Below are 288358 nucleotides of genomic sequence, written 5' to 3' on the forward strand. Positions count from 1 at the left end.
TGCTAGGATAGGCCATGTCAGTCTGCATTAGCTCCTCCCTTAAATTTACCAATCAAGGGAAAATTCTGACAAGAGACCCGCCCATCTGGGTGGCTCTGCCAATAGAAATATATCTTCTCTCTCTCTCTCTCTCTCTCTCACTCTCTCTCACTCTCCCCCCTCTCTCTCTCTCTCTCTCTCTCTCTCTCTCTCTCTCTCTCTCACTCTCCCCCCCTCTCTCTCTCTCTCTCTCTCTCTCTCTCTCTCTCTCTCTCCCCCCCCCCTCTCTCTCTCTCTCTGCCTCTCAATCTCTCAGATAGCAGCCCTCAGGTGATGCAGTGCTTTAAGGGTTAAGTCGGCAGCATGCTGGATCTCTGCAGAGGTGACAGATGCTTCCTATCCCACCCAGCACCACAGGGGAACCGGAGACACTCAGCATACCAATGAGCCACCGTCTGACACACACACAAACACACGCGCACACACACACACACACACACACACACACTAGCACACACAGGCATAAATATGCATATGTGAACACACATAGACTCCAAACGTATCCAAACACACACACACCCCACATGCATATGCTCAGATGCATTCACTCTGTACCTGCTGGGGCATATAAAAGATGTCATATTTATGATAATCATCTGTATGCGCATCATTTGAACATCTTTGGGCTTTGTAAAACCGACTCTAAAACAAATAGATGGGCATGTATTTTTTTTCAGGGGGAGTCAGGCAGAGGAGATCCTTTGTCTCAACAGCTGACCTGCTACAGAAGGCCACTGCACACAGCTTTATAGTAGCAGTTACACACACTCACAAAAAGGCACACATGCTTGCAGTTGCATTCAAACATATGGTACAAACACAGTATATGCACACAAGCAGACGCATACACAGGCTATAAAAGTGACAGCTGTCGTTATGATGGAGCACTCGAGAAGGGGAAGTGAAGGCTTATCCACCGCTCAACATGGTGTCGAGAAGACCTGCTATTCATTTTCAGCTTAATATGTTCCAGCCCATTGGAAAAACATTGCAGCATATAATGTAAGCAATTTCATACGCGCACACCACCTCTCACAGCTTTCTCTCTGAAGCGCCCGGCAAAATGAAGAGACCAGATTTAGCTGATGGTTGACTGGTTTTCAAAATAACACACAGCCTGGGAGTGTGAAGATGTCTGCTTGGTTTGTGTATGTGTGTGAGAGTAAAAGCATTGGAGTTTATCTGGCCATGTGCGTGTGTTTGGATATGTGTGTGTTAATTAATCTAGTGCCATTCATGTCTCTGTTATGCATCTCTGCACATTCACTCTCCGTCGCAGCATCACTTGATTGTGATGTTTATCCACCAAAGCAGCACAGATGATCAGCAGAGTGACACTGGATGAATGTCTCTACCATCACAGATGCAAATGTAATATAAACATACAACACACACAAAACACATTTGCACACACACACATCAAGCATGGCCATTTGAGGGACCAAAGTAGTCATTCTCTCTTTTTGGAAACAAAACATTAGTTTACACGTGCACGTACACACATTCCCATGTGATGAATACAATTATTTTTCTCTCTGACAAAAATGCTCACACACACATACACAAACAAGCACAGTGAGCCCCAGCCGGTCCCCTAGCATCTTTATATGGGTAAATAAATGGTGTGCTTGGCAGTGGGTAAATGCATGTGCTCTCAGCCTGCGGGCCCAGATGGCAGCACAGTCGTTTGCTTTACCTTGTTTTGTTTAATTACTACAATCAACTCTCTATTTCTTCAATTAATCACCACCAACCTGTTCCATTAGTCTCTCTCCCTCTCTCTCTCTCTCCCTATCTCCCTCATGTGCACACACACACACACACACACACACACACACACACACACACACACACACACACACACACACACACACACACACACACACACACACACACACACAGTGTTATAGTGTGTTGATGTTATTCACACATCAAATATAGAAACATGGCAAACACACAAAGACATGTTAATATTAACAGAATCCACAAGGAACGCCTTATTGTAAATGACACACACACAGCTGTGCCCCTTGACAAGTTATTAACATTTTAAATGATTAAACTATATATGAACCTTATGAAGGAAGAAAAGACACAACAGGCAGCCGGCTGAAACAGTGTTGGAGAGATGGAGTGGAGAGGGGGAGGAGTGGAGCATCAAGGCAGCGTGGAGGTGGCTGACAGCGGCCGGGCACACGAGAATAACGGGGCGGAAAGCACTTCATTACGTCCTTTTATTCCGTTATAATCACCGCACGGCCATCACTCCTCAGCGACACCGGGGCCCAGGCACTGACACGAGGATTGATGCACCGGAAACGCAGGGCTCCTGCAACACAATAAACAACACCATTAAGCAACGTGGCCCCGTCGACGCCGTAAACAGTTCATATTAATTATAGTCTGCCCGAAGCGCGCCTCCACGTTGCATTTAACCCGCCCTAATATGAAGATTGTCAATTATGGTTTTATGTGTAGATGATCTCGGATGCAGGTTTAGCAGCTTGTAATAGAATTAGATGGAATCAATTTGAAACACAAAGCGAGGCAGAGATGAATTGATATACAAGCAGGTCCCAGTAATGTGATAATCAAACAACGATACATTTAGCCTTCTCCAAGTAAACACTTTGTACTCACTTCAGAAATTGGCTTTGCTTGAGTAGTGCACTTTTGTGAGTTTCTTAAGGTCCCTATATGTTTGGATAATGAGGTTTATGAGAACTCGCTGATGCATCCCTTTAAAAGCAGACCTAATCAGTTTTTTCTCGATTATAAAAACGTTACAGTGTTCATTTAGTGTAGAAGCGTTATACATGTGATCTCCAGGTTTCTGTGTTAAGGTTTAGGCATCCAAAATGTGACATGAGGGCACCATTACCTTGTGTTAGGAATATGATCAATAGAAGCCACCTTCCTGTCAGGTGGACGAGTGAGGCAGTCACTGGTTGTCTGCTACTGCCATCTACAGGACAAACTGCAGTACATTCCCAGTAGATGCTCAAAATCCCTTTTTAAGGTAATGTAACCATGCCTCTTTACACATCTGTATCTATATCTTCTTATGACGTACATTGCCAATATATTTAAATGTTGTTACTTTGAGAGTGATTTTGGTAATAGATAAAAATATAATGGATAATGTATTTCTTCCAGATTTACTTCTAGTATTCTTCAATCTGTTATTTCTCATTTCTTTCTCTTGGTAGTTATTCTTTCACAGAAAAGCACAGGTGAGCATAATCATTTCTATTTGCATCGGTCAGTTTCAGGGGCTTGGCATTGTGCATTCTGACTCGCTGTCACACTACCGTGCACACGTGTAACAGGGACACTTGAATGAAACAGAGCTAACATTAATGGTAATTAACAACTGTGCTTTTCTACTCCAGCAAATCAAGATGTCTGATGTGAAAAAAATGAGGATAAAGATAGCTTACATGTTAAATTGTTAGGAAATAGATACAATAATGTTTGCATGTGTCCTATCAACACAGAAATCATGTCAAAGCTTGATTTAAAGAAACACATTTTAAATGTGCATAATTAAGCTTCCTTTCATTTGCCCTGGTAAAAGGGGAAGTAAAAATGAGAGATTCCCATAGTGGGATGACATCAATCAAACTTCAGCTTTAAGGGTTTTGACACCGCAGTGTTTGCTCTCTATGTAAACTATCCCAGAGGAAGAAGCCTCTGTAAACAATGATCAGCAGCATGCATATGTCTGCAAACCTGACACGCTGTTCAGTTTGTTTCATGGCTGCGAACATGAAACACAAATCTAGAAAGCTAAAATATAGTGAGACTTTTTGTCTGAAATGATTTACAACTACCTTTCTAACAAGCTCAGTGCAAAGGTATTTCCCGTGTGCTCTTTGACCTCTTGAAAGCAGCAATATTCAGAGAAAATATAGGCAGAGGATTGACCCTACATTTAAATTTCAAACACCATAAAAAGTTTCGAATCCATTAAAAAGGAATGTAAAAGATAACAAATGGCCATTAGAGAGCATTAAAACTCTAGCTCATGTTTACTCAGCAATTCCCAAAGGCTATGCAGAGTACAAACTCTGCACCACTCCCTGCTTACACAACCTTCATTACTGCAGAGCCATATCAGGATGAAACAATGCAACGATTTTCTGTAACTCCATCTCCAAAGTGATTGTATCCTTTCTCATAGGGATTCAATAACCTGAGAGGAATCTTTTGTTTGCTTGCATTATAAACAAACTGTAAAATGATCCAGCGCAAAGATGCATCTGAGGCCATCTGGGAAACACTTTCCCTCACACTATTAACCAGATCTGTAAATATTGTGATGTTGGAACTGGTGGAAAAACTCATGTCAAACATTTTGGGATGGTGATTGGCAGCTTGTATTATGAGGTGTGAGTTATTTCGTCATCCATTAAATATTTTCGCTTTGGATGTTTCAACTTTCTAATTTCCATTGTATCGAAGTTTAAAACGGCTTTATGCAGCAATGAATGTGAATAATTACAGATTACTGTGATTTTCAACATCAATATAGAGTGAAATACTGGCACAAAATAAACTGTTATCACCCTCCTGTTATCACATTAGGAAGACAGTAACACAATCTTGTGCAACATTACTGCATTCAATTCAGTCCAACGATGTGGCCTTGGCCTACATGTGCAACCTTCAGTTATAGGCAATAACCCCAACCACTCTCTTACACACGCACACACACACACACACACACACACACACACACACACACACACACACACACACACACACACACACACACACACACACACACACACACACACACACACACACACACACACACACACACTTTGCCTTTAGCCCTGTTAAACTCAGGATATGAGTCCTGAGTGAGAGCAATAAAACCAGTCCAATAAAACAGCCCTCTGTTTCTTCTACTCCTGCAGCTCCTTCTGTTCGGTACGAACACTTTCTGTCGGCTATGTATTTATGTATGTTAGTGTGTATGGAGTCTATCTATCTATCTATCTATCTATCATCTATCTATCTATCTATCTATCTATCTTATCTATCTATCTATCCATCTATCTATCCATCCATCCATCCATCCATCTATCTATCTATCTATCTATCTATCTATCTATCTATCTGATTGAATTGTATATTGTACAGAGTAGCCTGACACTGAAGTAATCTTAATGTTGGGCTATTACATCAAATTATAAACAGCTGTAGTTTCAGCGATCACTATGTAAATATATCCTATAGCTCCTTTTTAGAAATGTCAAATATACAGTATCTTATTTCCCAAATAATGCTGTAAGGATGTTATGGGGATACTGTCATGTAATAAAACATAAATGTAGTTTAAAAACTTTATCCATTCACTTTGTATTACTCCACAAAACGGTGGTTCTATACCCTAGACCAGACTCACATGTGATGGTGCAATTGCGTGTTTCCCGTCGGTAGATGGCAGACTTGAATGAGTAATTGTTGCAGGAGCAGAGGAGCGCGCCTGGAACTGCAGGGAGCGCGCAGCCGCAGACAGCCTGCCTGCTGTGCCTGCCTTCCTGCTTGGATATTCAGCCTCCGTGCGTCGTCTCGCCGCCGTGCCTTGCCTGGGTGAAGAGTTCATTGTGCGGACTCGTCGGCGGATGATGCGGGGCCCATGTCAGAGTCTAATCTCATTCTGCTGCGCGGTGAGAGCGACATGTTATATTACTGGAATCAGAGAGGGGACCTAAAGAAAGCATGCCAATAAACAAAAGTAACGGGCAGCCTCTCATTTATAACTATTAGGAACACTTAACCTTATAGTCAGGTTATGGTTAAAGATAAATCTACGAGCCATTTACTGCAGCGTTTTATTGAGAGGCTACATACTGAATCATCGATATTAGATTTGAAAAAATAACAGATATTTTATTGAGCCTATTTGCATTTTTTAGTGTCCACTGCAACTTATGATGAAATAGACTCAGCTCTCACACATGATCCACACACACAGACACAGACACGTACCCACAGCCATACACGAACACACAAACACTCACATCCAGTTGCTTCAAATTATTCCACTTTTACTCAGTTGATCAGACTGTCCTTAAAAAGTCACATATAATATTTAGTGCACCTGCTCACTGTTGATTGCAAACAAGAAGTTGTTTCTCCACCACACACACACACACACACACACACACACACACACACACACACACACACACACACACACACACACACACACACACACACACACACACACACACACACACACACACACACACACACACACAGCCACAAATTGTACCATGGTGTGAGAGCCAAACAGGGTTTGCAGTGTCCTTCAGTGTAAAGATGCACTTGAATGATAATGGCCAGCAGAGAGCACTCTGTGTAATCATAATGACCTATCTCCTATGAGTTATATCAGTATTTGTCCATATGAATCATGTTTCTGCATCATATACATACATTTGGAATGACAAAGTCGATTTTTTTGTTTCATCAGAGGTGTGTTGTTGTGCAGTGAAAATAGGCTTCAGATAAGATAATAGCAATGATCATTGTGTTTGTTTGTTACCATACAAAGCAAGATATACTTAGACTGTATGGTCCTGTGGTCAGATATACGTCTTGGATTGTGATGCAATATGTTTTGGCAGAGAGCCACCAACTATAACATGACAAATTGAGGCTTAAGTGGGAAAAGTGACATTTAAAAAACGTTAAAGTCACTCTTATCAGCAAACTCTCCCGCATACTCAAAAGGAAATATTTGCATTACATGCGGGTACAAAACAAAAGACTCTTGTATCTCTAAATCTCAGACGTAAGTGCACTTTGAGCAATAGCTTTAGATTTCTAAACATTAAACTCTGTAACAAATGGTTTTTAATATAGCAGAATAACATTTTTAGGAAACTTTGTGAATTTGGAGGAAAGAGTTGCGGGTTCTCGGCATATACATTCTTGATAAATTGTTCTCATATCAACTCTGATGCTTTACGTCTAGATTTAAAACCAAGACTAATAAGAGCTAAAGCTGTTTTGCAACGTGGACCATCTTTGTACATTGCATTTGAAATTCTTACTTTGGTTTCTTACTAAGAGTACTGAGTAATATGCTCATGTTTATTTACAGTGCTGAAGTTTTACTGAGAGGGAACTGACAGTGTTGAGAAGAGACTCTTCAAATTCAGGTTGAGTTTCTGCTGTTCCACATTTCCGCCAATAGTTGGCAGCAGAGGACTAAAGCTGTGGACCATGGCCTCCTCCACAAACTCACTCGCACCTCCTCTGCTGCTAACATACAGCATCTTCATCTCTTTTGGCACCTTTTACATGCTGCTAACGTTCCTATTTTGCTTATGCAATTTATTTATTTAACATTATGTGTCACACATTATTCTGATTATTGATTTTAATGTTACTTGTTTTAACACTTTAGCAAAACACTGTTAATGAGACACTAGAAGTAGATGTGATGTGTAATGTAGAAGAAGGCTTAACTTTAAACAAATAACTTACAGTACTTCTATTCTTCTTCTTTTGCATGGGGTTAATGTTGTTTTACACACACACACACACACACACACACACACACACACACACACACACACACACACACACACACACACACACACACACACACATACGCACACAAACACAAATACACACTACACGGAAATAAGAGAATGAGGCAGACGCTACAGGCTGTGCTGCATGTGTCACCAGTCTGACCCAGACTGCACTTCCTGCTCACCAGACAACCATTGCCCAGCAGACACACACACAGACACACAGACACACACACACACACACACACACACACACACACACACACACACACACACACACACACACACAAACGCACATAAGCACACACACACACACACACACACTGACTAGCAAGAGAGCCGACACCAGATGGAAGTGCTGACATAGACAAAGCTGATAACGGGGTTACCCTCACCATTCCCACTTACACCCTGACGACTAAGGGCCTCACACAAGAAAACACACACACACACGAGTCAAAGTGTTATCTTTGGCCATCGGCCCCTGCTCACGTCACACTCCTGTCCCCTTATCAGCACCTCCTTGCCCTGAGCTGTATGACTCGTCCTCCTGAGAGAGAAAGTGAGACAGAGCGAGTGTGTATGTGAGTGCATACAGTATGTGTGTGTTGTGGAGAAAGGGGTAGATGTCGGGATGCCTGGTGAAGTGATGGAGGGAGGAAGTGTGAAAGATAGTGTGGGTGCAGAGGCCAGCAGACAGACACCCAGCCTGGCAAGAGAGACGTTGTGAGGGAGGACGGCGAGTGAAACTGGAGAGGATGTGTGGTCTGATTACTAAGGCGACTGTGTTGACGGCCAGATGTGCTACACCTCTGTACGTCTCCCTTGCAGCTCCCCTGCTCTAATTCTGTCTCTCCACAACAGTCGGTACTTTCTCACTGACTTCTGGCCTTTTGCTCGGCTCGGTATCCTTCCTGCTGCAGGGCCCCTTCTGCCTTCATTCTTTCCCACAGCCGCTTTCACTCATCTGTTGTGTCTTCACCCCCTTTTTGCTGTAACTATCTCACAAACGGAAAGGAAAGATGTGGAAAGCAAAGCATTAGGGAATAGATCATATGTGCTGTTTTTATTTTAAACTGTGAAAAAGGAAGTCACAAGCAGCTTGGGCATGTTCTCTCTAAATCGGTGTTTTTCCCACCTCAGAGATCCCCTCGTCTCTCCACTTCCTCCTCCCTCTCCCACCTCTCACTGACCATTTAGCTCTAACAAGTGCTCTCATAGTTAATGAAATTTCCCTGTCTTTGCTCAAATTTCTGCGATTAATCTTACTGTCCCTTCTCCCACTACTCATCCTCTCACCTCTTAATAACATCCCACCTCCTCTCCACAGAGAAACAAGAGCTCCTGCCTTCCTCTTTCATCTCTTCTCTATCCTTCTCCTCTCCCTGTCCCTCCCCATCTTAATTTGCTTGTGTGTAATGATATGCACAGAACAAGAGGATGAGGAGGAAGAGAAGGAGGGCTCTGCCAACATTTGCCTAAGGCTCCGCAGCCTCGATCGATAAGTGGTCTTAAGTTTATCTGATTTTTATCAACGGAGCCGACAGGGGGGCAGGTCGATGGGCTGTGCCCGCGTCAAGTTGACCTTTTCAGGGACGACGGCGAGAGAGCTCCCCCCGGGACCCCCACGGTCCCCTGTCACCGTCTGACTGGCACAAGTCTGTTGTGCTCAACGACAAAGTCTGCAGAGACGTCTATATCAACGCCCGGTGCGGCTGACAGGGCCTGGCTGTTGTATTTATAAACTGTCCTTTGGCCGTGACACTTTGCCAATGATCAGGCCCTAATATATGCAGGCAAATCTCCTCGGTGCAAAAATGAAAGCTAATAGAGTCATTAGCTGCTAATTCGAGCCGGGATACCTTGTATAAATTGGCTTACTTTGTAAAGCCCTCCCCCGATGATACCCTCCCTCCTCCCGCCACCAATCTCCCCCTGTCTCTCTTTCATCTCTCACCCGGACCACAGCATAACATCATCTGAGCACACACATTATTTTAGTGGCTAAATGGTTGATGGTGTGAGTTTGTTTAATGGTGTGTGAGGCAAGATATCTAATGTGTGTGTGCTTGAGAATGTGTGTGGTACAGAGCAGAGGTTGTTTCCACCTCCATATCAAATATACATACTTAATGTACCAGAGATGTAACACTAAAGAAGGGCCTGTGCATGCATGTGTGTATGAGCATGTGTTGCCATCCTGCCGTCCGAGACCGAGAGCTGTTAGTGCTGATGTGTTATTGTACCGCCTGATGGCTGATTATGACATTAAATGTTTATGAGCATTGATCAGCGATAGCCCCAAAGTGAGAGCAATTTCATATCCTCACTGGCCACTGCTTAACGGCATACTGATGGATGCACAATAATCTCCAATACGACAGAGACTTGCACATGCTGCATATAAACACATGCACACAAAAGCTCATAATCAAACACACACACACATACACATACAGGCTCATAAGCAAACACAGACTAATAGACACATACTGTACAAAGACTTGAACAAGTTACATTCACAGTCTTCATGCAATTGGAAGGTTGTGGGTTCGATACTTTGATACTTAACCTTGAGTTAAGAATGGCCAACGGTGTGTGAATGGTAGCTTGCAGGTGGTACATTGCTGTGTATGAATTAGGTGTGAAAGGGTGAATGATGACTTGTAGAATTTAAAGCGCTTTGAGGGGTCGTAAAGACTGTATAGCGCTATATAAAACTGTCCATGTACCATTTACAACAACATTACAGGATGAAAGGTAACTAATAGGTCTTAAGGGACACTAACATTACATCGGTTCATCACATTTTTCTTTGCTCCTTCTGTTGCAATTTCTATTTAAAATCTTGTGCTGAACCCTATAAAGATTTGAAGACTGGAATGTAAGTGGATACTGCATGTTTATTACCAATCACTCAGGAGTTATAAACAAAGAATGACACCACTCTGTCCAGTTTTTTTACAGGTCACAGTTACCTCATAAGTTTGTGATAACACACAAACAGTTGATGAGTGTGCTTACAAAGTGGTATGTGCATGTTTGTGAATAATGTCTAAATAGGACAACGAAAAAGTAACTTTTCATGAAGTTAGATAAAAAGTAAGTGTGAACGTCTGGTTGGATGGGCATGTGGCCTGTCATTAACCTTTTGATTTACCTTGATTACAATCTTTCAGTGTTACCATAACAAGCCATTTTAGTTGGCTTTCCTTAAAGGCAGAATGAGAAGGAGTTTCTTAACCAATCAATGCATTCATTAAAATCATGCATGCCAGATCCAAAGCATGCAACCAAAAGGAACCCACTGGTAAGAACCATAAACGTAACCACAGCCCAAACAACCACAATATGAGCGTATTTATGATGTGAGTAATTGGACATTTGAAAAAGCTTTCCATTTGAGTCAATGTGAAGTTACAGCTCTAATGCCAGGTTTGACATATGCATAAGTTTATGGAGGAAGAGGACGCCAGCTTCTTAAAAGAAGATCCAAAATTCCTGCATGTTTTCCCTGGAAAAGCTTTCAGTCCTGACAGCAGGTCCAGGAAACATCCCACACACCCCGTAGCAGCAGGCAGCAGATGGAAAAGGCAACGTGGAATCACAAAATCTATTTCCAGACGCATTGGGAGTCACATATGGGAATAGGATCACCGACTTAACTCTTCATTAAGATAGTTAATCATCTGTATTATTAACAATGTGAAAAAGTGAAACAATTGTGTTTGGCTCAAATTGAAGAGCTCATGGGACGGGCTGCCCAGATGTTCATTAATCTGATTATCTAAATAACAAATCATCCCAAAACTTTGGAAACCACTTTCACTTTGTCATATGCATGGATCTGCTTCTAAACGTCCCTGAAATGTACTGAAAGAAAGTAATAACAGGAGTTTATTTGGCTAAGACTTAAATGAACGATACATACACTCGATGCTTTTGACATGAGCAGCACTGACTGAGAGTCAAAAAGCAGAACACAGCTCACCTCATTGCACCCCCTAATTTGAATATGCAATCAAACTTTTCTCTCACTACAAGGATTGAGAAATAAATAATTAAGTCAATCCAATTACTTAATTAATTATTTCATTAATCATGTGCTCACACATTTCCTTCCCCTCCATTCGTCATGCTGCTCAATGGCTTCATTACGGATCAATGTGGAGCCGTCCACATCAAGAGTCGCACTGTCATCGTCAAGATTAATCAAGATGTTGCCTGCATGCAAAATGGGCCTCCGAGCCATTTCTATGGTAACCAGCATGTAACACAGATGACAAGTTGATTGAATATTTGAATGAACTTACCAGTGTTAAATTCCTATTATGGTTTGGTGTTTGTATGGTGGAATCAATAGGAAATTGTTATATTGTATTAGTTTAGGATTAAAACTATAAAGAAAACTCATCAGTTGTTATAACCAAAGCAACACAAGCATTATTCATTGAACATAATGTGTTAACTTAATGCCATCCAGTTGATGTCTGTGCAACTGTACAAAGAGTAACATTTTGAGCTCACTTGCAAGCCAAAATAAAAAACCCACAATAGAAGTCACTATGAAAAAAAAACCAAGTGGGATTCAGTAGCCAATAAATGTTTAAAGCTAAAGCAAGCAGGCTGTAACACATGTTTTGCAAGTATAACTTCACTCTGCCAAGATTGTGAAGAGGATATTGTTCAGAGGTTGAAGAATGATAGAAAAATCTAAATTCCACCCTTATGATTTCACAGATAGATAATGCTGTATAATTAGGTCATCCAAAAACAGCCATATGCTTCATCCTTACATCAGGAGATCAGTTTGTTCAATATAAGTCTTTAGCCATGTACAGCAACTGGGGATTTGAAGTTCCATATAGTTAGTTTTTATGCATTTTAAATTCCTAATGCCTTTTTGCAGGCAGCCTCAGCCCTGCTGCAACCAACACGACTACCAAGCTTTATGCAGTTGGCCTTGTAATGATATGGCCAATATGCATATGATTGAATGCTTTCACTTGGCAACTTTTGGAGTGAGTGCTAGCTACTTTCATCAGAAAAGAGATTGCAACCTTGCAGTGACACTGGCCGTAAAGCAATCTTTCATTTTCCTAGTATATCAAGAACTAGGCAGACATAATTGTATTGTAAAAGTGAGGATTTCAGAGAACCAATGTGAATAACATTTGTGCTGTAGTCATACATCGTGCAATCAACATCTACTTAATTAGAAAGGGAAATAATTTGAAGGAATAGGACTCTAATATGATAATGAAACAGATACATGATGTGATCTCTGCAATAACCAACTGCATTAGATATTAACTCTTGTGACCGCCTCCACTGTACACTACATAATCATAAATACAGCCTCTGGAGAAACAATCTTTATTACGTTGATACAAAATAGCAGGCTATGCAACATGAACAGCAAGATCATCAGTGATGCTACAGTTGTCCTGCCTGTTAGCATTTCAATGTCATAGGTCTTGCCATTTGACAATGTGTTGACAGAGTAGGCATTGAAATGTGTAGTTTGACCGGACTTATAGGAAATATTTTTGCTTGAGTAAAATGTTGATATAGAAATGTTTAAATAAGACATGTGAGTGCCACCAGCAACACACATTTGGACAGGAGTGAAATATGGACTGACTGAACAGTTCCAGCCGAAACTACGCTAAGTAAATGGGAGGAACTAGCTGCTTCTGAGGTCCTTGCTAGCTTCCCTGTTACCTTTCAGGAGCTGCACGTGCATGAATGTGTTCCGTGCAGGTTAGTGTGTTTCACTCTGCTAGACTGTGTGTCTCAGAGCGAAGATGAGAACAAACACAGGAGCTGTGAGACAAGAGAATAGACGATAGAGGAGGGAAGGGAGGCAGAGAGCTTCCCTGTTTAAGTCTAAATTCCTCGTTTATTTGTTTGATTAATTTGCGCAACGGCATACTGTAACCCCGTTCTGTCACATGCCTCCTTCACTGGGGTTTATTTTAGCAGGGCGGTAAGTGGCCCCATAATGTCACTGTAATACTGGGTCATGCTTTTCCGAATGGAGGGATGGGATTGGGGGAAAGAGAGAACAGGGGATGAGAATGTGTGAGATGGGAGGAGGAGGAAAACGTCCCTCGTTCATCTTCTGAAAGTGAGTGTTAAAATAACACCTGGCCTGACTGGATTCACTGTGGGTGTGCTGGAAGGATCTGCACAGCAGGCTAACAGGAACTGTCAGTGGAGATGCGCACACACTCACTGAGAGAGAGGCCGAAGCTGATGCTGGATATTGAAAGTCAGAATTTGTGTTGCTAATACAAATGTGAGGGACCTGAACCTGCAAGCCTTCATCCGTCATTATCCTCAGAGGTCAAAACCTCTCAGTGAGAATGCAAATGGTTAAAAGCAGCATTCGCAGGGTTGTGTGTGTATGCATACATCAGTGAGTGCATGTGTGTCTCTGAGGTAGATGGTGGAGTTTAGAGGGAAAGAAGGAGAGACATCTTGCATATTCAACGCTCTGTCGCCTGGCTGTCATCGGCCAACTGAGCGTTGAGGAGATAGGGAACTAGTCAAATTACCGGCCATGCTCGATTCTGTCTCCTGCAGTGACAAGTCTGTCAGAGATGGGATTTAATCTCTTAATAACGAACAGGGATGGGGATGTTTTTTTTCCTACATCTCTTCCCCATCCTCCTCTCACTCCTTTTCCTTAGAACGTCTTCTGATCACATCTGGTCATGTCGACAAATCACACACATCTCCGAAAGAGAAATATCCATGTCTGAATATCTTACATTCCCCACTCTCTTCCTCTGTATCTCTCCATCCCTCCATCTTTCCGTCTCTAATACAAGCTGTCGTGCTAGATCATGATTGATCAGGGCCTTTGTGGCCAACGCCAGCTCTCCCTCTCCCTGCTGCGGAAATGAATGGGGATCAGATGCGCTCTAGCTATGAAGTTGGACGCTGAGTTATTGGCGACGCAAGCTTGAGAGAGGAATAGAAGGGGAGATGAAAATGAGGAGGCAGATGAAACAAGATGAAAATCTACGGTCTGGGATGTATTCGCTCTTGGAAGTTTTGTGATTTCCGGGAGGACTTTGGAAACACTTGAATTCATAATGTCAACTTCTTATGACTGTGATATGAGAACTGCTCTTATCTCTATGCATTTTTGCTTGAGCTTACCCTTAAAAACATTCCTTTGCACATGACGCCGATGACAGACACTATACTTGATGGAGATCGATATCTTTTTGATAATGATAATCAACTAAAGCACTATTGCAACAAGCAAACCAAATATGTACATTGTCCAAGTAAACCTCCAATTGCTGTACAGTGGACCACAATTCTTTGCTGACCTCACAAAGATCTGGGCTTTGGCATTAGTCACTGATAGGAATCTTAAGGCTTCATTTGCATCTAATGGAGTGCTTGTCAGATCGTGTAAGTGGAACTGAAAACTCGATATTTGATTGTGCAGGTGTGTGTAGCTGTGAGATTTAGCAATTATCAAATGCTGAAACTGTCTTCATCATTCATCACTCCACTTCTTATATAGGATTTTGCATCTTCATCCGATTGAGAAATCATGAATGTCTTGGAGGAGAGAATGTCTGACAGTTTGCACTAACTATTCTTTGCAGGTCACCAAAAAATAAGTAAACTCCAAACCACTTCTTCCTTAAAGGAAACCTACAGGGTAATAAAACTCAGATTTAGCTTTTTGTATTCCAGGTTTCTATCTGCAATCCACACAAATGGTCAATTGAAGAAAAAAAAGATATAAGAAACCAAATGAAGATTACGGGTTGGTCTTTAAACTGTGATGGATGCTTACAACTTCAGCTTTAATAATATCTTTACTGTTCATCTTCAGGATTGATTGCTCGTGTTTGTTTCTCTTTTCCAAGACACCAACAAGTACTTCAGTTACCACCATGGTATCATTGCGTAAAGAAATGATGAACAGGGAAGAGTAAATTAAACCAAAGTTGAACTTAATCGTAGGTTTCCACAACCAATGTGCGACAGCTTTGGGTTATTAATTGATGACTAGTCCATATCTTACAGAGGTTTGTTATACAATAGCAGCTTTGTTGTGAGCTGTTTCATAATATAAATGTTGACACACTTCCAATTCTCCCACCACACATTCCCACTCCTACCTGCTGGCTGTAAACTCAGCATGATATTGGTCCAATTGCCCCAGAGCTCAAATATGTATCGTCTACACCTCTCACCCTCAGGGATGCAACTTACCCCCCCCCCCCTCCAATCCCTCCATTCCCGTATGGCAGTAACTATGGCGACAGTTGTAACTCTGGTGATTAATGCCCCAGGAAATGAAAGTGTTGCCAGGGACAATGTGGGAACATTGTAACTTCCTGTGTTCCACGGGGGCTGGAATGCTTTGGTGTCCGACATCGAGCTTTTAGCTAATTAGCTCAATCAGCTCACTGGGGCTTAATTAGAAGCAGCTCGCAGACACACCCGTGTCCAGGGGCTCTTTAATTACCCTCAGGTTCATTAGGAGAGAAGGGCCTCAAGCTCTAATTAACTGGCTCCGTGCACTTATCAGTGTGTGTGTGTGTGTGTGTGTGTGTGTGTGTGTGTGTGTGTGTGTGTGTGTGTGTGTGTATGAAAGCGTGCCTGCTACCCATATGAAAACTAAAATTAAAAGACCCACTAACTGTGCTGCAATATGGTCAACATAGCACAACTTTTCATTAACACTCAGGAGGGAAGAGAATAGGCAGGGTGGATAAAGGAGAGGGAAAGAGGGATAGAGGAGGAGAGAAAGAGAGAGTAGTGAAGGACAGGGTAGATAACTGGATAAGAGATTGTAATAGAGATTTCTGCAGCCAGTGAGCGACAGCTTGGTAGAGGGCTGGAAAGGGGATTGGGAGGCAGAGTGAAGGAGTGTAACAGAGTGTGTGAGAGGAAGTGATGAAGATGGAAGGAGAGAGATGCTGCCAGTCTTTTGTAAAGGAGGAGTGTGTTATCTGTCCTTTCATGGTGGTTGTCAGCGGGAGAGGCTAAATGCCTTCATGTTGTCTCACCATAGACAAACAGCAGTCATTGGAGAGACAGGCCGATGGAGTGACAACACACTCACACTACAGTGCACACCATTATAGACACAGAGAGCTGCAAAAGCATCTGTGTACATCATCCTCTAAAAAGCTTAGAATTTCTTAATTATCACAGAATTTAATTGAGAACAGTCATATTTCAATGTGAAAATTAACACGTTTCGTTTGCAATACAATTAACAATGACTTTCTTTGGTTCAACTTACCAGGGAGGAGGTCAAGCACAAAACTCAGGAGGCAGGAGATACAGCAAACACCAACATGTTGGCATTCATTTAAAGTTATTTACACTTATGTAGAAGTCACAGTCTCCCAGCACATCCTACTGCAACCAAAAACAGGGGAGCTATACTCAGACCTGTGTTACATAGACTACCAAACATCATACATGAATAAACATGACATCAAATAGTTTAACAACAACCTATATACATAATTTATAAATGATACATTACAACAAAGCTAGCGACCAAACATTTGGCACATATTTAGCACCCCGCCGGAACAATAAACAGGTTTTGGTTTCCCCGGGAGTCTTTTTTTCGCGCACACCCTGATATTTGGAGGCAAATCAGGTAAGTGTTGAGGTCATGATACGCTGTTAACTTAACTTATCTTTACATAAACGCGTACAAACTGCATTAAAGGCACTTACGTTGTTTATATGTGTTGTTGGATTGACCGAGTCACGGAAAAATCGCCCTTAGAGGAGATCCGCTAATCCCACTACGTATTTATATCCAACAGTTGGGCCGAGGTGAAGTTAGTTTGAGGTTGGATATCAGACTGACTTTCTCTCCGGTCTTCTTACTGCGTTCACAGACTGTCGTCAGTCAGAGTTAATTTACCTACAGCTAAGCCCAACTCTAAACTACAGTTATTGACTTTGGAACCATCAATGAATTTCAATTTGAATGACAGAAAACCATCTTTTTTTTAAATAAAAATGCCAACATATATGTGTGTAAGGGCGTTTTTTGGATTTAGATGTATATTTTTTAAAAAGTAAATGTAATATTCTTAATGTATTGTGATGTTTCAATAGTTTCCTTGTCGTTTGACCTATTGACTACCAAGCCAGACCAAATATTATTAGGGTAGGAGTACCCATTAAGCCCATGCACCCTTTAAGCCCACTTTTAACTTTGATGTCAATTTACAAAAAAAGGAAAACATATATTTTGTCATCAATTATTTCATCCAATCAAATGGTTTGTTACTTCTATCACATTTTTTATTGCACACCAATCACATTTTCCATTGTTGAGTTAGCCCCGCCCAAATGTATATAGGTTCGGGACCCCTGACAAGAAGACAGCCAAAAACTTTGGTGTTTTGGGACCTGTCAGAAATTATCAAATTTCATCAATTTTCAGCCACATCTTTGGTAAGTACATTAATATTATGTCAAATAAGAGGTAAATGTGCTAATTTTGATATACAGATATATAGTATTTTGCCGAATTATACCATTTCCCTTCAAATGGAAAGATGAGTTTTATGAGCTTGCAAACATAGCTAATCTCATGCTAATACCCCCTGCCGTGTTAAAGCTACACTGCCACAAGAACTTAAGTTGTCAGCTACAAATATTAAGCGTTTTGTTATTCCTTTAACATTGATATTTAGATAAATACATCATAGATTGTTCTGTGGAGTTGATTAATTTCATAAATTAGCTTCTTTTACAGATGGGCTTAAATGGTACATCACATGAAAGTGCATGCAAACTACAGCGAGCACATGCTAATATTTAATGATAAAAACTTAATATTTCTGAATTTGTGCACAGCAGTAACTGCTGTAATGTTTGATTCAAACTATATTTAAGCTCCACGCATGTTTTTGTAAACATATCTTACATTTTGAAAAGAAAGCTTTGTCTTTTTTCAGCGCTCATCATGGCGGAACCATTTAAGCCCACCTCATGTATTTCAATAGAGAATTTCCTCTAGTACCAGTTAAATGCAGTTTTCTGTTCAAAATTGTTTAAAATAAACAGTGCAATGTGTGACTTTAAATTACTGATCTACTTTACTATATAGATACGCATAGATAGATAGATAGATGGAGATAGAGAGACAGACAGAGAGATATAGCCTATAGATAGATAGATAGAATGTAAACTAACTTGGTGTGATTATGATTATAGATGTCTTTGTTTTCAGCAAGGAAATGTCAAAGAGAAAAAACTACAGCACATGTCCAAAGATGGTAGAGGCATGTCGCCTTTACCATGACGGAGCAATAAGGATAATAAGGCCCATTCTACCTGAGCAACCACATTGAGGTGGAGACTGCATACAAACAAAAAATTAAAATGATGAAATCTGCTCATTAAATTGCCTGAAACAAAAGAAAATTCAATGAAATGATTCATGTTCTGTGTTGATGTATACTGCACTGTTTGTCATGTTGAATGTCAGTTCAGATTATCTTTTACAACAAGGGATTTAAAAGGAAATTAAACTAAATTAACGGATTCATTGTTCTGTGTTGTGTACTGCACTGTTTGTCATCTAGGCCTACATCGTTTGTTCAGATCTTTTTCAAAAGAGATTTTAAAAACATTTCCACTGTCATTTATTAAATAAAAAGCTTTTCACTTTAAAAAAAAGCATTAAACAAGTTTATTTTATCAATAAATGATGTTGTGGGCTTATTTGGAACACACATGGGCTTAAATGGTACCACGGTACCAATTAAGCCCATGCCAGACTTTTGACTTTTTCCTTAACATTTGTTAATTATGTATTTTGAAATGTACATAAACTAAATAGTAAATCTTCAAATGAGAGGTAAATCTTGCCATATAACAAATTGTTTCAATTACAAATTATGTCTATATCTAGGAAAAATAGCTAAACTTAGATTTTGGTGGGCTTAATGGGTACTCTTACCCTACTACACTGGACAAATAAGACACAACCCTTTCAATTAGATTGTATGGTTTCTGCTTTATCATAGTTTAATAAATATTCAGCCCTTTGTTTTTTTTAAATACAAGTTTGCATTTTTTTTCAATAGCTTTTACGTCATGTGACCCAATTTCTCTAAATCAATACAGCATTCTAAAACTAAACTAGACAAGAAGGACATAGCCTACCTATTTTATAAGAGTTAAGTTAGTCTTCTACTTAATTCTCTTTTTGATAAAGTATTTTCTGGTATCGTAAACACTTGGATCTTTATATAACCTCCATATAATATGATTGTATGACTTCAAAGCAATGCAGGATTGTATTTCTATACTGAACAACTATGACACCCCTTTTTTATTGAGTGCTTTTGTTAAATCATATGAATATTGTTATGCAAGTTCAGCAGTTTATTTATTTAAACAATCTAATCCTTTTTCGATACCTTCCATGTCCGGTGCATCCAAATCCATCTTGGGACAGTAAGCCAGCTAAATTTGATGAAATGGCATCCACACTGAAGAGTCTGTTCAATGGGAAACCTGAAAAATCTCTTTTCCTGCTCTTTTGATCAGCAAACATAAAATAAAATGTGCATCACACACCAAATATTAGGATGTAAGTAATGGTGGTACCAACACAGCTGGTTACTTTCCTTACTTTGTTTGCACGTCCTCCATGATAACTCTTTTAAACTGTTTTATTAACTGAACTCTTTTTGATTTTGTTATCTTTGTTACATATGTTATCATTCTGTCTTCAACACTAAACCAGCATGACATAGTGTTGTGATTACAGCTAATAAATGCTGCCTGTTAACCAAGACTAACAGTGATACCTGCGGTGCTCCATGAGAAATCGTAGAGATCCCCATTTCATTGCGGAGTCACAGCTCTTTGAGTGATTACGGAGAGATGACGAAGCTACAGAAAGTTGTCATCTTAATCTTTAAGTTTGTTTTTTTTAAAGATATTTTTGAAAAGCTCCAGTCTCAGTTAAAATGCAGGCTAAGTGCAGACTGGGGACACAAACAGAGAGTATAAAACTCATTGTTAGAAAATAATGAAATACAAACTCTGGTGCTGAGAGAGGAAGGATTTAAAACAGACCTGTTATGAGGTTGCTCATTAATTCCCTAACCTTGAATCTCTGTTTAAACAGTTTTAAAAACCCCTGCTGTCAGTGTCTAGCAGATATGTTTTGAGACTCTAGGAAACGGTTGCTTCTACGCTGTGGTAGGTCCCTGAAAGGAAAAAGAAGAACAGGATTTATTGGCCGAGGTAGCAACAGTAACCAAGTGTTGACGCTTTGGAGGATCCACATGCTCAACGACTCGTTGTGTTAGCCAGTAGTGAGAAACAAAGAAAGAAAGAAACCCTTCGTAGTTGTCAGTTTTGGTCACTAATGGAGTTCATTGTTAATGCTGTGATCTCAGCTGACCAGAGAGGACATATTTTTAGTTTGTGATAGTGCCAACTTAGTCAAACCTCAACATCTAGTCTGTGCCATTGTTGTAGGTGTGTATGGTGCATCCACGTGTTTTTGTGCTCTTCAAAAAGTGCTGTGCCGTACTGTGTCAGGCCCGGGTGAGACACGCTTGGTATGGATTCATTGATTGACAAGATGACTGGAAGCTGCCAGGATTGAAGCATTGAGTTGGTTCAGTCGATTTGTCCTTGGCTGACAGAGAGGACTGTGATGACACACAGAAAGAGCGCGCTATCAAAACACAGAGTCAGGGTAATAGAGTACAGCAACACAGAGAGTGATGGGAATGCATACACAGGGTGGAGACGAGGTCAGAGGTTTGATAATATTGATGATTGTGGTAATGGTGATGAGGGTGAGGTTGAAGCAGTGATTTTAATGATGATGAAGATATTGAGGACGTTAATGTTATCATAATAATTAAATGAGTCTACTCCGAGTTACAGTCATTCAATCATGGTGGGCAAACGGTGTCCATTCAGTGAGGTATGCAGATTTTAATATATAACGCAAAGAGAGCATAGTATTGGTGGAGGTATCATTTGAGAAAAAGTTGGATTGTTTGGATCCACATTTTGACAATGGTAATGTGTGAATGAAATGTGTTATAATGATGCTATGGTGGTTATGACCGTAGTAATGATGATGATTGAGTTAGTTATGATCTTGGTGATGATTGTGATGGTAAAGTTAATGCCAATAATTTGGATTTTGGTGTATTTGTGATGGTTATTACGGCGGTCATGTTACAAGTAACACGATGAACATGTTAGTGATGCTGCTTTAAATGAAAATTGTAATGATGTCCATAAATATTGAGAATCACACTGATAATGACGAAGTTAACAGTGATGATGAATGATGATTATGATATTGTCAACAACAGTACAATAGCGGGGATGGGGAGCACAAAGATGATTATAAAAGTGTTTGCGATGATGATGAAGACGCATGTAGTGGCAAAGATTTAGCTGTTAATGGTCATGATCACGTGATGTTTAGGTGACGAAGATGATGATAGAGCTGTCGACAAAGAGGATAATGTAGATAATGAGGTGATGAGGATAACTTGTTGACCATAAAAGTAATGCAAATGATGATTATAAAGATGTTGATGATGCAGATAGTGAGGACCAAAGCCATGATTCTGGTAATGATAATGGTGATGGTGGTCATAAGCAGAGTATTTTCTCTGCTAGGATCCACTCGCTCTTTGTAAAGAGTAGATTAATAATAATGTATTTGATGGTAATGTTATTTTGTATGGTAATTGTGCATATTGTGGATCTAACAGATCCTTAGAGTGCTAGTGATCTCTCTCTCACACACACACACACACACACACACACACACACACACACACACACACACACAGCTCACCGTAGCAGCCTGACAGTCCTCCCTCTCCTACCGACTGTAGAGAACGCACCTTCAGCCATTCATCAGTGTCACCCTGTCGCCGTCGGTTACAGCCCGGGGCCCGTCGCGTCTTCATTACGGTCCGAATAAATCTGAAATAAAACCACAGATGATTTATTAGCTTCCGATGGCGTCGCGCTGGTTAGCATGGTCTGCCGCCACTCGGGCCTAGAGAGACAGTCCTCAGAGTTGAGCAGCAGAAATCCAATGTGACAGGGAGACGTTTGTGTGATGATATCAGTCTGTGATCACAAGTTCTGCCTGATGAGAGGAGGAGGGCATCCGGGAAACTGTCACACAACAGCAGCGTTTATTTGCTGCATGTATGTGGGATATTTTGTCAGTAATGCTCAGACCACAAGCTCAGACCCCCTTTCAGTGGGAAGCACAGAGCTTTCAATAAATATCTTTGCCTGTGTCTGATTGTATGCCTAGACACCCTGCAGATTTATTTTCTCTTCATTAATGGATTCAATTAACATTTAAACAATGAAATGCGTAGAAAGAAGTGGTATCAAGGTAGCACTTGCTAATGCTAAAAAGTGATTTGAGCATAAGTATGAAAATAAACATGAATGTTCAACAGATTTCTCTAATAATCCCAAAATTGAATCCCAAAACTTGCTTACATCCAATGATTAGTTGCATATTAGCTTGATTTAGCCTGCTAGTTTTCTTCATTAATGTTACCAAAGAGTGCAACAAAAACCTACTTTACTGTGAGCACTAGGGCATAACTCCTGACTGGTGCAATGCAACACTTTATTCTCAATAAAGGCAGATCAGATACTCTTTTTTTCCCATGAAATTGGTTCAAATAGTGAAAACTTTGAAAATCCAAAATTCCAAACCACAGTAATCCTGTGCGTTACTTGAGCATCTTTTCTCCAGACTGTATTTTGTATGCATGTGATTGAGTGTGAAAAGAAGCTGCTCTTAATTGCCACCGTTATTTATAGTATGAGGTGTATGTCACGTAATCTCTTTCTCTGTCCTGTATCGTGGCTTGTGTCCTGCTAGAAAGACAAAAGGTTAGTATTTAGACTGATATTTGTGTTGTGTGCAGTGGAGCCTCTAACCCTGGATCAGTCCCAGAATGGCCATTTCATCTGCGGCCAGTCCAGATGACAAAGCTCCAGCTGACTCCCGGCCAGTTCAGCGGGGAGAGCCACAGCTGAGACCTGCAGGTGTCACATTGTCCTGGTTGTCACTAACCCAATTACACCTGGATCGCCAGGGACACACTCGCTCCAGTGTGCAACATGAGAGCACAGACACACGGCATACATGGGAAAGGCATCCATGTGCAGAGCGGGGGAACGATGAGGTAAGCTTACACCTGACATCCAGGAAATTAATTTCTTACATGCCGTTAATTAATTATGCATTAGAAAAAAGGCAAATAGAGTAGAGGATGTTAAGAGAAAGACACGTTAAGGAAAAGTAGATTTATTTTTAATGCCCTTCCGACCTCCTCTGTATCTTCATCCCTCCTTTACGTCATTGTTCTTCTCATTCTACCATTGCTCTTCTACCTTCAGCTACAACCAAACCTGGCAGTCACTCTCCTGCGCTCTCTCTCTGTGTCTGTGTGTGTGTGTGTGTGTGTGTGTGTGTGTGTGTGTGTGTGTGTGTGTGTGTGTGTGTGTGTGTGTGTGTGTGTGTGTGTGTGTGTGTGTGTGTGTGTGTGTGTGTGTGTGTGTGTGTGTGTGTGTGTGTGTGTGTGTGTGTGTGTGTGTGTGTGTGTGTGTGTGTGCGCTCTAATGGTGTTTAATGCCCAGACTAATGGTTTCAGCAGGGAATCCTTGTGCGGAGCTTGAGTCCAGGCTCGGGCTGATCGCTGGCAGGACCATCCCTCATCCTGATACCGCATGGAGGTGAGAGCCAGGGGAACACGCACACACGCATTCATGCACACACACACACGCTCACACAAACTGTCTCTGCTTCTCTCTAGCTTGCTTGCTCACACTCTTCCTTTGTTTGCCTTTCACTCTGAACCTGCATCTATCGCTTCCTCACACGTCTTTTCGAATCGTTCAATCTATGCTGTGTTTAAAGGGTATGATTCATATTTGAAATATTCCTGATTTTGTTTTGTTTTTTACGCACACAAATGACAGCTAAATCAAATACTCATCACATCAACACACCTTGGTATCTTTCAGTAACATTTGCTGAAAATGGTCACAGCTTTGGCTTGCTTTTTTCCAGGACCTAGTCTTTAGTATATTACAATTTAAATCGTTAGCCTTGTAGCATAATTTCCTAAATCATATAACTTACTCTTACAGTATAAATAACCTCAAATTATGACTTAGGAAATTATTCTGTGAGGCTAACAATATGTGGAAGTCATTTGATTTCAGTTTGTAATGTGTGCAGAGTTGCAGCCTTTTTTGGGAAATAGGAGATACTCAAATCAGGATCTACGTTATGATATTTTACAGTTGTTATTCACCATGATCTTATAGTTACTCTTCTAATAAGTAGCCTCTGTGTAGCTGTAGCCTGATATCACATACTCCCTCTGCTCTCACTATCGAGAAACACAGAACTTTGTTAATAAGAGTGGGCTTTATTTTGAGTGGATTACACACAATATTCATCCACGTTTATAAAAATACTTCTTATCAAATACACTATTAACTCCTGTTTGAGAAAAAAAGAAAACAGTTACCCGCAGTTTTGAGATTATTTTGTTGTCTTCAAAATTAAATTGAAGAGTTTAAGGATTTACATTCTCTAGGGAAATAGGCTAGAAGCTGCAAGCTCAGTTGTCGATGATGATGAAAATGTTGAATAGCACAAGGCTTATCCTTTACATTATTGATATACTTTGGCAAAATTGATGCTCAATAATACTCATATTTCTTACTTTTTTCACTACACTACAAACATTGATTAATACAAAGAAAAACATGACTCTCTGACCTGCACCCAAAATGTACCAGCAGAGAACTAGAAAAATGTCCTAGTTGGAAAAATAAGCCTCAAGGTTGCTTGATCTAAGATTAAGGGTTGCTTTAGACCTCGGGGACTTGGATCACATGACCTCAGCTGGCAGGGGGAGAGGGCTAAAGATCCTTTTAGATGCTGGAGCTGAAGTACAGAAGACGCTTTTGGCTGTGTGTGCATGAGGGAGTAAAGATACATTTGGAAGGGAGCTGAATCAGATTAGGAGAAAGGGTGAGTGTGGCTGGTGTATACAGAAGAGGGATTGGAGGGGTCATAGCTTGTGGGAAAGAGGAAAAACAGCGAGGCTAAAGGTGATAAGATCAGAACAGTAAGGCTTTGGTTAATATGAGGCTGTGGGTTGCACAGAATGGATTAAAAAGGAAAGGTTAGGGGAGAGGAGCGAGATGAGGGAGTACGGAAAGGGAGTGTAAAGGAAAGATATACTGTGGTACTGGAGTTTGGGGAGAGGGGGAATAGGAGGTGGAAGGGTTGGGCCAAGATAAAACAGGAGGTGGTGGAGTACAAGGGAGGAAAGACTGGTGAGGAAGCAAAAAGGAAAGGTGTGTTGTTGGGGGCGAGAGAAGGGCAGAAGGTAATGGACTGCGGGGGAGGAAGTGAGGGGAAGGCAGGGGGTATATTGGTGTGTGTGTGTATAGGGGTGTAGGCGGTGTGGGGGTACGCTAGAGCAGGGCAGTAGGGCTAGGGGGGTGTGTCTTTACAGATGCTCTGTGACCGGGTGTCACAACTCGGGCCAGGAAGCTGAATCCAGCGATTAATCACCGGGCCCCTCCGCTTGTAATCAAACGGGCTCTGGCCATGATGTATGAGCCATGTCACAATTACGGACTCACACTCGCACGCTCGCGCACCCACACACTGCACACAGAGTTGATCATGTGCACACATGTATGAGGAGGAATACACACGCACACGCACACACACACACACACAAGCTGCACGTTGAACAACCTCTGGCGGCTCAATGGGATTATGGCTGTCTTCCAAAAGGCCACTAGGGCAGACTTCAAAGACACAAACATAAACATCCTACAAAGCCAACACATTATAATCTTAGTCAGCAGCACACGGGGAGCAGAGGAGGGGATGTCAGCATGGAAAAAGAGAGGAAGAGGAAAAATAGAGAAAGAAAGTGAAGAAGTGAGTCAGTGTGAGTTCAGGACTAATGAGGAAGACAGATATACTGAATAATGGGAGTAGAAGAAAGACGGATGAAAAGATAGGAGAAGTAAGGAAGACTGGAAGTGGGAGTGAGGGCGAGAGAGGCTGTAAATGAAGGTAAGAGATAATGAGAGAGAGGGGAGGAAGTGAGGGCCGAGGAGGGGATGAAGAGGTGAATCCGTGGGGATGGGGGTAAAGCTCTTGGTCAGCGGTTTCCACAGCAATGGTGGACAGGCCAGCTGACAGGATGAATAATTTAGGACGAGGTGTGGACATCGATCCCACAATGCACTTCTGCCTGACCACATTGTCCCAAGCAGACACACTGGATGTACGCACGCATACACACAAATCATCCTCAGCCGTTCCTCAGATCAGCGCTGACCTCTATCAGGCCGACATCCAGACAAATGATTGCTCTGTTGCACACCTTGCCTTAGACACCATATCTGAGTTATTTGCACATTTTTAAAAAAAAAAGGGATTTTGAACAAAGGTAGAAGAAGTACTCAGATCTTATACTTAAGTAAAAGCAGAAGTACCAGAGAGTAGGTAAAGTCCTGCATTCAAAAGCTTCCTCAAGAAGAAGTAGTCATTATGCAGACTGACCCATTTTGGAATGATTTGTATCGTATGTTTTGATGATAATTATTGATGCATTTATTTTATTTTAAATGCATCAATACATTTTTAATTATGTCATTTACTGCTGGGAAGTTTGTTAATTTTATCCATGTGTAGCTTTAGTCTTATTTAAGTGTTGATTATGTTTTATATTATTAATCCATATCTACAAAGTAACTAAATATACTAAGTAAAGGTAGTGTAGTAAAAGTACAATAAGTACAGTACCTGAAATCCAGGTTTTAAGTAAGAGTTAAGTTAAAACTTCCATCATGTAGATATTTCAGATATAAAATAGGACATGATCTAACTACTCACACACACACATTCTATTTTTTGTCCCCGTGCTGACAGACTCGGATGGCTGTGAATGCTGCTGGCTTTCAGTAGCCTCCTCTGAGTAAAGTCCTTCCTGTTTGAGACACAGACTTCCTGTCTATTGCAACATGATACTTCCTGGTTGAGTCAAATGTCTTTGACCCCACCGGCCTGCCGTCCAAACCAAACAGAGTCGCTTCCACCTCCCTTCTCCTGTAGGAAAAAAGAACACGGACATAGAGAGGGAGCACATTTTGGATTCTTCGTTTAATTGCAAAATCTCTCACTGAGCAAATCTGCACAATGGAATGGCTAATGTTAATATTTTATGAGTTTATTACTTTGCCGAGCTTGATTTTCAACACCGAATATGATGAACATCCGCTTAAGTTGCAGCCTTACATTTTTTTCGTAACATTCCCTCAGCCTCTGGCACAACAGAAGACCATTTTTAACCCTGTGGAACAATGTTTCTCCCAAATCTCTCCGGCTTTGCAGGCACCTCTCCTCTTCATTCATCACACAGCCTGAACGAGTGACCGGGGAATGACCTCGCTTGCGCGCAGATACACACACGTTAACACACACGCATACAAACGCACACAACCCTATACACACACAAGTCCACAAACACGGTATCAGCTCGCACAAAAGCATGATTCATTTATCACAAACGATGGATACCTTGGAACACATGCTCAAACACGCGTGTGCCTACACACACACACAAGCGTACACTCACCTAAATGCACACACACACTCACACACAGCGGTTTCTATCACATCCGTTACAGATGGGTTCTCCTCCTCCTCAGTCCTAAATGAATATAAATATGTCTGCTTGACATCATTCATCTGCCAGAGAGGAAGACATTTACCACATCCAACCAAGAGAGGCAGTGTTACTCTCTGCTCTGCTGGGGAGGGATGCATTTGTAGAAAAGAAACCAGGAATGGAGAATGGGAGCAGGGATGAAAAAACACTTGCAGAGATAAGAATGATCCAAGGGTATCTCATCAAATAAAAAAAAGTAGTATATTTGGTTTAATAGACTCATTAAGTTTCTCTTTTGTTTCTTTCATATGAACACATGCCGCGAGACAATATTCCCTCTCTTTTAAAATACATTTTATTCTGCCTCTGTTGTCGTCTAATCAAATCTGATCCTATCTCTCCTCTCTTGACAGGTTGCATTCACAATAAAGCATTTGAAAGCCCATTAGCTCCAATTTCCAGCAGCGTAAAGCCAACGGCAATCCGATATCATCAGTAACAGTCCACCAGAAGATGACGGCCAGACGACAAGTGAGATGTGGACGGACTAAAGGAGCTGAGAGAAGTTGGAGATATCGCTGATCGGAACAAATTGGAACAAAATGGCGGGTGATACGCAGCGGAGAGATGCTTAGGGAGATGACATACAGGCCAGTGGCGAGAATTTACAAAAGGAAGCATATTATCCTGTGGTGTCTTAGATAATGATCGTAGGGAATTTATGCTATTTGAATTGAAGTTATACACCTGTTGAGAGCCGCTCATAATGAGATGTAAAGATGTTTAAGGTCATGTAAAGATTCTCTCAGTTATCTCCCTTAACCATTATAGTTCACCAGACTTGACCTGTGTCTTCAGTCACGATGTCTGCCTAATGTAGTGTTCGCCAAGCCCTGAGGGAGGCGACAGTGGTTTCAAAGTGAGCCGGCTCCTGCTGTAATCTGTGCTCCATATGTCATTAAGCCCATTAGGGAAACACTAGGTTAACATTACAGCTAGAGTACCAGCCTTTGCTATGGGAGCAGCCGCAGGTCGACATAAAGACGGCGTCTCACTTTGTCTCTCTTTTTCGCAGACCGCTGTATTAACAAGCCATTGTCTTTTTCTCACCACTACGCTTTCTGAACTGCATCCTCCATTTCCTCGCCTTCGGTCATTTCTCTTTCACGCAGCCCTTTTTATGCTTCCCCCTGTTTCACCTTCACTGGGCGTACAATGCGCCACTGGGGGCAGTAGAAGAAAAGTTGTCTGCTTTTTTGGAACGCATTTAAGCAGCAATGTCTGTCAGCGTGGAGTAATGGTGGCCAATGTAAATGTCCTTCCTCATGCTGTCTTAGAACATCTGCTCGTTCTCTCGACTGTATTAAAATGTGTATTATTTTGTACGGAAACATTATAAAGAGAGAAATTGATTTGTGGCAGAACTTGTTTGGGACAAAAAATGACCAATCTCCCTCCAGGAAAGCAGGAACCCAATACTGCATGTTCACCTAGAGGTCAGGTGGAGGTCAGCCGGGAGTGTCATGCCTCCACTCGACTCCCCCTTCCTCCACTCCCTCCTCCACCTCTTTCCCCATTCCTGTGACAAAGGGAGCCAGTTTGGTTGCCAGGGAAACAGGCTTTTTCCATGGCGATGTTGGAACACGTGGGAAGGGCAGGGCGGCTTTGTTTCGCCAGCGTGATGAAGGATTCTCCCCATGCATGTTTAATCGGCAGACTTATGATCCCAAACCCAACAGCCGAGCCCATCTACCACAGCCTGATTATGTTCAATGGAGCCTCTGACACCCTCATTTTGCCAGTTTTATCACGCTGTGCAGCTCCCTCCGCGGGCACCTTAGCTATTGTTGCACGGCGTTCCTGACGAGTGCAGCTGAGACCACAGATAGTCAGTCCAAACAAGGAAGGTACGCATGTGTCTCTTTAGCATTAACCGAAATACGCCTGACCAAATAACCACACAATGCATACAAACACTCTGAGACACACATAAGACCGGGCACACAATCCTTATTGTTTTTTCCCCCAGTATCTCGGCACCCACCCACCACTGTTTGGCTTAGCAAAGTAGGGGGGAAAAAATGGCAGATCACCATAGCAACGGCTGTGTGCCGTTCTGCTACAGCTGTGATGTATGTGGTGACACTTTTGACCCGCTAGTGAACTCTATAATGCAGAAGCTGTGCAGAGTGTGGAGAGCCCCTGGCTGCCTTGCATATCCCGAAACTATAGTGTACAGATCGCTCTATATGAACCAATCAGAGACACATTAAGGATGCATACCTTTGCCACCAAAACAAAATATAATCTGTGACAAAACCTGGTATTACAGAGAAAATGTGGTTTTGCGATTAAGTGCAATTCTTAATATACTTTGTAGATTACAATGTAAAAAGGCAGCTGCATCACATTTCTGATTGCTGTATACTCCTATTCACCTTTACAAGTCACTGGAAACATTTCAAAGTGTCTTCTTGTGTCAAATATTCAGGTAAACACTACAGAAAGGAGTCAAAAGTTGACATTAGATACAGATCTGCCACATTCACTGTCTTTTACCTGAAAGGCAAAGGCAGTCTGTTTTGGAGGATTCAAGGTTTGTTTGGCCCTCGCTCTTTTGTTTCCGACTCGCCTCAGAGTTATGTATGTCCTTTATTATCACACAACAAAACACTCCTTCAGAACCTCTTTTTTGCACGCCATCTCCACTGACATTTACAAATCATGCACACTACATACATAGAAATGCCCGGATGTGACGGTGAACACACAGTGCCAAAGATAGTCTTCAAATACACACAAGTGGGATCACACACACAGTATTGTTGTGTGATGAGACACAGAAAAGTCACGTACGCATGCGTGCCTCTTCAACCACCATCACTTATACACACGAGTCACTGCCACTGCTAAAACACAACACACAAAAACAAGGCAATGCAATACAAAGCAATACTCCTGCACACAACCTTTCTCAATCAACACTTGTCTTGACCTGTCTGGTTGGTTTTTCAATAATGTTGCACATGTGCTGCTTTTCCACCACTAGGAGTGCTGCAGCTTTGCAGAAAGCCACTGCTCCCCAAATCTGCCACAGCTGCTGCTGCCTCAGACTGAGCCGCTGTGGAGCAGAAGAAGGGGAGCTGACACCCAGTAAATGCAGACACGCAGACACCTTCTTAATCATTCACATTGGCTTTTTTATTAAGAAACAATTGGTTCCACATGGTAGCAGGCGCATGAAACATATATAATGTGGGACATACTGAAATATCAGACAAGTGGCTGTGCTAACACCAAAAATGTGTTCACAAAGAAAAAGCGGCGCTCTTAAAATAAATCATATTTTCAGTGGCTTGGAGGATGACAATCCCACAAGGAAAAGAAAGAATAATGCATCCAGGTTAAACACAGAGCTGCCTGAGCTTTGATCATTCCTGTTACAGCCACAGTACAAATCTTGCGTAAACTCTTAACTGTCGTTGCCAAGAAAAAGTTTTCTTTTACTCTGGCAAGTGCAAAGTGAGGAAATGTCCACCTTTCTCAACAGAAAATGCGAAACAAAACAAAAACAAAAGGGACATTCCATGTCCTGTTGTAGCTCCTCGGTCCTGTTTGTCCAGGTCACAGCCTGGGAGGGTCGTGACCCTGTAAGACACACTGAGACCTGTCATACCACTGAGAAGTCAACCTGCAGGTAGGTAGAGAAAGAGACAGAAAGAAAATAAAAGTTGGAAGTCAATGTTAATGCACATAGTGATTCATATTCAAATATTTGCATGTTCTGATTATAAACGTACATACTTTAAACTTAGATTCTGCACATGTTAAAGGACAATGCTGTTTTTACAACTTGGATCTCACTTTTGTTCGCTTGGCAATCGGTTACACAGATTATGATAACACTAAAGTCGTTAAATTAATTGCTCGGTTTTGGAAACATGCCAGCGTTACTAAAAAGTCAGGCATTGGATTAAACCGTTCATTCTCAAGGTAGGAAGCATTTTTACTCATAGTTTTTACTACTGTAATCTAAACTCTTGGTTTGAGTTTTTTTTTTTAAAGTCACATTCTGAGTTCTGTTTCCTCTGCGAAGTAGATTAATAATTACATTGTGCTTAATTTGAGTTTTACCTCCAAGTAAAGGTATCTCTCCACTGTTTGCAACCTGTCTGATCGATCAAGTTTCTTGCCCAGTCAGATTTCATTACCCAGTTCTTAGTAATTACTTTGGTGAGTATAGCGATATCATAACCAATAAAGAAATGATGTAGGAAACATCAAAATAAGTCTACTGGAGTACAATTTAATTATCCTTTGTCAATTCCTGCATGTGCTCACATACATGACATACATACGTGACCCTGCCAATCATGGTTGTCACGTTTGGGGACAGTCCCCTCCACACGTCCACCCCTCCCTGTCCCTGCCTGTGGTCCTGCCACTGATGTTGAGCGGGTGACCTTTTCTCTCAGCTAATCCACACCAAAAAGCCCTAATTACTGCTGCCGCTCCACCAACCTCCCCTGGCCCAATAATCAATACAGCCGATTGGGCGGCGGATCACCCGTCAGACACCAGCGCTTTACATGTTACTCTTGTATGTGTGTGTCAGGATGAAGTGATAATGTTTTTATGGGCTAGAAACAAGCATAAAGGGAAACAAATTGAAAAAAGAAACATTACACGAGCCACAGAACAGAAGAAGATTACTGCAAAGTAACCATCTCACTAGCACACGTACACTCACTTGTACACACATTCCTCCCTCCTCAACCTGAGTGTTGTGACACCAGTTGACCTTATTGAGCTGCTGCTCTGTAAAGAGTCCCTGATTAGAATATCTTCCCTTTAACCTTTAGTAGAGTGACGCGTCTCTCGAAAGCAAAGAAATAAGCCATCGGTTTATGCAGAGAGGGGAATGCATTCTGTCGTTATTTCATTAAGCTTTGACATTTCACAAAACTTCCTGATTGCACTGCAGGAAATGTCGCTTTCCAACAGTGATACTTTCCTTTTAATGTTTTCTTGGAACATGCAGGTGTGCGCTTCTGCAGATGATGAGCTGACACTGTAGAATGTACACTACCCAGAGCACTTGGGCTCCTATCACTACATTTTTCTCACCTGCACATGTGTGTATGTGATGTATCGGTGTGTGCATAACGCCCGAGGACATTTCAGAAGCTACAAAAGGCCAGACACAATGTTATCAAGAGTAAAGGAAGTTTCAGTTTAGATGCAGCTGCCTGAACAGAGTCATATCTGTGAAAAGAAGGAGGCAATCTCTTTCTCCTCCTTGTCTTCTGTTTCTTTCTCCTTCTGTCACTCTTGCTGACAGTCTTTGATTGTATGAGACAAGTTAATGAAAAGCAACACAGAAGAAACGACTGGCAGCCCTTCGTGAAGCCTGCACCTGCCAAAATGTATGTCTGTGTGCATACCTGCCAGTACCTATGTCTGGCTGCCTCATGTCCTCAGGCGTGCCAGCCAGTCAACATGATGATGAGACAGTATGAGAGTGATGAGAAGCTCGTCCATAGCTCCGGGATGAGGTCCGTTTGGCAGATGTGAAATGGTTATGAAATAATGTTCCCACGTTAGAAACAAAAAAAGGGAAGGTAAAAATAAAACTTAAATAAAATATTGTTTTGCAATGAGAGACCCCGTCATTACTACTCTAGTAAAAAAAGTGACAGTACTATGTGTTTTAAATGAGTGGTATCACATGATTAAAAATGCGTTTTAGCATAATTGTAGACTTCTGCTCGTGTTGGGGCATCAAAACATGACGGGTTAATTAAGTAGCATTTTTCTACAAGTAAACATTTTTTTTCTCATACGTTTTCTCTCAATGACTAAGTTGCTTTTTGTCTGTCTATCACCTGTGGTTGGCGAGACCTGCAGTCGGCTGTGGTTAATCTATCGATTCCAGCTGGCGACCAGGTCAGAAAGAGTCAATAACTTGTGAGTATCCACTGTTATGACATTGCAAGTCATATTCCTAAAGTATGTTGACATGTAAACATAGTTTCCCTGATATGTTGTTGTAACTCTTGGTAATACAATGTGCTGTAATAGTCATTGATGATGAAATAGGGAGCTCTACCCATTCAAGTTAATGGTAGGCATCAAGGCTAGCACTCAACCCACCTGCAACCATAGGTTAATTTAATGGGAGCATCACAATATGGAAATGACTATAGGTGTTGAAGCTGCAATAAATATAGCACAGCACACATTGGCTACAATAAGTCTTTAGAAGTTAATGGAAAAATTAGCAGTGACTCAACTCTGCCTTCTTCAAAACTGTCTAAACTAACATTACATAAAGTCTTAATCAGTTAAGGTTGCAGCTCCTTAGTGGCTGATTGAGGTCAAGTTGAGTCGCAAATTACTAATTGACCCTTTAAAAGAAAAACAGTGAGCCTGCAGATTTAAACCAACCTCCCAAATTCTTTAAAAAAGGAGAAACTTCAACTAAAGAAGCGCAGGGTCATATTCTTTAACGCGTGGTGTCCGCATAAGCAGAATCTTACTCACACATTAGTGGTGAAACATTCTCTTGCGCTGTTTTATTAATAATCTGTTATTTGTTGCACTGTTTTCATTGTTTTTAAAATTTTATTTCATTTATTTTATTGTTGTGTCTTGGGACTTAAGATTTTCATTATTATATAAATCTTCAATCTCTAAAATACAGTCGCTAAACAAAGTGTTATAACGGGGATGATAGCAACAACTAAAAATAATTTTAGTACCTAACTGTGTTAAAGTGGAAACTGGAATCTCCCCTTTTAACTTAAAAATAATTCTGAAGGATTGGCAGTAGAGAGTAGGCTACATGTGCTCCTGCCAACTAGGGCATTTATAAGCATGTGAAAGTTTCTGTGTGAGTGCGAATGTAGGCCTTGTGAGCATATGATGGTGGACTGAAGACAAGCAGCCCCACAGAGAGCTGCCCCAGTCAACCTGGCCTGCTGAGTGAAGCCCTGTGGTAATGTTTAGCTTAAGGGGTGAAAAAGAAGGTGAATGGGGGGAAAAGAAGGAGAGAAGGATGAGAGGATGACAGGGTTAGGGGGGGTCCGTGGGTAGACAGAAAGTGCAGAGAGCGGTAGAAGGAAAGGAGGGATGGGTCACGGAGGACTGACAGCGAGAGGGAGGGAAGGAAGGATGAAAGGTCCAACCGGGACGGAGCGCAGGAGAGGTCTCGTCAGTCAGTCGTCTCTCTCTGACACCTGAACCTCCGCTGACCGGGTCGTGACTGTCTCTCTGGCACAGGAGATATCACTAGGGGGGCTGACCTTTGACCTTTCACCTCAGCATCGCCACCACAGCCCTTGCCTCGCCTTTTCAGCCACCCCTTTACTCGCTTCCCTGCCTTGATTTCTTTTCAGCACTCTCTCCTCCGCCCTTTCATCTGCAGTTTGTTGCTCTAAAAGTGGTACTCGGCTGAATCGTCTTTGAAAATTAACTATCAGATCATTTAAAATATGTGAGTGTGATTTTGATCTTAAAAACTGGACCCCCTCGAAAACAAGATGGTTCATCTCAAGGGGCTATCCCCCCGTTTAAATAACAAAATAGCTGGCATAGCATTTAAACTTATTTCTGTAATTAATTAAAACTTTCTTCCATACCACCATTTCATCTGAAGTATGCCTAAGTATTAGTATTAGCAACGCACATCAAAAGGCAGCTCCACATTCATGTCAATCATTCTGCTGTGTTGACATAGCTGGGATTCTGATTGCTGAACAGGTCTTTCTACTGTTTGCCTGGTGATGAGTAATGGAGGATAAAATTATTAACTCTGTAATAACTTGTCAGAGTTGTAAGATTAGTGCAATAAACTGCCGTGTTTTGATACGTTGGAACGTCTTTGTACACATAGATCCATTGTTTATCCGGCCTTCCTGGATAATGTTACAACATTTCACCAGCAGGCCTATCTAAAACAACACAGCCCTTTGTGTACTTTTAGCACAGTTGTGTTTTGGGTCTCAAAGCCCCTTTAAGACACCATGTAGAGTCTTTTACTATTGTGGTGCTATGGTGCAATGATTTTACGAGTTGGTCCCCTTATTACTGTTTTGCGCACATGCATGAGCAATATGGCAGGGCGATATACTATCCTGTTGGATTGCACTAACGGTCAATTAGCACCAACCAGCCGAGAAGTGCAGCAATGCACCTGCAAAGGAAATATAGGAGAACCATGCGCGCGGGCTAACATTGATTATGAACAATGCACAATTTAAGTTATTTCCAAAATCGACCACTGGCTTTGTTTAGTGAGGACAAAAATTCACACAACCTATTTGCTAGACATCAAAGATAATCCACAATACATTTTGTTGAGAAACATTGCCTCCTGCCTATTGTCTTCAACATACATTGCATTAAGTAAAATGATATAATGTAGAGATACACATTTTACACTAAATCTGTGCAGCAAGCTACTGAAACCTTACATGCTTTAAAAGGCAGCCTTTTCACAATAGAGGACATAACACACATACACACTCACACACTCGCATCCACAAATATATCCCTAGAGAGTGAGGCTTAATCCCAGGTTTACATTGTTAGGACAACAGGGATAATCCTGCTAACAGGGTGTTTATCTAGAAACGGCAACCCTTGAATCCCCAACACACACAGTATTGACCCAGAGAAAAATAGCGAGGGAGTGAGAAAGCAAGACCAGAGAGACAAAGACATCGTAAGGCAGGACAACACAAAAAAAGGTGAATAAAGAAAGGGAAAAGGAATTAGGAAGAAGTGATAAGAGGAGATTGCGCTGGATGAAGCACACAGACAGCAAGATTGAGGAAAGGGGGTTGAAAGAAGGAAGAAGAAGGTCTGTGCTGTCAGGTATGCAGATGAGATTGTGATGGCATCAATGCAGGAGTGGACACAGCCAGTCCCTCAGGACCAACACTAGAGCCTGAACACACACACCAAATGGCACACTAAAGAGCATATAAGCCTACATTAGAGATAGAAAACACGGACGCATAAACAGAACACAAGTGTCAATACAATAAGCTAATATAGGTTGGGATAGAGACTTTCTATGGCCAAACACATAGGAATTTAAAGGAAACTCATGTAAACCTCATTGGCTGTAGGGCCACGTGCTGATTTATGTGTTTAGCTTTTAGCCTTAGCCTTGTGACAGGACGGTGGTCCAGGTTGTACCTTGCCTTGATCCAAAACAAGTAAAAAAGAAATGACCACTATGCCTAGTCCTGAGTTCTTTGCTTATTTTGCTTGGATTTATCAATGAAGTTTGACTTTATGTTGACGACGCTTTTCTTTATTGTTTGGCTGAGATTCCTGTGACTGGTTATGCTAACAACTGAATGTATCTTCCCACACAAGCTGTTGGGTCAAATGCAAAACACATTGTTTCCTGTAGGATAAAGGATATGTCCTGAAGATGTTATGAACAAAAGTTACAAAATGTGCTTGCTAATTTTCCTTTCTTCTGGTATACCTCTCTTCTCAGGTAGCTGCCTCCTCTGCTTTCTGACTGCATGGGATGATTCAGTATGTGAGTACTATCTATTGTAGATTTTTTTAAAGTTTGAAAATTGTATTTAAACATAGCAGGCTACTTATAATGTTTTCTTTAACAAAAGTAACATGAAATGTTTTCTAAATAATGTTCCACAAATGAAACCAAATTAATTATTGACATCCAAATGCTACTGCATTGAAATAATAGATACACTGCACCACATATTCATGCACACACACAAACCGTCTATACTTTTCCCTACAGGGGCTCGAACTTCAGTGGCTAACTGCCATTCCGGTATCTGCTTGTCTGAATATTGCGCTGGCTGGCGTTAACATCCTTTTGGGGGAGGTAAGGCAAGCAGGGGGATATATCGGCAGAACAACGGCAAGCTTTAGCATGCATGTCAGGGCCGGGGGACGCTCGCTGAGCCAAATGCCAGTCTATAGATCGCAGAGGGGACTAAAGATCACATCATCGTCCACCCGGACACGGGTGACACCGGACAGCGGACGTGGGAGCGAGGGAGGACCGAATGATCCCTGCCAGGACGAGCCGTTATAGACAGCCGCTGTCATTACAGGGCGAACATGCACCCATACGAGAGCACAAGCACACACACACACACACACAGAGTAACACACACACACACACACACACACACACACACACACACACACACACACACACACACACACACACACACACACACACACACACACACACACACACACACAAGCTGCGACGATGCCATTATAGACAAGCGCTGTCATTAGAAGAGTCTCTGTGGAGCTCAAATGATAACGAGCGAGGGGGAGTGAGAGGAGGGGGGTGTTGACGAGGGTGACTGTCCGGCTGTCTGCAGGTGAGCATGTGGTGTTGGAGGGGTCAGCTCACTTTAACACACACTCACACACACACACACACACACACACACACACACACACACACACACACACACACACACACACACACACACACACACACACACACACACACACACACACACACCTTGCACAATACAAACAAAGAGCACATGCACATTTTTTGCTGTTTTTGTACTCGAATATATAGAATAATACAAATAATATCATATTTTGTTTTCATGGGGAGTTTCAATTTCTCTCTTATGGTGATGCTGAATGCTAGTTTACAAATATGTTAAACTAAAGGACCAAAATTACCCTCAGATCCAATGGTGAAGGTGTTTACACGTCCAACAGAAGTGAGCAGCAGAACTGGTTGTGCTACATAACAGGTTACTAGATAACTGTAACCTATGCTAACCACAGGTTAGCCAGCTAGCTGTACTTTAGCTCTGTGGCATGTTTGTTGCGGTGATTTCTTTGTAACATTAGCTGATCGAGGTATTTGTAAAGGACTAGCTAGTAAGTATCATGAAGCCAATGGTCCAACTAAGATAAAGGGACCTAACAGATAGTAATGTTACTCCCAATGTTATATGAAATTCTAATGGAATGTCACATGAATGTTTTAGCCAATGATCATGATGATCATAATTCTAACTTGCTTTTGGAAATCCAGCCGTGGTTCCCGCTAAGGAGAAAACTGCAGAAAGACTGCTTTAGCAATATCATGGTAAGATGATGTTTTCTGATGGCCATTGCAGCTCTGTCAGCAGCCTAACTGCAACAGTGTGATTAAAAGCTTTTATCTGGTGTGTTTACACAACCATAAACATACAGTAACTCACAGTTTTTGACTGAGAATCAATTTGTCTTGTTAAGCTTACTGTTACGAGTGTTTGATTCAAATCTGGACTGCTCTTTGCCTGAAGGGGACAGGCACCCTGTCGGTGCATAGTTTCACTCCGCCTCTAAGACTCCCACAGTGTGATGTGCTTCAGGGCGTGTACAAACGAGAGGCTTAGAGTTACACTGAGCCTTACATCTGTCACTGAAACATCTCCGTCATTCTTTACAATAACAAGCTGCTTTATTAACTCTGCCTGCTTTAACACCCATTGTGGTTTTACAGTGTGTGTAGGCCTGTGTGCGTGTGGCTAATTTTCTGGAATCAAAACACTAATGCGTTAAAGCACATGAGTGTTTAAGATCAGTAAACTTGACTATGTTGTTTGATTGTTTCTGAAAGAGGCAATTCATGTTAAAGTTCAATATGTTGAAATATGTTAATTGGTGCTTTTTATATCAGAATAAGCTTTAACATGTAAATCAAAAAAGAAAGAGACAAGCGCAACAACTGTGTGTTGTACATTTCTTAATGTGACTTGCTAACTCTTGTCAGCAACCATCAAAGAGCATTTGTGTCAGTTAACGCACAAATTGCTCACTAATCCCCGCAGATTGTGTTTCCAGTGGTCTTCTGTCACAACACACGTGAGCGCCATTGCTCTTCCTATGGGCCGGACTGACAGCTGGTTCACAGGTAAAACATTGTCAGGTGAGCTCAAAATGTCCTGACAATCGCTGCATGTCACCCCGAGCAGAATCTAACGCTCACACGCTCTCCAAATTCTCCCTGACATGGAGACGTTTAATCTGAGGTGCTGAAACCTCTCTTCTGCCCTGCAGCTGTGTGTGACTGTAGTGGCAGTTGTTCTGTGTTTCTTTCAGTGATGTGCTAACTATGGCTAGCTGCTTGAGGCGAATTGAACACAAGCTTCTTCACCTGTCTAGTTATTCATGAGACCAAAGGCTCAGGTCCTTAATATCAAAGGCTTGGCTCAGGCTGTACTCGCGTATTGACAAGCACTCAGGAAATGCTGTCGGGTGTGTTTGCTGGCTTTGCAGTTTAGGGTTTGGGATTATGTTTTAGCTTTGTTTGTCTTTCTTACATCTTTGGCTCAATAAGAACATGACAACAAGCATTACAAAAGAAACAAGTGTGTATAAAAGCCCACAGTATTCTCTCAGAAGTGACTGGTGAAAGATATGTTTTCAGAGGTTATTTTTGGATACTTGTGAATATTTAAGGCACACTGAGGTACTGGAGTGTCATGACTAAGCATTTTAAGCTTTTCAGGTGTCATTTTGGCTGCCTTCTCATTCACCACTTGTCAAATACGGACGCACAGCTGCAGTTTAAACGTGGCAAATGTTGTGGATACAAAAACTTTTAAAATGTGGGTAGGTTGTCATTTGAAACTCCATTCCACAATAGCACTTGGTTATGCTCAGGTTTCGATGGTATTGTTTAAGTTTAGTAAAAAATCAAGGTTTTACTTCAAATGAGAATTTTATATCTGTTATAACATTGACACTTGGTTTTACACCAGACACAGAAAGTGGCCTCCAGGTTGAGAGTCCTGAATTATTTGTGTGTTATTAATACACCATTTGATGATATCAGGCCTAAATCTCTTCATTCAGTTAGTTAGAGAACAATCCTTGATTATAGTCAGTCAGAGGGTCAAGCTAAAGGGAGCTGTTGATGATCAGTAAATGTCGCCTTATATTAGCCCGCCTGTTTGCTAATCCACAGTGTCTTGTTTTCTATTTCTACACTTACAGAAATGTGACGTGTAGTTGTAAAGGATTTTGAGAAGGTGTTGAGGGACTTTTAACGAGTGATGAGAGAAATTAGTGAAAAATGTAACTTAATTACTTTTTTAACTGTTGAGTAGTTGAGTATTTAGTAAAGCAATGTTACTTTTCTTCAAAACGCATGCAAATTGTGTGTGTGTGTGTGTGTGTGTGTGTGTGTGTGTGTGTGTGTGTGTGTGTGTGTGTGTGTGTGTGTGTGTGTGTGTGCGTGTATTTCAGAGAGAGACAGAGACACAGGATGAACAGCCTGTCTGTCTGGTGTTGGTACTCACGTTATTCACGTAAAAAACAAAGGATTCTGGGAAGCGACGATCGCCAACACAAAGAGCATCCAAACTCTAGTCAGCGCCACCCAATCTTTTCTGTGTGTGTGGGTGTGTGTGAGTAGGTAAGTGTGTGTGGGTGTCTGTGTGGTGGGGGGCTTTCTTTAGGGGTTGAGGGCGCCTCATTGGCTGCCATGCTGGGGTCAAGCCGGGGTCGGGACATGTGTGATGGATGGACCTCTGTCTCGAGACCACAGCCCTTCTCCCCAGTCCTCCTCTGGGCCTCAGACCTGCTAAAGCGTCCCGCCTGAGCTCTCCTCTGTTCACTTAGAGTTCCCCCACAAAGCAGGACTGCTTCTCAAGACAAAAGGAGCCTAAAGAAAACTGCAGACAAGTCTTTGAGGTGAGTTCTGTTGTGGACGTACAGCGCCACAGTCAGCCTCTAACCTCATCCCATCTCCACCTTTCCTCACTCTAAACACCACAACACTGTTTCATCAAACACATACAGCTGACCACATGATGTCATCTCTGCTCTCCTTCACCATCTTCTCTTCCTCCATCATACTGTCAATCCCTCTATCGGTTCTGTCCCTTTATCGGCACTTAGAGACGCACATCTGTCGATGGAGGAATTCATTTTGGCTGCCAATCACAACAGGGGAGTGGTCTATGAGCACGGATGTGCCAATACCTCGACTAACCTGATGAGTGACTTCTGTCTGTCTGCCTGTCTGTCTCCCTGGGCTGCCTGCACTTTCTTTCTGCTGTTGTGTGAACAAATAGACAAAGAATCTGTGCCTTGCTTTTGGTTTTAACCATGCCCAACATTATCTGGTTAGGGGCAGAGTGCCGCAGATGACCACAAACACTCCACATATAAGATCTACGTATGCACAGACTGATCACAGCCATTATATTTTGGTCCATATCCCTGCATTTTTCATTTGCATAATGACCTAAGACACATAGGATGTCTGCATTACAACACAGAAATTAGCCTGAATCTAAAAAGCTTTCATCAGTAGATGTGATGATGTCTTTTGAATTTGCTTTTTCTTGTTCTCAGTGGCTTATCAATCCTTCCCTATTGATAATCCTCCCTGAATTTAGTGGTGATTTTCGCCATTGTTACAGAAGTGCACACGCACTCACACAAACAAATCCTCTAAATGTATAAAAACTACTAATAAAAAAGACTTTAGAGGCAGAGTTGGTTTGAACCCTATTTCTCCCTGTGTGTGTGTGTGTGTGTGTGTGTGTGTGTGTGTGTGTGTGTGTGTGTGTGTGTGTGTGTGTGTGTGTGTGTGTGTGTGTGTGTGTGTGGGTATGCATGTACAACCTTGTCTCTGACCTTCATATCATTAAGCGACTCTTTGTTTCTTCACACCCTCAGTACACATATCTTGTACAGGTGATTTCATTTGCGTGTGTGAAAGTGTGTTTCTGAGAGATGAATACCTTCACACTTTGAGGTGGCGGCCTTTGAGTCTCGTGGTCAACTCGCATGCTTCCCTATGGGTCTCGCAAATCTTCTTTATGTCCTCCGATACTGCTTGAAAAAATAATCACATTATCATAACGTTCTTGTGTCACTGCTTCAATACAGTTTTAATTTACAGGTACGTTATTTTGTGACATCACAGGAAAGAAACTCTAGTTTAAGCTACCTGAAGCTCTCGTTTTCACAGCCTGGTTTCAGGTTTTGAGCAAAATGATTTGAAATGTTTGTTGCAATGATGTGCAAGTAAAACAAATAAACAAAATAATATACCAGTCTCTAAGTTTCCTATTCCTGCATTTATTTCTATTGCAATATTTTTTGTTTTTTGATATTTTCATTGCCAAAACACTGTAGCTATTGTGCATAGGAACAATTAAAAAGCCTTTGATGCTTTTGAAAGGCTTCTGATATCCTACAAAATAGTGACAAGTCACATTAAGATTATATTATTATGATGTTACATTATTTAGTATTATAATGAAAGCACATCACATTTTATATTATATGGATAAGATAAAGGGGAATATAAGAAAATCAATTCCAGATATATTTTTATTTTAAAGATTACATTTCCCTGTGATGATTGCCAAATTAACATCAACCTCCAAATATTTAATTCAGGTCCCATGTGAACCAAAAATGTAAGAATGTTTAAATAATTAATAAAGAAAATGTAGTTTTAGAAATATACTTTTCCTTGTTGATATTTTAAAAGTGTTACTAAATTAGGGTTTTGTGGCTTTTATTTATTTTTATGCAATCGGAAATGACTCTATATTTGTTATGAAAAACATACATATATTTTAAAGTTTGAAAACAAATCTCTGTCAACACGTCATTTCTTTTTTAAAGTATTCTAAGCACATCACTGGTATTTTTCTTAAGCTTCAGAATATGTGTTATGTATTTCCCCAGCTCTTCAGGGAGATATTTAAACTAAAGTTCAGATGAAAGTATTTTAAACAGCGATGTACTGATTTCCTTCAGGTCAAATCAACAACTTAAACTTTCTTTCCGTTTGTGTTATTATGAAGGCTTACTTCTTCGACCAGAGTCTTTTTTTTTTAAATGATGCAAACAAATCATTTCCATGGCACACATTTTAGTTGGCTCAAGGCGCCCATCTATTTCAGGCCCCATCAAGGACGCGCAAATGAATCCTCCATCTAATTTCTGCGTCACCCCCTTAAGTCAAAAGCTTTAAACATATATTCCTCCTTCTCAAAGCCTTAATGGTTTTCGTCAAACATCTGTCATCGTCCGTGTGTTTATCCGAGGGCCCTAATGGGAACCATCAGCCGTGCGGGGGCATATCTGGCGGTCGGACCAGTAAAGACGTCCTGATAGACTTTCTTTGAAACGCTGAGGTCATTTTTAGCGTTTAGCAGCGAGTGTGAGGGTGTTTTGGTCAAACAGGCCGTCGGAGCTGGACTATGACTGCGTTGTTGAGGTGCTTGTTTGCACAGTGTGGTCTGTAAACTGTTGTTTATGTGTGGGTGGTGCTATGACAACAAACTCAAACTGTGACCGAGGGTTGACCCCGGGCTTTCTTTTAAGGATCAGCTGCGTTTCTAATCCACTCTGTGTGGCTCCTGCATAGCGCACAGCGGCCTCAGGGAGAACCGTGGGGCTTAAACTTCCCAAAAATGGGGTCCGGGGACACCCAAGGGTCCTTTGAGAGGTTTGTGGATGTTTCGAGGAATACAGCCTTGCATTTTTACTAGGGGTTATACAATAGAAAATACAATAATACACAGAAATTAGATAGTGTCTGAAATGTGTTATAAGCAAATACACGTTTTCATTGTTACTCTCGGTTACAACATCTATTTTGCCTGCATTGAATGTCTAAAATAAGTTTTGGAGTCACGAAAAAAATAGTAATACGCCTGTGTGCAATGTTGTCTCTGTCGCATTTGTAATTGCAAACAAAAGCAAAAAGACACCAGATGTTTAGACTCAAAGGAAATACTAAGAAAATACGTTTCATGCCGGGTTAATGATTAAAATAAAATTACGTATATGAAAAGAAATGGCCGTGTCTAATGATTCAGATTAGGCGGAAATAAAACTGTGCAGAAGCTTTTAGTTGAAAATGTATCCGTGTGAAATAATATGATGCATTCTGATAAGAGATTAGCGTTGAAATAAGACCTTGCTAAAACAACAAATTACCATTTTAATAGCAGAATTTAGTGTTGATAGCCTTTGTTTAAAAAAGTGTTGGAGAATACCTTTTTATATGAGTAAAGTTATGTACAAAAAACCGTGTGAATCTAATTCCTTTAGTTTCCTCGACCTATACACTTTCTTAATAACCCTATAATACTTGTGCTACAAATGTGCTAAATAATTCAGCAAAAAAAAGCAGAAATGTTTAAAGGATATTAAAATAGGGAAGAGCCTATGAATCATTTTCCTTTAGCCTTAAAATATTTACAATCTCCTAAAAATATACACATATTGCATTACATTTAGTTTAAGATAAACGAACACGTTTATTTATTTGCTACAAAGAATGAGTGTATACAAATTGTATTCTATTATTTTCCAATATAGGACAATATTCCACCTGATTATCCAAATTGGCCTAACAAACACAGTCAAGGAGTGCAAACTTCACAGTTATACTGAAACTCCTCTAACAAAATGAGGATGTCTGAAGTTACAAAGGAGCAACCACTGCGTTAAATGTAGAAAAAACACCTTGTAAAATATTACCAATATATATATTTTTTAAAAAGTAAAATAAGATTAGTAAAACAAAGGTTGGCTAAATAACTTACTCTGTTCTCAGCAGGTCTCCACAGCTCCAAGAGAGCAGCTCCTGCAGGTAGATCCCAGGTAGAGGTGAACGTCGCTCATTAATCATGGCTCTTTCGGCGTTTTTTGCCCTTTTATGGTGTGATGGCCTCGCAGCTTGCATACCAGGAATTAAAACAGTTATATAGAATCAGAACCCCCCTTTTTCTTTGGAAACTAGACACGATATAGTAAAGCTTCAAAAGAGCAGGTACATTTAAATTGTTCAGAGTGCATTAAAATACACTTGTTTGTTTGTTTTTAAATAAATACATTAATTGACTTCTACTCATAATTTAAACAGATTGTATAGACAATATCCACTCACAATTCCCTATCAGTCAAAGAGCAGATTATCAAATCTGGTTTAGTTTTAACAAAACCTGAAATAATAATTATTGTTAAAGCACAAATGTGGTGCTGACTGTGATATGCAGTGATGTAAGTTTTCACTGTTCTTCTTGTCATCAGGTGAGGATGATGACACCTCCTTGTGACTTGGGGTGCTGAGGGGTTAACGCTGACAGGGCCAGAGGAGCGCCATCCTTGTCAATAGCCTAACCTCGATGTTAGAATCGATGGAGTTTCTTTTTGCCCCCTCAATAAGCCGAGGGCTCAATAAGGTTGTCATCACAAATGACGCTGACGTCCGCGCTCTCATCTCCTCCGTGGATAAACATGCCTTTATTATGCCAATAACTCTTTGCCCCAGGGATGAGTGCACGCACGGCCGCATACATTGAGGGACTCTGCGCTGCGTAAAACAGACATGTGCAGCTTCTCAGGCGATAGTATAAATGGACACTGAATTCATTTCCTTTTAAGATAAAGGTCTGATAGGCAGATTTAGATGAAAGATTGTCTTTGAATTCCTCAGAAATTTCTCTAATTCTGTCTCCCTAAGATTTCCTCTAAGCAATGACACAGATGAATAGTATTTTTAGAGGTAAACGCACTTTAATACACATGATTGACCCGTAAACGTCTCTCTGGACAAAACACTTTGTATGTGCTCCACTGGATTAAATAGATAACAGATAAAAGCCTGGAACAAATATGGACTTACACGAACAGTTCCCCTACTGATAAAACTCAGCTAATACATGAAAGCAATAAGCATCATGCAAATCTCACACAAAAGACATTCAGACAGTCGTGACACACAAACACGCAGGCCTTAAACACAGAGGGGACCGTGATTAAGGAGGTACTATAACAATGCACTCTATAACGATTAATAAACGAGGTCATCTCGCTGATTGTGTGATGCCTAATTGGCGACATTCAGTGTAATCACCCTGGCCGTGGCCATTACACACAATTTTGGCACATTTGAGGTATTTGTTTGTGGGTGCAGCTGTGTAACTTTACATTGTCACTCTGCAGCACTGCTCAGGAACAGGTGTAGGGTATCTACTGGTTCTTGCACCGTCACAGTCGTGGCACAACGCGTATTTTACATCAAATGTAAAAGAAAGTGGAATACTGTTGATTGAACAGCAATGTTATCGTTCTTCCGAACACACCACACACTATAAAACAAATCTTTAACTCAGACAAAGTCCATAATTTTATTGTCCAAAGTCCTAAATAGTGCATTAATTCAGTCTATATGTCCACACATCCATTAACCAGGACTTTGGCTTTGATACACTGGATATGAGTTTTGATATACAGGCCGGCTGTGGCCTAAAGAGTTAAAGAGGCAGTTAGTTCTTAGTTGGAGGAGTAAGGATCAGACACAGTGGAGGGTGTGGGAGACGGAGTAGATGGAGCTGAAATAGATTTCTCTGATGCTGCATCGTCCATTTTCTCTTGTATGCTCTGTCCCGGGTCTGAGGATAACGCTTTGACCGGAAGCAGCCCTTCTTTCTCCCTCTTCTTCTGCTTCATCCTCCGGTTCTGGAACCATATTTTCACCTGAGTCTCATTCAGCTGCAGCGCGGCTGCGATTTCAACGCGACGCGCACGGGTCAGATACTTGTTGAAGTGAAACTCCTTTTCCAGCTCCGTCAGCTGCTTGGTGGTGAAGTTGGTCCGGACTGTGTTCGGCTGACCCCCATAACCGTACTCCCCAGACCGGCCTGCAGACAGAGAAACAAATCACTGTCAACTTATTGTAAAAAGTTCCCTCACGTGTTCACTGTTCACAACACACATGAGGTATTACAAAACTGCGTTTGGATTAAGTACAACTTTTACGCAGCAAAAAGCAGCTTTTACGCAGCAGTATTAAATGTCAGCTACTTTGAAACATGCTGTATTACATACATGGTATAACATAACACTGAGAGATAATATCTGCTATACTTTATATAATATATTACGAAATAATATCATTCCCATCCGTCTGTGGTTCAATTAACAACAACATAACACACGTGGCCCATTCAGACAGCTCTTGAATATAAAGCATACCATTTGAACTCAGAACGCTTATAAGACAGTTTTGTTTACAAACTTAACACATACTATTGCCACTTGGCACCCACCTGTTTTTGGGGGGTTCCTCTTGACTTTCATCCAGTCGAATGTCTGAGCAGAAGATGCACCCTCAGACAGAGGCGAGCAGCAAGCCTCCAGGTGGGCTGCATGCAGTGGTGACAGCGGGTTTGAGCACCCAGGAAACGGGGCAGCTTGCTCGTGCCCTCCGCCGTAGGCAGCGTGGGCATACTGCAGCTGACCCAGGGGGGCGGCACTGTAACCTTGGCGATGTTGAGAGACCATTGAGGAAGAAATGTTACCCGAGTACATCAGGGGGCTGCACTGGGGGAATCCCGCTGTGGAATCTACTTCCTGGTTGAGCGCGTAATGATTATACGTAGCACAGAAACCTTGGGGTCCATAGCTGGAGCTGCAGGCCGGATGTGCTCCGTAGGCGAGACCCAGAGAGCTCGCAGTAGACTGATATGACCCCGGCTGGTGAGGAATGCCGTCAGGGGAAGCCCTGCTCCCCATGAAGCGGTCATCAGTCCCGCAGTTGTTGACAGTCACCGCGCAAGACTGAAAAGTTGTAATCCCGTGGTCCGAGTGGAAAGCCCTGACAGAGCACGAGCCACCTTCACCGTTCATCACCGAGTAGTCTAAGAAGCTGCTCATTGTAGCATTGTTCTACCGGGGGCCGAGGGACAGTCTGTTCTACAGACACCCTCTGATCCTCTCTCCCCTCTTACCCTGAGTGACCGTGCCAACCTTTACCTATACTCTGTCCCTATCAGGGGAAGGAGGGGGCGCTTGGGCCGATATCAATGAACGGGTGCTGTCACGTGGGCCCGGGTCAGCCAGTGAGGTACTTGTCCTTATCCCCTTAGCCGGTGACAGATTGGTGTTTGAGTGGCTATTTAAATTCCAGGCGCTCGTCGATCAAGGTGACGCGCGTCGCCACTAATGTATTGGCCGAGCAAACAATGAGCTGGGAGGCAGACGGAGACGGACAGCACCGGGGTCGCATGAAGAGCGGGGAACTGCCAACACGGCTCCTTCTACCCCCCGTTGTGTGCCCTCCTGCCCGTGGAAAGATTAACGTTTCACCCCCTGCAACTTCCTCACGAGGACGACCTAGCACCCTCACCTCAGGTACGGTATTTTTGGAATACATGGGAAAGTGTGCATGCGTGTACGTGTGCCTGGACCTGTTGGTGCGTATGTGTGGAAGCTGCTGTGGGTGTGCCCCCGTGCGTGTGTGTATCCTCCCGTGCATAACAGCCATGATATCATATGTATTATGGTGTCATTCTTTCCTGGATGGATAGTTCAGTGCGTGTGTGTGTGTGTGTGTGTGTGTGTGTGTGTGTGTGTGTGTGTGTGTGTGTGTGTGTGTGTGTGTGTGTGTGTGTTGTGTGTGTGTGTGTGTGCGAGCGCGCGAGTGTGCGTGTATGAGTGTGTGTGTTTGTGTGTCACTGCCACAGGCGATGTCCCATTCGAATGTGAAGTGTTTCACGCTTTAACACTGTGAGGGATTTGCTCAGCAAATATGTTCACAGTGTGACAGTAAGGGAGGTTTCACTCCTGACTCAAACAGAAAGTCCTGTCAAAGAGAGATTTCTAAAAGCTTTGTTCCCCATCAAGGACGAGTTAGAAATGTTTGACTGCTTTTCAGCACTTGCTGGGAGGTCACAGGTGATGTAAAGACAAGAAAACCAATTAAACATTACGATGATTTAGTATTATTTTTTCCTCTCCCAGGGTCACAGGGTCTGCTATCTACTCTGATTTCACTCCCACGTGTATTCATTATGCACGTATAGTGATCAAATGATCTGATAATGTGCAACCCGTCGTGGAGCTAATGTATAGCCTGAGGTGCGACTGTGGGCTGATTATCCCGTTAAGTTCATCAAATAAAGCTGTTGCTTTATTGCCTAAAATTAATGGCAACGAAAAGCTGCGCTGGAAGAAAAAAAACAGAGAAGGGGAAATATGTGTGCGTGGGAGAGCTGCGGCGTATAGCAGAGTGCAGAGGCAACCTCTCACTGAGGAAGGAAAATAAATGGGAGGGGAGGAGAGATGGGTGATCACATGGGGGGGGAAGAGCGCCCCTACAGGCCGTATGTGGTCAAACACTTCGAATGTTTTCAATGTTTATCCCTTTGGTTTATTCCAACAAGTCCTCCCACTAATACGACCAAATAGGTCGATTGTTCCTACTGGAGCGTTTTTAATCAACGGGCCACCGTGCATTGTGGGTTTTAGTCAAACTGACTACTTCCATTTGGTCATCCAAATGTTATTATCACACGTCACATACTTTATTTATTAAAAACTATTTATGGTATTGTATATGGTAAAGGTTCATCAGGCTTTTAGTGCTGCAGGAGTTCACCGGAACGCGGCCGTACACGTCCATATTTTTCATGCTAAATTCCAAGGTTGTCAATGTAGACGCCACTTACTGCAGTGTCTTTACTTCAAAGCCCAGTGCCCCAGTCCATATTTTCAACCGTTACACAGACAAAGTATGTATGGGTCCCTTCAAGTTTCAAGTTCGGCTGTTTGTATGTATGTGTGAATTGTGTGTGTGTGTGTGTGTGTGTGTGTGTGTGTGTGTGTGTGTGTGTGTGTGTGTGTGTGTGTGTGTGTGTGTGTGTGTGTGTGTGTGTGTGTGTGTGTGTGTGTGTGTGTGTGTAAATTGTTGTTTCTTACACGACCACTAGTGGTCAAAAACATTAAAACGTGACTATAGGTCGTAATAAGCTGCTTGAACAATTGACCTATTTGGTAGTTTTTTTACAGGAGAATAGATAGATAGATGGATAGATAGATAGATAGATAGATAGATAGATAGATAGATAGATAGATAGATAGATAGATAGATAGATAGATAGATAGATAGATAGATAGATAGATAGATAGATAGATAGATAGATAGATAGATAGATAGATAGATAGATAGATAGATAGATAGATAGATAGATAGATAGATAGATAGATAGATAGATAGGTGGATAGATAGATGGATAGATTTACGCATAGGCATTCTTATACCTAATATTTGCTTATAGTTATGTTCTTAAATGTTAAATATGACTTAACCCTGTAATGGAGTGTTAGTCAAGTGCTACTGTTATTGTTTGTGTAAAGGGTTGAATACTTCTTCCACCACTGCTTATCGATTTAAATGTAAACAAAGTCACCAAAGTCTACCAAAAAATATATTACTGATAACAAACGTTTCCAGCTATTTCCAACCAATGTTTTTTAAATTTTTTTATTAAGTGGTGGTGCAAACTTTCTACCAGTTAAAAAACGCAGTAGGGTCAATACTGCACCCCTACCCCCTCTTCGCCTCTTCCCAGCTGCCTCTGCAAAAGTAGTGGGTGACTGAGTGAGTGGGCGCAGGGGATCCTGCCTGTGGAAACTTCGCTAGGCCTTGGAGCTTTCTTGGGTCTTTGTGTGAACACATGTGAGCAGAAAAGGCGCGTTGTCTCGGAATGATTTGGTTATACTGGCCTTGTGATTGGTCACTGGGCGCTAGAGTGCAGAGGAACTGCCCCCCCTCCCACACTTTTTACCCTCAAAACCCCCCTCCTTAAATACACACTCGCATTGCACACACTCACAGTTACCCAGTAGGCTAATATTAAACAAGTAGATTGGCTTCTTATGGTTTCCAGATTATTCGATAAACTGCAGTTGAAACATTGAGTTTATGAATCGATCCGTGGAGGCCAGCGTGGCAACCGGTGGTTGTTTTTGCTGCTCTTACACGTATTGCTGTGGAGTTGAATAACCTATTTCAAGCTGTGCATGAGCTAATAACCGACTCCCATAAGTCTTCTCAAGTACAATACAATAGAGCAAAGCCATTAATAATCCCTATATTACTTCAGTACTTCCTAAACGAACATAACTGCTCCAATAATGTTGCAAAAGCCACCAAACAAACTCTCTTGATAAAGTAATCCAGACAGTGCTGCTATGAGCCCCTCTCAGAATATATGCTTAGTACATTTATGTCTGATAAATTGCATCTAATCCATAAATAGGAGTCTGTTTTGAGTTTGAGCTACTTTTAACACTCGGGGGAAAGTGCAGCCTCACACCCAGAGCAGCCTGCTACTGCAAGCTGCCGCTGTCCCCGAGCCAGGGCCGTGTTTAAACAAGCTATAAAAATGAATTATTACCAAACGCATGAAGAGACTCAGCCCCCTTTTAGCACAGGAATTGGGGAGTCCCGTATGAAAATGTAAGTGGAGTTTTATTTGTGCACATTACGCCACAATTGGTCTCCTTAATGTCCGTCTCATTCATGCCACGGAGTGATTTATGAGCTCCTGAAGGCAAACATGGCCCGGGTATTCGCCTGCAACACGAACACAATGTTAAGAGCCCTGTCATGCTAAGATTCGTGCAGGCGTGTTTGCTTTTACTCTCCAAAGTCTGAAGTGTGAAGGTGAACATTAAAATAATCTGCATTAGGGTTTATGTAGGAAGCTTGAAACACTGCCAATAAGATAACTGATAGATCTAAGAATATCTAAAAACAATTCCAGAAAAGCAAGTTACAGTTTTTAAAACATTATTAATTATTCGTTTCTAAACTGCAATTTAGCATATATTTATAAGTTATTTTACCACATTTAAAAAAAAGCGTATCTCTCAAGTTTTTTATAAAATGTTATCTGCCTTTGAAAACATTTTGTAAAAAATATTTCAGTAAACTAGGCATATTTAAAACAATCCCCGTTTTGTTGGAATTCAACTTTACGATAAAAATAAATTCCAATCATGTGTGAGCCTTCACTACTGAACTCAATGCGGACTAGGCTATTTATATTCATTGCCAACCTGTTGGTACATTTGCATAACGTCTCTATATTTGCCCTACTTCTTTGATTTTGCATATTTTCTACATGAATAATTCTAGCTAAAATACCCAGTCTGGAAATAGATATGAAAAACGACTCAAAACACCAGGAGAAAGGATTGTAGCAAGTTAATTGTATTCTAACAAAAATATCCAAGACATTGTAAGCTATACAAAAATAAAACGACCAGGTACCATAGGCCTAATATTGTATAATTATTCACATACTCATTTTCATTTCCATTCCATGAGATCAATTTGTTATGTTAATTACAAGTCACGTCTTGAGTAGAGCCATTTCAGTGATTTAATTTCATCCTTACCTTGTATTAATCGTCAAGTCAAATATCAACAGAATAACTGTGCCGAATATACAAATAACATCAGAGTTAATACCATTGCAGCCTGATATGAATTGTCCCGAGAGAAAGAAAGAAAGCTAGTGTGATTGATTTCAGTTAATAGTTCAGATGCTGCAGGTCGATTGTAGTTAGGGACTCCGAGAAAAAATAGAAACTGTCCGTAGAAATGTCCACGGGGCTGTCCAGAGACTCTGACAGGCTCGGCGAAGCTGCATCCGAGAGCTGTAGGCAGGAATCCGAGGAGAAAGGTTGAAAGTCGTGTATAGAAACATCCAGGGCCGGGGGACTGTTGCCATTGTCCGGGCCAGATGCCGAGCCTGGGCCCATTGTTGACATGCATCCCGGAACAGTGGGTGACGGGTTGGGAAAATGTTTCAGATTTTTGTCATTGCTGTTCAGCGGCGCAGCAGCAAAGCCCATGGACTCGCCATTGTGGAGCTGCTGTATGGAGCTCAGAGAGTTATTCTGAAAGGAGCAGGTATCTCTCTCCAGCAGGGCCCCGCTCCGCTCGTATAGGGGGCCCTCGTCGTCCTCCTCGTCGTCGCTGTGGAGGTCGTCCTCGGCCCCCGGCCCTTTCCCCTCTCCGTTGTGGTTCTCCTTACTCTGGGTCTGTCGCTTGTGCTTCATGCGCCGGTTCTGAAACCAGACTTTGACCTGCCGCTCGGTCAGGTCCAGCAGGGCCGCTATTTCCACTCTCCTCGGCCGGCAAAGATACTTGTTGAAGTGGAACTCCTTCTCCAGCTCCAGCAGCTGTGTGTTGGTGTATGCGGTCCTCAGCCGCCGGGAGCCCCCTCCTCCCCCTCCGCTCTCCACGATCTCAGGCGAGCCTGGAAAATAAGCATTACGGTAGCATGGGATTAAAAAAGCAGGACACAACAGTTACATAACCCCGCTGCCCGTGAATCTAACATTATGGCTTTCCCAAACCACCAGAGAGAGGCTCACAACATGCTGCAGTAAAATGGCCGCTGCTGGAGCTACTGACCCAAGCCTGGAAATCTTTTTTATCCCAAAATCAATACAAAATAAACATACTAATCAGACTGTTTTAAACAAAAATAATAATATCCAGCATGTGTGTGAAGCTAACACAGTGCACTAAAAGCAGTGAGGTCCAGGCTGCTGCGGGATACTAATGAATGCTCCAGCTGCCCTCCTCGGCAACGGCACTCCATCACTCTTCATTACTGTCACACATCAAAACTCTGCCACGGCTAGGGGAATAAATCATCTTACATCACCAAACTTTGTCCAAACTTTTTTTTTCCTGTCTTCATACACAATCACAGCAAAGCAATAACCATACATCTACCAGAATAAAAACGGAAGTAGCCTGTTTGATATTTAGGAAAGGCCTGAGCTCATATTTAGCAACAGATAGACTAGTCAACACATTTGCAGTGAAGTGTCCCTGTTTCTAAATCACCCACCTTTTGGGGAAAAACACACAGGTCCATTGGAGATGGTGGTCGCGGTGGAAGTCGGCAGGTGATTCCGTTTGGAGGCTTTCTTCTCCCGCATCCAAGGGTACTCCGGGGGTAGAGAGGCGGTGGGCAGCGAGCTGCATCCGTCGGGGCTGTGTATGGGCCGGCCGTGCCGCGGATGGCTGCCCGGATTCAGGCTGGGAATGGTGTGCTCAAAGGGAGGAGGAATCAGTGTCGGGCGTGAAAGCGTCGAGCTCTTGATTGATGAACTTTGAAATGAATCAGCGACAGGGGGGAAAGATGTCAGGCACTCAGCAAGCGACGGCTGACTATTGATAAAACCGCTCTCTCGCTCGAATTCGTAATTCATCTCCGCTCCCTGAGAGCCGAGGAAAGTTTGCACGCGTATTTTTATAAATGTTGCGGCTCAGTGAGGACGAGAAAGAAAAAATCATTTAAAAAAATCTCCTGGTGGTGTTTTCCTATATCACTGATTACGGTCGTATGGGGACCGAGCTACTATTAAACTATTGAATTCATGGAGACAAGGTTGAAATTGGACCGAATTGCCAGTCACATGATTACCTCTGCCCAATGACAATTTGGGGTTTAATCAAAAGGAGCCACTGTCTGCCTGATTGATCCAAAAACTCTGATGAAGAACGCCTCGCTCAGCTGGGGGACGACTGTTTTTATTTACATCTTTGTCCGCTCAGTTTATCCTCCTCTCGCCCTTCCAGTCCAGTCCACTAAGCCACAAAATGTGTTTTTTAAGAATGGCTGACGCTCACTATTACAGGGAAGGAGCCCAGCGTAGGGTGCGCGGATTCGTGCACTCCTCTTTCTCGTATTGTTTGAGGATGTCAGTCGAGAACGCCCCCACACCACACACACACAGACACACACGCACACAGCCAGTAGCTATTCAAATAGGCAAGAGTCAGGCTTCAGATGTGAAAAAAAAACATACCCCGAAAACTGATATTGAGACTTTTCGACAGAAACAAACTCCAGCAATCCAGTTTGCACAGGGACTTCAAAGTAGATGTGATTTTTCAAAGATGCATAATAATGAAATATGAAGTGCATCCATTGACATGTGTTGCAATAAAAAGCCCATCCATTGAGTTAATAGTGACGGATATGACATGTACACACCATTTTGTACAATAACAGCTGTTTAACATTTACAGATCAGGTCCAGAAATGTGTACGAAATTACACACGTATAAACTGTATGTTTGTGTACCCATAAACATTGTTTTACTATACACTTTAATATGGCCTCTTTAGATAGGATGTAAAAGCACACGGGTTTTGTGTTTATTCCAGAAAAGCTCGATTTTGGAACGAGGTCATCCGCGTCCATGTGTGTGCACAAACCCACAGACATGAGGCCAAAAAAACATAAAGCATTTTCTAATATGATTGTTCATTTTCAAATATTTCGATCACCAAAAGCTGCCATTGTTGTTTAAATATTGTATTAATAATTAGAAAATGTAATGTTAATGTTAAGATTAGAAAAACACAAGGCTAGAGCAGAGTTTACTGGGGGGGACAAGAGATATAATGCTGAGGAAATCATCCCTCTGTATTTCGAGAAATCAATTCTACCTGAAAATGCAATGAAGCAAACACCGTCACATTTACAATCGACCATTTACAATGAATCCATTTGCAGCGTTATTATGTAAATGGGTTATTGTTATTGAATGGCGCTTCCCTGCAGTGTGTGGTTTTATAGCCCTTCCAGTATCCTCTGAGAAAGCCACATTTGGGATGTTTTTCGTCAAGCAGTAGCTACATGTTGTATTTTCATTTCCAAAAAATGGTTTGGAGAGTAAGAAAAAGGAAGAGGAGAAGTGGTAGGCCTCTCTCAGTTTGTTGCTTATATACCAAACAAAGAGTCCTGGAAGCCTGCGCGCGATCAATCTTACTCGCCAAAAGGTCTGACAGCTCGGTGCCCTCACAACACATTTAAGGCTTCTAACTCTCCCCCGGATCAAATGCAGCCAGGAAGCGGCGAGAAACACTGGCCACTCAGATTAGAACCAGTTTCTGCTCGCAGTTGTAGCCGGGCTGTCGCTGGAGGGATCTTTTAGAAGATAAATATACGGATCCATCTACACAAGATGTGACCATTTCCTTTTTGAGGAAGCTGTAATGCGCCAACGGTGAGTATGGCGAAGCAGCTTCTCCACCTGGCTTTTATCTTTACATCGTGAATGCATTCACAGAAAGACATGCATTTGTCGTTTTAGTGGACATGCAGGTTTCTGAGCGGACCAGGGGAAGGAACGAGTTGCTAGGGGAAGAGATGGATGGCTTTTTTTGGAATTACGCACAGGCTTTGTGTGCAAGGAAAGGAGTGGGTGGCGGCATTTAGTGAACCCCAGCCTGTCTTACACACTTGTCTTTACAGCAGGATTGATTTAGGACCACTTTCCCACGGATGGATATATGCAAAAGAAGAAATACACATCTTCTGTTTCAGTAAAAAAAGTTATTTATGTGCTACCTGTGTATGGCACATATGGGTCAAATCAGTAGCTTGCTGTGAGTGCGTGTGCGCGTGTATGCAGTGTGTGTCTTTGTTGGATGCAGATAGTGCATCAGCTTTTTTACTGAGACACACCATGGTTCAATTGTTCTAGGTGTCCCTGCTAACCATATGTCAGGGTTAGTAATGTTCATGCCCTTTCATATCAATCAAATTGGGCTGAAATTATTTATATAAGTGTAGTATCATTGAGAACAAATAATACTGCAGTTGCATTAAGGCAAAATATAAATAAAAGAAATACCATGGTGCAAAAATGTTTTGGTAATTTGATAAGACAAACATGTGGAGAATCATCTGTGCTTTTATGTAATAATGTTTTTTTTTAAAGAAACCGTTTAAGGCATTTTAGCTCCACGTGTTACATGTATTTTATCTAGCAATAGGAAATTATCCCACACAATTAAAACATGTAGAATAATTCTTGTTCAGGCCCTTCAGTTGATCAACAACGCACACAGATTAAATCACTGACGTGCTTCAGCTTTTCACGGATAATGTGCGTTGTATCGACACCACTGAGGTTTTTCGTTTTGAACTGGTTTTGACACTGGCATCTGTAAATCTGTAATATTATGAGACAAATAATCCCCTTTACGGTTTCTACTTCAGTCTGTATCCTCTCTGACCGAATTTGAGTGACTGAACATATCAGGAAATTATTTTTCAAACGATTTCTCATTTAGCTTGTTGTCTTCTTGCAGAATCTCCAGAAGGGCCGGGGTGACATTTTTATTATTATGGATGTGCCCACGCGCATGAGAGGAGGGGAGAAGGCCACCCGAGAGTTTTCTTCACGTCGAACAGAAAGAGATTTTAAAAAGGGAGTATATTTTATTCAATATTTGACTTTATCTGAGGCTGTTTTCCTTTCTGTTTCTGAATATTAAATATGGCATCGGATTTCACATTATTTTATAAGGGAAATACTAAATATAGAGATCTACACATTTTCGTGTACTGAATATTATGCTATTGTTGTTGTCTTTTAAAATCGCAATTTTGCAACCATTTATTTCCCCTTTTTTGTGATCAACTCTACACGTATATAACTTAATGACATATATAAATGTACATTTGACATTTTGTATCGAAGTAATTGTCTTGTATTCAATGTTGTGGTATTGTATATATGCTTATGATGTGTCTGAATTAAAACTACACATTTTCTGCAATTGTATTTCAATTATTTTATTTATTTCTTCGAACTGGGAGCAGCGTGGAATGTATGACATCGAAAAAGAAATTAATGATGCCTGTTTTTTTTTTTCTTCAACAAAAGAAACTGCTAATGTGTGTCCTTCTTTCCACCCTTATTGCATGACTGATTGATTTTACATTCGCTGAGAAAATAAAAACACCTCCTTGAAAAAAAAAGGGAAAAAAAGAGAACATAGCCTATAACAGCAACATGGTGGTCTGCTACTATGGAGCTCCTGCAGGCTACATGTATGGGCTGGAAAAGAGCTGAGACGCTAATTTTCCACCAACCTTGTCACCGCACATAGATCGCAGAGGTGTCAAATAATACTAAAGGACTCTTTTATCGTAACACCGAGAAAAAATAAATAACATTATAAAGTCGAATAAAACAACATAACCAAGGGAGGTTGTGTGTAAGCTCATGACCCTTGTTCTTGAAAATGTTTTCCCTCTCATAATCCCAGCTCGTGGCTTCTGACGGATCCTTTTACAAGTGCAACAAAATGCAAAACACAATTCTTCAACTGCGGATAAATAAAAGACGAACAAATTCACATTAAAAATGAATAACATATGTTCATAATACCCTGTTTGCGTTTCAATTTTAAAACAATATTCAAAAAAGATTAAATAGTCCTATGCTTATACTGTGCCCCCCTCCCTCCCACTCTAGACAGCTCAGTCTTTGTGAGACAATGACACGAGCAAATAGAAGAAAGATTCAAGCAAATCGAGATTATTTACCCTACGCTACTTCACACATCAAACTATAGAAAACATAAACAAAAGCAGAGAGAAGGTGGACGCCGTGAGGAGGCGCAGAAACAAAGCAGTAATGTGTCTGGAGGTGGATAAGACAATGGGCGGAGTGATCCGGTCTGCGCCATCGCTACAGATGCGTCAGTTTGGGCGCTTCCTGGATTCTTCCCTGAGAGTAGTGCGACGTTAGGTCTGTGTACGTCGGTGTTGGATCACACACTCCGTGATGCTGACTGTTACCCATTGTGATTGCTCCATTGTAGTCCATGTTTGTGGACGGCGGGTGCGAGAGATGGGTCAGACCGAAAACGGAGGTCCCAGAATTAGGCATTGAGTCGATGTAACCGCCACCGACATAAACCGGGCTGCCCTGCATGTGACTCCCGTAGTTGCCATTGCCTTGGAGAGGATGCGCGTCATACTCGGGCGTGGCCGAGTCGGTCCCGGGATACCGCTTCTGGGAGGGAGGGCAGTTGTTGAGAGAGTTGTTCATAGGAGGGGGATATGGCGTGGCCATACCGTATGCATTTTGATGAGGTTTATTGTAAGACGTCGGCGACTGGGATTCGTAAGGTACACTGTTTACAAGAGAATGCATAGAGTTGAGGTATCCTCCGCCACTGCCACCCCCTGAGCCCGGGCCCACGGGACTCCGAGGGGACTGTCCGCCAGGGGAAGGCATCATTCCGACGCCTTTCTGATCCTTCTTGTATTTCATCCTGCGGTTCTGGAACCAGATTTTGATCTGTCTCTCGGTGAGGTTGAGCAGGTTCGCCATTTCCACCCTCCTGGGTCTGCAGAGGTACCGGTTAAAGTGGAACTCCTTCTCCAGCTCCACTAGTTGGGCGCTGGTGTAAGCTGTCCGGGCCCTCTTCGATGCTGCTGACCCCGTAGGACTCTTGTCTCCGGGGCAACTCTCCACTGTCAGGGACAAGGAGAGGAGGATGTCAATCAGTAATCCATTACAGACGGATAGAGAGAGAGAGGAGAAGGGGGGGGGGGTGGGGGGGGGGGGGGGTGGCGCGCGGGTAGAGAGAAGAAGGGGGGATAAAAAGAGGATATAGAGAGAGTCATATAGAAAGAGAGGGAGAGACAGTGAAAGAAAACAGAGTGAAAGGAAAACCATCTGACAACACTCAAGCTGCTGATAACAGAACTTTCAACCATAACGAGGGGGGTTTTACCAGATAAATATGCCCTGCTTCACTATTTAAATAAGAGTTTCATCATCCACTCTTTTTCTTTCTCCACCTCCTCCCACCCTTTTGCGTGCATGCGTGCGCGTTTATGTGTTCCAAACATATCACCATTTTGATAAATCCACTGTCATACTGCAAAGCTCAAGGGTTATCATGGGGGCTCCATAAGACAATTAACAATCAGTGTATGGGTACTGTGTCTGTGTACACTAAGTGCAAAGAGAAAAAAAGTAACTGAAGAATAGTGGGTCAATATTTGATATGGGACCAGGTAACCTGAGATTTCCTACTAAAACATTTTGACCCTCATCTTTCCCCGTACTCACACGCGTAATGCAAACACAAGCGTTATGTATTCCTCAGGGTATATAGAGCTGCTCGCCCTGCCCTCACTGATAAGCCTTCTCTTCTAAGAAGCAGGAGCTTGGCTGCAGAATAGCAAGGTGTTGGTCTACTTGCCGCTGTGGCAGGCGGCCAACACTTAATACATTTCACTACCTGTCGCCCAAACATGCAAAAGGAATGCAGCATGACATAACCTGACCCATTAGATTATAACCGAGATGAAAGAGAACTTAACAGGAGGAATAGGGATAGTGTAGGGCAATCAGTTAAGATAACGATTATTATTTTACCGCTTAAGAATTCATTTTTTAAGGTCAGTTTGATTTATAAAATACTAATTTTGGAAACACGTTTGTTAAGTGCAGGGTTGTCATTTTCTGTCTGGCGAACGTGGGTAAACCGTGCGTAAACTGATTTTCACGATTGTTAGCATCTCAATGTGTTGTTTAAAGTAATGAAAAACCCTTCTTAAAGATAAATCACACAATGAAGGGTAACTAACTGATTTGCATTCATAACGCTTACAGCAAAAGAGTACATATAAATTAATTAAATACTAACCCATTTTCCTATATGAGAGGGCCAAGGGAAGGTTAGCATTTATGCATTTTGGGATGTTATTACACAGAACCAAAAAAAAAAACACCCCACCAAGTGCTCATCTAATCAAAGACCATGATTTAGCTGTAAAGAATGTGTAAAACACTTCTAATAAAAGGCATGCACTTTTACCAGTTGTTTACACTTCATAAAAAAACACTTTTTCAACTTAAATCACTTCGACTGGTGCAATTATCATTTACTACTTACTGTAGTAACTTACTTGCTATAACGATAGATTAACTACCTAATTTATTAAATAAAAAGGTCATGAGAACATTAGCATGGCTGATATTATATGTAAATAAACAACACAAACACCAACTCCCCACTCTGAATTATTAAGTGTTTCTGCAATTAAACCGCAGGATCATGCCTGCAGAAGTGCGTAAAACGAGTGTAACATGGTTTCCATCCATGTCAGCATGAAAACCTCTAATTAAAAACTGATGAAAAACATTCCCCTAAGAAAATGCATATTCAGATGAAGAAAAGTACCTGTTTATGGAACAATAAAGAAGTTCATTGTAAGATAAGCATCTCTTATTTTTAAAGTTATGTTTATGTTAATTACCCCTAAACCCCACAACCTGACCCACCCCGATTTCCTTTCTTCAATAGTACGTCTTTTCTTAGCAAATTAAGCCCCTAACTCATATAATTTATGTCGATTATTATTTTAACTGAACTATTCCCTACAACATTAACAAAATAAAAACATCATGAGGGGGAAAATCTCGGAATTTTTTAGATTGGCTCTGTGTAAATAAAAACCCTCAAACCCAAACCCCCCACTCTGGCCCACCAAGTTCCCCTCTAATCAAAACAGCAGGACAAACTGAAACAACTGTTGTGCGTGTTTGTTTGTTGTCTCTCTGTGAACATGTGGAGATTTGTGTTTACAGTAGGGACAGGTCAGCTGCAGGGCACAGGGACAACACATGGTGGAATCTACTCCCAATGTAAGAGCAGATATACAGTCTTTAACCTTACAGTATAGTTATTTTTGATAATGGTTTTGGTATTGATTGACAGTCATTACAGGATGTGATTATAATGAAAATAACACACATGTTGACCGTGTCAGGAAGGAGTTGATTAAACTCTGTGGTCATTTTTTGGCTGTAGTTCCTGAATAACTTAAGGATCCTCCAGTGGAAACACAATATAAACACAATATATATATATAAACCACTGACTTGAAAAATATAGATGAACATATCTATGCCCCTTGAATAGGGAAATCACATTTGAACCCTTACATATGTATGGTCCTGGGCTGCCCCCTTCTTTGAATGCCCTTACATTTTCCCTAACCCACTGTGTTTTGTGTCCTCCCTCAAGTAAACTTATGCAATTTAGTCAAGTTATGTGTGTGCCAGCTGAAGCAGTGTTTGGTTTGAAAGTACCTGAACTGGAGCTACTGGTGGGTTTCTGCTTGATGTTCTGACGGGATTCCTTCATCCAGGGGAAGATCTGTTTGCGAGTAGCAGAGGTCGGGGAGCCGTTCTTGGCACTGGGCTGGTTGGACCCGTTGCTTGTGTTTTGGCTGATAGCACCGGGGGATTGTGAGGGAGGGGGTGGGCCTGGCACTGGCACCTGTGGTTGATTGCTTTCGGGATGAACCTTGGACTGCGCCGCCTGAATGGCTGTGGTCCTGTCGCAGTTCTCCGCCATCTCCCCCGGCTTTTGCAGAGCCACGGAGCCGTCAGGAGACTGCAGGGAGCAGGCAGGTCGATGGTACTCACTTTCCACATGAGAAGCCCGGGGATATTGGACCTGATTGGCATCATAACTGAAGCCATTTGCGCTTTGATATGGGTAGCCACTGTAAATTGCGGAGCTGTCGTAGTAGGTTGCCTTTTGCATCTCGCCGTTTCCCAATATTTATTTCAGAAACTGACAGGGTCTTGACACCCTTGTAGAATAACATTGGCACCCCGTGGTCACGTGACGCCTCTCCGCCAATGGCCTCCTTGGGTGAACCTAGGGTTACAAGAAGCACTGTGAAGAGAAGAAATGGTGGCGATCCATCTTACTTTTCAATACAGGCCTGACACTGGAGACTATGGAAGCAAGATAGGGCCAACAGTCCTGTAGACTATTACCGTTTACCTTATGGCTTACACAGGGCACAAAGGCATGCACTAACCTTGCATTACCATCTGTGCCAAAACACATCAAAATAAAAACCCCTGCAAACGCTTTTCCAATTGCCAAATCACCAAAATGCAAGAACTTTTAAACCTGTCTTCTTATTAACAATAAAAATGAATGTAGTAACACAACACCTTTTAGAGGAAATTCTGTAGGTAAAAAGGGTCCTGTAGGGAAATCCTATTAGCAGGTTACACACACCGGAAAATAATATTTATATTACATTGTTATTCTACCTACAGGGCTGTCAACAGTCTATCTAATTTCCCGTGTAGCAGGTGAATGCATTCGGTGTGGCCCACAACTTTTTAACCCTTTTTTGTTTTCACTCAGTAAAAAAAAAAAATCGTCCTTCAGTAACAGGAAAAACCTCAATGCGCTGTGCTTCCACCGCCACCAGACACAAAGCAAAAACCACCACATTCTCTTCCTTCTCTTTTCTATTTTTGTTTTAGTTCTTTGCATTCTGGAAGATAAATGAAAGGGCTACGAGGAAACCTGAAAAACAAGGCGGGTATCCGTGCATCTCTATGACCATGATGTGAACCTTTCCTTGCAGGCCCATAATAATGGCTGCTGTCGGTGCTGTCTGCTCCGCGGCCCTTCGCCGTGATATATGGGGGTCAGTGGGCCGGGACGGCCTGCTCGGAATGAGCGGCCCGGTGAGCTGCCAGCCCGGTACTCAGAGACAGAAACCCGGCATGGTAGAGCTAGCGCATGCTGCTAAGCCTCCATAATTCACGCAGGTAACCATGGGGATCACCCTCTTAAAGATTATTGGGGAAACTATAAACCATAATAGACATAGTAACACGGGTCAGCTTCGGGAAATCTGTTATAATGTGGCATTATTATTGAAATAGTGGAACAGTTAATGTGCATTCCTGTTGTTTTAACCAATGCGATTAAGAAATAGTATAGTGCAATGCATTAATACGTATAATAATAATACAAATAATAATAAAAAAAGTAATAATTTTGAGTAAAGATCATTTATTTTATTTTAAGTAAGGCAATAATGTTCAATGCAAATAAAATATAAACTCATCCTGTTTTATAACTATGAATGTGAAATCATGCTATTCTTTGTCAGCGTAGATGCAACTATTGCTGTAGAAGCGGCCAAGGAAGGTAATTTTGAGAAATAAAATCAAACTTATGAAAATAAGAATATATTTAAGAGTAGAGTAGAGATAACTTCACATTTTAATTGCCTAAACGTATGGATTCAAATGTAACATCTACCAAGTTGCGCAATACAAAATATGATTTCGAGACAAATAGGTGTAGTTCCGGAAGGCATTTAAAAAAAAACAAGTACAAGGAAATGAAAGGAAAATGTGGAACAACTCAGGTTTCGTTCAGCCGTTTAAAGCAAATCAGTTTAAAATGAGCTCTAAGATTGCCTTCATGCAGCTTAACCGCAGAGTGAGAGAAGGTGCCTTCGCTATATCTGCACTCACAATGACCTGGAAAAGATATCAGAAAGCTTGGTGGTGTATATCTCCAGGCAAGCCATTGCGATAGTCATAAAAGACAGAGAAAGAGAGACAAATGACAGGCTCTCTGCTCAGCCCTCTGCTCGGCGTTAGAGAAATCTGGCTGCCTGACTGCGTGTGTGTGAACTCTTCCTGAACTGAGATCCAAGTCATACGGTGATAAATCACCGAGCGACACACAAACTCAGCCATTTACAACCGAGGGAGACTATTCCTGGCCTGCTTACCTTATCCTCTGACGACGAATGCAGAGCACCAAGCGATATTTTCTCATTCAGCGACAAAATCGATCAAAGCAGTAATCCAGAGAAAAGTTTAAGGGCAGGGCTGGCAGGGTGAGGCAGCAGCAAGAGCAGAGTGCTCCCTGCCATGCACCAGGCATTAGCAGCCACAACAAAAAAGGGAAGAGCCGAGAGAAACCCCTTTCCTTTCGTTTTTTCCCTACTCGACGTGGATGGGTAAACCGAGATTACGAAAGCAGCCGTGAGCAGTTGGGTCAGCGAGATAAGAGTTATCTGGCCTCAAGATTGAATTTATCGTCGTGCTATAGAGCAATGCCAGGGCTTCATAGTGATATTAAACTGAGCCAAGGCAATGCTGTAGACTATGTGATCCTTCACCAGTACCATGGAGACACCACTGAACTGCCCCGAACCAGAGCGTCACCATAGACAAAAAAAATTATGCAAATAAGAAGTGCCTTGGAAAGCCAGTTCAAATCAAGTGGCTCCTTCTCCTCCTCCCCCAACCAAATGAGGTAGTGTGTCTAGAAAAAAATAATGCCTCGTTACAAACTAGCATAGAATCTATCCCCTAAGTGTTTTAAATATTTTTTGTTATTATTTACTCCACGCTCTGCAGTAGGGTTATGAGCCCAGTGGATGAGATATAGGAGAGAAGGGGGAATACAAAGGAATAATCAGCCTCTGACCATGCTGCATTTCCATTTCTACGGGACATAAAAGGGCTTCTTTCTGCGGCTTAATCATTAACCCACATTTTTGCATAAACTCCTCAATCTTTTGGCACAAGAGACGCGCAATTCGTTTTCATTCCAGCGCCAGGTATTCTGCTGCCGGAATGGCTTTTTGTATGACACACTATTATTTTAACATTAGAAATCACAACAACTTGAGATCAAAGCCGTGTTCCATGTATATCAAGGGAAAAACCCCACCAGGAGCAGGGTGTGAAACATGGGAAGAAGGTTGATCACCAAAAGGCAGAGGGGAGGACATGCAGCGAGGAGCAGGGGAGAAGAGAGCCGGCAGCAGGGGGAATCCCTCTGCATGGTAATGCTTCACTCTTGCAGCCAAAGAAAGAATGAGGGAAAAAATAGATTTATGTCTTCTCAGCTACCGTATGCTGTAAACACGCGGCTTCTCTGCTGGTTTCAGGCTCTGGGACAAAATTCAATGGCACAATTAAAAAGGTGGAACACGGACGGCGTGGGAGGGTGAGTGGGACAAAAATTCACGCGTGAGGATTTTTTTTAGTCAACTCGGCTTTTTCTTTTCGAAACCAAAGTAGTCACATTGTATAATTATTTACTTCTTTGTGTTTTGCTTAAATGCTGATTCGTCTGTCTCTTTAATTTGGCCCTGAGCTAAGGGTGAAATGTCAGCGAGTTGGTGGTCATATAGCTACAGCCGTACATAACATGCATAAGTATCTAGGAGAAAGAAACACATTCTGAAAATGTTATGAAAGAAAATGTTTTTTTTAAAACTAAAGTGCAGTACACTATAGCAGCTACAAGCAGATGGCTTTCACTGGAAGTAGTTTTTGAAAGGAGAAAGGCACCGCTCCAAGAGCTGCGATTCCCCTCGTCACTTTTATAGTGACAAATTACACCACAAAGACAAGTGGAAGAGAAGGAATTATTGCTTTCGGGCTGGTCATATTGCTGCTACAAGGAAATGTACAAGCCCTGCTTCTCTATCCCTGCAAGTGCTTTGGTGGGCGTGTGTGGTAGCTACTTATTAGAAATTGAATAAGGATATCACCATCAAGCATTCATAACACAAATCAATAAAGATATATGAACTTACCGAAGGCAGTTCAAGGTGTCGCAGAGACCGTGCAATGGCCTGAATTTACTCGGCTGGATTTCTGCAATGTAAAATAAACATTTTCAAAAATACAGAAGAAAATACAACCTTTTAACGTGGACAAATCGAGCGTAATTGTTTTTTTTAGACTAGTAACTCCCTATATTGTTAGAACATTAAATTATAAATCATTCGTCTATTATTATAAAACATTATAGGCCTTTTCTTAAAATGCTTAAAATGAAACGTTTTGAGCAAACAGGATAAACCAACTCTAGTTAAATTCGATGCAAGTATCCTCAAGAAAATTGTTTGGATTATGATTTATATTGCTACACACTGCTATGTTTAGCAGACGGATCCAAGTCTTTGTGTTAAAGGATTATCTTTTCACCTTAGAGAAACCATTTAAATCTAGATTCCATTTAGCATTCTCCTACAAAATATCAACCAAAATATTTCCATAGGAAAAACAAAACCACCTAACAATAATAAACACACTGCATAAATAAAAGCCAGAATGAAACGATTCAACCAAATATTGCTGCCTATATTAGTGTAATATCACTAATAACACAAAAAGGGGCCAATGCAAATAACGTGTTTGTTGTTTCCCTGCATGCCGGTAAGCATTTTCTCCACAAATGGATCGAATAGTCATTAGCTCTCGCGCACCATCTTCCCCAAGTCCCCGCGCCCATAAATCAAGCTGCAGCGCCGTGACCTCAGCGGCCGCTCAGTCCTGGATGGCACTCCGTCTTCCATTATATCCTCGTTTCCCCGGTGGAGCGACGCAACCCCACCGCTTTCCCCTACATTTTATGGAGCCCATCTTGATGTATCATTTACGCACAAAAACCTTACGTAAAGACACGAGCTGTTTTGTTTTAGGACCGGTTGCACCTTGGTCTAGCCGTGCTCTATGTTTGGAGTGTTTCTATTTCTTATACGGCCGCTTTATTTACAAACAGTTGTACAGGCCTGTTTATCATAATGACTGCTTATGCTAGATATTAATAGAGCAGGAATATTTCACTATTTACTGCTCTTTTCTAAGAGTACACGGAAACTAATATTAGCTTTCTGGTGTTTAGCATGGGGAGCATAATATAACAATGGTATATCTTAGTGGCCAAGATAAATCGTTACAATTACTATAAATAATAATACTATACAGCCATGTGTAAACTCTAAAGGCCTATTTTTGCTTGATTGTCTATGATGCATCGGGTATATTACTACATAGGTGAATATCGATAGTTTCTTAGTACCTGTCTATTTTCTCGCCCTGCAGAAACCCTGGACCCCTATTTTACTGACCTCTGCCTCGCGCAGCAATAACTCACGACAGTAATGAACAATCGGCGGAAATACCTCAAAATAAAATCCATCCTCCCAAAGCTCGGGCTCTGACTCTGTCCGCGTGGAAAAACATATCCGTCTGTGACAGCAGTATAATACATCCACAAACCCAGGATCCTCTTTCTCTCTGTCTGCCTCTCTTTCTGTTTTTCTCCTCTCGATAAACAAACTACAAAGCCCGGACTCCCCTCACGGAAAGTGGGGGTAACCCGCATATAATCAGCATCATATGGTCAGACCGGGGCTCCGGTTTTCTTCCCCGTGCCATAACATCGCGCAGTATTATGCGCCCCGCTCACGTGACGCAACGTCAACTTAAATCCCTTTTATTTGAGCCCGTGAATCATTAATGGAGGCAGTCATTGCCCCTGAGGAGAAACGGATCAGTTTGGAGGGAGAAAAAAGAGGGGTATGTGACACTGCAATGTATCTGGCAGAGGAGCAGGTCTCTCGCAGAGAAGCAGCTTTTCCACGTGTCGCCCATTCAGAGCCAAAGACTGTTCTGTCAGTTTTAAAGTGCCATATATTTGGTGCCTGTTAGTGGCTGAAAGAGCTAATCCTGCCTGCCTGTGTGCCGAGTTTCAAGTGCAGCAACAGCTCAGAGCCAGGCTACAAACCAACGTGTTTTGCACTGCAGCGTGATAATTCGCACTATCTAAGATGGAGAGGGCTTTCCTTTACAAAATACCATTTAAGAGTGGCATAATGATTACTCATCACTCCAGCAAAGGGCTACTCTGTTCTCTTTAAAACACAGCAGCCAGGACTGCCGAGAGCTTTACTCAATATCGCCCCCCACGTCCACAGTCCGGTTGTAGTACCACTTAATCAGCATTTGGTTCTCCATCAGCAAAAGCCTGCATGCAGTTTGCCAAATTGGATAAAACATGTCACACGTTTACCTGTCCTACATAAGGATGGTGTGCGCCCTGGTGGTCGTGGAGGTGTCTGTCACTCAGCAGTAAGCGGAAAGTGGAGGTGAGGTAACCAAAGAGTGGCTGCCCGACCCCGCTGATCACTACATGGACCCCCATACGACTTAAGTGCGTTTATGCGTTTCCTATGACCAGCTGAGTGATGTTAGAAATTATAGGTCTGTGCAACAGGAGAGTTTTGAAGGTTTTGAATGGGAGCTGGGGCTACGGTGGCAGAATTGCCAACTAATACATCATTTTGTAATCGGCCAAAACCACTATAAAAACAGCATAGTATAAATGTAACTTTTGCCACTACAGATTTAGCCAAAATAGTCAGGAAGAAAGATCTTCTCTCCGCACCGTTTGGCGCTTGTTTTCCGTCAACACCGAGCAGCAGGCGTGGAAAAATCCCACCACAACTATTAATCATTCGGGGCGGACATAGACAGCATCCCACTCCCACACCAGCCTTTGTCTTCTCAAACTACAACTTGAGCGGTAAACTTTTAAAGACAGGAACGGAAGCAGACCAGCTCTTATTAATTCACCTTCATCACTTCTAAAACTGATGAAAAGAGGAGGAATATTAATGATCGGGGGGGAAAAAAAAAGGGTTTTACGCACTGGTTTTAGACTCTTGTTTATGTTAAGAAGACTATTTATCTTTTGTTAACGTTGTTTGACTCTGCGTTGTGTTAACTTGTCCTCTCTTTGTTCTTCTACAATTGCAGATGTGGAGCTGTCACTAGAATTTTATGGCTGGATATGACCGTGCACTGGAAGTTACCCATGTTGCATTTCGCCACCGCAACTGAACTTTTCGCTGACCCAGACAGAGGCATAGAGAGTCGAGTGGGAACTTATTTTGGGATCACAAACAAGGAGAAGATGGAAGGCCCTCAATTGGTAGTCTATTTTTTCCCCCATTTCCAGACTTGCTTTTCGTCCAAAGTAGTAGTTGATCAATTATGTTTTTAAGTTTCAACTGTTTTGCATGAAACAGAGTTATTTACACAACTCAAGGTTGCGTTTCACTGTCAGCAAAGAGGAGTTAGAGGAGCAGACCTCTGGATGTTGGCCAGACGGCGGTCCATATCTTCTCACAATGTTGACACTCGGAGCTCTTAACAGCCAGGCTTGGGTTACCGATACACTCAGACAAAGATAACTCGTTCTGCGAGGTTTACATCGGCCAGTATCAAGGCTAATGCGAAATTCAACGCCTTAAACCGACTTGGAGACATCGCTCACGGACTAGGACAACGTAATTGTTTGCATAAAGGTGGTCGTAATAAAGCAATATTCATGTTGAACTTACTGGCTCTTTTTTTATGACTGAAAATGACGTATAATATGCTTTTGTTTAACAGCTAGTAGGCCTAGCATTTTGGAGGTAAGTGCAAAACAACCTATGAATAAAAGTACATATTTCTATTGTTGACATCGTGAAACCCTAAGGACTATGTTAATGTTTGACCTGTGTCTATGTTCTCTATTGTGTTCATTCTCATTGAAAGGCTCTTTCAAGCACCAGATACGTAATTTGCATTAAAATTGTTGTTTAAAAAAAATTCACTCACATTTCATTCAACTTTGAAATTAATAATTACATTTGACAAATAGTAAATGTGCGTTAATTAAAATCTATAAAACCGCAACTAAGCATGGTTCCACGTTAGAAGGCAAAGTGTTTTTTGACGTCAACTTTGCAAGCACAAATGCAGACTGTTGCTTCTTGTCGTTAATCTGCTGTTCGACTTGTGATTTTATTACTGTATACTCAGAAAAGCTGTACCTGTGAGATAGTGTTACTTATACAGCCACTTATGTCGATGTATTCGCATAAAGCAATTATTTACTGAATGAAGGTTGCTGTGATTTACCTCTTTATGTAACAACACGAGTTTGTATTGAGCAAAGTGAACTAAATCGATAAATAAAAAAAAATATAATTTTTTATTTTATTTTTTAAATGACGGTTAAATTTCATCAGGCTAACTTCATGGTTCGAACATTTGGAAACATTAAGACCAGCTGTCTTGTTTAATATTTACTGAGGGGTCCTAAATAACAACGTTTTCTGTCAATGAATATGCTTTGTAATGAAATAGACTGATCAAAATAGGACAGTTTTAGTTAAATAAGCAAATTAAGATATTAGAAAGCTCAGAAAGTGCAACAATGTTTTGCTGGAAATTTAAAAAAAGATCGTATTTTTTAAAACAATAAGTCACCAGAAGAAAACTAAACCACCTCCACTTCTACTATATTTTATAGAACTTTTTACATCTACACACATTTAACAGGAAAAACAACCAAATCTACTCACAAGTCATGACGGTCTGTGTCACGCAGACAGGGTTCTGTCAGGGGAGAAGAGATCTGACTCGCACCCTGCAGAGGATCACTTCAAATGAAAATAAGGTAGATTTTCAGATCTATTTCTGACCCAAGGGCATTCATTATTCAACAAGTCACGTGAACTGGCGAATTAAAATTTCAGTACATTGGAAGTGACCTCTATTCGCGAATCAAATCACTTGAAATCTTGTAATTTAACTTTGGACTTGTTGGAGTCTGCGCAAAATCGGTGCCAATCAGCCTCAACGCCATGTTCGGTACAACCTTCATGTGTACAGCGAGTGTTTCACAGAAAGATGAATTGCATGCTATATTCTAAGAGGGTTTTATTATTTATGTAGGATTATTTCTGTATAGTGGCAAAAATGTTAATAAATGGAAAGATGCAACAAAAACGGTATAGCAAATAGATAAAGCTTCTATTCTGAAAATGCATACTTGTGGGAATTTTGGTGAATGTCAATTTTATCTAGTGTTAAATGCAATGCAACTCCATTCATTATGCTATTATTGGCATATATATTGAGCAGAACCCATCAGTGCCAAAACATGTTGGAAATCATAATAAATTGCATGCTAAATGCCAGAATGTTTCAACTCATATCTGCACTATCTACATGCCCTGACAGGAGTGTTTCGGTGATATATTGGAAAAGAGCTGTCTCAAAGAATAACTTTTGGACAATTCATGGCTCAGATTCACACCTTAAAACCGTTTTTGTTTCAGCGCTGTCTCTGGGTAAATCTTATATGGGAAGAAAAAGCTCGCGGAGGTCTCAGCACTGATGTATGGTCTGAACATTGTGTGTGTCGAAAGGTCAGGGATCAGAAGAAGTGCTCTGAGCTGGTGATTGGCCAGAGCCTGCCGTGTCCCCTGGTTGAACTCCCTATTGTTTGGATGTAGCAGGTATAGCGACCAACAATCGCATTCTGGTGCACTGAGGTTGGCTGCGATATCCTTATAATGGCAAGAGAGAACAATATGTGAGGCTGGCTACATTTAACAATTTAAGGTTGGTTTGTTTCCCATGAAATTAGAAAAGCCTACAATGCTTAAGCAGCTGAAATCTGCCTCCTTAATTCAAACCATGTCTCAGCTCTATCCACGAAATGTGCATGACATTCAAGCGCATTTTACGGATTAGAATAGTCAGTTGAGCTTGACGACATTATTCAGTCAGCCAAAAATATTTATGGTAGATGGGGAGAAATTTTCCTTAACCTCAACATGTTACATAAATCAAAACATCTGAAAACATTTTCCTTTATGTAGATCTTGCTTTAACAGAATATGCGTAATTTATGCATTGCTTAAAACGTTAAAGTTAAAACTCTCTGCAAATAAAAACTAGATAGCAATATATTTTGATTATATTCAGAGAAAGTAAAACAAATAAATATAAAGTCTCATACAAGCGTGGCGCAGTAAATTATCCAATGCTTGGAAGCACAATCACAATTTTATGCACGCATCTCCACACACTAGATAACGTACTAAAAGCTTTAAATAAAAGTAATAAAATAAAATAAATACACAACCACGTATTGAAATGAAAAAATAGCATTAGCACAAAATATTTGAGTTCGGAAAGGAAATCTCTTTTTTCTTTAAAGGAGGCACGCCAATGCTCCTGCCATGTCAATACCCGCGGCTTCGCAAGTACATGTTGCTTTCAATTGTAATCAGTATTTGCAGTGACAAAATATCCGAAGCCAATTCGACGTTATTAAGTGAAGCACATATTTATTTCACAAGGACACATTGAGCCTACACTAGCCTACATCACAACGGTCAATACTGGGACAACACATACAAATATTCACAGTTTAGAACACAGCACAACATGGGACGGACTAGCACAAATAAACCTAGACCTTACAACACCAACAAACATAATTCTACTTGACGAAATGCTTTCCTTATTGTGCCTTCATTATGATTTGCCTATTTACATTAAATGTGAATGTCACCTGGACTACATTCAACAGTAAACCAACCCACTCAAACACACAAACTACACTGTTACTCTGAGTGATGCCATACCTCTAAAACAGCCGTCTGGTTTTCTAACAGGCATCTAGAGTCTCGCTAAATATCTTTCAAGTATATTAGAGCTTTCCATGAGCAATAATAAAAAAATAATAATAAAAAAAAAATACTCAAAGAGAACATAGAAAAAATACTGTTTACCTCACAGAATGTTTACTGTTATGATACATTTTGATCCTACATTTGAATGTGAGTTATCCTTCTTTCATAACAATAAACAAATATAGAAACACTTCAGTTGCCACCGTGGCAATTAAAGGTGAATTTCAAGCTTATATGAAGAGGGCGAGGACGACAGGAGAGGGAAAGGGTACAAAGGACGTGACAGGGGCCCAATGGCAGAGGCAAGGTGAAAGAGATAACACCATGTGTGTAAAATACTGAGAATCGGTCCATCAAATTCCACTTGTGATATTTGCCATCTCAGTCTGGATTGGGTTTTGTTGTACGGGGTTAATTTCAGCACTATAGACCTGCGGTGCACGGCGTGGGGACAAGCTGCTGGCCTGTTTTGATCTGCTGCTGGGGCCCCGAGGCTGAGGACGAGGCCGAGCTGGAGGAGCGGATCTTCGTGTTGGGAAGCTTATGCTCCTTCTTCCACTTCATCCTCCGGTTCTGAAACCAGATCTTGACCTGGCGCTCGGACAGACACATGGTGTGCGCAATCTCCACCCGCCTGCGCCGGGTCAGGTACCGGTTGAAGTGGAACTCCTTCTCCAGCTCCAGAGCCTGCTGGCGGGTGTAGGCAGTGCGGGACCTCTTGGGCACTCCTCCATTGTAATTGGGATTGACTGGAGGAGAAAAAAGCCATACACAGGCATGCAAGCAGGTGTTAAACGCAGGCTGATAGCGTTTATTCCAAAGCCCTAGTTCCTCCAATGGACACATTACATGGTTGAAAAACGATAAAACATTTCTGGGTTTGTTGGGAAATCACATCCGCTCTGTTTGTTTTACTCTGAAGCCTTGTTTCAGTTTACGGACATGACCTTAATGTGGAGATGCCGAGTGTGCAAGCACTCGCATCCAGGGACATATCAAGCTTAGAAATGATTAACAAAACAGCGGGGTTGGATATTACAGTTTGGCTCGGCTCCAGTGGTGGAGGTACTTTGGGTTAAAAAGCAACAAAGGCACATGGCCCCGACAGACGAACACAGGCAATAAAATTTACGAGGGTCCTTAATTACCGACCCTGCTGCTCGATAGTCGTAAATTGCTGTTGTAAGGGCTGCTACTAGTGCTGCCTCAATAGGCTTGCGTGTGTTCCAGTGGTTGTTTCTCAGTGGTTCTGCTATTTAACCGTGACGATAACTCACCGTTGTTAACGTGGACCTTTTTCATCCACGGATAAACCACCGGCTCCTTGCCCTTCGCTACGCCGGGATATGCCTCACTGGCGAGGCTGCAGTCTTTACTGGCATTTGCCCCTGCGCCACCGTCTGGGGCCGCGGAGAGGCGAGGACCGTGGCTCTGTGGAACCGGCTGCGGCTGTGCGTGATGCCCATCCCCGAAATCATCGAGTCCGGTAGCGGGGACGTTACCGTAATCATATCCCGTTTCTGTGTAGTTTGACCTCGGATAGGATGGTTCTTCGTGATGGGGGAAGCCCGTGTCTTTTGGCCGCTCGTAGTAATCACCAGGGTTGGGGATGTATCCGCTCTGCTGATATTCGTCGCATGGAGGAAAGGAAGGCTCGATATAGTTGGAGTTTATCAAGTAGGAACTCATGGTCATTAATTTGTGAAGTGCAACAATACTAATTTTTATCGCGCTGTCGTTTTTCTGATCTCCACAAAACCCTCCTACTCCCTGTCAAATGTACAAAGTTGCCTGGTCACGTGTGAAGCACCACCAATCACGGCGTGTCCTGTGGGCATCATGTAAACAGGAACCAATGGAAAGCATGGCATTGGTACCACCAACACCGCTCGGACTGGCTTACGTTGATGTTTTCCTTATTAAATCACCGTATATAAAGCAAAACCAATCAACTAACTTGTTTACTGCATGAGGCCAAACGTATGTGAATGAGGCATTCCTGCTTGTGCAAAATAAATCCACCTCATCTGAAACAGAGAGTGAATATGAAATTCAAGCCCTGACAAAATAAATGTTATCACAAACAAAGGAATATTTCTCACAGTGACGTGAATGTCTGTTGTCTGAGTTTCAAACGTGTTGAATCCTAAACATATCGCTGAACAGGGTCACAAACAGCATGCCAAATAACAGTGCAAACTATATTGTTGTATATCAGCTTATTTAAATGATCAAAAAAGAAAACTGTGCACAAGGTCCCTGCAAGCAATGCCGAGCCTTATCTATGCGGACACACACTCCTGCATATCAAGCATAACTCTTCCTTGTGAATACCCGCCTATGACAAACACACAAACACTCTTCTCTCACTTTGCACACCTGCATACATGCATATGACCCATTTATTGGTTTAAAACGCAATGATGTTTTCTGCATATTTGCTTTGTATTTCCATTACTACATGAAAGTTATCTGGCTCTGTTGACACGGCCATCACGTATTACCAGTTCTCTGCGATAACTGCCATTGAAAAGCAAATCCAAACACGGAACAATCACTTGCAAGTGAATCTTTATTATGGCCACACGCCAAACAAAGGCGTGGGATTGTGAAAAAGCTTAGACAATTTATAGTAAGACATGCCACAATTATCTGTCCAGCATAAAGAATATCACATCAAACAAAATGTAACAAATCTGTTTGAATTTTAAAATATAGAAAAAGTTATCCACAAACTATTTTCCATTATTTCAATACAAATATGCAATATCTTGATCTGTCTCTCCTACACGTGCCACAGCACTAACTTAATGCATACAGCCAGGTAAAGATACTGGCAGCATGATGTGTTGTACATATAAAAACATATGACAAAGATAGTGGGTACTAAGAGTTAAAAGGGGCAAATATTCAGGTACATTAAAAAAGGAAATAATAATAATGTTTAATACAATAATTTCGGGAAAGTCTCACATTGATTTTAGTATAATAAAAATATTTTTTATAAAACTGCACATTTTAAGCTAGAGAATATAAAAGTTTCTGACCGTGCTCTTCACCATCAGCCATCACGTCCAGGTCCTGTTTCTTCTCCATGTCCGAGGGGCCTCACTGTATATGTGTCCCAGGAAGATGCAGCAGCTCTTCACAAAGCTGATCCACACTGTCCACGTCAACAAGGCCTCTGCATGGAGAAACAAGAGGCCAAACTTCGGAAATATTGAAAGCTTTCTTTTCTCTCCTTTTTTTTCTTTTTTCCCTGGTCCCCCCTATTCTATTCGCTCCTCTAAACAGAGATAACTTCTGCCTGACCCCAAAGTGACACCGTTTCCATTTTGTTTCTGATTAATCTTTCCCATTGACAGTCTTTGTTAAACAACAAGGCGTGCCCCCTTTCCAAAGAGGCGACATTTTCATATCTGTTAGACGCAGTGACCTGAGGTTCACCCCGGACTTGGACTTCAGTTTTGCATGGTCTGTTCAGCTCTGGGGAGTTGGGGGAGCACTTAGCATTGGTCAGCACCTGGTAAGGTCCCTAAAGGATTTTAAAACATGTGCCATAGACCTCAAACTATCCAGAAAATCACACCTCGTGCTACGAGTTAGAAACGGTCGAATAGGGGGATCTTCAAACTACAGATCTGCTGCAAAACACATTTATTATAAAATACAGCAGATTTTTTTCTTCACATTGCTGATCTCCATCACTGAATCTCTAGTTTATGGACGCAGAAGATTTAAAAACAGGTGAATTATTTATTTTCCATCAGCAACCAGAGGCAGGCCTTAGTTTTTCCTCCTCAAAAATTGTTTTTCTCTCATGTTAGCACACTGTTGTTGCAAGGCAAAGCTGCTCCTATCTCCTGTATCTTACAGGCTTTCTCACACCTAACTCATTGTAAATGGCAGCTGATGTACTTTCCGCCATACACCCACTGTATCCGTATGGCCGAGAGACCACCTGAGAGGCAATATGTCAACATAATGTCAGCAGTAAGACTACTTCACATCATATCTAAATTTACAGTCTGCTGCCATTCTATTATATATAGGTCCTGAAAAAATATGGGCCAGATCAGCTTGGCTATTATCCACTTAGTCTGATTTTACAGGTCATTGTACTTGTTGCTATATGGACTACTTTGTTCCTTTAATGGTTCACCTGTGAATAACATTATTAAAACATACTATTGTCATTCAAAAATCCGGCACAGCCCTACAAAAGAAGCATTTTAGATAAGACTGCGGGTAATACCTCCGTTATCTAGCCTAGGCCTGCAAGCTGCTCCTGTGTGTTTCAATTCAAGAAAGCATCTGGAAATCACTTGAACTAAGCACAAAATGTAATACAATAGTAATCCTCAAATTGACCATTGGAGCATAAGGAAGCAACGGCAAACTAGCTTACACTATCTAAGCAATTTTCCACTAAATTTAAAAATCCATTCTGCTTTTAATGTGAAGAAAGCACATTAGAGCTGTGCATTATGGATTTTATTTAGGGTTATAATAATCTAACAGCCAGATCACGGTGTTCCCTTTCAGAGCATATACTGTGAGGTGAAGGTCTATTTAAGAAATATACATCATGCTGACAGTTTACTGTAAATTTAGATTATCAGAGAAGTGCTGAGACAATAGTGACAGATTGCAGATGGTTCTCCCAAGGTCTCCTGTCTATACGGAGCCCTGACGGGGGGATAAAAAATCCTCTTTGCTTTCAAGATGAAGCAACGATTCGGGCCAGAAAACACCTTTCACAGCTTTATGGAAATATTTTGATACAGGTAAACGCCCATAATAAAAACGTTTTCTTTTAGACAGTGCGCCACTTGTGATTGTCCTATCAAACCACTTTGCAGGACTGGCAACGGAACGAGCTTTCACAATAACTCAGTGGGGCACTAGCTTTTATATACAGCTGCAAACTTTGATTAGACTAATAACAGTAACCTTCAGACTTCCAATGACGTTAATAAAGGCGAAGACAAGTTGCTTCTTCCTCTAGAAGGTGCATAGACAACTTCTTTATTCTTATAAAATAAAGAGGGCGTTTCAAATGATAGTATATATCTGAGATGGATGACACAACTAATGTCTCCAAAACGGTAAAAAGGTATACAGAAACTGAAAGGGTCAATAAATTAATATGTGCACTTTGGGGTAAGTGAAAAATAAGACTGCCAACGTTTGAATTAAAAATAATTGAAGGAATATGAAATTGTGCTTGTTGTTCAAAAATGCGGACTCATTTTGAAAAAAACGGAGTATTTAGCAAAGATAGACGTCTATCTGGTCGCTTTCATTCTATGGTGACGAGCTTTTACTTTTAATTTCAATAAAAAACGGAAGTTGTGAATGAAAAAAATGACTCGATTCTGTGAATTTTATTTGACATTTTTTTATGCATTGCAACACTTAACAAAGTGCAATATAAGTGGTGTCCGCATGTTACGTCCTACAAATGTGTTGAATTAGTAGAAATAAAATAAGATTTGTATAAAATAACCTTTTAATTTTCTATGAATTTCATGTTATGATGACAGTTAAAAAGTTGAAAAAGTCCAAAATGATGGGACCTTTCTATAAAAAAGGATCCACGATTAAACATTTTGGTTTGAATTTGAAAAAATGTCTATTTCTTAACAAAGAAGTTGCGTTCAAGAAGTCACGCGATTTTGCCGAGACACAGTTTTGGACTATTTAAGCATAGTGTCAATTTAACGTTTTAGTTTTCGGTATAAATTGGGATTTGTTATAATCCATATTTTTTCCCATTTTTAATAATGCCTCCCTACAAACATCTAGAGTTTGAACGTTTTAGTGTTCTTTAAGAAATCGCAGTGATTTCCTGAAGTGGTTAAAAAGGCCCAATAAAAAAAATCAAAGTATAGCATAAAGCTTATCTATTGGTAAATACGTGTTTTCTTTTACTTTCCTTCTACGAGTCACAAGAAACATCTGTGCCATTTCAGTTTTCTTAAAAGGCTTCTATTCAGCGGATTAGGAAGAGAGGGGCTAAATGTTTTTTAAGGGGTCCGGGGGCTCAATTTGGGGGCTGTGGGTCTTCCCATTACCCTGTGACCGGGTCGAGAGTATCAATCCTCAAAATGCAAATGTTGCCCTCGTCCCTAAACATATCAAATACAATTTATTCAAAGGAAATTCACCAATCAACCGCCCTAATAAAACGCCAGCCACTCAATCTTGTTGCTGGGGACGGGTGGGGGGTCGCCTCCCCCGGTCCCAAACGCGAGGTCACTGCGCTTTCAGGGTTCACCTGGAGTGCACTGTGCAACATATGTAATTCAAAGCTATTCTGTCTTTTGTGTGGAGAGTCAAGATCGCTATTATAAGGCTGGCATCAAGCTCCGAGTGAACAGATGACGGAGACTTGTTCAGCGCGTAAACTTTTGACCCCAATTTTTCCTCCTCTTCCGCAGCTATCTTGCTCTCATCTGTCCCAGCCCAGTGAGATATCTGCCCCTCTCAACGAAAAATTGATTTGAACAATGTGTATATATCTCTTGCCATCACGATGATCATTTTCACAATTTTCATAATTAGAGGAGATGCCAGCACAATACCTAAAATGCGATTGTAGCATTATGATGTTTCCAACGAGAGAGTGAAAAGATAAATGCAATAGGCTCCCACTCAAGACTAATAGGGCCGTAAAATATGCAAATCATTCATTAGCATTATAGAGCAACTAAAAGCAGCCAAAAGTCTTTGTTGGAGGCAACACGTAAAGTTAAACGCCCCTCTCTCCAGTTTCTCCTCCAGTGCAGGATGTTACCACAGGCTCTGTGTCCCTCGGTAAATTCATTTTTACGCATTATGCTTATAGGCAACGCCAAGCAAACTGGTCATTAACGTGAAGGCGTGTGTGCGCTCGGTACCGTGCATGTGTGAGTGGTTTCCCTCTCTCCATACTGCACGGTGACAGTGAACTTGGCCTAAAGCGAGCTCTGCTGGTGGCTCTGAGAGGATGCAGATTTATCTTGGTGCTGTGGCTGACCTCCAGATGAACCTGCAGCGCTTCTCCCTCTCTGCCTGGCAGTATTCCGCACATGGGGCCCTGTCGAAATGTCTCCTAGTGAAATATTGGCAATGGGTTTAATGTCCAAATAGCCGCACTTTCAAAGTGTCTTGTTTTATTTTCAGTGTGTCTGAAATCCAACTAGAAAGATGAAGTATCTTCCTATGCATACCATGAGTATAAACCGAGCAGATTTGTTTGGTAATTCTGTTAATTCAATAATCGGTGCACACCCAAATACTACTGCTTTTGGTTTGATAAAAAAAACGTTTTGGGGAGAAATACACCTCGCATTTCCAGATTCTTTTTCCTAAATCGGCCAGATAATTCCACTCAAGAGTTGGTGGAAGTAGAAATAAATAGCAATTTTGTAAGTATTAAAAATATATGTTTTTATTAGCAGAAATGCAATGATTCTAGACATAACGATGTAGTCCTTTGCAACAAAAGGAAAACGTGGTCTTTGAGTTATGATGGCTGCCGGACAGTGTACCTTTTAAAATACGCCCAGTCACTGACTCAGAGAAATGTAGTCACAGGTTATTTTGGATCTAAAAACAACGCACAAAAAGGTAAATCCAAAAAGAAGGATACATGATTTTCATATTTATGGAAATGTCCACACACACGCCTTTTTTTTGATACGCAGGAAACTAAAACTAAAAATGAAAACGAGTCCAGAAAAAGTCCAAAACTAAATATTTCTTCGCCCATATTTCGTCAATTTTGTTGGAATCAGGGTCCGGCTGGTTGCTGGTTTGGCCCCGGCACTGATCGGACAACAGGTCACCACAAAGTGAGAGTGACTTTAAGACGTAATTTGAACTTTTCAACCCCAAACACAAAACAACGAGGCTGACACAAAACGGAATTCCTTTTCAAATGTCTCCCTGCTGTTGTTTGTTCCCATGTTGTGTTTACTTGACACTGTTTACAGCCTGTCCTAAAGCTATACAATGTGCCAACATGTGGAGCGCAGCGCTCAGCAAAATAACGACTTCAACTTTTTTCCGTGGATGGACCTGCAACTTCCAAAAAGTAATCAGCGGATTGAGAATCCAATCAAAGGGAGCAAGCTGTAAATCTGTAGGCCTGCATTAACGCCTAACTTTATCAGGGAAATCTCCACACACACGTCCCTTTGAAACTTTCTGGTTCACGGTCTGTGAATCCTCCAATGTAATAAAACGACAACAACTAGAAGTTTGTGGGGGTGGAAATGGACACTGAGATAATTATCCAACATGTAAAAATGGATTATGAGTTACACCACAGATGGAGGGAAACAAGTTACACGGGGAAGGAAGCAATTAAATAGCCATGAGCCGGACCCAACCCTGCTCAACATCTGCCGAAAGCAGGATTCAGCACCGCACGACTGACAAATTAGTGTAATGGACTAATAGGGACAGATAGAGGGAGCGAATACAATAATAAGGCTGTTTAACACAGGCGGGCTGTTTTCTGGCTACCGGATAGTCTGCAGAAACTTACCCAGAGACGCAGTCCTTATCCTGGCCAGCGTCCGGTCCATTCTGAGCAACACTGAGCAATAGAGACGGTCTGTACCGGTCAAGTAACACTTACAGCCTGCAAAGAGAGAGTCAGACGAAGCCTTGCCGTCAGTGCGATTATATGTTATGTGCAATATACTGTCAACTCCCCAAAACCATAAAACTTACTTTAATGGCCACCACGTGACCGTTTATGGCCAGTGAGCCTATCTGGCCGCGCTCTGGATGATTTTTACGATCTAATTCATAGACAAAACCCCCCATTCATTTAGCACCCAAATGTCAGAGAGCCAGAATCGGCCCTAATAAAGTTTACAGCTGAAAAAGTCGAGCTGATTCTCCGGGAATAGCCCAGGAGTCTGTGCGCAAAAGGGACGCCCGGCCATGGAGCATGTTAGTGGCCAAGGACCCCAAAACACCCCCAGTTCCAGAGCAAGGTGAGTGAAATATGAAGTTTGCATTCAAGGGGGACCTGTTGAATTCAAAGATTTGAGTTGACAATTTTCTGACAGCTCATAGAGGTGACTTAAAGAGGTTTAGAACAAACAGCGAGCTCGGACTCTTCCAATCTTGGACGCAATCGTGGCAAATGCGTAAACGAATCTGGATTTCACAAAAAGGTTCACTCAGTATAATTTTGCCGTTCCAGTAGAAAGTTTATTATGGCCATCATCATCATCATCATTATTATTATTATTACTATTGTTATTATTATTATTATAGGATATTTTTGACTTCCAGTCTTTGAAAAACATTTACAAAAAGCTAAACACGATGGAGTTATACACATAGGCAATGAAATTTACTGTGGGGAACCTCCACATAAAAACAGCTAGAGAAAACAAAGACAAAACACGTTTTTACACAGATATTGCGTCCAGGTGAACAACGCAAACAGCAGCAAAAAAAAATAACATAAAATAAAGATACAAGGCACAGCTAGTGTACATACAAGACTGAGTCTGCACCTCTTTCCATACATGTGTTTACAATGCACACAATGACCACACAAGGCTCACGTACTCTGCTGGTTCTACTTTTGGAAGCAAGTTATCTGACAAATTGACACAATACATTACACAAATAAATACATACATATACAGTACATACATATAGAAAAACGAAGGCTAAACAGCTCAACCTCAACCCTCTTTGTATTAGGCTGGTATTGTTCTTTTCACACAACTTTAACTGGATTTATCTGCGGTGATAGGTAGCATTTCAAGCGTTTTTCTTTTTTTTCTTTGTCTGAACAAGAAATAATTTAAACAAACATTTATTTTCTTTCTTTTTCTTCTAAATCTAGACATAACTGTACATAATTCATTTTTTCCTTACATAAGCATTACCACGGTGGAAATAAAGAGTAAATAAGGAATATAATGGGACAGTTGCTGGACATACAATGAGCTCAGGTGGGGTGTCCCTTGTCCCGCACACGGGCCGTTCACAAGTCTCTGCGCTTTTTGAATTAGGAATTGAAGTTGATATGACAATCTTTGTTTTATTAATTTTTTTATAGTACTCGTTATCAGGGCTAGAGGACTGAATATCAAGGCCTGTAGCCTCCCCCGCCAGCAGACGCCATGTTCATGCTCTTCAGCTTGTTGTCTTTCTTCCACTTCATCCTGCGGTTCTGAAACCAGATTTTGATCTGTCTCTCTGAGAGGCAGAGGGCATGGGCTATCTCGATCCTCCGCCTGCGGGTCAGGTACCGGTTGAAGTGGAACTCCTTCTCCAGCTCCAGGGTCTGGTACCGGGTGTATGCAGTCCTGGCTCTCTTACCCTCTGGTCCTGACAAATCTTTTAACATAAAGAGTGGGAAACACATCAGATACAGTTGATGTAAAAACAAATAGTGCAGGAACTTTGTTTTAATACATTTCTTACATTTTTTAAAACGTTGCATGTTGAGGTTTGTGGTTTTAAAGTTGGCACACAACTAAGTTTACTGTTGAGCTCATTAGATCCCTTTGCTATTAAAAACCAGCAGCGTAAGTAAGATTTACACATTTTCAACTGCACCTTGCGAAAAAGGCTTTACGTGGTAAACTTTGGGTATTTTACGTTAAAAATAAATACAGTATTTAATACAAACAATCTTAACGTGCAGGTTATATCTAAAACATTTTAACTGACTTCAAAGTTATATTTTATCTCATAAAATGATAGCGTACCTGTTCAACAGTACTGAAAAGCAGCAATACACCAAACAGGTGAGAGGCGCGTATGTCACCATATGGCCCTTTGTAAAGTAAACATATTTTCTACTCAAATAATCAGATTATGTCCTGTTTTGATTCGACATAAAACGTCTTAATAATATATAAACATAATTAAACCTTAATTCAACTTTAACATAACAACAGATCTATCAAATCAATACAAGATCAGTAAAAGAAAAGCACTTTACCATGATTTATATGAAGTTTTCTCATCCACGGGTATATCTGTGGCTGTGATGAGTCGTTTACATTTTGAGGAGTTGTTGGTGCGCTTCCCGTAGGTTTCTCTTCCTCGAGGGGGGAAGATTTGGACACACAGTCCCGGCTGAGCAGCAGCGAGCCTCCGTTAGAGCTCGAGCACTGGGTCGTTATAGAGTTTTTCACGGCTCGGTGTTGAGATTGGGTTTCGTGGACCGGGGAAGAGGTGGCGACCGAGGAGCACGGTAGTGGGTCAGGTGGTGGCGAGAGTGACGATGTCCTGGTGTTGCTGGCAGACTGGTTGTACCTGACCGGCTCCACCGATGGTGTCGTTGCCGCTGAATGACTCGGGGAGTAGCCTGGTGTCTGCTCGTCGCCCACAAAGTGTCCGGTACCGGTCCGCCCAACTGTTAGGTCCATCCCGTTGTAGCCATAGCCATACCTGTTCGAATGCATGGCTGTTGAGTCTCTGTATTGCTCGTTTGCCGTATTATGGTCTCCATAATTATGTAACTGGAAGTCCGCGCCATTGGGATAGCGACCGCAGAATGAGTTCACAAAATAGGAGCTCATTTGTTGACAATTCCTCCGTTCGCTCGTAGTAAGTAGTGTTGTTGTTTTTATAAAATTCAAAGATAAAATACTAAACCTGTGCGCTTGATTTGTGGCTCTTATGCTTTAGCGCGTCCTATAGCACCCTTGCACAATTTATGATGAATTATGGAAATGAGTGGGACATGGACTTGATTCTCTCTTACGTAGGCACCCAAATATGGGGTACGGCAGAGTATCACGTGCTTTTGTTGACCAGTCGTAAATCCTGCTTGGTGACCTCCAGAGGTAAACTCGTGCACGGAGGAAATACTGGGTGGGATGATAAGAGAGCGCGCCCCCATGCGCTCGTGGCTAGGGCCAACTCTGAGCCACGGTTTGGGTGTTTTGAATTGTCGTGGTGCGCCATCCTCTGGCTAAACTGACGCACTGCATGTCTGCGGAGCTCTGTGAGGCGTGGGCTCCACACGGGGTCATTCGGAGGTTAACGACCATTGCGGCAAAAACCAACTGGCTCCTAAACAATACAACAAGTGACATGCTGAGAGTGCAATCTCTGCGAGGACAGTATACAGAAATACTGAAATAATTCGATCAGAATCTGTTATGCATGTTATGATGAGGCGATGAGTGCAAATAGTGTGCGCAGTTAATAGAATAAAAGCCCACTCATAACAGGGCTGCGTTATTTTTCTGTACACTTTTTTTGTAATCATAAAGCAACTGAAGAGCGACTAATGTGGGAAAATGTGAATAGATATTTCGGGTAGGATAAAAGCTTAACATCACATTATCGAATATTAACACATACACTTCCATTCGAGGCCTGTACTTTATGCCACATTGAAGAATGAATACACTTAAATATAGGCTATATGAACGCGCGTAACGCCACGCCATGTCTATTTTAGGCTATTTAAAATGTAAAGATTTCAAACAACAAGCCCTCGAATGATATAATAAGTTGTTGCATGCTATTGGGCTTTATTACGCTTTCGTATAAAAGCAAATCTTCATTTATATTGAAGTTTAAACACCCAACATCTTTTCAATTTGTTTTTCTAGTTATTTTATACTTTGGATATATCAAAAGATCGAGAAAAAAACCCAATATGTGTTCTTTGATCAGCCGAATTTATGCGAGCAATCTATAAAAACAAGAGACGAAAGTTATTTAAAAAAAGGAAATATTCGAAACGATGAATGGATGAAATGAGGCCAAAATGTTTAATGTAAAATGATTTTCCGGATTATTCAGATGATAAATAAAAGATTCGATTTTTGGATTGTGCTCTAAAATATTCGCATGGATTAACGTTACGTCACAAAAAGGTATCGTCGTAGTATTTTATGTTCCTTTTGCTGTGCTTAGAAACATTAGATAAAAGACTCTTTTTCACGATATTGCCATAAACGTTTTAAAACAATTGTCTGATCGGTCGATTACAATGCAGCGCAAGTATTAGTTGGTTATCAAAAAACACTTTAGGGAAAACTATTACCCATGTTCACTCAAAAACAGAAGACCCGCCCACAGCCCCAAAGACAAGACGCCTGAAATGGTGGCATGACGTCCGTTTGGTTTTTTCTCTATGTGGAATTTTTATGGCACTTTCGTCTCTTGAAGGCAGCGGCTTGTCCTTCGCGTTCTTCCACATGCTATTCTCCAAGAGCAGCCCCTTTACACAGCACAAGCCCCATCCTGTGTTACTGACAAACATCGTGAAACATAGATTATTTATTCGGCTGCAGGTATGTGCTCCCTTTGCGGTAACAAACCCCCAGAACGGCACGGTGTGAGGAAGGGTGAATACCGGGCTCACAAAATCCAGTGGGCCCTCACTAAGAGAAGACCTACGGGGTGTGTGTTGGCTAAACAGTCATGCTCCAACAGCTGATTTATGGCTGGCCAATGGCAACAAAGTTCCCACGAACATTATTTCCCTGAGTCAAGCCAGGGACACACCCAGGAACTATTTAAAGAGCAAAAGAAAGGAGATGAAAGAAGTGAGTGCGCACTGGTGTCAAACATGTCCGGCTGGGATCGAGGGGGCCAAAGCTGCAGAAAAAAGAGGGGCAGTGCACTCTGCAGGCACCTTTGCACATGTACACACCAGCGTCGTAGAGTATAGAAATTAAATAGATACTCGGAATATTTGTACTTCACGTTCTGCCTAAACGTCATTACGCACGGCTGTAAAACCACTTGAATGCACTGTGTTCACATTCAGGCTAGTTATTTATATAGACACATAAAAAAGAGATTTTATAGAATACAAACAGCAAACCAATTCTCCCCAAAAATATTGAAAGCAACAGCAGTCAAAGCAAAGCTGGATTTTCTGTTTGCAGAGAATCGAAATAGAACAATTGTTATACGCAGATTTCGGATATGGGCAATGCACACCATATCTGATTAAAGGCACTGTATATTACCTTTTGCAGGATCAATATCTTGCAATAATCTGTCCATGCTTTGCTTTTAAATCTTCAGAAATTGGGTGCTTGATCGACTGGTAATTTACCGCACGAAACAATCACTGCAGTGTTTCAATATTCTACATTGAGCTCGCTAAGTGTATGTAAAGAAACACAATTAACCATATTTATGTGCAATTACAAAGTGCAAATAAATGATATCCAACTGAAATGTTTAACTTGCCGGAATTCGATGGCAAGCCTCTGTATGTGAACCTAAGGTAATTTACGCGATAAAATAAACAGGATTTTGTCACTGAAAATGTGTCTATTTAGAAGTTCAATTTGTTCAATGTGCAGCATGCACATGTATGAATTATAAAACAGTAAAGAATAATGCAAATAGACACACAAGTTAGACTAGACTGCCCAGCCTGCACTGCAGGACATTTGCAGCAAAAACAGACAAAGCTGCAACCAAATAAACCCCAGTGTGTCCACAGGAGGGCGTCAAAGAGCACCTCTTCTGGATGGCATCTGCCAAATGATTTTTGCATCAAAAAGTCCATCCAGTCAAATCCAACAACAAACAAATAAGGCATTGACAGCATGCAAAAGCCAACAGGAAGATAACAACAGCACTGGTGTTAACTCATCTCTGCTTGATCACATTTTTTAAGCAACCGCCATTTAAATCACAATAAAATAAACTGTAACATTTAACCATGTCTTCTAACCGCTGGATATTTAACCAGAAAACAAGTAGCAATACACGAACACAACTGTATTATTATAATGGTTGATTGTTATTGTAAATCGATAGAAAAGCAAACCGAGTAATACGTTTAATTTGTCTTACCTTGTGATGGTTTCTGCCTGTGAACAGGGGGAGGTGAGGGGAGGGAGTTGGCAGGTGCTGACGGCCGGTGACGGAGGGAGGTATCCAGCTGAGTCCCCGGACGGAAACTGGGACTCCCGGGGATCAGTGACGCACCGGGGCTCCGTCCACCTATCATGCCCAAACGACAGTAGGGCACCCACAACGATCCAGTCATGTCACAAAGCAAGCTCCTGCCCGATCGAGAGAAAACTCCAAACTCCAAAAGAGGTATAAAAACGTAGAAGGTCGCTGGTGGAAAACAGCCGCATGGAAGCCCGTGACCGTTAAATGAAAGGCTGCTCTATTCCGCTATCGGAAATTATATATAAAAAGTTCATGTTCATGACTCCCTGCGACGTGACAAGCTGCGACCAATGGGAAGACGAGCCGGGTCGTAAAGTTGTATTGCCATGTTGTAAATTTTCATAAACAACAACGGATTTATGACTCAGTGCTGGAGGAGATGGGAAGCAAAGGGAGGGGGGGGGGGGAGAGAAAGGAGAAGGAAGGGGGCAGGTCACCGTCAGGCGCCATTTTACCGAGGACAGAGGGAATGCAGAGTTCAACAGCAATTTCCCTTCATCTGCAGCCTGCCCCATCTCGCATCCTCATAGTTCACATTCCCCAACTAAAGTGTTTACCTTACACTCATAAAGGACTGCAACAAGTTTCATTACATGCAACCTGATATTCACTTCAGTCAACAGCACTGACTGGGAGCAACATATTATTATTAAGTTATTATGACTGATTGTTATGATCATGTTTGCTATGTTAACTTGATATTACATGCAAACAAATAGTTAGTAATAAAAATACATGTAGCGCGAACATATTTTCATATTTAAAACATCCCCAGAGGTTTACTTTTTTAAATATATTTATTTGTTCACATATTTCTTATACAGCTAAACGTTGGCACTCAATATTTGTACATCACAGTTTTTGCACATTTTGGGTTTACTTATTGTACACAAACAAAAAGAAATGCCTTTATACTAAAATGTCCTGCTGTTAAAATAAAAGTGCATGCGTTTATTTTATTTTAGCATTCACAGACATAGCTATAAATCAATTAACCTGAAAATATATCTTAATGAAAAAGGTTTTATAATTACACGGATAAGACTTCAAACGTTCATGTGAGGGTGTTGCAATAATAAGCTAGTTGACTTTCCTGGAATCTGAGGTAGGTTACATAAGAAGGTCATCTCAAACCAAACAAATATATGTGTTATGCTGCAAGAGGAGCAAGAAATAGTGTCAAAAACAGGCATATTAACATTCTAAGTGAGTTATATTTAAAAATAATAATGAAAAGTAACAGCCGTACAGTTACTGAAATGTACAGAACAATCTAAATCACAGTTGGATGCATTTAACTAACAAGACATTTTTTGTTTATTCACCTACTTAAAATAAGGCACATATGCGTAAAAAATAATAGCCTACTTGTTTCATAAAAAATGCAACAGTCTGTGGAGAGAAATACTCGAATAGGTAGATTCGTTTATTTTACAGTCAATTTCAAATTGCGCTGAATTCCCTTTGTCTGTGTTTTAATGCGAGCAAGAAAATAGGTAAAACATAAAATAGGTAGTATTTTGTTTAGGAATGTTAATTCAGTAGATAATGAAGCTACATTTTCTTGCATCTTTTTTAAAAATATATAAATTGGATAGGCAGTTAAAATCGCAATTTCATGCGGAGCCTTATTATGTATTTTGGGTTTGAAATAGTGACATACAGCCTATTGTTTAATGTTTATTACATTATTGCCTTCAGCTGTCGTGTAATTAATCAGCCTACAGAGCTCTGAGTGCATGAATGGTATGTGATAAAATTTGGGATGTATCCCTTACGCATTCTAATGTTGTGGTTCTTATATGTAATCCTCTGTCCGTGCATGTCTTTTGTTACTTTGCAGCCGTGACTGACTCCAAACCGGGGCTCTGGGTTTCTCCAGCTTCGGGCTCTCCGGCCTCTGACACCGCCTGGATACCATCGTCCTTTTCCCTGTGGGCCAGCACCGGGTCCTCCTTGTTGTCCTTCTTCCACTTCATTCTGCGGTTCTGAAACCATATTTTGATTTGCCTCTCTGTGAGGCACAGGGCATGGGCTACCTCGACCCTTCTCCTGCGTGTCAGGTACCGGTTAAAGTGGAACTCCTTCTCCAGCTCCAGAGTCTGATACCGGGAGTAGGTCTGCCGTCCCCGCTTTCTGTTAGGATCTGTAAGGGAAAAAATGCACTTTTTTCGACATGTATGAAATGTGATGCTTCATAAATCATTTAGAATAAAATGAAGTGTTGTTGAAATTGATGACGACAATAAAAAAAACGTGTACTTGGAATTATTGTTGGGCTCATTAATTTAGTTGTGACTGCGCAATTAATTGTGGCTTACACCTAACCAAATAATGTTTCAAAATGTCTCTGCATCTATTTAAAATGGTCCTGCTGGGATACTTGGTGCATGCCTCCTTTGAAACTCTGCATGCTTTTCCAATTAAAAGCCAGCGATGCTCTGTGCACCTAAGGAGCCATACGTAATTAGATTACAGTCTCAACAGCTTCACCCTCAAAATTATAACAAACGCAAATGTTTCAAATGACTTTTATTCTAAATCCACTTCACTTCTTTATGTAATAGACAATACTGGTGCATATTGATCAGCAATGTGAATTTAAAAAAAAGAGTTTTAGTAAATACCAGAGCCTCTGCAGTGCAGACCCAATTAGAAAGGAGCTGCAGAGTGCAAGAGAACTGATTTACACAACATGCCTTCTTTTTTACAACCACAAAGGGGAGAAGAGGCTATAAGAGTAATAGGAGTGCATAGAAAACCCCCAGCGGCAAGGTCTCTGCGTACTGAACACACAGAAGCGCTGGCCAAATGAATTTATGGCTGCAGAACTCATTAGTTGCGCAATAAAAGTTTTACGATTCTTCCCATGCAACACCAATGGCTTCACGAAATTAATTGAACCACTAACGGCCAATGTAAGTATCCCAATGTTTTGTAAAAGCATTGACCTGAGGGCTTTGATATAGCACATAAGAGATAGTCTCAGCACATACCTGATCCTCTCATCCAGGGGTACATCCGGTATTGTTTGTCCGGCGGCGAGGTGAGGGGTCCCGGCTCGGGATGGCAGCAGCTGTCGCTGAACAGGCGGCTCTGGTCAAACAGGCTGCAGTGCAGTGGGTGTCCGTCCTGCCCCCGGCCATATCCCGAAGTAAACACGGGGCGGCTCTGGTACACTGCATTACTGACGCTGTAAACTCCAGACAGAGACGGGGCGAACGCGATGGCCGCAGCAGTCCGACCCGAAGCATAGTCCTCTCCACTGGGTCCAATACTGCAAGAAGCCCGCTCCACGTTTGGAAAGAGAGAACTAGCCGTCGTATATTTGCTAAGAAGACCATCCACATAATAAGAACTCATATTTTTTCTCTCTGATTTGTTGGCCCAGAATCCTCAGTGTCGTTTTTACGAGGTAGCGTGATATATGACAGCAATACAGCCTAGATTTACACCAAACCCCATTTTTACTCTGGACCAAAGATCTCTGCCATGTGACGCAGGCCTGGCTGCTCTCATCCAATGAGCATGCAGACATGGATTTCATTATGGCGCAGGACTGCAGAGTGGGATTAACACTTCACACACAAACACATACACACATGTAAACACACACGAGAGAAATTCTCACAATCCCAGTGATCTAGAGGTAATTTAGGTTGCATAAGGTCATGGGCTTTTGATGTATTTCAAAGTACCGCACTACAAATAATCATCTATTTAAAAAGATTTATTATTCTATTTTTGTTTACCTTCGTCGAATATATTTTGCTTTCTTGAATGTAATAAACGACATAAAGTCAATCATAGGTAATAGCTGGATATAATATAGTTTGATATTAGAACTAAAAATAATATAACATATTTGTTCACTTTTAAATTCTAACTTGGCATAAAATCGCTTGCTAAAGAAAATGTTTGTATGTCATTTATTTATGAATATCAATAGTAAAATAATGCACAGTGTCTTCTGCAAGTTTCTATTTTTTGTAGGTTTAACCAAGATAGTGTTAAATACTTTCTTCAAAAAATATGCTGCAAGATTTTCTAAATTGAGAATTTAGCAACATTACGTATAATATGTTTTAAATAATAATAATAATAGTACCCAATTCATCCTCCAAATGTTTTATTTTTACCGGCTAAACAATGTTATCTCAATACATTGAAATTAAGCATGTCTTTATAAGAAACAAGAAAGCAAATGGTTATAGTAACAATTACAAATTCGAAAAATAATAATAGATAATATATCCTGAATTTGCTTAATATTTCAAGGAAAAAAGTGGATCTCTGGATATGGAAAACTGATTGCGTTATGTGTTCTGTAACTTAAATTGTAAACCCCCCCCTTTTTTTTTTTAGGACAATACCAATAATTATTCATGTTTAATTTCAGTCTTAATAACTCTGCTATTAAACAAGTACAGTTTCAAATGATTTGCATCTATACAGCCGTAAAACAGATCGAATAAAAGAAAGAAATAGAAACATTGGACAGAGAGCGACTATCTGAGGGAGGCAGCAGGAATCCTGCAATCTGTTTTCTCACTGCTTCACTCTTCTCTGCAGAGCCGTAGGCCGGAGAAGCAGTTTCTGCACTGAGATTGTAAAAAGGTGTGAAATTATTTTCGTGGTCTCTTAAAAAATGTTACTACAGTTTGTTTCCCAGTGCAGGTTCATTGGGAGGAGTGTTAAAAGTGGTGTGGCGATGTTGTGGAACAGTGTCGCCACCATCTGGGGACTTGTAGGGACTACAGGGTGGGGGAGGCAGCATGTGCGCAGGCGTTGTGTTTTTCTGCTGCAAACAAGGTTTAAATACAAGATAAAATGGAGAGAAACATATCTCAAAATGTAGCAGTATGTTTCTTCGGTTGTGATATTACCCACATTACTAATTTAACAGACAAGTCCAGATGTATTTGGGAAGAAGTACTATCTATAGCTCTACCACTGTGTTTGGAGCTAGATGCTGGCTTTATGGCTCTTTCTCCTTTAGGAAGGGCCAAGCTAAGGAGCAGAGGGCGGAAGGTTCCCAGGTAGAAACAAAGGATCTCTCCAAATGACCATGAGTCCTGCACGTCCCCGTCGGGGAGAGTCCAATAAAGCTGATCATTTCCGCTCGGCCTTTTGTCCAGGGCGCAGTCCCACGTAAAGAGAAGAAAAAACAAATGGGTGCCATTCTGGAAACGGCCTAATTGTGTCTGGACGGCCATAAAGCCATTAAAACTGGAATGCCAGACAGTGTAGCAGACCAGGCGTTTTATTGCACTGTCTCTGCTTGAGTCTTTGAAGTTTGGGTCCATCTGCGTCCCCTAACGCGTCACAACAGCGCTCCAGTTAGTTCGACCAAAGTCTTATTTACCCTCTAACTACAGTAATCACCCAGTGGATGTGTTGTGTTTCAGAGAACTTAACAACCTGGTGTAGGATAGAAGCATGCTGATCGACCATCATATGTAAAGCTCTTCGGCTAGCTCACATTTGATTTGTTGCTTCTCGTATTTGCTATGTCCTTGTGCCAAATATTTTTTCCAACATGCAGAGACTTGAATCAGCCTTGCAAACGTACTGTTTTAAAGCTAGAACTCTTCTCTAAAACCTTAGATATTTACTATTTGAGGCCAAGCTGCGTTTCAAATGGAGTTGTTATATTTCATAATTCTAGTCTTGTAAATTGGTTATGTCGACATGCGCTAATGATGGAGCATTTTGCCTTGTCATATCTGAACTGAACAGCCACACATCGGCTGCATTATTTCGAGCTTCAGCTGTTGAAGACCTCGATGTCTTTTTTTGTTTTGTGTCCTCTCGCCTCGCAGCGCTTTGCACCCCATAAAAGGTTATAGCGGTAATTGTCTTTTATGGCTGTATACAACTAACAGCATCCTCTGCCAAGATGCAGCTCTGTCCCCAATTCATGATCACGCACATATTCAACTTTAGGTGTGTGCGTTTTTATTAGTGTTGGTGTGTTTTTGTGTATGTGCTTCGAAATTGAGAGCTTTAAAAGTTTTTTAAAAAACATATTCAAGATGTTATTTGTTTTATTAATGGATATTGCGTTATTGCACAATGAACATTATTGATTTATGTTATTTATATATTTTAGTGTGTGTGTGTCATCCACAATGCTGCCCAATTGCCCGCTGCGTGCGTGTGTGTGTGTGTGTGTGTGTGTGTGTGTGCGTGTGTGTGTGTGTGTGTGTGTGTGTGTGTGTGTGTGTGTGTGTGTGTGTGTGTGTGTGTGTGTGTGTGTGTGTGTGTGTGGATAGTTGACAGCAATAACCTTCATATTAATCGGAACGCATTCAACATCAAAATAATACTTTTTATGCAGCAAGCAGAAAAAGTATTTTAAAAAACAACGTTTTCTGTGTGAAGCCGACGTGAAATAAAATGTGACGTGCATGCATTCGCAGATATAATTTGTTTTATTTAATAAATAAAGTACAAATTACATTTGTGAACCAAAAGTCAGACGGTCAGCAGACCGTGAGGTATTCATTAAGTAGCCTACAGTGTTTTATTTAATTTGATCTCACTAACAAACAGTATGTACTTCCAAAATGTTACTCCCTGAAATTCCAGCATCTAATGCAAGCAAACCTATAGCCTATAATCCGCCATCAAAAAAAAGGTTATTGTAGGTAGTTGAAAGACATAGGTAGTCAATCGTGTCGTGATTTAGCTTCTATAACATTTTTTAATTTAGCATTTTAACATCTTCAAGAGGTTTCTGAGGTCTTTTCACCCACCTATCTTCAAAATGCGACCAGTCAGTAATACGGCTCCAATGTTAGATTCAAACTCAGGGTCATCAGTCATAGTTTTAAGCAGTAAGGGAGAAACAACAATAAAATTAATACATTTTACAAACTACGCTCAGGTGACTTTGAGATAGACAACAAATATAGCTACAAACCAGAACACACACAGCTAGAAACATCCATTCACAAACGAGCACAGGAACGAGGCCAACTAATACACTTTAACGAGGTATTAATTAAAATCAAAATAATAAAAGAACAAATACAAAAAGAGTGTGCACCGTTAAAATTGTGCAATATAAAGGTAGTCGCATCAAACTAAAGCCCAACATGCTTTTTTTTACAGGACAATTAAGCCTAATAGCTTATGTTATATAGAACAATAAGACAATGAAGTTTAAAAACAAGGTCCAGCAGAGTTAAGAGCTTCCACACACAAAGCTCGCTTACAGCCAAATGTCTAAAGGTTCAGTCAATCTCTTTCGGTGCAAAATCTTTATTAAACTTCTTCATCTTCATCCTGCGGTTCTGGAACCAGATTTTAACCTGTCTTTCGGTGAGGTTTAACAGCCTCGCCACCTCATACCTACGGTCCCTGGTCAGGTAGGTGTTAAAGAGGAATTCTTTCTCCAGCTCCAGGATCTGGTGCTTGGTGTACGGACAGCGTTTTTTTCTCGTGGCACTCGCGTGGAGCCAGTTGGACACTGGGTTATCTGGAAAAAGTGAGGGGGGGCGACATTTGTGTGAGGGCCCGGTGCCGAGTAACCCAATTCGAAAACAAACATCACTCATAATTGGACTCAGAAAAAAAGAAAAAAAAAACTCTTAGAGGAGAAGAGAATGGCTACACATGTCTAACCGCAGCTACACCAAATAAAACTATTTCTCTCAGCACACGGCCACTTTAAAGCTGCGAAAGGTTATCTAATATAGCAATGGGAGCTGGGCCATTAACAGTCCCCATAAGGAAATGGCACGTTCAGAATGGCATCTGTTCAGACGAGCACCCCCATCACGCATCCCAATCCTCACAGCTAAATGTGGTATAAATAGTAGACTATAAACATTGGGGACTCTGCAGCGACTTACTTGGATCAAGGCCTGGTTTCTCTTCAGCTTCTCCGCTTGTGTCCCCTGCGTGGCCGGACAGCGAGTCATTTTCTCCCGGTGATGCCGTCGCTACGGTTCCGTTGGCGTAATCGGAGAGCAGCAGCGCTGTATGGGAGCCGGGCAGCGCGCCGTCGGCTCGCACCCCTAGACCCTCCGGTTTGATTCCGTAGTGATGGGTCGTCGGTAATCCGGCCATGGGCAGGGAACCGGACATAGGCTCCAGCAGCCATGACTGATAGCGGCTATCTGTATCAGCACCGACCGGGCCTTGAGGATGCCCATAGTGGTGATGGTACACAGACGAAACGGTGCCCGGGAACTGAGCCGGGACGTGACTCCATGATGGTCCAAATACCGGAGGTTTGGACGGGAAGGTGCAGGTCCCGAGCTCACTGTGGTCGCTGATGGAGGCGGGTTGCCTGGAGTGCTGGAGCCCAGGACCGGAGGAGTATCGCGGCACAGAGAGCTCCTCGCTCTCGGGCAGAATGAGGGAATCGACGTAGTAACTAGTTAGTGTTCCGGATGTCGACATGGCAGAGAAATTACATGTACGCAGTCATACAACAGATACATGCAAAAAGTAAAACGCGCACACACACCACACACACATTCACACGCAGTAAACCCAGCCTCACAAAATAACAATGTGGAGAAATCAAGTAGCAACTTGGCCCCACAGAGAACTACAGTGGGCTAGTAATGGGGAGACAAGCTGCCACGCCATTGGGTAGCAGTCACACGTGATCATAAAGGCTGAACAATAAAGGATAAATCAATCCCTTTGGTCATTAAATACTCACCCGCTCTCCTATAACAAACTCGAGTTTTAAAGCTAAAAAATATCAATGTATAAGTTGGATCTGTTTTCTGTAAAACTGAAAATAAGAAAGAAGTGACGAGTCAAAGAAATGCTACAGTATCCTAACCTGCTGCTGCTGTGAAAATCCCTTCTCGGTTGCCCAAAACGATACTGTGATACAGTATGTTTTTAGAGGCCTTATTTTACGAGGTACTTTATAGGACACGTAAGCACCGTACTATTGCTGTTCACCAAAACACGTTTTAACCACCACTATATTAAAGAAACTAAGCAGCTCAAAGCTCAAATAGCGTCTATATCTCAAGTAACTTTATAAATTGCATTATTTATTTTGTTCGGCTATATCAAACATCTTCCAATGGCCATATATTTTCCTGTGTTCTCGATTAGCATTAACATTTTTTACGGACAAAACTGACAAACAACAACAAGTTATGCAGGTCTGATTTAAGGCTAAAATACTTATTTTCACTCTCACCTAAATAATGTGGTTGTTTTGGGGACTATGCTAATTTAAACACTTTAAACGCATACAAGCAATATGCATATGTTGTATTTTTTTTGGACAAGATCCACATTTTGTTATTTACACAAGGAATCACTGTAAATGTTAAGGCTACGACTCGGACATGTAATGGTTAACATCACAGCACATGTAGTTTTACGAAGATATTACATCACTATATTTCAAATAGTATAAAGAGAAATCAAACACGAGATTATTTCTTTAAAACTGAAGGACAGTTTATTGATGAGATGAACAATGAGCAGGAATAGTTCAGTTACAAATGTGTGTTGTTAGTTGCAGGTATTAGTTTAGACATAACTACGATGTTGAACGAGCCTATATATAGCAAATAAAACATTTAGTGGATAGTTAATAATTGCATTTTATATACTGTATAGCAATATTTGGGTTAGGGTTAAATATAAAATATAGATCATATCTTGAAGCAAGTTGTGAAAATAAAAATATAAAACAATAGATAAACAAAAATAATCCTAATGTGCAGAATATGTGATATTGACGCACTGAATTAATTCACGATGGCCGACTATGTTTTAAATACATTCATAGTACTATTACAGTCGGTTCCCGGTTTGTCCTTGCTCAACCCTCCGTTAAACCCGTTTATTATTTACACTGCCGTTATCACTTGTATGGGCCTATATTTCGCCATCATCACCACTATCAACAAATTAACTCTGATGCCTGGGAGCAGCCACCGCCTCGGTGTAACGTTACACTTAAATAGAGCTAAAAATATGTGTAATGTGGTGCTTGTGGTTTTCTCCTTTTAAAATCAAATGGTGCGAGCAGTGGTGGTGAACACCAGGAGACAACATGACATTTAAAATGCATGTTGTAAATATTGAGCTTGTAAAATTTAACAGACAAATAAAATTAATGATTAATAAACGATGAGCAAATTGCACAATAGAAGACACATAAAACAAACATAAAAACAAATCTAGCTTTATATTTGTTGCACTTCTTAAGAATTTAGCGGAAAATAAATTGATTACATATTGAAATAATATAATATTAACATTATCCTCAGATTGTTTTTGTATTACACAAATGCATTCTTAACTTAATCTCAATGTGGATATTCACAACACGTTTAAACTGTGTGCGTATGATTATCCACAATATCCTAAACCTTTCCCCACATTGCAGATCACGTCTACAGAGCAGCAACCTTGAGTTCTTGCACGTTACACTGCATTTTGTATTTATTACCATCAAATAAACGGAGAGCTTGGCCAACACCCCACAAGGCCACAGGCAATTCGCATGCAGGATTTCCCCCCCCACTCTGCTCTTACTATTGCATTTAAAAGAGGAGCAAAGACGAAGAAAAAAGGCACAAGCTGTCCACAATGTGCATACTGGTTGCAAGCTATCACCTCAATGGTACTTGCACTTTATTTGGCAAACAGACATCAAACAAGCCGAGGGGAGGAAAAGGAGCGGCTGTGCGCCTATTTGTGCACTAAAACTTAGAATAGACAAACACCTTCAGAGGAGGAAAAGACGCCAATGGCTCTCAGGCTGTAAACCTAAATCAGGGTGTTTTTTCACCCCGTTTACCACAGGGGCTATTCACTTCTTTTGCCTCTGCAGATAACAGCCTGTCTGGCGGATCTAAATATCGCCATAAAGCCCTTCCCCTCCTTTTGTCTGAGCCACTATTGCGCAGCGGAAGCATCCGGTCTCACTGCCCACGGAGGTCGCTGTTGCCCCATTCACCTTCCCCTTCCCCTCCACTGCAGTGGTCGTAACCGAGGCCTTGTCTGGCGTGTCTGCGTCACTACTACTCACGGAAAGCACTCACGGCTTTACCCGTAATCCCAAATCCACGACGCATAATGCAGTTCAGCTTTGATCACATTTTAAATCCAGCACACATGGCCACGTAGGCTTATTTTAACGGCGAAACCCAAGAAAGGAAGTCTAAGGAAAACATTACAGGAGACAGGTTAAGGACATACACAACAGCCGGTCACCACTCCCCGTTTTATAAACTAGCGGGGTTTAGAACATGATTCCAAAATACCTCTCCACAATTTTCATCAAATCCGATCATCTTTGTGTCTCTGATTTGATTTCCTTTTGGTTTCGAAGTGTGGAACTGGGGCAATTAAGACAGTTTCATGTTGCAGAGTTAGAAATGGACCCCAACAACATGAAACTACCTAAACCACTCGACAGTCGATCCGGGCCTCAAGTGAAACACAATCAGCCAATTCATAATGCACCGTGGTTGTCAGTCCCGTCATCAAGAGTCCGAAACATCGTCTGTATTAAGAAAGTACATCTGTTTGTAAACAGTATCGTGAAGCCCGTGCATCAAGACGCAAAATGCACACATTCATAATGATAAATGGACTTACCCGTCAATCCCAGTATTCCCAAATTAAAGCAGCAGGTTATGTTTTATCCATTGTATGAGTACAGTTCAAATTTCTAGCTGGGAGCCAGGCCTCCTCTCCGTCTGAAAGGCTCTCCCACGACTGAAGCAGCTCTTAGAGGAGAGGGAGAAACCTCATATACCAGCCAGTCATAAAACTCTACAATAGCCGGCTGAGCATGCAGCTAGACGGCTTATAGCCTAATATCTTAATTATATCCGATGGCCATTACAATAGCATCTAGAAACATTTGCGAGCTGGTTTACACACAAGTCCCCAGCGATGTAGGCCATGTTATGTTCGGTTTTGAATTTCTAAAAGCATGTTTTTTCTGCCTCTGTAGAATACACTTTGCCTATAGAGGTATAAGTACAAAAATACAAGCATATACTCTTCTATACGAGCTGATAATTTATTAAGCATTACACAAAAAACACAATGTCATATGTACACAGAAATATACAATAGAAACATTCCTATTTCACTTTGCACAACGTTTTCGTGTAAACGTCCTCAACGTGATTAAAGATCTGACTCATACATTTAGCTCGTATATAGAATAGGCCTATACCATGGTAGACTATACATCTAATGATCAAATGTGGATTATTCTTCTTCCCTTGTGATAAATGGGTGTTACATTCCAGAGTGATTTAATAACTACAAAATAAACGTAGGAAAATGTAATATCATGCAATTCCAATTAAAATAAAACAAATTAATGCTTGTTTGAATAAATTTAGGATTATTTGCCAGCGGTTTGGGGGAAGGTGGAAAATGTAAGCCACCTTCCAGGGCACAATGTTTTTCAATTGTGTTCATTTAACTCCACTGACGACACTATCCAACCATACCACAGACGGGACAGAAACAGGTCGACGATACAAAAACACAATATCAGAAAACAACCAAATAAAACTCAACATTCATTTCCCCCCCATTTTCTTATTCCCAGTAGCTCACAGAGGACGATGCATCGACTTCAAGCGTGTATGAAAATAAAAGTTGTACACCACAGTGAAATGAGTCATTATGTGGACAGAGTGGTAAGGAAGGGTGTGGGGGTGCTGGAGGAGGGAGGGTGTCATTGATTTAACCACATATCTTCTATTTCAATTTGATCACCTTGTTCATCATGAAAATCCGTAGTTAGAGGTGAGCTCCCGGATCCTGTTTTCCCGCGTCATTTTCTTCAGTTTCATCCTGCGGTTCTGGAACCAGATTTTAACCTGTCTGTCAGTCAGGTGGACGCTTTTACTGATCTCTAGGCGGCGCTCTCGGGTCAGGTACATGTTGAACAGGAACTCCTTCTCAAGCTCCAGAGTCTGATATTTGGTGTATGGACAGCGTTTCTTCCGGCCGCTTTTTGCTGTCAGCCAGTTGGCCGTGCTTTCACTTTTTGCGTCTCCTAAAGAAAATGGCAGATACATGGTTTTACGCACTAGAACATGGGGGAATGTGTGTGTGTGTGTGTGTGTGTGTATGTGTGTGTGTGTGTGTGTGTGTGTGTGTGTGTGTGTGTGTGTGTGTGTGTGTGTGTGTGTGTGTGTGTGTGTGTGTGTGTGTGTGTGTGTGTGTGTGTGTGTGTGTGTGTGTGTAACAGAGAGAACACGATATAGAGCCTGCATGTGTGACACCTGTGCATATGTAATATGTAAACCGTTTAATAAATGGTTTTGTTTATACCAATAAAGCTATGAGAGTTATATATAAGTGTGAATTTATGTTTGTGTTTATGGTTGTGTTATACACACACAAAATAACATGTGTGTGTCCTTTATGCGTCTGTGTGTGTGTATATATATGTGTATGTTACGCGTAAATAATGGCTGCTTTGTTAGATTCCCCATACTCCCAATGTTTGAAAGCAGCCTTTTACACTCATAGTTCATTAACAAAGTGTTTCATGACATTGAAAGGGAAATAAGAAAAAGTCATTAAGGCACAGAAAATATAAAATGGACTATAAATACATGGTTTAGTATGCATTTTAAGCACTACTCAAACGAAATACTGGTTCAGTCTATAGACAAATTGTAACTGATATAGATGTACAAACCTATATTTTTTTAACCTAAGAATACCTCTTATATAATTGTCAATGTGTCTGTAGGACTTTTTAATCAAAACAAACCTAGCTTAGCCCTTTAACTTGCTTTTTCATTTTACGCATACTCTTTCTGGGCGTATTCATATACATACGTATACATATAGATCATATTGTACTGATACTACTACAACCTAGAGAACAAAGACTGTAGACTATAAATTGGAGACTGTAAATACATGCAGAGTTACCATGACCCTGAGTTGATTTATCACTGCAAGTCTGACTAGTGAAATAGAACTCACAGGTGCCTTTAAAAAAAAAGCTTCTCTACCTGCGCTGCACGAAAACAAAACAACAGAGCAGGGCCACACCTATGATTAACTGTGATTACCTTTGGTGGTCTTTGATGGTCTCTCTTTGTCATGCTCTTCTGTCTCGTCAGCTGAGGAAGCTTCTGCATCCGAGGACTCGCGTGCCTCGTCGCTTCCCGGTGCCGCGTGAGACTGCAGGTCTGCGTTTCCCGAGGACACGGGCTCCTCGGTGTTCCTCCCCTCCTGCGCCGTGGCTGGAGCAGAAGTCGAGGTTGGTGGCGTGTTGAAGCGAGCGGGAGCAATGGGGTGTAAGCCAAAATGAGAATGGGAAGGGTTCGGCTGGGGGCCGTTAGTGTTGTAAAGTTTATGAGAATGTGCGTGCGTCTGAGACAAGCGGAAGTAGCCCGGCACAGGCACTGAGCCCCCGCCGCCGCCGTCGATAATTGTACAAGAACTCGAACCTAGGCCAGCTGTTGTTAACCTCGAATAAGTGAGATCTTCCGCGGTGGAGGCTTTAGGACACTTTGGCTGCTCATACAGGCAGTAGGTGCTCTCTTCCTTAATATTCTGCGGGAATGAGCAGGGCGCGACCTGGGGACCCACCGGGTGCTCTTGGTCCATTCGACATGACCTCTGCGCGTCCATCCACATCTCCATGCTGGGCATGTACGCGCCAGGGGCGGAAACCATGTTCGGATGACCCACCTCGCTTCGCTTACCCATACCTGGGAAGTATCCATAGTTGTGTAGTCCGTAAGGCACTTCTGTAGCAGTGCTGTGAGGCACGCACACCGCGCTCCCATAGTGACCTCCGGCGCTCTCAGTACGGCCACTGATCAGAGAATCCACTAAAAACGCATTTCCTGACGGGCTGTCCGAACATGACATTATTGTGGTGTATTTTGGCGAAGGAAGAAGATAGCCCTTTCTGGCTGACATTTCTTGTGCAAAACATGCTGGATATGATTAGAGGCACCCCCCCTTCTGCCGTGCGGAATGTAAAACCAATGGAAATGCTGGAAGATGGGCAGTCCCTCCCCTCAGAGGCTACGTAGCTGCCGGAGCGATATCTGTCATGGAGCTGAGGCAGGGAAAGGAGGCAGCAGAGCAATCAGTGTTTTCCCTCACCTCGCCTTAATGCACCACCATTACCGGGGGCGAGGTCCAACATGATGCAAAGTTTAACAACTGCATAGTTATAAGGAAAACACTTAATTTCATTAATACATTCTTTAAACAAGGTTTAAAACTCCTTCAAAAAATAAATCACGGACTGATGTCTGAAGCTGATTGCTCCTGTCCTATATTCAAATCAAAATGTACCACAAAGTTCAAATAGGTGCAACACAGTATCAGCGTTTCAGATTTAATAAACCTCAAGTATGAGTCGTGGAAGAGAAAAATACAAACATATTACCAACTCCTTTTGTTACAGACGCTCTAACAAAATACTTCCTTACATAAAGTAGATATATATGGCTCGATGATTGCAAATCAAGTTGGAACGTATGGCACAGCAGAAGCTACAAACGACAACAAAGCAACTTAAAGGTAATAAAATGCTGTAGGTAGAATTCGCCTTTAGCTAAATGACTTGGCAAAAAGCTGTTTTATATGGTGCATCCTCTGGCCTGAAGACAGCCTGCTCTTCCGCACTAAAAGCAAAGGTGTTAACACTAATGTTGCCTGGAGAAAAAAAAGAGGAATATCAGACACTGTTTGTTCTTCTCTTTAGATTTTCGTTTATGTTTTGTTACACAGAAGAGGACTCTGTATTATTCAATATAACATGTACATCCTTGAACTGCCTTGTGGTAATTTATTTTTTTTTAAATCCCTTTTACATCAAACATAACTGTTTTTAATTTAAAATGTTGTACTAATATTTGTTTGTGTTAAATTCATGAAGGTGAAGAAAGCTATGTCCGTGCGTAAAAAGCGGCAAACCCAGTAATTAAAAGCAATCAAATAATGTAACAAAAACAGGTTTTACAAAACAGACAGTTAGCTAAATGTTAGAGGAGTTTCTACATATTTTAAACACATATTTAATAAAATACGATGTATAACGTACACAACGTTCTGACTTAGAGCTCGTTAAGTACTTGTTTTCTCCCTGGTTATATATGTTGTATTACTTCGTTATTGTGTATTTCATAATAAAACAATAAAATGTTTTGCATAAATCCTTTTGTTACTAGAATTTGCATTATTATTGGTTGTATTTATGGGTGTTTTCAATAATTTAAGAAATGGAAATTAGTGTATCTGTACCCAACTTGTCATTACGCATGGGGCAAAAAAGGTAAACATTCACTTTCGTTCAAAGGCTGTCGGCACAAAGATGATTATGAGAAAGGCCAATAAATACTGCAGCAACCTACAACAAATTCAATTTAAAAAATGTCTAAATTGAGTATTTTTCTTGTTAAACTATTGATCGCGGTGTTCTACAGGGAACAGGCACAATGTGCAAAAGGAAGGCAGACATACAAGTCATCCTGTCGGTCCAATTTGGGGCAATAAGAGCAACAATAAAACTCTCCTTCCATCTCGTAGTGTCCTTGGCCATGTGCACTCTATTCTCTCTCCAGGTTGAAGTTAATCTCGGCCAGCTTTGCCATTACCAAGCCCAGGTGGCCGCTAACCCCCTGGGTTCATTTTCAGCCTGTTGTACTGAAATGAGAACATTTAGGGGAAATTCATAAATTGAGCCCATTTAGGTTTTCAAACGTCCGTCAATGACAGCTCATTGATGTACACTGGTTTAGGTTTTTAGCGCATCGACGGTGGACATGTGTCAATCGCTCCTGCTCAAATCTCACATACTTCAAATTACTTAAATTACTATAACATGATTGAAGGTTATTTATGTGTATACGAAAAATAATGCAATTCTTTATTTAAAATCAGAGTGATATGTTGTAGAATTATATATAGTAATGAATACGTTCACTAGGGGAGCTTCAACGAGAAAGGCCGTGCTCCGAGCGTTTGTGCCTGCACTAAAAATCCGCCCAAAACATCTTAAAAACGTTGCAATGTTAACCTACTACATACAAACTAACCAACACAAATAGGTCGAAAGCATGTTTACTCGTCCCTGCAGTGGCCTGTTCCTTATAGGACATATGAGCCACTAAGGAAACTTAATACATCAATTAATTATATGTGCCCATGTTACATTATGTTGGCCTGCACACACTTCATGGTGTTGTACTGGTAGGGGGCCCTATCGATATCTTCGTGTTACAGTTATTAATTGTAGCTATTAAATCTTCATTTTCACAGCTGCCCGGCTATTATATCCTCAACACAGTTTACTCTGACCACTGGCTTTGATCCGGCCCATATAATAGTGGCCGGAGAGGCCGTTTGAGTCGTATCATGTTCGTCCCGAGTGCAGTTATGAACAATAATGCGGCGTTTTATTACATCCAGCGGAAGCATTTATTTTTCACGAGAGACAAAGGAGAACGAGACTAGGTCCGCACGCACAAAGGTCCAGAATAGCCACTCGCACTGACACCGAATAGCCTCAACTCTGTATCAATGACAGGAAGGAAAAGGAGACGCGATTGCTGCCTTATCATAATCAAATCGTCTCTCTTAAAAGCACATTTTATCCACTTGGCACGTACGGGGAATAATGTGATTTGGGAGGACGCGAGATGTTGTTAGCGGAACCTTTGAAGAGGAAGGAGCAAAACAAGACAGCTGCTCTGATTTAAGATGAGCTGCATTAGCTTGAGAATAATTTCAACGATTTATTCATTTGTTTTGTGCCAGCACCAAATGTTTACTGTTGTGCCGTGAACATACCAACTGTATACATTACTTTTAAAAAATTAATAATTAAAGTAGTCCTCTCCCCAAATCCAAAACATTTGTGGTTAGACTGGTTAGTTGCAGACCTCTCCAGGTACATGCCGGCCATGCTATTCTTCAACCATTAAAAATCTCAAGCTCAGCAAAATGAATAGCACATGCAGCAGAAGGCTTGGCACATATGTGTTGCCTTATTAGGGCCCCTAGGAAGACTTTCTCTACGGCACGGCCCAGTGAGCACCAGAGAAATGTTGAAACTAAATACAAACGGCTCCTAACTTAAACTAACTTCCTATGAAAGAATATTTTTCTAAGGGTTGAATATATACAAACGTTTCCCCAACGGAGCAAACTATTTAAGCTCCAGACTGGGGTGGCAAATACATTTACCTGCTTGCATTCGAGGTGAGTTTGGAGACGAAAAGATCCACGGCCATGACATTGGTCCCAATAGCGCCGCCCGGTGGTGGAGGTGAGTCTAATCCCAAGAGCAGCGGTCGCCACTAAACTGACTCGAGGTGGATAAAGCACACGAGGGGGAAAAGCCTCCTAACTGAAGTCGATGCAGCGACCAAGCAGAAGCTTTTCCTATCCGTCCTCTCCCTGTCGTTGCTCTCGCCTCCTTGGTTACACAGTTAATAACCTTGGGTCTCAGACGGTTTATTGCACTGCACTCCAATTGTACAAATGCCCCAGACTCTCAGACGGGTTTTATGGTAGCGTTGCTGCGGCAACGGGGAGGATGTCCCGTAATTAGGGACGAAATTCCAGGGCGCAGTAAAGGATGCGCAAGGCAAGGCCGGACTATGGCAGAGAGAAGCAACCATAAACTTCAGCCTCTCTCCCCGCGTTTATGGCCCTTTTGACTGTCATATATGAACGCCAATGCGATGCGGCTAGCGCCCATAAACACAGTGATAACAACAGCAAATATGGCGACCCTCGCCAAAGGAGACTGCTGTTGGAACAGTGTTTTCAAAGCCAATCAGTGAAATGACAGTTCACACACACACACACACACACACACACACACACACACACACACACACACACACACACACACACACACACACACACACACACACACACACATAGAGATAGAGCAAGAGTGTGAAGCGAATAGAACAACACGGTGTAGATTGCAAATAACTGAATGTTTGGCAACATGAATGTGCTTGTGATAAATAAAATTGGATCTATATGCTATCAGCATTGCTTAAATAACAAAGATTTATTTTAGGTAAAATGCAAACGTTGTAAAATATCTTATGAAGCTTAAAAAGGTCTGAGACATTGTTCAAAGTTGAAAAACAACAGCACAACAATGTGAAAGCAGAAGAACGTCATTGCTTTTTCAACTGTTTAGTTATATTTGACCTATACTACAATTAATTAGTTAGTAACTAGCCCATCATTCATCATCTAAGGTAATTTAATAGCATTTTTCAATATTTAACTTCATTAATTAATGTGTAAAGTATTTACAATTTACATTGTGTGTGTTCCTGGTTGAACGGTTCAAATTTTTATGTGAGCACTCAGATTTGCTACATTTCACATATTTTGAATTGTTTGCAACTTATCAAGTCACCGGACTCTAATAAGTATATTGCAAGTGAGAGGTAAATCTGTTGTTTTTGCGTGCGTAAAAAGTTTCATGTGCGTATTTTTACTCACCAAATTTTCCGATCTGCATTTTTTGGACACGCTAGGGGGAAAATCAGAACAAAGACCACACAAATTTCTTTTTTCAATTATCTTTTCATTTTGTTTTTATTTGGAAATATAGTATAATACACAATAGTTTGGGCATATCAAGCAATTGATTCAATGCGATGACCCTTACCAGCCTTGCCCTGACAGCACACTTGAAAATGTAGCTTTTTTTTTTTTTTTTACATTTGAATGCAAGTACCAAAGAATCACGAGTCGTGGAAAAAATATTTTGTAATGCGTATCAATATGAGACTAAAGAGGCCCGCTGCATATATACCTGTGTGAATATGTTGGGCGTGACCTCAGTGCAACTCCACAAGGATCCAGCTGGCAAGCTTATCTCTCTGGTTTTGGCCTGCAACATCAATTCTTGATTGATAGTCTCCAAAAATCAAAAAGGACAACATGGATTTGAGTGTTGAAAGGTACGCAACATATAAATACTTATAGCCCTAAATCTGCAGTCTACAGCAAAGACGACAAAAGCTCCTTTTGAGGTCAGCCCAGACTCGACACGGAATCACAATAGCCTGCTTGTAATAAGGGACTTTCATTTAATTAGCCGTGGCAATAAATGAAATAGTAAACGAGTGGCTACACAATAAATAAGCACACAAAACAATAACACATTACATTCTCATCCGTTCGTACTCATTATTTGGTCACACCAATATAGATTCAGTTATCAAAGTCAAATGGTCGCCATCCTCCTCAATCCCATTTCTCTGTTTTTAAAAACAGAAAGAAAGTTTAACAAATCTTTTGATTACAAAATACACTGAGTCAGTCAATTATAGACTGGATTTCCGCCAGCATGAAAGGAAAATAAACAAGGCGTCTGCGAGTCACAATAATATTAACATAGGCCCCCGCGAGCACAGTCTTGGTGAGGACAAGAATCCTTTCCTATATTTTCCTCCAAAAAGTCTTCAGAGCAAAATCAAAGTCCACCGATTGACTTAAATCATGCCCAGTTTTTAGGTCATTCAGATCGCAGGATACTGTTGTCCTCGAACTTGAAATTAACCACTGAGTAATGTTGCTGCTGTCGCGGCCATTGTGGGACACAATGTTCACTGGGAGAGTCACAGCCGGAGTCAGACGCTCTGGTAACGCAGGCAGTCCCACAGCAGAGGGCTGTGAAAGCTGTGACGGTCTTGTGTTGATCCCTAAAGCAGAGGATTAGACGTATAATATTGTAATCTATCTCTGTTCAGTTTCTTCTCCTTCATACGACGGTTTTGAAACCAAATCTTCACTTGTCTGTCGGTGAGGTTGAGCATGCGCGACAGTTGCAGCCGTTTCTCCTTGTTAATATACACACTGAAAAAGAATTCTCTCTCAAGTTCTCTGATCTGATATTTTGAATAAGGGCATCTTTTCTTGCGGGTCCTCTGTCCATCTGGAAGGCACAAAAAGAAAGGTGTACCAGTCAAAAAATGTATAAACATTTCATATTAGCCATGACAATGTTACAAAAAGATTGTTACACCCTGGATGTTGCCAGATTACGCATGAACAGATTTCCACTACATAAGCATTAAACAGCATATTCCCCGTTTAAGTGTAATTTATTGTTATATTATATTACAATGTTTAGACTACCAAACCGTTACTACTGGATTGTTATACTTTACACTTGGGTTTTGATTTTCTACCAAATGAAAACCAGAAGCTCACTTTCAAATACATACAACGCGTGTCATTAGCTAGTTTATACTTTTAACGCTTTCAAACCGTGAAACAAGCACGTTAATAATACACGGATTTAATGCAGGTCTGTGTAACAACTCACATTCATACCTAAGTGCTTTTTGTAACCGTCAAAAAGTGTTATAGAAAAATCAACTAACTGTTGTCTTTCACGGCCAATTTCAATTCCAAACACGTGATCCTGCAGTTTATAACAAAGTTTTGTTGGGGGGTGGGGGGTCTACAGGCCCTCTATAAACCTTATATGCTTATAAAACAGCATATAAAATTTTTAACAGCAGCGCGCAAGATTGCAAACTTTCTCTCATAACCAAGGCGCTGACTTTAATACGTACTGCTGCTGCTGGATTTCTCCTCATTGTTGCCGGAAGACAACTCCGGGCTGCTCGTCTCCTCCCGCGGCTCTTTCGTCTCGGTGTCCCGGCACAACGGTGCGTCCTCCGGGGCAGAGCTCGGGTGCTTGGTTGCTTGTTTGTCCCCTGTGTACCCATTCGCGGAAGAGCTCTCCGACGCATTCCCGTACGCGGTTTCATAAAACTGGTCAAAGACTTGTGGCAGCACGCCATTTCTGCCCACGTTCCCGTAGAAATTGGTGGCAGCGGATCCGGCACTCGTATGGTGGTGGTGGTGATGGTGATGGTACGCAGCGGCAGAGGCTGCGGGACTGTTTTTGCCAAACATGTCCCCTACGACGGCTGTCTGAGCAGAAAGACAGTCCCGATGCACCATGTCCTCCGCGGTGGGGTAACCATGGGGCAAGTTCCCCCGGTGTGACCATTTACCGGACGCTTCAATGGCTGCATAGTCCCTGAACGTCACTTCTCTGACGGGTTGGACCTGCGGCAGGTTAGAGGAGTAGGAATATGTCATGGGGCGGGTGGACGGGGTTTGGGATAAAAATGAGGGAAGACCGGAGAAATCAGCCCCCGCCGACACGTAATAAGTGCAGCTGGGCAAATACATGTTCGATCCGACCGGGACCCTTTCGTCAAAATCCATCATCGTAGTTCACCCTCTGCTATAACTCTATGTTGGGCTTTGATTCCTCTATAGCCGCCCTGAACATGGCTCTGAAGCACCGTGCCTCCTGCCTCTTTGAAGCAGGTTCGCCAAGCAGAAATTTGGAGACGTAGGCTGACGTGGAGAACCATCTCCATCCACTCTACTGAGGAGGAGGTCACGTGACCACGCCGCAGAAATTGACAGATTTTCAGGCTGTGTACAAGTGTGTGCGTGCCTGCGTGTGAGAGTGCACGTATAGGAAAGAGAAAGAGTGTGTGTAGGAGTGTTAGAGACGTGACTGCTGTGTGTCCTAATGCTTGACATTGGTGCTTTATCGGTATGTCGGCTTAAAAATGAATTCCTTAATATACTACATCAGAATTAGAGAAAACTCTAATTAAATTATGTTCATGAAAATATAACAGGGATTCAAAATCAAAGCCTTATCACAAATTTAAATATCCAGATTTGTTGTGCATTTCCAGATTATTTTGTGTTTTCCACACGATCTGTACAGAAAAAAAGCATTTTAGCTTTGCTAGAATATAAATTATGAACACAACGAGAGAAACACAAAAAATATTCTGCAAGATAACGTGTCGCATTCCTACTTGACACTGACATTAACTAAACCAGAATTAAAGTACTTTGATAAAATGGACCTGGACTGGAGGAAGGAGACAACCATCTTATCTTAAAGTCTGCTTTTAGAAACCTCTTAGTCATCATCATTTGGTGGTTTTACAACATAGCATTTGGCCTAGTGGGCATTTGGTTATCAGGGTCATGTTCAAAGTAGCGGGTAATGTTTCAACTGGCGACAGCCTTGTGTTAGGAATATAAAAAAGAACAAACTTAAGTTCTGACACAATGAATACACACTATGTTCTTAAAATGTATAGTGAACAGAAAGCAAATGAAAGGTACAACTGTGATATTAACCTAGACAATGGAAATGTGTTGGCCTGTAAAACCTCAAATAAAGACGTATTTTTTAACGTTCAGATATACAACTACAATCATTGTATTGTACCTTTGCTGTGTACTTGTGATTAACAATAGAAGGATCCAGCATATACGTATCAGAAAATACCGGAGTTCACTGAGAAAAATGTTCAAGAATTGATAGTCCATCCCCATGATCCATTAAAACAGTCTGCTTAAATAACCAAATGTTACAACCCCTTTAGAATACTATATTTGTTTTTATGTATTTATATTACGCTAATTATACTGCTCTGTTTTGCCTCATATAAACATTTAATGGTTACAAAAGTCGCAACGTTCGACCCCGCTCAACTTTTACGCACGGCCATTTCTTTATGTTTTAGTGCAATATTTATTCAAATGTTCGTTGTTTAACAAGAAGACATATATCAGAAATGTACACCGCATTTTAATGCTGTATGAATAATACTTTTCATCAGAATCCTGTTTGTTTCTATGTATTGCCGAACACACATGTGCGTAGTCCCAGTCACATACACCTAATCAAAAGCATTTTTTCTAAATGGGTCATGTTAGGCAGGATTTAAAAATACCCAAAGCTTTATTTCCCACTCAATACTCGAATTCTAAAAGCAACATTTTCTTCGGTAATAATTTAAACAAAAATACTGATTGTAAATAACTTAAATATATGGAGTCTATAACTTGACAGGAATTACAAATAATGTTGGAATATATGTTCCACTGAAGATGAAGCAAGTTGAGATAACAAATACCCAGAATATATTACAATTAAATAATGTCTACAATGTAATTTGGTAATTATGTTACTGAGCACATTGCCTGGATCTTTGCTATATGGCCACCGTGGAGTTTGATTTGAAAAGGCTGCAACCTGACTCTAATGTGCTGTGAATAAGAGACTTTAGCTCGGATTAAGACCGCCGCGGCTGGTCTGGCCCCACAGTCGGATGTGCACATGGGAATCTAAGAGGGTTCTATTTGAATTTGTGAAAGACAACCTTAAAATACCACACACTTTAAGACAGTTTGGGCACCATCTTTCGCCCTATGTGTACAAAAACAGAAAAACACAGTCCTGCTTGCAGGCCATTTTATGTTGATAAACTGCAGGGGCACAAACAACTCGAGCGTCTTTGCGACCACACGCTCCGCCTCTCAGTCAATCCAGACAAATTCTATGACTGTCCTGAAGCTTTTAAGCTGTAATTGAGCACAGGATGCCCAGGAAAACCAAAGGCAGCTCTGCACAGACCTGCGTTTTTATAGCTGCTATAGTATTCTGCTGCACTTTTTTTTCCTCCCTGGCCAGACAGACACCACAAAACAGGCCAAGCGTGTTAGGAAGTCGCCACCTACACGGACTCAAAGTCAGCAGCTGAGGATTTCCACCCACATAAAAAGATATAGTGTCTTTAAAATACTAAGGTAAGATTTATTTTTATAATATATATGCCCATTTCTAACCATTGAGTAAAACAATTACAAATATTTTTTTCATAAAATAGACCAATATTAAGAACCAAATGCTAATGTTATGTTTAATGTGTTTGATATGAAAGATAGTTGTGCTAAATCCTTTGACCATGCTTCCTGTGCTGTTTTTGGGCATTCAAACTGCTGTCTGGCGCTGCGTAAAAGCCCTCAAAGCCAAAGCTTTGTCTGTACGGTCGAATTCAAGTTCGGGGGAGGGAGAGGGTCCTTTTCAGAGACCAAAGGGCCCTCTGTGCCCCGGATGGAGTTCTTTTAATTGCTTTTGCATTTACGTAGGCTTAGGGTTACACGATTAGTCGATAGTGTTAGCCTGTAACTCTAAGCTGAGGAAAAGTCTAATGAACTTTACCATGCACTTATGGCGCATAGTGAAACACTAAGACCCTTAATGTACTGCCTTTCGTAGGTTTGAACTTAACTGAAAATAGGGCCCTAAATAGTTAACCATTGATTCTTACTTTTAGGTTTTGGGAGAATCGTTTACATTAAAACCACTCATCTTAAAATCTAAGTTGACTTTTTGCGCTTTTAAGCACAGGCACCAATTCGTTTTATTTCCGGTTTGGTTAAATATAATTATAAATTAAAGAAATTACTTTGGACTATATACTATGAATGTCATACCGAGATATAGTGTGTTTACTTAGGGACACTCCGTAAACGGCAAATTAGTCAAAATAAGAGCTTAATCCCTGTTAACTTTCTCACTATGTTGTCGTAACTTGGCGCAGATACAATTACTATCATATATAAACATATAGACACTTGCACGCCATTTTGAATTAACACAACATATGTAAAATAAATAAATAAATCAGGTCTGACTTCTACTCTGGAAAGTAAAAGTCAAGTGATTTGGTTTCAAAGAGAAGCGACATTCAGACAGGCCAATCCGTGTCCCATAAAACCTTGTCAGACAACAAGTAAACAATCAAGTGAAGGGAGGATCTGCAAGTACAGTGCCACGTCAGGTAAGCCTGTGGGCTGTAAAGCAGACTAAATAGGCGCTTTCAGTGTATTGCAAAGAAACCTCCTGTAGTTTTAAACCTTCAAGTGAAATAAAACCCCAGAGCTTTAGTAGAGGCTGTTTTTGTTTTCATTTTATGGTAGAAAAAACGGCCACCACACCTGCAACTCAAAGCTTCTATTCACCATATTATTTATCTTAATATGAAAAAAACAAACAAACACATCCTATGTGTAGTTTGCTGAGCAAGAGGCCGAAAAGCTACACAGGAAGTCGTATACAACATCAACAACAACAAAAACGGGTACTAACTGAGACCTTTTCAAGCAAATACTCTAAAACGTGCTGTTAAAGACTAAACATTACATTTGAACTACAAACATGGAGGTATCAGAATCAGAGCAATGCGTACATGGAGCAGTTGTCGTAAAACCAAAACACAACTATAATCGAAGCTAACTATTATCGGGATAATTTTCAGACAAAACATCCAATAACTATCTAAAATTCAAGTGCTTGCGTTTTTCACATGTATATTTTCACAATACGATTTTTAAGTGTTTTTGAACTTGAATGATCTTGGCTCAGCTGTTAAGTTGTTGCCTACATTGATACGCGCCTGCAGAATCGGGGGGAGATTATAAAACCACCAGACTGAAACATGAAACAAGAGCTCGCACTTAGTTGCGTACAAATGAACAGGAATATATGTAAAACAATATATGAATACATTTGAACCTTATTCACCAAACAACTGTTGATTTATCCACAGGTGACAAAGATGTGGGCCGATAGCAATGGCGACGACAAGGGCGGACCACACAGAGGCCCTGTAGGGAAACAGAGCAACTCCACGGTCAACAGGAGAGGATCTGACTTACCGGTGGAGACTCACGATGATGGGCTTGCCAGAAGAGGGGAATCCTGGGTACAAGGCGTCAGCAGGAGCAGCATGCATGAACAAAAAGGATATAACATGGACTTAAGTGGAAAATGCTATGACATTTTACAAAGAAAAAAAAATATAAAGGTAAAGAAAGGACATAAATGTAAGTGTCATGGAAGGGTTTCAATTTCATTTGGAAAAAGATACCCAAAATGTACAAACTACGATGATGCGTCAAGCAATACTCGGGTTTGTTGCAGATTGTTTATCTATTGGTTGAGCAACAAACACACTCCTTATAAATGTAATATCTAGTTAAATTCCAGTCCTCCATTTTGGGCGCATGCTAAACAAAGACTGTTATAATCTGAATAAAGAAAAAGGATGGTGAATAGGTAAACTTGTATTATTTTCCTTGTATTATTTCATTTTGAAATAATGATTTAAACATGGTCTAAAGGCTACTTAAGACATATATCTTCAGCATCTGCTTTTGACTGCCCATGATTTAAAATATCAGATGGTAACCTGGCATTTTGGAGGAAAAAAAACGTGTGAAAACCCCTTCGCTACTGTATCTGGGTATGATCGTTCTCATATTAATGCTACGTGACATTGCGTTAATTAATATCCCGAAACCGGTTGTTTTTCCGAATTTTCCAAACGGTTACGCATGCAGCAAATTGTCTGCGTCAAATAGAGCATTTAGATCAAACAAATTCTGACTCATACTAAAGAGGGTTATCCGATTGAATGGCCAAATTCAAATGTCACGTCGCTACTGAACTGCATCTCTAACGTTTACCTCCTTATTAAATAGGCTATAATGCACAGCATAGCCATGCGTCTCCCATCTTTTATACCCAACTCAATTAATCTTGCTTGATGAAATGGATATTACATGTAGTTCATTAATCACAAATTAGTCATTTGTTTATTGTAGTTTTATTCAATGATCTTAAATAAAGTAATGAAACAGTTATCCTTTATAATGGTGGCCTCAAATCGCCATGCAATGTTTTTACTATCTCTTTAAATTATAACATGGTTTCTAGTTGAATAGTTATTTTAGTTGGAAAAACATCAGAACATGTGAAAATAATGACCGTAGCCCCTAGTTCCATTTGGATTAACCTTTAATTAACATTTGCATCGTCTAAACATGATAGGGATTTAAAGCAAAATGCAGAGGTTTCTAAAATGTTTTCCAATACAGATTTCTGTCTACCACCATGTCTTCTTTTGTAAATATTCGAAAAGATAATCAGATACTCAACATAAGCATGTTTTCTGCCGCTCCCACTGTCTCTTGTCTTCTGCAAGTTTATGTTTATTCTCGGGCTTTAGTAAACGTAAGACATATTTCATCTTGAAGGAATTCAACACAACCCACGCAACACACAACAGAATGATTGCCTCCACTGTTCCAAGACACAGATACACACACACTGTGTAACCTTCCTATAAAAACACAGTAGGATACCCCCTTCACAAATGAATACAATCAATTATTTGCCATTTATATTTCATACAACAAGAGATCAAGACAGAGAAACATCGTCTGTGGAGGAAAAAGGCACCGAGTTAGGCTTTCGCATAATCTTGGTCAAGTGCTTTTATTTGACCGCTGTCACGGTCTCGGATAAATTTATGTATGCTCTGGTCTTTGTGGTGTATATCCTCCAAACTCGTGCTTTCAAGCTTGACCAGAGCCATATTTCTGAGTGACTGAAGGTTGCATGGCCCAACCACAAGTACGCACAGAGACAGCGAAGGTCAATGTAAATAGCAAAGCTCGGTGTTCAACCACGTCTGACAGGCAGAAGAAGGACATATAGGCTGCTTATTGAACATGTGGTCTATCATATAGATATTCAGTCATTGCTTGGAAAACACCATACGGTTCGGTGTTGTTGAATAAGCAGAGTGCTTGTAAGATTATTTCAATCTTCTGAGGATGAAGATGCAAAATCGTATTTTCAATCCTTCTGAAGAAACATAACCTTTTTATTTATAAAAAAGCAAGTTTCACCGTTGGAGTAACACGGTTCAGGCTTTATTCATAGATTATTTTTGTATTTTTTAAATCTCCTTTATGAAAACGATTATGTATTTGTTACTTTAATTCCTTCGCCAATCTGCTTACAAGGTAAACAATGGATTGGGTTGCAGTAAAAGCTTTATAAAGTAACTCATAGGTTAATTGAATCAATTCCAGAAGCTAATGATATAAACTGTAATTCCCTTTTTGCCTTAGTGTGGAGGAAGAACTCCATTTTTGTGCAGTTATCAGAAAGTTTATTATTTACTTAAATTGTATCTTTCTCCTTTGATTATGCAATTTTAAAATAAGTATTTAAAGCCATTGAACCCATTTGAGTAGCCATCAATATTAAATGTAATTCACTACGTTTGCCTTAGTGTGGCAGCAGAACTCAATTTTTGCGCAGTGATCTGCCCTGTGCCTCCTGTCACAGCCTTAAGGCTCATGTGAGGAGAGGAGAGGCGGAGCATTGTGCTTCCAGCTTCTTAGGTCTGTCACGTTATGCGTCAGGGTGGAGGCGGGACTTAAAGGCTTGTTTTGGTTCTCGGAAATCCAATCAAATGCTCCTATGCTCCCTCTCAGCCAATGAGCTGCTCCAGTGTACACTTTCTTCCGTTCTATAGCGTTAGCTCTTCCGCTACTCGGTGTTTTTGGACTACAAACTACTCTTTGCAGTCAGACATCTCACTCTTCTCCCATCTCTGAGTTTATTGCATACCACGGGTGCGCCCCGCCGTGCCTACGTCAGAGGACGTGGGAGCAGGGCGACGCAGCAGTCTGTGCTAGAGGACGTACGGTCTCACATTACTGTGGTGACTGCATTAGCCAGCTGGCCATAAGCATATCGTAAACACTATATATCGGACTACTAACTATATTATAATATCCCACAATCCAGCCTCTAGTAGATGGTGGGAATAACCCAAAATAAATGTATGTTAAAGTTACTGGAGATTTTCCTTTTAAAAAAAAGTTTGCAACAACTTCAATTTTGAGTACATTTGAAAATAAAAAAGCACTAAGATAAGACTTAAATACAAATTACCCCCCAAAAAAAACACAAATATGTGGCGGATACAGATGCGGAAAAAATTAGGAGACCACTTCAGCATTATCAGTTTCTCTTGTTTTATTTTTTTTTATAGGTTTGTCTTTTGGGTTAAATTATTTTAATTTATTTTTATTGTAGGTATTCTATAAACTTCTGGCATTTTTTCTCTGTGTTGGAATTCAACACACACTGGAATGGTTGCCAAGTAGAGATAAAGATTTAAGAAAAAATGTCTACGGCTGTATGTGGCTAACATTGACCACTCAATTATTCATCATCAATAAACCTAACCACAATAATGTTTATTAATAATATTATTATTTGTCCTCCTATTATTCTTATGCTTATTATTCTTATTTTGATTATTATACAAATGTAGCACCCTGGTTCAGCGGATTTATAAAATGGCGAGCGTTCTTAATTTTTGTATTCTTCAATAGAAGAATAAAACATGGACAAAAATAAATGCATTCAAAAAATATACATAAGCTTTATGTATGAGTGTAACCCGAGCTTTCCCTTATGCTACTGTGGTAAGTAACACACATGCACACGTCTTATGGGAGTTATCAACATTATATATGTGCAAAAAATAATGGGACAAAACATAATTAATAAAAATGTTCAAATAAAAAAACAGACATGTCACACTAACAGGTGGGAAAGCACCCCGAGGAGCTAGCCCTCTAAACGAGTAGGGATTTGGTTTCATGTCTGACATTTCACTGCCAGTAAGACTGAATCATATTAATCAAAGCAGCCAACACAAGCATGGTTGGAAGCTGCAATGCTCCTAGTCACTGAAAACCTAAATATTCAGACAATAGAGTATGTTATCATCGACGGTGTCTGTTACCACAAAGAACAATGCGCAGGACTGAGGACGCAATAAATACGCAGCACAAGAAGTTGCATTTTTGTAAACTGCCAGTGAAGCTTTGAATAATTTATCTCAATTAAAAGGGCTATTACCCTATGTTGATACAGCACCCATAGTTTCATAAAGATGTTCTCAATTATCCCCAAAAATTCACCAAATTAATATTAAATTAAATAAAAACATTCAAATAATGTTCGTCGACCGAGTGTACTTTTTCGGCTATAGGCCTCCACATTTAGCTTGTTCCGGATTAATCCAACAATCACGGAAAGACAAGAAAAATTGAACAACTACAATAATAGATGTACAGTTATGTATATTGCAATCTGAAATGTATTTACCAATATTAAAATGTGCAATCACATTTAGAACGAAAAAGAAACAAGGAAAAATTGCACGTAAATGTATCGCCTTTTACAAAATAGATTGACACCCGGCCCAATGCAGTGTTTGAAACCTGTCGCCTAAACGTTGTAAAATCAACATTTAGGGATTTAAGCAGACAAATCAAAATGTATTTCATTTAGCAAAATACAGACAAATAACGTAGATTGCCTACAAATATACCAACGTTCAACGCAAAGTAGCTGCATATCAGTTACCACAAGCTATTCAAAGACAATGCAAATATTATAGCAATAAATTAAAATGTTGACTGCATGGGATTTAAAATGTTACCTAGTGTATGGATTTCGCCATTTTTTATATGTGTTTATGAAGGAAACAGAGGCACGAAGAATAGTGTTGGGAGAAAATAGCCTACACACAAGGTACTCTTACACCCAGCCTCAAAACTAAACGTCTTAGCAGTCATTTGAATATTAAATCAAACAATTTTGTTGTACAGACAATACACCTTTCCTATACACTCTCATCAAAAGTGAGAAAGGTGATTCATTATAGTTTGTGTTTTATATACAAAATTATTAAAAGAAATGTTTTTGCAACGTCCACCTGTGTCTGATTATTGCGGTTGCTGTCTCTGTCAAACTAAATGAAAAATAATGTAGTTTACTTGGAGAAATTAAATGAAAATAAAATAACTGCATTATAACTGTTATTGCTAATATTATATTTGTTTTCCAGTACGGTTTTATACTCAGTGTTTGATTTTTTGACCACTGATAATCCACCAGAGTATATCACAAAGTTGCCGCTAGATGGCAATGTTAGCCTAGATTTCAACTGATTTATTTACTCTTTTCCCAAAGCCAGCAGAAATCTACTACACATTACAAATATTGGACTTGCAAAATTAGGATAACTCGGGCTAAAGGAAGCTGCTACAAATTGATACTAAGACTGTACAAGACACGTTTACTATTCAAACCATATGCTGACAAACACATGCAGGTGGAGTATGGGCCTACAAGAGTGTTTTGGCAATAATGGAGGACTTCCAAAAGGAACACCAAGCTATCACGACAGTGCCATGCAATGAATACATAACCTGGATCAAATTCAACAAAGTCCATATTTTATTGGGACGGACTTAAACAACACTGGACTCACACACAAATAATCTGAATATCATGCCGAAATTTACTTTATATACAACCACATGAATACGCACACATCATACAAAGCTATGATTCATATGAACACATATCCCAAACGATTATCTAAGCATTATAATAAGAATTGCACCATGGATTGTATATGAATGAGAGCACGGGTTCATATGATAAGACTAAACTTCATACAAGCTAAGCATGTGAGTAGGTTTTAAACAAAAAAGGAAGCAAGGAGAGAGATTAATATTTAACATTCCCAAGGTCCAAATCTGTAACTCCGTCTTTCTGTTAATCTTCGCATATCTTTTTATAACTCTCGTTAAAGTTGCAGATAAAGGTGTAGCTCGGTGGCGCACACCTTTCTGAACTGGGGCCAGATTCCTGTGTTGAGAGTGAGCATGCCAAACAAAATAATAAAAATCACAAATTGGCTACTGCTGCTAAATATTTTCTCCACTTGACTCCATTAACAATATTTCTAAACAAGTGACAGAAAATGGAGGGTCCATCATTCACAGGCCTCAAATTTTGATCCAAGAGCTCCATGAAAATATTTGCCAACATACGAACACATCATAATTCAGTCAGGAAAGAGTTCAGTTGTTCCAATCCACGAGTCCAAGCGTGTGTGTTGGGAGCGAGCGAGCGTGTGTGTGTGTGTGTGTGTGTGTGTGTGTGTGTGTGTGTGTGTGTGTGTGTGTGTGTGTGTGTGTGTGTGTGTGTGTGTGTGTGTGTGTGTGTGTGTGGTAGTTTATCTCCACCAGATATTGTCCGTAGAAAGAAAGAAAAAAACTAGCTGATGGGTTTCAATTTGTTGACCACCTTCTTCTCCTTTACGCGTCTGTTTTGAAACCATATCGTGACCTGTCTCTCGGACAGGTTGGTCTGGGCAGATATCCTCCTCCTTTTGTCCTTCGTGATAAATTTATTGGCGCCGTACTCGCGCTCAAGTTCCTTCAGTTGCACCTTGGTGTATGGCACGCGCTTCTTTCTTCCACGTCGATAAGAACCAGACTCTCCTCCGGAATGGGATACTGCGTCTGAGGAAAAAATAGACAAAATGTTATGAACTGCTTCTCAACAAGTGGTTAAGCTTTACATTTATTGCTTTAAATGGTGTGTTTCTTTCAATAATTGAATATATATATATTAAAAACAAAACCACACATTTCGTGCTTTAAAAATTACATATATTTCAAGAGTTTCTATCTAGAATAATGTGTAAAATCCCTAATACATAGGGCAGATAAGCTTGACTACTCGGTTAAAAGACAGTTGCTTTTTTAATTTTAAACAAAATTAATTTAAAAATCCGGACACTTGGCAAAACACTGAGCCGCAAGATGACTTCTGTAGCCTACTTCCTTTGATTGAGGTAAATAAACACTTTTTTTACGTTCAGTAAATTATTGTAGTTATTTTATTTCAACAAAATTATCTGTTGTGCTGTTTGTTGTGCATGTTGAAATAACAACTGTGACATTAATTCACCCTATTCGGAACGAAGTGCCTCCTCTGTGGTAACAAACTAGTATGTGAAATAGCTTTTCGTAGTAAAGACTGGAGCCTAAGAGATGAAGCTTACCTGGCATGGATGATTTCCACATGTGTCCAGGCTGAGGCTGCTCCTTGGCGCAGTAAACCTGGCCGTTCCAGCCGTTGGCTGCGAGAGTCCACGGTTGGTAGCTCTCCATAGGCAACAGGGTCTCGTGCCTGGCCTCTGAAGGCGCGCTGATCGTTGGCACAACGGGAACGTCCAGGTAGCTGGGGACAGGTTGGTATGGACCCGAAGTGTAGGTCGGATAAAAAGCGAATTCCTTTGCCCGAGAGGTGAAGTCTTCGCCCGAGGCGGAGGTATCCATGTATTTCTCTCCATATGCGGAGGGGGGCTGTGTTCCACAGGATTTTATGCTGCTGTGATGCGACATTCTGCACGGATAATAACCGCTACCGAAGTACCCATAAGGCAAGGACGCGCTGGAGGAATTCTGAGCTGCAGAGCAAGGGCTACACTGTTTCACTGGCTCGCTCATACCGGAGGAGGGCAATTCGCTGGACGTATAAGCCGTGCTGGGTGCCAGGGACGCGGGGTGTGCCATAAGATTCCTACACTGGTTCGCTGCAAAGTTGCCACCAGCAAAACCCTCCATGTTCTTGTTCACTTCATCGGAACCGCCACCGTTGTCGTAGAGGAACATAACCGAGGGGTCGACCCAGCGCGGACGGAGGAGTAGTGACGTTGTCATAGCACGGCATGCAACATTGAAGCTTCTGGCTCTTTTTTAAAAAGCCCTGAGACTGAGAAAAGGAGATACTGGTTCACAGAGAGTAATGCCACTCTGACGCGCACAACAGCTGTCATTGGCCCAGATGTTACCACGTGACCGGGCAAGTAATGAGGTACAGATACCAATACAGATAGCTAAATGGAGAAAATTGCAGCGAGGTAAGGTGACCGTAACTATTAAGTGATTTATCTTTTGTCGTTGACTATTCAATTGAGATGGATAGTGTGCCTTACTCCTTAAAAATAAAAATACAACATCAGACTAGCGTTATACTTGTATTAACGTGAGATTATATTTGTATATCCCAAATGCGCATATTAAATTGCTAAAAACGTTTATTATTATGTGTCAAGCTCAAATAAGAGTCGGTTATTGAGAGGTGGTCAACAATGAAATTATGACTCATCAATTTGCATTATATAACGAATATACACTCGTGGCCTTTACGCACGCACACCAGCCTTTGTCTGCATCGCTACAGAAGCTGAGTACACAACCATTTACAAAAGGAGATTTGCAGTTATGTAAACATAATGTACAATTATATTGTGTTCCAATGTTACACACGATCCACAAGGAACTACACATAATTCTGTCTCCCCCTTATGCGTATATATAGCTACTACGTCGTAGGTTACACTATTCCGTACTCCATCATTATGTAAAGGATGAAGAACTACACTACATTGTACTTGAATTTGTAGATGCAAACATTTATAGGAACACAGTCAGAGACAGCAGCCCTTTTAATAGCTACATATACTTCAGGTAAAAACAAAGAAAATCGGATGTTACAGCCTGGTTTTTAGATGCTATTTCACACAGAATTCCCATATGTTTACAATGTGCAAAGATGGAAAAGAGCCATGGACTATGCAATCCCTGTGTTTTTACATAGGAGGTAGACGCGGCTGGAGGCCAAGGTCAAGTTGAAAGTTGCTGTCTAGCCATCCTGCCTGTCGGGCTATTCAGGCTTTGAAGGGACCGTCTGAGCGCTTGAAAAGAGCGGAAGAGGGGTGAGAATTCCTGTCCCAATGAAAGCTATTGGAGGACATTAAATTTTACTATTATTTTGTTTTCTCCACCGTTCATTCTCACGAGCCAGTCTGTGCCGGTTCACTTGGGTGGTGCCTATACTTTTGTATCCCAGCGTTGGAAATATAAAAGTAATGCTGCTGTTTTTTTTATTTGCAGATCTTGTGGGGGTGTTTTTGCCACATACGTGTGAAAATGATCTTGATCTCTGAAAATAGGCGACCGGGTAGACTTGTCGCTCGTGTGCGTGTTCTTTTGCGTGCGTGTGTGTGCGTGTGTGTGTGTGTGTGTGTGTGTGTGTGTGTGTGTGTGTGTGTGTGTGTGTGTGTGTGTGTGTGTGTGTGTGTGTGTGTGTGTGTGTGTGTGTGTGTGTCTGGTCTGTTTATTTTTACGACCAGTCGCTATTCCTCTATTCTATGTTGGAGGAAATGGACCTGGTGGAGCTTTCACTGGTTTTGGTAACATATTTTAAAAATCCACCATAACATTTGGCACACTTGAAAGTATTGGAGCAAGTATTAGACTAAAATAAACAGAAGCTGCCTCCTGTGCGTTAAACAGCAGATGTTTGCTTGACGCCTACGTATATGTAAATAAAAAAATATAAAAGAAAATAAGCGTCATTGGTCTCATTTGCTTTCTTTGATATGGCAAAAGCTAAATCTCCACTTGTTGAATCCTTACATAAAATAATCTTAAATCAAATTTGAACTTTTTTAATGATACAGAAATTAAGCTTAAAAATAGAATATATCACAAACTCAATTTCAACGCCCAAAATGATCAACTATGAACAATGGTATAGGCTATTCACAGATTTACGCCTAATTTGAAATAATCCATGTTTTGTGTTGTTGCCACTGAATAAAATTGGAATGATATGGGAGCTTCAAAAATAACAAATGCCTATCATGGGAAAAAATGGCGATTTTTGATTCTCTATGGTATTAGTTATATCCACAATAATGTTGCAATTTGGGCTTCTTTGTTTGGTCTAGGGGAACTGCATCGTTTATTTTCAATTTATTGGAACTACGTGGGAGTCCATATTTTACAATGTTTTATTAAAGTAATTTTAGGGTAATGTGTCAACTTTGATCTAAATCAAAATAAGAAACAGGGTTGAAATAATTACTATCATGATGGGTGTTTTATTCAACAAATACAAAAAAGAGTAACCTATTAATACACAGCCTTTTGAATTAACAGTCATTAAACACAGGGTTAACCCACTTAGTTTCTTAGTGTACTATTAATCATGCAAAAAAAAACGAACGGTTATATAACACAAAAGGCTAATGCGAAAATATTGTATCATATAGGTCTTTAAATAATGTACATGTATTGTCAGTTCACAATTAATCAACTGATGGCTGTTTATATGTCATATTATTAATGAATGAAGTTAGATTGAATATATCACTTTTGCAATTTCGTAACAGAAAAAACACAGTGATATAAAGTATGATTCACTGCAGCCTGGATGCGTCTTGACGTTACCATACAAGAAACGCTAAGTAATTAAATCATTCAGCAGCAACATGCAGCAACAACTATGAGTCATGGAGTAGCTGCACAAGGCTTAGTCTGTTGTGTTCTGCCCTGTGGCCATTTCCTCAATGTAGGTTCAGCCTCAATATAAACAAAGTTGCATAAATCATTAACCATACATTGTCATGTAATTGGTCAAGATACATTTGACACCTATCTGCATGCCCATGCATACATTATTTTTTCCAAATCATAAATTATCTTAACATTGATCAATCATCCCTGAATGAAAAATCCTCCCTACAGCATAAAAAAAACCAAAGTCCTGCAGTCACAACAACAATGAACCCACGCCGAGGTGCCCGCCGGGCGCACATGTGGTCAGACCAGACATGAGACATCCCAAAGTACAATGGACACACAGGCATACACACACTTTATTGGAGTGGCGCACACAATGTCCCGCCGAATAGACGCACATTTCACCAAAGGAATACACGTATAACAAGCACAAACGCGTATTCATCATTGATTTGGCACTGCATTCTTAGCTTTCTTTAGAAATGAGTGGACGATAGCAATGACCAAACAATAAAAGTTAAGTCATAATTTATTACTACATTAGATATGAACCCTGCCTTATCAATCACAGGGATTCCTGGAGGTCCCTACTGCATTCTGGGAGTTGGCAGCACAGTCTTAAGACTTTTCTCTGAGGTCATAATCAAGGTTCAACCCCCTGTTTACACTGGCATCTAAATTACGCAGCGCGAGAGAGAAAGAGCACATTTACTCCCCGGCCTCAGCGCCTGAAGCCTGGGTAAAGTAGCGAGAGGTCCATATAAAGTTATGCTCAGCTATAAATTTATACTGTTAATAGTATAAAATCTGTTATAAAACGGGCTGCTTAGACGATGTCCATGCAGCCAAATGTTAGTCTGGTTGGTAATGAAACGTGCTTCAAGTATACGGTTGTCAAAAAGTTGTCAAAACATAACAACCAATATGTTTTTGTGGTCAAAGCAGGGAACCACAGGGCGGTCACAAACTTGCCTTTTCCATATTTTCTGGACGGTGGCGTGCGGTGTGATTATAAAGGATTGCATAGAAATAACAAGAGAAACGCACCAACTGCAATATCCGAAACACACACAGGCAGCCACTAAAAAGGTCTACATTTTACTGGAAAGTTTCACTCCTAAGGTGTTCTTGTAGTGTGCTCCTTTGACTCACACGCTCGCTGTTACGTTTCAATTTCTCCAGCAGAAGTCTTTAATGTTGCGTTAACTGCCTGATAAAGCTAGGCTGCGAGCTGCATGTGAAATCATTTATTGGCATACAAGAATCAATATAAAAAATATGAAGGTATGCAGTTTGTTTCATTCACAGGCTTGCAAATGCATGGATGAAGACTATGTATGTGGACTAGGAATTAGTACTATCTTTAAAAGGCATAATAATTGCAATACTCTTTGTGACATTCTGATTCTGCATTCCTATGAGTAACCACACGGTAAAAAAATAAAAAAATAAATGTATATAAATGATAAAAGAAATGTAAGTACTTTTTCAGTACTAGTAGTTTTTCTACGGAGAACTTTACATTTTAAGCCTGATCGCCCTATTATTTCCATCATTATTACCTATATTGTTATCACCATTGATGCTTTTGCTGATTTCTTTGTTGTTAGTAACTACATCAATCCTCATCGTCATGATACAATGGGACATACAGAATCTGCCATTTTGGCCAATACTACTCCGTAAAAGCACAAAGGCCCAAATAAAAAATATACTTCTCAGTTTGTAGTAGAGCACCTTGAATATATGCTGCAAATAGTGTGCAATAAATAGAAAACTAACGTAGCACCAAAGGACATTGTGTTTTAAATAGGACAATGTACTGGCACTAATTGCGTACACCTGTTATAGATCAGAGGATTTGTTGTTTCCTTATTAAAAGAAATAAAATGCGTATACAAACAACGCATGTCGCCACTTGCATAAGATTCTGTAGTGAGTTTAAATTAGTTTTATTCGAGACCCTTTAGAGAACTAATCAAAACAAAACGAAAATAGGCGCAAACATTGATTATCAACTGACCTTCATTAAAAGCTCGACCAATTGTCACAATATAAAAGTAAATAAGAGATATAGGTAAACAATTTCACTGGAAACATTTGTACTTCTTTTAAAAGTGGATATGGAGGATTTTTAAATGCATAATAAAACAACAAGTTTAATTTTCAATAGTGCCTTAACAATAAGATATTTGCGCGTTTAGTTCAATTTAATTACTTAAGCATCATCAAGTTATTGAAAATGTAGCTATAGCTTTCAACTCTCTTTTTTTTTTTTTACAAATATGTGATGTATTTTTAGCGATTGATCATTTTTAATCAGCGTGTTATTTATTAGCTTTCGTATTCAACACGACTCGCACTGAAATTGTAACAACGGGGCCGAAACATTAAATCAGATGTAGGCTTGTTCCAAAACCGTATTCCAAAAATATTCCAAGAGTTATTTCCAAACTGCTATACATGAGTCACTCAAGTCATGCCAAACGCAATAAATGTTCAGTCAACATAACAAATCAAAAAGCTACAATTAAGAAATCGGGAATTTTATATAACACACTTTCAATCCAATGCAAATTATTTGAATGTCTGGCTAAATTCTACATTGCACACACATCAGCACCTCCATAAAGGATAGGTCAAAATATACGTACAGAAAGAACCTAAAATCTACCTCTGGCCAATCCATAAGCAGCTAAAATCGTTAAACATATAAGGAAACAGTGGGACATACACTTGCAGAACACTCTAAAAATAAAAAGCCATTTGCAGCCAGGCACACTTATAAATATCACCTTTCTCAAAGATGCCAGGGACGCAGCGTAAAGCATTGCATGCACTCTTGTGAAACGTCTGGGCTTTGCACCTGGTGTGTTGCCTTGCTACCGCTGAATTGGTGGTAAGCCGTGCCAATGATGTTTTTCACTTTAATAGGGTGATACAGGCTTGATCTCAGAGGCTTGCTAAGCCATTGTGTGATAGCTTCGCAGGATGGAATAGGAAAGAACGATAAAAGCGGGTCTTAAGGCCCGGGGAACTCCGGCTGTACAGTCATCAGGACATGTTTCGCACCACGGTCAGCGAGTAAACTCTCTGGTAGCTGCGTCATCCTGTTTCAAGGCCAAATTGATGCAGCGGAGACAGGAGGGGCCACGATAATGAAGGAGAGGCTAGATTGTATTTTCCGCGGGTTCTGAATCCTTCTGAGAAACTCGCTGCACCTCAGCCAGCTGCCCACTGAACATCTATTTATTCACTATTCTTTTACACGATGAAACACTTTTTTTGTGTGCAAAAAAGCAAATACGCTGTCAGCTCTGCACTGCCAGGACTATGGATTGGATTACATGTGTACTGCGCAGGCTCCATGGTCAAGTTCAAGTTGGGCTGGCTAGTAAAACTGAGGGGGCGCATTCTGCAGTGTCTGCCGTGGGGGGCGCTCCACCTCTTTGATCTCCCCCTGCAAAACTAGACACTGCAGAGGAGTTATGACTGCAGTCCACTTTGTTGCACTTCTGCCGCCAAAAATGTGCAGGATTTGGACCAAAACAAATGTAATGCATGATCATTCCTGCTGTAAATAAAGTATAAAACGGTTCCACAATCAGCAAACTCTCCAAACCCATCCGCTGGCCTTTACTATCTAAAACACACACTATATATGTGACACTACTGTAAACCCACAAGGTCATTCATCTGTTGCGCAAAACGCTTTCTAAGTGTTATCTCCGGATGATCACAAGATCCCATCTGCCCCGGAGACGACCCATTGCATAACTCCAAGTAGCAAAAACAATGGGACCTCATATCATGCTTCACATAAATACTGCAGGGTGACCCATCTTTATGATTTGGAAATGTTTTTTGTCTTTCTAAAATCTTGCTTATTCAGCTTCGGGAGTGATCTGCCTGAATCCAAAAAGCCAAGAGTACTTTATAACATACAAACTGCACTAAATGCCTGCTATAAAAATATTTTCGATAAGGGAAATGATGCACAAGCTCAAACTTATTTTTTTTGTTGACAATATGAATCAGAAGATTCATAAGTTACAGCATTCAACTAACCTTGAGCCACAAAGACCAACATCTAATAATTTACACTAGCTTTTCCTTCTTACTATTTCTAGATAATTATAGTTTGCCTGAGAAGTTCCTTCATTGCCAGTAGTTCCTTGTTCTTCATTAACAGCATGCAGAATGATCTTTGACTTCTGTGTATTCGTGCTATTGATTCTGTCTTTAAAACAAATACTCTCTGTACTTTTAAAACATCGGGAGATTACGTAAGGAAATCAACATTTTCATTCAATCTAATGAGATAAATATACAAAAAAGAAAATCTTTCTTATAGACTTCTAGTTGTAAGTTTGCTAAAGCAGCCTCAGTTTTAACACACTATGCCCAAAAGCAACAACAAAACATTGTACGTAAGTGTGTAATTGTGTGTAAGTGAGAGGAAGACACACAGCGAGAGAGAGAGAGAGAGAGAGAGAGAGAGAGAGAGAGAGAGAGAGAGAGAGAGAGAGAGAGAGAGAGAGAGAGAGAGAGAGAGGTTTGCTTTTTGCCTTTGCTGGCCAGATGAAAGAGTCGGGGGAGAAAGCCAGAGGAATTTCCCTCAGCTCCTCAGCTGGCTGGCTGGGGGAGGGGACCGACGCGGCTGGGCCTCTTCCCTCTTTCGGACAGGCGAGGGCGCACAAGGACAGCTGAGGCTACTGGAGCTGTACAGTCTGCCTGCATCTCCTCTAAGAGACCAGATGACTCACCCTCTCTACACGATATGGCCGTCCGATTATACCAACAAAGCCTACTGCTGCTCAATCTGATCACAACTCGGGGGGAGAAGGCTGTTTCTTGACAGCAGAGTTTATAAAGTAATGCCATTTCACCACAACTTGCAAACATATCTGAGGACAGAGTGGTTATTAGTTACTGGAAAACATATGCTAAGGTAAGGAACAGGTGCAGGACTTAATACAACAAAACAGCTAAACTGATCATGAGTGCTGCCCTAATATCTTGTTTTTCTTCAGTTACACAAAGCTCCCAAGTATAATTTGTTTTGTATACTTTCTATTGCTCTATTACAGTAATTATGCATACTGGATAACATTTAGAACCACTTGATAATGTGTGATAGAAAATGTCCATTACATTTTATATAAAAAAGGTAGGAGGCCCCCCCCTTAACAGAAGACAGCAACATTGTATATTGTATACAATTTACATTTTATAAAAACTGCTACAGAAACTTCCAACAAAACTTAGCTTACTGCACATTTGAATACAAAGTTAACAGTGTCACATCACAGCATATTTATACATTACCTAAAATGTTGTTCCCTCTGAGTTGAAAAAACAGCACTTAAAATGATTTGCAATCAACTGGAAGAGTTTCCAAACATATAAAGTTAGATTCTCTGATTTCAGATGAACATGTTTTGCTTTTATTTATTTTTAAAAAGACACGGCATGTTTAACAAAGGGTTAAATAAAACGGGAACTAAGTAGGAATAGAAGAGTGAACTTGATCAAAGCCTAAATGGGCATTAACATTAGAAAACATTCCGTGGACATTGGGGGTACTGCATCCATTACAATTAAATATCAAGCATAACATGAACCAAGATTTGATGCAACTGTTAAATCCACATGAGGTCAGAGAGTCTTAATATGTTCCCTGAAGATACAGGAAGTTAATTTGTGGAGAGTTTCTCATGCCACAGTTCCTAAATTAATAGAAAGCCATGCCTTCATTATTTTTCTTACTGTAGCACTGATAGACTATTCAGAGCATTGAAAATTAAGACCTCAAAAGAATAAATAGCCTCACCCAACACGGCTCTTTGTTACTGTTACAGCTGCACGCAACACATGCATATTTATTTGTGGTTTAAAAGTATGTAGGGAGAAATAAGTGCAATTATGATTTGTTTCAAATTAAAGATTACCTTTCAAACGTGGGCCATACACATGTCTATATTGGTGGTAATAAAATAAGAGACACAAAACCTTAATTGTGCTTTCTGCCTGGGTGCTGTTCTATTTTACGCTGTTGACTAAACTCTGAACGCAAGACTTGACCTTTGAGGACTTTACTTGACTCTACTTTAGGTGGGGATGAGGGAGGCACTAAAGCCAGAGAGAAGAGCGGGTGGTGCTCTAAAACGCATGTAGAAAAATCATTTTGATAAGTTTTACTTTTGTATTATTATTATATTGTATATATCAATATTATTATATTGAAACAATAAGGGTAAGATTTATTTCAAGCTCGAACAAATGTGAACAATTATTTTGTATTGGTGTGATTTTCTCATACATGTTTTTTTAAACTTGAAGAATAATTTTAAATGTTTTTCATGGAAATTGTAGAAAGATATAGATATATAAAGAAAGCTAGATACAAAAAGATGGATAGGGAAAGATACATTTCCATTGCTGCCTTTTATGCCCTCTCTCTGACACCCCCCACCTCCATCTCGACGCTGCCGTCTGTTTACCCATTCCCAATCAATGCGTGTCGTCATCAGGGGGGGGACCATCATGACGACTGGCCTATTAAGAATGACAGCTCCGGAGAAAGAGAGAGAGAGGGTAAATGGTGATCCCTCCCAGAGCTCCCTCTGCCCACTCTGGAGCGCTCCTCTCTCAGGGTCAGACCGGATAGCATCCCCTCTTTTCAAGAAGCCTCTCCTTTTCCTTAGGACTCAATCCCCCCTCCCCACCCACCTTCACCATCACTATACACACACCCCTCCAACCTGAAAATCATCGCCTTGGTTTTGACGGTTCCTTCGAACTCTTTTTTTAAGTCGTGTTTGTGATGGAAAGCAGAGAGGAGATGGTGATGCTGGCGGAGGGAGTTCAGCTTGGCAAGAGCGCCTCCAATTTGTCCGGAGCTATAGGGAGCCCAGCGAGGGAACTGCAGGGGAAGCCGAGCCACAGGAGCTGTCTGAGCCCCGGCGCTGCGCCCTACTCACGGGACAGAGCGGAGCTGGTGATGGAGGAGAGCGCACGGAGGAATATGCGCACCGAAATGAGGCCAGTTGGCTCGTCTTCGTCCGGAGAGAGACACCGAAGAGATCATCCCCACAAAGACGGCAGCAGCTCCGACACAGAGTCTGACTTCTACGAGGAAATTGATGTCAGCTGCACGCCTGAAAGCATGGACTACCCCTCAGCTAAAGGTAGGCTGGGAGTTGCATGCCACTGCGGGTTTTCTGTGACTGCATGGTCGTGATAATGATAAGATTAAAAAAAACAACGTGGATTATTGCAATTAGTAGCGTCAGTAAAGCAATGACTCTAAAAAATGCATGTATTATATCTAAAACTGTACCATAACATCGAAATGAATCCTCAATGCAATGCACTAGCTTCAGTGACATAAGAATATAACCGCAGTCGGTGTTGCACAGCTGTTCTGTGAAGAGACCAGTATCACTGAAAACACGCTGAGGTGACACCCACAATCTTAGACATTTTCTCCGTCTGAGTTTGACTATTAACTCGTACAAAGCAAAGACTATGTATGCATTTATGAGGAAGAATGCAGGTTTATGTAAACCGCAAGCAAAAACAAGAAGAGAAGGCCACTAACAGAGGAAATGTATGGCATCTTCTTGGGCACAATGACTTAAGACTGCAATGTGCGTTCAAATGTGTTACAACAACGACATTATTTGAATTCACATTCAGATAATTATAATTAAATCAATATTTCCAGCTCTATTTACCTGAAACCAAACATGTGGACACGTATAACAACAAATGACAACAATACAACATGATGTGTCCTTGTTTTAGACTGCCAAAATTATGCTTCAACAAATCAATATACTCTGAAAAGATATCAATAATAATATAAGGGAGATGTTAAGAGGTGAAGACAAAATTAAGAGCTATTTGAGCTAATAGGAAGGCCATTCGAAATTGAAATGACAAACAGGGAGGTAAAACAATGAAATTAGCCAACTGCCTCAAAGGAATATTGTTTATGAAGTACGAAACGAATGAAATAAATTAAAATTGTCTATGTGGTTTGGGGCAAATTAAATTATTCTCCCGAATGTGTTTTAAACATGCTTATTCAATCTGATTAATTAATCTGTATACTGTTTCAGGTCGAAATGGGGATTCTCCAGGTCACCCGTCTGAGACTGGTGCTGACCAGGGAAACATGGTCCAAGGACCGGGATCTCTGTCCTACACAGCGGATCAGATTCGCCGGTACCGCACAGCGTTCACCCGGGAGCAAATTGGACGGCTGGAGAAGGAATTTTATCGGGAGAACTACGTGTCCAGGCCGCGGAGGTGCGAGCTGGCGGCCGCCTTAAATCTACCTGAAACCACCATCAAGGTAAACTGCTTTAGTCTCGAAGGAGCAGAGCAGAATCAGGCCCCTGGCTGAGTATACACGACAACATATTTGAGTTGCTTTTGAAAGCTCTATCAAAACGAAGTCTCACAGAACTGCTCATAAAATCAAATATTCCTCCAATTAATTTTACACAGTCTAAATGCAATACATATAGCGAAGGCACCACAAAGTAAGCGAAAGACAAGCTCATAACCGACTGCTGAGAAGAGTTTGCAATCTGAGATCAATGTAAAGCCATGCACAGGCCTTGATTTTTGTTGGTGTAATATATCATATTTTTTTCTTTTATCAACGAACAAATGCACCTTGTAATGAGCTTTAGAAGTAAACGTCCATATAAATCGCAAAACCGAGTTCAATAATTCTTTCTCACCTACATTTCAAGTCGTGCGTAAAGCGGAAGTACTGTATGAACTATGTGCTTTTGTTATTGTTGTTTGTCTTTGGATCAGTGTGGCCTGTGGTTAATATTTGACTCGCTGTGTCTCTGTCTTTGCCAGGTGTGGTTTCAGAATCGCAGGATGAAAGACAAGCGGCAGCGTCTGGCCATGACGTGGCCTCACCCTGCAGACCCGGCCTTCTACACCTACATGATGAGCCACGCTGCGGCCACAGGGAACCTGCCCTACCCCTTCCCATCCCACCTGCCGCTTCCTTACTACTCCCACCTGGGTATCGGAGCTGGCTCGGCTCCGGCTGCCACCCCTTTCGCAAACCCCCTGCGCTCCCTCGACAGTTTCCGAATGCTGTCTCATCCCTACCCGAGGCCGGAGCTCCTGTGCGCCTTCAGACACCCCTCCCTGTACCCAGGTCCACCCCACGGCATCGGTCCCGGAGGAAGCCCCTGCTCCTGTTTGGCCTGTCACTCAAGTCAATCTAACGGCATCTCAACCAGGCCTTCTGGCTCGGACTTCGCTTGCTCCCCAACTAGCAGGACTGACGCTTTTGTCACTTTCACGCCTTCAGTGCTCAGCAAATCTTCACCTGTAACATTGGACCAGAGGGAAGAAGTGCCTCTGACCAGATAAAACCAAAACACACCAGCTGTAGTTATATATAAGCCTTTACCATAAGCTTTTTTTTTTTTTTTTTTTTTAACATAGCAGATTATATGATCGGGACTGAAACAGCATGAAGAGGTAGCCTGTTAGCAGCGAAAAGCCATTTTAAATTCGAGGCAAAATAATTATCCAGATCTTCAGCTATGTGAAGCACAACTGATAATCCATTTCTGAAAAATATTAATCCCATTACTGAGCCAGAGCAGTTGGCTGAATTATAACGACATGGACACAAAATAGATTTTCAGAAGATTCATTTGATAATTGACAGAAAGTGGAATCCAGAAAATAAAAATATGCGAGATGGATTGGTGTTAAGTTTTTTATTGTGACTTCTCTTCTCCTTACGCGTCCACATTGACCTGCGTGTATTGTTAGTTACGCGAGAATGATGCTTTCCATGTCTCTTTTTAACAAGGGGATTTGTTAACAGACTGCGGCCGTCTCATTATAAAGCAGCTCTCCACACCGGGGCCCTCCGCGGCGGCCCAGCCCGAAATGTGCAGATGCTAGTGAAATTATTAAGTGATGTATATGTACGACCCGGCGATTTTTGAGTGTTGAATTAATGATAATACCAGGAAGGGATCGTTACTGCCAAAAGGTAACAAGGCGCCGAGGGAACGGATTACTACAGCCAGCACGGTTTGAAGAGGGGGGAAGAGAAGAAGAAGGACCCAGAAGAGGATGGAGAGAGACAGAGAGGACAATCAAAAATGATAAAATAATAAATAAATAAAAGTGAACATTTTAAGGATATCAAACACGCTTTCAGTTCCATCCCTTAACGATACAAGAGACAGTTCTTCTATGAGATGAAAAATGTGATTAATATATGCCTATGGGCCTCTTTTTAAATATTTTTATTGCACTGTGGCGCCTGTTTAGTGTCTGTTTGTGGAGAAGGCGGACTAATAAGTGACTGTTTGTTTTGTTTTTTTCCTATTTTGACTGAGTTGTCTTAATCGTCTAATTTGCAATAAACACTGTCAAATAATCAATGAAGGAATTGAGTGGGGTTTTTTTCTAAACGTTTTTATGATTCATTCAAAGAACCCGAAAAGCACAGCTAAGAAAATGGGAATTTAAAAACCAGTAGCTATCCCTAAATAATTAAAACAACAGACAACAGAATACAAACTGATTTAAACTCGATTTTCCCCCCAGGTATTTTTTTCTATGTTTGGGTGGTTCAGGATTTTCTAGACTCACAATTGGTTTACCTCCTCCCGTGCAATAACAACACTAATTTTGTTCTCAAGTGGTTGGTGTCACAACACCAGAGCGTGCAACCATATATCCTGATGGGGCCGCTAGATTGACCGTGACAGTTAAGTGGTCCCTGGGCTCCGTTATAGCCACTCATATTTTCTCTCCGACTACTTAATAGACACGACAGAATTAGTTGTCTGAAGGAATTGGAAATGCAAAGAGATCGATGATTCGCAGAAGCCCGCCACCAATCTTAATTGGCCGCATTTGACTTGGGCTGCACAAATTAAAAGAGCTTTCTGCGCGTAATAGGATTGGAGAGGTGCTTTGGCCCTCAGAGACACACATCACATTTTAAAGGACGTTTTACTTTATGAATGGGAGAGATCACAAGTGATTGAAGTAATGTGTGGATACATGGCTGGCATAGGGTTGGCCTGAGAGTCCAGCTGGCAAAAGTATTGGCAAATTGCGTAATTATGCAGCTATATTCTAAAAAGCAAGACTGCGAAGCTTTTTGATTATTATTGTTTAGCTGAAATACTGTCCACCAGCCTTAATACTAACCAACAACAAGAAAAGCAATTGCATCTCCAATTCCTACATTAACAACTGTGTCGAAAATTGAAAACGAGACAAAAACACGTTTAATAAAGGACTACATTTTCTGTCTCCTCTGATGCTTTCTTAGGTAAAAGGTTCATCCTAATCAGACAGGCCTGCACACACACACACCGCACCGTTGAGCCCCCCTTCTCCCACTACTGCCTCCCGCACACGCGTTTGATTGATGGCCTTATTAACTGGAGTTCTTGTAAGTGTGACCGAGCTGATTAAAATGCATATGTTTGGAATAATACACCGTTTAAGCCGCCTGGGTCGGGGCGAAACCACAAGGCAGATTTATGTAAACTATCAGCCGGTGTCTTTAAGCCTGATAGGGACACGGGTCATGCAGGAAAATGGCTTTGGTTTGTGCATAATAAAACTGTTCCATAAAAAAGATGAACGAATCAGGCTAGCTGAATATTCAAAATACGCAGTCTCCAAACTTCTTGTTTCATAGGGGGTTATTTTTTACAGCTTGGATTTTCATTTGGTTACACAGGAGCAGTAGCACTATACGATCATCTTCTAAACCCGCGCCACACCGTGCCAGAATGACACATTAAAGTGAGGCGAATTACATCCTTACATCCTTCCTCACTGCATAAACTATATGGCTGAATCCTCAACGGCCTAATCCAGCATCAACATGCCATTTAATCGCTGAAAGATTGCGTATGACTGAGTTTCCAGATATGATGGGCTCATAGATAGCGCACATAACACCAATTACATCAGCCATATAAGATCCTATTAGTGAGAATTGGCTCAGGGTTCCCCAGCTCCCAAAACTAGCACAAAGCGTTTTGATAGGGGCGGTGCAGTGCAGCTGTCGACCGACAGCAAATTCAAAAAAAAAAAAAAAAACACCAAATGGATCTGTGGCTGCTGCTACCGCTGTTTAAATTGGATTACATCCTAATTTACAGGCCCTTGTCGTAACGCAAGGGGCTGGCGGAGGCGTGGACGGACCAATCACACAGTAATGATGATGAATGGGAGATTAATGCGCATACAAGCAAGACAATTTAAGCCTTCATCTGTTTAAATAGGCTTCCAATATCATTTGGAAACGGGGGTCACGTTAAATCAATCGGGGGACGCGTGAAAGTCGTTTTCGGCGGCGTGTTTATCAACCTTATTTACGGTGCACCGGAGACAGCTATATGCAGCAGGAAAATGGGCCGGCTGCTACGTGCTTATGTGACATACAAGAGCAACAAAACAGAGCAGGATGGTTTTTCGCATATAAAATTATCCACTTATTTAACCGTTCAAATCAAGTTGCGCCGAATATGTTTTTAAGGGTTTCTGCACAGTTATGCTAAAATGCACCGTGTGGACTAAATGAAAAAGCTTTAATCCAAATAAACTCACCATGTTTGTTATTTTGTAGAGTATCACATTAAAAAGAAGGTAACATCCAAATATAGATTGCGAAAACACGTTCAAAAATGATATGCATGTTGCAACAAATCCCCAAATCTGATGGATGGTGGGATGTATTCATTGTAATGAATTTAATCATATATCTCTAAATTTCTTGCAGAACATTAGCATGGCCTATTGAAGGGTTTGAGATGCCCTTTTGCTTTACAATTATCTTTCCTATCAGCACGAAGTAGATAATTATCACAGCTGACTTCACACCACCTCTAACATATTCGTAGATATCCACTTGCAAACCAAAGAATACACCCACATTACAATGTAATAAAGGCTCAAAGTCTCACACTCGCCCAAAACAGCATTTTGGCGACCTGCTGAAACTATGACAAGCCAGATGTTTACCTCATTTGAATGTATGTAAAGTGGGAAAGGAAACACAAATGAGAAGAACATTCTAAAAATGAGTGTATGCTTACAGATGTATGCTGCCTTCTGATTGACCAGGGTGGGGGACCGTTGGGCATATGAAACACGCAAATCACATAAGGTCTTCTTCTTCTTCTTTTTGAGTTTTACGGCGGTTGGCATCCAGCCCCCACATTAGGTATTACAACTGTGGGTTTTTTATTATCAGACTTGACATGGTAACAGTTTCAAACAGAGTGACGAAACTAACTTGTTTTTTGTAGATCCGCGCTGCAGGTAAGAAGTTGGAAAATACCATGTGATCGGGGCATAGCAACTATAGATAATTAACAGTTATTAGAAAAAAAAACAATGAAATGTACAAGTTGCACATTCAAATAAATGGTCCAATAAGTCTAAATTCATGGAGTGATGCAGTGACACACAGTAACCATTAAATTAACACAGATTGACGCTGTTTTAGCAATATACTCCCCTACTAATTAACGTGGTCCGCTCCTTGAGCTTTTAAGCAGGTGTGTTGCCGTTTAAGGGGTATTTGCCACTGCTGCCAGGAACACGGTAGACGTAAATACGAACAAACATTTCTGCCTCGTTTAGTTCGTTTTTCAAGAAAAAAAGATAAACAGTTTATGTTTTCAAACGAAAACAGGTTTCAGAAACAGTAACACACTAAAATATGTGTGTAAAAGGGTCAGCAGAAGAAAAAAAAAGTAAGACGATATGTTCAATGAAACCTTTGGATTGATATTTTAATCAATTGGCTTAGCTATAAATGATCAAGCTAATGCAGTAAAATAACCACAGTCTCTATTTTATAGAGAACATCGTCACTTTTGATTTTATTTAAATATATATATACATGTTTTATTTGTCAACTTCAAGCTTGGAATTCTGTCACAAATAATAATGTGAACGTATTTGAGGTTGAATGTAATCAGATTTATGTTCTGTATCAAACGTGCTTACAAATAATTAGTCATATGTAGTGTAAAGGTCCTTAGCATACATTTCAAGAACATGCATGTTAAAGCATGTTGGGCAGCAGCACCACTGTTGTTGGCATGCAACCATTTGTCTCTACAGTGAGAGATATTTATAGTTTAAGTATTGGCATGTTTTTCTCACTACAATTGTTTCAGAAAAGATTGCACCCAAGTTGTTTTGCTTTTTTGTGATTATAGTTCTTGAGGCTGTTCAACATCATACATGTTAATTAGCTTGTGTTACTAATTCAGAAAAAGGAAGAAGGATTTTAAGGAATGAAGTACATGATTTCAGCTCCCCAATTTCCACTCATTCTCCAGCTCAGCTCTTGAGCAGAAACAGAGCTGTTTGTGGGATATGGTTGTCCTATTTTAACAACTCAACAAATGTTGTGGTGTTCTGTAGGGCACTGTGATTTGTACAGGAAAATATATGTTTTCTCCTTCTGATTTGAATCATGTCGACAAAGTTATAGCTTTGCAAAAATGTAACTGTCTTGAATACAATATTTCTGTAATATAGAAACGAGTTGAATAATGCTTTGATTACATTGAAATGAAGTGGCTTGAACAGGGTTGGTCAGAGTGTCTCCTCTTGAGAAACAGCTATTAGGATGGTGGTTGGTGAACCGAAAACAGTCTCCTGGGGGAACCCTATTAGGATTGTGGTGTTGATCTTTCCTCGTCTTGATCCTCTTTGACATCATTAGTTCTTGGTTTTTGAGCCATTTGAGACTTGGATAGAGGATTCAAATCAAAATTCAAATGTGATTATTGATTTTAAAAAACACACATAGATCAGGCTTCTTTAGTTGCAACAGAGAGGGAAACATCTTAGAGAATGACAAAAGCTTTACATTCCTGGGATTTTGCTTTCAGAAGAAAATGTGTTTTTATGTTATTTGTTGATTGGGAACTTTTTCCGACATATTGGAAAGCTGGTACAGACTGGTCCTGATTATGGAGTACACATGGCAGTAGAGACAGTACAGAGATGCAAATGACACAATACAGTCCTTTACATACAGTCAATACAGTAGCAAAAAGCAAGCAGGTGTTTAGGGTCATGCTTTATGGATTATGAGCCATAAGTGAAAAGTTGATTTTCAGACAGGATGTTTAAGCTGTTTTACAATTATTGGTTGCTCTTCATATTTCTCATTGCAGGTACTCGGTTTGGGCCCAAAACTTCAGTCAGTTTCATAAAGGACTTTTGCTTTCTCTAGACTGAAACACTTCCTTTGCTTTGATTGATGGAGCAGGGGGAAAAAAACAACGATTGTGTGTGTAACCCTCATCATTCAAAATAAAGTTCACAGGTAAGGCAACCAAATTATCCTAATTTCTGTACATATAAAGAAACAGTTACCAATTTTGGGGGTGAATAAAATTCATCAAATGAGAAGTAAATAAGACAAAACATATAACTAATATATTTATCTGCACAGACCACAAACAAGAAGGTTACATAAGGTGAAAACTTAAACAATTGTTCACAAAATACACAAACAACCTTAACGATGCTAATTTAAGGCTGAGTAATAACAATGAGGACAGCAGCTGCACCTCAACCTAACAGAGTAATGGCATGTCACTTGCTGCCTTTGTTAGCCCTTCATTTCTAGTAATTGGTATCCAATCCTTTCATTATAGCCACCTCTAGGGAAACCTAAACTATTGAAGTAATCTGAAGATCAGCAGCTCTTATTCCTTGCTAGGAGAGATTGTTTAAATCTATTTAATATTCAATTTACATCAATTAGCAGTGATACATGTATCTTAGTATCTGCAGGATTTGTTTGATGGTAATTCACAAGTGATATTAATCCAAACAACAACCTCGAATTGGAAGTGCACAGTACATTGTTCGATAGGTGCAGGAAAAAAGGAAGGGGAAACAGGAAATGTTGTTTTACTTTAATTAATCCGGTTGTGATGATGATGTCCCATCATAGGATCAGTGTTTCCTCTCTACAACTAAATAGGCCATACAGTGGAACTATTTTACATTACATTCATGTAGCAGACGCTTTGTGCAAAGTGACTGAATCCATTTTACCTAGTTGATCATGTTTATTTTCTGTCTATAGTGTAGCTCATGATTTCTCACTTTCTGAACTGCATTACTCTCTATCCTCTCGTCAATTGTACTGATGCAATAATTCATATGAAACCTTACCAGCCCTCCATTGCACTGATAGAGGTAGAAATCCCTTCACTGCAGGTCAATACAACAACAAAATTAAATGACTAGCCAGACAGAGTGAAAGAATGAGTGCAGATTGTAAAGATGTGAGGACATGAGTGTGTGTTTATGTGCATATTGCCAATAGGTCACCAACCTGCAGAAAAGTCTCTAATGGTCACTATTTCTGGTTGAAAATACAATATTTGACCAAGTGCTATACAGTATGCCTTGTGTGTACAGGCATGACATTGTTCACCACAGAGAGAAACCCCAGGCTTAGTTTGTTAAGACTGTACTCCTCCTCTGATGTGCAATTGTCACTTATTGTCCAAGTAATGGCCAAGTGTCACTTTATTGATAGTGCTGGGAGGAGATCAGCCACAAAGGCCTCCCAAAAGTCTTACTCGGCGCTGTGATGATGATCAACCCATTACATTTCATTTGATTGTTCAGCTTCTTTCCCCATGAGATCGTTTTTGTTTTGTTTTTGTTGAATTCGCTCACGAAGCACACCACATTGTGCGATATTGTTTAAAATGATTTAATAAGCACTTTGTTTTACGACTGAGTGTTATTATTTTACAACCCTCGCGGCAGCCAATGGCTTTGCAGATCAGTCCAATTCTCTCCACACTTCATTTTATTTTACTGCACGCTGCACACTTTACTGCTCGGCATCGGTGGTGGCTGAAGGCGACAGGAAAAGTTTTGCTCCTTCATTCCCAGAGAAATAGCAAACAGACTCCAGAGAAGAGTGGAATAAAAAGCCTGTTCCCACAGTCTGATACTGAACTTGCTTCACTGAAAAGTTGTCTCTACAGTAGGATTTTTGGGCTGAGACTGAGGCTTATACGTCTTCAGCCATGATCAACTATAAGGTTTAACATCTGTGTGGGCCATTGGAATTAGAGTGTGTATGCTTGCTTGTTGGTGTGTGTGCCTGTGATAGAGCACCTCATTGCTGCCGTGATGTATCCTCATTATGCCTACGTCCCATGACCGTCACACTCAGCCTACTGGTCCTCTCCTGGGGGATTGAGGTGTCTGGGCTTCCCCTTCTCTCTGCTCCTCCATCTCCCAACCCCCTGCCCTTCTGACTCTCACACTCCCATCCCCCAACCAGCACTCAGTGTGAAGTGCTGAGTCGTCCTGCTGACCTAACAGTGGTGCTGACCAATTGCTGTGGTTTGGAGATGTTAACTGAACATCAAGAGCTTAATTGAGGGTCAAGTGTAATGACCTCAAAATAAAGATATTGAGAGAACAAACAGGATTGGACTTAAATATTTTTTCTAGAATTATGTCTGATAACGCAATTGCGTATAAACCCCTCTTCAAAGTAGCAATTGTCCAATCTTAGTGGCAAAATTGATTCCTTCGGATGTTAGGGTGTATTAGATGCATTTGATGATTTGATAGAAGGATTATAAGTCAAGTGTGTGGTGCTGTCTTGGTGATGTCTGGAAAGCATTGAGGTGTCTGGCAGCTTTTGCAATAAAACCTTTTTCCGTGATCTACCTAATATTCATGGCCTTTACCATCAGTTTGTTGTCCAAGCAGAAGGCAAAGATAGCATTTCAACACTCATTGCCACTGACTTACTGATCATTTCCTAGTAATGCCTATTCGTATGACTATGCGGCTGGGCCCTGCTTTACTTGACAAATGCTGCAGGTGTACAATCGAGTTTTATTGTTGCAAAACAGTGAACACAACAAAGTACTCGATGTTGTGGGTTCTGTTCTTTATAACGTTGTCACATATGGCAAAATGCCTCTCCTGCTTTGTACGCTATGCGATTCAAAAGTGATATTTTTTGCACTTTTCTTATTGTGGCTATGTTTCTGGTCTAGCTCCCATATGGTTGAAATTATGCTCACAGGTTATAGCTTAAAGGATTTTGTTTATCCCTTAATTCGTTGTGTAGCCTGTGAATCTGGCCTAATGTTGGCTATAGGTATTTCCCCCTGTGCATCCCAGTTTATTACCTCTGATTTTGTGGACGTAGGAGCATGAGCGTGTGTGGGCTTAATTGGACAGTAAGTAGCCTATATACGCCTTCCTGTCATAGTTTATTTATTTTATGAAATAAAATGTCCCCATGTCATAGTTGATAGCCTCTCTGTTTGTTATTCTCAGCCACAGACCCTGTCCATAGAGATTAGCCACTGGTCGAGATGATGACTCTTTGCCTGGGACTTGTTAGCTTTAGCCTCAGTCTTATATTTTACGTGTAGCTATCAAGTGCATATTTAAGACTTTTTACAAGATATAAAAGACATTAATAAAATCAGCTGGAGACAACATTTTAACCGACTCAGAGGTAGCATTATCTTACAGCTATAGGCTGCTAGAAGTTAAATGCTTGTAGTAGTTAAGTGTTGTCTACCTCTCTCTCTCTCAAATCAAAGACATTTTGTTGTATAATTTAATAAAACGTTTGTGTGCTTATCTGAAAAAGTGCCTTAAGTAGGAACACAACTGTGTGTGTGTGTGTGTGTGTGTGTGTGTGTGTGTGTGTGTGTGTGTGTGTGTGTGTGTGTGTGTGTGTGTGTGTGTGTGTGTGTGTGTGTGTGTGTGTGTGTGTGTGTGTGTGTGTGTGTGTGTGTGTGTGTGTGTGTGTGTGTGTGTGTGTGTGTGTGTGTTATGGTAAGATAACTTTGGGAGGTAAGGTTACACCATGGGAAAGAGAGCATGGGAGATGGTGGTACCAGATAGTGAGAGCATCAGAAGAAGAGCTAAGAGCATGTGCTTAGTGCCTTAATGGACGATTTCAAAGAACACTCACACTGTTTGGCTGGGAGCTGACCTCCCCTCAACTATAAAACTGTTGTGACTGTCAAGGTACAGGGTCAGCTGTGTGTGTGTGTGTGTGCGTGCATGCGTGAGCAAGCTTGCCAGGAGTAACAAAACACGATTCAACAGAAAAACATTTATCTCTATGATTAAAGTGTCTATTATAAAGTATTATACAATGACATTCGGCTCCAGGATTCAGCCTCACACGGTAGTCCTGATTCATCCCTAAATACATTATTGATTTTCCTGATTATGTCAAATGTTACTGTTATAGTTAAATCTTACGTGAATGCATTTTTTATAACAGTAGAAAGAACCATATAATGCATATTTAGTGTCTTTTCAGCTATTCTGTAATTATTGATTGTAATAAATTGTCAGACAGTGTCTTCTGATATTTTATTATTTTAATTTGTGTTTTTTATGAGTGCATATCAATTGCACAGCTTTTATATGTATAATAATTGTTGTAATTGTGCAACTGAATTTAAAGTAATACTACTAACTGCAAAGAACTGCTTATGTTTCAGCTTGTGACCTGTTCAGGACAAAAGGGTTACTTGGGATTCCTCTGGCAAACAGGAAGTGAGTTGTTTTGTTTCTGGCAGAGGCTGCAGTTGCACGCTAGGAATCAATCAAAGCAGAGCTGCTTAGTTAGCATATTTTAACGAAAGAAAGCTGCACTGAAAGCGTAAGAAAGAGTGGATTTACTGCCAATGCTGGAAAGTGCAGACTCTAGCTCAATACCAACGACGGCAACAAAATTAAAACAATCTCAGATTACTATTTCCATCGACAACATGTCCTTATACATACAATACGTGTTAATGCAAATGTCTCTCTTTATAGCAGTCAGGTTAACCTTTAGTTAGTAAATACACATGGATGAATGGCGAGCCGGTTTAATAAGACAGACAGACTGACGCTGACCGACCCGTGGCGTCTTCAGGTTGTGACTCACACGCCAGATATAAAGGGGAGAGGGCGTCCTGGTTTGGTCAACTGAGGGGGAGGAAAAGAAAGGGAGGAAGAGTGGAAGGGCTTAAGGCACAGGGAGTCCTTGTTTTATATGTGTTTGTAATGTCTGTTCTTTTTGTACTTTGAATAGGACGAAGAAATAAGTAAAATATTTTAAAAGAAGAAATTAAGGAGAGCAAGACCCACAGACTGTGGGAATGACGGCTGAAGAGATCAAGAGAAAGATGGAGGTAATGAAGGCGGACACACTTTATGGTGATGCTCTGTTTGTGACGGCTGTCTGCTGGATGAAAACAGGGCCTCTTTAACTCCTCGTGGGTTAATGGAACTTTTATGAGTTTGTCCTGCAATCATGTAACCCCTGGCGTCTCCTTTCCTCCCAGTCCTTCTCTCTCATTCCCTCACTGTCTTTTCTTTTTTCCCTATCGCAGATCAGAGGTGAGCCGCTCCTGTGTTTCTGTAAACACTGCTCTCTCTCAGCACTGGGTTTATGGAGACAGGACCAGTTAGGAGGAGGTTTGAAAAGGTGGGTGACTCACTGGTCTGGTTTAGTTTACATAAGGTAAAGACTTGTTTAGGCAGTGGTTAGTATAGGCAGGTCGGGAATATGGACAGCAGCAGTTTAATGTCCGGCTAGTGTTCTTCCCCAATGTTAGAAATAGTTAGTCCCAAGTTCCAGAGAGTGGCAATGGTTGTTGTAGTTTATTAAAAAGTGTCAGCTCAATTAGCTTATTACAACCAGATTTGCAACCCCAGATACCAAGACTTCAACGAAATCCCTCTTCCAAATCCCACAACTAAAAACTCTTCCACAACTTGGATAAAAGCAGTTAGATGTCATGTCTGACAAAGCAAGGTGCATTAAGTACAAGAGAGGAGGTGGGGGTTTCTGTTGGTGTGGTGGATTGATGGAGATTGGTGCAGAAAGGCGATGGGAACCCGACCAGGTCTCCCCATCATAAAGCACGGCTGAGGGATGAACGGCTGCTGGCCAGACGCAACTTTTAATGCTCAGCCATGACTCACACTGACTGTCTGTAATGAGTTTTATTCACTTCCATCATTTGAGTGTCGATTGCGATCATGGGGCTATCTAAGAGACATGATTGACGGAATGGAGTCACACATGTGGGGTGGGAGAGTGGGATACAGGAGGACAAAAGGGAACTGAGCACTGATGTTGATTTTAATATGTACGTGCAAAAGTGGGCAGCGGTTGTCTTAATGATGATGAACAAGATTTAAGGCTCCATTTTCTAAACTATCTAACTCAGGCTGAATTTGCCTAAAATATCCATATCTTACAATCTACCAATCATTCTTCTTTAATTCATGTCTTGAACTCCATTTCCATCTCCACTTTGAGACACAAAACCCCATTAATGAGCCCAAAAAAGGTCTTCCCAACCGTTTCCTTGTTTCCTTAAACCTCAATATCTTTAGGGGATAGCAGCTCCTGAAGCACATGGCCAAAGACAGGCAGTTTAAAGATGATAATCAATATTGATCCAATAGAGTGAGTGTGGGGCGATGAGAGGGGGAGAGGGGCATCTCTGACCCGTCTGGATGTTGATAGGATCAATGAGCTTTAGAGGATCGAGGATGGATGGTTCCTTGTGTAAAGGCTCAGTGGGGGTGACAAGGCCAGAAAGATTACACAACCTGGCTCCATGTCTCTAACATAATCTCTCTATTTCTACGTTTTTTCCCCCATTTGCCAATAGCCCTTTAACATCCGAACACTATAATGAACATGGGTGTTAAAATGCATGCATTTACAGTCTAGTGTCTGTGCTGGGCAGATGCTGGGGTGACACTCATGGGTATTGATTCAAAGGCCATAAGGTGGTAATCAGCAGGGCAGTTACATTAGGAAGACATGACGTACACACCTTCTTCTTTTTTATGGACCAAGAACATTATTAATAATTTTAAATGGTGCACACGCCAAACTCCAGATACTTCCTTTTGAGATGATTAAAGCAGGAAGGAACATGGCATGTTGTAGAAAAGGCACACCTGAAAAGTGTGGAGGCTTCTCGGAATAGCTGTTCCGACTCTGGACGGGGAGGTAAAGATCTATCCCAATCGGTCATGCTTACTTGTGACAGTAACAGAGCTTTTTCTATTCTAATAAAGCCTGTCCTCGCTATATTTACCTGCTTAGCACAGTCCAGTGCTCTGGGGCCACTGTGACCTGCCTGCCCCTTCCCCTGAGTGTGTGTGTATTGGAGGGAGACATAATGGTGACTTAGCACCTGGACACGTCAACGTTATGTAGATTCAGCATCTGAATTGGCAGTGAATGCAAATGTATTTGTGGCCCACTCTTGAGAGATAGAGAGGGTGAAAGTTCTGTGTGTGTGTGTGTGTGTGTGTGTGTGTGTGTGTGTGTGTGTGTGTGTGTGTGTGTGTGTGTGTGTGTGTGTGTGTGTGTGTGTGTGTGTGTGTGTGTGTGTGTGTGTGTGTGTGTGTGTGTGTGTGTGTGTGTGTGTGTGTGTGTGTGTGTGTGTGTGTGTGTGTGCACATCATAAGAGAGAGAGAGAGATGAAGATTCAGCTGTGCGAGTGAGAGTGTCGGATTAGAGATGACAACCAAGACCGAGGAATCCCATCATTCCACGTCCAGGGAGCGCTCCATTCAGGCAGTGACACAGCCCTCTGGGGTGGGACGGGAGGAGGGGGGTCAGTTACGTCCTGTCATGGGGTCTTATGACCTGATGGATATGGCGCTACGGGACGTAGGGAACACAATGAATATTGCCTCTCGCATGCACTGTCATCCAAGAGAAGGACTCACTGACATCAGTGCTTCAGGACGTACAGCTCCTATAGCTGTCTGATTTTCTTGAAGTGTTTTTTTGCTGTTGTTATTGTGTGTTATTGTGTGTTCCAGGACATAGTCAGATCCACACAAATACTCAAAAACACACTTTGCAGGATCCCACATGACAGTGCTGAGCGGCTTTCCACAACTATCATTGAACTGCAAAGCCCCAAAGTTGCATCTTCTTTTATTAGAATGGCATAACTATCCATCAACTCAGCCAGCCAACCGTATCTCTCCCTCCTGACGCCCACAGCCTATCAGCTTCCTCCATATTTTAGAGCTAATTTGTCACAGTCAGCAGCGTCCCTCCCATTTCTTCGTCTCCCTGAAGTGACTGTTATTGTCATCCCAAGTCTCTGCGGATGGTTTTATCATTCCTGCTTAGTACTGCACTGGGACATGTGACACACACAGACACAGACACACTAACACACACTCATATGCATCTTTCTTTCCACCCACACCAACCACTCTGCAAGCCTGTGATGCCTTTTTTCTAAGCATTTAATGTTGCTGCTCTTTTCTCTATATATATTCCTTGCACACATACAGACAATGATTGCTGTATGTGTGTGCTGTTTTCCTCCACTCCGCTCTAAACGAACCAATTATGGGTGTTTATGTAGCTTTAATGCGTGTAAGCGTCAGGAGAGAAACATTGCACCGCTCACCACCTAATCAATGAGGCCTTGCATGCTACACCACCCCTCACTTCTCTCCGCTCTCTCAGCCTCTATCGCATCATTCCTTCCTCCTCAGTCCCCCTTCATTTTCTCCAACTCTCTCTCCTTTTCGCTCTCATTCCCTCTCTGTTCAATTAGCAAGAGACAAGAGTGAGCTATCAGGTCAATTGGCCATGAAGAGAGCTTTAAATAGAGCAAGATGAGGCCAGATGCAATGTTCAGCTGCTGTATTTAGAGTCTTGAAATTTTGGATTAGCATTTTAAATGGTGCTGCAGTCCTGAAATGTCTGAAAGAAATTCTGTTAAGTCCTATTAAACAATACTTTATATTGTATTGAGTTTTGTTATTGTTTACTGCAAAGATTTACATGTAAAGTTTGTGATACTACTACTTTAGGGTTGAAGGGTCATTTCTTGTTTGAAACGAGAATAATAAAATAAAGGAAAGTGCTTTGGTATCTAATCGGTGCACCATGTCAACAGATACTTTGGATTTTTTTGTGTGTATGTTGACTTTCTACAGTCTGATGAACCACACAGCATGCTTTTTGTGAACCTAACCATATATGGTTTCTCTCATGGTCATATTTGTATGTGTTTGGACACCATGTCTCATTTTTCATTTTTCATTACCACACACAGCTTAATCCAGAGATCCTCATACACCTTTCTAAAGGTTGTAGTAAAACAGAATGCATTATTCCCTACTGACTGCTGAGCCTGGATCAGATTGTGCTCTCTCCCACCCTCTGCTTACATTACAGGTCTGAAACAGCACAAGGCGCCTCTGGAACTGGCCGTGCAGCGGTACCATCTCCCTCTAATGTTGGCAGAGATGAATGTGGCTCAGCAGGAGCAGCACCCCTCTGGGTATTTAGGGTCCACCCTGTTGTGTCCGATGGGAATGACAGGGCCAGAATCCTGGTACCGACACCTGTGATTATTTACCGGGCACTGGGTCTCTGTGGTAACCGAGCCGTGATGGATTCTGACTGGACTGATGATCACTCTTCCAATGAGAGTAATTAATATAATGAAGAGCTACTGAGCATGTGCAGTAGTGTGTGATAAATGGATAGTGTGTGGTGTTGTTACTCACAGGTGACACAGGGTGTGTGGGGGGTAATGTGGGGAGGAAGGCAGAGGAAAGTGCAGTAAGAGAAAGCCAGAGCAGGATATTTCAGGAAAGTATGAATGACTCAATACTTTGTTGGGGGATAACAGGGATGTTTACATCTTTAAAAAAAGGCCACACTTGATTGAACTATATCCACGCCTTTTTAAACCACATTTCCAGCTTGGTGCAAGTTGCAAATGAAGGAAAAGTCACTGAAAACAAGATGGTATGAGAAGCCAGGGGGCTGATTGTATGGGGTCCTTTCCCATTCAGATCCTCGATTATTTTGTTTAATGCAACCTAGAACCAGGTACTGGGTGTATGTTTCACAACAACTCACTACACCCCTCTTGATATTCTAATGAGGACTTCATAGTTGTAATTAGATGCTGTTATGTGCCTCACTGTCGTCGTGACATGTTGTGTGCTGACCCGCTGTCTGCAATAGAATTATCTTCACTAATGAACCTAAGCGGAGTCAATGACTCAGGATGGGGGGGAATGTTGTCTTCAAAACAGGAAGAAAACTTGTGTGGGTGTTGTGCCGAGGTGCAGACGCTGTGGGTGTGGATATGGCTCGGGCTAAATAGCCTGTCTACTATTGGTGGGTTAATGTAAAAGATATCAAGGCAACATTACTCCACAGTGAGACAGTGGCTCGTTACGCACCGTCGCGCAAGCTATTATACCTGCTAGTATCCAGCCACTAATTTAGCCACATGCCACTTAACTTGCGTTTGATATGAATCACGGGGTGCTTAAAGGAGCCTCACACCCCTCCTCACTGAGATGTGACCCCACCGCTCTTACTTCCTTATAGAGTGAGTCGTTAAACAGCCAAGAGAATCCACCAGCGGTTATAATAGTGAAATAATGAATGCTGTCGCCTCAGGTATTTATCACAGCAGCAACTCCCATAGTAGAGGCTGTTTTATTCTCTAAATGGCATGGGGGAGAAACCAGGAGGGTGATTACCTTGAAAGTCTGAGAACTCAGCAGCAAAAGGAACTAAATGTAGCTTCCAGACTAGTTAAACTGAGGTTAAGGTAGGTGTCAGGGTAAGGTGGCATGATCCTTGAGTAAGTAAGTAATAATGCAAATTCTTTCAGCTCAGACTGCACTATTGTCCAATACCACAGTTGTGCATCAAACAATGAACTCCTGCTGACACATCAGACTGGTGTCGAATCCTGGAGAGGACACAGTTCAGTGTGGTGTGTCTGGTGTCCCACCACTGGCTGCCTGGTTGAGTGGGTGAGGCCCTCAGGCTCAGACCGGCTGGCTCGGGGACTCGGTCCTTCGGTCGCTCGCATCCCCTTCAGACGTCAGTGCAGGCCGGTCTCACCAAGGCTCCTTTACAGGCTGCTTTCATGTGTCCTTTAATGAGGAAACCGCCGGCTCAGCAGCCTGCTATAAAAACACAGGCAAATTAAAACACCCAAATATGAATCAGCTACACTGCCTAATTCGACAGAGGCGTAGCTCTTCTTTAGCTAGGAAGGCCAGTCTATTGTTTGACTAACCAAGATGGTGTTGGCGTGAAAAAGATACATGTATGATATATCAATGGCTTCTTAATCTACTCCTAGAAATACTTCTTTTTATTATCAGATTAGGACAATCTTCAAAACACAGTCGCGGCAAGTGCATACTTCCAAAGGAAAAATAACAATGAGTGAGTCACAAGCCCACGACAAAACCCCTGCCACCAATGGCTCGCCACAGTCTGCTACAACTGCGGCTGCCACTTAGACGACAGCAGCTCCATAAAATGTCGCGAAAGAACACCAACCCTCAGAAAAAGGGAGTAAAATAAAAAAACAAAACCGCATTTGTTTTTTTCCTCTCATTTCATTGTAATGATGGAAATAAGGGCATCATTCTGAGATTAGTGCTGCTATTTCTCCCCGTCTGACGTTAAACACTATATGAGGGCCTGCTGAAAAGCTTTGCAGAACAATGGAACAAAAGCCCACTGGAGAGCAGGATGGCTGGATATAAGCAGACTCTGAGTTAAAAAGGCTGACCATTGTGTTTTTGTTCTGTGGGTCACCTTACCTGTTAAGAGATCAAGTGAAGTTGGTTAACAGAACAGACATAAGTTTAGCGCTGAAAGGCTTAATGATACATCAACGCCCTCAAATCAAGAGGAAAAACTTAGAAAACACAAATAAAACTTTTAAAAAACTGGGGAAATTTCAAAGCGAGAATCAAAGGAGTGATGCCTCTTACTGGAGGAAAGATATGAGCACATACTTTAACCTATTCTTGGAATTCTTAGTTCCTTATAGTAGATGTATGATCTCAAAAGTAAGGAAAAAAACAATCCACTGACCACCCCAAATCTATTAGGAAGATTGCCAGGTCCCCAGAGGATAAATTCTACTGTCGTTACTTAACGCACTTTATAGTTATCTAGGTTAATTTGATTTTTTCCAAAATAAATTCCTTTTATGTCAATATACATTATTAAACCCATACAAAGACACACACACATATAGGTCTGACGTGTTAAGAATAGTGCGACTACGAAATTAAAAGCCACTGAGTCACTCTCAAGGGATTTTTTTTTACACCTATGTCAATAAGACAGGTAGTGCTACTTATCTTATCTCACACAACCAGACAAACAGCCAATACACAGAACATCTTTTATTTTAGGCTGCAGCATGACTGAGGATCTGTTTAACAGAGCAAAGACAAACTGTAGACACTATTAATGAATTTTACTACAAAAGTGACAGTCCATTTAGATTCCTCTTCAATACTACGGAACAATATGAAATATACATTATGTACATTTGCTTAGAGCAGGGAGGAAATGTTCCTCCCTTACACATTACATGGATGTCGTACAAGTGGAGGGAGAGACAGAGAGAGGAGAGATATTAGAAGTCAAAACTGGCGAAAGAAATTGGTACACAATGAGAACAATATCTTGTAATGAAGAGTAGAAAGTTCAAACAGTGTTGGTCACAAAATAATACTCCAGTGGCTCGATAAGCAGATGTAGACAGTTGAGGTAAGTTATAAAGATTCTTTAACTGTATCAAAATGGCCCGGCACATCGCACTGCGATGCACACAGTGCAAAAATAACCAGATATATATCAAAGTATTTAAAGATGTAATGCAGAAGTTGAGTGGTCCATCCAGTGAGTGCTGATGCAAATGTTAGAACATGTAACATGAAAAGTAAACTGGATGACTGAAAAATGAAATAAACAAATAAAAGTTTCTATGCTGGCAGGATGACTAACAGGAGGTGATTGAATGACATACACCTTTCTGCCAAAAACAGATAAATGTTACAAAACAAGCAAACTTGAAGCGCGTGGTGTGGCTAGCTTTGGTTACCTTACATGTTGTGAATATTTCTTCTCCAATAGAAAAGGGGTACCTTTAACTCTGCACTCTCTAGCACTGTCTCTTCAATGAAATGTCCATCACTATGTGAATCCTTACTGTAGCTTAAGTTTTCTTTTCTTTTCTGTCCTCTTATTTAGCAATGACAGGTCCAAGGTCATTTGGGTAACAGGCATTAAGCAGCACAAACCCAACAAAAGCATAACCTAACTTTGAACAATCATGCAGTTATTACTTATCAATCATCTTGAAAATCCACATATTATTTAAATGGTATATATAAGCCTGCAGCGCCTCATCCTACCTCTCATTTTCCACTCTCAGCCCAGACTGGGAGGAGAGTTGTCTTGATACTGATCTAAGGTCAGTTTTAGCATTTCCCCCATGCAGGGGGAGAATCGTGTGTTGAGAATATGATTCAGCTAATGCTATGAGGGGACATGGGCCGACATACAGTATGTTAATTGGAGAACAGATCTGCGCCTGAGGGCAAGGCCTTAGTCTCTCCTGAGCATAGTGGGATAAGGGGCACTGGGGTGTGTGTGTGTTTGTAGTTGTAGTGTGTGTTTATGTGTATGTGTGTTTATGTATGGTAACATCACAGTCAACTGTGTTCCCCCCTCCATTCACTGTCCTTCCTCCTCGCGTAGGAATTGGAAGACGGATGAGAAGTCCTTGTTAGCGTAGCCACGGGAGCACATGACTCTGAATATCTGGTGGGCGAGGGAACCCAGAGGGATGGGTGTCTTAGTGTTGGTGGCAGTGTTTTGAGCCAAACCAAGATCCTAGACAGACAGAGAAAGAGAGGCAAAGTGTCAGATGTGTACACTAACATAATAGAATCGATTTCTGTATATCTAAAGGCTAATCAAAGAAATCTCCTTGTTTTATCAGAAGTTTGTTGTGTTGTTTGAACTTCCCAGGCTTATGTATGCAGAGCACACATTGCAAGTGTATTAAACGACACCCAGATGCACTAAATAATACACAGGCACAGACTGACCCATACAGAAGAGCTAATTCAGTGACAGTAAAATGAAGCGGCACACAATGAGTCACAGATGGGATGGTGAGGAGCAGAGTGGGAGTATCACACACAGACAAAAGAGCAGTTAAAAGTGACACAAAGTAAATGACAGGGTTGAGATTGAGAGAAAGATTGACAAAAAAACAGACAAAAATGTAAAGAAAGAGGGGAAATTAGCAGTAGTTACTAAAATAATGAGTCATTCAGGATAGCATTTAATTCCAATAACAAATGTGATAAATCATTATCTATTAAGGTCATTTATCCTGGGGAAAAAATACCTAATGTTTGCTGCCTCCAGCTTCCCAACATATGAAGATTTTATTATAATGTTTGTATTTGTTTTGAATTTTTGGATGTACTTAACAAGCCATTCATAAAGTAAACAAACAACAACAAAACCGATAAAATAAGCAAAAACAAAACCTCATTTAGGACAGATTGTACCTTGGCCATTAGTGTGGTTCCAAAGCCCCCCTGGTAGTTGTTGGCAGACGGAACTCCCTCCATGACGCCAGGAGCTGGATTGTACGTGTCACTGGACCAGCAACGACCTGAAGACATGTTGAGGATCTTTGCCAGAAGCTTGGGGTCCAAACCCAGTCTGGGAAAGAAGGAGAAGAGGTCAGTATGTCCTTAATAGAGAGAACATGAACATTTATGGGTAATTATTGGCATAAAATAATCAAGATGTACATAAACGCTGTTGCAAAGTTCACTGATTGAGCCCAGAGTCTTTCTTTTACTCGATATGCTGGTTTTAGTGTGTTGATCCATGTCTAAAGGATTATATTTAATGCCACACTGACATCTTAGTATGAGTGGTAAGTGAAACCTAAAACTGAGTTAGCAAATTATGCTCCCTAAAACCAAGCAACAAAGTTCTGGAAGAGAAACCTACTAAGATGTCATCCTTGCAACAAAGAAGTACAATTTCTCAGTTTGGAAAATTTCAATAAATAGTCCAACCTTACAGTGACATTTGAAAGTCTCCATCATTTCCCTTTACCCATTTTCAACACTTCAAGTAGACATCTTAAGCATATGAGCAACTAAAAACTGTCAGACTTCCTTTAAACAAACCGCATCCTCGATTAAAGGCTTAACCCTCAATATTTTGCTACCTGCTAGCTCAAACAAATTTAGGACTTTTAGTGTTTAGTATTTTACAGTTTTTTTCAGCTGTCCAAGTCTGGTTAAACAATGACCAGAGCTGTTATTGTGACACCAACCAGTCATTATTTGTGTACTGCCATGGAAGATTGCTCTTGTTTTTGATAAATACACTCCTGGAATCAAAGATTTTGAAATGGGTCATGTACAGTCATTTGAATGATTACCTAAAATATCAATGCCCATCAAGGGACTTGTGTTGGAAATTAGCTTTAGCTATATACGAGTACATTGAACACTTGTAGCAGTCACTGTTATTTCTGTAGTAATGAGTATACACAAAAACATAATAATAAACTAGTAAGAAAATGGGACAGACTGAAATAGGATCGGCGATTTTTGAATCTATTTTCAAAACAGAGCAAAAGAGCAAAACTGAAAAGGATGGGTGTGGGGCGGCTGGTGATTGTGGTGACCCCCATTGAACCTTATGCTAGGCTGTGACCATTCCTCAGTGTTAATGGCTGAAGGCTTTGTAATGCTGGCTAATGCAGTATTGATGTTTACCAGCACATCTATCCTTCATCATCCCTCTTTCATGAAAAAAATAAAGTGGAGGAGGAGGAGAAGTGGTTAAGCAGCACAGGGGAGCCATAAACCTCGCTGTCACGTATAGAGGAACGCTCTCACTCCTGCTGCCCCACTTTGCAACAACCCACTTTCATATGCAAGTGTCCAGGCTAAGATATGCAAAAAGCAAAAAGACAGACAGAAGCAAGGAGTGAAACAAAGTGCCAACCATTACAGGGAAGAGGGTGTAACTATAGCGTCTATGTCGTTCTGTGTAGTGCAGCTTTTGTGTATTAACGGTTTAAAGGCCAGTGTAAAGCAGACCACATCCAAGCCCTGGCTGCCTCACTTCACTGTTACTTACAGGCCTGTAACTCTTTTCTGCTCTCAATTTGACTATTAAACCATCATAGGTCCTTAAGGCCAGCAGCCTCCCTCCCTCCATTCCTCCCTCCCTCTTTCCCTCCACCTGGCACTCATTCTGCCATTACTACCACAGTTTTTATTAGCTGTCTACTAACTAATTAAGAATGGGGATTGCGTTTACACTCTCTCCATGTCTCTCCCTCCTCCCTTACCCTTCGTCTCTTTTGTGTCCGCTCCTGAGTTTTTTTAACTAACTGTTTTGGAAATGTGGCATAAGTGCATGCGTGCATATGCGTGTGTGTTAACATGTGTTTTAGATTGCAATTTGTTAATGTCAGTCTCGCTCATGATGGCTTTTTTAGTGGATGTCTGAAGCATCCCTCGCCATCCTGCCTCTCATCTCCTCCGCCTTCTCTCCTCTTCCTCCCCCTCGTCTTCCCCGCTGACACCTCCCTGTCTGAGGACTCTAGGGGACATATGTTTGACATCGCGCACAAACCCCCCATCTCTCCACTCGCGCACACACAAGCAGGCAGCCCCTCCCTGCGTTCTGGGTCAGCAGCTGAAAAGGTTACTGGCTGAGCTACAATAAAGCGCGTCCGAGCGCACAGATCGTTTGTTATAGCGACCAGAGACGCTGACGGGGAGCTGTTGTCCTCTGTTAACGATAAATCAATGAAGTTCCCCTCCTGCTCCCATCACACACGCACACGGACAGCCTCTCACACACACACCGCCGTGGTTATTAGCTGACGCAGTGGTGTTGTTCCTCGCCTGCGGTAATTTGCGTGGAGAAGAGGACATGTCACGCTTTAACAAGATTGACATGGATAAACACACAAAGACACAAACGGTGAAACAAACGTGTTGCTGTGCGATGCCGCTGCACATTAAAGAAATGTGAGAGTGAGAGAGATGGAGATGAAGAAAAGAGGGGTGGGTGTTTATGTGCTGCAGGGCTCTAGCAGGTGGAGTTCATTTGCAGCTCTGATATTAACTGTCTGTTTCACCGCGATTAGCTTCTCGTTTGATGCCACAGGAGAGGAAGCCAACCCGTGCCCAATTTATTATTACATTACAGAGCTAACGAGCACATATACACACACACAAGCATTTACTATCCCATTTATAGAGGCAACAAGCACGTTTATCACCCAACTTTAATCTTCATCGGAACATATGCTCACAATTCATTAAAGAAGGGAGAGATGTGCATCTGTGTGTCCTGTGGCAAACCTATTTCTGTCTCTCAACACAAAGGGTTTTGTTGTTATGCCCTTAGATCCGCCTGTTGTCCTCCTCATAAAAGAATAAAAGAGCAAATATGTGTGTCCCTACTTGTGACTGCATGTCCGTATGCATGAATGAGTGCAGGTACACATGTGCAAGGTGAACTGTAAAAACTCTCATATTTCCTGGGCCAGTCGCCTCTTTTCCCTCTCCTTTCATCTTCATGTGCATCATTAAAATCACTGCTGCCTGTCTCTCCGCTACTCTCTGCAGCTTTTCATCCCCCTCTACCACTGACTGGTTGGCTGCGTGCAAAAAGTATGGCAGACAGAGGAGAAATGAAGGGATTAAAAGGAAAGAATAAAATGAGGAGGTAGAGAAAACAGGGATGGGGGAAAAAAAGCCAAACGAGAAAGACGGCAGAATAACAGCCTGTGTATGCGGGCTGGGGAGTGTGTGTGTGTGTGTGTGTGTGTGTGTGTGTGTGTGTGTGTGTGTGTGTGCGTGCGTGCGTGCTCATAATTGTCATGCGTGGCCATTCCTTGCACTAAGAGAACGTCACGCTCTGTTAGAGACGGCCCGAGCTTCCATCTGAGATCAACAAATTAGCTCCACGAACAGAACTGTGCATGTGAGTGTCTAAGTGTGTGTGTGCATGTCTGCATGTATAGGTGAGGAGAAACACACACACACCCTTCATACACATATTCGAGAAAGGGCAGCTCTATCAGGCCCAAGTCCAGCATGATAAAATGTTATTGCCATTTTCCTGTAAATTGGCTGTGAGTGTTCAGTCTCCTTTGTGTATGACTGTGTCGTGTCTTGTCCGTGTGTGTGTGTGTGTGTGTGTGTGTGTGTGTGTGTGTGTGTGTGTCTGTACATATGCGGCTAAGAGAGCGCCCTCTCTGCATAAGAGGCTGGGCCGCAATGCAGCATGGGAGATTTACGGGTGTGGGCTCTCTCTAAACGATGACAGTCTTTGTCAAACCCCATAATAAAGCCCCAGAGATTGGTTAGTAAGAAGGTGGGGAAACATGGAAACCCACACACACACACACACACACACACCCACACACCATGCATGTATGCGCACACACAATCATAACTGAATAAGTTTGCATGTAAAAAAATAATTCATTCAAAGTGAAAGGATGCTGTAGTTAGCATTCGTATCCTTTTTTTCATTGGCATATGTTACAATGATGTGCACAGTCTGTCGCAGTTTGCTAGAAAACTGCTGTCTTCAGTGTCTGTGGATGTAAATCTGTGTGTCAAAGTGTGTATGTGTGTGTGCATCAGAGACAGTGTGGCAATGTGTAAATCTGTGTTGCTCCCTTAATGCCTCCATATTTCAGAGGCCTAGTGGGGGGATTTATGTGCGACTGCTCATGCCAATTTTCCTCCTCTGTCTCAGCACAGATAAATCAGCTGCACTAACACAGCTGCACTGTGAGACGAGCAATTCGCGTACATGCACGCACGCACACACAAACACACACCATTTAAGTTGCAAAAGCCATAAAAATGCATAATAGTAACACACTAAACAGAGGGAACAGTCTATTATTGGCAGGGGATGTGTAATAATAAAGGGGATTATAAATTCACACTTGTGAGGTCAAAAAATCTAATGTGATGGCTCAGGTAAATTCATTAATGTGAAGAACAACTGTGGAGTAGACTTCATTTCCTAAAAATTAACCCAATTTGATTGATTGATTTGGATGCTTTTGGATCCTTTGATGAGCCACATTTTTAGGTCGTATCGAAAATGATGTGGTTTAATTCAGAAGACTTCATATCCCATCATTCTCAGCCTTTGTGCCATGATGAATGATGGGATATCTAGGCGGTGTTCAGTGACAGGCTTGTGACAGGATACTGGTGAGAGCTCAATCAGTAGATGTAAATCAGAGTCTTTGGCTCCGCCTCCTCATCCATCTCTCTCCAGCATAAGCGGCTCCCAATCGGGGCTTGGCTGACCCCTTTGCACTTCCATAAACCACACACACACACACACACACACACACACACACACACACACACACACACACACACACACACACACACACACACACACACACACACACACACACACACACACACACACACACACACACACACACACACACACACACACACACACACACACACACACACACACACACAAACACACACACATAGGGTATAGAAGTAGTGAAATACTGCCACAGTAACAGCCATATCACTGGTGTAGCAATTGCTTTTATAGTGACAGCTATATCAAAGGGCCAATATCATGCACGGTTAAAATGTCGGAGCCTCAAACGTGCCACCACGAAGATCATGGTGATTGTACGACAACCAAATATCTACATTTTGCTTGAGTCAGGAGGAAAAGTCTGCTGATCCACGTCCCTCAACAAGAAAAAGGAAACCCACTGGATCTACTGAACAGCTGGTTTTGACATGTAGTTACACCTCACTGGGCTGCACGAGCAACATATTGTGATTACTAGCTCATTTTCCATTTAACAGCTTAGGTGGTAGAAGTTGAAGTAAGGTATATCCATTTTTAATAGCCCAATCAGAGATTTCCCTGTGTCAGAATTTCTCTGCTCGGCTGCAAAGTGTTACAGCTACATTAACCTTTCCCATGTAAATCTATCTTACTCCTCGCTTTTCCCTTTAGGATAACAGGCAGGAAGCAGCTTAGTGCAGCATCGGCCGACCGTACCTGATGCCAAGGTTCATGGTCTCTGCGGTCCCAATCATCCCGATGGCCAGGAGCATGTTGTTGCAGATCTTAGCTGCCTACAGAAGATTGAATTCAAACAGAACAGGCACTTTTATTTTGTGTGATGGAGGAGGTTTCCAAGACAACATGTATTACAGGATGTGAATACATTTAAAAGTACTTCATACTTAGATACTATAGACGTGTGAATGTGCCTAGAAAGTGGGTAAAGATCTTTCACTAAGACATCTAGCATGACATTTTTTTATTACTTGTGGGATTTTCTTTTTTATCATTGCTTGTCTTTTTGACCTGCTATGCCATTTTGAGCTGGCATACTAATAAAAGAATTCTGATTCTAAAAAGCATTATTTTAGAATTTTGTATGAATTATTTTTTAAATCATTTTGAAGTGTAATATTTAAAGCTGCTTAGGATTCCTTTTTCATTATGTCAAATGTAAGATAGTAGGATAATGAACTGTAATTTAAAAGTTAAAAATGCACAATATTTTGTACAATACGGTGCATTTAATATTAGTTAAATAAACAAACATTAGTTGTTTGTTTTTATCAATGAAAGATGGTAATCATGGAAAGGAGGAAGTGCATGTAAAGTACAGTATGTGTTTAAGGGACTGAAACAAGTCAGTGAGCGAGTGTGTGTTTGTTTGCACGCATTAGTCTTTACCTGTCCAGTGCCAACCCCTCCACAGTAGACAACATTGGCTCCCATGCAGGTGAGCAGCTCCTGCGCAGCGTTGTATTCCTCCTCCGCTCCTCCCACCATGAAGGTCAGTTTGGCCATGCTGGCAGCGCCGACACCTGAACACAGAACACATGTTCAAACAGTGTTGGTGCTAACTCAGGTGAACTCATGCTGTGATCGAGTACACACATTCAACATATCCATTCCCAGGCTCAGAAATAGTACGACCCAGACATGTGGATCTGCAAATAGTGTTGGAGGGAACAACGATTCATGCAAGGATTAAGATTGTAATATTCTAGGTTTCTGAATTGATTCACAAGTGTTTTTCTTCAAAACAACCTAGATATTGATGGGATATTGAGTCAAGCATTATTTTGAGAATTGAACAATTGTGTTTGTGGTTCTGAGAAATGCAAAAGCAGATTTCTTTAGCCTACACATATTATTTATGTTACAGACAGCCTATTTACTTTGTGTGTAACTTAAACCTTTGATTCTTGAAATCATTGAGGAGGAATACAAAAAACGGGTAAGTAAAATGTTTTAATTGTTCAAGTTTAGCATGAACAACTTTGATGTGTTTTGTCGTTTTGTTTTCAAATAAAAAACTCCACTACCTAATACACACTATTCTGCTTTCATGCCATCATTTTCTACACGATCCATGTTACATCGGATCAGTAGATGTCGAAAAATAGCAACACACTACAAGCTTTGATATAAGGTTTCAGAGTGAGTTAAACGTGATAAATAAAAGTAGCGCAGCCGAGTCATATTGTTAATGAGCCAAAGTAAACAGGTGTATCCAACTAAAATGTATAGATTTGCCACACAAAAGAACTTAATGCATCAACCACTTGACTGTTTCATCACTACCAATAGTGTGTAAAAGGTCAGATGTGTTCTTTACTGTGCATGCGTGTGTGTGCGTGCGTGTGTGTGTGTGCTGGACTCATAGTGGGACAGGCGTGTTAAGTAGTGGAGCACCAGAGGGACAGAGGTATCTTTAAAAGCCGATTGTTGCCATCATCCTCGGCACAACCCTCGTGGGAGCCTTTGCCTTTTGTCCTGTCACCCTTACTCTCTCTGGCTGGCTCACACACACACACACACACACACACACACACACACACACACACACACACACACACACACACACACACACACACACACACACACACACACACACACACACACACACACACACACACACACACACACACACACACACACACACACACACACACCAACAGCTGTGCCGAAGGCCAGCCCCCCTCATGGGGATATCAGTGACAGGCGTGAGGGGTAATTAACTTTACACTTTATCATGTTCAATTAGACGTCCCTCACCGTGCCTGATGGCTTAAGGAGCGTGCCATGTTGTGGGAGGCAACCTCACCCCCCTCTGCCCACCCCACAGGGTCCTTAATGCAGAAATAACCCCTTTTCAGAGTGGGTTTGACCCAGAAGGCCTGAGTCTCCTGTGCAACCACAGTGTCCCTTACATGCTTCATTGAATAACCCCAAACATTAACACAATGAAATCTGGTACACATATAATGTATACACAAACTCACACAGGACCAACATTAAATATAATTCTGATCTCAAACACAATCGGAGGAGTCGAAGGACTGTGACTCTGCATGCAAAGTGACTTTTCAGTTATGTGGGGAATGGAAAGGAAGAAAAGGGAAGGCAGAGAGAGCGAGAGACAGAGAGAGAGAGAGAGAGAGAGAGAGAGAGAGTTCAAATGTCTCTTTAGGGTGTCGTCTGGCTCTAATGAAAGGGCTCTTAATAGTGAAAGCCTAATAATGTCAGTGTTAATAATTAAAAGGGAATTACCAGGGACAAAACAGCTGAAGTCACATTATAGACTTTACTGCAGAGGACAGGGGAGGAGAGGATGGGAGAGGAAAAAAAGGAGAGGGAATGATGGGAAAGGAGATGGGAGGCGAGGAGACTTACTGTATATTATTATGACCCATAAACATAAATATACATCTCTTTTTCCTCCCCCTTCTTTAATTGGCTGTTCTGTTGTCAAGTGTATGATGATGCCACTACACTGTGCGTGGGTGTGAGTGTGTGTGAGTGTGTGTCAGTGCTGAGCTGTCAGCAGGTCATTAGGGCCACATAATGAAGCCCACGCTGCGGCAGCTGCCTATGGACCACGGCAAACACACGCTTAACATAAGGCTGCCGCACACACCCATCATACACACATATGGTTCACAGACCATGGACATGATAGATTCTGTTCCTTTCTGTGACTTTATGTTGTCTTTCTTATTGTCACTTATATGCCTGGCTTAGTCTATTTTTGTGTAGTTTAGATTGATATAATGACGTGTTCTTTTGGTGACAGATTGCTCACACTTATGGCGATTTTATGGCGTGTGGCAAAATAGTTTAAGTTAGTTGTCATACACCCGGCTGTATAAACAATCATGTATACAGTCGATGAGAGTGTATCCTACTTACAGGTAGTTGTAAAAGTTCAACACATTGCATCACTTTTTACTTCTTACATTTCCTTTACTAGTTTTCATGCTTCAGGCTTACACTCTCTAACAGGCAAATACACATAAACACACAAACACACACGGACGCACAGAAAGAGCAGTGTGACAACTGTGCTGGTTCATTAGTGGAGATCACTGTTTGCGGACGACTAAAGAGGAGATTATTGATAACACAGTCAACGTGCTGATCAATATATCCCGCTAAGGAGAGAAAGAAGGAGAGCAAGAGAGAGAGCAAGAGAGTTTTAGGGATGACAGCAGAGAAGGAAAACGATCTTTCTCTTCCTACCTCCCAGCATCCCCCCCAACTCTCCCTCCCTCAAATTAACTAATCACCCATAATAAGCTCTTATGATCTGTAGTGGATTTCTATAGGCAGTGACACCGGGATGATGGAAGATCCTAGTTGGTGGAAGAATAACACATCATTAGCATAACAATATGTGTGTTGGGGGTGTCAGTGAGTCTGTTCATTGTGCGTGGGCAAAAGTGCATTTGTGTTTGTGTGTGTTATTCTGTGATGTCTATGCAGTGTCTATGTAGTGCACTTGCTTCTACCGTGTGTGTGTGTGTGTGTGTGTGTGTGTGTGTGTGTGTGTGTGTGTGTGTGTGTGTGTGTGTGTGTGTGTGTGTGTGTGTGTGTGTGTGTGTGTGTGTGTGTGTGTGTGTGTGTGTGTGTGTGTGAAGGGACATCCCGTTCTCGGACTGGTCCTGTCAGAGACGGATTAAAGAGGAATCCTAATGAGGCTTCCTGAGCGCCGGGCCGCCGGCTCATCCATCCCAGCGGGAGTGACAGTCCGGGATCGTTAGCACTGCACAACTACACAACGCCCCCTAGGGGGGGGGACAAGGTGTGTGCATGTGTGTGTAGAAGGGTGGGGGGGGGCTTTATGATAGAAGATACAGGGTTGAGAGATGGAGAGGAAAGAGCAAAGGAGGGATGTAAATACTGAGAAAACGTAAAAGTTACGTACATAATGCAAGAAAAATGCTTAATAAATATAGCATATCATTTTGTGTTAAAAGCAGCCCTAGTAATCACGAAGGAAAAGTATATTTGCATTAAAAAATATATACAACTCTAATGGCAGGCATTCCTCTTGGGAAAAAATTCCCTTGGGAAAAAACTTCTTCCCTCCTCGGTCACTTTCTCTCATCCTGCTCCAGGGGACAAGTTCTGGTTGGTCCTTTTGCTAAATAACCAAACACAAATATTCTCACAGTACACTGAAGCTGGCTGGAATATTAATGAGCTACTCTGTGGCTTTTAATTTGTAGAGTGAAAGAGTAAGGCGCTCCTATAATATGTTGTATGACGTATGGAGTGGCACCACACATTGTATATCTGTGTGTGTGTTCATCTGTAATTCTGTGTGGCCTGTGAAAGTTAGCTATAATTCAAAAGGAGACATACATCTCCTTCATCTGATCTCCTCAATTAACAAGATTCAAGTTAATAAGCAGGCAATCAAGCCCTATTAGTACAGATGCTTGACAGCAGGCTTCGCCGACAGTCATCAACCATGTACATGAGAGGGCGAAGCTGGCTGTGTAAAGGCAAAAGAAGATCAGAGAAACAGCTTTGGTTTTGTAGTGAGCACTCAATTCATTAGCACTTCTTTCATTACACACAGCACAATCAACCAAAGCAATTCATGACACGGTTATAACCTTTTAAACTCTTTTTGAAGTGGTGCATGTATGTACAAAGTAAGTGAGAATGTCTCATGCAGTATGAGTGTGTGGGTTCCTGTGTGTGTGTGTGTGTGTGTGTGTGTGCCAGAGACAGGTGCAGATCCCAGAGCCGGCCCGCCAATAAGACGTCAGTCTGAGCTTTTGAGGCCGTGTCTCGGAGTTACGAGCCGCATGTTAACCAGTAGGCACTTTTTTATTGGTGGTGGGTTTAAATGAAGCTACATTTGTGAATATGAGGCTACGCAAACAACACACTCAGTTGCAGACGCACACACACACACACAAGAAGAGTTTGGTACTGAATGACGCATTTGACAACGAGCCACAACCCCTATTTCTCCCCACAGAGTATACAAAGAAACACTTTGGGCAAAAAACAACACATATAATATAATTCGAGCTCTTCCAAACAACATTTCCTAAAATGATAATATAAATGTTCTTTGAGGACGCCAGGAGTGATTAAGGGTTATGCTTAAGTTCATGTCCAAATGTAGTTCTTTTAAACAAACTCTGGTTTTGGCATTATTTTTGTATTGTTTGCCAAAGTTCGCAACAATATCCACATGTAATGTTTTTGCTTGGCTGACAGCAGCCTATAAGTCAGACTGAAAAAAAAGCTTTCACACTTTAAGCCTAACAGCCTTGAGTTGATGGGACTTGACTGCTTGCAGTGTAAGCCAGTGGGGGTAGGATGTTTACAGGCCAACAACGCAGCATCATGTGGCCCACCATTATAATTATACCCCAGGGCAGATCTTTTTCTCAAACAAATTAAAAACCCAAGAAGACCCTGTAAAAAGCATAACGGATATCAAGTAAATGCGTGAAACTGTATGAGCAGAAACCAAAATCGCTGAATAAAAGAAATCAGCACTTTCAACAGTTTGTCTGCCAACTTTGCTAATGTTAAGACGTTATGTTAAAAACAGACTCTTTATCGGCTCCAGTTAACGAGCGCAGAGCATGAGAACTGACTGCTGCACACAAACGCTCCATGAGAACCTCCACTGGAGAAAGTTTGGGTTTTTATAAGAAAACAGGAAAGAGTTAATTCAAGCGTCAACGTTTTCTTGTATATAAATGTTACTAGAGCCTTAAAGGTTTAGTTTGCAATGCCTCTCCATTGACCAGTAGGCCAGCCCTCATCATCATTATTGTCATCATCATCATGAGTAACTGCTCCAGTCCGTAGGGGAGAGGCAGGTCAATGGTAGGTGACACCAGATAAAAGGGAGCAGGAAAGGTCCATGATCAATCCCTTCTTTGGCCCAATGAGACTCATCTACGACGAGCAAGTTAATAATGATCCCCAATTAGGTTGGTCGCAGGCAGGGAAACAGTATTAGACAAACACATATACAAGTGCAAAATACACTTAAAGATTTTCTTCAATTTGATTAATTTGCACCCTATATTCTGAACTAATTGTTTAATTGTTGGTCCATAAGGTGTCAGAAAATAATGAAAAGTATCCATCCCTGTTTCTTAACTGCCATGGTATTGTCTTTAAATGTCTTGTTTTGTCTATCCAAAACTAAAAGATATTCTGTTTAGTATAATTTAAAACTGAAAAAAGCAGGAAATGTCCATATTTGAGAAGCTGAAAACAGCATTTTCTAGTATTTTTGCATGAAAAAGTGACTTCATTATGAAAGTAGTTAGGGTAAGCAGATTAGTAATTAAATGAGTTCTGTTCTGTCGTTGTAACTTCTCCCTATAACTACTCAATCAACAAGTACAATCATGGTGTACCTTTTTTAGTAAAGTACAACACCACACCACTAAAATACTATCCATAACATATAATGGTTGGAATTAATCCCATAAGGAGATTTAGTTTAGTATTAATTTACACTCAGAAAAGAAGGACATCTCTATACGAGAGGCTGAAAACATAATACGCGATTATTTTTCTGTCAATAGACTAATCTGTTAGCCGACCAATTATAAAGGCTCTAGTGCAGAAACTGTCCTTGATACAGACAGAATGCTAATTCCCTTTTGGGTGAGTGACATGCAGTGTAACGTTTGAGCTACATTTGACAGATTTTTTGTTTTGCTCATACACCAGCTTACGATTTGCCTGCACACACACAGCAGATGACATACGGCCAGAGATGTGAGAGCCAGTCCCCAGCTGCTGTGGGTCTCCCCCCATCTGGAGCATGGGCTAGAGTCCCCCCTCACCACCCCTCCATCATCACCATCCCTGGTCACTTCACCGCCCAACACCCTCCCTCCCACTGCCCCCTCCCATTCCCCCTATGTCACCAGAACCCGTCAGCTAGAGGCTTGTTATGCTAATCTAGTCTTTGGACCACTGACGCTCTCTAGTACTGGTGAGCCATCAACTTGACGGACTGCGACAGCAACACCCCCTGCCCGTCCAACATGATTCCTTAACTCAGTGTCAGAAAATACCACTAACCTTCACTAAACTGCATTCAGGGCCTGAGTGCCCTTATGCTTCTCCCTCTCACTAGAAATACCAGTGGCAAAAATGTAGTTAGACTGGTCAGAATTGTATGCTGAATCTTTATTTACTGCTTTCAACCACTTCATCTAAGAGTCTGAGTTCTCAGTGTCACATGAGTGCACCATATAGAGTCGAATTAGTTATGAAAATTGGGCTCATACTTCCTATATTCACAGAGAATTAACACAGAGTAATATACTCATTTAGCAGATTAATATAAAAACTGGTTTCCCATTTCAAACTCTCCACAGACATCACGCTGCACAGTGAGGCTTAGAAATACAAGGAAGTAAGAGTGATAAAAAGAACATTTAGAGCAGAGGTTGACTTTAAGAACCAAAGTTCATGCTTTAACTTAGAAAGATTAGTTTAGACAGTGTAATATCAATAAAAGCTCCAGAAAAAAGGATCGTTTTGTTAAAATCTTGTGTCCAAGGGCAAGAATATACCTTTTTTCATGATGACTATCTGAATTTCAAGTCTGACTACATGTTAAGTGTTACTCATAGTCAAAGATTATCTTTGTGGGAGAAGCCCCAGGTTCTGTTTGCCTGGAGGGAGAAATGGAGTCTGTATCAGTTAGCATGCCGTGGATTGGCAGTGTTGCGTGACGAACAAACTGGTGCCAGTGTTGGTTTGAACAAGCTCCTACAGGCTGGAGGATGACGTTCAAACTGTCGGCAAATGACACACTGCAACACTCAGCCTTCAGTTGATGTGGTATGGTTATGATTAGAGCGGTGTTGAGACTCAGCCTAAAGAGGTAGTTAGCTAAGGATTATAAGACCTCGCAAACAAGCAACATATCCCGAGCGCCCCTGGTCCCACAACAGCTCCTTCTTGCTTTCAATTGCACCGATAGCTGACTTTCCCAGCGCTGGGAAAGCACAATGAAAGGTTTTTTAGGGCCTTTTAAAAGCCATCGTCCGTTAGCAATGTGGCAGCCCACCATGGGCACACAGACACAAACACAGGCATTCTGGGTAATTACTGCTAACGACCCCGCCACTTTTTTGCCAGACCTCCTATTTTTGCCATCGCCGTGCCAACACCCTGAGCCTGTGACATCAGAGTTTGTTTTGTTGTGGGTCAACTTTGCATGCGGACGCTTTTAATGACACCAGACAGTGGTAGAAGTGTGTGTGCAAGCAAATGCCTGACGAGCCAGGGTCTAAGTTAATATAACTGTGTCTATGCAGGAAAGTGTTTGCTGTAATCCTGAATGAAAAAATAAGAAATGTGTGTGTGTTTGCTCAGAGATTACAACTCGATGGATATGTGTATATGTGTGTGTGTGTGTGTGTGTGTGTGTGTGTGTGTGTGTGTGTGTGTGTGTGTGTGTGTGTGTGTGTGCCAGGACACAGCTGGGTCTTGCAGAGCAAAAGCCAAGAAGCTGGTCAATGTTCAAAAATGAAAGCCAGCAAGATGCCCACGAGAAGAAAGTCAGAGTTTGTTTGATTGATCTTTTTAAAAAGGGTTGCGACTCCACTATTCAGATCCCACGGTTGGCATGCCAAACCTCTAGTGACGCACAAAATGCAAACACACACATACACACAAACATTTCTGTGTAAAACACACCACCTCACACACCACACATACACGAAAGGATTAATTTTATCTAGAAGTAAAACTAAATTAAAAACAAATGCAGAAACCACAAAAAGAGCAGACTATGTCTGCAAAAGTTTACGGGGGATCAGCAAGTCTGGGCTGAGAGTATTGTTACACCAAGTATGCAAAATACATTTTGATCAGAAAATGTGTTGATTTATAAAGTTCATTCATCAAACATAATAAATGATGTTAATAGAATGGAATATTTCATTGTGTGTCTTTTGAATCTGAATGAGAAAATACATGTTTTTTTAAATGTATTAAAGACATTTTCTATTTTATACATAAGATTTGGTTTAATTTTGGACATTCATTGATAATCTGGCTGTTCTGAGTACTATGGGTCACAGTAAGAGCTGGGCCGCTGTCAAAAATACACACAAACCTCCTGAGGATGACAATGCCCTATTTGGGTAGGGTGCCATCTCCTGGTTGGAACAGAGCATGTAACCTCATATCCCACCTACAGAGATGGAAAGTGGGCTAGGGATAGGGAGGTGGTCATGTTTCTTGCTATTGCGAATGAAGTTGCCACATGCTGAAACCCTCTTTAATGATCTGTATGTCTCCACAGGTTTAGCCGGGCACATCACGATCACACACCAACTACCATTCCCTTTAGCTCAGAGTGGGGCTGAATGTCAAAGTGTGTGCATTTTAAGGCAGCAGAAAAATCACCCTGTCCAAAAAATGTCAGAAACTATTACATTCCTTAAGATGTAGGTGGTGACATCTTTAAACATGTGTTTTTTTGTCAGACAAACAACAATAAAAAACAAAGTAAATCCTCACATTTCGGAGACTGGAGTAAGTGATTGTTTTATGCACTTGCTAGTTTTATGCACTTTTGAATATGACTTGATGATGTCCCAAGGTGACACTGGGTGCATGTAGTGTGTGTGGGAAAGAAGAGTGTCTGCACAGCTAGTTGCAGAGGCCAGAGGTAGAAGGTAAATCATTGGTCATCTCAGGCTAGTAAAAGAGGCTTAGTTAAGTGACAGGAAAGGAAGAACCTTCACAGAGGACTGCACACACACAAACTGTGAACTGTCTATAGTATGTAAACAGCGTGTGTGTTAAGGGAGAGTAACAGGCTTAAGGCTCTGATCTCAGTCGGGTCTGTTCTGCAGACGCCAGCTGGTAAACATGCCAGTGTGGGCTAAGTCTCTGTTTGTACGGGCGAGGGCGGGAAATACAGTGCGCATAGTGCAGGAATTAAAGATTGTGCAATAAAATGCAAATATGTTATGATCAGAGTTAGTCACCAGATGTGCAGGAGTGTCAGCCTGTAGCATACCTTCACTGTCATCCTGAATGAAAATAAGAAATGTGTGTGTGTGAAAGAGAAAGAGAGAGACGAACAGTTTTACTGCTACATGTCTCCTTCATGTCTTATCTCCCTCCTTTCCTTTCCTGCACTCCATGTGAGGGCAGATTCTCTCCTCTTTATGACTCTTTATCTGACATGAAAGGCACTAACATGGGATACCCGCCATTACGGCTCCATCAACATGAAAAGCTCTGACACGGGATTCTCCACAGCGGCACAGCCCATTAAGGACGACTGGTGATCCTGTGCTCTGTCAAAGAGCCGTCACAAGGAGACAGCACCAACATAATGAGGACTTAAAACCTTAACCTTGCCTTTAAGACCCCTGGTCAAAAGCAGCAATAAAACCTCAAGAGGGCACCTACTGGCTGGCCCGCTCAGTAATTACAACCCATGTCCTAGCACTAACCCAGAAGGTCCCGTAGTTTAGATATACAAAAGAGAATGAGACAGTTCAGAAGTAAGCCTGAAGGGTCATGGCTCGAACACTATGATTGGTATTCTCAAGTGAACCAACTAAGGGTCTGATCTGCTATTGATAATGCCACCTTCAACTAGTCTTAATTGCCTTACTACTGGTTTACATTTAGTCTTAAAATAGAAAGAAAACATGTTACCTTGAGACAAAGCTTGCATGAGCAAAAAGAGCAAATTACACCCAGATCTCAAAATCAAAAATATGCAGAGATGGACTTAGCAGGTGTCAAATCATTGGAGAGAAAGACAGCAAATCAAAAAGATGCACATGTATTATAATGCAGTGTTTTATATAGGATGACTGCTTGTTTGTGGCGTATGGGTAAACACCAAATTCCACTCTCCAATTAAACAATATTTCTTTGAATTTGTTTTAATAAAGTTGATTTAATTATACAGCTCCGGAAAAAATTAAGAGACCACCAGCAATTTGTATGGCAGCCATTCCAGTGTTTGTTGAATTTGAACACATAGAAAAATTGTCAGTAGTTTATAGAATACAACAATTAAAAAATAAAATAATTTAAAGACATGTTTATAAATAATATACAACAGAAAATTATAATGCTGAAGTGGTCTCTTAATTTTTTCCGCGGCTGTATGCAAGTTACTTTTCCAAATATTTAACAATTACTTTTTGAAATCCACATGAGCCACTCTTCACATGGAAATTAACGAGATTCATCGCCCAGCATATTTAAATATGTCACATTTGAAGCCGGTTTGACTGTTGCTCCTATTTGTTCTTTCTTCCATAACAGTGGTGAAGAACACCATCAGCAAATGCCAGGAGTTGAGTTTCCATCCAGTAAACGATGACGTGTTTTAACTGCATGCACACAAGTTAAGATGTGACCAGTTGCTGACAATCACTGAAGCATTTTCAAAGGCAGTTTTTTTTTATAGAGTCAGGCAAAATTTTCACTCCTCATATAAGACTTCATTACATCACATGCAGCAAACTTCATGCTCAACAATGCAGGCAGAACCGCATCACCAATCTGTTTCAACTGAATATTAACTGGTGTGGCCAGGCTTATAACACCACAACAGGAGTCAGACAGAAAGCTTTCATGTCATTCATTATGGACTCGATTTGTAACCAGCACCCACAGAGTTATCTATTTTCAATCACCAGTTTCTCTTCTGCTTCATGTGTGTGTAGAGAAACAAAGCGCTGCACATGGTGAAACAGGAGAGCAGATGATATTAATGATTCTGTGAAATTTTACCTCCTGACACTGGAGCGTCCATGAACACAGCACCCATCTTCTCTGCAGCGACGGCCATTTCTCTTGAGACGGCAGGGTCAATGGTGGAGGAGTCAATCAACAGTGTTCCTTTCTTCACTTTCCTAAAGAAGGCAAAACAAAAAGCATTAACACTTTATGTACAGCACATAAAACTTTTTTTTTGGCCAAGCCCTACTGTTTTTACATTTGAAATGTTGCAATTGTGATGTTTCTTTCTTATCGTTTTTGAAGATATTAAGGTTGCATGAATAGTAAATAATGCTTACTTGAGGATGCCATTTGGGCCTGTGTAGACTTCAATCACATTTGGACTGGATGGTAACATTGTGAGGATGCGGTCTGCTTTTTCTGCCACGTCTGAGGGAGAATCTACCACCTAAAAGTTTGAGTCACAATAGCACAAAAACATCAGATCATCAACAATATCCATTAACACATTGGATGTATTGTAGTTCTTATTTATGGGAAGCTGTTGGTCCAAAAGCACATATTTATGTTGTAGCTCTTCTTTAAATACCTGAATTAAATTTCAATAAATGCTTGGTAAAAGCTTGCAAAAAATGGCCTAGTGTGTTGGTTTACTTGCCCTGTTGAATGTCAAATTGTATATGTTATATTCTGTTAAATGTTCAAATGTCCATAGGTGATGTGTTACTGAGTGTTACCTGGGCACCCATGTCCTGCAGCTCCTTGCAAGACTCAGGGAAGACATCAGTAGCAATAACAGGATAGCCATTTCTTAGCAGGTTTTTGGCCATGGGGCTGCCCATGTTACCAAGACCAACAAACCCAATGGGGGTTTTTGAGGCCATTGATCGCGATGACACTGAGGAGGATAACAAAGTTGCTATTAGATGTGTGAAAAATAATTAGATTTGCAAAGCTAGTTTGATAGGTATAGATCCTTTCAAACAGAGGAATTCAAAGTAATTTCCTTATAGAATTAGTGTAAGACTTTCCAGTAATAATGCTATGCAAAGCTTTGGTATCTATGGCTAATGTCTTTCAGGAAAACTGTCAGTCAAAAGCTACGGAAGAAACTGCTGAATGTATATCTTCCAGTAAGAAGTTCTCTATTTACAATCAATAACAACAGAGCAAATCTGTCTGCTCTAACTTAAGAGCAGCTTCAGGGCAGTCTGGCCAGGCTATTAAACACTTCTGGTTCAGCCAAGGTCCAGCCAGGTTAACAGATTCTAAACAGAGTGGCAACTCTGGCAATGAACCCAGACTGCAGCAACAGGATTAGGCCTTGATAGTGAAGCAAAAACAACAATCTCTACTGTAAATGTAACAACCTCCTTTTCTTCATATAACAGTATCACAACGCTATTTCTCTAGATATAACACTATTCCTTCAAGTTGATATTAACTATCCTAACATACTGTAAGTGTTGTCCTAATGACACACCATCAGCTAGTAAGATGATTATCTACTATAATCTTGTGATCTATGAAATTAAAAAACACAAATATTGAACAGATTACCACATATTTAGCAACTTATGTATCTATTGGTTATCTATCTTTAACATTTACATGTTTTAAAAGAATAATAATACCATGGCTGATGGTGTATGGCAAAGTGTGGTAACCCATTTGAAGTCATTGCTGGTATTACTGTTCAATGGACTTTGAGACTGTCTATACAGGAATGGGGAAACAGCATGTCTGCTTTATGGATGTAGTACCAGGGGGGGAAAAGAAAGCACTGTATTTTGGCCATTATTTAGGGTAATTATTCAAATATCCAAATAAAATAATTGAAATGTAATGACAACAGTTCATAGCATAACAATTTGAACACCAGCGAGTTAAATGCAGTGAAGCAAGGGAGCAGTGTCACTATAATATCATGCTAATTGTCTTTAAATTTCAAGTAGTGTCTTAACAAGGACAATTATAATCCACATTCACTATTTCTAATACAAAAAAAAAGTTGTATTGTAGGAGGGGCAGGAGGAGTGGACAGAGTAGGCGTTGTGGCAGTGTTGCAATCAAAAGCTACCTATTAATGTGTATAAATAAAAACACACTGTTGTATTCAGAATAGATATTCCAGAGCAGACTAACAAAATAAGAGCTCAATCCATATCTTCCTCATCTATCTATACTCTAAAGGTGACTTTATCAAAGAGATCATGGTCAATTAAAATTAGCTGCTGCTGGCTATGGCTTCACATTTCAGTATGCTTATGCATAAGGCACATTGTCCTAACATACTGCATGCCTGGACACAACGCAGCAGGGGACAGACTTAGGGACATTGTGTCCGCACTGTGTTACTTAACTAGCATGGGCAGTAAGTATTCACACTTTCTTCAGATGGCTAACGAGCTAGCTTACAGGCTGTAGCAGAGCATGTTCCGCTTGCCTTTAACCGTCAACACGCAGGGGAAAACGGCACAAGCAAACTGACAACATAAGCGAATACGTTACCGAAAGCAAGGTCGACATGCTTGGTCCACCTTAACAATAGATTTCGCGACCCTCTAAACAACGCAGCCATGCTTCTTTCCCCTTGACCTCAGTGTACAGTGACAGCTGTCAACCCAGGAAAGCCCAACCGAACTGTCATGATCGAGTGCAGTTTCCACCAATTGCAGCTCTCGATAAGTTTCCACAGCCAATGAAAAGAAGGCAAAGGCGGGACATCCTGTGCTTTTGCCTAATGCCCTTTAGCCACTTTTGTAAAAGTATCCACTTAAAATAAACACAAACGCAACATCAATACATTCAACAACATTAATGTAGCTGTGCAGTTTATATATTTGCTTTGTAATGAATTCTATATCGTAACGACATAATATAGATACTGCAGATGATCTCCACAGCAATTCTGTGTCAAATTAGCTATTAATGTATAGGCAAGAGAGTACAATTAGTAAGCTGATTTAATTAACTTTTGTAACTAATTTAGTTATTTTCTGCTGGAGAGACATCTGCTTTCTCCCCCTCCTCAGCATCATTGGTGGTGCTCTCAGCATCCCGGAAGTTGAGCATCATTCAGGAAGAGACGCATCATCGTCAGAGCTTTGTCAACAACGGGGACAGTGGCAAAAACATCGGCCTGCCCGACAGAAACTCACTCTTTTTTGCTACTGGAATTCATATGCAACGGGTACTTTTTTAATTGCATGCTAAATCGATGCCTGTAATTGTCGCGTCTTGTGTCAGCATGCTAGCAAGACGTTTGAGGTAAGCTAGCTAGTGACTTGACACGACATGGCCTGTTCACAAGCTAATGTTAGCTGCCTTACCATCGTAAATAGATTATCCACTGACTACCTGAGGTTATTGTACAGGTCATAGATGTACGTTGGATGTTTCATGAAGAAATGTTGATCAATGTGGCTCACTGTAGAGACACTGTTATGTTAGCTGCTTGGCTGGATTGAGGATGTGTTATGACTTACTTTCACATTCATTTATCTTGAGTGGAAATGGTTTGTTGTTTCATCTTTATGATCGAGCAAAAGATGAATTGATTTGCATCGCTTTCATGCTGCTTTGCATTTTCACGTGCTCTTCCTCTACTCTTAAATTCATAGTTTCATTAGTTAAAGTCTACTGCCTTGCTGTAAGGACATTCGTCACAGGGGTGTGGTGCTGTCTTGGTAGATGGGTATCATATTCCTTTAAACCTCCTTATCTATATCAGCGATGTGATCAATTTGTTATAATACGTTTACTTAAGGTTTCTGTTTGAGTATTGTATTTCAGAGGATAAAATAAAAGTCAAAATTGATACTGTAGAGGTATCTTGCATTTTAGTAATATGTATCAGTCTCCAAACACATTTGAAATTACAGTCTATCTCCTGCTGCAGTTTTCTTTACACTGTCATTGCCTGGTTAAAGGAAGTGCATTATTTTTTACCATGCCACCTCGGTGTTTTTAACTAAGAGCGGTCCTCTAAAGCCTCAGAAAAAAACATTATCCTTCTGATTTCAGGGCTAAAAAGTTCTTCCTAAGGTTGCAACAGCTGATTCTTTTCTAGATTATTAGATTTTGTATCTGGTCTAAAACAACTATCCCAGTTTCTCACAGTAAAGGGGAATCTCTTTAAAAGTCTTAATATCTAAGTGGCAAACAATAAAGATATGCACTTTAATAACATATAAAACTGATATTATCATGATATCTCCAAAATAAAAAAGGCTAAGAAAAGCATTGTTTGCGATTTTCCATGAAAAATTAGTTTTAACCATTAGTTTATAATCAACCAAGTTGGAAATTACTTTTCTGTCGATTCACTAATCGATTAATCAACTAATGGTTAAAACTCTTTTCTCACTGTGACTAAAGAATTGACAAGTAAAATGTAATTTTAAGTAAAAGAACAATACAGTACCATAAGATACTATGAGAATAGGGTTACACTTAAAAGGGTTCACTTTTACTCAGCTCTTTTACACCCTCTTTTCATTTCCTCAAAATTAACCCAAGATTGCGCTTCTCGTCCTTCGTGTTATTTAAGGACACCGCATCACTTGCTTTGGTTGCGCCACTGACGGCCAGTTATGAAACAAACATTTTCTTTGTGCAGTATCTGTAATTAATAACAGCATTTATCTTAACCAATTAGATGCAAGTTTAGTTCTGCAAGATGGAGACTGGAGACTGTTGCTATTTTATTCATGTCATGTCAATTATGTTTATACAGCTCAAAATCACGAAGTCGCCTCGGAGGCTTTATCATCTGTACAGCACATGATACACTCTATGATTAGACCCTTGTATTGCTTAAAGTTTGGTATACACCTATGCTTGGTCTTCAATTTAAAAAACAATTTTTTTGAGAGATTTTGGGAGCTCATAACAGAGGTGCTGCCATATGAAGCATGTGATTGACAACATTTTTATCCTTTTCTGTTTTGTGTGTGCAACTTAATTATCCCCTCTCCTTTATTCTGCTGTGTATGATACTTAACTTCTGTCCTGTGCTCTTTTGTCCTACAGACAAATGAAGTGACCGACAGGATACAATGTCATCGTTCCAGGTGGTGGACTCGCCTCCGGGCAGCAGCGTCAGTATCATGGAAACGTCCAACTTTGCCCACGTCATCTTCCAGAACGTGGGGAAGAGTTTCCTGCCCCAGGCGCCCCTGGAGTGTTGTTACACCCTGACCCCTTACATCACACCCCACCCCAAAGACTGGGTGGGCATCTTCAAGGTACAGCACACACACCAGGGCGGCTTTTACCCTCACCATGCATCAAAGACATCGCCAAAGATAATCAGTTTAGGAGCAGATTTTTAAACTGAATCATTTATGTTGCAGAGAGATTATAGAGATTTGAGTTGCTCCGAGCCCATTACACAAGTGTTTGTTCGATGGATTATGTGTTGCGTTTCTTTTTAATGGCCCGTAGGTTTTGCAGTTGGTAGATTAACACATTTACATCTGCCTTGACACTAATGGTTCACCTCTTCACTACATGCCTAAAACCTCACCACCAGCTTTGGTGTGGTTGCTGTGCCAGGGAAAGAGGAAGAGTGTGCATGGTGGGCTGGTTGCAGTAGGTCTCGCTGGGGGGCAAACATTTGGTGCTCTTTAGGAACCACTCTGATTCTTATTAGACCCTCCATCCCCCCCACTTCACTTGTTCGCTCCCCTTCGTCTTTCCATCTGTCCTTGTCTCGGCTTCCTGCTAACCAACCTCTCCCCTCCGCTCTTTTATCAAGGCCATCAAATCTCACACATAATTAACAGGAAATGTGAATGAGGAAACTTAATGTCTCGTAAAGACAAAAGACAAACATTTTATTGTTGTTTAAGAACTGACTTCAAATCTGCCTGCTCAATTAAAAAAGGAATAAAGACGCTGTGTTTATATGGAAAAAAGTCAATTGGAAAATTTAATTGTTGTGATCCATGCTAATGAAACCTGTTTGATGGCGTTTCATGTCAGAGAACAAGCAGACCGCGCTTCTTTAACCCTTTTGACGTACATGTTTGTCTGCATAGACGCTATATCTGTTCAATTCTGGGGGAAAAAAATGTTTGGCAACGTGTGTGCTGCTAGGGCTGCAATTTATGATTATTTTCTCTGACTATTAATCTGTCAGTAATCTGTATTTTATTGATTAATTGTTTACTTTGTTTGGTGAAAAAGGGTGATCGGTTATCCAGTCAAGCTCAGCAGGACCTTCTTAAATTCCCTTAGTCCAAAACTTAAATATATTCAGTGTACCCTGAGAGAGGAGATATATGTAAATATTGAATGGACTAACATGTCATTGTTTAATCATTGCAGCTCTAGATATCCATTATAACGGGTATTATATTCTATTTTTATCATGGCGGCATGTATCAAGAGGGCTGTAATTATGTGCTTTTACAAATAATAATCATACAATTTGATCATAATCAAAAAAACAACCATTGCTATAAAACAAACTCTACAAAATCTCAAGTTTAGGCTTGAGGTTTGTGATGGTGTTTGACAACTATAATGTAAATTTCCACTAATTGGTGGGTTAATAAATGTGATTGATTAGATTTGACTTTTCCAACTGAGGCCATTCTGTCAGCTGAGTCTTTTTCATCCCAGAGGCAAAACCTTTGAGCAAAGATGACTCAGGGAGAGAGCATTTTCTCCCTCTTACCCCTTCAGATCCATAGGCGTTACCTGTTTCAGAGAGAGACTGAGCCATAAAGCTGACTACAGGATGACTCAGGCTGCACACACAAGACCAGCTCATTTAAGTTGTGTACAGACACCCCCTAGTGGCTGAAATTGTGAATGGTACGATAATGGGGATCTAGGTGAATGGCACTCAAACAGTACGGTATGTTTTAACTAGTGTATACACAATAAACATCAACCGTCAATAAACTAATCAAGCTAGGCAAGTTTTCTTTTGTTTTCCAGCATAGTGACTTATTGGTTTTATCGATGACACATTGAAAATGTTTTTTTTGCTTTTGTAATTCAGTGAACGCTTGGTTAAGTTTGATATTTGAAACCCTCACAACTCCCTAAAAAGCCCTGTGGAGGTTTTTGGTCGTGGCATGTTTGTTGGGTCGACAGGGAGAAACCCGTTGTGTGAGTGTATAATTAAAGTGTCATCGGGCCGTTCCCTCACACCTTGGCTGAGTGATTGATAGCTGCTCTGCCTGTGATTATTTTATAACATCACTCCAGTGTTGGAATGCCACACCATACCTGACCAAATGTCAGTCAACTTCACTCTGCAATTAGTAAAATTATTTATGTCTGTTTTCTCTTAAGCAAACACACGTGAGCACACAAGCACACTTGGCAGGTGTCCATCGCAGCCTCCCCTCGCGCTGAGATGCTGTTGGATGTGGAAAGAATGTCCTTGGCCTGGTTTCTATGCAGACAATGACCATTGGTTTGAAATAGCATTATAGAAAGTGTAATGGCCTGATAAGGCTCACATGGCAATTATGTACCTTGCAACAGGGTCTTCACAACTGAAATTATGACACATGTTTTGAGTGGCTCGGTTGATTTACTGTTGTGTTTCAAGCTTCAACACTTTGTCAGCTGTTGGGCTATTGTTCTCTGCTCTTGGATTGTTTATTCACCTTAAGGGATTGATTGATTGTTGTTTATTTAAGTGCATATGTTTTTATGTGAACATGGTTAAAAATACTGTTTTTATTGTGTAATCCCTCCCACTGTGTTGTGCATCCTATAATTTCCTAATATTTTATGATTGCTGTATGGTGGCTGTCCAGAGGAGAAACTTTGTCTTGTGCCACTGTGTCTCCTTTTAAAATATAAAATATGTGCCAGGTGGTTGAATTATCCACAGCTGAAGTGCAGTTATGCAATGTCACAAACATGTAACGCACATGTGAGTTTAAAACGAGGTGTGTGTGTGAGTGTGTTTAAGCGTGTGTTTGTGTGCGTGAGCGGCCCAGACATGGAGAGTGTGCGGTTGTGCGCGACAGATTTACGACACAGGACCTGAGTTATGATGTTCACAACTCCCTTTCATCATCTGTCACCTTACAACACATGAAATCCATGGAATTACACCTCCCTTGCCATTTTGTGTAAAATTTTCACCTTTTCTTCCCTCGTTCTTACCCTCACCGCCCTTCGCATTTCCACGTGGGTTGCTCTCTGGCGTCTCATGAGTCTGCGCATGTGTGCACACACACGCAGAGCTACATAGACCCCTGCCTTCCTTCCCCATTCTCACACCTTCAATGGCCCTCTTTTTTCTGAGCCCAAAAGGGGAAGGAACTGCGGGGAAGGGGAGAGGAGGAGGAGGAGGTGTGTGGGGGGGGCATGGTTTTTAAATGTTTCCATTCTTGCCTTGAACACTGTGTGATCCACCATCTTTTTTCATTCAATGTGTTTTTGAAAATCAAATGATAATGAATAATAAAATCTCATCTGGCTTTTAAAAATGTAGGTTTTGAAGAACATCTTTAACTATTTCCCCTCCAGAAGACGTATTGACGTTGTTGATCCGGGCACTACTTTTTGTTGTGGATTCACATTGCCGTTAACTTGTGTCCTTAGGTGGGTTGGAGCACAGCGAGAGATTACTACACCTTCCTTTGGTCTCCTATGCCTGAGAACTATGAACCAGGAAGTACAGTGCACAGGACTGTGGTGTTTCAAGGTACACACACACACACACACACACACACACACACACACACACACACACACACACACACACACACACACACACACACACACACACACACACACACACACACACAATGTAAACCACTATACAGACCGACGATATTCCTACTAGAAGTAACTCCTCCATTTTACAGCGCGTATAAAAACCAGCTCTTTTATTTAATAAGGGAACACAACCGCAAACGGCGGCCTGGGACCTGAGCACCATTCAAACCACACACACACACACATACACACACACACACACGCACAGGTTGAGAGCCTGCAAACTGGTTTTTACTGGGCCTGGAACGGTCAGATATTACATAGTGAAAATATGAGAGTGTGCTGTGGTGTGTCAGTAGTCAGTAAAACCGGTTGGCTGCCGGATGTTCTGCTCTTACTCCTCTGCTGCGGAGAAACAGGCCCAACATGTGAATGATGTGAAACAGTGAGCGCTAACAGTCTAGCTAGCTATGGGCTGCTTGAAGCTAAGTCCTATAATAATGTTTCACCAATTGAATTATTTGAAAATGGGGTGTGTTTATTTTACTATGCAGTGTTGTCTCTCTTTCCTTTTTGTACCAAAGCTGGCATTGTTAAAAAACGACCTGATGAAATGAAATAATAAAACTTATCATTGTTTATTTTATTTTATGTGCTTGTTTTTTTCTTGCTCGACAATGTAAATTATTTGAACTCAATTTAAGATTGCTATTGAATAATACTCATGAAAATGTAAAAAGAGAATCCTCACTCATATCTTTTTATAGGTTATTATGTTCCTAAATCTGACGGAGAGTTCTACCAGTTTTGTTACGTCACACACGTTGGCGACATTAGAGGAGCGAGTACGCCGTTCCAGTTCAGGTCAGCCACACCTACAGAAGAGCTTCTGACTGTTACCGAAGACGACAGCAACTCAGACATACTGGTCGTCACCACCAAGACTGGCCTTCTAGAGGTATGCTTCAAGAGATAAAGATATTTATTTTTCTATTTACATCACTCGGGTTTCGGTTTACTACTAGGGTAGTACTAAGTCCCCACCTGAAGTTTTGTTCTGTACTGTGACCTCTGACCTATCGACGTAGAGTGAATCTTCCCTTTGGCATTATTAACTACTATATTATTCCTTATAGAGAGCCACAGTTACATCCCACAATATATAATAAAACACAAGTTAATTTAACATAAAGTTCTGGACAATTATGCATCTTACAACCTTATTCATGGTATTTTCTAACTGTCCCAAGACAAAAAAATCCTATAAATGTAGGCGCCATTCCCAACTACTTTCTTTACCTTGTCTGGCAGCATGTGGAGGACGTGCAGCAGGAGCGCAGGGAACTGCTGATGGCCATGCGTCTCCTGCAGGAGGAGAAACAGCAGCTGCAGGAGGAGCAGAAGCGACTGTCCAGGGAGAGGGAGCAGGAGAGGGACACATGCTGCCTGCTGCGGACACACAACCAGGTTAGAGAGAGTGATGGCAGGTACAGTAGTAATGCTTTTTTGTTGTTGTATAGATGTAGCAGATATGGTTTTAAAATGCATTAGTATACATTTAAAACATTTCTAAATCCCAATGCTACAGTAGAAGATACCTCTCCCTTTATTTCAGATGATTTATTTTCCTTTTTAACAAACAAAAAGGCACAAGACTGTGTCTAATGTGAAATCTAACACTTAAGCAATTCCCTGTTTTGCACACATTTCTAAAAGCCTGCTCCAGTAAACCCTCTCCATATATCATAGGGCCCCATCATCATCTAATTAACCTTAATTTGAAAAACAATTAGCTCTCGCTTTAATTCATAAAGTAAGAAAAATTGCATTCTTTCAACGATTGCACAAATTGGGGAAAGAAAATACCACAAAAATAGCTCTCACAGCAACATGGAGACTTGAGGTGAGTTTCGCTGTGTTTGCACATGTGTGTGTGTGTGTGTGTGTGTGTGTGTGTGTGTGTGTGTACACAGACGGACAGTCTCTATTTGCACATGTGTGTGGAGCCAGTTCCTCACTAGTGATCACAGGTCTGAAAACTTCAAAGGCCCGAATTTGTGTCCATGTTTCAGAGACACAAACCGAGCGACAGAGTGTGTGTGTGTGTGTGTGTGTGTGTGTGTGTGTGTGTGTGTGTGTGTGTGTGTGTGTGTGTGTGTGTGTGTGTGTGTGTGTGTGTGTGTGTGTGTGTGTGTGTGTGTGTGTGTGTGTGTGTGTGTGTACATGCCAGTCTCTCTTTAACGACCTGACTCAGTGGGCCAGAACGGAATTGGGACTGAGTTTTCTCGGCATCTGGCGTCAGGGACGATGCCATCGCAACCACAAAGTGAACAAACATGACGTCAAACGCACAAACACACACACTCGCGCTCATATGCATACACAAACTGCCCCCCCTTCCCTCTCACACTCACATTCGGGTTCCACACCACGGGGCCCCTCTAATGTGCATTCACACATGCACTTGCGCACACACACACACACACACACACAAACACACACACACACACAAATACAAACACACTCATTATGCCACCCGCTTGCAAACGCTTTTAGTCTGTGTGTGGAATGAGAGGAGGGTAGTCCGCAAAACCGCCTGCCTGAAAAAAAAACCCTGCCCAGCCTCAGGGACAAACACCACTCAGTCACGCGATTCAGTGGCCACTGCTTTCTCACCGTCTATTTTCTCTCCCTCTGTCTATCAGCCTGTCTGTCTCTGTGAGTTTGTTGTCTCAATTTAGAGTTGTTTTGTTGGCATTAGAGCAGAAGCAAAACAGGAAAGGGGGGATACATTTCGTAACATAAATAAAAATGTAACAAAGTTGACTTTTTAAATTAGCTCTTCTTTTCACATAGTGTTTTAGTCCATTTCCTTCTCACTCACCAGGATGAGTCAGATGTCAATATTTTATGAGTGGCACATGATAGGCAGTATCTTGGCACAAACGCCGTAAAAAAACTGTCAACTCAAGGAAACAGAAGAGGGGGTGGCAGAAGGAGGGAGGGATGCCAATACTTCCGAGTTTGAATGTAGTCTCTTATCGCCCCCTAGTGCAGCTCTCCGGTAAAGGCCCAGAGTGAGAGCAGGCTGCTTTGAGTTAGTCCGCTCTTTTACGAAGGACAAAATCGCCATAAATTACATGGTAATACACACACACACACACACACACTGTTATTACCACGCTGCTTTTCATTCAACAGGCTTGTCCATCTGTAGATATACGACTTCTCTGAGTAGGTGTGTGTCTCTTTGTAGAGCTTTTACAGTAGGTGCGTTAGCTCCTGCCCACACTGATGAAAATATCCCCAGTTTAACATGAAAACATAAGTACATATTTTGTGGCTGCTAATTTTACGAGTACACTTTTTATAAGGTCTTTATGCACTGCTAAAGTGCTTCCCAAACGCCAGCCGTAAAAATCATACAGTAATCTACGGGCCAAGCCCAGAGGGAGTAAGGCCTGAGTGTGCATTGATGTGTGCATGTCTGTTTTAGATTGATGGCGGTTTCTCCAAGCTATCTGTCTCTCTCCATACATCCTTGAATGTGCAGCTGTGTGTCTCTCTTCCTGTAATTGTGTGTGTGTGTGTGTGTGTGTGTGTGTGTGTGTGTGTGTGTGTGTGTGTGTGTGTGTGTGTGTGTGTGTGTGTGTGTGTGTGTGTGTGTGTGTGTGTGTGTGTGTGTGTGTGTGTGTGTGTGTGTGTGTGTGTGTGTGTGTGTGTGCGCGTGTGTGTGCATGAGTAGGAGTGTGGACACGACAACTAGAATCAACCTCAGGAAGGTGTGTGCAGAAGAATGTTGTTCTGTCACAACCAATATGAGCTATGGATGATTTAACATACTTCACTGCTGATTAGCAGCAAGTTCAAACAGGGCTTTCGCTCAACAGTCAAACTGCACAGAGGAAACCAACCTCATTTGATCGGCTGCACCAGGAATTTGTCTTAAGGAATCCATAAATACTAGACAGGTTATTTCTGCATACATTTATCATTTACTGCTTTTTTCACAACTTCAAATACTGGGTGTGTGTTCTGTGTGCATCACAAGGCTCATTTCAGTCCTACTGTAATTTGTAACTGCAGATTTGTGATTGATAAGATAAGACTCATCCCTAGAGAGACAATTCACATGTCACAGCTGCACCTGGAACCAGCTATGGAGGTAGATTTATTTTAGAATACTATTTAAAATGAACTAATAGACGTTACAATATTTTAGAAATGAATGTTGGTAAACATTTGTGAACTATACAATACACATATATGTGAAAAATAATATTTCAATAATGCAAATCTAAGACGGGTTCAACAAAAAAGAAAATATTCATACAGCTTATTGACATATATTTAATATGAGTGAATCCTATAACGTCAATGTAGGTACACATTATAGTCATATTCACAAGGGGCTCAGTAGCAATAATGAAAGACAAGACAACAGACATTCATCATCATATGTAGGCTCTCTTCCCAGTGTTTAATGAACCTGGATCAAAATCAAGAGCAGCTTCTTCCTGGAATGGTTAAAGCTACTACGATGTTTTCTTTGACTCATCCAAGTGAGGCATAAAAATCAGATGTCTTACAAGTACCTCACAAGTAGGAACACAAACAGGTGACTGGCACTCGGCCACCGGTGAACATGGTGACCTAATTTCCTCATTGTCAGCCACTATGAGCCTACTAGTTTTTCCGTAGCCTCGCCTAAGAGGAGCTGAAGAGCTCTTAATAATGAACGTTTTACACTGACAGATCACATACAAAACTTGCAAGGTTACATATTTGCCTAAGTGTATATTTTACGACCCATTCCAAAAATACCCCTTTCAACATTCAAACAGTGAAAATGTTTTTTTATTGTACATGTGAAACAGGAAAACTAATTGTGTCTATCATGTCATTACTCTCTTTCTCACATAATAACATTGTGCATAAAAACATAAAAGCAAACATAGAGCATTTACAACCTTTAATAACCACTATTTTTGCAGCATGACAGTTGTTTGTCACATGAAATATTACCATGTGTCATTAATCACAAGTATTGCATCAGTTCCCGGACTTTGTTAGCTTGCTGATTTAGCCGCTGTGATTGGCTGCAGCGCCTGTCACTCAGAGCCGCAGCTGCCTCTCTGTCCCGCAGGAGCTGCTGCGCTCGTCGCAGGGCCTGTCAGAGGAGAGGGAGGAAGTGAGGAGGAGGCTGTCAGAGGCCACCGACCGCGTCCGACAGCTGGAGGAGGACCTGCTGGGAGTCACCCAGAGAGGCCTGCAGAAGGAGACGGAGCTCGATTGGTGAGTGAGCGGGATCACGTGACCATAAATCTTCCAAGCTTTTCCATTTTTGCGAGGACATTTCTTGCCTGCCTTCTTCTTCCTAAACATATTCATCATTCCCGTTGTCTTCACAAAATAATGCAAAGCACAAAACAAAGCCTCAAAAGTAATGATTAAATTGACACACATTTGAACATAAGCTTAACTAGGATGCTATTTATTCCATAAATATTGTAGTACACTACAATAAATGTTTTTCTCCACCTTTTTAATTTACTAAAGAGTAGCATAAATGGAAGAATAAGTGTCTTATAGTCATTTTGGTGGAAAACTTACTTTTATCAATTAATGTCACAGTCTGCGGGACCGTATGAAAAAGCTGACAGCAGAGAAAGACAACTTGGAGAGCCAGCTGAAAAACGAGAAGGATGAGAGAGACCTCTACAAGGTGGGGTAAAGCTATTTAAAGCTAAAATACTGTAAAATGATAAGCTGGATTTTGTGACCTGTGTGACGGTCTTTATTCTGACATTACACATATTTTTGTCTCTGTGTTTTCACATGCGTAGGCTCACCTGCGCAGCACTGAGCTAGAGAACACTAAGCTGAGCGCAGAGCTGCAGATGCTGAAGGCGGTGGAGCTGAACCGGGAAGTGACCATCGCTCAGTTCCAGGAGGAGCTGGACCGGCTTCGGCTCTGCGTCGCTCAGCGGGACAGTCTGGAGAAAGAGCTGCTTGCACACAAGGCTGACAAGGTATGTATAGTGAATGTATATGTGTTTTTATTTATTTATTAAAAAGCTGTTTATCTTTATCTACAGTATCCCTCTGCATTTCTACAGGCAGATCTAGCCCGTGTGCGTGAGCAGCTCCGTCAGGCAGAGGAGCAGCTTCAGGCGTCCAGGCAGCAGGCCTCGCTGTTGGCCTCGGAGCTCCGTGACTCCACCAGCGCCCGTGACCACACGATGACCGAGCTGTACCGTGCCCGATTGGAGGCAGACAAGCTCCGTGCCAGTTTAGCTGATGCTCAGGCCGAGTGCCAACGCATGGAGAGCCAGCTGGACCGCATGAGGAGCACGGCACAGAAGGAAGTGGTCAGTTTGACTTTTTGTGCCATGATGAAGCAAGACATGGAAAATGTGCTTCCTGGGGTCATTGTCACACTTTTAAAAATGTCCTTCTCTCCCAGGGTGTTGGGACCAGTGGGGAAATGACGCCCAGCATGATGGTGGTGTCAGAGGCAGAGGCCGAGCTGCAGAGAGAGGTGGAGGAGCTGAAGCTGCGTCTGCACATGGCTGCTGAGCACTACAAGGAGAAGTACAGGGAGTGTCAGCGCCTCCGCAGGCAGGTGGCTAAACTTAACATGACTGAGTCACAGGGGGTGAGTACTGTATAGTAAAACTCGACATGAATATTACATGCAGGTCCGTTTATGTCTCAAGCTGTAGCAAGTAAGTTTTGTTAACACATTCTTCTTGTTTCTTTGCAGGAGCCAAAGAGAAATGTATCCACAGAGACAACACCGGAGCCGCTGACCCCGAGTCCAGAGTCACCAACAGCAGGTAAACACACACATTTATCTCCATGTTGTTCATTTTCTTAAGCAATTGAGAAAAAAAATGAATCCTAAACCACTTAGACTGATAATGGTAGACAGGATGTTCTGTACTTGACCTTTTCCCATGAACTACAGCCCAAACATACACTGGTTGACAACACATATACACAGATTTGTGATCAAACTTGATGTGCATAACATTTCTAATATCCTGAGAGAAATTCATTATAGAAAAGGTACTCTCACCTTTAATGTGTTTTCTTTGTTTTCATTCAAATAAATAATAAATAGGTAGAATATCTTGAATCAACAGTAATGCGTTGCAATAGCATGACAAAGAAAGGTAAGTATTGTGATTCACTCTGATTCATTATTCTCTGCCTATTTGTTACTCTCCAAGCAAAGTCAAAACTGCAATCTCAAAACAACACATTGACACAAATTCTCTGTCTTGGAAATGTAGAAAGTAAATAGTTATCACACACCCATGTAATAATTACAGTGTCACCTCTGGTTGCAGTCTAAACACTCTTCCATTTATGTGTTTATACCTGAATCAAAGTCTCTTTTGCTGACTATTGTTCATCTTTGTTCTACTATAACGTGTTCTTGCAGGGAATATAGCTATGGCAGTCCTACAAGAAGCAGCTGAGATGACAATCACTCCAGGACTTAATAACAGGGAATCCACGCATGCTGCATGCATCAGCACAGAGAGGGAAGAAAGGCAGAGAGAGAAAACTCCAAATGAAAGGCCTAAGGAGGAGGCTGAGGGAGAAGAAATCCAAGTGGAGGAATGGGAGAAAGAGAACAGAGAAAAAGAAGACAGCGAGAAAGACAAAGAGGAGAAGAAGGACAGCCTGCCAGAGAGTCTGAGGATGACGAGCTGGGTGGAGCTGGAGGACGAGAGGCAGAGCGGCGAGGAGAACAGCGAGGTGGAAATGACAGGGAAGGCCGAGGAAGTGAGGGATGTTGTGGAGCACCAGGTGCTGCTGGAGGTGGAGGGGAGGAGCATGGGGGAGGCAGAGAAGGCACAAACCCGCTCTGTGGAAGAGGAGCTGGCGATGATGGAGGAGAAGTGGAGGCAGCAGTGTGCGATCAATGAGACACTCAAACAGCGGCTGGCCAATGAGGAGGATCGATTCAGAGTAAGAAACACAAACACACAAACTTATGCACATTGTGAGTGATCAGCAGTGTGCACATGCAGAGGTGTGTACAAGATCTAAAGCAAAACAGAGAGTGCAAAACATTTCTTCTGCTAATGTAAGACAGCAAGCAGGCTCCAGTTTAGATTAGCAGTTTTTAATGAAAGACCCCCACACAAACCTATCCTAAGTCAATTTTCCTCTCCATTAATTTGGATATTTTTTTATCCGTGGATTCATTCACTGCATGGATACACACTTGTGAAGTTGTGATCCAATCATTATGGGCAATATAGTATTCACTCTAACCCAAATTTACAGTTATTTGTTCCTAAAATCCTCATTATTTCTGACGCATTTAAAATTATATTTTGGTTTAAGCATAAACCGCGATAGTTATGAATATACAATAGCGTTTTGATATGTTTTTATGCAAAATATGAGTTCATCAATTACATTTTAAAATTCTAAATGTATCAATTTCCATAATAGGGCATTAAATATTAATAAATGCTAATACTAAATTCCATGATCCATGATCGCATCTTAAGTCAGTACAATAATATATAACAGAGAACAGCAACATGTCCTAACATTTGGAGGCTGGAACCAGCAATTATTTGTCTTCTTCGATCGTAATAGTGCTTGGTAAGTCACTTAAACCAATGATGGATAGGGATATTGTTACTGCAGTGTCATAGATATTGTAATAAAGCAGAAAAACAAGTCTTGGTGTTAAGAAGAAGATGTACAGTTCATGGCAGATCAACTAATGGTTTTTGGAGGACCACTCTCAGGGTATCAAATGTTCATCACAGTTTACAGGAGCATTCATTAACCGGAGCAACCGGCTTACACCATGCCACACATGAGCCAATGTGTGTGGTATGTGTGCAGGATTCAGGACCAGTATGTTAGTCAGCCTGTTGCGTTTCGCGTGCGAAAGTCGGCTAAAGTACCTACTGGCATTTAATCTCCATGAGTGAGTGTGTGTTTATCAGCGCTGTAAATAAAAGCCCTCCCCTGCCTTTGATGGAGTCTCCCGTCTGCGGCGAGTGCCCCGGGGCCCAGAGCCGCTCTTAATGGCCCCTGAGACTGACAGGAGAGGCTGGGGCAGCCGCAGAGCGCCATGCTTTACGGCTGTTTACATCAGCCACCCAAAGGGATGGACCGATGGAGAGGGAATAGACAGTTAGTGAGTGGTGGGAGGGAGGCACAGGAATACACTGCTGCAGATTCCCTTCACCTGAACTTAACCCGCTAATGCTGCGCAGTAAATTTATAAAGGAGGGGGAGAGCAGGAGAGGACAAAGGGAGATGAAAGAGAAAGACGGGGGGAAAGGTTGAAGAAGCAGACAGAATTTAGGAGTGAAAAGAGTTTGGATAGACAGACATGAAGCAGGAAGAGAAACTGCAGGGATTTGGATCCTTTGTGATGGGATGGAATGAGAGAAGAGCAACTAGCCAAGTAAACTATCCCACAGGGTCAGTCCAGCTGCAGTTAGATTTACTACGATTCCTGCTCTGGACAGACTGCCCTGCATGCAGACCCTGTTTCTGTGGCTCTAGCTGAGTGTTTCACAGTAAGCAACACATACGATATCACTTCAGGTCGAGCTCAGCTCAGCTTAAAGTATATTTTTGTTTACTAACTTGCCACTTCTTTTCAAATGTGGGTTTACTGAGAAAAAGAACAACAGTAAGCATTGTTGTTCATCATGTTGTTCATCCACCGTTGTACGTCCTTTGTGAATGTCTCCTTTTGATCAGCTATGGGAAATCTCATTTCTCATAGTTTTTTTATTGGATGGTCAATAGTCTATTGAGATTTTTGAATAATGGTGTATTTCACACCCTTAAAAATGCCAAACATTCCCTACTTCCACATTTTTTCAGGGACTATTTGCTGCTCTTCTATTTCTTATGTAATGATAAATACCGTGGATATAAACAAGACACAGGAAGTTGCCTTGGGCTCTCATTTTATAGACTAAACAATTAATTAATTAATCTATAAAAGCCTTGGAGCCTAATCAATTATTAAAGTATTTGCTAGAGGTAGCCTTAAATAAATAATTCAGTAACAATAATTCAATTAATGCCTTTCTGTGATATTCACGCAAAACAGCGTCAGCTAATATTTTTCTTAAATCTCAATATTTTATTTTATTTGAGTTTTATTCTATTTATTTATTTTTTTGGTGGGGGTTGCGCATTACATATTTTCAATAGATAGTTGACAGGTTATAGAGATGGGTGAAGATAAAGATCGCAGAGCCTTCATAACTCTTCAAAGCGACAGTGAAATGAAAAATATATCCCTTGTCAATTTATTTATCATATTTGAAAACTTCCCTATCAAAATAGAAATTGATGTGGTTCACATAGAATTATGCTGTCCTGGATTTTCTTTAACTCTGGATTTAATTTGCTGTATTTTTTAAACCCTAATCCTTTTATTCTTTCTGTAGGTGCACATGGCGGAGCGAGCCAGCGAGGTGACAGAGCTGAAACGCAACCTCGCACAAGCCCTTAAAGACAAGGAGCAACTAAAGGAGGTGTGCTATATACAGAACACACCATACAGTTTATATATCAGAGAGGTTTATTGTAGTATAGCAGTGTGGCTTCTTTACGGATATGAAAGAATTCAATTTTAATAATGAATGTGAATGAAGGTTACAGATTTAGGAAAGCCATGTGCTTTTACACTTTCCATATCAACATACATTTACTGACATTAAAAATCACATTTGAGGATAATGTAGGCTCTACACTAAAGTCTTTTATCACATTCAATTATAAGCGCTTTAGTGTCTGAAACCATTCCTGTAGCTTTTCCTTCTCTTCTCCATTCTCCCCTCTCCCCACTAATTAAAACATCCATACTTGCTTCTTTCGCCCACTGGTACAGTGCCATTAGACAGTGCAAATGCCAAGCGACGTGTCTGTTTCACCTTCCCAACCCTGGTTTAAATGTTAAACCTGATAGCTGCGCACTAATGAAGTCATCAAGAGAGGAGGTCAGGGGGGAATAGCGGGAGGAAGGAGGGAAGGAAATGAGGGAGAGGGCGAGCGGCTCTCTCAGCAGAGCCAGTGCAGAGGGAGCCAGAGTCTGACACCCATTACAGTAATGAGTAAGGTACAAATGCTCCTGCTTCAGATATAATCACAAAGGGCAGAAACAATGTAGAGGGACACTTAACTCGGAGCTGAAAATACTTACTGCCTGTGTGGTTCCTACTGTGAGAATGTGCTGTGGAGACACTCGCAGAATTTCAGCTATACATTCTAGCTTACACATTTAGCAGCACAGTTCTGTAAAGGAGGATTTACTGTGAAAGGTAAACACACAAAAATACTGACTATCATACTAACATATAGAATATAATTACATTTGTGTTCAGTATGAAAAAATCCTAGGAATATAAATAATGTGATGTGTCGAACATATTTATAGTGTTGTATTTTTTTGCACTTTGGCTAGTGATTGCTATTAACCTCAGTGCTGGATGGTTTCTCTATCTCTGTTCCAGGAGCTGCAGCAGTTCGTGTCCAGGCAGAGGGAGCAGGAGGCGGGTGTTCAGGCTGCAGAGCCCATGGTGCTGCGTTACCCACTGCCGTACCCTCAGGACCCCTCTCCTCCACCCCTGGTTCCACACAGGCCTGCTGAGCTGCAGTACGGCAACCCTTACTCCACTGACACCACTAAAGGTGAGAGGACGATAAACTTTGACAAATAATCTATTTTTTGTTGTCTTCGAATCTGCAGCTGCCTGTTCTTCTTAAAGGGACCCCCCCCCCCGAAATAAAAATCAACAAATAACAGTTTTTTCTTACCTATAGGTTATGTATCAATGTATACTTCCACTGCTTTTTGCCGAATTGCGGAGATATTAGACGTAGAAATGTCTGCTTTTCTTCCATATTATGGACCAGGATGGCATCAAGTGCCAAAAAATACATTTGAAAAACTAAAATAACTACAGTGGATAAATTACTTTCTTTTGCCTGTAGGATTATCCTGAGTAATGATTTCTGAAGAGACATTGAGTTATCCAAGTGATTCAATATTGTGCCATATTGTTTTATTATCTTGGAGAGGAGGCAGACATTATCGGCAGACATCTTCAACACTGAGCAAATCACACTTAAACAAAAACGGATTTTTATTTATTTTTTTAGACCTGGTTGATGTTGCTCTGTCTCCTGAGCACATGTCCCGTCCCCCACCTGAGGCCCCATCCTGCGCCCCTCCCTGTGCACCCCCAATCTCACCCCCAAGCCCAGAACCCGGGGCTCCAGGCTGGGACAGAGAGGTGGTCTGCATCCAGCCCTCCCGCAGCACGAGCCCCCCCGAGAGCCTGGAGAATTCTCCGGAAGAGCCGCAAAATGTAAGTTAACACAAACACACATACAGGATGGACGTTCAATGCTAACAACTACAATTTCAAAAGTATAAATTAAGACAAAATGTTTGTTACTACCCACTCTCCTTTTAGACACGAAAACATGTTACAGTGCCATATTTGATCACACTATTAATTTGCTCTCAAATCAGCGGTACCTCTGATATTATAGGGCTAGCCTCTGCCTTCCATTCCCTCATGTCGTGTTTTCAGTATTGCTGTCGAAGTGATCCCTCTCTCTTTCTCTGGAGTTCTCATCCTCTCTTAATGAAGGGAATAGTAGCTTGCCCTTAAAAATAAAGCTATGAGCGTAATTTGCATAAAGCTCTAATTAACGTCACTCCCTCAGAGCTCAGGAGAGACGAAGATAACAAGGGCTTAGGGAGTAATTAGGAGGGATTTGGCAAAGGGACAGACCCAAGATCAGTAAGAGTCTCTGGGATGATATGTTTTTGTTGTTTGGGAGAAAAATTGAAGAGATGCTAGTAAGTAAAGTTTATAGTTCTTTAGATAGAAACAAAAATGTAATGGCTCAGTTGTAACCCTTTCAATCCATATTTAGTCAACCGCTTTTAAGATAGTGTTTGTGTGTGCATTTAGCTCTATGAGTTTCTATCCTTTTGTATGCCCTTTTGTTTTATAGGCTGCTGCTGACGGGGCTCAGCCGTCCTGTGATCATCAGTCCGGTAGACGTAGAGAAGCCAGGGGCAGCTTCTGCTTTGACTCCAGGTAGTGTGCTTACACACACACATAAATAGGCAGACATCTAAATGCATGATGTAGAAACAACATTACACAAGCAAGAAATAAGGACGTTGATTAAAACAGAAAGCAAGAAGAGGTTAGGGAGCAATCTATTTTCCAAGTTAGTTGGTCAAACCCTATGTCAGAGGTGAGTTAAATAAAAAGGCATAAAAAGAAGGAAATGAAAGCCCCCTCTGTGATGTCAGAGTTGCAGGGTGGCGAGTTTCATTTACCTTACCACCCCCCCACCTCAAAAAAAAAACACAGCTTTCTCTCTTTCTGTTTGTGTATGAAATAAATAACATAGAATTTCTAAATCCATAGTCAAAAACATGTTCTAAACAGAGCAACAATATCTCGAAAGATGCATAAAACATTTAAACACTGAACGTTGTGCATCTGTGTATCACATGCATCCTTTGTATATACAGTGTATTTACAATACATACACACACATGTTCTGTTAAGGATGTAAATGCAAGATGTTCACAAACATTGCAGTCTAATTTACCTAAATTGAATAACATACAGAATAAGTTAGTGTACACATTACTATCATATTAACTCAAAACTGACATCTCTCCACCACTCTCCTTTTCTCTCCAGTAGTGTTCACAAGCGCTGCCCATTGTGTGAGGTGATCTTCCCCCCCCACTTTGAGCAGCGCAGCTTCGAGCAGCACGTGGAGAGCCACTGGAAGGTCTGCCCCGTCTGCTCCGAGCAGTTCCCCCTCAACTGTGAGCAGCAGCTCTTCGAGAGGCACGTCCTCACGCACTTTGACGGCCACGTGCTCAACTTCGACCAGATCGAATGAAAGGCATAAAGGGCAAATTTGACATACCGTTTGGGTCAATGTGTCGTCAGCTTTTAGTTCATTTGGATTGGGTTAAGTTGTCTTGTTATTATACAATCATTAGCACTTTTTTGCAATCTTGACAAAGGTTAGAAAGAATGTAGTCCACTTCGAGAGAGGAAGCAGAGTTTGTCCTGTGGCTACCTAAAGGTGTTTTATTAAGTAGGGTAGCTTAATACATCATGGGTAAAAGGACCACTCGGGGAAAGTGCCATGGTCTTTTACTTTTGTATCATTTTTAATGCTTCTCTTTCTGCTTTGAGAAACTAAAGCACCATCGGTAGTGCATGCAATTATTATGTGTTTAAAATGACTAAATTAAAGCAGTTCATGCTAAAAGAGTGAATTGAAGCAGGAGCTTGAACCAGAAGAGAACGTTTTTAAGTATGTCCCTGTTATTCAACTTGCCTGGATATTATTATCTCATGTGATAAAGCAGCCAGGATATGTTTAAATTGTCCACATTATTTAAAGCTTGAGAAGGCCGAAAGGATTTTTTAAAAAGTGTATATGCAGAGTGAGATCTGAATAAGTGGTGTCTTAAAGAATCATCAGAGTGTGTATATTTAATTGAAGAGTGGTGAGGTGGAGATTTTGTTGACTTGAATGGGAAGAGATCCTCGTATTTCTCCCCAAAATACAGTACTACTGTACGTGTAAGAGACGTCAGAGGGTTCAAACTAAAACAGCACTACGTTTCCATGTATCTGCACTAAATAAGGCTTTATTCTGAATGTACTGTACATATGAAAATAAGTATAAGATGTGGAGAGACCTGTGACTTACTGTCGTGACTCCGCCTCCCCTCATTGTTACTTCTTCATGTTTTAGTGTTGAAAGAATGGCGGACTGTTTTTTCTTTGGTCAGGTGGTAAGAAACTGGGCTGGTCTCTGTGTTATTGGAGATCCTGTCATGGTTTAGGCATATGCACTGCAGGACTTTTATTGTTATGTACTTCCGCGTTTTAAAGTTTGAACTGTGAAGAAAAAAAGGCATTGCTTTGTGTGCAGGTCCAAATCATGAGTGAGTGTCATTTCTATGTGTGTCTCCACGGGGCTCCACATCACCTGCTTGTCTATTTTCTGTCATTTCAAAGTGACCCCTGACAGTGTTGTATTCAGGCTTTAAAAATTGCACATGCCCAGTAATCACAAGGCAAATGTGTGTGTATGTCATGTGTCCGACGCAGCCCTCTTCATGTGAGAATGTCAGGACGGTGATTTAAGTGTGTACTGCAAAGATCTTTACGAATAAAGTAAGCTTGTCTAAATGCACCCCACTGTCAAGTCGTTTCATAAAGAAATAACATCAGTCAATATACAGAACTTTTTCCTTTATTTTTCCAGGTTTTTTTCAGTCATTTCATGTTTACATTTAGCTTCTTTTTTTATATAGAAACACAGTTTGACATAATTTACAAGTCACTCTGCTCAGGACCTGTTGTCCCCCCATACAAAAAGGAAACACTGGTCTCCACGTTACATACGAAAATATAATTTAAAAGCACTTGACAACAGACACGTTACAATACAATCACTGTACACAGTATATTGAAACCCCTCCCTCGTCTCCTCCTTCTGCACACAGCCTCCGCTCCTCCTCTCCCATATGTGTAATACTGCAATTGGCCCCTGTGTAGAGCTGGAACTATTGCCATGGTGATGGGGCGTCCATTTGAAGCGGGGATGGTTTTACGAGTGTTTGACAGAGCGCCAACGGGAGACTCTCAGTCTACGTCTATTCCAGCCACGGAAACGCTTCCCCTACGCTGAGAGGCAGGAATGAAGCTTTTCTATCGCACGCAACCCGTTATCTCAGGGTTACTCTCGGGGTAGTAAGAACACAGACGCACTTTGAAACTGATACCAAGATTGTACAGATCTAGGTACTTATTGGTGCTTAAGAACAGACATGGATGTCTTTTTTCAGGCACACATTTGTGCTTATTTGTTAGGTAGCACACTAGTAAAAGGCATTGTAAGTACAGTACAGATGCAAGTTTATCACTATAATAAGAACAAGATATAAAGAAAAAAATAAAGTGGTTAAATATTGTTTATTTAAACCCCTAACTAAATTAAAATAACGTAAAGACTGTGTTAAATAAAGGGTAATCAACGTCTATTTGCAAGAGGTTTCCATGGCAACAGCAGCTCGGAGGACAGGAGGATGTGTGCATGTCTGAGGGTCGTTGTACCCATCAAAATAAGAGAAGACGCTCGTGCTTTGAGCATTCTGCAGATTGAAAACGTTGTGCACGATGAGGGGAAATTATGTCATGGATCGCTGTGTGTTGGCACGCGACGGCTGCACAGCGCCGCTTTTGTTTTTCTTAGAGGCAATGAATTATGAAATCCCAGTCGGGGGGCAACAAGTTGGCCACCGCTACACTACATGAGGCAAAAACACAGCCAGTTGTCCTGCTCCACAGGAGACCAACCAGCTGCCTGGCACAGAAAACACAAGACGCAGAAACACGCAGAATACACAAACACTCTATATGCTGATGACTTGGATACTGCTGAGAAAATCACAGGCATACATATCTCACACACATACTCAATGAACTGGAATGCTCTTGTCTACAACACGCACGAATGACAGATTGTAGGTGGTAATCTCTTTCAATACAAATCCTTTTTTTTTTATTCTCGTAATGACACAAAAGTGCATGCATGAAAACATTCTGTCGACGTACATCCACTCATGCGCACATTTTGGAGGCGCGATGAAGAAGAAAATCATTGCCACACGTTTGGCGACCTCCAGGGTAAAACTATTACAGCTCCCTCACCCACCCACCCTCCCTCCCTCCCTCCCCTCCCCCCTCCCCAGGCACATGGCATGGTCAATGTTTGGCAGTGGAGAGCTGATGGCAACATCATGGAAAAAAACACAACAAAGACCTTGGCAACTGGAATACAGCGTGATGGCAATCAGGACTTAGTCTCTTGAACACAGCTCTGGCACTCTGAATGAGGAAACACTGGAGACATGAAATACATGGATGGCTCTGAAGCGTTTCAGATATGGATTGTTGGCCTCGGCCATTTCATAATACGCTGACCTGAATTAAAATATTGATTCAGAGTAACAAACAGAAAGGCGTTTTGGCTCCTTATCTCTCGGGGGCGGGGTGAGAGAAAACTCTCTGAGCCCAGAGTCAGCCAGCTGTTTAACCTTTGACCTCTGAGGTGACAAAACTGTCCCTCTCAGCAAATAAGGAATGAAAGGAACACTTACTTATACGTAGAAAGAATAAAACACTGACAAAAATATATAAAATAAAGCTTGAAAATAAAGTGTAACTATTTATGTATATGCTAATGAATACTTTTATATATTTTTATGTACACATACGTATCTGTATATTGTTTATATATCAATAAATCTATTTAAAGTATAACTTGACTCTTTCACTCAAACCCCCAGAAGTTACAGAAGGCACAGATCTGAGCTCAGCTAACTCTCTTACCTACGTACAAATGGAGTGTAGCTTCTACTGAACTCAGATCAGCTCTAGCCTCAACTTCGTGAAGGGGCAGGGCTTGGTTGAACTTCCTGTTTCACATCTTTGTTAACGTTTCCCCAGTTTCTTTCTTATCGTTTGTTTTTGTGTCTTTTCTTTCTGTTTTTTACAGTTAGCACCTTATGTAAGTCAAACAATAGAGAACAAAATAACGTGATAGTATATACGAATGTGCAAATTTACAACAATAAAAATACTACAAAGATATTTTTTTTCAAAAATACAAGTGATATAAAATGGATAGAAAACAATATGTAACATACAAACAGAAAGATGACAAAAGAAAAATTAAACTTAAAGCACGTACTTGACCCTTTAGTGTTGGGGATGGGTGTAAAGGGTGGGGTAAGGACAGTCAGGATAGGGCTATGTTCGGGGTAGTGATGGTGAGAGGGATCTAACCCTGAATCTTGCGCAGGATCTCGGTGGAGACGGGTGGGTGGAAGTTGATGGTGTGATGTCTCAGGCCCTGCGAGGTCTTGTAGCTCTTGCCACAGCGACACTTAAAGGGTTTCCTCACACGGATCTGCGTGCGGTGGCCATTCTTGGCGTGGTACTTAATACCGTTCACATTCTGAAGAGACAAGGAAGAAAAACATTCATTACAAGAGGGGAAGCAGGGTAATAATTGTACCAAATAGAAGCTTCAAAGCTTGATTTATAATGTTGACATACAAATTCTAAATTGAATGCTTTATGTGGCCATTATTTTTTTATGTCTAATGTTGTCAGTTGTTAATCAGTACTTTGGCACTCTTGCAGATAGTGAGTATACTGTTTTTAGAATTAAATATATTATGGATCATTTATTAATTAAGAGGTGCTGATAGACAGATGATTTACCTTTAGATGGAACCAGGCTAGCTTTTTATCCGATTCCTGTCTTTATGCTAAGACAAGCTAGGCTATGCTAAGCTAAGCAGCTGCTGGCAATAGACTGCACTTTAGGTTTTATCAAAATGTGTATATTTGCTCCACAGAGTGAGTCACTCGCTAAATTAATACAAACCACAAAATGTACATTAGAAAAAATTGGTGTTCTTTCAAATGATCATGAAATTATATATTTTTTTCGGGTGATTTTATTTGATCCCTATTCAATTTGCAGCCTTGGCAGCTGTTAATCATCCTAAAGTCCACATGGAAAAACTACTGATTAGTATATAAACATTCTACAGTTACTTCGAAATTCCACTTTATATCTGTTTATCGTTATATAAAGCTGCACATTGTCAGACTGCAACAAACCCTGGTCACAAACTGGGTGAAACATTCAGATTTGATTATGCATGTGGACCCATTCAAATCAACAGCAAATGTGACTTTATCCCATGACACTATTTTGGTCTGAAAAGGTACAAAATGAATGAGGATTGTTGTCACCAGCTGTAACAACCAAAGCAAGCGTAACATGAAGTATTGTTCACTGTTTACAAACAGTTCATTCTGGATTTTAAATTAGCTTTTTTCTAAATTATAAATTTCAGGCATGTGATGCCTGAGACAGAAGCTTCAATGTGGGCTTTACCAGAAATAACCAGCAACAAGATGTTCTGTCTGCTGTCGCCGGGCAGACGTTACCACAGCATCAGGACAAAGACCTCCAGACTCAGGGATAGTTTTATCCCACAGACTGATAAGCTCCCGGGCTCTGGGAAATGGAATAACTTACTTATGTAAAGAACATCTACTATCTAGATATTTATTCATTTACTTTTACAAAATGCAGTATTTTACTATCATATTTTAGATTCCCTTTTTATCTGATCTTACTGTATTTTACATTTATGTAATTTGCTCATTCCATTTTTCTTTCCCGGTGTGACACTTTTCTCTTGCACTATTTTATTCCTTTTCATATATTGTGTGTTGTACTGTAGGAGGAGTCTGGGAACTATATTGTACTTGACAATAAAGCCTTTAGCCTCTCAATCCCGGGTACGGCCTTACCTTGTATCTCTTCTTACAGCCTGGGACGGGGCAGGCGAACGGCTTCTCCTCTCCCCCATTCATGCACATGGAGCTGAGGATGGACTCAGAGCTGATGGCGCTTTCTGTGGTCCACGACTCATCGCTGTCCGACTCCTCGTAGTCTACCTCCTCCTCATCATACTCACTGCCTGGAGGCACAATGGAGACACGCAGAACAAAAAAACGCTAGTCATCCGGGATGAAATATGGATGGGGAATTGCCAAAAATACGTCATGCTTTGGGAATTTAGCAAACAGAAAGTTATTTGTAGCTTTTTATTAATACAACTCTCTATACTCGGCTCATATTTCATGCATTAGCAGCCCACATGCCACTGAGAGCAATGTTGATACAAAAAGGCAATGGTGTGTGCATGTGTGTGTGTGTGTGTGTGTGTGTGTGTGTGTACACTTGTGAGTCAAAATGCAGGGGCTGGCACTCAGAAAGAGATCATTAAGTGGGAGTGATCCCCATTGCTCAGCCTGGAAAAAGTGCTTTGCTAAGTGCAGAACATTTTCCACTCACACACACCCACCCACCCACATACCACATTACTGAAATGTTGAGGCACACACACAAAAACACACACTTAAGGCCCACTGACCCCCCACCATCTCACAGGAAATGCTGCACCTCAGCATGAGGAAATGGATGGCACCCTGGCACATGTAGAAAGAGAGCGTGTGTGTGTGTGTGTGTGTGTGTGTGTGTGTGTGTGTGTGTGTGTGTGTGTGTGTGTGTGTGTGTGTGTGTGTGTGTGTGTGTGTAGCCATGCTGGTGTATAGGCCCAGACCTAACACTACGTTTGGAACCATTTGGGCTGGAATTGGACATCTGCTTCTTGGCTGTGCAACACACGGCCCCATGCGAACACACAGCGTGACAGCTGCTATGTAATTAACAGAGTGTTGACTGGTCTGCTCACTATAGGAGACCCCAGTCCCAACACACAAACAACACACACACAGGCAGACAGTGGTTGGGGTTTAAGCCTCTACCAGTTGCATTTTTTAATTAAGAGAAAAAAATCCACAATTCATTTCTAAATAATTATTTTTGGTTTAAAGTTAAAAATGTGAGCTGTCCAACACTGTTCATGTAAAGATACATATGATACATACATACCGTGAAGGAGTTTACTTACTGCTGCATTAACTTGCATGTGTCACAGTTCTCTTGCACTATTTTATTTTTAGTTCTGTTTCTTCGTGCCCTTTATTTAATGTTTATGTCCTGTTTATATTTATGATTCCTAATTGGAGGAGCCTACGACTTGAGATTTTCATTGCCAAAACCAACCTGTAGCTAGAGTGCTTATGACAATAAAGCCTCTAAATCTTGGATTTCTTCATCTAGAGGTGAGCTGGCACTTTAACATACTTTTTAAAATGTTCTGAAGTAACCAGGTATGAAATAAGCTGCCTTCTCTGCCATTTACGTGACAAATATATTCATTTGCTCATCAGTATGCTGTCTGAAGTTGATCAATGAGCTCCTGATGGCACAACCATTACTGTGTGCTTTTTCAGTTACAGCGGATAGGTAATTTGCATTAGTCATTGTCTAAACAAATACAAGCAATCCATCTTTCTGTGTAGGCACATTTCGACACACACACACCTGCCGTACCTGTAGGTGTGCTGCTGCGGAAGGAGGAGGAGGGGGTGATGGGGGGCGTGACGGGAGGCGTCAGGTTACCGCTGGTGTGGCGAGGGGGCGTGGCCGTGCTGTTCCTGGACACTCCTCCAGTGATGGACAGCGACAGTTTGGGAGCGACCTTCTTCTTCATGGTCTCTTGCTCCCGCCGCGCCGCGTCTGTCATGAACCTGAGGGCACACAGGGGTGGTCATAAGTAAATCCCAGGACAACTCAGAAAATCTGATATAATTTACAAAACAAAACCTCCAATCTGACAACTATCAACTTAGGCACTTTATAAAAGGAGGCAATGCTGGTGGATATACTCAAATGTCAAACTATACAAAAATGAAGTATAATTGTTTTAATCTTGCAAAACTGCAAGATTATCATTTATTACCCCCAAAAATAATTCTGGTTTGTTACAAATTCCTAATTTCATTGCTCAACCTTTCAGACAGATATGGTTTTAACTTTTTTTGGGTTAAATTTAACCACTTTAAAAAGGTACCTTAATTAATAATCGCAAGACTTTTAAAAGCTTATGGTGTCAAATGTTACTAAAAATGCAATAGGGAGAAATAAAGTTTACAGATTAGCTTTACAAAGAAGTCAACGTAGCAACCAAATTGTTTCTTTTTATGTATTTAAGGATTTTTGTTGCTTTTTTTAAAGAATACATAAAGGCCTATTCCTGCCCTAAAACCACAACAGTTAGTCATTAAATACAACAAAGTCTGATGGGGTGTTGCACAAGCAGTGAGACCAATGGACTGGGTGCAGGACTGCCAGCGGCAAGCCACATTATTTTGAGGGAAAACCAAAAGTGAGTGTACATAACATGTTGGGAATAATCCCTCATCAAACAGAAAACTGCTCGTAGAACTACGGTAAATTAGTTGGGGTGATTTAAGCTGTGGTGGATGGTTATGACAGAGAGTTTGGGTAATTATCTTACCTTTGTTTTATCCTAAAAATAAAATGGTTTGTTTACAGCCTCTCTAATCTGCTTACTGCTGGTGTTTCCCGACCCATTTTACGTGAGTTTAGCAATGTTACTGAATTCACAGATCTTAGCAATTTCCTTGAGGAGTACAAGAAGAAACCATGATCAAAACAAAAAAAATATCACTTGTGTTTTACAGGAATTATACTTTCATAAATCATGTTTACTTTTATGTATTATATTTTCTACTGGTTTGTGCTTTTGTGTTATTTGTTGCTATCATTTAATTTAAGCTTTCACACATTTTTGCTTGTGTTATAAGAGGGTTAAAAACATTGACAAAGACAAAATTGAGATACTGAACGAGTGGCTCCTTAAATATACTGTCATCACAGCATTGTACTTTAATACAGTTAGCATTTACAGCCTCACCACATGAAAACTCCAGAAATCAAACCCAACTCTCTTGGTTTCACCTTCATCTTCCTGAACGTTGCATCTTTGAGTGATTTAACGGGGCACTAAGTAGGATGTGACACATTGGTTCACCACATACAAACAGGCAGAAATCTTTAAAGGCTGCCTTTGGCTTTGCCGTCTGCAGCGCAGGGATTTAGGAGTGATTGTCTTGTGTGGTTTTCTGAGCTGGTCTGTGGATGAGTCAATGCTGTGTCTATGGGAAGACATCAGTCATATGCTCGCCGCAAGCCACATGTATGCACACACACATTAACACAAGACTTTCACTGGTAGAGTAATGCTGCCCTCTATAGACGGACACCTTCGTTTGTGTGTGTGTGTGTGTGTGTGTGTGTGTGTGTGTGTGTGTGTGTACCTGTTGATGTAGCTTAGGGCCAGGTAAGTGGGCTGCTGTTGCTCCTGCTTCTCCAGGACCCGCGGATCTGTGTCTGAGGAAGAGAAAGAGATATTAAGATAAATCACTGCTCTGTAGGAAAAAAATGTTGAGTGAATTCTCTTAGTATGCAGCTGACTCATTCATCCATTATTCCTGCCAGACTGGCTCATGGATTACAGGATGTTTCTCACACAGTGTTCTCTGTATCAGTCTATAATATGTGAGAGCCCGCAGATATATTTGCGGACACGTTCGTAATTGGCACATTATCTCGCCAAGTTCCTTTGATTTACTACCAATGCCTTTCCAAAAGTCACTAAAGGCTGATTAATCATCTTCAGAGTGTGAAGAAATCTGTCCCGAGAGTGAAAAAACTGGTTGGATTCTGTAATGAATGTACACAGTGTATTACTCCAAACACACACACACACACATGCTTTCTCCGGTGGACTTGCTGGGTCAGTAACACTACAGTAGGCAACTTCCACAGCCCCAGGGAAGTAAAGTTAACTTCAAAGCCCCACCTCCCACCCCCAGGAAAACAGGAGCAAGTGTGCATGAAAACACTGCGGGTGGATGCATGTGTGCCGAACCAGTGCCATCAAGTGTTCAACGGGGGAACATTCAGAAGGATCCACACTATGAAAAAACGACTAGGTTTAAAGCCATGGCGTGCATGGCTATGTCTGAGTGCATGGAGGCATAATTGCAGCTTTGTGTGTAATGGTTTGCAGATGTATTGCATCTCAGACCCGAGAACTGGATCATCTCTGTGCAACCATTAACAACACACTCCTGGACGCTCCTTCCAACTACTAATCCCAAGTGTGTGTGTGTGTGTGTGTGTGTGTGTGTGTGTGTGTGTGTGTGTGTGTGTGTGTGTGTGTGTGTGTGTGTGTGTGTTGGCCTTCTTAGCCCTTTAGTTTTCAGGCTTTCACACCTCATAATTAAAAAAGAATGCAGACTTCCCACAGTGCAGGAGAACACCAAGGAGACCAGCAAACACGAAAACAACCTAAAAGAAAAGGCGCACTGCCGCTGCTGCTGTGTAGACCAGAGACTTTTACATTTTAGTAAATGTAAAACCTTGAAGAGGCTAGCTGAAGAAAATAGATAGCAGGAGAAATGCATGTACAAACACACAGAATCACACAAACACAGAGGCTCACACACAAACATCTGCGGTGGTCCACACAGGTGGTCTTTGACAGTCTTTTATAGCAGAGCCTTAATAATCCTACCTGCTGCTCAGGCGTACAGACCAGAGCTCTCTGCATGCATGAACATATCCGCACACACTCACAAACACTGACACACTTTGACCTACACCACTGACAAGGCTGAGTCACGACACATGACAATGAGACTTAGACCGTAAATGGGAATATTCTTTTTAAGCATGTCCAATTTGTTTTCAGTAATTACATGTATTTATATGTGCAATAAATTATGTGTAATCTTCTAATTCTGAGGATACTTAATTTTAAGACAAGAATTTAATTAAGTAAATGTGTGTCATCTAACCGAATAGGTAAGGGCATTCATTGCACTTTTAATAAGGCTGTATGAAGTGTAATGTAGCCCTCAGGACAAGGAAAAAAGGAAAACTGGAAGGGCACTGCCAACGCTGTTCCCATAAGTGGAAAATAGTTGGTGTATCTGCCCAGCGATTCTGATCTAAAATGTAATGGGTTTTTCCTAAGCCCCAGATAAACCTTACCAATAAGTTTCCTGAAAATCAGGCTATTTATATTTTGCATAATCCTGTTGATGAACAGACAAACCAACACACAAATAAACCAAGGAACCAAATTGAAAACATTAGCTTATCGGCAGGGGTAAAAAGAAATCAAAAACTGATTATTTCCCAGAGTCTATAGTTGTGTTTCCAAGTTGCTCGTTTTAAGCTGGAATCCAATTAAGCAAATGTTTGACACATAGGTATTAAAACCACAAGTACCAGAATGAGAGATGCCAGAAATCATAAATTGGGATGAACAAGGACCTCAGGTTTTTGCTTTGAGATGAGGTAAGTGTGTGTATGTGTGTGTAGAGAAGGGGGGAGGGGGACAGGGTGTTGGTGGAAATGGAGTTAGCCAGGTGCAGAGAGAGAGAGCAGCAGTAAATGTTCACCGGCTTTATGACTTCCACTCACCTAGCAGGACAGGAAGCTAACACTGCTGATACTACGGCTGGAGCAGGAGGGGACCTTCTCTCTCACACACACACACACACACACACACACACACACACACACACACACACACACACACACACACACACACACACACACACACACACACACACACACACACACACACACACACACACACACACACACACACACACACACACACACACACACACACACACACACACACACACACACACACTGATTCAATTTGCCTGTTTAACATTTAATCTAGATTCCCACAAGTCCATTCTGTGTGTTTTCCATTTCAGAGTCTCAGGGTCTATAAATATCACCCTAATTAGCATTCCTGTCATTAAAAACAGCAACCAATCAACTACCACTCCACTTATTTCAACACAGACATCCATCTCTCACCAGAAGTACACTGCTGCCCCCTGCTGAATGCACACGGCATGTATGTGTCCACATATGTATGTGCACATGTGTATAAGTGTCTGTGTGTGTCTTCACATGTGTGTATGTGTCGAGCCCAGGCCAAGAATGCATGGCTTGCTTTGCAGACTGCTAATTAAGCCACAGAGAGCATTTTAACGTGTTTCTAGAGCAGCAGGCAACCGGATGGAGGGAGAGCAGAGGAGGAGGCGGTGGAGAAGGAGCAGGGGGGATATGGGTGGGGGGAAAAGGCAAACTTCTCTGTAATTACACTTCTCAGAGCTTGGTGGGGCGCTCGGGCGCTGTGACTTCCGAAAGGCAATCTGTGTGACTGTGTGCATGTGGATGTGTAGCGGGAAAAGAAAGGGCCTGCAGTTTCCAGTTTGGGATGCCGATCCACTAATTGCTCCGCTACACCCTGACAGGTCATTTAGGAAGTATGGTGAACACACTCTCTCACATGTACAAACACACGCCCCTTCCCGTCTCACACCTCAGGAAGTGGGATGGGAAACAATCTGGCAACTGGGGCTGCACTTAAAGTATGCTGTGATCTGACTCATGTCACAATATGGGCTCATGTGTGGACAATCACATTTAAATACAGCTGAAACATTTGGTCACCTAATCTATAAATTGAAAGATCGTCCGACTAATTAAAACAGATCAGGAAATACAGAATATTGTCATCTATCTGTTGATGATTTTATAGTTTTAGCTTTTCAGATTGTAAGTATTTGCAGCTTTCTCTGTTAGAGATCATTGTAAACTGTCGGAACATAACCATACATTTAAAGTTGTCCACATCACCATGTCTTTAGGATATTGTAAAGGCCTTTTTTTGTATTCTGTGACATTTCATAGACTGTACAAGTAATCAATCATATAATCATCAGATCAACAATCAAGAAGTGTTGTTAGTTGCAGGAGGCCACACTTAACATCCAATGTATGCTGAGATATAGGGCTGAACCTACAGAATCTTTTCATGATCAATTAGCGATAATGCATTTGTATTCATCATGTATTCATATCCTCAAAAGAAAAGACAGACATGTCCCTAACACGTTCATAGAACCAACATTTTTCATTTTAATCAACCTAAAGTCCAAACACCCAAAAATATTAAGTTTGCTTTGGTATATGACAAAAAAGCTGGGTCCCGTCAATACTTCCATCACAGTTTCCAGGTAAAAATGTGCCTATTTTTTTTGGACCAAACTCAGAAATCAAAGATATTGATTTTACTGCCATGTAAGACATTTTACCATTATATAAGACAAAGACATTTTCAAATCAACCTGGTACTAGTTGAACCTTTCCTTGAAAATGTATGCATGTGTGTAATTAAATGATTAAACAATTATCAAGATTGTTGCACATTTTTTCTGTCAATCAGCTCCTCTAATAATTGACTAGCCTTTTCCGCGCAAGAGATCATATCACCACAAAATGATTTCACCTGAAAGTCAAATACTGCTCAGACCTACTGGCAACATCCAAGAAACTAATGTCAAGACAAACTCTGGTAATTCCAACAATCCTCCTTCACCATGCAATTATATCTTTACTCATTAAAACTAACAAAAGCAGGAAAGGGGTTTTCCTACCAGTTAATGACAGAGAGGCAAAACTGCCTCACCATATTGTGTTTGCATTTGCCCTTCTGTCTGAGCCAAGGCAGATAAAGGGATACAGCCGAACATGGCCGGTGGGCTGAGTGATTACGTATTTAAAGGTACTGCAGCTTAATTATCAGCATGCTTCAGCAAAGACTGCGTTATTACAACATAATGCGGACCTGACTCCTCTTTTCAAGTCACACCTCAGCCTTTCATTACGTCTATAAAACTAAATCAAAACGAAAAAGTAAGTTTTATCTAAACAAATCAGAGATATATGGCATTTCCCTGTGCTTGCTCCCCTATTATTCCTATCTTAACCTTCTTTTTCAAATCTCTTCCCCACTTTTAATCTCTATCCCCTTCCCCCCTTCCTCCCTGCTCCTCTTTGTTGAGGTAAGAGGCAGGTTTGTGCTTGTGCAGGCGGGTACACAGCACAGGGCTGCACACAGGCAACAGATGAGCCTGACATCATGCATTCCTCAGACCTTACCTAGAGTCACTGTGCAAAGCCTCCGACTACAACCAAACACCACACCAACCCCTTTGCCCTTGCTTTCAGCTGTAATCTAAACAGTGCGGGTGTGTTATTTGAGGTTTGCTTTCCTTTCTCCTGGGATGAGGTCAGCACTAACGACCCACATATTATCTAGTTGTCTCACGGAAAGGATCAAGACAGGCTCATCTGGTTTGTTTGCTGCCTGCTTTTCTGTATTTTGTCATAGGAGCAGTAGGTCAAATGAGATACAAGTTGAGATCATTGAGATACACAGAGGAGGAATACAAATTAGATGTTTGTTTGCAGCACATAGGAGGTTTTACCTCAAGAGGGCAGCACATACTACCATAAAGACCAAGTGTGTCCAGCACAGGCATTGATTCCTTTACCCCCACTAGAGACCTACTGATTCACTTTTACAGCTGTTAACTACTGTTAATACTTTTATGTTGTCGCTCTAGGTTATCTGATTTATTGTTTGTACCTGTTTTTTCATAATCTGTGTGCAAACAAACCACAATCAGGGCAATCTGTTATCTGCACGGCCTCTAACAGCTTATCTGATGTCTCCTGTGAATAAGCTTTGAGGATCAAATTAGCTTATCTTTCGATTGATTCTTGATCACTCACACCGCTGCACTAATTAAAAGGGAAGTCAAAGCTAAATGACAATGGCCCCTCTTTTTCTCCCACACTCTCACCTCAATCCTCTCCATCTGTCACACTCATCCATGTGGTAACCGTTCAGAGAGCCGTATTGATTAGAATGAGTGCGTGTGATCTGATGACCAGCCGCGGTATAAAGCGACCAGAGGGGGAACTCATTAATTCGAGTGATCTAATGGGAAACCGCCATTCTGCTCGGCTGACGTCGAGGTCAAAGGTCAAGCTAAGAGCCAGATGGGGCATCTATCGGTGTGGGGATTTGGCTGTTAGACTGAAAGGACAATATATGTTCATTCATTGCCATCAGTTTACATAATTTAAACAAATTATTGTTTGAAAGTATTTCTTGTTTTAAGCAAGTAAAAATCTGCCTATTTTTTTTAAATAAACATTTTAAAATATCTCACACAACATTGATGATAGTCAAACTGTTATTACACATCCCTGTGCAATCACTTGTGTTATCCGACGTAAATAACAGTTGTCGAGCTAACTACAGTTGTGGAATATTATTTTAATAGCTTCGTATTTTATGCACCATGGAAAGGTAAATATGGTGGGGGCCGTACACATTATTGTAAAGCAAGTTTAGCATGCAACTCAATTTTATACATAAGTTAGTAGGGGGTCCCTGCTTCATCTCTCTTTCAGCTAAGGGGTCTCCGGCCTGAAAAACGTTCAAATGACTAATAACAATGTTAATCCCCCCGCCCCTTTGGTTAATTAGCAAGGGATCCACGGAGCATATGGTCTATTCAGAGTGGTCTAAAACATGATACACTGATACACAGATCCACTCTTGCTTAGTCACAACACGGTCACACAAAACTTGACCCCTTTTCTTAAACATCAGTCCTGTCCCACATGTGATGTGACATCACCCGTTGGGCGTCCTCACCACAGCTGGCTGCTCTTTGTTAGCCAGACAGCAGGTGTGCAATAACTCAGCCAATAAACTGCCCCCAACCCCTTTGGAGACAGCCAGTTGCCATGGAGACTGGCTCAATGAAGCATCCATTCTACCCCCTTACCCCCAACGCGTCACCCGCCTCCAGAGGATGGATACACGCCACTAATAATGATTAGCCCACATCAACTTTGATACATATTATTGAGTGAGGTTGTGGTTCACAACTCCATCAATCTTAAACAGTATCAAATGCCATGATGGATTATGGGTTAATTTACCACAGTGGATAATTTAGTGTCAAACCAAAGCATGCCTCTGAACTGTGCTTCAAAGAGTGCTAAATATTTAACAACATTGAATGGTATTAATTAGAATACATTTCAATGGCTTTTCTTGTTACATAATGTCAATAGAAGAAAAAGGGGCATTCACTAATCAAAAACTAGACTATGCTAATTTGCTTTAACTAATATTTTATGTATTGCATCTGCATAAGAGTGGATATTTATTATCTAACTATTCATTACGTTTTTCACAAGAGGCCACATTTGTCACATGCGTTTATGGTCAAAACTATACATGAATTGATAAATTAATCAATGACAAATAAATGGAGACAAATTCATTCCTATGTATATATTACTACCAATACAATAAATAACATGCACTCATATAATACTAGTCCAAACTGTGGCGTTTAACCAGAAGTCTTTTTAATGTTAAACTGTAGGCTAACAGATTGTTACTTTTTGCCAGGTCTAATAATAGGCTTTACCTTCAGTTGAACATTTAACAAATGCAACAAGTCCACATGCACGAGAAAATATAATTGATTGCATGTCTGCCACATCTTGGTTCAAGTGATAATAAAGGGGCTAATGGTTATTAAGTGTCACCAACATTATCGGAAAGCATTGCAAAAGGTGAAGTCTTGATGCCTTGAGACACCTGAGATGACAAAAGCCTACAGCAAGCCCAATACACAACTGCGGTGAGGAGCCCCGTCTGCATCAGGCCTGAAACGTCAACACACCTACCCCGCAGCACTGTTAGCTGAGGAACCGCTGTCTGGCCGGAATGCTAGTTACACCTATGAGACCTACGCGGCCCTCGAAGTCGAGTTATCGCTGCAAAAGGTAACTATCAAAGCAAACGCAAAAGACACCCTTCACTTATTTCACAAAGAAGCAGTGTTTGTCACATGAATTAAAGTCTCATGTTGCTGAATAACTCCCACTCCGGTGAACCTCGACGGAGAGCGAGCAGCAGGAATAGCGGAATGCAAAGCCGAGCCTATTTGCAGCTCTACAGCTAACTAGCCTAGGATGCTAACAGCAGCTAGCATCCTAGCTTCGACTCCCCCCTCCTCCGACTCACCGATGTGATTGTCCTCGATGTGGACGATGAGCTCGGCGAGAGACTCGAACTGGAGACCGCAGCCGCCGAACCTGCAGGAATTGGAGAAGAAAGAAGCGGCGGCGATGCCCGTCATGTTTGCGCCGCTGGTGCATTCACCGGGTGGAGAGAGAGGGGGGACCGGGAGCCGGGGAGGTGACTGCAGGAGGAGGCAGAGTTTTCGGGTTCAGGGGGTGGGAGAGCCGCAGAGCATTGAGCGGCGGAGCAGACACCGGGCGGCCAGACAGGACAGCGGCGAGCGCAACTGGGAGGCAGGCAGGACGATGGGGGTGGGGATGGGGGGAGGAGGAGGGTCGGCGGGTGGCAGGCTACGTCACGACCTGCCTACCTGTTGGGATCATAGATAAGCTCTGACTAGGATATTATTATAAATATTGATGATAACAAACACACTGAAATAAATCGAAGTTAAATTGTAGCATATCGCATGCATTATATAGACATGTATGTTAAATATAACACATGTGCATGCCCAAGCATCAGTTTGTGTGTTTTTGCAAATTGATTAAGCAGATGAAGTTTATTTATTTTCCTTTAATAACACCATGGTTATAGACCTATTACAATCAATCTAAATGCCAAAATAAATGTCATTTTCACATGTTCTATAACCGTGGACCATCTAAATCAGGTCATTTACTGTACATTTGTTCTAAGGTTAATGCTTGAATTCATCACCACCTTTTGATAACAATTACTAAGAGTCCAATAAGGAACTTTCAGCTTGCCAATGAGGAACTGAACTTGCTGTGACCAGGGTCACTTAGGAGTGGCAGCTTCACAGTCCCAGAATAACAACTGATTATACATTCTTGGCTTTATACTCATCATGGCAAATAGCTGATGGTTTACAATTTTTCCTACCATTCATTTGCAGTGAAGTGCTAACAATAAATCGATCCAATTTTATGTGTATAGCACAAATGTCACATTTGTTTCAGAGATTTTTACAGTGTGTACAGCATACAACACTCCTCTCTCCTTGGAAACCCAACAATAAATGGTGAAAAATGGAAAAAAACCTGGGGATCCTCAACGGAGGAGGGATCCCTCTCCAAGGACGGACAGGTGTACAGTACATTTCTTGTGTAAAGATTCTGGAAAAGGTAATGACATTACAACAGAGAGCATCCAAATGACCTATTTGATAATGTGACATTTCTTGAATCCTTTTAAAAATAATATGTTTAATTAATATTGCAGGTTTATGAAACATGCATTATAAATATTTCCATGCCTTGCTGTTTTACTTTAAAGAAATGGATTCAATAATTGCCTTTTAATAATTGGCTTGAGCAAATACTAATGTTATAAAACATATCAGTACAACTTCATCAAAACAGATTGAATGAAACCCTCTTTATTTGTCACATACATGCACACAGCAGAGCACACACAGTGAAATTGGTCCTCTGCATTTAACCCATCCTAGTACTAGGAGCAGTGGGCAGCTATTGTGCAGCGCCCGGGGAGCAATGGGGAGGGGGGATTGGAGGTGTCCGGTGCCTTGCTCAAGGACACCACAGCAGGGCCTAGGAGGTGAACTGGGACCTCTCCAAGTAGCAGTCCAAGCCCCTACTGACTGAGCCACTGCTGGACAAATGACTCAACTCAAAATGGATGCTGGAGTGAGTATAAATGCACTTGAACGCTGTGTGTGCGTTTCTGTGTGTCAACATAGGGTACAGCAGCTGCAGCATCCTTTGACATCAACATCTATCACATCCATAAAGTTTAAGGATTAATGTTTCCCTGTAATGGCTAAGTTGTGAGGAGGAAACTGTAATGTGTGTGTGAGTTGCAGAGAGATGAGAGTGTCCTTAAATCACTGGGGTCGGCTAACCAGGGGCCGGCTGGCCTGTGTTGGACCTGTTAATCGAGCGTTAAAATGGCCTGTCATAAACCACTAGCCAGTGATTTCAGCAAACAACCTTAAGACCTGGGAACACTCTATGTCTTTTTTCTGACTGCCCTCTATCTATCCAACCATTTAAAAAAACAGGCATTCAAAAACATGAAATAAATGTTCCCTCACAGCCGCTACAAACACATGCGATCACACAAACAACGTGAAATCACCTGGTTTCATCACATGTACAGTATAGAAATCGAGTGACTTCATCAACCTAACACAGATGTTCTCTCTTACACACAAACACGTGAAGACACTCACACAATATAAACACACTCATTACACGCACATGGTGTATCAGAGCTGTGACAGTGACGCAGTTCCCAACACTATTGCGTACATGACAAGTGGTAGCATGTGTTGTGAAATGCAAGCTAGAAAGGGAGAGACTCAGAACAAGTTCATGGTGCATGACATCATTTGATCTGTGTGTGGCGCACAATGTTACAGCTTGGGATGGATTTCAAATTGCCATGGATTGCATTATCAGCTATTTTTCGCCGAAGTCAAACAGTCCCACCAGTAGATCTGCATGTGAGGAGAGAGATGTGTGTATATCTAAATATAAGCATTTTGTTCAATAATCAGATGACTTTAACTTGGATTCTGTTTCAAGTAAATGTTTCCAAATCATTGGCTAAATCCCACATTAGACCCACTATCTGATATGATAAAAAAAATTGTCATAAACCATCATGGATCAAATCGAAACAGTTTGGCAGCGGAGCCAGATGTGAGATGTAGCTACAGTGAGGATAATGTTACGTGGGAATGCAGGTCAGTAGGTTTGTTTGACCTTTGACCTTAAACCCCTTATTTTTTTACAGACATGGTGACATCAGCCAGTTCTAGAAAGCTCCCAGTCTGGCTGTTAAAAGCCATGCTGAGGTGAAAATGCCAGATACTAATGGCTGGTGTAGCCTCTGAGTTATGGGGGTAGTTGTAATCTCAGTGGCTTTGTCTGCTTCAGGGCAGCAGCCAGAGACTTCCTGTCTGCCGTCATATGCTTTTTAGTGTGAGTGTGCTCTCTTCACGGGCAGGAGCACTGTAAAACATCCCATATCTTCACTGAAAACAAAGCGCAGTGATTCACATACACATGGGGGAAGAGCTCAAAACACAGAGTGACATCATCACAACTTCCTGTTTCTTCGTGTTGCTGTGGCTACCAGAATTTGCATACTTTAGGCGATTGGTGGATGATGAGTCAGTAGGGCTTGGTCCCGTTTTGAACTTCAATCACAACAAAACCATATCCTCTTTTCAGCTGCAGGCCGGAAAGCCTGACCAAACATGGCAGAGATATTACTGCATGACTTAGCTCAGCAGAGATGTGAATGACCAATGTCCCCTCCTGTTATTTTGTAACGGCCGATGGGATTTCATGGAATCATATAATGATATTGATCAAATACCCTTTCAGTGAACATTTATTTATTTATTTATTTATTTTTGGAGTCAATAATTCAGGATCAGGAACAGAAATTCTCAATTAAAAAAAAAAGTTGTATAAACATAGAAGTTAAAATAAAAAGAGCACATAATACTACAATAAATAACCAGAATGAATATTTCTATAACTATATAAATGCTGAAAACAGGGATAGTGCTTCAATTGAATTGTGTGTTACTTATCTGAAAATAATTTAAAAGTATACAAAAGGCAGAATAATAATCTCTTTCTTTGTCATATCTACATCTTACATGATAATTAATATGATTTGAGTACAAAGCATAATAAATAAAAACTTTAAAAATTGTGAATCCATTTCATGGACAAATCTGTTTATATAATAATATTAATTGTACAAAGAAGCAATATTATGATTATTATTACTATTAGTGCCTATTATTATGCTAGCATTAGTTGTCCAAATGTTGGTATAGCCTTGTACATATCAATAGCTATTACAATACGAATAATTACCTCTTCATAATCCAGTTGCGTTTATCGAGCCAATTCGTTGCTCAATTTAACCTCAACTAAAGCCTGCTTAAGTTTCATAATAATATTATAATTTAAACTCAAATAAACCTGAATAACTCTCAGAAAAGTTTTTTAAACTTGAAGGCTAAACTCATTTTTCCGCATATAAACTCGATGCAGACACTGGGACCTCCCGTTTCAGACACACACAGAAAGAGGGGAGGGAGGGAAAAAACAACAGTGTCTCATCCGCCCACCCGGTCTGTCCCGTGTCCCGTCACGTTGTGGTCTGTGTGTCTAGTTGTGCGTCTGTCCAGGTCCGCACCATGCTGCTGTCCTGTCCCGTCCCCCTACCGGCCGGTGTACTAAACCCCGCCCCCCCCCTCAGCCCCTCTCTCCGTACGGGACCGCAATGATTTAGAACTTCAGGAATCCCACGTGACGTCACCGGGTGATGTAATGCTTCTGTAAATAGATCGTATTGTAATCTCGCTCCAGTCCAACGTGGTTCCTCTCTGGAGCGCCGCTCGTCCCTCTCCACTTGTAGGTAAGCCTGAGCTATTCCTACTTTCATTCACAAAACTTTAAAACTCAAGTGACGCGGATACACTGTGCTGAGTTTATCTTCTGAAGTGTGTTTCTTATACATTTATTTGTGACGCTACTGGAAAGTTTGGAAGTTTTTTTGGCTTGGCTGTCCGGGTGAAGTCTCATCATTAGACGGACGAGGTTGAGCGCGAGTGTCTATTTGGGGGGTGTGACAGCACTCTCCATACAGCTGTGCTGGGTTGTTTTTGAGTTGAACAGGTTGCATTACGGAGCGTTAAGAAAGGAAACACACTGGCATGTTCTTGGGACACATACGGGCATTGACCGTCCGGCTGCAGGACGATTTTCTGGTCAGAACCGCTGCTTAAAATCTTCATTTTGGAAGAAAAAACACGCGTGACTCTTTCGATATTATGTTGTGGACATTTATCCATCAAACATGGGAACTTTGAGAAGTAGTTAGTAAGTTGGTTATTTAGGTTTAGCTGGACATATTGTACAGGATTCTCAAGCAGGTGGTTTTTTAAAGTTGTATTATGCCATTCATCATGAGTGATAATAGCAGACCAGTCAAGAAAGAAGTATTATGATTAAGTGGCAAATATATAAAAAAGAGCCAATAATCCGTCTTGAATTGACAACATATTGTCTGGTCCGTTGTTGGGTTTATGTATTAAGGATGACGTCATTCCGCATTGATGTAATCGCTCTGACAGAAGGTTTTGCTGAAATTGTGCTGAGTCTGCTCATCTTGATCAAGTGCTGCTTAAAGTATAGAAAGAGATGTAGACACACTGGATAATATTTATGATTAACATTAACTACACTATCTATTTATTTATGTCCTCTTAATATATCACATTATTTGCACCAAGCAAGACTGTAAACCATGTGCAGTAAAAGGATGTAACTCTTTGACTCTTTCCACTGATTTTCTACATTATTTATTTATGCATCTGTCTCTCTGTCTATCTATAATGGTTGTGTTGTGGACACTTGCTTGCTCATTCCATTTTGTAATACACACACACACACACACACACACACACACACACACACACACACACACACACACACACACACACACACACACACACACATAGACACACACACTTATGAAGTCACCTCTACTTGCAGGGGTTGGAAAATGGGGGCTGAGGCAGGTTTAAACCTGTCAGGAGGAGGCCGACAGTACAGTCCTCCCCATGCCGCCTCCCACCCTCATTCCTTCTCTCTTCCATTCATTGTGATTTCCTCCCTCTCTTTCCCTCTCTCTCCCTCTCTCACTGCCACTTGCCCTTCCCATTCCTCTCGCCATCACCCTAATGTCCCTCTCCTTCCCCCACCCCACACACTTTCCATTTCTTATGGAAGAGTGTACTTTTTTGCCCTCTCTTTCTCTCTCCTCGCTCCTCTCTTCAGCTCTCACTTTCCCATAACATAAAGACCCACTTTGCTGTCTTCTCAGCACTTAATGCTTACACAAATGCAAAGTTTGCTTCAGGGAAAAGTGTGTACGTCTCAAAAGTGTCCCTCGCTTTTTATTTTTGTATCATCCCTGCCATCTGCACCTTTACCGTTTCCTTTCTTCCTCCTCCCTTGAGTTATCAGTAAACACTTACTGTAGTAGGAGGATGAAAAGTCAAGCAAGGGTCAACCTGCTGACCTCTACAAGTCTGTGAATATCATTTGGTGACACACAGCTCTGAGGTATGCCTGAGGCCGTTGAGTTGAAGGCTCCTTCCTTTGCTCTCAGTGGAAAGTTAGGGGTCAGCAGCAGCAGCAGCACTTCAAATAGTTATAATTACCCCCAACAAGGCTTAATATCTCCATTCAAGAACTGAGTGTGTTGATCCTGCAGTAAATGCTACATGTGGCTTCATCATTGTGCTCTATTCTGTGTTTGTGTTGGTATTTTTACCCTTTATGATGACTTTATTTATATGTTTTGAAAGCATTGATGGCTTTTATCGCTATACATTTACACAAAAGTGAATGATGTAAAGCTTTAATTCCCTTTTGTTGCCTTGATGTTATTAGTTATATGTAATGAATAGTTGTGAAAAAAACAAACCCAGTGTATTTATTATAGCACTTCCTCATAGAAATGATCAAGAGCAGCGCTGCTGCTCTCCTGCTGGCACCAAAGGGATCATCTTCCTACAAATAATGTTGTGTCTCTGGGTCAGACATTTATCATCTGTGGCATATACTTCATTGCACACCGCCTCAACAATAAAGACGTGATAATGCAGGATTAATGTATCAGCTCACTGTGTGATTTATCTAAAGGCACTTTCTCTGAGTAATTAAAAATATGGAGCTACAAGCTTCCTGCCGAATTAAATCATCACACAATGAACTGAAAACCGTAGTATGCTTCGCGCAGTAATGATGAATTATTTTATGCTTGCGTCTTGTGTTTTGCAGGCTGGTGTATGACATGAATGACAAACAGGACAGGCCTTATATGTGCGGCGCACCTGGCTGCTCTCAGGTCAGTTGGATACAGTATAAGTGTGATACACCTGCACCGTAACAGCTGTAAATATAATATATATGGATGAAAATGAAAATATATTTAGAGGAAAATGTATGAGTTATTATCAAAGTCAATTATTAACATAAAATACAGTCATTTATTGTAGATTAAATAATGATGTAAAGTCATGATTATTTATTGTCTTAGTTGTTTTAATAGGATTTCAATTGTAAAAATAAACAAATAACATCAAATTTAAGGTAGCATACACTCAACTCTGTGCTAAAAAGCTTGTGTGAGCTTGAGTTAAACATACAATACAAACATTTGACATTTTATTGCATTCATTGCTTATCATTTGGAGTTGGAACTAATTTCAAATACCTAGCTGCCTTCAGACCCTTGTGACTGGTTAGTCAGCTAAGAAGAAGCGTCAACTGATTTTATTGAACATCTCAACCTGTGTGTCATGTCATGCAGCTGCATGCATCTCTTCATATCTTTCTCACTCTGTCGGTGTGATGCAGCGCTTCCAGTTAGAAGAGCATCTGATCATCCACGGACACAAGCATGAGATGTCCCTCAAGTTCTCCTCCATCAAGGCGGATTTGCCTTTTACAGGTGAGAGAACACAACAAAAAAAGTGTTGTCTCTAAGAGCTAATATTTGAGTTTGTGTATCCCCATAAATACTGTTCCTCTTATTGTCTCTTCTTAAACGTGCTATACTCTGTTGTTTTCATGTGTGTGTGGTGACCTCTTTTCAGGATCAGTTCTTGATAAAAAAATGATAACGCTACGTTATTCAACATGAAATCAGATAAGCTCGATACAGGCTTCCTTCCCTCAGATAGTCTGTGCTGTGAAACGGAGCTGCTCATGTTGCAACATGTACAGTTTACTCCATCAAATTAGACAAAGAACAGCGATAGCGTCAGTGAAGACCAACTTTGATTTAAAAACACAGGGATGAGATGTGCAGGTCAGCGTAAACATCCTAATATATTTTAGTCCTTGTTTGTTTATATTGCAAAGTGAGTGGTGCAGGATTGCAGGTACAGGAGAGGAACTTGTGGGAGAATTGATGCAACTAAATGCTTTTTGATGCCTCAGTTTGTTACTGTGTGCACCAGGGTTTCACAATAACATTATGTTAGCTTGCAGATTTATAGAATCATCAGATGGACAGTTGGGTTCATTTATTACTGCAAAAGTGGCTTTTTGACTGGCAATGTAGCACTTTCTTAATTACTGTTTTGATTAATTGCATAATTGTTTTGACCGTCTTTAAAGTGTCAAAAAAATATTAAAAGTTGACATGTTTAATTAACTTTTTTTCTGAATAACCTACAGTCCAAAAACAAAAATACTTTCAGTTTGAGCAGAAGCAAATGTCATGCATTTATGTTTGAAAAATGTCTTTAAAATAGATTTAATCACAATCATTTAACTGTTGTGAATTCCTCATCCTTTTCCTTTTCCACAAGTGGATAGAGAAAGGGTCTGCGTAACTCTTCTTGAAGAGCTGCTAACCCTGAAGAGAATTAAATTATTGATATTTAATTCATTATCATGGGATGTTGATAGGAGATGTTGTGTCCCATGATAATCTTGATGCTATTTGAGATGCTTTTAGCGATTGCAAAAGTAGAGACAAGCGGGGAAAAAAGGGCTTTAAAAAACGTGCAAATTGTCATTCCCACTGTGTCCTGCAGCCTGTCACGCCTCCTGCAGGAAATCTCATGTCAAAACAAAGAGCACAGCTGACCTTTGACCCCTGCATGTTAAGGCGGCTCAGACAGACAGACTGATGTTATCACGGAGAGAGACAGAGCACGGTTGAGAGGAGACTTGTTTCTCCTCTTTGCATAACAGATCGGACAACAGTCAATTTACAAATCAAATAAGCCAAAACGGGAAAGACTTTTATGGGGCAGCAATCCATTAATTTATCTTTCTCTCCTTGTTTGTGTATTTGTATGTCATGCTACCAGACCAGACTCCGACGCCAACCCGGTTTTTGCAGAACTGTGAAGAAGTTGGTATTTTTAAGGAGATAGAGGAAGAGTTTCTTCAAGCACAAGAAGAAGAAAAGAGCAAACAGGTAAAACGTCTTTGGCTAAACCTCATCCTAAGTTTATTCTTAAAAGAACCAGTATACAATGGTGACCGTATTGCTGATAGGTGTTTGCTTGTGAGCTCTGTCAGGTTAGCGTTTTGAGTGACACCCGAGTGTGAGGGAGATAAAAGCAGTCAGACTCAATTAGACGACTGCAGATATCTGACCGGCAGGGAGGAAAGACACACCGGGTGATCACATTCGCCCCTGTAAATTAAACAGCTACACATCAAGCACGAAAGGCACAAACACCTCAACAAATGTGTACACTTACACATCAAATCCCAACAGAAACACTGAATGAAAGAAGACACTGCAAGTTTAAAATTGTCCCAGCTGATTGTCGCTCACACTTCTCCCCACAGACACTTCCTCACAATGGGCTGTCCTGTATGAGCCAGCAGCTCAAATCCCAGCTTCAGCACCAGCACCCCCAGCCACCTCTGCACCATCCCCAGAACCACCCCCTGCAGCACCCGCAGTCCCACAGCCCCATGATGGGCCCCAGCTGCAGCATGAATGCCCAGCAAGCCCTGTCCTCCCCGCAGTCCGGATCAGTCATCACCCAGGCTCCTTCAGCCCTCACACACTCAGGGTGAGTACGGCAGCACACACCTTAAAAGGAGAGTTTAAAGCTGGATTGTATGAGAGTCTCATCCATAGTCAATGTATTAGCTGCAGGAAAGGATGGTCAGCATGCTGTCACTTTGGAGAAATATGTTCAGGCATGGAAGCTAAATAATGTACTGCTCTGGAAGGGGGCAGCAGCAACACATATTTTTATCACCCTAAAAAATAAAGATCCATTTAAGTGTGTGCTATATTAAGAATATCTTTACCTTGCTGTCAGACAGACCCTATCAAAAATGTAATTTAACCGCTATGAACGCAGGATTCTTTTTCTACCGCTGCCTTTATCAGTTAGTTTGTTGTGTTATTTTATGTTTTGGTGAATCTGAATTAAATTTTAAACACTAAAGTCACAATAAAGCAAAAAAAAAAAAAGACCAAACAATGCAGAGGTAGACAATCTCTCCTGCTAGAATGTACACAGTCAATTAGTCTGGTAGCTTTGAAGAGAGCGTAGATCACGACTTTAGCTCCCAGACGGAATGGGTTTTATGATGCCACGGTAAAGTGGTAAAATACTCGACATATAGCGTACATTTGAAATGATAATGCATTTGTTTTACATGGCTGAAAATCATTTTCTCCAAACAGCAGAACATGGCTTAGCTTCCGTGCTATTCCTGTTTGTTTCTCCAATCTGAGGGTGTACTGACAGTCATTTACTTTAGATACCTTGACGTTTGGATAATTCCCTCATAAAACCCTGCTTTAAAAAACCCAAATTATCCCTTAAAGGCATCTTTTTCCATCAGCAGAACGTATTACCTTCATCACATATAGACACACACAAACATTTCCTTTTAATGTTGCCTTTTCTCACTCTTTCTTCCTCTCCTTCACCCTGTCTGGCCCATCCTGTTTTAGACGTATTATAAATCATTCTGCCCGGGCATTTTCCCCTGCATAATTTATCACTTCACTAATGAACGGAGTGAAAGGAGGTAGAAAAATAATACAAACATCAATTTGCTAAAAGAACAAAGTCACAGATTAGAGATTGAGAACCGCTGCACGACACCCACTCAAACCCACTACCGTTGCCCACCCTGTCACCCAAATACTGCCTGTGTTGTGTCTGGGAAGGGTCAGAGCCTGCGCAGCCTCGACGGCTCCCCGGTTATCACCCCGTCCTTCAGACAGATTAGAGGAGTTCCTGTCTTTCATCTGAGCGGCTCCCAGCAGCTGTTTTCCCTCTTGCTGACATTTCAACATTGGATTTGGATTTATGTCATCTCAATACCTCATTACATACACCGTGGGTTGAATTAACAATATCATACCCATTTTTCTTGGTGCATGCTGTTTGATGTGAAAAATGGTATTGTTATATTTCAGGCATGTCAAATATATTGAATTATTATTAAGACTTTAGCCGATAAAAAAAGTAACATTGTAAGCGGCTCTTTAAAAAAATATGGACATTAAAATGTGGACATTTTGTGACCGGTAAATATCTAAATTTGCATCCGTCTATAGATTATGATAAATATTTATATTTCTAAGTATTGATCGAATATGTTTATTGAATTTATTTAAGGAATCACACAAAAATAGGGGGAAAAAAGTAGTTTTTTTCTCCAACACGTTCTGTTTCTCCATTCTTTAATTGAACTTTAACTTTATTTATTACTTTTGCTTGAAACGTCATCTTCCTACTGCACTTTCATATTTACTGCCAGCTTCTTTCGCAAGTTGTAACTTAACTACTATTTCAGTGTTTTTCACTTTCCCATAAAATATAGTTGTTATAAACGTTTTGTGTACCAGCCGTAGTTGTCACCTAATGAATCATAACTGGCAGTTGCATAATCACATTATACTCAAGCTCTACTTATGGGGAAATTGTGAATACGCAGTCAGTGCCTTAAAGGGGAACACCCAAAAAATGAAGAATTACAAAAAACATTTTCCATGGACTAGGAAAGTTCAATCAGAATTTGTGAACATGAGCAACTCCGTTATAGCCAGAAGCTAGAGGATAAAGTCTCAATGATGTGATCAAGTATATACTGTAGATCTGCTATATAGAAAATGAATGGAAGACAGATTTTGTGTCCCAAAAGAATGTTGGTTTTCTTTCTCATACCCATATTAGCGTCATTATATTGTAATGTTACCAGTTATTACGCAAAAAAGGAAAGGATATACTAAGAGCATGCCCCGTGGTGATTTAAGTGTATCTCAAACAACTTTTCTAATCCTAACACATTGCCAATGGAGCAGTTTCAGACCCGATACCTGATGACATCATTCACTTGACTTTTTGGGTTTGAGTGATTTTACGGCCTACTCTTATCCCGACGGCCTGTCCGAAGAAAATCAAAGGCGTCTAATTTCCACTTGCAACACATATAGTAGATAAACAAAGCCTTCGTCTCACATAGATGAACCAAAGTGCCAATATGACATTATAAAGTCCAAACATCTGTCCCGTAGCAGACAGGACTGTGGGCAGCGACTGAGGCTTGATAATGGCACATAAAATCAGTGCCAGCTGAATCCAGACAGCATGTTAGTCAGTGCAACCAGCTCAGTGTTGCTAAACGAACCACGGATCGTGTGTCTGACTGTTTCCCCTCATGTTTATGACCGGTTTCCATAGCAACCTGGTCTCTAAATGTGTCTGGCTGTTGTCCCGGTAGAACTGTTGTGGTTACGTGAGGAAATGCTGTTTTGGTTTGTCTGTACTTTGTTGTATGTTAAACGGGCTGCATACCCCAGATTCAGTGATGACATCATTGCCGATGACATCACCGCGGCCACGGCTGCCCACGCTCTCTGATTGGCTGAGAGCCAGAGCGGTTAGGTCAGCACATGGCACCCTGGGTCTCTGCATCCCCCGCTGTGATCCCTGAGCTTCTCTCCTCCCGCTCAAACTGTCACTTCTTTCCCTTTCTCTGTTTTTTTTCACTTATTTCGCCTCATTACAGTTTAGTTTCTTAACCTCAAACCTCTGTTTACTCCTTCCCGCTCACAAACAATAACAGTTAGATTTCTGTTTGTTGTTTGAGGGATTGCTTTTGTCCAGATTTTAAGTGTTTGTTCACCCAGCTCATAAAACAGCATATCTTCTCACTTGCTTCTAGTGGTTTGTAGATAGTTTATATTTGATTTGCCCCACATTTCCACCTCTTAGATTTCTTACTCTGCTTGTGTTGCCAGGTTGGACTGGCTCGAGGTAATCCGTTAAGATCCTAAAAACCCACCTTCTCCCCTGTTCTCACATAACACTCACATGCAAGCAACCTGAGATCCTCCCTGTTAAACTCTAAGGCAGGAATAGAAAACAAGAATAAAGAGTCATGCCAAGGATGGTAACGATTTCTTTTTTAATATAAATTGTAAAAAACAGCCTTGAAAAAGAAGAAATGGATTTCACACTATTCAAAGAGGAAACAATGAAAAATAATTGAAACCCAACCAGATTCAACTACCAAAGTGAGACAAAAAAGTAAAAACTTCCCGCAAGCATTTTAAGTCAACCAAAAGATAAAAAGTTGTCCATTCAGGCGAAAACGGTGAATACAATAAAATGGTTATTCAAACAGCATTGACATTTTGTTTTGAACATTTTGGAAATGGAAACAACTCTTTCCAGGAACAGATGTCTCTGTTATTCTGGATAATCCACAGAACAATAGTGTTTGATTTGGATTATTTCCTTCCAATGAACAGTAAAGTCTGTGGATTATCCAGTGTAACTGGGATTTTTTTCTGAAAAGACACACCTTAAAATTACATTTTAACTGTATTTATTACCTCAAACACAATTCCAATCTGCTTCGATGCATTGGGATGGAGGCAGAAATCTCTGATCCGGATATTTAAAAGATTCAATACGCTGTATTTCTCGGGGGGATTCAGAAAACGTGGTGCCAATGACACTTTTGGGTAAAACAAATCAAGTTGGATTTGTCCTAATCCGTCTTCTTTCATGTCCTTCATTCATCCATCCCTAGTTAAAATTTGCCATTTTTTGACCAAGTCCATCTATATCTGCCATTTAGTCTATAAATGTTTAAACTTGCAACCCTCTCTTAACTGGATTAGTGAAACTTTATCCGTGGACGTCTCTGACTCGTCCCTCTCTCTTTCCCTCTGCGGCTGACCACAGGCCCGTTCCCGGGTCGCTGTCCTCCCTCCTCCACATGCGGAACAGACACAGACAACCGCTGCCAGCCTCCTTACCTGGCACGCTTCCAGACCCCGCCATGCAAGGGGCAGCTGCTCAGCACATGCCTGTAAGTTCGAGGGACTCACACACATCCATTTGCATCCAGACATGCATGATTTATGGATGCAGGTATAGTGGCCAAAGTGGTCAAAATCCTAGAGTTGGAAATATTCATGGCTGACAGAAAAATTCACTTCACTCTTGTGTATGAATTAATGAAAAGTGTCAAATTCCAAATGGATGTGACCTTGTGAGGAACTCTTTATGCTGGAGGTTATGTATGTGCTATAGCTTTCCCTTGTAACGCTTGAAAGGTTATTTTTGTGTCAATCTCTTTCCTTCTTCAGATGGAGAAGCAAATGTCGTGTGTAATGGGTTTACCCGGTCCTGTACACAACCACGTCTGTTCCTCGCCTCAGGTACTGAGCAGACATTTTCTTATTGTTTCTTGATGATTATTCTTTTCCTTTTCCTGTTTGACCACATATAACAACAACAACATACATACATACATACATACATACAGTACATACAATTACTGACAACAGTTAGTACTGCTGGACTGCTCATGGGTTTTGGAAAACTAATACCACGGTCATTGTTTTTGGAATAAAGCATATAGTCATTTGTTAGCTGCAGTATTAAAGGAGAAGTTTGAAATTACGGAAATACAATTATTTGCTTTTCTGATAAAGATGCATACATTTAACCATTATTATATTTGCACAGTGAGAATAAAGCTACAACCAGGAGCCGGTTACCTCTTTATTAGCACAAAGGCTGTAAAACAGGGGTGAAATCTCGCCTGAATCTATCCAGGAGTGACCAAATCCGCCTTTACCAGCTCCCCTCAATCTCCCCTATTTACATGTTATATTTCATCTTATTTAACCTAAAAAATAACATGTTCAAGTGTCAAAAAATGTAGATTAAATGTAGATTCAACAAGAACTTCAAGCAATCCTGTTACAGACTTCAGAAAGATAAAGAAAAGAACGCAAATTAATTGTTGCAATTTTAGGGATAGTGCCAAGTCTTTGTGTCACGTTCAATCTTCCTATGCGTGTTATATTTAATCGACAAATAATAAGACTGTTATCAATCTTCTTAAGTAAATCTCCAACAGAAAGTAAATAACTGTATTTCTCACAATGCTGACCCCTTCCTCTGAAATTAAAGCCACAAAACACACAATCTGCCTTTGGCTTATTATTTTCCAATCAGGACAGCCGGGAAACAGTGTAATTCTACACTTTAACCAACACACACACACACACACACACACACAGGTCACGCACCACAGGAAGTCCTAATCTACATGCTCTCCCTGGCTTTTCTTGGTTGTTTTATTTTCCTTGTGTCACCTTGCTCTCAATCTCTACCCTGGTAAATTTTACATCTCCTCTTTCTAGGTGCATGTAGTATAAATTGTTAAATATGTGTGCTATCAAAAGCAATTTCAGAGGGAAAACTGTGAAAACACCCTGCATCCACACACACACACACACACACACACACACACACACACACACACACACACACACACACACACACACACACACACACACACACACACACACACACACACACACACACACACACACACACACACACACACACAATGACCTCATGTGCAGAGGTTGTATATAGAGTGGCAAATGAAAAGTGGTTTCAGGTTTCGGAGCTGCTCAGGTCGCGGGTTAAAATCTAAACCTAACTTCTGTGAACACGCACACACAACCCCCTTTTCTCCAGTCCAATTTAAATTATATTCTATTGTAATTTAGTCTCGTCTGGTGTTGTGGTTTGCAATTCTGAGGTATGAAACAAGACTTTGCTTCTGTAAAACCACAAAAATGGGTATCAACATGCCTCTGTTGTACAGTAACTCCACTCTCAGCTGAAGAGGAAAAGTAAACGTCCAACAAGTGGATCAGTGTTTCATGTACAGTTCTGTCTTCATTCACTGATCCCTCCAGACAGAAATATCAACGTGGTGTGTCATCCAGGCCAAGGAGACCCATGATGTAATCACAGGCCCCAGTGTCAGGCTGTTTCTATGTAGTAAACAGAGCCGAGATACTCCCGTCCCGTCCTGTTTGGTGTGTTTGCGGGTGTGTGTCTGTTTGACTGGCACTCGGCTGGCTGGCAAAGCTGGCACAGACAGACTCGGTGACCTCATCCTTGGCAATGGCTAAATGTGCTCCCTTTTTTCACTGTTGAATGGTTGAAGGGGGGGAAAAAATCTGCTTCTCCTCTTAAAGAAATATTGTGTAACAGGGAACAGATAGCAATATTGCTGGGGAGGGAGGGAGAGAGGGAGGGAGGGTGATGTCATGCTCTAAACATGACCTCTCCCTCCTCTGCTGAGGGGAGGAGAAAGGTGAGATGAGGTTTAATTTAGCTCTTACAGTCTGTTTAGTCAGATGATATGCGGGAATGATAAAGTGTGAAGGTATCAAGCTGCAGACTGAAGCATTTATTGGAACACATTATCCCTCTTATTTACAGTTGTTTTCACAGTTGTGGGTATTTGGGAGAAAAGCCGATGATGGGCTAAGTGGTAGATGGTGGCTGAGAGCGGTTATCATTTTAATTTTGAGACAGTTTACTACGTAGAGGTAGAATACGGCAGGATACTAAGGCTGTCCCGAAGTGGCCTGTATGTTGGATAGCTTATCTGCTTTTAGCATACACTGTTATGTCTATATGGATAAATATATCTGTACATGCAGTCTACGGTTGTTACCAATTTAGTCGGTGTTGGGGGTCTAACACACACAGTATGAGAGAGTCGGGATATGTTTGACAACAGCTCTTCCTGTGAGGTGTTTAGTGTGTCACATAGTTAGGTTTACTAACCGTGTGGGCAGAGGTAGGAAAAGTACTCATTGTTTACTTAAGTAAAAGTAGTAATACCACAGTTTAAACATATTCCATTGCAAGTAAAAGTCCTACTACTACTTATTTAAAATGTACCAAAAATAAAAGTAATCAAAACGCAAAATAGCTTTTTGGAGTGTAACATTATCATAAAATATGATTCTGTTTATTTATTTTCATTTACAAATAGAAGAGTTTTTTTATGTTATAATTTGTGGACCCATGTTCGGATACTCTGTTTTACTCATGAGCAGATTAGTATGTATCATTTACTGTAAACACATCATGTTGTTAATGTAAACGGACCAATCAGCATTGAGTATTCAACTAAGCCGTGTAATTAAGGGGCTTAAACAGAACCCAACCCTAAATCCATGTAGGCCGAGATGGATTTAAATTGTCATTCATTCATTGACAAAAGACTTTCAGTAATTCAGAAACTATATTTCCTTTGGTTTAAAAGTCCTTCCTGTGTCCTCTATACCAGGTTCACCAGCCTTTGAGACATTTCAGAATCTGTAACGTTCTTAGAGGCCGTAAATTCAGAAGAAATGTGCTGTTTAAATTAGAAGATGTTAAAATATACAAGATATTATGAGAGTGTCGATTACTGAGGTTAATCTGTCTGAAGGATATGATATGTACAACTCTTGACTCACAGCACACAGCCTTTTCAATAGCAGAAATGTGATATGTGTGAGGTATGCCTTTCGTGCATTGCTTAAGGTGATTGTTATGATGTCTGCACATGTGGTCAGACTTATTCAAAGCTGACATCATAAAACATACATATACAAATCTGGTTGTTTTCAGCTGGTATGTAATGTTTTATGCATCTTAAATGCTTTTTACATTGTCTCCTATAGTGGAATGTACATTATACCAAGTACTGTCTTTAGGTACAATTTTGAATTGCTTGTACTTAACCTTGGTATTTTAATCTAATGTTACTTTATACACATACTATAATTTAAATCAACTAATAAATACACGTTGACATATTCTTGTAGGTTAATGTATTCAGCAGCAGATTAGTAAACAAAGTAGTAACATTTAGCTATGCCTTTTCAAGCTCTGATCAACACATTAATGCTTCAAAAATTATAATCCAGTAATTTAATATATACTGTGTGAGATTTTTAAATGGGCCATAACACATAAAGAGTACTTTGAGTGTATTTGGATCCCAATACTTTTGTAATTTAGCTTGAGAAAGATTTTGAATGTAGGACTTTTACTTATATTAGGTATACTTAGGTATTTTAAAATGTATATAAAATATGAATATAGTAAAATAAAGGTATTTCATCATTAATTTGTCCCTTCGCAGAGATCCAAACAGACGCTGGGCCATCATTTCCAGCAGCACCACCCAGCAATGGTCGGCATCAACAACCCCGTGGCAGCCATGGATCACATGATGGAGATGATGTCACAGCGTCATCATGCTCCTCCACTACAACACCACCCTCATCCTCCTCCTCATCATCCGCAGCTCCCTGCTCCGCCCATCACCTTCCAACAGCGATGCCACGCTCCACCTCCGCAGCACATGGGAAGCCCCCACAGCCACCACCCACAGGCTCACCAAGCGCCGCACCCCCACATGCACCAGGGCTCGCCTCCTTTACAACCCCTGTCTGTCCCTTCACAGGTACGATGTTTACTGTTTAGCCTAGTGATAATACACCTGAATTTAAATAATTCTCGTCTGCATATATACTGTACCAATAGATCCATACGCTCTCTTAAGTGTGGAGGTTTTTTGAAATACAAAAAATCTGATTGTTTTTGCTAGAAGACAGCCGAATAATTTTTAAATGGGCTGAATATCATGAAATCAACTAACATATCATTTTAAAGACTCCCATTTTCTCAAATTAGATATTTAGTTGACTTTGAAATTGCAGACTCCATTTTGAAGTGAAATATGCCAAAAAAAAACTAAAACGCTTCAAAAAACGTAATATGGACACAAGTCATTGAAATAAAAAGGGTAGATTTAATAGGATAAGGCTCTAGCCTACACTTTTTGGGCCAGTATACATTTCAGGTTGTTCAGTATTTTAAAAGTTACAACCTTTTTGTTTGTGTGTATTTGATTTGAATAAGTTGAAAACAACCAAAATATGCTTAATTAAATTACTTCTGATTTCAGGCACAGTGGGGTTACTTTTCAATGTTTGTTATTTGTTTGCAGTTATCACCAGTTGCACTGCAGATGCAATCCTCCCATCCACCCCACTCCCAGCATTCAATGCAGGCAGATAGTAGCTGCAGCAGTGGAAGTGGAGGAGGAGGAGGTGGAGGAGGCAGCCACCGCCGCAGGAGGACGGCAGATCAGGACCCCGACGAGCGCAGGCAGAAGTTTCTGGAGCGAAACCGGGCTGCAGCCACCCGGTGCCGACAGAAGAGGAAGGTTTGGGTGTCGTCACTGGAGAAGAAAGCTGAAGAGCTGACGCATACAAACCTGCAGCTACAGGTGGGAGACGCTCTGCACACACAAGTACACACAAGTACACACAATCTGCACTTCAGGGATACTTAATGCTTCTCTGTGTTTCCAGAACGAGGTGACGTCACTGAGGTCAGAGGTGGGTCAGCTAAAGCAGATTCTGCTCACCCACAAGGACTGTCCTGTCACCGCCCGGCAGAGAGAGTCACAGGGGTATCCCAGTGAGTAAACCAACTGCTCCCCCTCGCTAGACATCTCACCAGCTTTTCCAGACCCCTGACACCAATCATCTCCATCCACCACTGAGGGAATAATTCAGAAACTTTTTTTGTGCACAAAAGCGAAAACCCTGTTGCATTGTGTCTTTTTATGCAAAGCCCTCCCCCCCCTCTCTCAGCACACAGACCTTAAACTGTATCTAGCTGAGTGCAACTAAACAGCACTTAAGAGTAAAACTCTGCTTTTAACTCCCACAGCCTCCAAATATTGGTACATGCACTTTTATTCCTATGGAGAGCCAATCGGGGGAAGCACTGCACTCTTTTAACGCTCCATTTAGAGGAATGCATTTTTCATTTCCATTTTCATGCTCATTTAATGAACTCATACTTGATGGTATTTGAAATACTCTGGAGTGAAATGCAATACCTTGCCATTTTGCCTTGCATGAAGCTAGCGTGCAGACCGTGCCCATCTTGCACTCCAGACAGGTTCAAATTAATGTTTGACAATAATTTAACCTGTATGTGACCTAAAAAGGAACGAAAAGATATACTGCACCTTGTGGCTTAAAAGAAAGCAGCCATTATGTTTTAAAATGTTGAGTTTCGGAGAACAAAGATGGATGCAATATTGGCATGAGTTACTTTCGTATATTTCTATTGTTTTCTTTTTACCTGTATGTACAGTATTCATTTGTTAAAATAAAAGAGATATTTTCCTTTAATCTTAGTTGTCGTGGTTTTTTAAATTAATTTGCATGCATAATGCTTACAAACGGTGCTCACAGAATGGTCGGTCTTCAGGATCGGTGTCTCTGATTGACAGCTGTCTCTGATTCCAGCGGCAGGGGAGAGCCCAGCAGGAAGTCCCACCCCTGCAGGACCTGGGTCTCATCTGCAGGCGGTCCAACACAACAGCATCTCCACCTCCTCGGCAGCTAAAGGCATGAAAGGGCACGACCCCACGTCTGGACTACAAAGATGAGGGGGTGGAGGACTGAATGAATCTGATCAGCCTGAATTTCTTTGTTAAATTACACTTAGTCTGACTCAGCATCTGTGTCTTTGCATTATGGATAAAAATGCCAAACTGGATAGGTGAATTTATAAATCCATTTGAACACTGAGGTATTTTTCAATATTATGATGATCATTTTCTGGTTGGAAAGGAGACCCAGAACCACATACTGATACATTTCCATAACAGGTGCAAAAAATGACCTTTTCTGAGATGGTTACATGGCAACTGGATCCTTTCTGCAAGCTCACCATTGCTTGCTAAGCACTGATAACACTCAATCATGAAACATCTGTTCTTGCACTAAGTAAAATAAAAAGGCTATACAATAGTTTTATATTTCAAAATGAGCATCTGCAATCGCACACGTTATGCCTTGTCTTTGATGCCAAAGTATCTTGTAAAAAGATTGTATTTTTCTACCAAGAATTCATATTAACACCAACAAATGTTTATTCAAGATTTGAAATCAAACCTACGCCTGACCTGGAAAGCCATTTAAAACGCGATTGTAGAGACTTTCCTTCTAGGCACATATTTTACTTCCAACTAAGACATTTACTTTAAACTGCACCTCGTGTCTCAATACCTGTCAGTTTATAAAACAATCTCTTGTTCTGGTATTTTCATGTATTTATTTCAGATGATTTTAAATATTGTTCATCATATAAAATATGACACAGGAAACCTGTGATTTTGAGTCATGATATCATAAATATCTGATTGTTTCTGTACATACAGTATGGTCTAGTCTGCCATCTAGTGACTGTTTGTGTAAGTGGTTATTGACCATGATGACTGGAATGGTCAGCATAATGGATCATAGCCTGTTTTATGTTTGGCCAATAAAAAGACATTAGTTATTCGTTATACATAATATGCAAAGCAAAGAAAAATGTAACATTTGATTTGAGTGTGAAGTGTCCCAAACTAAAGGACTTAATTTTGGTACCAGCTGTAGACTCTTTCTTCCTTGTTCTTTCCGTTCTGACATCCTGAGTGTCTGGTGATATTAATATATTTTTTATCCTTGCACTTTTGCATATGTGGGCGTGCACGTGTCTTTGTGCATGTGTGCCTGATTTGGACTTAGTGTGGGAGGCACTCCACCCTGTCTACTCGAACAAAGGGACTGACTAACTAATCCCAGACCTCATCTGGATGCACATGCTTCTCTAACATGTTATTGCCATTATCTTCCAAACACATTGTGCAGGTCTCCCTCGAAAGCACTTCATATTAGATGCAGAGTAAAACATCTCATGAGTGCTCCATTTCTGACAATAAAAGACACATCTTTGTTTTACATTAAAGCTAGTCTAAACCTGTCAACAGCAAGGAACCTATTCAGATAAAAAAAAAACATATTTTTAAAAAACACTCACTCTATAGGATGCGATTTCTGAGCAGGGAAGTTCTAAAAATGATTATCTGGCCTGCAAAAAAACCAAAACAATAAAGCTGTAGAAATCAACCTGGAGCTCAAGATGTTAATGCTTGTAATCTTTTAGTCTGAAGGTTTTTTTTGTAAATATATAAATATCGAATAGTTTACTTGTATTCTCTAGAAATATAATCCCTTTGTGATTGACCCTAGCTGTGGCTTAAGTAAAATGTATTTGAAAGCAACAGAGACAGTAAAATCCGAGTTAAATCATCCAATCAACACTCAAGTGACAAATCAATCACATTGTTGGGGACTTTACTTCTTTGTGTAATGTAGAATTATATCAAAAAGTACAAAACATGATAGATGTGATACAAACAAGTGTTTCCCCTGCCATCAGCAGCGATCATTACAAACTGTACAAATATGAGACAATATGATGTCTATCAACTCAACATTAGCACCTTGGTTGAAATCAGTGAGCAATCATTCTTGCTTACACACAATAAGTCTTACTTTGAGAAACACTCACAGGTGCAAGGAAATGAAAGAGGAAAGGCACAAAGCAGGAAAAGGAAGTCAGAGGGATTGTACTTCCTCTGGTGTCTGAAAAGGCACTGATGAGCTCAGCTGTTCTATTGTCACTTCAAAAGTTTTCTTAGGGTCAAGTGAAAAACCAAAGACATAAAATAGTTGGATTGTTAACTTGGTTTTGTTCATAGCTATAAACACAACCAATGTTTTTAGTGATAGTGTAGAGGGAACTACACCAAAGATTGCAGCCCAATTCCCATGTTCCTCTGTTAGAGTGCAACATTTATTGATATTTTATGGATCTAGTCAGAAAATCTCTGCATTTCGCTGTCTCTGCGAACACTGCTGCTGTCCAGAAAGCGGTCACAAGGGAACTCAATGAGGTCCCCTTCCTCTAGGGGTGCAAGTCGTGCGGGACGGCTGCTCTGGTAGCTGGTGAAGTCAGCAGACACGGAGGAGACTGCCACTGCGGGACGAAACGGTCTCCGGGTGGAGTACATGTGCCGCACGTGCACCGCCGTCTTCCTCTTCTGCAGCCTCCTCTTCAGGCTCCGCCCCAGCCAGACGCTGCCGATGACCAGCAGCAGCACGGCGTTCCCAGCCAGCGTGGCCACCGTCACCAGCTCGAGGTCAGAGGTCAGCATGCTTCCACGGCTGAACCCCTCAGCCAGAGTGACCAAGCCTGCGCAGTGGTCACGAGGAGCAACTTGGCACACAGATCCTCCCACTACTCCCTCCACACACACCATGTAGGTCACATCTGAGCTGAGTTCTCGAAGGGTTACGGAGCGAGCTGTGCCGCGAACATAAACGTAGCGGGGGAAACGGTCTGCGGTACCAAAGCGGTCAAACTGAATCCGATAGTGAACTTCATCTAGGCCATGGCCAAGTCCTACTGAGTAGGGGTGATGATCCCTGGTGGTCCAGTAGATACTGACAGTACTGGATGTCACTTGATCCACTGACACATTAGTGATGTAATGGTGGTTGAACTCACACGGATCTGTGATTACTGGTAGAGCCTCTTCCTGATTTGACCTCAGAAGGTCAAACTTCTCTCCTGACTGGAGTGTTGAGGTGGTGATGAGCCCTGAGTTTGGATCTGTGGGGTTTGTATCCTGGTTGTCAGTAGGTTTTGAAAAAGCTGTTGGTTCAGTTCTGGATGTTACATTTGACTTTCGTCTACCATTGCCACGTTTCCCAGGAGCCTCTGCCGCAGGTCGTGACCTTGGGCTGAGTGGTCCTTTTTTTGGTTTCTTTGTTTCCACCCCCTTCTGTCCTTCTCTCTTCCTCTTTTCCCCCTCTTTTCTCGTTGCAACTCCATACCTGTTTGCCTGTCTCAAATCTTCACTTGTCTCCTCCACCTGGACTTCCTCACCTCCCTCCTCCTGCCTTATTGCTTCCACCATCCCTATCTCTTCCTCCTTCATCTTAACCAACACACCCCCTCCCCGGCTCTCCTCAGGCCCCGCTTGGCTACTACACATGTGGGTCCAGTTCCCAAGGGGCTGCAGCTGGGAGCTGTTCACATAGTCCAGATACGTCCCCCTCAGAGTTGCAGGATGATGACACTGCACAAAAACAGTCAATAATTTTCCCTGAGAATGCGCAGCAGTCATCCATCTTTTCAGCTCCTCCAGGCGACAGTCACACGTCCAGTTGTTGCCATGGAGATCCAGGTTGTAGAGCACGTTGTTGAGGGCAAAAATGCCTCCAGAAAGGCTGGTTAGCATGTTGTTCTTCAGCTTAAGTACCCTCAGATGTTTAAGTTGCGAAAAAGCCAAAGAGTCCACATTGGAGATCTGGTTGCGACTGAAGTCCAGCTCCTCGATGTGCTCTAGAGAGTCCAGGAGACCGGCTGGGATTTCCTCCAGCTCATTGCCATCAATCAGAAGCTCTCTGAGGCTCGACAGCCCCTTCAGAGCACCGCTGTCCAGGCGGGAGATTCTGTTGTTACTGAGGGACAGTTTGGACAGCTTTTTCAGATTTTGGAAGACGTGGTCTCCGACGTGCTGAATTTCATTTTCAGACAGCAGCAGGGTCGTCAGAGCTTTGAGTTGGGAGAAAGTGAGGGCATTGCGTATGGCTGACTGCTTGTTATGGGCCAGGTTTAGAAAGCGTAGGTTGGTAAGTTTAGATAAAGCATTTCGGTGAATGTGCTGCAGCTTGTTGTATTCCAGATGGAGGTAATGTAGGCTGGTCAAATTTTTAAAAACAGAGTCCTGCAGAACTTCTATTGAGTTGCCATCCAGACGCAGTTTAACAAGATTATCCAAGTTGGCAAAGAGCTCCGGTGTGATTTTCATAATGTCGTTATCATTTCCACAGAGAATTGTTAATTTCTTAAGGGATTGTAAAGTCCCAGCAGGTATACTTGATAAAATGTTATGTCCCAAGTACAGCTCTTCTAAGTTGGAGAGTTTCTCAAATGCTTTTGGGTGAATACTTTGTATTTGATTGTACTGTAAATTCAAGCGTACAAGGTTACCATACCATGTGAAGTCAAAGGCAGAGATGTTACCAATGAAGTTACCCCCTAGGCTGAAGATCAGCACCTCCTCGGGCACACGCGTGGCAGGTTTGGGCACAGTGCGCAGCCCTCGGTTGGTGCACATGAGGTGCTGCGGGTGCTGACAGTCACAGCGCTCGGGACAAAGCCTTCTCGTCGGTGAGGAAGAGATGAATCCATTGAGCGACAGCAAGAAAACGCAAATCCCCGCCAGGAAATTGCCGGTATCCATTCCCACTGCGCGGGAGAGACTGGTGCAGCATTCGCTTTCTGTTGTTCAGGTGCAGTCGCCCTTCTCCTCTTTCACACTGGAGATAGACTCGTCCATAATCCACTTGTTGCTCTTAAGCTTGTAGACAAACGTGGCCGTACACTTAAAGCACGCGACTCCAGCACCACTTAGCAGCATTTTCTATAGAACAAATTAATTTGTGCTGTGCTCTCTGATGCTGTCTGAGGAAACGCTCACCACCCCAATAAAGCCTCCATCCCCCAAGTGGTCATCTGCTGCGAATTACAGAGTTCATGCGCAGAGCGTGCTTTCACACACACTGAAAAAGTCCCTCCCCCGCAACTCTGCGACCCTGCCAAAACCAGATGTGCACATGTCTTGACGCAGGAGATCCAGAACGTTGCGCGTTCACGCAGATAATCAAACCAATAGACACGTACACGAGTGTCTACAGTGAGAGAGGGAGGGTGAAACTGAGAGACCCTTTGACCGAGTTTTATGCGCGCCCCCGCAGCCAACGGGGGTCTGAGATCTGGATCGGATCCCTGGTATGGACAAAGCAGAAGGGGGAGATTTCCTTTCCACGAAATCCCGAGGGGATCCCGAGGTTTTGGATTCTCTTGCAGCAGGGTGCAGACAGAGCAAACTCATGTTACAAGTATAACGCTTAAATGGATATTGTCACCGGTTTTGAGTGCTATGAAAATGATACTTCATGAAACAGCTGTAGTGAACAACTTTTTGATGCATTCTGATAGAGAAGAACAGACATTGCAAAGACAAAGTTAGGAAGTATAATCAACACATCAACAGCTCAGTCTGCACAAAGGCTACAGTAGAAACGCCATCATCATGCAGCAGCTTTAACTGTAATTTACCATTCTCTCATTAACACGTTGGGCTGCTGGGGCTACAAAAGAGCACAGATGGTTCACATTTGCAGATGAGGAATTTGAGAAGTTAAGTGTGTGTTAAGACTGACGAAGAGAGGTGCCAAATCTCAGTTAAAGATCTCCCCAACTTGAAAGTTTGGAAATAAATGCAGGGCGAGTCGAGCACCATTCCCTGCTTGTACATGAAAGTTTATGCTCCAGTTCAGTCTGAAAAGCATGCAATGTTACTGCAAAACCATCTGCACATTTATGGCACAGGAGGTAGAGTGCTTACTAACTGAAACACAGTACATACATCCCACATCCAGGTTTCCCCATCTTTTCTTACACAGCTCTATTAGATCATTTCCAGCACCCATTGCATGTTTCCCATCATTTCTACCTGGATAATATTTTGCAAGGTTAATTCCATAAAAGTGGATACTGTAAGAATACGCTTTGTTACAATGTATTCATAAATGTTACATTTGCTCTGGCTGAAATGGCATTCATAGAGCAGAATTGGGATGTTTGTCACATTATTTAGACGGCGCTGTAAGAAATTGCTGACCCAAATGTTCATGATTGGGGTCAGAGGTCACCTCCAGGGTCATTTCAGGAGTTAGACACTTGATATTGAGGTCACAGGACTTTTTTATTAGGTACATGTCAAAATGTATAGTTTAGATAGAAAGACACAGGTTCTAGGAACTCAATAAAAGTAGGGACCACCAACCCCATTTTCCTCTACCTGTTGGCACTGCACATGTTTCAACAGTTTCTTTGTTCTTTGAGCAAAATATCTGAACTGTATTCTTAACTTTAGGCTAACAATTTAAATGTGCTTGTCTATTACTTGTAGGTAACATTTTAAGTCCCTGCTCACTTGCTAACTAGTTTTCACTCAGATGCAACTTGTGATGTCAATGTCCATGTGCAGAAATGTGTCAACCATGGGATGAAATGGCAGTCATAATTGCTCATGCACACAAAGGCACACAAGCACACAAGCACACACACACACACACACACACACACACACACACACACACACACACACACACACACACACACACACACACACACACACACACACACACACACACACACACACACACACACACACACACACACACACGCACACACACGCACACACAAGCAGAGCTTCCCTTGAGAGGCCAGTGATGCAATGGTTTCCAGAGCGGAGCTAAAGGATGACTGTAGCGCTTTGCATTTCAAGCTCTGAGCAAAAGCCTCCAAAAGTCCCTGATTAGCCTTTTCATTCCCATGCATATCTGTTGGTAGACATCATATAGCTGTGTGTGAGTATGTGTCAGTGCTTGTGAGAGACAGGGAGAAATACAACCCTTGGGGAAGCCCCCTCTCTCAGGGAGGTCATTTCCTGTCTGCCATTTCTGCATAGAGTTTCTGGATCTCTGCTCCCGCTCTGTCTCTGTCTGAGGAACACACACTGAGAAAATTGTCAGAGATTTGGCCTCAGACACAGCGGGACCAGTCCAGTTAGTTTAGGGCAGTGGCCTGGTCTGTGTCAGCGCTGAAAGAAATACACACAAGAATCATCACCACAGGTTGGCTCTCAGTGTAGCATTACTTGAGCTTAGCTTTGACGTATCATTCAAGATAGGATAAGGTTGTATAATTAATTACAGACAGACTTTAGCATGTAAATGAGATGGACTATCAGAATAAAGGATGGAAACAATATGCATTGTGAAAGCAGGGTATCAGAGGAGGGGGAAATGAGTGCAGTGAGTGACTGATGCAGACAGAGATAGTTGTGTGGGGAAAAAGTCTTCTGGATTTGACCCAGTTTGGGAAAGATTCTGGCACAATAGGCAGCGTTGAGGACCCCGTATAGAGCTGCCTGTCACTGTGCCTGCACACAATAAAGGCTGCAGACTTTCAGCCCATCGTTTCATCACATCCCTCTCCTCACAGAGGGCCTCTCGCTGTCCAATCAGCAGGCCATATGACATTACAGTCCCTCTGCAGAGAGAAAGAGTGTGTGTGTGTGTGTGTGGGGGGGGGGGGGGGAGAAACTCCACATATACACTGAGAGAAGGCCTGTATATATCAAACTGAGCGCGCCTGTTTCACAAGACTGAACAATTCTTTGTGTGCCAAAGTATGTTTGGAAAAATCAGGTCAGTACAGGTGAGTTTGTGTGTGCATGTAAATGAGATGAAGCTGCAGTGTATGTAGGTCACCTAGCAGTGTTACATTTCTCCTGCACAGGCTTTAGCTGTTCAAACAGCTTATCCATGAATGAGGGACAGAGACAGAGGAGTGTTTGTGCGTGCGTGTTTGTGCGTGCATGTAGTAATAATAACTGGCTTAATTGCGTAGAAGACGTCATGTCGATCACCGATGAAAATGTTTTATTCAAACGTTGCTCACACCGGTAACATCATATTGATAGTCATGTGTTGAGCCATTATTCAGGACATACTGTTTTAGTATGTAGCAAGCAGTACATGAGTATGCCATTTCGAACACAACCAGAGTCTCCAGGCTCCAGGCCATGCAAGCTGGCGCTGTTTCTTGTCTTTATGCTAAGCTAAGCTAACAATCCCCTGACTGTGGTTTCATATTTACCACCCAGAAGATATAAATCTACTCATCAAATAATCTCCAAGAATGCAAATAAACACATTTCTTAAGATTTCAACCATTATTTACTTTAATGGATGTGAATACTTTTTTGCAACTCGTTTTCAGTCAAATACTAATCCAGACCTCCAAATACAGTTAGAAATCCTAAATTAAAAACTACATTTATGGGATGGGCTAAAATGTAAAAGAAAAGGTTAAATGCTGCATTTGACCATGCTGTGGCAGAGAATGCACACTGGTAGAGATTTAGTACTCAGACATTCTTGCAAACACAGGACTATACAATCACATTAAACACTTGCAGCCTGCAGGACAGACAGTAGCCTCTCACAAAGTCACAAACCTGCAGGAAGTTGTGCTAGTGGAAACATGTGCATCCCATTGTACGTCAGAATGCGGGGATCACAGCGGCTCACTTTTCCCTTAGGGCCTAACATGCATGAGAGACACAACCCGTATGGGACACGTCCTGGTAACATAACACTGCTTGAAACTAGCACGTATCCGGGCCTTATCAAAGTAATCAGTGGGAAGGATGGGCTACAATGAACATGCTTTGTTCCCCAGATTACTCTTCCAACAGACCTTTAATCAATAGCAAATCGTTCAAACAGATAACAGATCTTCCCTGTGTGTGGTAAAGTTACAAAGCATGTGAATGTGTGTGTGCATTTTGCTTGATGAGGTGCATTAATGCGTTTCTTTGTGTGAAGTCCCTTTTTGAAGTCTTAGTTGCCTTAAAGAACCATTATGCAAGGATAAAGAAATGAGAGCAAGACAAAGGAAGGGAAAAGAGGCGATGAGGAGGTGGGACTGTGTGTTTGTGTGTGTGTGAGAGAGAGAGAGTTTACATGAGCAACAGCTGCTGGGATCGTTAAGTGCTTTAGCCGGGAATCATGGATCTAGTCCATGCTTACTCGCATTAACAGTGTGTGCGTGCCTGTATGTTTGTGAGTGGATGACTGAGTGTGTTTATGCACTTAAGAGGGAGATGGTGAAATAGATTATATCCCCTCTGTGTAACAGGACGAGGAGATTTAAGACGATGCAGAGACATTTTAGGTGCAACTTAATGTATAAAAGTGAAGGAGAGAGAAGGGAACACCTGGGCCCCATGCCTGTGACCCTTCACATCCCAGTGCACACACCCCCAGGTGGTTCCCACAGCAGGAAGTAAGAAAGAAGTACAAGATGGAGGGAAAAATGGACGACACATTCCAGTTGCAGAAACTTAAAGAAACGTGCTGGGAAAATAATACAAATCTCATCAAATTTAAAGCAAAAGAGCATTTCACAGACAGCTGGCACTGGAAATACAGCGCAGATTGAAATGCTGATTGCAAGATCACTTCAGGCAATGTGGGAAACACATTTGCTTAGGCATTCCTTTCTGCATTGGGAGAGCTCCAGCCTCTCCTGTCTGACCTCCGAAAAGGTCATGTTTTGTCGTTGCAACCAACATGCCAAATGAGCCGGGGGGAGAGAGAAATAGAGGAGGAGGAGAAGGGGGGAGCGAGGAAACTTTCCGGGGTTTCAGTCGACTTGCGAGAGTTAAAAATGAAGGAGGGTAGGGAGGTACTTGACATCTGGTAAAAATTAGAGAGCATGCTATTGCCCTGTTTGAAAGGGTGGAGAGAGTGGAGGGGGAGATAGAGGAATAAGGAGAGCAGTGTAAAGGATAGTGTGTGTGTGTGTGTGTGTGTGTGTGTGTGTGTGTGTGTGTGTGTGTGTGTGTGTGTGTGTGTGAGTGTGTGTGCGTTGGGAGGGTAACCCTTTGATCTACTGGATTTGATAGAAACTGTCTGCATGCACATAATCAGCCTCAATCACATAATAACCCCGGGACAATGTAATGCCTTACGATCACTGAGCTGAACACAAGATAACACTCATACCCACGAACTCAAGCACCCTGGAAACTGTGATAGGCTGGCACAAAAGTAAACACAGAAACACTCACATGCACATAAAGTCTGGGATTAGCCTCATTCAAAGCAAGCATAATGCAAAACAAGTCACAAACAAGAGTTTGAAAAAAAGTGTGGGCTTTAAGAGCCATTGAAACAAAGCCTGCAGTTAGTAGCTCTGAGCTGAGACATCTGAGCTGCAGCTGTCCAGGCTCTGTCCAGTCCCCGCTGCATTGTTTCTATGCAACATCGCCCTCTGCAGACATGGAACATTTTAGCACTAGGGGAAACAGTACAGCGATATAGGCGTACTATATGTTAATTAATTTGGGGTTAGAGTTAATCCAGTGCAAAAGTGTTTGTCTTTGTATGCACCACAACATCACAGAATATACTGACATCATATCCTAAGGACAACATCTAGATCATCATCTAATCTTAAAGCTAAATGTTATATCTAGATGGAAATTCCCTTTTTCTTTCTTGCTGGGAGTTACCTGGGAAGAGTGGTTCCACAAGCTAGTGCAAGAGAAGTTAGCTTAGCACAAAGAAAAGGCTATACTAGTTGAACATGTGGACTGCACAGGGGGAGAAAGATGCGGGAAACAGCTGGCCTGACTCCATCCAAAGATAACAGAATCTGCCTAGCGCGTCTAAAAGCTCACTCATTACCAAGGTATATTTAGTTTGTTTAATCAATAGGAAAATGGACCCTGGCCAAGATGAATCACAGCACTAAACTCAAGCCGCCTTGAGGGTTAACAGGGTCAGAGGTCATGTTCAGATATAGAACAGGGACCCTGTCAGTCTTGATCAAGGGCACTTAAACTTCGGGGAGAGGTTCTCTGGTTGAAGGGTGTTGTCTCTCTTCATTTCCCTCCTTTACACTTAAAGTCAGACTGCACAGAGCTAAGAAAATGAAAGGCCTTCTTATGCAATTCAAACAGCACGGGGACCTCCCTGCAATCCATGCTCTTTGTCTCTTTGTATTATAGAACATGAGCTCAACCAGCACTCAGTGCAGTAACCATATCCAACCTACAGATGACACTGTCTTACATAATCTGTCTGTGTGTACTGTAAATGACAGTAAGATGATAAGGGATATGAATAGCTATACTGCCACACACAAACACTTACAGGTATCGTGTTACAGCTTCCATTACTTTGTGTTATTTATGAGGGTTTCGCTGTCACTTCTCCATCAACCCCATAAGTTGTGCTAATAGTGGAAAATGTAAACGTGTGAGGCAGGTGCAGCTCAGAGTCTCTTGTCAGGCATGCCAGGTTGTGTTCCCTTGTGGCTTCAACTGTACACTTCTTAGGAAAGAACATGGGAATCCAGCTGGGTTTGATAATGGAAAATTCTGCGATAGAAACACTGATAATCTTTTATTTCTATGTATTTCCCTTCCAACATCGCGCTTTTGCACATCAGCAATCAACAATCCTTTTCTCTCAGTGCCAGGAATCCTTCAAACTCCAAAAACATACTCATTAGTTTTGTCGGTTTAGAGTTTCTGGCCACACCCAGCTCTAACTCTCTATTTCAAAGACTTTTTTCACCCTCATTTTATGTTTTCCCTGCCTTCTGTTGCCATAGAAATAAGCCCAGGCAGGAAGTGACAGGCTCATGACCATGCAAAAGAGGAAATTTGTTTTGTTGGGTAAACAAATCCAAGGAATGAAGGTGGTTTGGAGAGAAACAAGGACAGTGTAGGTCGACTTAGCAAAGCTTTTTTTCTTGGAGAAAGACGCAAGGAGCTTTAAAACTGACGGATATGAAATAGAAACACATAAACACATGCTCATTCATTCACCCACATGCTCACCCTGTCTGGTTGCAATCACACAACTTCTCTCACTTACTCATCATTTCAGCAAACAGTCAGCACTTGTGGTTAAAGCCATCTTTTGCAACCAGAATGTCTAAGGATAAACATCAGACTTATTGTGACATACTGTGTCTCCCCATCTACTGGCTTTTACACAGGAACAAAATGTGTTCTAGAATCCTCAACAGGTTAAAGGAATTCTTCAGTTGGTTACTGGAAAATTGTTGGAGTAATCGCTGAATTATAGCTCAAGCCAAATCACCAAATAGGTCTCAGTTCTTTGTCATAATATTCACAAGTCTATAAGTCATAATAAACTGAATATATTTAGGTTTTGGAGCGTTGTTCAGACAAAACAAGCAATTTAATACTGAATATAATCGTTAAATAAATCAGGATTTCTTTACAACGCGTTATTGTTTATTCTATAACATCCTGTGGTTACTTGATGGCAGTGAGAAGAGATTGGCACTGCATTGTATCTATTTACCAAGCAGTAACTGTGTTGTTATCTGACATGTCTTTTTATCTATAGTTCAACTTCACACTGGGCCTTAAAAAAAAACACATATTAAAACTGGGATTGGGAAATTGGCTTTTAAATAGGCTCACTACAAAAGCTTTGTAGAATTAATCAAGCTAATCCCTTTCAATCAATTTAAACCCTTTTGATTGACATGGAGCATTGTGAATGCATGTGTTTTCTTCGAGTTGATCTTGTACCTTATGTAAATGTCTCTGCCCTGTTTGTTGTATACATGTTGCAATGTATATTGTAACTTTTGATGTTCTTCCATTGTTTTACTTTAAATCTGTATTGCATTGTAATCAAGTTGTCTTGACCAAAGGAGCTTGCTCTATGGCCTTTCCCAAACAAAGGACTATAATAATTGCATTTTCATTTGTTGTTAAATAATGGAGTGTGACTTTATTTGACCTCTGAAGCTACAAAAAGGACTTTTATTTTCAGTATTAACACTTATTTTAGAATTGTTTATTTTAAATGTGTGTTTCATATCCCTGTGTGAATCTGTACTGTTTTTCCTCTTCTCTGTTGCTGCTTAAACACTCGAATTTCCCCACGGGGATTAATAAAGGTACATCTTATCTTATCTTATCTTACATTTGACCATCTCTCAAAAAGGCTCTGAAAAGGACTTTAATGGGAAAAGATTAACACTTTTTGATTGTATTGTTATGTTTCAGCTTTGTAAACAGAAACTTCTCAATCTCATTCAAATTCTCATGTAACTATCAATCTGGTATTAGTGATTCGACTTTACACTTGTTTAATTGTAAAGAAGGATTAAACGTTTTTACAAAGTGTTGTAGACATTATTTTATTTTAAAGTTTTAGTTGTTTAAGAAGAAAGGCATCTTTAGCCATGTTTTGCTAACCTCTCCTACACATGTTCGGACTTTTCTTAAATTCATACTGAACTATGTATTAGTGTATAATGCTGTGGTCACAGATTAAGGGGGAAATGGGCCTCCTTAATCAAACAGCATGTTTTTTTCGACTTCAAGGCAGAAGGAAACGTTAAGCAAGCTTGTAATTGATGCACATATGATTAAAACCAGCCGTCTATGAATGGGGGTAACACACATAAAACACAGATGAATTAGTACACTGATTAACTCGTATGTTATCATGAATCCACTTCAACAGCTGGAGTTTACCTGCCACATCATTGTTTGACAAACTTTCACCTTGTATTTTCCTGTCTTTGACATTTCTGCATACGTCACTCTATGGTACGTTCAAAAAGGTGTCCGCCCAACCTTTTGTCCCGCCCCGGGTGCCTGTCGTCGATTGTGATTGGGTCAGAGGAACGTCAGCCATTCCTGCCCACAGAGCAGACCCCTCCTCCTCCACATAGCTCCGGCATTGTAACGAGGATCAGTAGCCCAAAGCCAGGTACCGTATGTCTCTACTATCAGGATAGGATGCTGTAGCTTTCGCCACAGAACCGTAAGTATATGCTTTTAATAATGCTCATAACTCGTGTGGAATAATGTCTGTGTTACTTCCCTGAATGTATAGCTTCCGTTTGAAGTGAGCGGCAGAGTTGACTCCTGTCGTGGCTTTAGTTGTCAAATATCGCTCTCGATAGAATTATTAATGGTCTTCCTCGTGACATTTGGAGCTAAATTGGTGCGTAAAAGCGTCCGTGTGGGTCCGGTTTGATGCGGCGTTTGGGTTTCATTGAGGCTATGTGTGAGCCCATGGGTTCACGACCACATGGGATATATAGTACATTTTGTCTGCGCTGACAACTTTGAATTGCTGTGTTGGCTGTTGGCAACACGAACCGAGCAGCACGGGACACCTGTAGTTTCTCCCCGTGGAGTCTGTCCCCATTAATGACTTTTTAATTTAACCCGTGCTGACATCATCCCCAGCACAAGCAAACTATTGTTACTGCATGTATTAAGGTGGTAAATATTGACATTGTAGCCTATTAGAGCTGTTGTTTTGCTATGCTGGTAGGATTTGATTTGATATTCATTTACATGTTCATTCATTTACATTGTAGCAATGCTTAGTGTTTTTATACAGGAGAGTATGCTTTCACTATCCTGTGTTTGAACTTCATGTACAGTACAGAGTACAGTCTGTGTACCAGAAGGCCACACTCACTGTTAGAGCTGGAATGATTACTTGATTTTTCCATAAGTCGATTGACAAGAACTTAATGGGACACAATTCTTACAGTTAGTTAATAGTAATGTAACTTCTTAAGCAAATTATCCCAAACAATGGTTACAGTTTATCATGTGAATGGAGGCTAGTATGAGCATTCTACTTTAAAATAAATATAAGAGTAATAGGCTTTTGGTTAAATACAAAAACAGGATATTTGAAATGGTAATTTGCAACTGGCAATTCTTTTCTAAATGTTAAGTGATTGCCTGTTGTATCCCTCTCCAATAATGAATTAAATAATCATCATTAGCCAGTCAGGGGTTTCACTTTAGTCTTTTAAGTGATGCTTAAGGGCTTTGTTGTTGTCATACTGTTAATCAATACTTGGCCTTTACACCTCTTAATCCAAACAGGATCATTTTATGCATGAGTGGAGATGGCATCACTATGTGCCATTCATTGACTGTCACGCATTGCCAGCACAGTACCCAAGCTAGGGTTGAGAAAATCTGACGTGTTATGTTGACATCTAAACTGAGATGAGGCTGGTTTAAAGGTTTTTATAAATAAAGATATATATATGTGTAGACACATACTGATAGATGCTGTAGATTTCTACATTACAGACTCAAAGGAAGGAGAACAATAACAAATTGCTTCAAATATCATGTCTATACCTATCAAAAGCATTTTATGACTTACAGTTTTTTCTCTTATATAGCAGATAAAACAATATTGATTAATCAAAAAGTCTGGAAAAATAACATGATCATTGATTCTGCTACTTTTCACTGTTTCATACCATATTACACTGAATAATAATAATTGTGTTTTTGTGGAAAAATTAAATATTGAGTATGTCAGAGAGGGCTTTGGGAATGTCTGATATGTCAGACACTTTAAAGAATAAGTGAGCCTTAACCAATTTATCCAGCACATACATTCCGTATTTTGTTTTTTAAATGAAGATGCACTCAAATTTCAGCCCTAGGAAGAGTAGAAGTAGTAAAAGGCTGCATTGCAAACCCCACACACATGGGTTCACACCCTTGTGTTGGATCTGCCCTGACAGTGAGACTCCCGTGTGTCTTTAGGGGGTGCTGTTCCAGGCTTTCCCCTCTGAACTTGGTGATCTCAAGCCAAAAGGATTGCAACACATGAATCAATGAAGTCTTTCAGTCAGCTGATTGCAGTCGAGCCCACAATCTTTATTCCTGCTGCAACATTTCTGGGCGTAAACATCCAGCATGGCTGTCGTGACTCACTGAGTTATCTCTATGTCACTCTCTCCTTTACACAACACCCACTTAAAATCTGGTTAATACACATCCTTTCTGACTAATACACCAAGTGGCCACTCTGAGAATAGCCCGCCTGTGATCTCTTACGGTTTTATAAGGTTATAGGATGCTGTGTCCTACTTCCAGCTGACACTCATGTGAAATCATCTTTCTGCTGGTAATGGCTCAGGTTCTATAAATAGCCCCATGTTTTATGCCCTCAGATTTTCCCGAAAGAACAAACAAACTGAATATATTCTTGCATTTGCCTTGTGTTTTTTAGTATCCATAGCAACCTGTGATTGAGCAGTAACACAAAGTGTCCCTTGTCTCAGCAGGAAATAGACAAAGAGACGTCTTTTGGGATGCAGCTTTTCAAAAATGCATCGGTCAAGAATCTCTGGGCATGCTGGCTCTGAAGCTTGTTCTCTTTCTGTCTCTCTTTGAGTGCACATGAGAATATCTAGCAGCTGATTGGCATATTGAGGCTGATTTGAACCTCTTTGATCACTCGCTGCCTCCCAAATGAGTTATTTTCTGCCTGAATAAAGAAAAACACCAGCATCATGTTACGTCAGATGAAAACATTCTGCTCAGGCATCATGTCACAGGTCAGATAAGCTGAGTGCTACCGCCGCCAACCAATGGGAAACCATATGCTGCACAACATCCGTTTCTTTAAATTTGGGGTGTATTAAGAAGTAGTCGGATAATATTGCCAGATGTGAGTCTATTTTAAGCCGGCTCTCAGTTTGATAATCAGCGGATCATGCACAGCTTTAACTCAGTAATTCTGTGAAGAAGCTTTACCGGAAGACGCTTTATTGGAGGTAAGGGCACATATGGTCCATCTGTGAGGACCTTTTTGCCGCCCTTAATGGAGAGGATATACATTACTGTCAGGTTAATGTCAGTCCTGCTGTTGCGAGAATTTGAAAGGGGCAAAAGCAGATGGATTGGCTGCTAGGTCAATGTCTGTGTGTTTGTCATGCCAGGACTGGAAACTCCAGCCTGACGATTCCTCAGGCTTCTCTTGTCTTTAGATCCTGTCATGGGAACGGGGAACAACAGATGAAGCTGTATGAATGCCTCAGGGCCTTCTGTAAATACACATTATGTGTCGCCTGGAGCTATGATCCAGGCCTACCTAATGACTTGTTGCACATTGTCTGAGTTTATTCGAACAATGCCTTTTTAATAGCAGCATTCCTGAAATGCATGAACTCTTGTAAACAAAGTTTGGCATGTGAAAGCTTTGAGGAAGCAACGGTGGTTAGCAGTGTGGCCAGTTTGATGGTTGCCTGGAATCGGACAAGAAGAATAAAAAGTTCTGCTCAGTACGTCTGTGCTCACCCTATATGAGCTCTATTTTAGTCCTCTCTTTGGGGGTGAAGAGACCCCTTTTCTCATTGTGAGGTGATTATCTTCCGTACAGTATTTCATTTTTACTTTTTATTTATTTTGTATTTAACCTTCATTTAACCAGGATGGATCTCTTTTTCAACAGAGTCCTGGCCCAATATATAGGTAACAGCACAGTTAAACATTTAAATTGTCCATTCTGTTCTGACTTATTCCATTTTATTTGTAAATACTTGTCTTATTCCTTCAATTGACTTAAACAATATTTACTATTGCACTTTTTTAGGTCTTTTAATTGTATGTTAAGTCATATTTTGAATTGTTGGAGGAGCCTAAGACTCATATATTCATTGCTAAAACTAGCTTCTGTGCATATGAATCCTTAAATGTAGGTTTTATTTTTCTTCAGTGCAGTGAAAACTAATATATAGTCAAGATGACGAAACAGAAGAGCTTTTCCAAGATAGACTACTTTGCCCAGGTTTGTTGTTGGACCAAAAAGTACAAAATGTGACCTTATGCTGTCCCACTGTTGTCAATTGGCTCATCACTTCCTTCCTCCTATCAGCTGATTCCATGAATGCTGATGTGTTAAAAATAGAAAGAAACACAACAAGTATCACCTTTCTTAAACCTTTTATCCCCGTATTGGACCTTGTGACTCCGTGGCAGTGGCTTGAGAATGACCCCTTTTCATCTTAACAGATCATTTACAAGGTGTTGTGCTATTAATGATTTACTCCCTTTACGTAAGACTGAAGGCAAGCACTTCTAGTCTTACAAAGCAGGTGGCTCGGCGGTGTACAATGCTACAGTAATCACTCACTGGAGGTAAGTAGGGCACTCGGTTGGATGTTCAGGGACTGACATGGCCCCGCTTCACTCCCAGGTTTTACAGTTCATCTGCAGCAGATACACTAATACACAGCTTTCATGGAAGCTATTAAGCTCGTGAAGTCAGGAAGTGTCGAGAGGTAGTGACACTTCAAATCTAAATCTGTGCACAGATGCAGTAGCAAATTTGAGGTTTTTGCTCAAAGGGAAGTGTTTTTCTGCTAACTTTGCTGCTGAGTTTTGTGAAAGGGAAAAGGAATAGAAGGCAGCGTGTTATGTAAAGGTACTTATGTAGTTGTATTCCTCAAATGCATTCTGGAAATGTACCATCCAGGCCCTGAGCTCCTACCCCACATCCCCATACATAATGTTCTATTTACATGCATTCTGTTGTTGAAAGCCTAGAAAGATTGTGCAAATTCTTCAACTTGATTTTACATCATGCTTCAGAGGCAGCTGGAGACGCCAGACATGTCACAGCCTGAAAAGTGTGAACCCAACAAGTTGACTTGCTAATCCGAGCTCTCCAAGTTTATCATTTCAAGCCTTCTCAAAATATGTTGTCTGTACTTTTAGTCTGTGCTCCGGAGCTGTGAAGAAAGTGGGCCGCCCATGTGTTTCAGGCTGCTTTTAGCCCAGTGTTGACCGTAGCTAGCTGTGTGTTATGGTGTGTCGGGGGTATCGCGGCACGGAGCACATTCTTTCCTGTGGATGACTCACGTCCTGGGCATGGTACTGACTGTAAGCGGGGCCTTGGGGAACTACTGAACACACACAAACACACACACACACGACCAGACCGTTTGCAGAGGATGTACCATGCTGCACACTGAAAATCCAAGAGTTTTGCATACATATCAAACTGGCATTTCCACTCGATGTTAATCCAACAGACCGTGACATGCCCTGTTCACATGTTGATAAACACGCCTGAGGTTAGGTTTTGACAGTATACTCATAAAAAGGGAGTGACGATAAACCACACTCAGAGGTGTAATGCACACACCCAGGTTGGGGCATGTCATTTGTGGTGAGGAGAGGAATGAATGTTACTCTAGAGTGAGAAGACAGCGTTCCCTGCTTAACCCATGCAACCATTGCACAGCGCATACTATCTGTTATATGTAGAATGCAACACTTTTTATATGAGTAAAACAAAAACAAATTGGGAATGTGTTTTCATTGCATTTAGCATAAAGATAAATCAGAGACCATCCGTGACCTCACAAAGCCTTGTAGCAAAGCTTCAAACCCAACATTTGATCAACACACATGAAAGAAACATTCAAATTCACAATCAAATCTAAAATGCTGATACAGAAGGCGTAGATCAGGGAAGAGGAGCAGATCTGAACATCTGAAACTCGCCAGTGGTGAAGCTTGCACGGATCCAGCTCCTGATTTAGCAGTATGCAGATGGTGTGGGCTGTACATTTGTGTTAGAGATAGGCTTTGTGTTTATTTAGTAGTTTTGTCTGGCACTTGGAAACAAGTAGCCCTTCTGGAGTTCTAACTGTATGTATTTGTGCACATTCTGATTTCTGCCTGATACCGATTATTCATTTAATGCTGGTATTGAGGCTGAAAAACTCTCATTGGTGCATCCCCTACTCCAGGGGGAATTTATGGTTATTTCCTGATTGTCACGTGCTTTATTACAAGCCAGGCCTTCGATCATAGCACTTGTATGGTACTGCCACGGTGATGAATGCTGACTTTTAACATATCTGTGAATTATGCGTGTGCTCAAAAGTATCAGAGTCCACTCAAAAGCAGACCTCACTGAGAACATATGGTGAACCCTGATCTGTGAGTGCGTCACGGCGCATGATAAGGAATTATGAGCCTCTCGTGTGTTTTCTATTTTGGGTATTTGTGGCTTGCTTCCTTAAAAGTAAGTTACTTTGGACTTAGGGGATTTGATTATCCTCAGTTCACAGTTAGTCAGAGCCTTATTGAGTAAGTGATTCCTCTCTGCCTCGTCCTGCACGCTGCTACCTTTGCTCTGACATCGCTTTGTTTTCAACCTCTCTCCGCAGTGCTGACTGTTGTGGCGTGGCCTTCAAAGGTCAGAGTGATGCTCCTAGCGGCTCTGCTGTGATCTCTGCTGCTACGGTCGCCACAGAAACGAAACAACGGTGGGCAGAAAGTGCTTCAGTCACAGAAAGATGACGTCGTCGTCGCCCACTCACAGTGACAGCAGCGGCTCCTCTAAGCACGACAGTAACCAGGTATGCGTGTGTTCCTCTACTGTAGACAATGTGAGTGTTTACTAAAATTCGCTTCAGCATTTGTTTCCTATTCTCAGCTGATATCGAGGCAGGTCAAATATTAATACTGCTTATGCATGTTTGACTGTGTCTGTGTTTGATCTCTACAGGTCTGCATCTGACGATTTATTTTATTAATGATGAATCAAACTATTTCTAACCTTACTTACAGTTTTGTGTGTTAAATGTCAGAAAATGAAAAACGAATCGTAGTGGTCACAGGGGATGTCTTATTTTGTCAGTCAAGAACCCAAAAATATTCACTTTAAGATAAGATAACAGGTACTTTATTGATCCCAAGTTGGCAAATGTTTTCTTATTATGATATAACGCAGAACATCTCCATATTAAAGAGGCTAAAAACCACATTTTCTGCCATTTTCAGAATGAAAAATGACTTAAACAGTAAATCAGTTGTCAGAGAGGAAGTGATTACTTTTGAGTAATTCTTGCAGCTCTAGTTGTCTGTATCAAGCAGTTGAAATCTAGCCAATAATATGTGTTGTTCTGAGTAGAAAAACATTAAAATAATCCTATGAATGCTTATAAAACATGCTTTAAGCAATAGCACTCTATTTACAGTAACTATTAATGCAGTCTGAACAATATAACACTTAAGTGGCTAATGTGGTGATGGTCTGAGTATACGGTATTGCTCCTGTGTCTCCCTCCAGGACAGCTGGGAGATTGTGGAGGGGCTCCGGGGGGTTCCTGCCAGCATGCAGGAGCCAGACAGACAGGAGGGCTTCCTGCTCAAGAGGAGGAAGTGGCCCATGAAGGGGTGGCATAAGGTGAGCACCTCTGCAGCACTGTGAAAGCCCAAGTTGGTAATGACATTGTAACACGTCCTATTATAGAACACCGACGCTGCCTTCTGAGTGAGCCACAGCTTGTAGAGTGTATTCATTGTTTGTATCTGTGTTTTTTTAAATAAGGTAATCCAGCAATTATGCTTTTCAAGAGCTCTACAGGACATTTCACAGATGATTCCTATGATTGAACCACACATTTAGTCAGTCCTCCCTAAATGTCTAAGTCCTGACCTGCTTTCTTGAAATACCTCCAGCTATTTCCACAGTTCCTCCTCTTCACCATTATTATGTGTTCTTCCTTCTTTCCATTCTTTTTATTCCCCGCCGTTTATACTGTAACCCTGACTCATCTTCCTCCCCCTCTCCTGTGTGCTCGTGCGTACCTGGGAAGTTCTGCCTCGCAACGTGATTGAAAAGCCACTTAAATAGAGAATATGTTCAAGTACTCTCAAAGGCAAGGCAAGGAAAGGCAAGGCAAGGCAAGGCAAGGCAAGGCAAGGCAAGGCAAGGCTATTTATACCTTTCAACACAAGGCAGTTCAAAGTGCTTTACAAAATTAAGAACATTAAGAAATAGTGCATAAAAGTGTATAAAATGGCATTTAAAAACATTCATTAAAAAGCAAAGATAATAAAATAAATGTAACGGGTATTAAATACATGCATACAAGTTACAGTACAATGTTTGATAAGAATAGTTCAATTAAAAGCGGCGGCAAAAAAAAGAAGCCTGGATTTAAAAGTAGTAAGAGTTGCAGCGGACCTGCAGGGTTCTTGGAGTTTGTTCCAGATATTTGGAGCATAATAACTGAACGCTGCTTCTCCTTGTTTAGTTCTGACTCTGGCTGACCCGTCCCAGAAGACCTGAGAGTTGTGGATGGTTCATAATGTAGCAGGAGATCTGAAATGTATTTTGGGTCTAAACCATTCAATGCTTTATAAACCAGCAGCAGAACTTTGAAATCAATTCAACGTGCTTTATCACGTATGCACGTTTTTACTGTAAAAACTCAAGAGAACAAGGTGTGCTTGTTAGCTGGTTTATGTGGTCATTGTCCAAACTGCTGATCACTTCTTTAACTGCTGCTGTTGTGACGTTTAAAAGGCAGAGTCAAGGTTATAGGTGCATAACAGTACAATGTCTACATACCATTTTTTATTAGTGTTTTTAACCATTGTGTAACCAAAGGGTTCAATAAACCTATAATTAAAGGTCAGGAACTGAAAACTGATTTTTTTCCCCCCACTTAGAGATACTTTGTGTTGGAGAAAGGCATCTTGAAGTATGCAAAGCGCGGACCTGATGTAAGTATTATCTTATATTCTTGCATTTCCACAAAAGACCCTAAAGACACAAGCTAAAGAAATGGTCATGTTTGCAGATGAAGAAGGGAAAGCTTCACGGCTGCATTGACGTTGGCCTCTCGGTCATGTCGATCAAGAAGAAAGCCATGTGCATCGACCTGGACACGGAGAATAACATCTATCACTTGAAGGTAAATCCACAACAGTCAGAGTTATGTTGAGTTCTTTATGAGTCAGAGATGTACTCAAATGTGTCAGCGCCTTCGTGCTGCCTCTCTTTTCAAAGACACTCAAGATATTGCCCCTAATTTGACTTTGTGGCACCAAGGTGAAGTCTCCGGAGCTTTTTGAGGAGTGGGTGTCAAAGATGCGTCATCACCGCGTATTTCGGCAGAACGAGATTGCCACGTATCCCCATGAGAAGCACCTCTTCAACCCCCACACCTCCTCCTCCCCCTCTCTCAGTGATTCCCTCAGAAAAGTAAGTGCAATTGTTTCCGACAGTAGGGATGTCGTTATGTGATGCTGGCAATGCCTCACGCTCTCTCGTCTGTCTCTTTGAAACAGAGGGCTACTCTGACTAAGCAGGCGTCGGTCCACCAGGCTAAGGTCAGTTCGTGGCTCCACTCCTCAGAAGACATGAACAAATGTTGCAAAGGTTGGTTTATGTTTTGCTTTCTCTCTGTTCACTTGCTTCACAAATTCACGGGTGGCTGGCTTGTGACCCTGCCTTGTAAACAGGTTTCTTTAAAAGGTGAACTTCGGTATTGGTACTGGACCGTATTTTCCCAAGCCGCTAAACGGGATACATTATAATGGCTCTGTGAACTTCTGCACAATGAATGTATCCACAATAGCTGCTTGTTTTTCTACTGATGGGTGTCTGACAACATTGTGGAACTAAGCTTACATAGAAATACATTTTTTAAACCTGGTGCTTGATCCGTTCCTTTTTAATTGTGTCTTAAAAAATATCCCTCAAGTATGTCTCTTTATGAATCCACATAGTCAAAATCACCTCAATATCGAGCCATGACACTGAAATTCTTTTAGAAAACACTAGGCTGCGCTTTGTATACTCCATCACTACAAACTCTGACAACACCGGCACTCCTCTCTCCAACCCCCATTCATATCCCCACCATTGTCTTCGGGCAAAAGGGCACACATAACAAACAGACTGGATCACGCAAACACCTGTCAGCCTGTCGGTGGCAAAAACAAGCACTTTTAAGAGACGTTATAGGATGTTAATGTTCGGGGGAGCGCCACAAGGCAGCCTGTTTAGCCCCCGCTTAATATTGAACCAATTTCAAGAATAATTGTTACTTAAAACCTGTGTTAAAAAATACAGAAAGGACCCTTTACAACAAGTCTCAGTTGAATAAATAATGTTTTATTTTTATCTCTGCTTGAACCCAATCTTCCTCTAATAATAATCTCTCCTTCCCTCAGACTTGGAGGAATGTGAATCATACCTGCTCGAGCTCAACCTGCTGCTGAAGAGCATGGAGGTCCTCCACCGCACATACTCCGCCCCGGCCATTAGTGCACTACAAGTAAGCCCAAGCACACAGATTCAGTTAGTCATCATAGCATGTTGAGGTGTTCTTTGTTTTAAAGGTGGAGTTCTGGAGACAGATTGATATTTGAACTCAACAACCAAAACAAATACACCCCTCCCATCAGCACGTTAGCACAGATCAACTGTCCTTCTCCACTGCCTTTCTCTTGAAACATCAATTTTCTTTCCACTATCCTAACTGGAATAGCGTTTTGCAGCTCGGTTTGAGACACTTTGTTTGTATACTATTTACCGAGCCATGGCTGTGCTTGTACAACGTTTTTGATCAGAAATAAAACTATTGATGGGTTAAACGCTGACTGTATTTGATTAAAAACACAGACTCTACTTTTAATCTAATCCTTTTGTAATAATACTTCGTGAAAATACATAAGCCAACTTTGTGGGTGTAACAGACAAATGGCTTGAGTTCTCAGTGAGTACGAAGTAAAATAAGGATCTTACTCATCGATTCATGTATCCTAAAAGACAAAACATTTTTGTGTGATTAGGTCAAAACAGAAAGAAATTGGGTCCCTAATGTCTGTGTCTTTTGATACCACAGGCGTGTAATTATGACATGCCCAAAAAAGAGAAGAGGCCAAGGAGATGGCGGTCCAAAAACAATGGCAAAGAAACCAAAGCCACACTACAGGTACATGTCCAGGTTTTAAGGAACTTATTTTAAAATGATTCAACAGTTTGGATAAATTACAGCGATTCACTTTTTCTCTGATTTTTGTCCGCCAGGTCCCAAGCTGCATCTCCTCCCAATCCCCTCGTCTCCACGCCTCTAATCCCAATCTTTCCACCACTGAGGCAAACACACAGGAGATCTGTCCCGAATCCCCAGACTCGCCCACAGACGCGTCCCGTCTTCAGGAGGACTTCTGCATTCTGGCCAACAACAGTGAGTGCCTGCTGTGACGTCTGCTAGTCTGCTCAGAAGAGGCATTTACATTAGTTAGAAAAACATGCTTTTTTTGGTCTATATGGTAGGATAGTTTCCATGACAACTGTCCAACAGTTTCTCTGTCTGGCTCTATCTTCCCCGCAGTCCACACCACACTGAAATCAGCGTTTGGTTCCCTGGTAGCGGAGAGAGACAGACTGAGGCACACCATTGACATGCAGGCCCCGCAGCCAGCACAGGTCATCGGCCTGAAGACCAGCTATGCCTCAGTGAGTGTCTCTGAGACTTAAAACATCATGGTTTTGCGTGATTACACCCCATATGTCCACCACCTATCAATACGGATTCAGTTTCAATCAACATACTTCTGTTTTTCACCAGGATTGTCCAGGTGTCTCGCACTCCTTAGTCCACCAGGCGTCCAATGAGAGCAAAGGATCTATCCCAGAGTCCATATCGGAGTTCTTCGATGCTCAGGAGTACCTCCTCTCCTCTTCCTCCTCTGAGAATGAGGTTTGACACCAATACTACCTTATCCTTTATGCTTCAAGTAAATCAATAAAATCAAGTTTAAGCTAATAAAAGGTTAGTTTGCAGGAAAAGTCATGTGTAATCTTGTTGTATTACCCTCAGACCTGCCCAAGTTTGCTGGTTTCAACAAAACTTATTTGTGTTTGAACAAGTAATACCTGTTGGTCACAATGAACACAGTTTACACTGGGTGCATTTTATTTATTTTACTATTCAAATCATCTGTGTGTCCCTTTGATTCTGCGTTCTGGTTGCTCCCTGACCTTCTGTATTGATTTTCTACCTCCAGGTGTCCGATGATGACTCGTACATCAGTGATATCAGTGACAGCGTCTCCATGGATACATACAGCAACGAGGGAGGCAGTGAGAGACACAACTCTGGTACATTATACAGTTGTGTGTGTGTGTGTGAGAGGAAAAGGCAACTCCCTTAACAGGTAGAGACAGTGCTAGTAGACTATGTGTTCTGTCTAAAAGGGGCAGGTTTTATGTGCCTCTGTGTGCTTCTGTTTATTCCTCGAAGAGTGTTAGCATCAAATAAATAATGAATGTCTTGAATCAGAGAAATTGCTCACTTGCTCGGGGAATGTGTTGAACATGACCACTACCATTCTCCAGACGTGTTAACAAACTAAGCTGTACGATGCTTCCTTATGCTCTGTGACAAAGCATCTGTGTACAGGCATCATTAATTCAGTGCTGCAGATGGTGCTGGTTTTTGTATTTTCACTGCTGAAACATTTGCCTTCAGGTAATCAAACGGAAAAACTGGGATTGAATCGCAGTGTTCAGTTGCAAATACAAATGTCAGTTTTAATCGGGTATATAATCAGAGAATGGGGTAAATGGAAATGAAATCACTGGTTGTTTTATCTCTACAGTAATCGTCTTTTATCAAGATACGTGAGACTTTTTTTAAAGTTGGTTTGTGAAGTGATATGCCAGTGTTATGAGTCATGTTTTATAGGGACTGATGAAACATTGAAATATGTTTTGAATAGTGTTTTTTTCTAAAATTCATCAGCCATTTTCTTTCTCATAAATAACCAAAGATCACCCATTCAGGCTAACAGTTTTTGATTACCTCCTAGAACACCCACATTTCACCCGTGGGCCTCAGAGCGGCATCTAGTGGGCTGCTTAGGTACTAAAACAAAATAGGTTAAATTTAACTTTAACAACTTTATTTGGTTATTTACAAATGTATTGTTTTCTTTTTTGTCCAAATGAAGTCACAGAAATAAAAGAATTGAAATCTAAATGTTTAATTTCATAACTTAAGTTTTGAATATCATCGCACCGGTCATACATCATCATAGGAAAACATGTTTTGCCTCTTTTAGCTCGCTTAAATTCCTTCAAATACAGCGTCAGATGCAAATTGATCTGTTTTTGAAGTGAAAAAGTGAAGCTTAAATAAATCATCATCATCAAATGTGTTTTGAACATCAAAGATTTCACAGCACCGACGTCAATCCCATTTCACTCTCACACAAACTCCCTCTCACTGGTTTTGATTAACTATCTCTAACCAGTATTATCTCCCTTTTTCTCCCCTGTAGTTAGCAGCGTTGTGACCCTGGCTCGCCGTCGCTCCGCGCTGCCCTCTACCAGCCCCACCAGCACCGTGAGCCTGTGGAACATCCTGAGGAACAACATCGGGAAGGACCTGTCCAAGGTGGCCATGCCGGTGCAGCTCAATGAGCCGCTCAACACCCTGCAGAGGCTGTGTGAGGAGCTGGAGTACAGCGAGCTGCTGGACACCGCCAACCAGACCCAAGACCCCTTCCAGCGCATGGTGAGAAAACAAAACCAGAAGAGCTACATAGAGCCATTTAAGCAGTTACAAATCCCTACATTAAAGGGTCTAATACATATTACATAACGCATGCAAAAGTAGGTTCACAAAAAGATTAGCGCTTGAACTCACTGTATTTAATTGCAAATTATCAGTTTTGTCACTTAAGACATTCCTCCTGCCACATAAACACAAATGTATTTAAAGGAAGGAATAGTTTAAATGAAGTGGAACAAATATCATCATCATAGCAAAATATAGATCTAGAAATATTTTTCAAAGCTCTGGGGCTTTTTAAAAACTACTCTGATGTCCCACTTCCTTCTTTGTGTGCGCTTCTTTTTGAGGCTTTAATAAATATTTAATTAGAAGCAAGAAGCTTTTAATCATCGTTGTCTTCCTGTGTCTGTTTAGAATTATTTATAGTGTTTGACTCTCATTTATAGTCAAATTTATATTAAGTTGTTATAAAGTCACACAAGTTCACACATACGAATAATACATCAAATAATTATTAATATAGACACACAAATACCTCTAACTAAAATCACTTATTAACACACTCTCTAACACAGTGTTTGATGTCTATACAATAGTCCCATGTAAAGAGAGTTGGTGGTGTCACAGTCATACATGTACACACAGTCATGTTCACAACCCTACTGTATGTAGCAAATACGCTAAGAATTTGATTATACAGGTAACAACTTACTTCATCCCCTCTGATTTTCTGTGCAGGTGTATGTCGCAACGTTTGCAATATCTGCATATGCATCCACCTACCATCGAGCAGGAAGTAAACCCTTCAACCCCGTCCTGGGAGAGACATACGAGTGTGACAGACCTGATAAAAACTTCAGGTTTATAGCTGAGCAGGTAAGAGATCACGTGGACTAAATCACAGACATTACTCACTGTTTATTTCTCATACAGTATTAATTATCCAAATTAAATGGAGGAATTATCCAAATTAAATGGAGGCCTGCACTGATTTGCCATTCTTTGGCGTTCTTGTTTGCTTACAGTAATTACAATAATCTCTTTTAATAAACCTAGCTTTGGTTTTTCTTTGGTGGAAAAAAACATCATAGCATCAGTTCTTCTCACACTATTTGTTTTTGAATGATTCATGTAACAACTTCTGTGGTAAAGCGTTTGATAAAATGCTGTTATCTCACCTTGTATGTCCTCTCTCTGTTTCCCAGGTTAGTCATCACCCTCCTGTGTCAGCATGTCACTCGGATTCAAGGAACTTCACCTTTTGGCAAGGTGAGCTGGAAAAAGCCTGCATGGAACTAACATCTCATTCCTGTCAGGGCTTATATGTAGATTGCGTCACTGCCACCACACCTTCTTGTTTTTCAGCGACACCTACTGTTGGTTATATTGAAGTTTGACCAACTAGGGACATGTTTGGGTATACATTTCTACCTAGTTTGCTCTGTAATGCATACGGCATAGATTTTTCCATTTCCATGTGTTGTTTTTTCACTTTTGCATTAGATTTGTTTTATGGTTTGCTGCACATAAAAATGTATCAAATCAATATTGTTGCTAATCATTGACATTTCCGAGACTGAAAAAAGATCCCCTTAGCATTTAGTAAACGTTTTTTTTTAAATGATGCAATGGCTTTCAAAAGGTTGAAGTGCTGAAACCGGTAGTGATGATCAGGACTGAAGTTTTTTAAAAGACCTACTAATCAAAGGGTTAAATAATTAAAAGACAGTGTTTGTTTTATGGCAGTTTTTGAAGCAGACAGCTATCTTTCCTCACATTGCCTTGGTGATCACTGTTACTTTCCACGCTGATGTGCTTGATATCCATAAAGTATAATATATGACCGTGCACATTACAATAACGTGTCCTTATCTTTAAACTCTAAAACAACTTTTGGAGTTTACTTTGACTTTTGCATTGTTTGATTTTCCCCTGTGAATAAAAAGCTGATTCATTCATTCTAAAATAACAATTGCTAAAAACATCTGATAAAGCATTTCAATTATGACAATATGGCAATGTTCATGTCACTAGCACTTACCTTGCAATTCTTACAATCTGTTTCTTTTAGATGTTCGATGGAAAAATAAATTCTGGGGCAAATCCATGGAAATTGTTCCCATGGGGACCACACATGTCACACTACCTGCGTAAGTCCTTGAACCTTTAACTGATTGTGTGTTGGAGAGGTGTCCCAATGAATGTCTATGTCATTGTGTGCAGTGTAGGCTGTAATTGTAAGTACAGCATACGAGACGACGTGTGTTAAGGTCAGTATGTGTGTGTGATTTCTCCAGGTTTGGGGACCACTACGAATGGAACAAAGTGACGTCCTGCATCCATAACATCCTGAGCGGCCAGCGCTGGATCGAACATTACGGAGAGATGTCCATCAAAAATATCAACAGTGACGCATGCCAGTGTAAAGTCACATTCGTCAAGGTAAGGACACAGATGTTTGAATCTCTTTAGATGTGCAGGTCTGGGCTTTTATTTGTATTTTTTATGGCTTTACAGTGCATAAATAATTGTTGTTCCTGCAGCAAATGTTCAGTGTAGTTCCATTGTAGGGACATTACTGTTATTACTGTTGGTTCTCCTCTCTTAGTAAGAATTGGTGTGTCACATACACATGACCCAATGTCAGTAATCATCTCAGTTGCATGGCTGTAAGCTCCTTAAATCCTCCTTATAATAATGAATAAACACATATATCTGCTCCTCTAAAAGATGGCTGCAGTTTTCTTTAAAGCACTGCTGCCTCCTCCACCATTAGCTTTATCAAAGCAAACAAATGGCGCCCTCTGCTGTGTAGGAATCCAAATTTAAGTATGGTAAATTAGGAAGAATGGATCCAATCCTCTTTAACCTGATATCAATCATACGGTATTAATCTCTCGCTCTCACTTGGTGTAATATATTTTTTCTATTTTTTTTTTGTTAAGGCAAGATCATGGAGCTCCACAGTTAACGAGATAGAAGGCGTGATTACGGATTCAAACGGAAAAGTTGTTCACTCCATCTTTGGAAAATGGCACGAGTCAGTTTTTCAAGGCGACCCGCCTTCTGCCACGTGTATCTGGAGATCAAGTGAGTGATGGGTCCATGAGGACATCGGATATAAAGCTTTTACATCAAGGTATTTAAGAAAATAGCTAAGTTTAACCGTGCATTTTTTTTGTGTGTAGACACCATGCCAGTGGACCAAGACCAGTACTACGGCTTCACCCAATTTGCAGTGGAGTTAAACGAGCTGGACTCCACCCTGAGACCTCTGCTGCCCACCACAGACACACGCTTCAGGCCGGACCAGAGGTTGGTACTCTTTATCCATCTGCAATGATTCATTGCTCTGTAAACATTGCTACTTACTAAAGAAATAAACAGTTTGATACAAAATATTTATTTATTTGGAGTCTGTGATCACAGTCTGTTATTCATAGCAACAATCCCCTGTCCGGAAAAGAACAATCAGTAGTATGGTGTAAACTTCTGAAGCAGTGGAGACGAAACAGAGACACTGGAGAGCAGGAACTTAATGGCAAAACACTGTTGGGTTTATTCAGAGTTACGGCCGGAGAATTTACAAGACATTTACTGTAGACACGAGTTGCCACAGCGGTTGCCAAACCAAGTAATGCTTTAATGGACCAGTCCAAATTGAGTATTCTACAAAGCTGTGAAGTTTGTATATGTTTGAATGAGAAGGTCGTATAAAAGGACAGTGCAGAATTCATAAGGCAAAACACAAGGTGTAAATAATAAAAGGCCGGCTCACTGTCACACTGTCATGGCGTACAGGGAAACTCGAGTAGAACAGCGCTATTCAGAATGTTTCCACTGCAGGGGAATTTCCCAGGATACAAAAACCCTTTTCAGGAAATAAAAAATATAGTATCTGTAGTATCAATGACATTACACATCCAAGTGTGACGGTAAACACAAACAACAACAGGGTGACTATATGTTGTTGTTTGTATAATTGGAAATATTTGAACAGCTAATTTGTGGGGATATCTCTGCAGCGCCTTAATACTTCATTAAACATGGTATTTTTAATTTAGCCTTTAACAAATATTGTGCTTCCTGCCAATGCGATTTTTAAAATCGTTTTTTGATCAATCTGTCGGCCCTACTGCACTTATTCTAAAAGGCTTTTAGATAAAAGCGTCAGATAGATGAAATATTTTGTGAAATGGTGTTCCACCTGAGTCACTGTCTCTTTGTCCCTGGTCCAGGCTGTTGGAGGAGGGGAACATAGAAGGAGCCGAGGAGCAGAAGCAAAGGATAGAGCAGCTCCAGAGAGAGAGGAAGAAAGTGCTGCAGGAAAACAACATGACCCACCAGCCGCGCTTTTTCAAGTATGTTGCTCATTCCTTATCTGCGTGCGTATGTGTCCTTGTGTGTTATCAGGGTTTCCATTTCTTTTCCAACGAAATTCATCTTTCAATCAATCGTACACTCACAGATCGTTTCCAGTTTGAGTTGTGCCAATGCTTATGAAGCTAAAACAATTTTTGCTCAGTTTTTGTGTTGCTACTACATTTTCAGAGTATTAAAGAGACACTGAAACCAATTTGACCTTTTCACAATACAAGACCTATATGTACACGGCGTCTCTGCCTGTTTCTGCTGCTTCAAGCTCTGTTGTTTCCTGCTTCAGGCATTAACATAAGCCAGGCTGCTAGCAATAAACTGTGTGCACAAGGAAATCAATCTACTTGTTCCTAAGAAAATCCTGAAGTCTTTTGGTTGTGTTTGGCAGGAAGTCTAACAATGACACGTGGGTGAGCAACAACTCGTACTGGGAGACGCGCAGAGACCCTGGCTTCAGTAAAATGGACTTCCCTGTGTTGTGGTGACCCAAGGAAGAGGGTGTGAAACTGAACTGAGACCAGACTGCAAGTGTCCTGACCTGGTTATGTAACCCAAACCTAATGGACTTTCTGTTTCCTCTTTCTGGACCGAGCAGATCTTCTGTGGGTGTTGTTTCTGTTGTTGAATATGTTTCTCCTCTCATTATCATAACTGTAATCTACACAGTGTCAGTGTAGACTAAATATTCATATCATGTTATTTTGCATCTCAGCATTTACCAAAGTGCCTTTTATTGCAGTGCCTCACTCATTGAACTGCTGTAGCAGTTATGCATAAACACTTTTATTCAGAAAAAAATATTTGGATGATGTCAGTATATGTGGACTTCACTGGAGGGGATCAGGGCTGGAGGTATCAGCATCAGGACCCGAGGGTTGTTTTATGACTAAAGCCAGAAGGTTTTAGTTGTAAAAGAAAGACTTTAGCCTTTTTTCAGTACGCTGCCTTGTTATAACGAGTCATGACTGTCATAGGACTGTGCATAATCATTGAGGACAATAAGCAATAATACTTCATGTTCAAAGCGCAAAATAAACTGTACAATGAATGGACAACGTATAGTGTTGTTTTTGTATGGGTAAGGGATAAGCCACAATTAAGTTTCCCTCACTGACTCACAACTTCCTCAGATCATTATAGGGGAAAATATGACTGTAAAATGAGTTTCATTAGGAATGTGGTTGAAGTAAAAGCAACAAAGAATAACTGACAGTCATTCAAATTAAATTAGTGATATGTTGAGCATCAATTCAGGCAATATCATTCACACAGAATAATAATACAAATCATTCATAAACAGAACATTTTAGGGGATTTATTTAAGTCTCCAATTAACCCAATCAGCATATCTTTGGGACTGTGGGAGGTAACCAGGTTACACCATTACATTATGTATGTGATGTGCTTTAAGATTGATCATACAAATGTAAAAATGGAGGCCACGTGAATCCTGGGATTAATAAGCATATTTCTCAAAATGCCGACAGTCTAATTTGTCTCGATCATCAAGATATCAAAATTGTGTCTACATCGATTAACACATTAACACAGAACCAATTTTTTTCTTTGATTCCCGTCTCCTCTGTTGTGCAAGATCTCCAGCCAAATCTTCTGCAAGGTCTTTCGCAAGGGGTCATTCACAGGCACGACAGTAAACTCCTTCAAGGGGACAAGTCTCTGAGGAAAACTAAAAGAAACAGAACAGATGAATTACACACAAATATAAAATGAAAAGACTCCAATGAACCAGCATATCTTTGGGACTGTGGGGGGAAACCAGACTGCGTGGAGTAAAACCCCGACGCATGGGGAGAACATGCAAACACAACACAGAAAGACCCACATGATGACCACGTTTTTTACCTAAAACCTACTTTCTGTGAGACAACAGAGCTAACCCCTGCACCACCATGCCAGTCTACTTTTTTTGTTGCCCCGATGTCCTCCTGTCCTCTGCCTCCTCCTCTTCTACTGCCTCCTCTTCTGCAGAATCTTCTGCAATGGATGCCTGTCCTTCAAAGGGATGATGTTCATAAACAGGACAGGGAACTCCTCCTGCTCGGCCAGTACCCTGAGCATGTTCTGTCCGTAGAACCTGTTCAGAAATACAATCCTCATTTAGCAATTTAGTGACAAAGCATAATGTTAGGAAATGTTATACATATATGACAAAGATTAAACAATGCAAGACTTGGTAACACACCTGACTTCTGGTGCAGCATCCACAGCTAGCTTGCTGACAGCAGTAAGGAGACGCTCGGAGAAGATCTTCCCTAATGCAAAGATCTCATCCTCTCCGATGATGTCTAACAGCTGTTCTAGGTGCAATGCTGCGCTCGCCTTGACTGCAGTACAACGTTGGCTGAGAAAGGACAGAAACGTGGGAACTATGCTTAATTTCATGTACTTTAAATGCTGCTACGCCTCTTTGTGAATTCTTCCTACTTCAATCCTGAGTTAAGTAGAACGTTCATAACGCGTCCAGGGCTGGATTCCTTCACCAGCACGTCCAGGGCGAAGTTAGCCTGCTGGTGGATGAAGGCGTTGGTCGTCTGTCCCAATTTCATCAGCAGGGCGCCTCCTGTCCGGTTGACCTCAGGGTCCATGATTTTCCCCAGGAAAGAGTGGAGATCTGCTAATGTGTCCATTGCAGCGCAGGCCACGACAGAGCGCAGGTTATTCACCTAGATGGTCAATAAGAACATAACAGTCAATACTTCTGCATACAGTAACATGCAACAATCAACAAAATTGAAAGAAGGAAATACATTACCTGTTCTGAAACGCCTAAGCACACTTCATGCAGTTTAATCTTAGTTAGTAATTCCTGGTGGTTTTGTGCAATAGCTCGAATTGTTTTTAATCCCAAAAGCTTTTTCCCCCTATGAGTTGACAAAAATAAAGGCGTTAGGACTGTTGTTTCCACTTGTTATAATCAATCTCAATACTTCTGCAGTGTTGATGTCTTACCAATCATCTGAGCCAATATTTTTGAAAAAGCTGGACAGGCCCTCCTCAGGGTGGGCCAAAGGCTCGAAATATTCTTGTGGGACGACCTTTTGGAGGCTGGGTTTTGTCCCATGGCTAGGCCCTTTTCTGTTGGGTGGGGCTGTTTTTTTTGGAGGTACAGGAACCTTGGGTGCCTCTGCCTTGATGTGGGAACGAGGTGCTTCTCTTGGCGGGCGAGGTTCTGCTCGAGGTTTCAAAGTAGGTTTCCAAGCTTTCCGTGCCACATACGAGGTCCTTCTGGGTGTTGCAGGGGGTTTTGATGCAGGACTGTAGTCAACCGTTAACTTTTGCATTTTTGCTGTAATTCTTACATAATTATCGTTAGCTGTTCTGAGCCTGCAACCGTCGACTACCTGCTTGCCTGTCCAGATTAAAAGCAAAATGGTAATGATGACACACATTTCCCACTTCTCTACTGTCATTAAATGTCCTTTTATGTTTCCGTAAAGTCATATATACATACCCTCTCCATTGTGTTTTTTAATCAAAACTGGTATACGAGATGGTCTTCTGATAGGAGGACCTAAGTTTGGAATGATCCTCAGCTCATCAGGAGTGTGTGTGTCTACTGAGCCGATGGAGTAGTCTGGGCTTGGGATCCTGTCTTTTTCTCCCACTTTTGCCATTTGATAAGAAAGTACTGCCAATGTACTGCCCATCAGCACCTTTTTTTTGAAGAAGGGGTCATCTTCCAACTTCATCTCCTCTGAAATGTGCCTGATCCTCCTTCCTCGCTGAGAGGATTCAGATCTCATTGGTGGCAAAGACGGACACCGAGGAAGGGTTTGGGTCTGAGGGTGCTGGACGGAGAATCCCAGTCTCTCCAGAACAGCATCACTGTGGGTTTTCTGTGAGGCCAAGTTTCTCTGTGTACGGTGAACCATTGCATCCCTCTTGGCTCTTTCAGCTTCCTCGATTTCCAGGATCCTGGACTGTATTCTGGATCCACTTTTATTGATATATCTTTTTTCTGGCTGTACACAAAAACAAATACACATGTTTCATATGATATGCTCATAGTTTTTTTTCGGTATTATGATTTGAATTTCAACACTCAAAAGTGATCTGTTTTGTTTTAAAAAGTCAGCTTTTTCAAAAGCAACATGACTCTGTTCCAAATGTTTTTTCAAATCAAAACTCCACATCTTTTCCTGACATTTGACATAAGACATTACTTTTTCATTCATGTTTGATCAAACAGAACATTAAGAAATGTATAAAAAGATAAGACATGTCTTCTGATTAATCTAAAACCTGAATTTTACAGAGAAATGTGTATGTTTGTGTAGTACATCTCATCGTTTTGAGGGATGATCCTCGTTTATGCCTCATTTATCATGCTCTAATCTTCAATTAACTTTAATTAAAAGCTAAAACAGTAGTGGTTTATGATACTACAATTTAGAATATAAAAGTGTAAAACTTTCATAAGCCCCCCCACCTTTCTATATTTCAACAGAAAGGGGTTGTTTACTTACATCATTCTCTTCAACAGAGTGTTTCCTTCCCTGCCTACAGAGCATGCAAGATTTAACTGTCTTGAAAAACTCCATGACTATCACCAAAACGCAACTAAATCGTAAAGCCAAAACTGTGTAATGTTCTCCAGATGGTCTGTTTGTGTGTTAGTGAGCTGGTTTGGAATATCTAGGTGCACAATAAAGGCTTCCAATGTTATGGAAGCTCAGAAATACGGAACACAATTTAATCACCTTGACAACAACTAGCTAAATGCATTAATTTCTTTTCTTTATTTAATGATTTGTATTGTTTATCAAAAGTTAAATTGAATGACACATTTCTGTTCTTGACACACTTTTTCAGATGTTCACCACCCTACAGTTCAGTCATTCATCATCAACCTACATTTATATAAATGTAAAATGTAAATGTTCCATGTTTTTACGGATACAACAAACAAATGTACAGCTACTTTTTTTTTTACCATGGAGAACATATCTTTCATTAGTTGTTTTACTTTTTGAAAAAGAAAATTCTATCTACTGTTGTTATAAGGTACACTTCCCCGTTGTGGAACAAATAAATAAAGGCAAAGGAAATCCAACACCCTCCACCTGGGGTCACTGGTGAGTGATGACGTAAAAGTCCTGCGACACGATGCTGTGAGCTTCCTGAGTCGCACTATAACACTGCTGAGTGTGGCCGACATTTGGGAGCTAAGAGAAATAACAGTGTGTGGAAATGACCGTGTGCAACTTTTTCCTTCAGGGACGGTGTCGATACGGGGACAAATGTTGGAATGAGCACCCGAAAGGAGGAGGTGGAGGTGGAGGTGGAGGAGGAGGAGGAGGAGGTGGAGGAGGAGGAGGAGGAGGATACAACAACTACAACCGCTCTTCTGCTCAGCAGCCCAGAGGAGGAGGAGGAGGAGGTGGTGGAGGAGGAGGTAAACACAAAGAGAACATTTAACGTTGTCTCCACTTACAAGCTTTTCCTTTTCTTGTATGTGAAACTACCCGTTAACTAGTAAAATACTGGTACTGATACAGAAGTTGACGTTACTATGTAGAAGGCGAAATTAACTATCGTTTCTCGATTATTGGCACCACTGCTCCTAGTACTAGGATGGGTTAAATGCAGAGGACCAATTTCACTGTGTGTGCTCTGCTGTGTGCATGTATGTGACTAATAAAGAGGGTTTCATCCTCCGATTCTATCTATCTATCTATCTATCTACTCTAGGGTTGTTGACTTGGATTTGTGCGTCCTTTTAGTCGGCTGTAACATATTCTTACTTTGCTCGATTCAAGCATTAAGGCACTTCTAAAAATAATATCGATTTGCAGAGGGGGAAGAAGTACTCAGATCTTGTACTTGAGTAGAAGTACAATATGTGGTGCATGTGATAAAACATCATGACAACAACAATTTTCTTTCAACAAAAACCAGGCCTTTTTATTTCCTAGCCTTTCACAAGAACCGGAACATAAATTACTCTTTCACTCCCTTCTCTTCCCAGTCATTTATAGCTGATTGCCTGCCATCCAAAAATAGTCTGGCCAATCGGGTCATGGCTCTGAAAGGGTAGTGAAGAGCTAAACAAAAATAAACATTGTTTTCAACATATTACAAAATCTTTAAGGCCTGTGTACATTCATTATTTTACCTTAAAAAACACTGTTCATTCAAAACAAAGGAGATCTTAACAAAATGGGTAGTTTTTAACTTAATTGGCACACTAGTTTGAATGACTTTGTATACTGCCGGGTAGCTGTTAAAGTCGATTATATTTCACATCATTGATCCAAATCTGCAAAGTGACCAAAGGTATTAAATAAATGTGGTGGTGTTAACAACGTCTAACAAGAAACGTCAAGAAGGTTTAATCAATGTCTGTGTTTTCAGAATCAAGTTTCTTGCCAGGGACGTTCCCACATAAAAATAATTTGATTCGGTGTCTGGTGGTGTGAACATAAACAATCTAAGAAAATAAGTTGTAAAAAATATAAAGATAAAAAAACCCAAGTATTTTTAACAAACTATTTATGGGTTGGGTATTCAACAGTCAGCCAGCCTTCAATACATTACCATTTGAATGACCTCTGCTTGTGCTAAATTGCCCCTATTTGTAGAAGTTATGCTACAATATATAGTAATGTGTGTTATCTGGCATACTTTCATTTCTGTTTTTTTCAATAGATCAATATCATGTGACCCATTGACTCTAAGTCCCTACCAGATGGTATTACTACAGTGGACAAATAAGAAAGACCATTTCTTCAGTGTTTATACTATTTTCCAGGAACATTATATGAAAAAATCAAAAGCTTCTAAAGCATATGATGTAATGACTTACTACTCTACTCACCTCTTTTTCTTTAACAGTATATACAGTTTTTTTTCTATTTTTTATGAACAACATAATGAAAACGGCTTCAGTAGTTTCTTTATTTACATTCAACAATATTGATTTTTTAAATGTAGCTAGGGGGGCTACCTATTGCAGGACTAATTGTCATGCCAAAGATGGCATGCGTGCAGATTAGGCTGAAGTGGACAAACTGATTTATTGTAAGGATTTAACTTCAATATCTTTGTAACATTGTCTGGTATTCTGTGTTCATGATGGTTTCAGGGTTTGGAAACAGAGTTTGGGTGAATCCTTCCCAACAAAAAGGAGGCTACATCCAGCCTTCATCTTTCTCCTCTCATGGAACTGAGGAGTGGAGTCGAGGAGGAAGTGGAAGCGGAGGAGCTGACTGGGGAAAGGAAGCAGTTGGTGGAGGTGGTGGAGGAAGTGACTGGGGCCGAGGAGGAGGAGGAGGTGGTGGAGGAAATGACTGGGGCCGAGGAGGAGGTGGAGGAGGAAATGACTGGGGCGAGAGGAGGAGGAGGAGGAGGAGGAGGAAATGACTGGGGAGGAGGAGGAGGAGGAGGAGGTGGAGGGAGGCGTGATAACGTGAAGAGCTCTGAGTATAGCTTCTCTGCTCAAAACCGTTTTTCAGCGCTTGATACTCCCAGCACCTTTGACAGGGGAGGAAGAGGAGGAGGAAAGCAGGTGCCGGTTGGCGAGGATGATGATGACAAAAAACTGTACGTTTTCTTATTTCTTTTTATGATGTTTTGCATGAGCAGTGTTGGAATGTGTGCATCATCATAAGGAATTAGTAACTTCATGTCTGTCTCACCGTTACTCAGGGAGATCATTCAGGCGGACATGGATGTTTGGGAGAGTTCCGGGCAGTGGGGCTTCTCATGTTATTCCAACTCCAAGGCGCCTTTATCTGGTCAGTATAAAATCCACATTTAATCACCAATCCTTTTTTTTTTGTGTAGACACTAGACCTGATAATGTTTTATATTAAAACCCTTAATTATATTACAGAAAAAAGCTGTGAGAATTTAGCATGATGCACAACTCAGAGAACATACAACAACAAATTATGTATTGAGTCAAGGCTGCTTAAATGTAAAGACGTGATAGAATTACAGACGGCTTTAGCGATGCAGAAAGCAAAAACAAGAATACTACCAGAAAATATACAAAACCATTTTTTTTTATCTCGGAAGATGAGTGTCACAGGAGCAAATGTAATTTTAAGCATCAGTTTGCACACATTTAAAGCAAATGTGTGTTTCTGTAGTTGGCATAAAAAGGTGGAATTGTTTGACGAATGATTTAAAGGGCTGTATCAACACTTTTAAGTTTAAGAAAATGGATAAAGATAAAGTAATCAGACAATATGAAGTAGACTTTTTCATTTATTAAATTCAAGATTTTTTTGGGGCAACCAGTCCCTTTAATACAGTGAGAAATGGAGAGACAGAGGGGCTGACGCGCGGCAAAGGGTCTCAGGCCGGATTTGAACCTGGGTCCACCGCATGGGGATCAAACCCCAGTATATGGCCACCAGCTCAACCCACTGAACTATACGACGGCCAAAGTAGACTTTTGATTGGGTTCTGGTTTTGTGTTTCTGTAGGTATTTGTAAACAACTTTTTATTTTACCATTTATTTTATGGTTATTTCATTTTTTTGCTATTTTATTTTAAGAAGGGGCACGTTGAATAAGATTTTCTTCTCACTGCTCCTTTCCACCATGTTATAACATTTTTGTAAAGTGTACATGTTTTGTAAAGTGTACATGTTTTGTTTTGTAAAGTGTACATGTTTTGTAAAGTGTACATGTTTTGTAAAGTGTACATGTTTTGTTTTGTAAAGTTTACATGTTTTGTTTTGTAAAGTTTACATGTTTGTTTGTAAAGTTTACATGTTTTGTTTTGTAAAGTGTACTTGTTTTGTTTTGTAGTGTACTTGTTTTCTTTTAAAGAAACTGCCATGTATGGAATAAACAAATACATATTTCTTGTCCACAGGTTTCACTGATCTTTCTCCAGAAGAGCTCCGACTGGAATATTACTCCACAAGAGCGTCAGGAGATCTTCAGGGATATGTAAGCGCTGTGTTTTGCATTATTGTCATTCCTTAAATTTGTCTTTAGGCGTACTATAAAACAAAGAGGGAACCTTCGTCTATGTGTTTCTGAAGAAACTTGACATAAGTATTCTTTACAGTAAAGATAATGAGTGTTCTTTTAATGTTAGTCGAGTCAGCTGTTTGTTGGTTTTTTCTGAAATGTGTTTTCTGGGGTTTAGGTTAACGGTATCACTCAGTTGCTCAACCAGTGGAGAAGCAGAGTCCAGGAACTGAAGGTTATGAATCCAGCCACCCGTGCTGCTTTGGTGAGACACACACACACAAACACACACACACTTGCTATAACAATGAGTTTTCTATTACATTTTCTATGTTTATGAAAGACTTTTGGAAACGGTACGTAACTTCCATTCCTTGCAGCTCGCAGAGTTAAACAACCCAGCACCTCAGGCCTCTTCTGGTGGCTTTGGTTTAGCTACATTGACTGGATTTGGATCGACTACAACCAGCCTGGAAAGCAACGGTTAGTTCTGAGTATTGTTTTTGTAAAGGCAGAGGTTAAGCAGTACTTCAATAATTTGGGGAATCTTTCTTTCCTGTAAAGGATCAAAGAAAGCCAGCGCCATTAAATATCCGGGCAAATTACTCATCAGAAAACCAAATGCTGTATTTGAAAGTTTTGTGTTCTCAATCACAATCATTTTAATCAATATAATTATTCCTACTGCAATTATTTCTCAGGAAAAAAATTGCAGTGTCATTTTCCGCCCCAATGTCGTACAGCTCTAGAGTAGAGTCGTATCTCACTGACAGTGGTACTCCTCATCTCGTGTGAAACCGGATGCCATTGCTTCTTTGTTCATTCTAAATCTTTCTGACCATGCAGGCTTCGGGGCTCCAGCACCGGCCCAGGCCAACTCCTTCAACTTTGCCGCTCCAACTGGAGGATTTGGATCTTTAACTGCACCACCCCCTGCCACAGGTTTTGGAAATGCCTTGGCAGCTCCTACACAACCTCCCTCTGGATTTGGAGCCACTTCTCCATCTACTTTCTCCTTTGCTGCTCCGACCACCAATCAGCCAGCAGCAACTGCAGAATTTGGCTCTGCCTCACAGTTCAGTTTCTCCTCAACATCAAACACTGGGGGAGGATTTGGGAGCGGTTTTGGTGCCACAGCACCTGCGGCAGCGGGAAGCGGCAGTATTTTTGGAGCAGTAAGTGGAGGGTTTGGGGCGACCGCTGCTCCACCTGCAGCAGGAGCCGGGTCTGCGGGTGGAGCATCAGACAGTCTGTTTTCACACGAGGGCAATATGACTGCAGAGGAACTGAATCAGTACAAGGCTAAGAGGTTTACTCTAGGCCAGATTCCTTTAAAGCCTCCCCCTGCTGACATGCTGGTGGTATGATGGAAGGGATTTTTGAAATATAATAAGTTAATTTATAGGAACATAAAGATTTTGCTGTATCGTGCTTCTATTCAAACCGAAGTCATTATAGTCATTGTAATGATATGGATAATGTTTATGCAGAGCTTGATGTTCAGCTGTTTAATACACATTTTGTACTACATTTTCAGATGGCCTGTAATCATGTAAAGTACTGTTTTCAATTGATTGAATATATCGTAAGGAATTTTCTGAACTGGTTTTCTAACTTTTTTACCTTTTCCCATTTGGTGAAATACTGGCAGTAAACCATCAGTTGATGATTGAAGTTTCTAAAGGTTTTGTTTGCATGCCTTGAATTTGGTTGGTCACTTTTATCTGCACAGCAAATCAGACATAATAAATGTCCTCATACCTAGAAAAGTATTTTACTGAATTATTCCTTATAGAATATCCTTTCATCATATACAGTGGGGCAAAAAAGTATTTAGTCAGCCACCAATTGTGCAAGTTCTCCCATTTAAAAAGATGAGAGAGGCCTGTAATTTTTATCATTGGTATACCTCAACTATGAGAGACAAAATGAGAAAAATAAATCCAGAAAATCACATTGTAGGATTTTTAAAGAATTTATTTCAAATGATTGTGGAGAATAAGTATTTGGTCAATAACAAAAGTTCATCTCAATACTTTGTTATATACCCTTTGTTGGCAATGACAGAGGTCAAACGTTTTCTGTAAGTCTTCACAAGGTTTTCACACACTGTTGCTGGTATTTTGGCCCATTCCTCCATGCAGATCTCCTCTAAAGCACTGATGTTTTGGGGCTGTCGCTGGGCAACACGGACTTTCAACTCCCTCCAAAGATTTTCTATGGGGTTGAGATCTGGAGACTGGCTAGGCCACTCCAGGACCTTGAAATGCTTCTTACGAAGCCACTCCTTCGTTGCCCTGGTGGTGTGTTTGGAATCATTGTCATGCTGAAAGACCCAGCCACGCTTCATCTTCAGTGCCCTTGCTGATGGAAGGAGCTTTTCACTCAAAATCTCACGATGCATGGCCCCATTCATTCTTTCCTTTACACGGATCAGTCGTCCTGGTCCCTTTGCAGAAAAACAGCCCCAAAGCATGATGTTTCCACCCCCATGCTTCACAGTAGGTATGGTGTTCTTTGGATGCAACTCTGCATTCTTTCTCCTCCAAACATGACGAGTTGAGTTTTTACCAAAAAGTTCTATTTTGGTTTCATCTGACCATATGACATTCTCCCAATCCTCTTCTGGATCATCCAAATGCCCTCTAGCAAACTTCAGACGGGCCTGGACATGTACTGGCTTAAGCAGGGGGACACGTCTGCAACTGCAGGATTTAAGTCCCTGGCGGCGTAGTGTGTTACTGATGGTAGCCTCTGTTACTTTGATCCCAGCTCTCTGCAGGTCATTCACTAGGTCCCCCCGTGTGGTTCTGGGATTTTTGCTCACCGTTCTTGTGATCATTTTGACCCCACGGGGTGAGATCTTGCGTGGAGCCCCAGATCGAGGGAGATTAGCAGTGGTCTTGTATGTCTTCCATTTTCTAATAATTGCTCCCACAGTTGATTTCTTCACACCAAGCTGCTTACCTATTGCAGATTCAGTTTTCCCAGCCTGGTGCAGGTCTACAATTTTGTCTCTGGTCTCCTTTGACAGGTCTTTGGTCTTGGCCATAGTGGAGTTTGGAGTATGACTGTTTGAGGTTGTGGACAGGTGTCTTTTATACTGATAACGAGTTCAAAAAGGTGCCATTAATACAGGTAACGAGTGGAGGACAGAGGAGCCTCTTAAAGAAGAAGTTCCAGGTCTGTGAGAGCCAGAAATCTTGCTTGTTTGTTATTGACCAAATACTTATTTTACCGAGGAATTTACCAATTAATTCATTAAAAATCAGACAATGTGATTTCCTGGATTTTTTTTTCTCATTCTGTCTCTCATAGTTGAAGTGTACCTATGATAAAAATTACAGGCCTCTCTCATCTTTTTAAATGGGAGAACTTGCACAATTGGTGGCTGACTAAATACTTTTTTGCCCCACTGTACATATATACAGGTTGTAATTACACAACTCAACCAGGAGAGGGTGACAGAATACAAGCTTAAAGATCCATCAGCCTTTTAAGTACCAACAGACCCTAGGTAAGTGTGAAATAGCTGTTTACTTGGAGCCCACTTTAAGAGAAGAGGCAGTGTGTTGCCTTAGAAAACTTCTGTTAATGTTTTCATAGTCATTGTAATCTTGTCCAAAAGAATCCATCTTTACATCCACCAAAAGAGAGGCAAGTGTGGTAGTGCACAGATGACAGTGAGTGAGTGAGCCATTCAATATGTATTTATTAGGTTCTGAACATCCGATGGGACCACAAGTAGAGGAATACAGCGACAAAGAGACAGCAATAAGCTCTCCTGCTGCCATAAGGCCATACGACTCTGCTGACTGGAGCATATTTTCAGCTGACAGGGTGTTTGTTATATTGGCGAGAGGTAAAACTCAGTTGGAAGTGCCTCCTGTGTGTGTCTTACTGTCAGTTTATGTGTGAAATCATCCCAAGTCAATACCATGGTTGGTTTAAAAGCATTTAGCATATAAGTATAGGCATTTTTTCCCCCTGCTTCTCATTCTGTTAGCAGTAACCTCCCAACCCCCGCCCGCAAGCAGATAATACATAAATAATTCAACAGATTAATGAACGATTGAGAAGGCGCTGTTCAGTGAAACTTGTTTAAATTGCCATCCGGTGACTCTTAAATACATCTAACCGAGAAATATGGGCATCTGTGACTACTTGTTTCACCAGCAGCAAATTAAACTAGATGTAATCAGTTACTGCTGCGGCATCACATTGCCATCCTGCCTGTGTTTATGTAATGTATGCATGAGCTGCACAGAGTGGATCAAAGCAACATTACGCACACACACACACAACATATTTTATCACCTTGGAGAACATTACGACCTGTATATGGTTATGGTGCAACTGAAGAAATGATTACTTCTACTCATTTGGCATGCTGTGATTAATAGCAATGAATACAATCTACGAATGCAGTCACTTTTTCCTCCTTCCCTCCTGGGGCTTGTTCATCATTCCCAAGAGGGAGCCTGGATTTTGAGAGATCACATCTGAGTTGGAATGAACACACACATATACACACCTGTCATGTCCTGTACACACAGCCCTCCTTCTCCTCCTTTAATCCCCAACCTGCCTCTCCCTCCTGTAAAATCATAGCTTACACAAACCCGATCACATGACCACGGTTGTGTGCTGTAATTCAATTGACCGTGACCTGACTCCAGCTACAGGCATATGGTACACTGCATATGGTGCTCCAATATAGTTAACACCATTTTCCATTGGGGCAATAGGGATGTTTGTCTTGTTAATTCCCTGTTTAAACTGCACACTGCAGCCGTACGTTGACGCTCTATATGGATCAATCTTTTCCATTATTACTTCTGCCTGCAGCTATTAAACTTTCTTTCCTTTGCTAGGTTTTCCATATCAGAGTTTTTCTTTATGACATGCAGTACCTACATGCATATAGTGTTCATCACTATTACACAGCCTTCTGACTGTGGTCATTACATCAGCTGATGACATCAACAGATGCCTCTGACACCACTTGAATCCTCTCTCTTTACAGAATACCAATGAGCTGATTTGGATTCAGTGTTGGTATTAATGTTTGATGGGGGCTGATTCCAGTCAACCCTCCTTACTGTTGCTGCAGAGAACATGAATTGATTGTGTTGTGTCACAGTGGTTCGCCTATGGGAAACAAGGCATTGATCCAAGGCCTGTGATTTATGCCTATTTAAGAGGCTTGCCGGCAAATATCTCACGTGCAAGGCTCTCTACCAAGGTTTCTGCGCTGCAGATTTGGATGGATTTATGATTAGGGGACAAGGTTCTTCTACACACTGACAGTAATAACATACTGTAGTGAGTATACTGTCAGTGCGGATAGTAGCTACTGGATTTGAGACCGGTCACAATCATTTGAACTATAGTGGCACTAAAAGGTTAAGCAAAAAAAATTATGCCGCACTTCTTTCATGCAGATAGTGCTGCATACTCCCTGAGCTGCCTTTGTTCTGCAACAAACTGCAAAATACTTTGTTTTGCATCTAGTATTGTTTTAGCTATATTATATGCGTCTGTCTGCTGTTTTGGTGCCCAGCAGGTGGAAAACAGCAAACCAGTAAAGTTGTATTACAGCTGCATAATGAAATCATTTAGCTTTAACTTTAATACGGTATATCTTCTTTTACCCCGTGGTCAGCGGCTGGTTAGCGTTTATCTCTGTTTACAGTATTTATGCTTAAAGAAGCTAGCCCATGCTAACTAGCTGTAGCTTCACATTAACGACGGAGTCGGCTGTACTCGCTAGCTCTCGGCATAGGCGAATAAAAATACATGTGCCTTAAAGTCAACAATGTTTTTTAAACATAGTTTTGACTTACACACGCTGTGTATTTAAGGTCTAATTGATGCATATTTACAGTGGTGGAATAAGTAATCGATGCTTTACTAGAGTTAAGTATCATTACATTATTGTCAAAACACTTCCTTGTAGCTACTCTAAGTAAAAGTCCTGCTTCTAGAATCATACTTATGTAAAAGTACAAAAGTATTACAGCAAAATATACGTCTGTATGTTTTTATACCTTACTTCAATTGAGCAGCCAATTATTGCAGGATGACACGTAGTGGATATTTATCAACTAGCCTATATTTATTGAACTATTGAACATCTTTTAAACATTATTGTTAAGTCACTTTTACATCCAGCAGTGTACTACAGTGTCAGCTTTTCAAGATAAATACATACATTGGGAGTTTAATGAAATGTAATATAACTTTTATTAAAAAATGTTTCTATGACGTCCATTCATGTGGAACCCATTCCCTGGTATCCACATATTCCTGCTCTTTCTTCTTACACATTATTGACAGCATAGCAGTTCAGCATGCAGCATTCACACCGCAATGTTTTGCAATTAACCTGCTGGTTCTATCCATGTTACACGGACCCTCTTTCTCTGACAGAGGACAGGATTGTTGCACGTGTCCACAAGCCACACGTTGTCGCTGTTTGCCATACCGGAGCCAATCCCCTCTCCCCTGCTCTCCCGCCTCCTCCCCTCTCTCCCTCTCTACAGCGTCTCTCACCGCGCCTTGGATACGGTGTGACCAGCAGCAGCAGCACTGAAAGCGGAGGAGCCGTCCAGCAAACAGCCGACCAGCACAGCCAAAATACAACCCAAACGATGACCTTCTCACAGATACGTCAGAAGCACACAATTATTTGACAACTTCCGATCCCACACCTTGCCTTTGCCGCTCCTTGCTGTAAACGGTAAGTGCTCTGATTCATGTTTAATTGCAGTAATATCGCAGGGCTTTATTCCACAGGGCAGTGAAAGCGCCACTGGACTGATGCTCTGAATATTGCAATTAATAGCAGATGATCAGGGATTGGAAAAGCATGGCTCAAACTGGGTGCAGTCATGTGTCTGTATTGTTAGGCCTGTTGTAGAGGCAACAGATTAGATGATTAGTGTCAGCTGAAGTGTTGGTTTCCTCTTTTACACTCACCTTTTTTGCTTCAGAATATAATCAATGCACAGGTGGCAGTTTCCTGCATTTTCCTACTCTTTTTTTTCTAACTTGAAAGAGATTGATACGGTCATACAGCATTATACTTCCATAATAAGCCTATCAGTGAGGGATTTTATTGTGACCTAAATACGAGACCTAATCATTTTAACAAAGTTACAGGAAGGAAATGTTGTGTTATCGGTTGATTAAACTTTGAAGGGAAACTCTTCAGGTAGTCATTGGTTCAGTGTGTGCTGGTGATCTGTATTGTGGTTGTATGGGATCAAAGGCATAAAGTCAGCTACGCACTGCTCACCTTTTTTTGATGCGTTTGTGTGTGTGAGTGCATGTGAGCGAAGGTGATGGTAAAAGCAGGGGGAAAGGAGTGTGTGGCCAAAAACAAGCATATTTTGAGAGGCCGGTCCTCACCAGCACTAGGGTCAGGCCAAGTGCATGCTGAGGTGTGAGATTATATCACTAACACAACAATGTTCAGATCTCAGCTCAAGCTGTGCTCTCCACCTGTGGATGGGGGCAGAAACACGCGATGGGGCTCGAGCTTCAAGTAGAGAAACATTCTGAAGGTGTGTAATGTGTACGGTGTGTAATTCATTGTATTGTCTTTATCTCATGGTCCAAACTGGATTCTAGACGCTAAATTGTTTTTTGAATTAGTACAAAGGGGTGCAGATTTAACTCACACAAAGGCAAACCTAGTAAAGAAAAAGGTTACTTATTCATGCTAAACACTTTTCACTAAGGAGGTTTTAGTATTTTCCAGTAAGTAGGCCTATAAGCACAACAAGTTGAAAGTTTTGCGAAGAATGCAATTGTTCCTGTTACATAAATAACATTTGTAAAATACTGTAACTGACTTTTATTTCTCAAAAACTGTACACAAAATAACACTGCACAACATTAAATGTATGTTGTGTTTTCTGTTCATCAGTAGCAATCTCTAACTAAAATGTGTGAAGCCATCCATAACCTCAAAAGATAAGAATCTTGATTCTTAAATAAACTTATTTCGCCCACCCGAAAGTGTGAAGGATAAAGTGAGTACTGGAAGTTGTTCTGAAGAAGTGCGCCATCCTTGGCCCGTCTTGAGGAGAAGGAGAATAATTATCCATGTGTTTTATTCTTGAAATCCTTGCCTACGTCACACTTGATCCTCTGAATTATCAATGGAGACAGTGAAAGCTGGAAAGAGACTCAACCTTGTTCTGTGGAACTCCATGTTGCTATATCTCAATTTACCCATACTCAAACATTTAAAAGCAGAAGCTATTTTCCACAAAGTCTGCACTCTAAATATGTCATCCATTTGACGTGCTTAACAGCGCCGGCACACAGTTCACATGGCTCTTTGTGTCGCAGTTTAGTCCTCTTTTTGGATGGGTGCGGGGCTAGCAGGCAGATATGAGATGTGCAGCACACAAGTTCAGAGGACAGGCTAAACCTTGTCCTTTCGCAATAACCACCAGTGCAAAAATAAATGCGAGTGTGTGTCGACAAGTCTGTGTTTGAGTCAGATAGTACTGAATAAGCTGGATACTCATAGGGGCAGTCTGAACTATATCTCCTTCCATCAAAGAGACACTGCTGACACGCAAACACACACACACTTTTGACAATTGATAGCTAGAAAGGGCAAAGGCAAAGACCAGTGCTGCACCCACATGCACTCACATCACTCTGATCCTACTTAAGATCTGTAGCTGGCAGCTGCTGGTCCTGCTCTTCTTTGAAATGAAAATAAAATGAAAACAACTGAGGTGAAGAGCTGACAGTCACAGTAATAAGCAGGCTTTTGTGTGTGTGTGTGTGAGTAGGTGCATCTTTTTATATGTGCGTGTATTGCTGTTGCAACTGTATGTGGCTGTGTACAGTTGTAGACAACTATCTGCAAAATGTGTGACTATTATCATGGAGAGAGTATCATGGATTGTTAGAGAATGAATGCTTGGTTTGTATTCTTCTCCTCCCACTTCAAACAGGACTTGCAATAGGACACTTTAGTTTTTTATGAGATTCTTTTTGCCCACTCTGATTTAACCATTTGTTAAGTTTGTGTTTTAATAACACCGTCAGAAAACCATCCACTTGAATTCCACTGTACTTACAGCAAGCTATTTTTGACTTCACAAAATCAATTTCCTTCAACACCTGATACGTGTTGCTCCTGCAGCAGCAAAGGTGACCTTCATCAGGTGCATGCAAGTTATTCGCTTGTTAACCAAGAAATGTGTCTGATACTAAAGTCTGCTATGCTTTCTGTTAAAAGGAATTCAACTAAATCAACTAAACACTCAAACACATAAGCAAGGAAGATGGGAGAAATATGCATTAAAAGGCTATGATGAATTAAAATGTCTAAAACATAAGTGAGGAGAGAGATAAATGTACAGCTGTTATCTCGTCTTCCCTTAGGATCTATGCGTGCAGTAGCGTGCTTTTCGAGGCGTGCTTTGGTTGACCCCTGCTGGCTCCCTACAGGCCTGTTTTACCTCAAATGCTTTCTAAGCCAGGACTTGGTGAGTTGGGTTAGATTATATACATTTCCCGCTCCGGGTCGGCTTCAAGCATCCCAGGTGGGACGGAGAGATGGAGCAGGGTGGTTGAGAGGCAGTGAGAGAGATGTCACTGACCACATTAGTCACCAGAGAAAGCAGGCCATGAGTCAGGAAAGCTCCCAGTCTCATCCATCACGCCCCTCTTAACCCACTTTCCTTCCAGTCCAGCCACTCTAACTTTTTATTTTTCTATTTTCTGCTAGCTCTCCATCCCCCGTGCTGCTGACAGAGTAACTTTCCCCTTTGATGAAAAGGAGCAGAGGGCACAAAGAGAATGGTTCAGTGCCGGACGGGTGGCAGGTTGCAGTAAGAGATGAGAGCCTGGAGAGATGTAAGGGTCACCTTTGGAGTGCAGCAAGGGAGGCAGCTAGGATATGGACTTTCTTTACCCAAACTTTAAAAATATATATTAGAGAAAGAATGAGTTGGTTTGGTCTTTATCACCATTGCGAGACAACAATGACATAGTGTCTCCATATTTCACACTGGATTCCATATGGTGGCGTATGGAGAGAAACACTGCTAGACGCTGGAGGGTGATAAGTGATATGAGAGGTCGCACTTCTCTTAAAGGCTGCTGGCAAAACATTGTATTGCTGGCTCAGCTTTTGGAGGGATTAGTGTGGAGAGGGGAGGAGGTCTTGGGATGAGTGATTGAACTTTAAAATGATACTCCACAGTGTAGTGATTTATCGATGTGGCTTGCTGCCAAGAGATTTTGTTCTGGTACTGTTGTTGGCTTCCCTGATCTCTGAAGTTACTTAAGTGAGTTAACAGCATTAAATATTCAATACTAAACAAATGGTTATTTTAATTCCTAAATGTTAGCATGATAACCAACACACAAATGTTTATATTAGCATAATCGTCTGGAAACTGCCCATGTCTAATTTTACATTTCCATTAAACTACCTACTATTTTGCAAAACACTTGCTAGTATAAGAAGCATTGGAATACATTTTTATTTAAAGAAAGACATTAGAAAGTAGATCTACTTATACAAAAATAAATAATGGAATTGAAAAACTGAAACTTAATGACAGAATTCAAATGTTCATCATAATCATTGCTGATTAATGCAAATACACCAATAGTAGTTCTTGTGTCAAAGTGTCACATGTTCTTATTCTTCATAAATTTGTCCAAATATTTGTATGTCTGGATAAAGGTTTGTTCTATGTTAGTGCCAGACAAATGCTTGTATACTACGTTTTAGGTAAGGAAAGAATTACGATCAATTTGGTTAGATTTTGAGTTTTTATTCAAATGTTTCCGTTTGTGAAATCTGTCAGCATTTCTGCCTTTTTTTACTCAGCAATTAGGTTGAGTTTTTATGTAAATGAAGTTTACTGACCATAAATGTCCAAAAAGAAGAGTAAAAAATATGGTAATTACTCAGAATAAAGTTGCTTAAAAGGTGCAACACAGATTTGGGTGATTATTTATACTGTTTATTATAGGACAAGTTGCACAGCTGATAGAAAGACAGCACAAGGGTTTAAGTATGCATTAAACATGTTCTGTTATTTAGTTTGAATGATAACTGGTCGTTAACTGTTATTTACCTTTTTAGATAAGAAGACATTACGGCTTATCCATCTGCTTGTTTACTGCTATCACTGGTCACAGATGTGTGCTGCAAGATTTAATTTAGCATATCAACATCAGCAGTACACTTCAATCCACCCCAGACACGCTCATTTGACCGTTGATTTGCAGCCATAATAGGGAAAATGTAAACCTTTGCTCTCCTGCAGCAGCTGATTCACCATGATCCAAGCAATCTGTGTGAAAACATGCTGTGACGGATCGAATTTATGTCTGCTGTCACAAGTTGATGTAGAGAGAGTGACTCAATGACTCACCTCATTAACGACTTTATTGGATAAAAATTTGATTGGGCCAACGGGAGAGGCAAAGCCAAAGCTGCTTATGAGTTCTTTTTCTGTTCATTTCATGCTTCTTAGCTTTCAGTTCAGATCTGTGAGTGTGCACCACGCATACTACTGCTCAGCAAAGTGTGAAATGGGAAATTTGTGAATATGTTATAGCGATGTGACTGGTCAGTTGTTTTGCTGATACATTGCACTCGCTTAGTCAATAATATAGCAAAGAAATCAAATCTGTGTAAGAGCAGCGTGTGTTACAAAGACTTGGATGTCAATTCAAATCCGTCCGCCAAGCACTAGGTGTCAACAGCCCTGTCATTAAAATATTTCAGCTTTTTTCTTCCGTTGCACTCTGGCACCTACATTAAGTACAGCATATGTGTGTTTGCACAATGCTGGGTTTCTCTGTGTGTAATGTTGTGTGTGTGATCCATTTGGCTTCAACTCATCCTGAATCCTGGCACTCTTTACTGTGTGTGTGTGTGTGTGTGTGTGTGTGTGTGTGTGTGTGTGTGTGTGTGTGTGTGTGTGTGTGTGTGTGTGTGTGTGTGTGTGTGTGTGTGTGTGTGTGTGTGTGTGTGTGTGTGTGTGTGTGTGTGTGTGTGTGTGTGTGTGTGTGTGTGTGTGTGTGTGTGTGTGTGTGTGTGTGTGTGTTGCAAAGCCTGCCTTCTGTTTTCTCGCCTTAAAAGACACCTTATGATCAGACAGATCCATCAGCCACACAGCACACACACACACACACACACACACACACACACACACACACACCAGGCCCAACACAAAGGCAGCAGGCGCTGGGTCGTACACTTACTCTATCATAACCTGGGAAATTGCCATGGTAACCTCAACAGGAAGTGCCTTACACTTACTGCCTGTTCTTGTGCACTGCCGGTGGGATTGCTAATCATGACTTTATTTTTATTTTAAGATATGTTTTACGATTGCACTCAGGTGCATGTACACAACATGACAGTGATTTACAGCGTTAAATACGATCTGTTTGCAGAAAGTTAGTAGGAAAATACCCGTCGCCAATTGTATCTTTTGAGAGCGGTTCATTGGCCATGTTCTCACTGCTTTTTTTCAGCACAGAGAAAGCTGAGTTTGAATATAGTTATTACTTAATCATCCTTACAAATTGGAACAGTATTTCATCTATTGTATTCTATAGCTCGGATTTTGGCACCAATTACCTGGGAGAAACGGAGCAAGCCAACTTGACCTGACAATATAAGCTCCTCATTTTGATAAAAAACGACACACCGGCTCTTTATGGTGGCTGACAGACAGACAACCACACATGGCAACCTAATAGACTAGACACATTTAATCCAGTATAATAAGATGCTGAAAATGATCAAATGTCTAAATGGCATTTGATCGTTTACAAATGGCCACTGTTTTGCTGATTTGATATTTAGTTTTTCCTGTTGATTTAGCTTTGATTCCCCAGATTAATAGCCCTGTTCACTCTTTACTGTCCAGTCTTTGCAACAAAACACAATCATCCAACCACAAACACATAAAAATGGTTGGAAAATATCACAAAGTGGAAGCAAACAGTAAAACTAATAACACTAAAGGAGATGTACCTGTTGAGCTGTTCAAATTGACGTTGATATATAAGCTTTATTCACCTTGGCTCACTCTTACAGTATGTCGTTACCATCTACTTTGCAGCTAAATTGTAGGTTAATTAACTAAGCAGCAATGGCAGTGTGGCTGCATACACGGCAACTTTAAAGAGACCATTAATGGATCGCTCTGCCATATCTAATTACAGGGTTGCGGCCTTTGTGTTTACTGGAGAAACTGAAAGGATAGGTCACGTTTTTACTGTTTGTTTCTCTGCGGACAGTTTTGTTGGCTGGAGTCCATGATTTGTGGTCTTCTAGCTGAATCTTGCCAACAGAGTGTTCTGGTAGACAGTTGGTTAAATATTAAGCGTTGGAAAGGATCCAAACATTGAGGGCATTTTGTAATTTATATTACATTTACTGGGACTTTCCCTTCCCAGTTTCTGTGGAATATTGATCCACCAAAAGTTCTGTCGAGTACATACTTTTATCAAAAGTTACATGAATGTACGACTGTCTTTTTAAATATGTGATTCTTGAGGACTTGGCTGCAGCTAATGTGTAAAATGTCTTGATACCCAGATCTTACTCTGCAGTGGTCTGTGTTGGGTGGAGACAAGTGGTGCAGGAGGTGCTGGGTGTAGGGAAGGGAGGTCTGCTGACGGGAGGAGAAATAAATGAGCTCTGAGATGAGGAGTTAGGCAGCAGAGACGTATGCCAGGGGAGTTGCCGTGCACTGAGATGAAGATTGATTTGTTGCGGGATGCTCCTTTTAGGTCCAACAAAACACAATGTGGGGACAGGTACACGGTTTCATCTCCAAAGACTGAGAATCGCAAATGCAGTTGTTAGTTTAGGAAGTTAGTTGAAATTCCAAGATTGTTCATATCCATCGTAACCACAAATGTAATTTTCCTTCTATTATAACTTAATATGTTCATGGGTAATCTATTCTTTACTCCATTAAAATATAACATTTTCTTCTGTGGTTCACTCACACAGACAATCACACAATACATTAAACACTAGCATCTTTTTGTGTCCTGATACCAGCTACTTTCTCACTGTGTTAGAGCTTTCAACTTTTTTTATCGCACTATTTTATGATAAGGTCACATAAGTCGTTCTTAAGTTGAGATGTTTTATCTGCAAAGAAAATGACCATCGCTTTAACAAATCATTTTCTCTGATCAGCCAACGTCTCCTGTAGCTTCATGGTATAGCGTGGGTAAGCATATAAGCATGTTGTTGTCCTGTGGGCAAAGCGTACATGCAGTACACTTCAGTTCACCCTGTTTCACTTTTGCACGTCTTCATCTAAAGACACACACACACACACACACACACACACACACACACACACACACACACACACACACACACACACACACACACACACACACACACACACACACACACACACACACTCTGAGGATCACATCATTAAGAGGGGAGGAGGAATGGATACATGTCTCCATTATTGTCACAATCAATGTCATACTCTTCTTCTTCTCTCACTTTCACTCCCTTACTCCTCACAGATCTGGCCCAGGCTTCCCTGCAGGATTTTTCTCTGTGTCCATTCATTATGAAGCATCCTCTCCTCCTTTCCCCGTCTCTCTCCCTGTCCTTCGTCTTCCCTTGCTTGTTCAACCCTGTCCTCACGACTGTCTAAAAGCAGAATTCTTCTATTTGTCTATCTTTCTTTGGCAGCCTTCTCTATCCCTCCCCTACCCTCATTTTATCCTGCTTTGCACGATGTGTGTTCAAAGTACAGAGGCCCTCCCAGAGAGCGGGAGAGAAGTGCGCATGGGCTGCAATAGGAAAGACAGGGTGAGCAGGAAGGAGGGGAAAAAGAAACGGGCATATAGGCTCATCTGAATTTCCAATTTTAAAGCCTTTTCATCCCTTCTCTCCCCATGTCTTCCCCCCTCAGTACCCTTTTCCACTCCTAACAAATGCCCACTGCAGTACCTCTGTACAAAGCATGCATTCTTCCA

General features: G+C 41.2%; 19 protein-coding genes and 5 long non-coding RNA genes across 32 annotated transcripts in view; 10 read left to right on the forward strand and 14 right to left on the reverse strand.

Moving 5' to 3' along the window:
* Positions 1-17210: 17210 nt before the first annotated feature.
* On the forward strand, positions 17211-29866 carry LOC134874508 (uncharacterized). The gene is made up of 4 exons (XR_010167079.1): positions 17211-17250; positions 23567-23827; positions 24296-24377; positions 28768-29866. It is a non-coding gene; the product is annotated as an uncharacterized LOC134874508 (long non-coding RNA).
* On the forward strand, positions 17768-18889 carry LOC134874509 (uncharacterized). The gene is made up of 2 exons (XR_010167080.1): positions 17768-18062; positions 18844-18889. It is a non-coding gene; the product is annotated as an uncharacterized LOC134874509 (long non-coding RNA).
* Positions 29867-31519: 1653 nt separating the features above from the next.
* Positions 31520-46098, reverse strand: LOC134874506 (uncharacterized). Its single transcript, XR_010167078.1, has 3 exons — positions 45961-46098; positions 43132-43222; positions 31520-32045 (listed from the first exon to the last, which is right to left on the reverse strand). It is a non-coding gene; the product is annotated as an uncharacterized LOC134874506 (long non-coding RNA).
* Positions 46099-46965: 867 nt separating this feature from the next.
* hoxa1a (homeobox A1a) lies at positions 46966-49233 on the reverse strand. Its single transcript, XM_063899407.1, has 2 exons — positions 48469-49233; positions 46966-48060 (listed from the first exon to the last, which is right to left on the reverse strand). The coding sequence occupies exons 1-2, from the start codon at positions 49073-49075 to the stop codon at positions 47693-47695; spliced, it is 975 nt and encodes a 324-aa protein (XP_063755477.1). The 5' UTR covers positions 49076-49233; the 3' UTR covers positions 46966-47692.
* A 4163-nt stretch (positions 49234-53396) lies between these two features.
* On the reverse strand, positions 53397-58659 carry LOC134874950 (homeobox protein Hox-A2a). Its single transcript, XM_063899255.1, has 2 exons — positions 55075-58659; positions 53397-54471 (listed from the first exon to the last, which is right to left on the reverse strand). The coding sequence occupies exons 1-2, from the start codon at positions 55436-55438 to the stop codon at positions 53741-53743; spliced, it is 1095 nt and encodes a 364-aa protein (XP_063755325.1). The 5' UTR covers positions 55439-58659; the 3' UTR covers positions 53397-53740.
* A 147-nt stretch (positions 58660-58806) lies between these two features.
* Positions 58807-69098, reverse strand: hoxa3a (homeobox A3a). 2 transcript variants are annotated; one of them, XM_063899254.1, is made up of 4 exons: positions 68819-69098; positions 67445-67505; positions 63147-63723; positions 58807-60514 (listed from the first exon to the last, which is right to left on the reverse strand). In XM_063899254.1, exons 3-4 carry the CDS (start codon positions 63604-63606, stop codon positions 59724-59726), a joined length of 1251 nt encoding a protein of 416 aa, XP_063755324.1. In that variant the 5' UTR covers positions 63607-63723; positions 67445-67505; positions 68819-69098; the 3' UTR covers positions 58807-59723. The 2 variants fall into 2 exon arrangements, with proteins under 2 accessions (XP_063755324.1, XP_063755323.1); XM_063899253.1 differs by lacking the exons at positions 67445-67505; positions 68819-69098 and adding an exon at positions 65621-66049.
* On the forward strand, positions 66192-71036 carry LOC134874955 (uncharacterized). 2 transcript variants are annotated; one of them, XR_010167150.1, is made up of 3 exons: positions 66192-66457; positions 66558-66685; positions 70455-71036. It is a non-coding gene; the product is annotated as an uncharacterized LOC134874955 (long non-coding RNA). The 2 variants fall into 2 exon arrangements; XR_010167149.1 differs by having other exon boundaries at positions 66454-66685.
* Positions 71037-73390: 2354 nt separating this feature from the next.
* Positions 73391-75871, reverse strand: hoxa4a (homeobox A4a). Its single transcript, XM_063899257.1, has 2 exons — positions 75454-75871; positions 73391-74925 (listed from the first exon to the last, which is right to left on the reverse strand). The coding sequence occupies exons 1-2, from the start codon at positions 75869-75871 to the stop codon at positions 74600-74602; spliced, it is 744 nt and encodes a 247-aa protein (XP_063755327.1). The 3' UTR covers positions 73391-74599.
* A 7513-nt stretch (positions 75872-83384) lies between these two features.
* Positions 83385-85916, reverse strand: hoxa5a (homeobox A5a). Its single transcript, XM_063899256.1, has 2 exons — positions 85146-85916; positions 83385-84535 (listed from the first exon to the last, which is right to left on the reverse strand). The coding sequence occupies exons 1-2, from the start codon at positions 85726-85728 to the stop codon at positions 84285-84287; spliced, it is 834 nt and encodes a 277-aa protein (XP_063755326.1). The 5' UTR covers positions 85729-85916; the 3' UTR covers positions 83385-84284.
* A 3983-nt stretch (positions 85917-89899) lies between these two features.
* LOC134874954 (homeobox protein Hox-A7-like) lies at positions 89900-92721 on the reverse strand. The gene is made up of 2 exons (XM_063899258.1): positions 92086-92721; positions 89900-91235 (listed from the first exon to the last, which is right to left on the reverse strand). Exons 1-2 carry the CDS (start codon positions 92450-92452, stop codon positions 90922-90924), a joined length of 681 nt encoding a protein of 226 aa, XP_063755328.1. The 5' UTR covers positions 92453-92721; the 3' UTR covers positions 89900-90921.
* Positions 92722-95504: 2783 nt separating this feature from the next.
* Positions 95505-98456, reverse strand: hoxa9a (homeobox A9a). Its single transcript, XM_063900108.1, has 2 exons — positions 96949-98456; positions 95505-96572 (listed from the first exon to the last, which is right to left on the reverse strand). The coding sequence occupies exons 1-2, from the start codon at positions 97499-97501 to the stop codon at positions 96328-96330; spliced, it is 798 nt and encodes a 265-aa protein (XP_063756178.1). The 5' UTR covers positions 97502-98456; the 3' UTR covers positions 95505-96327.
* A 2637-nt stretch (positions 98457-101093) lies between these two features.
* LOC134874473 (homeobox protein Hox-A10) lies at positions 101094-107503 on the reverse strand. 2 transcript variants are annotated; one of them, XM_063898498.1, is made up of 3 exons: positions 107285-107503; positions 103147-104254; positions 101094-102113 (listed from the first exon to the last, which is right to left on the reverse strand). In XM_063898498.1, exons 2-3 carry the CDS (start codon positions 104003-104005, stop codon positions 101839-101841), a joined length of 1134 nt encoding a protein of 377 aa, XP_063754568.1. In that variant the 5' UTR covers positions 104006-104254; positions 107285-107503; the 3' UTR covers positions 101094-101838. The 2 variants fall into 2 exon arrangements, with proteins under 2 accessions (XP_063754568.1, XP_063754567.1); XM_063898497.1 differs by having other exon boundaries at positions 103147-104147; positions 107285-107492.
* A 1162-nt stretch (positions 107504-108665) lies between these two features.
* hoxa11a (homeobox A11a) lies at positions 108666-111469 on the reverse strand. The gene is made up of 2 exons (XM_063898530.1): positions 110659-111469; positions 108666-110012 (listed from the first exon to the last, which is right to left on the reverse strand). Exons 1-2 carry the CDS (start codon positions 111323-111325, stop codon positions 109780-109782), a joined length of 900 nt encoding a protein of 299 aa, XP_063754600.1. The 5' UTR covers positions 111326-111469; the 3' UTR covers positions 108666-109779.
* A 9602-nt stretch (positions 111470-121071) lies between these two features.
* Positions 121072-123432, reverse strand: LOC134874538 (homeobox protein Hox-A13a). The gene is made up of 2 exons (XM_063898577.1): positions 122716-123432; positions 121072-122170 (listed from the first exon to the last, which is right to left on the reverse strand). Exons 1-2 carry the CDS (start codon positions 123374-123376, stop codon positions 121923-121925), a joined length of 909 nt encoding a protein of 302 aa, XP_063754647.1. The 5' UTR covers positions 123377-123432; the 3' UTR covers positions 121072-121922.
* A 9419-nt stretch (positions 123433-132851) lies between these two features.
* Positions 132852-135436, forward strand: evx1 (even-skipped homeobox 1). The gene is made up of 3 exons (XM_063899923.1): positions 132852-133215; positions 134152-134387; positions 134909-135436. Exons 1-3 carry the CDS (start codon positions 132852-132854, stop codon positions 135434-135436), a joined length of 1128 nt encoding a protein of 375 aa, XP_063755993.1.
* Positions 135437-139665: 4229 nt separating this feature from the next.
* LOC134874490 (uncharacterized) lies at positions 139666-150557 on the forward strand. 2 transcript variants are annotated; one of them, XR_010167069.1, is made up of 5 exons: positions 139666-139815; positions 145606-145660; positions 146184-146283; positions 146485-146579; positions 150330-150557. It is a non-coding gene; the product is annotated as an uncharacterized LOC134874490 (long non-coding RNA). The 2 variants fall into 2 exon arrangements; XR_010167070.1 differs by lacking the exon at positions 139666-139815 and adding an exon at positions 141283-141407.
* A 2762-nt stretch (positions 150558-153319) lies between these two features.
* hibadha (3-hydroxyisobutyrate dehydrogenase a) lies at positions 153320-175746 on the reverse strand. Its single transcript, XM_063900007.1, has 8 exons — positions 175596-175746; positions 173822-173982; positions 173423-173532; positions 173136-173257; positions 161760-161893; positions 161070-161146; positions 155522-155678; positions 153320-154832 (listed from the first exon to the last, which is right to left on the reverse strand). Exons 1-8 carry the CDS (start codon positions 175663-175665, stop codon positions 154674-154676), a joined length of 990 nt encoding a protein of 329 aa, XP_063756077.1. The 5' UTR covers positions 175666-175746; the 3' UTR covers positions 153320-154673.
* A 389-nt stretch (positions 175747-176135) lies between these two features.
* Positions 176136-197045, forward strand: tax1bp1a (Tax1 (human T-cell leukemia virus type I) binding protein 1a). Of its 3 annotated transcripts, none has more exons than XM_063899607.1 (17): positions 176136-176277; positions 178119-178333; positions 181665-181767; positions 182549-182739; positions 183093-183248; positions 186928-187076; positions 187416-187506; positions 187628-187813; positions 187901-188152; positions 188248-188439; positions 188548-188620; positions 189232-189764; positions 192236-192322; positions 193301-193478; positions 193950-194158; positions 194817-194902; positions 195524-197045. In XM_063899607.1, exons 2-17 carry the CDS (start codon positions 178145-178147, stop codon positions 195729-195731), a joined length of 2883 nt encoding a protein of 960 aa, XP_063755677.1. In that variant the 5' UTR covers positions 176136-176277; positions 178119-178144; the 3' UTR covers positions 195732-197045. The 3 variants fall into 3 exon arrangements, with proteins under 3 accessions (XP_063755677.1, XP_063755679.1, XP_063755678.1); XM_063899609.1 differs by having other exon boundaries at positions 195527-197045; XM_063899608.1 differs by having other exon boundaries at positions 176184-176354.
* Positions 197046-198600: 1555 nt separating this feature from the next.
* jazf1a (JAZF zinc finger 1a) lies at positions 198601-212633 on the reverse strand. The gene is made up of 5 exons (XM_063899610.1): positions 212374-212633; positions 204692-204764; positions 202902-203098; positions 201251-201420; positions 198601-199874 (listed from the first exon to the last, which is right to left on the reverse strand). The coding sequence occupies exons 1-5, from the start codon at positions 212486-212488 to the stop codon at positions 199698-199700; spliced, it is 732 nt and encodes a 243-aa protein (XP_063755680.1). The 5' UTR covers positions 212489-212633; the 3' UTR covers positions 198601-199697.
* A 3969-nt stretch (positions 212634-216602) lies between these two features.
* LOC134874532 (cyclic AMP-responsive element-binding protein 5-like) lies at positions 216603-233729 on the forward strand. 3 transcript variants are annotated; one of them, XM_063898568.1, is made up of 11 exons: positions 216603-216798; positions 219231-219297; positions 219810-219903; positions 221276-221385; positions 221766-221995; positions 226145-226271; positions 226552-226623; positions 230418-230741; positions 231288-231569; positions 231655-231763; positions 232606-233729. In XM_063898568.1, the coding sequence occupies exons 2-11, from the start codon at positions 219244-219246 to the stop codon at positions 232746-232748; spliced, it is 1545 nt and encodes a 514-aa protein (XP_063754638.1). In that variant the 5' UTR covers positions 216603-216798; positions 219231-219243; the 3' UTR covers positions 232749-233729. The 3 variants fall into 3 exon arrangements, with proteins under 3 accessions (XP_063754638.1, XP_063754640.1, XP_063754639.1); XM_063898570.1 differs by having other exon boundaries at positions 216727-216798; positions 221281-221385; XM_063898569.1 differs by having other exon boundaries at positions 216772-216794.
* Positions 233730-234486: 757 nt separating this feature from the next.
* Positions 234487-237690, reverse strand: tril (TLR4 interactor with leucine-rich repeats). The gene has a single exon (XM_063898645.1). The coding sequence runs from the start codon at positions 237441-237443 to the stop codon at positions 235005-235007; it is 2439 nt and encodes an 812-aa protein (XP_063754715.1). The 5' UTR covers positions 237444-237690; the 3' UTR covers positions 234487-235004.
* An 8830-nt stretch (positions 237691-246520) lies between these two features.
* Positions 246521-265440, forward strand: LOC134875325 (oxysterol-binding protein-related protein 3-like). Its single transcript, XM_063899852.1, has 22 exons — positions 246521-246663; positions 252854-253045; positions 253759-253875; positions 255147-255200; positions 255278-255391; positions 255529-255681; positions 255768-255858; positions 256656-256759; positions 257330-257419; positions 257515-257674; positions 257822-257946; positions 258059-258190; positions 258498-258591; positions 259773-260008; positions 260747-260884; positions 261214-261277; positions 262080-262158; positions 262306-262450; positions 262954-263098; positions 263197-263323; positions 264247-264369; positions 264774-265440. Exons 2-22 carry the CDS (start codon positions 252983-252985, stop codon positions 264868-264870), a joined length of 2451 nt encoding a protein of 816 aa, XP_063755922.1. The 5' UTR covers positions 246521-246663; positions 252854-252982; the 3' UTR covers positions 264871-265440.
* A 4078-nt stretch (positions 265441-269518) lies between these two features.
* Positions 269519-275152, forward strand: nup42 (nucleoporin 42). The gene is given in 8 exon segments (XM_063899469.1): positions 269519-269801; positions 271491-271737; positions 271739-271948; positions 272054-272142; positions 273234-273310; positions 273513-273599; positions 273715-273817; positions 274181-275152. Coding segments are annotated over 8 exon segments (1539 nt in total). The 5' UTR covers positions 269519-269596; the 3' UTR covers positions 274702-275152.
* Positions 275153-279903: 4751 nt separating this feature from the next.
* Positions 279904-288358, forward strand: part of rims3 (regulating synaptic membrane exocytosis 3) — a 27588-nt gene continuing 19133 nt past the window's right edge. Inside the window, exon 1 of the mRNA XM_063899196.1 lies at positions 279904-280076. The gene's annotated coding sequence lies outside the window, so the exon portion shown is untranslated. The remainder of the gene's footprint in view (positions 280077-288358) is intronic.

Source organism: Eleginops maclovinus, chromosome 13 (assembly GCF_036324505.1).
Source record: "Eleginops maclovinus isolate JMC-PN-2008 ecotype Puerto Natales chromosome 13, JC_Emac_rtc_rv5, whole genome shotgun sequence".
Classification (NCBI taxonomy): Eukaryota; Metazoa; Chordata; class Actinopteri; order Perciformes; family Eleginopidae; genus Eleginops; species Eleginops maclovinus.

Bases quoted from the DNA above. Each gene is read 5' to 3' on its own strand.
- LOC134874532 (XM_063898568.1), top strand. From the start codon at position 219,244: ATGAATGACAAACAGGACAGGCCTTATATGTGCGGCGCACCTGGCTGC. The intron at 221,386-221,765 runs GTAAAACGTCTT...TTCTCCCCACAG, and splicing joins AAGAAGAAAAGAGCAAACAG to ACACTTCCTCACAATGGGCT. The intron at 226,272-226,551 runs GTAAGTTCGAGG...TTCCTTCTTCAG, and splicing joins CAGCTGCTCAGCACATGCCT to ATGGAGAAGCAAATGTCGTG.
- hoxa5a (XM_063899256.1), bottom strand. From the start codon at position 85,728: ATGAGCTCCTATTTTGTGAACTCATTCTGCGGTCGCTATCCCAATGGC. The intron at 84,536-85,145 runs GTAAAGTGCTTT...TTATGTTAAAAG, and splicing joins AAAACTTCATATAAATCATG to ATTTGTCAGGACCAGAGGGT.
- hibadha (XM_063900007.1), bottom strand. From the start codon at position 175,665: ATGGCTGCGTTGTTTAGAGGGTCGCGAAATCTATTGTTAAGGTGGACC. The intron at 173,258-173,422 runs GTAAGCATTATT...TGCCTTCTTTAG, and splicing joins GGCCCAAATGGCATCCTCAA to GAAAGTGAAGAAAGGAACAC. The intron at 154,833-155,521 runs GTACAATCTGTC...CTGTCTGTCTAG, and splicing joins GAACCACACTAATGGCCAAG to GATCTTGGTTTGGCTCAAAA.
- LOC134874473 (XM_063898498.1), bottom strand. From the start codon at position 104,005: ATGTCAGCCAGAAAGGGCTATCTTCTTCCTTCGCCAAAATACACCACA. The intron at 102,114-103,146 runs GTAATCACAGTT...CATTTTCTTTAG, and splicing joins ACCATCAAAGACCACCAAAG to GAGACGCAAAAAGTGAAAGC.
- hoxa11a (XM_063898530.1), bottom strand. From the start codon at position 111,325: ATGATGGATTTTGACGAAAGGGTCCCGGTCGGATCGAACATGTATTTG. The intron at 110,013-110,658 runs GTACGTATTAAA...TGTGCCTTCCAG, and splicing joins GGAGAAATCCAGCAGCAGCA to ATGGACAGAGGACCCGCAAG.
- jazf1a (XM_063899610.1), bottom strand. From the start codon at position 212,488: ATGACGGGCATCGCCGCCGCTTCTTTCTTCTCCAATTCCTGCAGGTTC. The intron at 201,421-202,901 runs GTACGGCAGGTG...TTGTGCCTCCAG, and splicing joins CCGCAGCAGCACACCTACAG to GCAGTGAGTATGATGAGGAG. The intron at 199,875-201,250 runs GTAAGGCCGTAC...TTGTCTCTTCAG, and splicing joins GCTGTAAGAAGAGATACAAG to AATGTGAACGGTATTAAGTA.
- LOC134874950 (XM_063899255.1), bottom strand. From the start codon at position 55,438: ATGAATTACGAATTCGAGCGAGAGAGCGGTTTTATCAATAGTCAGCCG. The intron at 54,472-55,074 runs GTGGGTGATTTA...CTTATTTTCCAG, and splicing joins TGTGTGTTTTTCCCCAAAAG to GCTCGCCTGAGATCGTGGAG.
- hoxa9a (XM_063900108.1), bottom strand. From the start codon at position 97,501: ATGTCGACATCCGGAACACTAACTAGTTACTACGTCGATTCCCTCATT. The intron at 96,573-96,948 runs GTAAGTCGCTGC...CACTTTTTCCAG, and splicing joins GAAACCAGGCCTTGATCCAA to ATAACCCAGTGTCCAACTGG.
- tril (XM_063898645.1), bottom strand. From the start codon at position 237,443: ATGGATACCGGCAATTTCCTGGCGGGGATTTGCGTTTTCTTGCTGTCG.
- tax1bp1a (XM_063899607.1), top strand. From the start codon at position 178,145: ATGTCATCGTTCCAGGTGGTGGACTCGCCTCCGGGCAGCAGCGTCAGT. The intron at 182,740-183,092 runs GTATGCTTCAAG...CTTGTCTGGCAG, and splicing joins CCAAGACTGGCCTTCTAGAG to CATGTGGAGGACGTGCAGCA. The intron at 192,323-193,300 runs GTGTGCTATATA...TCTCTGTTCCAG, and splicing joins ACAAGGAGCAACTAAAGGAG to GAGCTGCAGCAGTTCGTGTC.
- hoxa4a (XM_063899257.1), bottom strand. From the start codon at position 75,871: ATGACCATGAGTTCCTACTTGATAAACTCCAACTATATCGAGCCTTCC. The intron at 74,926-75,453 runs GTGAGTTATCGT...TTTCTCCTCCAG, and splicing joins AAAGGTCCACGTTAACAACG to TCAATCCCAATTACAATGGA.
- hoxa3a (XM_063899254.1), bottom strand. From the start codon at position 63,606: ATGCAAAAGGCAACCTACTACGACAGCTCCGCAATTTACAGTGGCTAC. The intron at 60,515-63,146 runs GTACTTTCAAAC...TGTCCCTGACAG, and splicing joins CACCAGTAGCTCCAGTTCAG to TGGAGAGTTGCCCCGGAGAC.
- LOC134875325 (XM_063899852.1), top strand. From the start codon at position 252,983: ATGACGTCGTCGTCGCCCACTCACAGTGACAGCAGCGGCTCCTCTAAG. The intron at 255,682-255,767 runs GTAAGTGCAATT...TCTTTGAAACAG, and splicing joins TCAGTGATTCCCTCAGAAAA to AGGGCTACTCTGACTAAGCA. The intron at 258,191-258,497 runs GTTTGACACCAA...TTCTACCTCCAG, and splicing joins CTTCCTCCTCTGAGAATGAG to GTGTCCGATGATGACTCGTA.
- LOC134874538 (XM_063898577.1), bottom strand. From the start codon at position 123,376: ATGACAACGTCACTACTCCTCCGTCCGCGCTGGGTCGACCCCTCGGTT. The intron at 122,171-122,715 runs GTAAGCTTCATC...TTTTTTCCTCAG, and splicing joins GTGGAAATCATCCATGCCAG to ACGCAGTATCCCATTCCGGA.
- hoxa1a (XM_063899407.1), bottom strand. From the start codon at position 49,075: ATGAGCAGCTTCTTAGACTACTCGGTGATGAACGGTGAAGGTGGCTCG. The intron at 48,061-48,468 runs GTGGGTGCCAAG...CTCTGTCTGCAG, and splicing joins GAGGAACCCCCCAAAAACAG to GCCGGTCTGGGGAGTACGGT.
- LOC134874954 (XM_063899258.1), bottom strand. From the start codon at position 92,452: ATGAGTTCTTATTATGTGGATGGTCTTCTTAGCAAATATACGACGGCT. The intron at 91,236-92,085 runs GTATGTGCTGAG...TTTCCCTTACAG, and splicing joins CCCCTGGATGAGAGGATCAG to ATCCTAACAGAAAGCGGGGA.
- evx1 (XM_063899923.1), top strand. From the start codon at position 132,852: ATGGAAAGCAGAGAGGAGATGGTGATGCTGGCGGAGGGAGTTCAGCTT. The intron at 133,216-134,151 runs GTAGGCTGGGAG...ATACTGTTTCAG, and splicing joins GGACTACCCCTCAGCTAAAG to GTCGAAATGGGGATTCTCCA. The intron at 134,388-134,908 runs GTAAACTGCTTT...TGTCTTTGCCAG, and splicing joins TACCTGAAACCACCATCAAG to GTGTGGTTTCAGAATCGCAG.